This window comes from Lynx canadensis, chromosome F2 (genome assembly GCF_007474595.2).
Source record: "Lynx canadensis isolate LIC74 chromosome F2, mLynCan4.pri.v2, whole genome shotgun sequence".
Taxonomy (NCBI): domain Eukaryota; kingdom Metazoa; phylum Chordata; class Mammalia; order Carnivora; family Felidae; genus Lynx; species Lynx canadensis.
This window is the reverse complement of record NC_044320.2, coordinates 76,022,771-76,249,825: the sequence shown is the minus strand read 5'-3', so window position 1 is coordinate 76,249,825 and position 227,055 is coordinate 76,022,771. Positions and strand designations below refer to the sequence as shown.

The window sequence follows — 227,055 nt, the reverse complement described above, 5'->3', positions numbered from 1 at the left end:
GTCCTAGTCGTGTATTCTGGGCACAACATATTCAGATATTGGTTTTACAGATATTTTCTCTCAGTCTATAGCTGGCCTTTTCTTCCTTTTTTTTTTTTAAATGGTGAGACTTTCAATAAGCAAAAGTTTTTAATTTTGGTAAAGTTCAGTTATTTTCTTTTTGTGGTTTATGTCTTTCAAACTCTATCTGGGAGACCTCTGCCTGGCCCCAGTCATGGGATTTACTTCTGTGTTTTAGGAATTTTTTAGTTTTAGTTCTTATGTTGGGTCTGTTTGACCCATTTAAAGTTATTTTTTTGCATATGGTAGGAAGTAAGGGGCAGGGCTCATTTTGTTTCATATGGATACCCAATTATTCCATCACCTTTTGTTTATTTTATTTTATTTTTTTATGAAATTTATTGACAAATTGGTTTCCATACAACACCCAGTGCTCATCCCAAAAGGTGCCCTCCTCAATACCCATCACCCACCCTCCCCTCCCTCCCACCCCCCATCAACCCTCAGTTTGTTCTCAGTTTTTAAGAGTCTCTTATGCTTTGGCTCTCTCCCACTCTAACCTCTTTTTTTTTTTTTTTCCCTTCCCCTCCTCCATGGGTTTCTGTTAAGTTTCTCAGGATCCACATAAGAGTGAAACCATATGGTATCTGTCTTTCTCTGTATGGCTTATTTCACTTAGCATTACACTCTCCAGTTCCATCCACGTTGCTACAAAAGGCCATATTTCATTTTTTCTCATTGCCACATAGTATTCCATTGTGTATTTATACCACAATTTCTTTATCCATTCATCAGTTGATGGGCATTTAGGCTCTTTCCATAATTTGGCTATTGTTGAGAGTGCTGCTATGAACATTGGGGTACAAGTGCCCCTATGCATCCGTACTCCTGTATCCCTTGGATAAATTCCTAGCAGTGCTATTGCTGGGTCATAGGGTAGGTCTATTTTTAATTTTCTGAGGAACCTCCACACTGCTTTCCAGAGCGGCTGCACCAATTTGCATTCCCACCAACAGTGCAAGAGGGTTCCCGTTTCTCCAGCATCTATAGTCTCCTGATTTGTTCATTTTGGCCACTCTGACTGGCGTGAGGTGATACCTGAGTGTGGTTTTGATTTGTATTTCCCTGATAAGGAGCGATGCTGAACATCTTTTCATGTGCCTATTGGCCATCTGGATGTCTTCTTTAGAGAAGTGTCTATTCATGTTTTCTGCCCATTTCTTCACTGGGTTATTTGTTTTTCGGGTGTGGAGTTTGGTGAGCTCTTTATAGATTTTAGATACTAGCCCTTTGTCCGATATGTCATTTGCAAATATCTTTTCCCATTCCGTTGGTTGCCTTTTAGTTTTGTTGGTTGTTTCCTTTGCTGTGCAGAAGCTTTTTATCTTCATAAGGTCCCAGTAATTCACTTTTGCTTTTAATTCCCTTGCCTTTGGGGATGTGTCGAGTAAGAGATTGCTACGGCTGAGGTCAGAGAGGTCTTTTCCTGCTTTCTCCTCTAAGGTTCTGATGGTTTCCTGTCTCACATTTAGGTCCTTTATCCATTTTGAGTTTATTTTTGTAAATGGTGTGAGAAAGTGGTCTAGTTTCAACCTTCTGCATGTTGCTGTCCAGTTCTCCCAGCACCATTTGTTAAAGAGGCTGTCTTTTTTCCATTGGATGTTCTTTCCTGCTTTGTCAAAGATGAGTTGGCCATACGTTTGTGGGTCTAGTTCTGGGGTTTCTATTCTATTCCATTGGTCTGTGTGTCTGTTTTTGTGCCAATACCATGCTGTCTTGATGATGACAGCTTTGTAGTAGAGGCTAAAGTCTGGGATTGTGATGCCTCCTGCTTTGGTCTTCTTCTTCAAAATTCCTTTGGCTATTCGGGGCCTTTTGTGGTTCCATATGAATTTTAGGATTGCTTGTTCTAATTTCGAGAAGAATGCTGGTGCAATTTTGATTGGGATTGCATTGAATGTGTAGATAGCTTTGGGTAGTATTGACATTTTGACAATATTTATTTTTCCAATCCATGAGCAGGGAATGTCTTTCCATTTCTTTAAATCTTCTTCAGTTACCTTCATAAGCTTTCTATAGTTTTCAGCATACAGATCCTTTACATCTTTGGTTAGATTTATTCCTAGGTATTTTATGCTTCTTGGTGCAATTGTGAATGGGATCATTTTCTTTATTTGTCTTTCTGTTGCTTCATTGTTAGTGTATAAGAATGCAACTGATTTCTGGACATTGATTTTGTATCCTGCAACTTTGCTGAATTCATGTATCAGTTCTAGCAGACTTTTGGTGGAGTCTATCGGATTTTCCATGTATAATATCATGTCATCTGCAAAAAGCGAAAGCTTGACTTCATCTTTGCCAATTTTGATGCCTTTGATTTCCTTTTGTTGTCTGATTGCTGATGCTAGAACTTCCAGCACTATGTTAAACAACAGCAGTGAGAGTGGGCATCCCTGTCGTGTTCCTGATCTCAGGGAAAAAGCTCTCAGTTTTTCCCCGTTGAGGATGATGTTAGCTGTGGGCTTTTCATAAATGGCTTTTATGATCTTTAAGTATGTTCCTTCTATCCCAACTTTCTCAAGGGTTTTTATTAAGAAAGGGTGCTGGATTTTGTCAAAGGCCTTTTCTGCATCGATTGACAGGATCATATGGTTCTTCTCTTTTTTTTTTGTTAATGTGATGTATCACGTTGATTGATTTGCGAATGTTGAACCAGCCCTGCATCGCCATCACCTTTTGTTTAAAAGGGAATACTTTTCCCATTGAAATACTTTGAATTGGAAAGGATAGTCTTTTGTTGAAAATCAGTCAACCATATATATTTGGGAGTATTTTCTGTATTCCCTGTTTTATTTCACTGATCTTTGTTCCTATTTGTATGCCCAAATATACTGTCTTGATTACTATGGCTTCATAGTAATTTTTGGAACCAGATAGTGTGATTTTTCCAACTTTGTTCTCTTTTAAAATGGCTTTAGTTACTCTATGTTCTTTTATTTCTCCCCTCGTCATACTCTGTTCAAACCATAGCTAGAAACCAAAGCCCAGAGTACCTAGCTTGGAATTTTCCCTCACTGCTGACTACAGAGCCATTGAAGTAGGTCTTGGTCCTTGTAGTCCTTGATGAAAATAGAGACCATCGGAGAACTCAGCAGTCAGTTCAACTTAGTGTGCAAAAGAGTGCAACAGAGGACCGTACACGATGATCCTGTCCATTTTTAAAGCAGTCCATTTTTGTCTTCGGCTTTCAAATTGGTATTTTGCTACTTTAGGAGGGAGAAAGCAAAAAGAAAGCCTTTTGTGGCATGATTGAAGAAACAGTTCTTTTCTATTAGTCCTATATCTCTTACTACTCAGAAGTTATTTATTTTATGGCTACTTCTGATTTCATACAATCAATCTTCTTCAAACAATAGTAGCTGAGATTAAACACTCTTTGCTTGTTGCTTTGCTTGGAATAAGATTTCCAATGGTTTAATTCCAAGTATTTGTGATTTATATTTGGCTAACACCCACCAATGTAAATTTCCTTATAGACCCTGCTGTCTACATAACTATGTCCTGAAGGCCGATCCCCTTTCTTTTATGTTTCTTTTTATTGCTGCATATATGAATTGTAATCATTCAGGCTTGTAGATGGGAACAGGCACTATTTCTGTAGTTTTATACTTCAGGATATTAATTTTAATTTGTATAAACATTTGATTCTTTGAAATTTACAAAGCTGATAACAGTATTTGTATGTAATTCTTAAGCAAGTCGTTAGCCTAATTCATTCTTTCCCAACTTTCTTTTCATTATTGCCTTTTGAAAAAAAGATTTTATTTCTAAGTAATGTCTACACCCAACATGGGGCCTGAACTCACAGCCCCGAGATCAAGAGTCACATGCTCTACCAACTGAGCTAGCCAGGAACCCCTCATTATTTTTAAGAAAGAAATTAAATATGAAGGAATAATATTTTGTTGGAAAAAGTTGAGTTTTAGAAGAGCCACAAACTATTGTAATAGTTAAGCTTTTTGTCCTTTAAGAACCAGTTTTCCTCCTTTGAGAGTGATATTGCCCCCATTGAGAATGCATGGTCTAGTTGATAGAAAAGGTAATTCAGTGACAATTACAATGGTAATAACTTTCCTTTATTAAGTGACTAGTATGTATCAGACACTGTACCATGTGCTGTACAAATTTATCTGATATAGTTCTCATAAAAATCAAGTGAGTGTATAATTTCCATTTTTTGAATAAAGAAACTGAGACAGAGGAGTTGTTACCTTATCTAAAACTGAGTTTCAAAGTGTAGATCTCAGTATACTTCTGTGACTTCAAAAGTCTCCTCCTCTTATTTTCCACCCCTCACAATGGTATTATTCAAATTAATTGAAAAGTCATGCTATTTTGTGGCCACAGACACATAATTTACTGTGGCATTTGAAGTTCCAACATACTGACTTCTAGGAATGGTTCTGTCCTTCCTGTTTGACATTGCTGGTAGGTCATCAAAGAATTTTTGGTCTGTGAGTCGCTTATAGTTTACTGGGCAGAACAGTTGGCAAGTTGATTGTAAGAAATTCTGGAAGCATAAAAGAATAATTCTAGAGAGGATTTTTGTAACCACAGAAAACCTTATTTTGTCTCTGAAGAATTTAGACACAATTTCCCTGTATTCTGATGTTTCTAAAGAGCTCTTCATGTATAGTATGCAATTCATCATTTAAAGTTCTATTTTTTCCCTTTTCATATTTGCCCATTTAAAAGGGTGAAAATAGTATGATAGAAATCTAATTGTGTAGGCAAATATAAAGTGAAAAGTTAACCTTTCCCCAGGTCCAACTTCTAAAAGCTACTCAAAGAGGTCTTCAATTTTCCCCCTAATTTTAAACGCATATGTCACCATCTGTATCTATATATCTATGATATCCTTTTTATTTGTAAAATTGAGATTCCATGTAAAATTGTGCCATGTATTGCTTTAGTCATTCTTTTAAAATCATTGTACTGTGTAGCATTTCATTGCAGCTTTTTTTGTGATTTGTCCTGTGTATTATAAGCTACGTGGTTTGTCCAAATATTAACTATTCCAAGGAATCTTGAAGAATATCCTTAGTACACATAGTTTGTCATCTTTGTGAGTATATTTGTACAGTAAATTATAGCAGTAAAACTCTTAAGTGACAGGGCATGTGTTGTAAATTTTCATACATGTTGCCAAATTGCCCTTCAAAAAGGGTTCAGGAAAGTACACTGATGCCAAACAGTATGAGAAGGCCCACTCTTACGCCACTAGATATTCTAAAACTTAAGATTTATGCCAATCTGATAGGTGAAAAACAATGTCTTGTTTTGATTTGCCTATCTTTAATTGTAAGGGAGGGTAAGCATATTTTCTGTCTTTGCTGCTTTGTGTGTGTGTGTGTGTTTTAATGAATTACTCATTCATATTGTCCATTTTCCTATTGTGAAATTCATGTTTAGCTTAGTTTTATTGATTGTATGAGATCTTTGCAAGTGAAAGAAATTAGTTCTTTTTCATCTGTGTGGCTGTTTTCCCAACGTTACCAATTTAAGTATGGCTTTTACAAGTTTTTGTTTATTTGACATTTAAAACAATCAATTGTATTGAGGTATAATTTACATAAACAAAAGGCACACATTTTAAGTCTCCAGTGTAATTTGTTTTGACAGTTGAACTTACTTGTGTAACTGCCACTTCACTCAAGGTCTGGGATAATTACATCATTCCAAATAGTTGCTTCGTGCTCTTTGCAGGTAATTGCACCACTCCTGGCCCCAGAAGAGAATTCATTTGCTTTTTGTTACCTAAGTTTGTCTTAAAAACTTTTATGTGGAATCAGATAGTGTATATTCTTTTGTGACCAAGATTCTGATCAGCATAAAGCTTGATATTCACCCAGCTTTTTGTATCCGTATTTTGTGCCTTTTAATTGCAGAATTATATTTATTTATATAACAGAATTCGCTTATGTTGTCACTTTTTGTATTAGTTTCTGAGGGCTAGCGTAACAAATTATAGGAGACAGTGTGGCTTGAAAACGTGAGTTTATTCTTTCACAGTTCTGGATGTTAGAAGTCTGAAATCAGGATGTTGGTGGTGTCATGGTGTTGCTGAGAGCTTTGGGGGAAAAAGTCCTCCTTGCCTGTTCTTAGTTTTTGGTGGCTGCCGGCAGTCCTTGGCATTCTTTCATTTGCAACTGTATTTCCAGTCTTTGCCTGGTATTCTTCCCTGTGTCTCTTTGTCTCTTTTCCTCTTTTTATAAAAGCACCAGTTATAATTAACGAAGTCTACCCTACTCAAGCGTGACTTCATCTTGGTTGTATCTATAATGACTGTTTCCAAATAAGATCACATTCATAGATACCAGATGTAAGGACTTGAACATATCTTTTTGGGGACGCAGTTCAACCTACAACAGTTCTCCTCTGGCACTGGAAAATTTATGTCCTTCTCATGTGGGTAATGCATTTACCACACTCTAACAGTCCTTAAAGTCTTAACGATTCCAGAATCAACTTTAAGTATAAAATACTCATCTAAATATAATCATCTCAAAAAGTTGAAAATTTCATCTTTTATGTCATCTGGATCAGGTATGGGTGAGACACTGGGTATAATCCATTCTCAGCCAAAATTACTCTCCATCCACAGACCTGTGAAACTAGAAAACAAGTTATCTGCTTCTAAAATACAGTGATGGGGGGTGTCTCAGTCGGTTAGCTGTCTGACTTCAGCTCAGGTCATGGTCTCACGGTTCCTGAGTTCGAGCCCCATGTGGGGCTGTCTGCTGTCAGCACAGAGTCTGCTTCCGATTCTCTGTCCCCTTCTCTTTCTTTCTGTCACCCACTTGCACTCCTGCTCTCTCAAAAATAAATACACATTAAAAAATAATAAAATACAATGGCGGGACAGGCATAGATAAAAACGACACTCCCAATCCCGAAGGGAGAAATTAGAAGGAAGAGAGGGGTCATATGTCCCAAGAAGTCTAACCCAGAAGGGCAAATTTCATTCATTTGGAAGTCCTGAGAATAACCCCTATGGTGTACTGCTTTGTTCCCTCAGTCTTACTAGGGGAACAGCCCCATCTTCTTGGCCAGCAGGATGGCAGCCTTGCCCCAGAGCAGTTACTCTACTCACTTTGGCCCTCAGAGTCATTCTTCTTTTATTTCATTACATCTCTGTCCTTTTAATCTGCTGGAATAAAATTCTTGAAAATCTTGTTGGTCTTCCATGGATGTCATGGGAATCCCCATCATTAGGCGCAAGAGTACTCTATAGAGTCTTCCTGGATAACTAAGTTTTTCTCCTGGCTTCTGATGAGAGAGTTGATTGAATCCATAAATCGCATGCCTGATCTCTTTAGCAAACAGTTTTCCTGCCATGTCCTTGGCTCTGTTTTCAGAACAGATATTTAGATTCGTTGAGAATTTTCTAAATTATTAAGCGCATGTTCCCTTTTCCTTAACAGTTCCTGCCTTAATTTATCTCTTTCCTCCTGAATTTTACCATAAGCAGCAAGGAGAAACCAGGCTACCCCGGTTTCTGCATGTTGATTGGAAATCTCACCTAAATCTCCAAGTTCATCATTGCAAGTTCTGTTTGCGCCCCTGAATAATAGAGCACAATTCAGCCATGTCCTCTGCCACTTTCACGGCTAACAAGACTACCCTTTACTCCAGTTTTCAGTAACATGTTTCTCATTTCTTTCGTTTGCAATAACAAGTTTCTATCATGAATGGGAGTTTAATTTTGCCAGATGCTTGTTTTTGGGTCTGTTGAGGTGATCAGGTACATGTTCTCCTATTCTGTTAATGTGATGAATTACATTGATTGATTTCCAAATGTTTAAAAGCTTTCAGTTCTTGGGATAAACCTGCAGATGGGGGTTAACTTGATTTCCTAGTATTTTGTTGAGAATATTTTCATTTATAATCATGAGGGTTATTGCTCTGTAGTTTTCTTATTATGCCTTTGTCTTTGGTATCGAAGTAATGCTTATCTCACATGATGAGTTGGGAACTGTTTCAAGGGGTTTGTGTAGGATTGGTATTTTTTTTTCTTAAAGGTTTGGTATAAAATTCACCATCTGGGCCTGCAGTTCTTTGTGAAAAGAAATTAACTACAAGTTTATTATTTTTTTGAATATATAGGACTATTCACATTGTAGAGTTGTTCTATATTTGATACGGTGTTTGAGTCTTTGATCAAGCTCTTTGTCCATTCCCTGCATCCTGTTTTTCTCCAGTCCATTTACTCACCCCTTCAACCTACTCTGTTTCAAATTAGGGTCTAATGGGATATGAAGATTAAGAAGGTTTTTTTAGAATTTTATCTCCTCACCTTCTTTCTCCCATAATGTTGCTGGGCAAGCTGGGTTAGGTGTCCTCCAAATTCCTAAAATCTTCTGTTTCACTCTTCTCTTGGCTTCTACTTAACAGAGATTACAGCATGAGGTTTTGCACCTTCTTTGTTTACTTTGAACTATTTTTTCTTGCCAGTTCTTTTTAAAATTATGGTTTTTGGTGCAGTTGTAAATGGGATTGGTTCCTTGATTTCTCTTTCTGCTGCTTCATTAGTGGTGTATGCAGCAGATTTCTGTGGGTTGATTTTGTATCCTGTGACTTTGCTGAATTCATGTATCAGTTCCAGTAGTTTTTTGGTGGAGTCTTCAGGTTTTCCCGAAGTATCATGTCATCTGTGAAGAATGAAAGTTTGACTTCTTCCTTGCCGATTTGGATGCCTCTTATTTCTTTTTGTTGTCCGATTGCTGAGGCTAGGACTTCCAGTATTATGTTGAACAGCACTGGTGAGAGGGGACATCCCTTTTTTGTTCCTGATCTAAGGGGGAGGGTCTCAGTTTTCTCCCATTGAGGATGATACTAACTGTGGGTCTTTAATATATGGCCTTTATGAAGTTGAGGTATGTTCCTTCTGTCCCTCCTTTCTTGAGGGTTTTTATCAATAAAGCATGCTGCATTTTGTCAAATGCTTTTTCTACATCTATTTGAGAGGATCGTGTGGTTCGTATCCTTTCTTTTATTAATGTGATGATTTGCAGATACTGCACCAGCCCTAGAGCCCAGGAATGAATCCCACTTGATTGTGGTGAATAATTCTTTTAATGTATTGTTGGATTCAACTTGCTAGTATCTTGTTGAGAATTTTTGCCTCCATGTTCCTCAGGGAAATTAGTCCATAATTCTCCTTTTTAGTGAGGTCTTTGGTTTTGGAATCAGGGTAATGCTGGCTCACAGAATGAGTTTAGAAGTTTTCCTTCCATTTCTGTTTTTTTGGAACAGCTTCAAAAATTATTTTTCATATTTATTTTGTTAGCTTTTCTATGATCTGGCCTCTCTTATCCAAAATCTTATATTAAGAAAGTTCTGGGACACTGGGTGTCTCCGACTCTTAATTCTGGCTCAGGTCATGATCCCAGGGTCCTGGGATCGAGTTCCTCACTGAATGTGGAGGCTGCTTAAGATTGTCCGTCTCTCCCCCTCTGCCCCTTTCACCTGCTTGTGTGTTCTCTGTTTCTCTAAAAATAAACTAAAAAAGAAAATACATTAAAAAAAAAGTTCTGATTTTTTTCCCTTTTAGTATGTTGGCCTTAGTACCTCATATAGGTTACAGAATGACAGAGGACAAAGACATCATTTTATGTTTTCCATCTACTCCTCCCCATGACACTGGACACCTAGTCGTGACTCAGTGACTTGTTGGCTATTGATTGATTGGAGTATAATTTATAAAAGTAAAGATGAATCTTGGTTCATGATCCTTACATTCTACTCCAGTTTTTACAACATTCCCTTCCAAGGTTAAGGTTTTAATGATTTAAAGAGGTGCAAGGACCTATGGTAACCTGACATCATATTTCATTATATTCTTTTTTATATCTATTCCTATACTTTTTATCCTTTTCCATCTTAGTTGTTGGAAAATGCAATTTCTTTCCCTATTGATTTGGTCCTTGTACATTTAGCAAGTATTGATTCTTCCCTGAACTCTTTTGGTGCATTTCTAAGAGAGCAGAAGCTGAAGAGCTTTATTTCATTTTATTCAAACAAGCACTAATATACTAGTTATTCTGTAGGAAATAGCTAGAATTTTCCCAGTTATGTAGTTTGTAATTGCATTTTAACTGCTTTTGCCATTGTTAAAGATAGCCTGTTATCCTCTTTCAATTTTTAAAAATGAGGTTATTTACTGATTGTCCGCCAAGATGAGTTGGTAGCCTAACTTGGAATTTTGTCATGTGTTGGAGAAATAAAGTAGAATTTCCTGTTTCAAAATAGATTTTTAAACACATGCATTAACTTAGCATACATTTATTGTACTATGTAAGTAAAACTTAAATTTGGAATTTGATTACTATTTGAATAAGATGGGAAATAACTTTAATTTAAATATGGGAGAGAGAAAATCATAGTCCAAAGAGTAATTGTAATTTAAATCCAGGGTTCTGAAGTTTATTGCCTCACATTCTTACTTCTTTTATATAATCTTGAGTGTATTCCCTAATTTCTCATTATTTCAATTTTCTTATTGATTAACACTTGATGTTTATTCCAAAGAAACCTAATTAAATTAAAATTCTAGTTAGTAATATCACACCACTATCAATGTAGCTATAGTGTTTCGTTAATCTTAGTTATATTCATCATAGCCATATATTTTCTAGCACTGTGCTTATTTGTTGCTGGGATATAAAATTTATTTAACATTTGTGGAACTCAGTTACTTCGTCTGTTAATTAAGGATACTTAAAACAATAATTGAAGAAATTGCCAGAAGACTTTTTTTTTTTTTCTTTAACCTTTATTTATTTTTGAGACAGAGAGAGACAGAGCATGAACAGGGGAGGGGCAGAGAGAGAGGGAGACACAGAATCAGAAGCAGGCTCCAGGCTCTGAGCCATCAGCCCAGAGCCTGACGTGGGGCTCGAACTCACAGACCGCGAGATCATGACCTGAGCTGAAGTCGGACGCTCAACCGACTGAGCCACCCAGGCGCCCCAGCCAGATGACTTCTTAAATTCCTTCTAATTTAAACCTTTTATGATTTTATAAATTTTATCATTTATGAATATATATGATTTTATGATATATAAGTTTATGAATTTATGATTGCCTAAATATGATTATATTATTTTATGCTTATATAAATTATTACATTTTTTTTTACTTTGGAAAATACCTAAACTCAAAAGATCTTAAAAGATGTAATTCTGAGTGCACATATTACATGTCAGAGCTGACAGTATTAGAAATATTTTTTCAAAATGCAGGGGACTTAAGAGAAGCTATGTAGTAACTCTCTTGGAGTCCAGGCATGACCAAGTATGGCAGGATAATTGTATCTCTCTAATTTTATTATTAAAGATCTTCTAGGAAATATCCTCACAGATACGGTGTAGGACATGATAGTTTTATTGAATATTTTAAAAACCAAATCTAAATCTTGTGTTATAGTACTTTTCCGAAGGAGATGGAGTAGAGTAAGTTATGTCTGTTCAGAATTTTCCTGGCTTTATGATTATCTGCTCTTTTTATAAGTTGCCTTAGTGTTGTGTGTTATTTGTGCTTCTATAGGTAGTAACTGGAAAGTTTCCATAATCACCAGTGACCTGCCAAATTCAGGGACCAGCTCACAGGTTTATATTATACTGTATGGACAACATAGAAGTTCAGCGCCTATATATCTTTGTGGAACAGATGGAGCTCAATTTCAGGATGGCCATGAAGACATATTTACTGTAAGTAATAAAAATGAGTAAAACCTATTAATGCAAATGATACAGCAAGTTGGTACTTTGGAATGAATGCAGTCTATCAAACTGGTGCTTTCTGTTATAACACCATGGGTCCTGTAGAAGGCCAATCAAAGGTAATTCATGGCAGTTTTGTTTAAGCAGATTAGACACAAGTAAAACTGCAATACAGTAAGAGACAGTAGCTGGAGAGAGATACTAGATGGTCAACCTTTATTGTTTCTCTACTTGTGGCTGTCAGGGGCAAGGGCTTATCCCTTTCTGGCTGAGGCTCTAAGAGATAAGGCTCAAAGTCAAAGTCATGAAGGAAAAAATACAATTATCAAATAAAGGAGAGCAAAGATGTTGTAATCAAATTATTAGGTCATGGCTAGACACATTGAGATCAAGATTAGGGAGAAATAGAGGTAGCAGGGGAGACCAGTATCAGACCAGTTGTTAAACTAAAGTCAGAAAGATTAGCAACCATAGGAAAGACTCGAAATGAGTCAAGTACCTTGCACTTTATAGGTATTTAATAGTATCTGTTGAATGAATGATTGGATGCATAGAGGGATTGTTTTGAATCATGTAGAAATAGAGAATAAAACCACAATCAGAAAAGGGTATCCTTACGTATCTTAAATCTTTGTAGTATACTCACCTCCATGTGATCCTAGGTGTTTGGTTTACTCAAATCAGTGTACTCAGCCGACATGTGTCATAGGAGAGGCTGAATCATCTGGAACCAAACTAATAGTTTAGTTTGAACTATCCTTTCCATATTTTCTATATGAATCAGTATTGAAACTCTTTCTTGTGTTGATGGGCACTGCAAGTAAAAAATGAACACTGACATTATTTTGCATCTGTAAGAAATAGTTTTAGAAGTGACTAAAGATATACAAAAGAGTCTAAGTTGTTTTTTTTGTTGTTTGTTTTGCTATTAGTTCATATGTACCTTTAATCAAGGTATACCTTCGCATGGTGTATAGGGTTAAGTCATTCAGAATTCTGTACTAACAAAGGTGCACCTATAACTCTTCATTCCCATTTTCTTCTCCCACAGGAGATCATTTTCATAGTTTGATGCTTCTTATTTTCTGAGCACTGCTACCTACATTTCAGGTCTTTTCTGTTATCTTGCTCTTTTTTTTGTTTGTTTGTTTTTGTTTATTATTTTGAAAGAGAGAGAGATAGAGAGAGAATGAGTTGGGGAGGGGGCAGAGAGAGGGGGGAGAGAGAATCCCAAGCAGGCTCCATGCTGTCAGTGCGGAGCCCGATGAGGGGCTTAATGTCATGAACCATGAGATTATGGCGTGAGCCAAACTCAAAAGTTGGATGCTTAACCGACTGAGCCAGCTAGGCACCCTGTGTTCTTCTTCCATGAGCCCTAGGATTGATAGATGTATATCTCGTTAGTAGAGGTAACATCTTCATTAATTTTAGGATCTTGTTGTTGATTTTGATCATAGTTTTCATTCATTCTGATAAATTGGTTTCTTGTAAGTGTTCTTAGGTAAATTGTGTTTTCCCTTATTTCCTATTGTTTTCTTGCGTAGATATTTTTTATTGTGGTAAAATCCCACAAAATAAAATCCACCATTTTAACCATTTAAAAGCATGTCATTCAGTGGCATGTATATTCACAGTGTTGTTCCACCATCACTACTATCTAGTTCCAGAACATTTTAGTCACCCCCAAGGAAACCTCACTATGCAGTCTCCAGTCCCTTTTCCCCCAACCCCTAGCAACCTCTAATGTACTCTCTGTCTTTAAGGATTTGCCAGTTCTGGATATTCCGTGTAAATGGAATCACGTATGGCCTTTGTGTCTGGCCTCTTTCACTTAGCATAATGTTTTCAAGGTTCATCCTTGCATGTATTAGTACTTCTTTCCTTTTTATGGCTGAATAATATTTAATTGTATGGAAATACCACATTTTGTTTATCCATTCATCTGTTGGTGGATATTTGGGTTATTTGTACCCTTTGGCTATTGTGAATAGTGCTGCTGTGAACATTCGTGTGTAAGTAATTTTTTTATTGAACACTTGTTTTCATTTGAGTATATATTTAAAAGTGGAACTTCTGGGTCTTATGGTAATTCTGTGTTTAATGTTTTGAGGAACAGCCAAACTGTTTTCCACAGTGACTCTATTATCTTACATTTTCACCACCAAAGGTGGTTTCACTCTCTACATTTTCACTAATGTTTGTTGTTGTTGATTAAAACAATTCTAGCTAAACTTTTTGGGTGGGTGTGAAGTAGGATCTCATTGTCATTTTGATTTACATTTTTTTTTTTTTCAACGTTTATTTATTTTTGGGACAGAGAGAGACAGAGCATGAACGGGGGAGGGGCAGAGAGAGAGGGAGACACAGAATCGGAAACAGGCTCCAGGCTCTGAGCCATCAGCCCAGAGCCTGACGCGGGGCTCGAACTCACAGACCGCGAGATCGTGACCTGGCTGAAGTCGGACGCTTAACCGACTGCGCCACCCAGGCGCCCCTGATTTACATTTTTGTACTAAGTGATATTGAATATCACTTTATGTACTTGTATGCTAGTTGTATATCTTCTTTGGAAAAATACCTATTTATATCCTTAGTTCATCTTTAATTGGGTTGTTTTTCTTTTTGTTGTTGACTTGTAAGAGTTCTTTATATATTCTGAATACTAGACCCTCATCAGAAATAGGATTTGCAAATACTTTCCCTTATTTTATAGGTTGTCTCCACTCTTTTGGTAGTATTTTTTAATGCATAAGAATTTTAAATTTTGATGATGTCTAATTTATGTATTTTTTCTTTTGTTGCTTATGTTTTTGGTGTCATATTTAAGAAACCATCGACAAAATCAAGGTCATGAAGATGTATCCGTATGTTTTTTTCTATATTCTTTGATTAATTTTGAATTAAATTTTTTATAAGGTGTGAGGTAAAATCTGGTTCCATTCTTTTGCACGTCTATATCTTGCCGTCCTAGCACTATTTGTTCTTTCCTCATTGACTAGTCTTATACCCCTATTGAAAATCAACTGATCATAGATGTAGAGGGTTTATTTCTGGACTTTAAATTCTATTCCATTGATCTATATGTCTGTCTTTATGCCTGTACCACACAGTTTTCATTACTGTAGCTTGGTAGTAAGTTTTGAAATCAGAAAGTATGAGTCCTTCAATCTGTTCTTATTTTTCAAGATTGCTTTGACAATTTGTGGCCCCTTGCCACAAATTCCATAGGAATTTTAGGATGAGCTTTTCAGTTTCTACAAAGGAAGCCATTGGGGTTTTGGTAGGAATTACATTGAATCTGTAGATCACTTTGGGTAATATTTACATTTTATCAACATTAAGCCTTTCAATCCATGAACATGATATCTTTACATTTATTTGGGTCTTCTTTAATTTCTTTCAGCAACATTTTGTAGTTTTTCTTGGGTAAGTCTTGCACCACCTTGGTTAAGGTTATTCCTAAGAAGGTTATTCATTTTGATGCTATATAAATATTTTCTTGACATTTTCTTGACTAACTGCTCTAGCTAGAACTTCCAGTATAAGGTTGAATAGAAGTCACAAAAACTGGCATCCTTGTCTTGTTCCTGATTTGTCTTTCACCATTGAGTCTAATATTTTCTGTAGGTTTTTCATAAATGTCGTTTATTATGTTCAGGAAGTTTTCTTCTATTCCTATTTTGTTGAGTATTTTTATCATGAAAGCGTGTTGGATTCTGACAATTTTTTTTTTGCATCAATTGAGATAACTTTTCTACTTCCTTCTATTTATGTGATGTATTAATATTTGTATGTTGAATCACTCTGAATTCCTGGGATAAGTCCTAGTTGGTTATGATGTGTAAACTTTTTAATATGCTCTTAGATTCAATTGGATAGTATTTGTTGAAGATTTTTGCCTCTAGATTTACAAGGGAATGTATTTGTAGTTTTCTTGTCATGGATTTGTCTGACTTTGGTATTAGGGTGATGCTGACCTTGTAGAATGAGTTACAAAGTGTTCCCACCTCTTCTATTTTTTGGGAAGACTTTGAGATGAATTAGTGTTCATTCTTCTTAAAATAGCAGCAGGGGTTGGGGCACCGTGGCGGCTCAGTCGGTTAAGTGTCCGACTCTCACTTTTAGCTCAGGTCATGATCTCACGGGTTTCTGAGATTGAGCCCTGCATCCACCTCTGGTGCTGACAGTGCAGAGCCTGCTTGGGATTCTCTCTCCCTGTCTCTCTGCCCCTCCCCTGCATGCTCACACACTCTCACCCTCTCTCTCGCTCTCAGAATAAATAAACAACAACAACAACAAAAGTAGTGGCTTAAGATGGCGGTATAGGAAGACACTGACCTCACCTCCTCTCACAAATACACCAAATCCACAGCTACATATAGAACAGTTCCCTCTGAAAAAGAGCTGAAAACTAGCCCAACAGCTCCTCCACAACAACAGATAAAAGGGCAACACCGAGATGGGTAAGAGAGGCAGACATGCAGTCTTGCCAAAAACCCCATCCCTGGTGCGGTGACCCACATCGGGAGGGATCTCACAAATGTGGAGCTTCTTCCTGAAAAGTGAGGGGTTTGTGCCCCACATCAGGCACCCCAACCCTTGGGACCTGCACAAGAGAGACAAGTCCCCAAAATGTCTGGCTCTGAAGACCAACGGAACCTACATCTGGGAGACCCAAAGGGCTGTAGGGAACTGAGGTTCTGTGGTCTGGGGCTTGTGTACAGATTCATTCACCCCATAACCCAGTGCAAAAGCAGCAGTTTGAAAAGCACCTACACCCTGTGTGAAGGAGATTCATTTGCTAATCTTAGAGCACCTGCCAGAGTTACAGGGGCCTGTTGGGACTCTCTCCCGGGGTGGAGGCCCTGGCAGGTGCATTTCTTCACTCACTTTATTTTGCTAGAGCCAAGAGGCATGCCTTGCCCCCACACTCTCCCACAGCCCCACTCGCACCAGTAGGCATCCCTGGCCCCACAGTTTTTCTGCAGCCCCACTAAAGCCAGAGGTTGCAGGCTCTGGTGGCCAGGAGGGTATGCATTTCTGGGCTCCCTGGGTGAAACAATCAGAGAGTTAATTCTGTACCCTCAGGGCATGAGACAGCAGACTGAAACAGTCTTCCTGTGAAAAAAGCGGATTTACGGGTCACAGAGCTTCAGCCTGAGGGGCAGGCTTCCGCTTTACCACACATGTAGGTGCTGTGCAGTTGCTCCCAGGGAATGCAAGTCAGGAGCTGTCATCTCTGTGCTCTTCCTTGGCCTCATTACAGCTCACCTATACCTCCCAGGAAGGAGCTTACACACTCCATGGACCTTGGTCTTTGCACCTCTTGCCAAGGAGATACCTCCGGATGGCCTGGTCTAGAGGCCAAAGGGGCTAACGATTGTTGTTCCGTAAGACTGGGTATTTTTGCATTATGCTTATTTATTCATGTATCATTTTCATATGTAAGACATTTTTCATTGAAATATAGTTGACATATAACATTATATTCGTTTCAGGGGTACAACAAGTGATTCAACATTTATGTACATTATGAGAGGATCACCACGACAGGTCTAATTACCACCCGTCACCACACAAAATTATTGCAGTATTGTTGACTGTATTCCCTAGGTTGCACTTTACATCCCTGTGACTTATTTATTTTCTAACTGGAAGTTTGTGGCTCTTAATCCCCTTCACCTGTTTCACCCACTCCCCGCACCCCACCCCTCCAGCAACCACCAGTTTGTTCTCCATACTTACAATTCTGTTCTGTTTGTTCATTTGTTTTCTACATCCTCTTGCTGGATTGATCCCTTTATCTTTATGTAATGCCCTTCTTTATCTCTTGTTAGTCTTTCTTTTAAAGCCTGTTTTGTCTAAGTATTGCTAGTTTAGCTTTCTCATTGTTTCCATTTGCATGGGATAGCTTTTTTCATCCCTTCACTTTGTATGTGAGTCCTTTGTAGGCAGCATATAGATGGGTCTTGTTTTTTTTTTTAAATCCATTTAGCTACCTATGTCTTTTTAAAGTTTATTTTATTTTTAAATTTTTAACAAGTATAATTAACATACAGTATCATATTAGTTTTAGGTGTACAGTATAATGACAACAGTTCTACAAATTACTCAGTGCTCATTAAATAACCGTACTCTTGATATCCTGTATCTGTTTCATTCCTCCCCTGCCCACCTCCCCATTGGCAACTAGTTTGTTCTCTGTATTTAAGAGTCTCTTTTTCTGTTTGTCTCTTTTTTTCTTTGTTTCATTTGTTTCAACAAATTTGTTGTCTTGTTTCAACAAGACCCTTATTTCACTTATCATTATTCCCTTTAGGTCCATCCATGTTTTTGCAAATAGTAAGATCTCATTCCTGTTTGTGGCTGAGTAATATTCCACGGTATATATATATATCACCTCTACTCTATCCATTCATCTACTGATGGACACTGGGCTGCTTCCATATCTTGGCTATTGTAAATAATGCTACAGTAAATGTAGGGGTGCATATATCTTTTCAGATTAGTGTTTTGATATAATTGGATAAATACCTAGTAGTGGAATTACTGGATTGTATAGTAATTCTATTTTTTATTTTTGACAGACCTCCATACTGTTTTCCACAGTAGCTGCCCCAATTTACGTTCCTGTCATTAGTGCACGAGGGTTTTTTTTTTCCCTTATTCTTGCTAACACTTGTTATTTCTGTTTTTATTTTTTTAATTTTATCTTTTTATTTTTAGAGAGAGTGTGTGTGAGCAGGGGAGAGATGCAGAGGGTGTGAGAGAGAGAGAGAGAAAAGAGAGAGAGAGAGAGAGAGGGAGAGAGAGAGAGAGAGACAGAGAATATGAATCCCAGTTAGGCTCCACACTTCTCTATCCTACAACCCTGGAATCATGACCTGAGCTGAAATCAAGAGTTGGATGCTCAGCTGACTGAGCTACCCAGGCGCCCCTGTGTTTTTGATTTTAGTCATTCTGACAGTTGTAAAGTGATATTTCATTGTGGTTTTAATTTGCATTTTTCTGATGACTAGTGATGTTGAACATTTTTTTCATGTATACTGTTGGCCATCAGTAGATGTCTTTGGAAAAATGTCTATTTAGGTTTTCTGACCATTTTTTATTAAATCAGATTATTTGCTTTTTTTTTGTTTTGGTGTTGAGTTGTGTGAATTCTTTATATATTTTGAATATTAATGCCTTATCAGATATATCACTTGTAAATATCTTCTCCCATTCAGTAGGTTTTCTTTTTGTTTTATTGATAGCTTCCTTTGCTGTGCAAACATTTTTTATTTTGGTGTAGTTCCAATAGTTTATTTTTGCCTTTGTCTTTCTTGTGTGAGGACACATACCTAGAAAAAATTTTCCTATGGCTGATGTCAGAGAAATTACTGCCTATATTTTCTTCTTAGGAGTTTTGCGGATTCAGGTCTCACATTTAAGTCCCTAATCCATTTTGAGTTTATTTTTGTGTATGGTGTAAGAAAGTGGTCTAATTTCATTTTTTTGCATGTAGCTGTCCAGTTTTCCTACTATTTGTTGAAGAGACTGTCTTTTGCTTTTATATTCTTGCCTCCTTTGTTGTAGATTAATTGACAAATAAATGTGGATTTATTTCTGTGCTCTCTCCTGTTCTAATGATCTGTACGTCTGTTTTTGTGCCAGTACCACACTGTTTTGATTATTACAGCTTTATAGTATATCTTGAAATCTTGGATTAAGATACCTCTAGCTTTGTTTTTCTTTCCCAAGATTGCTTTGGATATTCAGGGTCTTTAGTGGTTCAGTACAAATTTTAGTATTATTCTAGTTTTGTGAAAAATGTTGGTTACCCAACAACAGGGTCTGTTGATTGGAGTATAATTTAGTCCACTTACATTTAAAGTAATTATGGATAGGAGTGTACTTATTGCCATTTTGCCCATTGTTTCCTGGTTGTGTTTGTAGTTCTTCTCTGTTCCTTTCTTCTTTTCTTGCTTTCTTTCCTTGTGATTTGATGACTTTCTTTAGTGCTATATTTGGATTCCCTTCTATTTATTTTTTGTATATCTCATATGGGTTTTTGGTTTCTAATTACCATGAAGTTTATATGTAACACCCTAAACATATAGCAGTCTATTTTAAGTTTATGCTCACCTAAGTTCAAACACTTTCTTAAAGTGCTACGTTCCCTCAACCGTCACCAGTTATTATAAATGTATAGTTGATTTATATATATATACAGTAGATATATAGTTGTGTGTGCGTATACACACTCACACACACACACACACACACACATAGTTGATTTTCACTACTGTTTTCTTTTAACCTTTATACTGGCTTTATAAGTGGTTGACCAAATACTTTTATTATACGTTTGCTTTGCTTTTCTGCTTAAAGAAATCCCTTTAACTCTTTTTATAAGGCTGGTTTAGTTGTGATGAATTTTTTTTACCTTTTGTTTATCTGGGAAAATCTTATCTCTCCTTCCATTCTGAATGATAATTTTGCCAAGTAGAGTATTCTTGATTGTAGGCTTTTTCCTTTCAGCACTTTCAATGTATCAATCTACTCCCTTCTGACCTGCAAAGTTTCTGTCAAGCGTTCAGCTGACAGTTTCTTTTCTCTTGCTGCTTTTAAGATTCTCTTTATCTTTAATTTTTTGACATTTTAAGTATTACGTATCTTAGTGGGGACCTCTTTGGATTCATCTTGCTTGGGGCTCCCTGTGTTTCTTGGACCTGGGTGTCTGTTTCCTTCCTCAGATTAAGGAAATTTTCAACTATTATTTCTTCAAGCAAGTCTTCTGCCTCTCTCTCTCTCTTTCTGAGACATCTATAGTGCAAATGCTAGTACACTTGATGTTTTCCCAGAGGTCCCTTAAAATAGCTTCATCTTTTAAAAATTCTCTTTTTCTTTTTGCTGTTCAAGTTGGGTGATTTCTACTACGCTGTCTTTCAGAACACTTATTTGATATTCTGTATCATCTAATTTGCTTTTGATTCCCTCTAGTGTATTTTTCCTTTTAGTTATTGTATTCTTTAGCTCTGATTTGTTCCTTTCTATGTTTTCTATATTACTATTGAAGTTCTGTGTTCATCCATTTTTCTCCTGAGTTTAATGAGCATCTTTATGACCATTACTTGGAACTCTTTATCAGGTAGATTGCTTATCTCTATTTTGTTTAGCTCTTTTTTTTTTTTTTTTTTTTTAATTTTTTTTTTTTTTTACGTTTATTCATTTTTGGGACAGAGAGAGACAGAGCATGAACGGGGGAGGGGCAGAGAGAGAGGGAGACACAGAATCGGAAACAGGCTCCAGGCTCTGAGCCATCAGCCCAGAGCCCGACGCGGGGCTCGAACTCACGGACCGCGAGATCGTGACCTGAGCTGAAGTCGGACGCTTAACCGACTGAGCCACCCAGGCGCCCCTGTTTAGCTCTTTTTATGAGGTTTTATCTTGTTATTTTACTTGGGCATATTCCTCTGTCTCCTCATTTTGCCTCTGTGTTTCTATATATTATGTAGATGAGCTATGTTTCCTGGTTGTGAAGGAGCAGCCTTATTTGGAAGGTGCCCTGTGGGGCTGAGAAGTTCAGTCCTTCCTAGTCACCAGAAGGAGGTGCCCCAGGGGTGTCTCCTCTATGGGCTGTCTGCCCTTCTGCATGGCTGGGGCATGACTGCTGTGGGCACACTGGTCGATTGGGCTGGCCTTTGGCTTGGGTGACTGAGAGGCCTGACCACAGCTGCTTTGGGCATGCTGGTAAGTGGGAGCATCTTTGTAAGGGTTCCGGTGCCAGCTGAGGCTGCCTGTCAGGTGTGGTGGGGCAGAAGCTACTTTGGAGGGGTGTCTGCCAGGGGTTAGAGTGTGGGTGGAGTGAGTCTGCAGGGGAATGCAAGGGACGCAAGTGGTGCTAGCAAGGTAGATGAAAAGTGTCAGAAACAGTGCCCATAAGGTCTGGATTGCCTAGGTCGAAGAAGTATAAGAAAAATATCACCAATCAGTGCCGCTCTTTCTGGAGAAAGTTCCTACAGATTCCTACCTCTGTGGCACATGCCCTAAAATTAGTCAGTAAATATCTTTCACTTATGGCCTAGGTGCTTTCACACTGCTGCCTTTGTGCTGAGTCTTGGAGCAAGTGAGATTGTGCATCAGTATTTTAAGAGCACAGTCTTGGTTTTCTATAACCTTCCAGCTTCCCCAGAGTTACCCCCCATTGATTTTCAAAGCTAGACATTATAGGGGCAGCTTGTTTTCCTAGTACAGGTCCCCAGGGCAGTGGTGCCCGATGTGGGGCTTGATCCTCTCACTCCTCAGGGAGCACTTCCATATTTGTGATATTCCTCCTATATCTCGGTCTCCCAGTGGGGGGTGTGGGTTGACCAGACTGTGTCTCTGCCATTTCTATTCATCTTGACGTGGCTTTTTCTTTATGAATTTCTAGCTGTTCTACTAGTCTTTAGCCCATTTTTAGAGAGAGAGAGTTGTTTTGTTGTGACCACGGGAAGAAGTGAGCTTAGGATCTTCCTACTTTGCTGTCTTGATGTTATCTCTGTTTTACAGGCTTTAAAGGTTGTTGCCTGAAGGTCTGGTTTTTAATCAGCCTACAAGTATGAGTTGACTGAGATCCCTCTTCTTGGAGCACTGACAGGTCTTAGGACAACCTCAATAACTGGGACCTATAAGGAATAATCAAGTTGCTTAGACAATCACAAAGGTCCAAGAGATAACCAAGTACTAGGGTAAGGTTGAATGATCAGTTCAACTCCTATATAAGGGCGCTCCCTCAAGATTGAGAGAGGTAGCCGTTTTACCTCATATGCAGAGATAAACACTGAGAATCAAGCAAAATGAAGAAACAGAGGAATATATTTCAAAAGAAAGAACAAAACAACTTTCCCCATACAAGGGAACCCTCATAAGTTCTTCAGCAGATTTGTCAGCAAAAATTTTGCTGTCCAGAAGGGAGTGGCATGATTATTTAAAGTGCCGAAGGGAAAAAACTTATAACCGAGAACGTGAACTGGAAAATTATCTTTTAGAATTGAGGAGAGATCATGAGTTTTTCAGATAAGCAAAGCTAAAGGAGTTCATCTCCACTAAACTGGCCTTACAGGAAATGTTAAAGGGGCTTCTTTAAACTGAAAAGAAAGGGTGGTCGTTACTAATAAGAAAACATATGAAAGTGAAAATCTCACAGGTACAGGTAGTATATGTAACAGATTAATTACTTATAAAACTAGTATAAAGATTAGAAGACAAAAGCAGTAAAAATAACTATACAATAATTAGATAAGGGACACAAAATGGATGTAGAATGTGACATCAAAAACAAAACATGGGAAGGGAAGTAAAAATGCAGTTTTAGAACGCATTTAGATTTAAATTGCTGTCAACTTAAAATAGACGTTTATATATGTAGGCTGTTATGTGAGCCCTATGGTAACCACAAAGCAAAAAAAAAAATCTATTATAAATACACAAAAGATAATGAGAAAAGAAATTAAGAGAGTCATCATACCACAAGGGAAGATCTGGAGAAGAAAGGGAGAGAGAAGAATTATGGAAATAGCCGGAAGACAATGAACAAAATGGCATATCTATCAATAATTACTTTAAATGGAAATGGACTAAATGCTCTAATCAGAAAACATAGGGTGGCTGAATGGGTAAAAAAAAAAAAAAAAGACCTATCTATATGCTGCCTACAAGAGACTCACTTCAGTTCTAAACACACACAGACTAAAAGTGAAGGGATAGAAAAAGATATTTCCTGCAAATGGAAACCAAAAGAAAGCTGAGGTAAATATGATATCAGGCAAAATAGACTTTAAACAAAGACTCTGATAAAAGATGAAGATGAGCATTATGTAATGATAAAGGGATCAATCCAAGGGGAGATGCATTGGTAAAGATTCACACACCCAATATAAGAGCACCTAAATATGTAAAGCAAATACTAACACCTGAAGGGAGAAATTGACAGCAGTATAATAATAGTAGATAGATGACTTTAGTTCCCCACTTATATCAATGTTTAGATTTTTCAGACAGAAAATCAATAAGGAAATACTGGCCTTAAATGATACATGAGCCCAGATGGACTTAATAGATAAGTACAGAACATTTCATCCTAATGCAGCAAGATAACACATTCTCCTCGAGTGCATATGGAACATTCTGCAGGATAGATAACATGTCAGGCCACCGAAAAAGTCTCAATAAATCTAAAAAGATTGAAATCATATCAAGATCTTCACTTACCACAATGATATGAAATGAGAAATCAACTAGAAGACAAAAGTCTGGGAAAATCACAAATATGTGGAGATTGAAAAACAAATTACTAAATAAGCAGCGGGTCAGTGAAAGGAAAAATAAAAAAATACCTTGAAACAAATGAAAATGGACATACAACATACCCAAATCTATGGCATGTAGCAATAGCAGTTCTAATGGGTAAGTTTCTTTTTTTTTTTCAATATATGAAATTTATTGTCAAATTGGTTTCCATACAACACCCAGTGCTCATCCCAAAAGGTGCCCTCCTCAATACCCATCACCCACCCTCCCCTCCCTCCCACCCCCCATCAACCCTCAGTTTGTTCTCAGTTTTTAACAGTCTCTTATGCTTTGGCTCTCTCCCACTCTAACCTCTTTTTTTTTTTCCTTCCCTTCCTCCATGGGTTTCTGTTAAGTTTCTCAGGATCCACATAAGAGTGAAAACATATGGTATCTGTCTTTCTCTGTATGGCTTATTTCACTTAGCATCACACTCTCCAGTTCCATTCTAATGGGTAAGTTTCTAGCCATGCAGGCCTATCTTAGGAAACAAGAAAAATCCCACATAAACAATTTAACTTTGCACCTAAAGAATCTAGAAAGAAGAATAAACAAAGCCCAAACTCAGTAAGAGAAAGGAGATAATAAAGATCAGAGGCCAAATATATGAAGTAGAGACTGAAAATGACAATACAAAAGATCAGTGAGACAAAGAGCTTGTTCTTTGACAAGATAAAATTGACAAACATTGGTGAGACGTTCTGAGAAAAAGATAGAGGGCTCAAATAAAATCAGAAATGAAAGAGCAAAAGTTACAACTAATACCAAAGAGAAACAAAGGCTCATTGGAGATTACTGTGAACAATTATACGCCAACAAATTGGACAATATATAAGAAATGGATAAATTCCTAGAATATACAGCCTTCTAAGACTGAATCATGAAGAAATAGAATACTGGAAAGGAAAAAGAAAACTCTGTGTGGATTACATGTTTTTATATACAGGAAACCCCAAGTAATCTACCAAAAATTGTGAGAACTAATAAGCATATTCAGTAGTTTCAGGGCACAAAACCAGTATACAAAAATCTATTTTGTTTTTATGTACTAACAATAAAGTATAAGAAGGAGACCCTAAGAAGACAATCCCAGTTACATTTGCATCAACAAGAATAAAATACCTAGGAATAAATTTAACCAAGGAGGTGAAATTTCTGTGCACCAAAAACTAGAAGACATTGATGAAAGATATTGAAGAAGACACAAATAAATATTTCATGCTTATGGATTAGAAGACTTAATATTATTAAAATGCCCATATTAGCCAAAGCTGCTCTCACTATTTGTGGATTACATGTTTATGTATATAGGAAATCCCAAAGAATCTACCAAAAATTGTGAGAACTAATAAGCATATTCAGTAGTTTCAGGGCACAAAACCAGTATACAAAAATCTATTTTGTTTTTATATACTAACAATAAAGTACAAGAAGGAGAACCCAAGAAAACAATCCCAGTTACATTTGCATCAACAAGAATAAAATACCTAGGAATAAATTTAACCAAGGAGGTGAAATTTCTGGGCACCAAAAACTAGAAGACATTGATGAAAGATATTGAAGAAGACACAAATAAATATTTCATGCTCATGGATTAGAAGACTTAATATTATTAAAATGTCCATATTAGCCAAAGCAATTTATATATTAAATGCTATCCCTCTGAAAATTTATGGCATTTTTCACAGAAATAGATCAAATAATCCTATTGTTTGTATGAAACCCCAAAAGATCCCAAGTAACCAAAACAGTCTTGAGGAAGAAGAAGAAAGCTGGAGGTATCACAATCCCACATTTGAATATACTACAAACCTGTAGTAATCAAAACAGTATGCTGTCAACATAAAAACAGACGGATCAGAACAGAGAGCTCAAAAATAAACCCACGCACATATAGTCATTTTTGGTATAGGGGGCAAGAATATGTAACAAATGTGCTGGGGAAACTGGACAGCCACATGCAAAAGAATGAAACCTGACCACTGTATTACACCATATACAGAAATTAGCAAAATCAATTAAACTCTTGAATGTAAGATCTGAAACTGTAAAACTGAAGAAAAAATATGTAGTAAGCTTTTTGACACCAGTCTTGCTGATGACTTTTTTGGATTTGACTCCAAAGACAAGGGCAACTAAGCAAAAATAAACCAGTAGGAGTATATCAAACTGAACTCTTCTGTATAGTGAAAGAAATCATCAACAAAATGAAAAGGCAACCTACTGAATAGAAGGTATTTCCAAGTCATATATCTAATAAGGTGTTAATATCCAAAATACATAATGAACTCCTGTAGCTCAATAACAGAATAGATACAATCTGATTTAAAAAATGGGAGAAGATCTGAATAGACATATTCCCAAAGAACATAAATAGATGTCCAAGAGGCACATGAGAAGATGCTCAATGTAACCAACTAATTGTGAGGAAAATGCAAATCAAACCCATGAGATATCATCTCCCACATTTAGAATGGCTACCATCAAAAAGACAAGAAATAATGTGTTGACAGCGAAGTGGAGAAAAGAGAACCCTTGTGCACTGTTGGTGGTCATGTAAATTGGTGCAATCACTGTGGAGAATACTGTGGAGATTTCTCAAAAAATTAAATATAGAAATACCATACAATCCAGCAATTCCACTTCTGAGTATTTATCCAACGAAAATGAAAATACTAACTCAAAAAAATAAATGTACTCTTGTGTTCATTGCAGCATTATTTACAATATCAAAGATATGGAAACAAGCAAGTGTTTGGTTGGATAGATGGATGGATGAATGGATAAAGGTGTGGTGTAAATACATAATGGAATACTACTCAGTCATAAAAAGAGTGAGATCTTGCCATTTGAGACAATATAAGTATACCTTGAGGGTATTATACTAAGTGAAATAAGTCAGAAAAAGACAAATACTGTATGATTTCACTTATATGCAGAATCTTAAAAAAAACAACAAGAAAACAAAACAAAACAAAACAAATAGATACCCAGAAGAGATTGGTAGTTTCCAGAGGGGAAGGGAGTTGAGGATTGGGTAAAATGGGTGAAGAGTGTCAAGAGGTACAACTTCCAGCCATGAAATAAGTAAGGGGGATGTAATGTTATAGCAGTGACTGTAGTCAGTAATGTTGGATTGCACATTTGAAAGTTGCTAAGTAAATCTTAAAATTTCTCATCACAGGAAAAAAATCACAAAACTTTGCATGGTGACAGATGGTAACTAGACTTATTGGGGTGACCATTTCATAGATTATACAAATAATACATCATTGCGTTGTGTACCTGAATGTAATATAATGTCATATGACAGTTATACCTCAGTCAAAAAGAACATTACATATTAATGATAAAAAAAGTATTTGGTAGAATTTACCAGTGAAGCCATCTATTCTGGGACTTTTTTTATTGGGAGGTTTTTGATAACTGATTTAGTCTCTTTACTTTTTAAAAAATATGTTTATTTATTTTGAGAGAGAGAGTGAGCTCATGCATGAGTTGGGGAGGGGCCTAGAGAGAGGGGGACAGAGGATCTGAAGTGGCTCTGCACTGACAGCAGAGAGCCTGATGTGGGGCTTGAATTCATGATCCATGAGATCATGGTCTGAGCTGAAGTCAGATGCTTGACTGACTGAGCCACCCAGACATCCCAGTCTCTTTACTTTTTATGGGCTTATTGAGTATCTGTTTTTCCCTGAGTCAGTTTTGATAGTTTGTGTGTTTCTAAGATTTGTCCATTTCATACAGGTTATCTAATTTTTTGGCATACAATTATTCATGATGTTCTTCTTTTTAAAATTTTTTTGAAGTCTATTTATTTTTGAGAGAGAGGGCAAGCAGGGGAGGGGCAGAGAGAGCAGGACAGAGGATCCAAAGCAGGCTCTGCACAGACAGCAGTGAGCCTGATGTGGGTCTCGAACTTAACGAACTGTGAGATCATGACCTGAGCTGAAGTAGGATGCTCAACCTACCAAGCCACCCAGGTGCCCAAGATGTTCTTTTTTTCAGTAATCCTTTTTCTTAAAAAAAAATTTTTTTTTAATGTTTGTTTACTTTTGGGAGAGAAAGAGAGATAGAGCACGAGTGGGGGAGGGTTAGAGAGAGGGGGACAGAGAATCTGAAGCAGGCTCCAGGCTCTCAGCTGTCGGCATGGAGCCCAACGCGGCTCGTGAACGTTGAATTCACGAACCGAACCGTGAGACCATGACCTGAGCCGAAGTTGGATGCTTAACCGACTGAGCCACCCAGGTGCCCCTCAGTAATCCTTTTTCTTTCTGTACGGTTAGTAGTAATGTCTCTATTCATTTCTAATTTTAGCAATTTGAGTATTCTTTCTTTTTTCTAAAGAAAAAATATTTGTCAATTTTGGTGTTCTTAAAGAATGAGCTTTTGGTTTCATTGATTTTATTTTCTGTTTTATCTTCATTCTAAATTTTTTTTAATGTTTATTTATTTTTGAGAGAGACAAGAGACAGAATGCGAGTGGGTTGGGGTAGAGAGAGAGGGAGACACAGAATCCGAAGCAGGCTCCAGGCTCCGAGCTGTCAGCACAGAGCCTGACGCGGGGCTTGAACTCACGAACTGTGAGATCATGACCTGAGCTGAAGTCGGACGCTCAACCGACTGAGCCACCCAGATGCCCCTGTTTTATCTTCATTCTAATATTTACTTCATTTCTTTTGCTAGTTGTGCATTTAATTTTCTTTTTCTAGTTCTCTTACATTGTAAAGCTAGATTATTTGAGATCTTCCTTCTTCCTCTTCCTCTTTTCCCTGTTTTCTCCTCCCACCTCTTTTTCCCTTTCCTCTCTCCCCTTTGTCCTCCTTCTTTCTCCTTCCCCTCTTCCGCTTTCCCTTCTTCTTCTTTTTGCTTAAAGTCTCTGGATTTATTAGGTCAGAATCTCCAAATAATTTTTTTTTCACAGTAAGCTTGCCAATTTAGCTGGTGGGCACCCATCTGAAATGATTTCCTTCTTTAAGTACATTCAAATTTTAAGAAATTGCGGCCTAAATTTCCCTCTGAGCTCTGCTTTCACTTTATTCCATATATTTTTTTGTGTTATTATTGTTTTTCATTCATCTCAAGTTATTTTTTAATTTCCCTTGCAGTTTCTTTGACTCATCGGGTACTTAAGAGTGTGGTTTTTAATTTACATATAATTATGGCTTGTTCATTTTTCCTTCTTCTAGTGATTTATAATTTCATTCCATTGTAGTTAGAAACTCTTCCCTCTATGACTTCAGTCTTATTTAATTTGCAAAACTTTTTTTGTCGTATAACATATAGTCTGTTCTGGAGAATGAATATTCCATGTGCACTTGAGAGAACTATATTCTGCTGTTACTGAGTGGAATATTCTATAAATATCTGTTAGATCTAGTTGGTGTATAATGTTGTCCAAGGACTTAATTTCCTTATTGATCTTCTGTCTTGTTATTCTATGCATGATTTGAAGTGAGATATTGAAGTCTTCAACTATTATTGTAGATTATTTCTCTATTCAGTTCTGTCAATTTTTGTTTCATGTTTTGGCACTTTGTCATGAAGTGTATACATGTTTATAATTATTTCTTCATGGATTGACCCCTTTATTGACATATAATGTCCTAATATGAGCAATTTTTAAATGGGTTTTGTTGAATTACATTGAAAGACATTTTATTGGTTCTTTCCTAGATCATGGTTGGAGATATTGGAACACTCTTTAAGATTCGTATTGGTCATACTAACTCTGGACTGTCCCCTTCCTGGCACTGTAAAGAGGTAAAGGCATATCAAGACTCACATCCTTTGCAAAACTCCTCTGCAAATTCTGTTCAGGAATTCAACCTCAAAGAGGCATTAATTTCACACCTGTTATGAGTTGATTGAGTCAAACCTCGAATCTTTTTTAGTCAGTATATTTCTTAAAACAATAGTATCATATACCCTGATTAATAATTTAACTCCTAATTTCTTGAGGGAAGTCCCTCAACTAAATAATCCCTTTACCTTTTTGCAAAGAAAAGAAAGTACTTGGGACTCTGGATACTTGGGACTTGCTGTTGCTGCTTCTCTTTTTTAGCATCAGCTATTATTTTATTATTTTTTATTGAGTACAGTTGAAATACAATGTTACATTAGTTTCAGGTGTACAACATGGTGTTTTGGGAATTATATTGCTCCTTGATGTAGTTGCACTAGTGATAAAAAGGTGACTAAGTGAATGTTGTAAAAATAGACCATTTGTGTTGGTGAAGTAATAATCTGCTAGACTTGAATGCCAGTTCTCGAATTAGGTTTTTTCATGCTAAACAAATAATGCCACCTGAATACATTTCGTTAGCAAAAACGGGCATAAATTTTCTACATTGCTCAGAATTAAACATTTTACTTATTGCCATAATTGCCAAAAAGTGGACATCTTTAACAGTGGCCATTAAAAATCTTGCTTGTTTTCCATTTTGGGGTATGGAAAAATTTGCCATTTCAAAATAAATAAACTTAGGTAATAAGCAAGTTTTCAAAATGTAAAGAGCACCTAGTCAAACTCCTGATATTCTTGGCAAACTTGTTCTACAGTTTTATAATATGTGAGAAAATTATTGAAAAATTTGTAGAAGATGAGGAATCCCTTCAAAATACTTTTATTCTGTTAGCAGATATATATGGTTGTTAATAATGGCATCTTTATATTAAAGCCATCAGAGGCCATGAAGGAAATTGAAAAAAGAAAACTCACTTAATGAAAGTATGAATATAGAAGTTAGATTTCAAAGTTCAAAATTAATGCCTTGCTTCTATATGAAATTATTCTCTTTTATGTTCTAGAGTGTTTGAAGTATGATATTCAAATTGACACTTCAGTGATCATATATGATAATATCTTTTATTTTTTTGTCTTCTAGTAAGCTAAGCTAATTTACGAAAATTAACATTAATCCTCCTGCCATCTCATCTGATTGATAACCAACAAGCAGTATTATAATCATTATATATATGTGTTTATATATTGCTTATATACACCCACGTATGTGTGTGTGTGTGTGTGTGTATATGTATATACATATACATATATATATATATATATATATATATATATATAGCTTGGATGTTGAAACAATGATTAAGTGATCTGAAAAGATTTTATAGTATTGCATAGGAAAGACAAAAAGTCAGGCTGAACGTTCCTGTTGCCTTTCTATGGCAGTTACTGTCATTGCAAGGCAGCTTGTTTGCCTGAGGTTTATATCACCTGTCTTTGAGTACTGGCAAGGAAGAGAGATGTTCTTGATTTAAAGTTTTATTCTAGGTAGATAAAACCTTTATACTAATTTTGCCAAATTAAGTTGCTAGAAAACGGGCTGGGAATTTTGGGTTCAATTCTTATAGTTTAGAAGTTTAAAGTTTAAAATTTAAAGTAGGCCAACTTGTACCTATAACTCAAAGGGATTTGAATTAAAACATCTACTCCAGGGGCGCCTGGGTGGCGCAGTCGGTTAAGCGTCCGACTTCAGCCAGGTCACGATCTTGCGTTCCGTGAGTTCGAGCCCCGCGTCAGGCTCTGGGCTGATGGCTCAGAGCCTGGAGCCTGTTTCCGATTCTGTGTCTCCCTCTCTCTCTGCCCCTCGCCCGTTCATGCTCTGTCTCTCTCTGTCCCAAAAATAAATAAACGTTGAAAAAAAAAATTAAAAACAAAACAAAACAAAACAAAAAAAACATCTACTCCATTACAGCAATAATGATACACTATTTCCACAGCCTGTAAAATAGTCACATTAGCTTTTAGGACTTTAATCTTTGTTCTTTCAAGTTTAGTTAAGAAGATTACAGAATAAAAAGTTTCAAATGGTGGTCATTTTGTATTTCTCAAGTGATTTTCCTTGGGCTTTACTTAAACTGACCAAATTAAATCGTGATGTCAGCAGCCTTGCAAACCAATGGTAATTCTGTGTAATTCTCGGGAAGCCTTTTTAAAAGTATGATTGTACCAAGTTCACATGTGGTGTGAATTTATGAATGCAAATTTTTGGGCCGTACCAAGATCCACAGAATTAGTAAATTTAGGAATCAAAAATCTAATTTTATAAGAACCTGATTTCTTAAACACATTAAAGTAGAAAATCTCTGATTAAGGCATTTTAAAGACTATAAGTTTAATTTAAGAGATAAAATAACAGTCACTGAAACTTTTAAAAGAATAATATAAGACCTACTCACGAAAGGCTAGATTCTAGAATCAAGATTCATAATTTCTACATTTTGATGATTTTTGGTATTCATCTGATCCTAACAGAATTTATTAACATCTTTGTTTAACTCCAGGATAAGTGGAATAGATATAATATGGCATAATAGGTACCCAAATTAATAATTATTGCCTAAATTTTATTCATTGCTGAGGACCCACAGAGGAAACTATATTAGTTTGAATCTGTAGTACATGAAATCTAAGCTCATGCTAACATTTTATAATACCATTTTGAAATAAAAAATGTATTACTAAGAGATTGGTATAGGAAAGTAATAGGTTTTTAAAAATTATAAATATCTCTTTCTAAATAGGAAAATATTGATGACACTTAGGAAATTTGGGAGGAAATTGGCATGTTTAGAATTTCAATGTAGAGAAATGAAAACCAGAAAAATTTCAAAGTAAAGAAAAGAAATGCCATTTTACTTGATTTGGCAATAAAAGAAGAAATTAGCACTTTTCTTGTCAAGTATTTAACAACTTCTTTTATTAAAAAAAATAACGGTTGGGGCGCCTGGGTGGCACAGTCGGTTAAGCGTCCGACTTCAGCCAGGTCACGATCTCGCGGTCCGTGAGTTCGAGCCCCGCGTCAGGCTCTGGGCTGATGGCTCGGAGCCTGGAGCCTGTTTCCGATTCTGTGTCTCCCTCTCTCTCTGCCCCTCCCCCGTTCATGCTCTGTCTCTCTCTGTCCCAAAAATAAATAAACGTTGAAAAAAAATATTTAAAAAAAATAACGGTCTTCTATGAGCTAAGTGTCAGGCTTGGATGAAAACTTTTATTTGACTCTTTGATAAAGTATTCTTACATTTTTCACAAGAAATACTGTTTCTACTGTAGATACAATTGTGGAACATGAATTCTGGAAAAAAGTTTTATATACCTGTTCAGCGATGGTTAGCACGAGATCAAGAGGATGGGGAAATCTGTCGAGAATTTCCTGTTTTAAACAAAGGACGACCCATGCTTCCAGGTAGGGAAGATCCAACTATCCAACTGCAGGCAGCACAGATAAAACTTGTTTGCCTAAATGCTGAAGGACAGGGAACTTGATAAATACATGTTGCATAAATGAATCAACGGACAAATGAGTGATTAAACAGCTGCTCATTTCATACCAGTTATCACTGATGGTGTGATATAGATGCATCTAAATATGGTTTAGTTGCTTCGTGTACTGGCATTCAGGAATATGTTTTTGTCAACAGTTAACCCCGGAGGGGGGTCAAATGAAATGCCTCTTAATCAAAGCAAGAAATTAATTTTTAGGAGGTCATGAGAAAGCTGAGAGCCCAATAGTTATTCCAGGGCTAAGAAATGCAAGTCAATGTATAGTTTCCCCGACAATCCTACCTTACTTTTGAAAAATTTGCTGCTAATGAAGGAATGAAAACAGAACTACTCAATGACCTTTTAAGCATTTGACCAAGAGCAGAGGTGTGTTCAAGCCTTGTGTAACCATGGCTGAATAATAGGCTCTGCTCAGGGTTAGAGAGTCGCTGCATGATCGAAGGTGACTCTGGCTCTAAGAGCTTTTTGCTCTTGTGTCTGCTGGCCCTTGTTTGGGAAGAGAATAGGAAAATGGTAAGTAAGAATTATTAAGTGGGTAATTTATAAAAATAAGTTTTTTTCCAATCCAGAATATTTTCTGTCCAAAATGTGGTATCTTAGTTTTCTAAAGCAATAAATTGTCACAAATACTATGTGAAGATTAAGAAGAGTTCCATAATGTCATATCTATCATTAGGCTTAGGCACATAATAACTTGGGTAACGTTTTTAGGAAACGTAGGTAAGTAAAAACATTTGCAGAGGCTGTTGATTCTTTTTTAAATATTTTTTAATGTTTTTATTAAAAAATTTTTTTTAATGTTTATTCTTAGAGAGAGAGAGAGAGAGAGAGAGAGACAGAGTGTGAACATGGGAGGAGCAGAGAGAAAGAGGGAGACACCGAATCCGAAGCAGGCTCCAGGCTCTGAGCTGTCAGCACAGAGCCCGATACAGGCCTCGAACTCACCAACTGTGAGATCATGACCTGAGCCGAAGTCAGATACTCAACTGACTGAGCCACCCAGGCACCCCAATTTTTTAATGATTTTAAATGTTTACTTATTTTTGAGAGAGAGAGAGAGACAGAAAGAGAGAGAGCATGTGAGGCTTCCATAATGTCATATAATCTATCATTAGGCTTAGGCACATAATAACTTGGGTAACATTTTTAGGAAATGTAGGTAAGTAAAACATTTGCAGAGGCTGTTGATTCCTTTTTTAATATTTTTTAATGTTTTTAAATGTTTACTTATTTTTGAGAGAGAGAGAGAGAGAGAGAGAGAGGGAGCGAGCTGGGGAAGGGGCAGAGACAGGGAGACACAGAATCCAAAGCAGGCTCCAGGCTCTGAGTGTCAGCACAGACAGAGCCCAATGTGGGGTTCCAACCCACAAACTGTGAGATCATGACCTGAACGGAAGTCAGACACTTAACTGACTGAAGCACCCAGGCACCCTCATTCCTTTGTGGTTTTTAACTAAGGTGTAATAAACTCTTAGTTTAAGTTTTTGAAGTTAAGATATTTTTTTTTTTTTTTAAATTTTTTTTCAACGTTTATTTATTTTTGGGACAGAGAGAGACAGAGCATGAACGGGGGAGGGGCAGAGAGAGAGGGAGACACAGCATCGGAAACAGGCTCCAGGCTCTGAGCCATCAGCCCAGAGCCTGACGCGGGGCTCGAACTCACGGACCGCGAGATCGTGACCTGGCTGAAGTCGGACGCTTAACCGACTGCGCCACCCAGGCGCCCCTGAAGTTAAGATATTTTTGAAAATATATGAATAATTCCATTTGCTGAAAAGTGAAGGCTTGTATGAGCATTGTTCTCACTGTTCATAAGCATTTTTATCACTGTTTGTAAGTATTCGCCACATTCTTCCTCATCAACCTTTTTGCTTCACCAAGTAGGAGACATTGGTCAGGTGCCCTGTTCCTACCCATGCTAGTCATGATGCAGGGGTCATTTTTTGCTTTTTTGTCTCTTATTTTAATTATAAAATTGTGTTCCTAGGAGGCATATTCTTCAAATACATACTGACTTCCCTTGCTTTGTTTGTAGTACTTGATACTTATGGTTTGTTAATAAATATCCCCTCCTCCCCCAAGTTTCTTCACATGGCTTGGAGAAATCTCTTATATGTTATCTCTGGGCTATCTGTACCCTCTCATCTGCTATTAATAAACTTGGTGAGCCTTTAATTATCTAAATCTCATTGGTAGATACAACAAATGATAGCTGATCTTAGCCATATTTTTGTTTAATACTCCAGCAAAGATTGGTGCTGGGTATGAAATGCTGTCATTACAGACAAGTAGCAGCTTTCTGTAGAGACAGATACATCAGTTCTAGGTGGTATAAATAAGGAAAGGCTGGATTAGTGTCTTTTTTGCTATGTTCAGTATCTTTGAGTCCATATTTAGGGCAATATTTATCATTGAAGGTGAAAAGGCGTCTAAAACTGTTGGCCTGGTTAACCGGTATACTATCATATGCACCTGAAAAAATATGTTTTATAGTTTTGGAATTATTAGTGGATAAGGGTTGCTAAGGTAATCAGAGTAAAAGTGGACTTCCCCAGGCTGTGTGAGATATTTATTTTTAATTCTGATTTTCAGTTATAACAAAAACATAATAAAACTTACTTTCTTAACATTTTTAGGTGTACATTTCAGGAATGTGAAGTATATTCACATTGTGCAGATCTCTAGGACTTTTTTCATCTTACAAAACTGAAATTTTATTTCTTCTTGGGTGAATTATGGCACATGGTGTGTTTCAGCAAATTGGTCTACTTTACCTACATTGTCAAAAGTGTGAACGTAGAGTTGTTCATAGCATTCCTTTAGAATCAATTTAATTTTCCATGGGAACTGTAGTGACAGTCCCTCTTTAATTTCTGATAATAGTAATTTGTGTCCTCTCTCTCTTTTTTTTTCTCAGTTAGCCTGGCAGGAGGCTTCTCATTTTATCAATCTTTTCAAAGAACCAACTTTTCGTTTCATTGAGTTTCTTTCTTGATTTCTTATTTTCAATTTCATTGATTTCTGCTCTAAGCCTTATTTCTTCTTGTCTACTTTGGATTTAATTTGCCCTTCTTTTTTCTAGTTTCCCAGGGTGGACACATAGTGATTGATTTTAGACTTTTCTTCTTTTCTAATGTATACATTTAATGCTCTGAATCCCTCAGCATTGCATTTGCTCCATCCCACAGTTTTTGATAAGTATGTTTTTATTTTAATTACGTTCAACATATTTTATTTATCTTTATTTTTTTATTTTTTTAAAGTCAATTTTTTTAAAATTAATGTTTATTTATTTCTTTTGAGAGAGAGAGAGTGCAAACAGGGCAGGGGCAGAAAGAGAGGGAGAGAGAGAATTTCAAGTAGCTTATGCACTGCTGACATAGAGCAGGACATGGGGCTCGAATTCAGGAACCGTGAGATCGTGACCTGAGCTGAAACCAAGAGTTGGTCACTTAGCCAGCTGAGCCCAGGCACCTCAGGTTCAAAATATTTTAAAATTTAGCTTCGGATTACTTCTTTGACCCATGTGTTATTTAGAAGTGTATTATTTCATCTCCACGTATTATGGAATTTTTCAGTTATCTATTTGTTACTAATTACTAGTTTAATTCCACTATAGTCTGAGAGAAGACAGTGTATGATTTCTGTTCTTTTAAATCTGTTCATAACAGGTTTGTTTTATTGCTCAGACTGTGACCTATCTGGGTGAATATCCCATGTAAGTGTGGGGAGAATATGTGTTCTGCTGTTTTTGGATGAAGTAATCTACAGATGTGAATTATAAACAGTTGATAACAGTGTTATTGAATTCACTTATGTCTTTATTGATTTTCTGCCTGCTTATTCTGTCCATTTCTGACAGAGGGGTGTTGAAGTCTCCAACTGTGATAGCAGATTTATCTATTTTTCTTTGCACTTTTATCAGTTTTTGCCTCACGTGTTTCGATGCTCTGTTGTTAGGCACATACATATGAAGGATTATCATATCTTCTTGGAGAACTGACCTTTTTATCATTATGTAATACCCTTCTTATTTCCTTGCTTTGATACCTGCCCTGACTGAAATTAATATAGTTACCCTGCTTTCTTTTGAGTAATTTAACATGATGCATTTTCCCTACCCATTTACTTTATTTATTCCTTCTTTCTTTTCTTCCTTCCTTCCTTCCTTCCTTCCTTCCTTCCTTCCTTCCTTCCTTCCTTCCTTTTTAATTTATTTTTGAGAGAGAGAGAGAGAGAGAGAGAGAGAGAGGCTGAGCGTGAGCAGGGGAGGGGCAGAGAGAGAGGGAGACACAGAATCTGAAGCAGGCTCCATGCTCTGAGCTGTCGGCGCAGAGCCCAATGCAGGACTCAAACTCATGAGTCGTGAGATCATGACCCAAGCCATATATTTTTTAATTTAAATTTTAGTTAACACAGTACAGTATTGGTTTCAGGAGTACAATTCACTGATTCACCACTTACATACAACACCCAGTGCTCATTACAAAAGTGCCCTCCTTAATACCCATCACTCATCTACCCATCTCCCACCTGCCTTCCTCCATCAACCCTTAGTTTGTTCTCTATTGTAAAGAGTCCCTTGTAGTTTCTTTCCCTCTCTCCTCCCCCCTCCCCAATATGTTCATCTGTTTTGTTTCTTAAATTCCACATATGAGTGAAATTATATGGTATTTGTCTTTCTCTGATTGGCTTATTTTGCTTGGCATAATACATTCTATCTCCATCTACATTATTGCAAATGGCAAGGTTTCATTCTTTTTGGTGGCTGAGTAATATTTCATTACACACACACACACACACACACACACACACACACATCTTCTTTTTCCATTCATCAGTCAATGGACATTTGGGCTCTCTCCATAGTTTGGCTGTTGTTGATAATGCTGCTATAAACATTGGGGTGGCCTTCAAATCTATATTTTTGTATCCTTTGGATAAATACCTAATAGTGCAGTTGCTGGGTTGTAGGGTAGTCTCCTGTTTGTGGCTTTTTTGAGACACATTGATACTATTTTACAGTGTGGCTGCATAAGTTTACATTCCCATCATTGGTGCAAGAGGTTTCCTGTTTCTCCGCATCCTTGCCAACATCTGTTGTTTCCTGTGTTGTTAATTTTAGCCATTCTGACAAATGTGAGGTCGTATCTCTTTGTGATTTTGATTTATATTTCCCTGATGACAAGTGATGTTGAACATCTTTTCATGTGTCGATTAGGCATCTGGATGTCTTCTTTGGAAAAGTGTCTATTCATGTCTTCTGCCCATTTCTTAATTGGGTTGTTTGTTTTTTGGGTGTTGAGTTTGCTAAGTTCTTTATAGATTTTCGATCTGTATGATCAGATCAGATGTCATTTGCAAGTCTGTTCTCTCATTATGTAGGCTGCCTTTTAGTTTTGTTGATTGTTTCCTTCACTGTGTAGAAGCTTTTTATCTTGATGAAGTCCTGATAGTTCATGTTTGCTTTTGTTTCCTGTGCCTTCAGTGCCATGTCTAGTAAGAAGTTGCTCTGGCTAAGGAGAAAGAGATTGCTGCCTGTGTTCTACTCTAGGATTTTGATAGTTTCCTGTGTCACATTTACATCTTTCATCCATTTTGAATTTATTTTTGTGTATGATGTAAGAGAGTGGTTCCAGTTTCATTCTTCCACATATCACCATCCAGTTTTCCCAGCACCATTTGTTGAAGAGACTGTCTTTTTTTCCATTGGATATTCTTTCCTTCTTTGTTGAAAATTAATTGGCCATATAGTTGCGGGTCCATTTCTGGATTTTGTTCCATTGATCTATGTGTCTATTTTTGTGCCAGTACTATATTGTATTGATGACTACAGTTTTGTAATATAGCTTGAAATCCAGAATTGTGATGCCTTTGTTTTTCTTTTCAGGATTTCTTTGGCTACTCGGGGTCTTTTGTGAGTCTGTACAGATTTTAGGGTTGTTTGTTCTAGCTCTGTGAAAAATGCTGGTGGTATGTTGATAGGGATTGCATTAAATGTGTAGATTGTTTGGGTAGTATAGACACTTTAACAATGTTTGTTCTTTTAATCCATGAGCATGGAATGCTTTTCCATTTCTTTGTGTTCTTTTCAATTTCTTTAATAAGTCTTCTATAGTTTTCAGAGAATAGATCCTTTATCTCTCTGGTTAGGTTCATTCCTGGGTGTCTAATTATTTTGGTGCAATTGCAAATGGGATTGATTGCTTGATTTCTTTTTCTGCTGCTTCATTATTGGTGTATAGAAATGCAACACATTTCTGCACATTGATTTTATATCTTGCAGCTTTGCTGAATTCATGTATTACTTCTGGCAATTTTTTGGTGAAGTCTTTCGGGTTTTCTACGTAGAGTATCATGTTGTCTGCAAACAGTGAAAGTTTGACCCCTCCTTGGTGATTTGGATGTCTCTTATTTCTTTTCATTGTCTGATGGCTGAGCTAAGACTTACAGTACTATGTTAAGTAGTCATGGTGAGAATCAACATCCTTGTCTTGTTCTTAACTGTAGGTTAAAGACTCATACTCCCCACTGAGGATGATACTAGCTGTGAGTCTTTTGTATATGGCCTTTATGATGTTGAGGAATGTTCTCTCTGTTCCTACTTTGTTGAAGATTTTTATGAAGAATGGATGCTGTATTTTGTTAAATGCTTTTTCTGCATCTATTGACAAGAACTGATGGTTCTTATCCTTTCTTTTATTAAAGTAGTGTATCATGTTGATTGATTAGCAAATATTGAACCAGCCTGGTAAGCCTAGGAATAAATCCCACTTGATCATGGTGAATAATTCTTTTAATGTACTATTGAATTCAGTTTGCTAGTACTTCATTGAGAATTTTTGCCTCCATGTTCATCAGGGATATTGGCCTGTAATTCTCCTTTTAATTAGATCTTTGGTTTCGGAATCAAGGTAATGTTGGCCTCATAGAATGAGTTTGGAAGTTTTCCTTCCATTGTTATTTTGTGGGACACTTTGAGAAGAATAGGTATTAACTCTTCTTTAAATGTTTGGTAGAATTCCCCTGGGAAGTTATCTGGCTCTCAACTTTTGTTTGTTGGGAGATTTAAAAAAATTTTTTTTTAATGTTTTATTTGTTTTTGAGAGAGAGAGAGAGAGAGAGAGAGAGAGAGAGAGAGAGAGAGATGCAGAATCCAAAGCAGCCTCCAGGCTCTGAGCTGTCAGCACAGAGCCTGACGCAGGGCTTGAACTCATGAACCATGAGATCATGACCTGAGCTGAAATCTGACGCTTACCGATTGAGCTACCTAGGCACCCCTGTTGGGAGATTTTTGATTACTGTTTCAATTTCTTTGCTGGTTATGGGTTGTTCAAATTTTCTATTTCTTTCTGTTTCAGTTTTGGTAGTTTGAATGTTTCTAGGAAGTTACCCATTTCTTCCAGATTGCCCAGTGTGTTGGCATATAATTTTTCATAATATTCTGTTATAATTTTTTGTATTTTTGTAGTATTGGTTATGATCTCTCCTTTTTCATTCATAATTTTATTTAATTGAGTCCTTTCTCGTTTCTTTTTGATAAGTCTGGCTAAGGGTTTATCAATTAATTTTATTTATTATTTCAAGAATTTAAAACAGTGTTTCATTGATCTTATTCTGTTGTGGTTTTTTTTCTATATTTTTATTTCTCCTTTAATCTTTATATCTCTCTTCTTCTGCTGTCTTTAGGTTTTATTTGCAGTTCCTTTTTTGTCTCCTTTAGGTGTAAGGTTAGGTTGTGTATTTGGGATCTTTCTGAAATGCTTTTTGAGATAGGCCTGAATTTCAATAGATTTTCCTTTTAGGACTGCCTTTGCTGCATCCCAAAGGGTTTGTACTGTTGTTTATTCATTTTCATTTGCTTCCATGTATTTTTTAAATTTCTTCTTTAATCGCCTGGTTAACATTCATTCATTAGTAGAATATTCTTTAACTTCCATGTATTTGAGGGCTTTCCAAATTTTTTGTAGTGGTTGACTTCAAGTTTCATTGCTTTATGATCTGAAAACATGCATGGTATGATCTTACATCTTTTTATACTTGTTGAGGACTGATTTGTGACCCAGTTTGTGGTCTGTTCTGGAGCATGTTTCATGTGTTCTCGAAAAGCATATATATTCTGCTGCTTTAGGATGAAGCATTCTGAAAGTATCTGTTAAGTCCTGGTCCAATGTGTCATTCAAACGCATCGTTTCATTGTTGATTTTCTGCTTAGATGATCTGTCCATTGCTGTAAATAGGGTGTTATCGTCTGTCAGTATTATTGTATTGTTAATGAGTTTCTTTATGCTTGTGATGAATTGATTTATATAGTTTCTTCCAAGTAGGGCCATGAATATTTATAATTGTTAGGTCATCCTGATGGAGAGAGCCCATAGTTAGGATATAATTCCTTTCTTTATCTTTTGTTACAGTCTTTGGTTTAAAATCTAGTTTGTCTGGTAGTAGTGTGGCTATTCTGGCTCCTCCAGTAGGATGATAGAAGGTTCTCCATCCACTCACTTTCCATCTGGAGGTTTTTTTCAGTCTCAAATGAGTCTCTTGTAGGCAGTATATAGATGGATCTTGTTTTGTTGTTGTTGTTGTTTTGTTTTTGTTTGTTTTTGTTGTAATCAATTCTGATAGTCTGTGTCTTTTGATTGGAGCATTTAGTCCATTTACATTCAGAGTGATTATTGTAAGATATGAATTAAGTGCTATTGTGTTGCCTGTAAAGTTGGTGTATCTGGTGATGCTCTCTGATCCTTTCTAGGCTTTTTTTTTCTCCTCTCTACTTAAGGAGTCCCCCTTAAAATTTCTTGCAGGGCTTGTTTAGTGGTCACAAACTCCTTTAGTTTTTGGTTGTCTGGGAAACTCTTTACCTTCTATTCTGAATGACAGCCTTGCTGGATAAAGAATTCTTGGCTGCACATTTCCCTCATTCAGCATGTTGAATATATCCTGCTACTTCCTTCTGCCCTCCCAAGTTTCTGTGGACAGATCTTCTGTGAACCTCATCTGTCTTTCCCTTGTAGGTTAAGGACATTTTTTTTTCTCTTGCTGCTTTCAAGATTCTATCCTTGTCCATGTATTTTGTGCATTTGACTATGATATACTTTAGCAATGGTCAGCTTTGGTTGACTTTAATAGAAGTTCTCTGTGCTTTTTGGTTTTTGATGTCTGTGTCTTCCCCAGATTAGGAATGTTTTCAGCTATAGATTGTTTGAGTAAACTTTCTGCTCCCTTTTCACTCTTTTTATCTTCTGGGACTCCTATGATAAAAATGTTATCACATTTTAATAAGTCGCTGAATTCCCTACATCTGTCTTCACGATCCATGATTTTTATTTCCCTCTTCTTTTCAGCTTCATTATTTTCAGTAATTTTATCTTCTGTATCACTAGTTTGCTCCTCTGCCTCATCCATCTCATTTTCATGGCATCTATTGGGGTTTGCATCTTGGTTGTAGTATTTTTTCATTTCCATCTGACTACCTGACTAGATTTTAGTTCTTTTATCTCTGCAGAGTGGGATTCTCTGGTATCTTTTATGCTTTTTTCAAGCCCAGCTAGTATCCTTGTAATCATTGTTCTAAGTTCTTGCTTAGACATCTTATATCTGTATTGATTAAATCTCTGGCTGTGAGTTCTACCTCCTGTTCTTTTGGGGCGAATTTCCCCATCTTGTAATTTTGTCCAGAAAAGAAAAGAAGAAAGAAAAAAACAAAAAACAACAAAAACCAAAAGAACAAAACAGAACAAAACCCAAAAATCTAGATCCTAGGTATATTTTGGTCTGCTTAAAAGAATCTAGACCCTAAAATAAAATAAAATAAAATAAAATAAAATAAAATAAAATAAAATAAGCAAACAAAAAAATATAAACATATATATAAAAATAAAAGTAACCAAAAAATGAATTAAAAAAATAAGGAAATAAATGCAAGTAATAAAAAAATAAAGAATAAATGTAATCAGAAAGTTAGATCCTATTTCCCCTAGAGCTGAAATTTTGTGGCGCTCTTTGGTCAGCAGACTTGATGCTAGCAAGGGGTTTGTGCTTCTTTTCTGGGGAAAGGGCTTGCTGCACTGACTCAGGTTGACTTGTTTCAGTGGAAATGCATCTCCAGGGGGTAGAGGGCGGGGCTTGCTACAAGTAATTGGTTCGGGTTTCACTAGGTGGTGCTGTTTTGCTCCCTGAAGTCTTTCAGTGCTGATGGGCTGGATGAATATGGCAACACTCCCCCAGCCCCACTGCTGAAAGATCACACCCCCCAGTCTTCACAGACCCTCATGGAAGAGCAATCAGTCACCCCTCTTGTGTCCCCAGTTTCTGTTAGAACCCTGCATTCACCCTGCAGGTATCCAGGCTTTTTTATCCCAGGCATGCAACTGAGTTTCGCATCCCTCACTCTCTGCTCCTCTCCCACTAATGCTTTTTTCTCTCTCTCTCTCTCTCAAAAATAGATACACATTTAAGAAATTTTTTTTAAAACTCTAAATTTTAGGGACTCCCATGGAGAAGACCCACTCTGTTCCTCTGGGGGAGGGTCTCCTGGGCTTTTGCTGGCACCTCCTACATACCAGAAAGTTGTCACTTTTTTACTTGTAAACTTGCAGTTTTTGTTCTCTTAGACTTCTGATTGATTTCTTGGGTGTTCAGAATGATTTGACAACTATCTTGCTGTGTATGAGGGGTGAGACAAGCTAGGGTCTCCCTACTCCTTCGCCATCTTTACTGCCCCCTCCATCCACTTACTTTTTTTTTTTTTTTAACGTTTTATTTATTTTTAAGACAGACAGAGCATGAGTGGGGAGGGGCAAAGAGAGAGGGAGACACAGAATCTGAAGCAGGCTCCAGCTGTCAGCACAGAGCCTGACGCGGGGCTCGAACTCACGAACTGTGAGATCATGACTTGAGCTGAAGTTGGACGCTTAACCAGCTGAGCCACCCAGGCGCCCCATCCATCCATTTACTTTTAATCTATGTATATCTTTATATCAAAAGTAGGTTTCTTATTGAAAAAATATAGTTGGATCTTATTTTTTAACCTACTCTGACAATGTCTTTTAATTGGTTCATTTAGTCCATTGATGTTCAAAGAGATTGTTGATATAATTGGATTAATATATAACATATTTGCTACTGTTTTCTATTTGTTTCTTTTATTCTTTGTTCTTGTTTTTGTCTTTCACTCATTTTGCCATTTGTGATTTTAATGGAACATTCGGTTGAGAAAATTATTCCATTTTTTTCTCCTTTCTCAGCATATCAGTTATACTTTTTAAAGAAATTTTATTTAGTGGTTGCTCTAGAGTTTCAAATGTACATTTACAACTAATACAAGTCCATTTTCAAATAACACAATACCTTTTCATGGATAGTGTACCTTATTATAACAAAATAATTGAATTCTTCTATCTCGTATTATTTTTTATATATAAGCACTCAGAAGCATATATTACCTATTCATTCATAAACATACATAATTAAATGCATTGAGGCCATTATTATTATGTTTTTGAGAGGGGGAGGGGCAGGGGATGAGGGAGATAGATAGTCTTAAGCAGGCTACACGCCCAGTGTGGAGCCAAATGTGGGGCCTGATCTCATGACTGTTAGATCTGGACCCGAGTTGAAATCAAGAGTCAGATACTTAATTGGCTGAGCTACGCAGGCACTCTGGTGCTATTATTATTTTAAATGAACTTACCTGTTAAATGAATTATGATTAAGAAACATAAGAGTTTTTGTTTTATCTTTACTTACTGCTTCTTCGATGCTCTTCCTTTATATAGATCTGAACTTCCGAGCTATATTGTTTTCCTTCTCTTTTAAAAACTTCTTTTAACATTTCCTGCAAGGCAGGTCTCCGGCGACAGATTTTCTCAATTTTTCTTTGAGAAAGTTTGTATTTTTTCTTCCATTTTGGTAGATAATTTTACAGGGCACAGAATTCTAACTTGGTGGTGTTTTTTCAACACTTAATATTTCATTCTACTCTTGCTTGCATGGTTGCTGAAAAGTCAGATGTAATTCTTGTCTTTGTTCCTTTGTAAGTAAGGTTTTTTTTCTCTGTATTTCTTCAGGATATTTTAGTTTATCTTTGTTTTTTTTTAGTTTGAAAGTGATATACCTAAAGTAGGTAAAAACATTTTTATTTTGGTATTTATCCTACTTCATGCTCTCTGAGCTTCCTGGATCTTTGGCTTGGTATCTGATACAAATTTGAGGAAATTTTCAGTCATTATTATTTCAAATATTTCTTTTGTTCCTTTCTTTTTTCTCCTGATAATACCTGTTATGTATATATTACACTTTTTGTTGTCACAGAATCCTTGTTTTTCAGTTCTTGTTCCCTCTGCCTTTCGGTTTGGGAGGGTTCTATTGATTTACCTCTGAAGCTCAGAGTTTCTTTCCTCATCAGTGTAACATTTACTAACAAGTCCATCAAAGGCATTCTTTGCTTCTGTTATAATTTTTTTTTATTGATGGCATTTTTTTTCTGGTTCATTCTTTGGAATCCCATCTTTCTACTTGCACTGCCCATTTGTCCTTGCATGTTATGTATATAATCTGTTAAGAGTCTTTAGCATATTAATCATAGTTACTTTATTTTATTTAAAATTTTTAAAAAGTATTTTTATTTATTTTTGAGAGAGAGCAAGATAGAGTGAGAGCAGGGGAGGGACAGAGAGAGGGGGAGATAAAGAATACGAAGCAGGCTGTCAACACAGAGCCTGACGGGGGGCTCGAATCCACAATCCATGATATCATGACCTGAGCTGAAGTTGGATGCTTAACCAGCTGAGCCACCCAAGCGCCCCTTTCCGTGTGTGTGTGTGTGTGTGTGTTCTTCAATTTCTTTGGTAAGCTTTCTATAGTTTTCAGTGTATAGGTATTTCACCTCTTTGGTTAGGTTTATTCCTAGGTATTTTATGGTTTTTGGTGTAATAGTAAATGGGATCAATTCCTTGATTTCTCTTTCTGTTGTTTCATTATTGGTGTATAGGAATGCAACTGATTTCTGTGCATTGATTTTATATCCTGCAACTTTGCTGAATTCATGGATCTGTTCTAGGAGGTTTTTGGTGGAATCTTTTGGGTTTTCCATATAGAGTATCATGTCATCTATGAAGAGTGAGTTTGACTTCCTCCTTGCCAATTTGGATGCCTTTTATTTCTTTGTGTTGTCTGATTGCTGAGGCTAGGACTTCCAGTACTATGTTGAATAACAGTGGTGAAAGTGGACATCCCTGTCGTGTTCCTGACTTTAGTGGGAAAGCTCTCAGTTTTTCTCCATTGAGGATGGTATTAGTGGTGGGTCTTTTAAATATGGCTTTTATGATCTTGAGGTATGATCCTTCTGTCCCTACTTTCTTGAAGGTTTTTATTAAGAAAGGATGCTGTATTTTGTCAAATGCTTTCTCTGTGTCTATTGAGAGGATCACATGGTTCTTGTCCTTTCCTTTATTGATGTGATGTATTACATTGATTGTTTTGTGAATATTGAACCAGCCCTGCATCCCAGGTATAAATCCCACTTGATCATTGTGAATAATTCTTTTAATGTACTAACAATTGTTAGATATTCTTGGTGGGTAGACCCCTTAATTATGATCTAATGCCCTTCTTCAGCTCCTGTTACTGTCTTTAGTATAAAATCTAGATTGTCTGATATAAGTATGGCTACTCCAGCTTTCTTTTGGCGACCATTAGCATGATAGATGGTTCTCCATCCCCTTACTTTCAATCTCAAGTTGTCTTTATGTCTCTTATAAACATCATATAGATGGATATTGTTTTCTTATTCATCCGGTTACCCTGTGTCTTTTGATTGGAATGTTTAGTCCATTGACATACTGAAAGATGTGAATTTATTACCATTATATTGCTTGTTGGGTTGGTTTCTTGTGGCATTCCCTGGTCCTTTCTAGTCTTGCTTTTGGTCTTTTTTGTTTTGTTTTTTTCGTGTTTTCTTCCCTCAGAGAGTCCCCCTTAAAATTTCTTGCAGGGCTGGTAAGTGGTCATGAAATCCTTTAGTTTTTGTCTGGGAAAGTTTGAATCTCTCCTTCTATTTTGAATGACAGTCTTGCTGGATAAAGAATTCTTGGCTGCATATTTTTCCGATTCAGCACATTGAATATATCCTGCCACTCCTTTCTGGCTGGCCAAGTTTCTATGGATATGTCTGTTGCAAACCTTATCTGACTTCCCTTGTAGGTTAAGGACTGTTTTTTCCTTGCTGCTTTCATGATTCTCTCCTTGCCTGAGTATTTTATGAATTTGACTGTGATATGCTTTGTTGATGGTTGCTTTTGTTGAATCTAATGGGAGTTCTCTGTGCTTCCTGGATTTTGATGTCTGTGCCTTTCCCCAGGTTAGGAAAGTTTTCTGCTATGATTTGCTCACATAAACCTTCTATTCCCTTTTTTCTCTCTTCATCTTCTGGGACCCTATGACTTGGATGTTACACATTTTTAATGAGTCACTGAGTTCTCTAATTCTTATATCATGCTCTTTTGCCTTAGTCTCCCTCTTTTTTTCTGCTTCATTATTTTCCATAAATTTGTTCTCTATGTTGCTGACTTGCTACTCTGTGTCAGCCATCCTTGCTGCCATGGCAGCCATTCAAGATTGCATCTCATTTGTAGTGTTTTTTAACTTCATCCTGACTAGATTTTACTTCTTTCATCTCCTCAGAAAGGGATTCTATGATTTTTTTCAAGCCCCAGCTATTATTTTTATTATCATGATTCTAAATTCTGGTTAAGATATCTTGCTTGTATCTGTGTTAAGTCACTGGCTGTTTTTTCTTTTGGGGTGAATTCCTTCATTTCATCAGTTTGGAGGAAGAAAAAATTAATAAAATAAAAATATAAAAATTAAAAAATTAAAAACAAAAAAATCAAATAAAGGATGCAAGATCTTAGGTGGGTTTTGGTCTGGTTGTTGAAAGAAGTTTGATAGAATAGAGAGAAAAGGGAAAGAAAAGAAAAAATAGTTTGAAAATTTAAAGAAATGAATATAGGAAAATAGAATAAAATTAAATGAGAAAAATAAAATAGAATTTGAAAAATTTAACAAATAAAGGGGCGCCTGGGTGACTCAGTTGGTTAAGCATCTGACTTCGGGTCAGGTCATTATCTTGTAGTTCCTAAGTTTGAGCCCTGCATCGGGCTCTGTGCTGACAGCTCAGAGCCTGGAGCCTGCTTCAAATTCTTTGTCTCCCTCTCTCTGCCCCTTCCCTGCTTGTGCTCTGTCTCTCATAAATTTTTTTTAAGGTTTATTCATTTTTCAGAGACAGACAGAGTGTGAGTAGGGGAGGGGCAGAGAGAGAGGGAAACACAGAATCCGAAGCAGGCTCCGGGGCTCTGAGCTGTCAGCACAGAGCCCGACGTGCGGCCCAAACCCACGGATGGCGAGATCATGACCTGAGCTGAAGTCAGACGCTTAACCGACTGAGCCACCCAGGCGCCCCATCTCATAAATAAACATTAAAAATAAACTAATAAAAAATTAAGAAGTAAAAAATGTAGTAGAAAAAAATTAAAGAAAATCTTCTTTGTAAAAACGGAAAATAAAAATAAATTCTTTCTTTCTGTATTTAAGAATAAAAAACAAATGAAAAAGAAAAACTGAATAGATGAACCAGTGAACAGAATGAAATATGAATGAAATTACATCAAACTTCCCTTATAAGTCAAACAATGAAGCTCTTTATAGTCTGTAAACTATGCAGGCAGAGCGACTTGTGGTGTTCTTCTAGAGCATGCTTGGCCCTGTTGGGCGGGGCTTGGTGTAATAGCTCCGTTCTCCACTAAAAGGTGCTGCTTAGTTTCCTGATGGATTGTTATGGCTTGTGTAGGCGTGTATACGCATGGGTAGAAGGGGTGAAAATGGCCATTACCCAGCTACCCAGTCTCCAGTATCAAAACTCTGTGCTTTCGCCGACAGGCAGTCAAGCATCCCTCCTTTGTCTCTAGCTTGGGTCCACTCCCTGCTTCTACACAGTCTGTGATCTACACAGCCTGCCAGGTGGCACCTCTCTCCCGAGTTATGTCTCAGTGGGGCTGTGTTTCCAAACCCCTCACTTCTTTTTTTTTTTTTTTTTCAACGTTTATTTATTTTTGGGACAGAGAGAGAGACAGAGCATGAACGGGGGAGGGCCAGAGAGAGAGGGAGACACAGAATGGGAAACAGGCTCCAGGCTCTGAGCCATCAGCCCAGAGCCTGACGCGGGGCTTGAACTCACGGACCGCGAGATCGTGACCTGGCTGAAGTCGGACGCTTAACCGACTGCGCCACCCAGGCGCCCCTCCAAACCCCTCACTTCTGAGGGCCCTGAAGCTTTGACCCACTCAGACCCCCTGAGGGAGGGTCTTGCTGAGCAATGGTTGGGTGCGGCCCACCTCCAGGAATGTTTGGGTGACTGTGCTGCAGATGTGCAGAGATCGTGGCCAGGTGCCAGCCCGCCCCAGAACAATTTCGTGCAGTTGTATGGCAGCGGCATTCCAGGGGTTACGGTGAATCACAGCACACTTCTGGCACCAGGCTTCACCCTTTACATCCTTGTTCCAACACCAGTGAACGTGGCTGTTCTCTGGGATCTGCTGGGCCCTTTTGCCTGTGGGGAGGCCACACGGCCTCTACCAAATGTCCTTCCAGCAGGGGAACTGCCTCTCCCCATGTGGCCTGTGGACCCCTCAGATCTTTCTATCTGCTCCTGGGGATTTCCCCTTCCCACCGGAGCTCTGGCAGGTGTCGAGCTGCAGAGTTTCAGACTCTGCATTCCCCTGTTTGTAGCATCTTAATGTTAAGAATTTAAGCCCTCTCCCTTTTCCTTTCTCCCTTTTTTCCTCAGTCCCTTGAGGCTCTTTCCAGTCTTTCTCTTTCTCTCCAGCTGTTTTCAAGGGGGGAATGCTTTTCCTGTACTCTCCCCCCTGTCTCCGTCCTCTCTCTGCAAGCAAAAACACTTCCCTGCCCTCTGCGGCTTTTCTCTCCCCCAGTTCACTTCTCCATGCTGCGTACCTGCTGAGTTCTGTGGTTCAAGTTGTGCTGATTGTTGTGTTAATCCTCAAATCAGTTTTCTAGGTGTGCGAGATTGGTTGGTGTTGATCTAGCTGCGTTTCAGGGACGAGAGAGCCAAAAACACCTTCCATGCAGCTCTGCCATCTTGGCCCCTCCTGGGTGCCGTTTAAATCCTATGGAGAATGTTTATATTTTTGCCTCGACAGGCCGTTGACCCCCTGGTTAGTTTCCACCTGTCATCTGTGGGCTGTGGTTCCAATGTCAGTTTAGTTTTAAAAGCCTTTGTAGTGCTATTCATATCTGCCCTATATGTATGCTATTCACTGGTGAATCTGGGTCCTAGGTGGAGGTTTATCTGTTAGTTTAGATCTCAAGGTCTCTGGGATGCTGAAGAGGATAGGATCAGGGTCCTGCATCTTTAGCTTAGGTGTGAGCCTGAGAGTTAATAAAGAGCTTTTGGGGTTTGCTTTTCTTCCATGACGCTCTTTGGTACTTTCGAGTTCCCTGGCTTCTAGTTTTGGTTGGTTAGCTGGTATTTTAGTTTTCCTGTTTGGATGTGCATTTATGCACTCTTCCTATGTCCAGGGCCATGCACTGGTAGGACAGAGAGCAAAGAAAGCAGTGGAATTTGGCCTCCCTCTGCCGAAGCCCAGATCTTCTGAACAGGCAAAAGTTCTCCCTCAGAGTGTTGCTTCCTGTGTGCTGCTGTGCTCAAGCACTGGCATGTGAGAGAATGAAGGAATGAAAGAGAAAATCAAATAGTGCAAAATCTCTACTGTCTGTGTGTCTTAGGAACTTTCTTTCCTGTGTGTTAAGCCTGAGCACGAGGGCTCTCCTGGGTTTCTTCATCTGAACTCCAGTGCTTATTTCCAGGTTTTTCGTGAACTGAGTCCAGGATGGGAGATGCCAGAGGGCAAAAAATGACAAATATACTGCCACTTGGTACATCAAATTCTGGTCTTCTTCCTGAATCCTCCTGCTACGTTTTAGTCTTCAGCATCTTCATATGGCTGCTTCTTGCATTTGTCAAGAGTTTATAGCTGTTTTCAGTGGGAAGGACTGCATACGGTGTGTTACTGCATTTTAACTGGAACTGAACTCTACATTAGGTGGAAGTAATTTTTCTCTCATATGAGTAATTCTTGGCATATGAAGTTTATTTTTCTTTTGTTGCCAGTGACAGCATACGAAGTGCACGTGGCAACAGGTGAGCTTTGGAACGCTGGAACGGTAGCAAATGTCTACATTTCTGTCTATGGGGAAAAGGGAGATTCAGGATCCAGACAACTGTTTCGATCAAAGAGCTCCTTCAGTTTTTTAAGAGGACAAGTAAGTGATAAAGTCCTTTGATTTTTTTACGTGTGGTAAAAAATAAATAAAAGTTACCATCTTAACTGTTTTTAAGTTCACAGTTCACTAGTTGTAAATGTATTCACATTGTTGCACAGTAGGTCTCCAGAAAGTTTTCATCCTGTAGAACTGAAACTCTGTACTCATTAAACAATTCCATATTTATCCCTCCCCTCAACCCTTGGAAACCACCATTCTAATTTCTGTTTCTATAAATTTGACTACTGTAGATATCTGAAATAATTGGAATCATAAAGTAATTTTTTTTTCTTTTTAGTTTTAGGAGTAGAATTTAGTGATTCATTGGTGCTCATCACAAGTGCCCTCCTTAATTCTCATCCTCCATTTAGCCCATTGCCCCCACCAATCTCCCCTCGACACTGTTTGTTCTCTATAGTTAAGAGTCTCTTATGGTTTGCTTTCCTCTCTCTCTTTTTTTCTTCCCCTATAGTCATCTGTTTTGTTTCTTAATTCTGTGTATGAGTGAGATCATATGATATTTGTCTTTCTTTGACTGACTCGTTTTGCTTGGTATAATATACTATACCTCCATCCACGTTGCTGCAAATGGCAAGATTTGCAAATAGCAAGAATAGAAATCCCAGAAATGGATCCACAACTATATGGTCAACTAATCTTCGACAAACCAGAAAGGAATATCCGATGGAAGAAAGACAGTCTCTTCAAAGCAACATGCAGAAGAATGAAACTGGACCACTTTCTGACACCATACACAAAAATATATTCAAAATTGATGAAAGACGTAAATGTGAGACAGGAAACTATCAAAATCCAGGCAGCAGTTGACCTCGGCCAGAGCAACTTCTTACTAGACATGTCGCCGAAGGCGAGGGAAACGAAAGCAAACGCAAACTATTGGAACTTCATCAAGGTAAAAAGCTTCTACACAGTGAAGGGAACAATCAATAAAACTAAAAGGCAGCCTACGGAATGGGAGAAGGTATTTGCAAAATACATATCTGATAAAGGGTTAGTATCCATCATCTGTAAAGAAGTTACCAAACTCGACACCCAAAAAACAAATAATACAGGTAAGAAATAGGCAGAAGACATAAACAGATGCTTTTCCAAAGAAGACATCCAGATGGTAATAGACACATGCAAAGATGCTCAACATTGCTCGTCATCAGGGAAATACAAATCAAAACCACGATGAGATACCACCTCACACTTGTCAGAATGACTACAGTTAACAACACAGAAAGCAACAGATGTTGGCAAGAATGTGGCGAAAGGGGAACCATCTTGCACTGTTGGTAGGAATGCAACCTGATGCAGCCACTCTGGAAAACAGTATGGAGGTTTCTGAAAATTTTAAAAATGGAAGTACCCTGAGACTCCGCAATTGTACTATTAGGTATTTACCAAAAGGATACAAAAGTACTTATCTGAAGGGGTATATACACCCCAATGTTTATGGAAGCATTATCAACAATAGCCAGACTATGGAGAGAGACCAAATATCCATCAACTGATGGACATGTATATATGATGGAGTATTATTCAGCCATCAAAAAGAATGAAATCTTGCCATTTGTAATGACGTGGATGGAGTTGTCAATATATTATGCTAAGTGAAACAAGTCTTTCAGAGAAAGACAAATATCATATGACTTTACTTGTATGTAAAATTTGTTAACTAACTAGAATTTAAATAAAAACTTGAAATAAAAAAACTTTCAGAGATCTTTATTTCTTTGTTTGGTTTCTGGAATTTGTTTTGTTCTTTTGCCTGGGCTATGTTTCCCTCTTTACATGCCCTGTGACCTTTTCTTGAGATTTGGCATTTGAAAAACTATCTTACCTAGGCTTAATGGACTGCATTGTGAAGGGAAGACCCTCACCCATGAGCCTGGCTGAATTTCCACGGACTCTCATGCTTCTTTGGACTGTATCTTTTTTGGGCTTGTTTACATGTTTTTAACTCTTAATTTTCCTAAGCTGCTTGCTCCTTTTTCTCCTCCTGTGCTCATATTCTCTTGCACTCCATCCTGCTATACTTCACAACCTTTGTAGCTCTGACATGCCACAGTACTCTTCTCTGTTTTCATTGACTTCCAAAGTCTGCTGCCATTAGTACTTGAGTTAAGTGAGAGAGAATTGGTTCTTTGGGCAGCCCTCAGGGAAGCCAGAGTTTTGTATGCTTTGTCTACTCTTTTGTTTCTGTCCCAAGAGGATACAGGGTATGAAAGGTTTCCTCCCATAGTTATAATGCACTATGCCAAGTAAGGGGAAGGCTATGAGCATGCAAGAAGTCACAAACTTCCCTACCTCTTTTGATGGAGTCCCTTTTTTATTATGCATTGGAGTGGGTACTGAAGCTTCCCATCTGGTGTCCAGAATTTGCACAGAAGTATTCTAGCCCATATGTTATTGTTAAAATGGTATCTCCATTGGGGAGGGAGGGCTTGGTTTTCTCTAGTCCCTCATCTTGGTGAAGTCATTTCCTATTGTCTGATTTTTAAATCTACTTTTATAATGTTAAATGAGGTTTACTGTTAGATAACAACTTTCTTAGAGAATGACTTCTAAGGATAAAGTAAAATTTTAGTGTGAAAATATTTCAATATGTATAACTTACTATCTAATGAAAACGTTATTTTTTGTTTCTGGGTTATTTTCAACTGATATGCTGCATCATATATTTTTCTTGCATTTTAACCTATATGTAATTATCTTAGATTTTATCAAAAGAACTCTGTACTCCTTACTTGTATCCATGTTCTGAATATATAAACCTTTAGAGCACAAACATGAATAATTTTTATTGTAGCAGCCCATTGGGACTTCAGATACATGTTATAGATTTCCAATAATATTTGTATCAATATCCTAAAATCACTGTAGAAACACTATATTTGTCAATGGTCCATAAACATTGCTTAAAAAATTCCATCCTGGGACAGGTAAGAGTTGGTTGTATTCAAAGGAATGACAACTTTTAGTATATTTTATAATTATTACTTTTATATTATTATTATTTGAAACCTGTATTTGTAGAGAGTCCCCAAATTTGTGTTTTCATAATGAAATATTGGCAACAAAAAGACGTGTGGGGGATAGGTTCTACAAGTTAATATTGTTTTATCTTTACATAGTTAAATTAGATTTGTGTGTTTACTAACTGCACCTGATTCTTTTCACAATTTTTAGTGTATCTTAATTTATAATCGTGTAACAAATCAGACTCATCGTCCAGATATAGTTATCCTTTTTTGATTTGTTACAGACTGACACCTTCTCCCTAGAAGCTGTGCACCTTGGGGATCTATATAAGATTGTCATAGGCCATGATGGACTTGGCCCGGGTAAGAGCTTACATTAGTGATATGTAAGGTTTGATTCCTTTCTAGTCACGTACAACTCTGTGCAAATTTGGATAATAATTGTAGGAAACTTATAATAAATTCATCTTTAAGTATTGGCTATCTGAAATTAAAGTATTGAACCCAAATGTTCTTTAAATTTTAAGTAGGTGTGCCTTATTTTTAATGCCATAGGCTTGTCCAAGTGGATGCTCTGCCTAGAATGCTGGAAGGAGTGATGCATGAATGTTGGCAGAATGTGGGACTCACGTACTGTGGCACGTGGCCGCATTCTAGCTCTGGGATGGTACTTGTGGGCCGAGCAGCGGTGCCTGCCGGCAGTGACAGTCCATGGGGTGCCAGCATTAGTGCCAGCAGGCGCATGTCACATGTTAAGGAGGCTGTGTCGGTAGCAGGTTCTCAGCTGTGTTTTTCGCTGCCACTTTGCTTATGCTTCTTCCTCCGTCTTCCCGTCAGTTCTGTGAGATGACCTACGTCTTCCCAATAAGTACATTTTCTGTTGCTGTGAAAAAAGAGAACCATAAGACAAACGGAGTCTTTACCAAAAGATAGGAGCACTAAAGTGTACATACCACAAAAAGGATCAAAAATTAAAAAGCATCAAATAAGAGGGTAAACTCTTTTACTAAAAGGTAGCAATGCGTGATTTTCAAAGTGTCTAGACAAAGTTTTCTTACGAATATGCTGAAAGTGTGTTTAAATAATTAGTGAGAGAATCAGCAAGGTGAAAAAGCTGGTTCAAAGGAGGTTGCATGAAACTGAAACATCATTCATATAGTCTGTGAAAACAAAAAGAACGGTGAATAAGATTGATAAATTAAACATGCGGCTGATGTTCTCAGACAGTAAAAACATACCTGTAGTGTTGTCTTCTCTCCTGGATGTAATTTGTTCATATTTTGACAAGACTCAAATCTTTTGCAGTTTATTTTCTTTCAGTTGATGGCTAATTTTATAATCTGGGCCCAGTCCATAGTCAACACTATGTTGTAGCATTACACTTCTGCCAGGAGTCAGATGGCTCTAAGGCCGATTTGTTAGACTGTGCTCTAGTATGTCGTTAATAGGACGTGTTCGTGTGCCCAAGCTAACACTTACATGTCAGCTGATCCAATTTTGTAAATATTTTTGGTGGATCTGCTATGTGCAAAGTACTGTGCTGAATACTTTCTGTAGTAAATACAAGGGTGACCAACGTGGAATGCCTGCCCTTAAGTCTACCAAGAGCTAGCAAGATGATTTTAAATCCTAACAAGTTTGGGACAACACTTTGCTTCCTAATTCTAGTTGAAAGTCCTGTCTTTTTTTCCTCCAAATTCTGATTTTCTTAGTTTATCTAAATGGAATCTAAGTAACCGATATACCGTTGCTGTGACATAATGAAGAGAATATTAGAATGTTAGCCAGCAACGTAGATTTGAATTCGGGCCCTGTCATTTGTTGATTTTTTGATCTTGAGCGAATCACTTGACCTCTCTGAGTTTCCATTCATCCTCTGTAAAATGAGATGAATACCTCATATGGTTATTGTGAGGATTCTGTGAGGTTGTTTATGAATGGAAAAGCAGTATACATTTGACAGTGAATTGTCAATAGATAGTCACTAGAATTTCTTAAATTACATTTTATTTCTTAATTTTATTTTTATTTTTTAAAGAAAAGTGTGGGATTTAATCTTTACTTACAGGACAGTGCAGTATATGAGATTCCACACAAAAGTAAGAAACCCACTAAGAGCAGAAGCTCCATGAGTTTGTACAGTTCAGAATTGTTCAAGTAGAGGTTCCACACTAAATAACAAAACATGTTTACAAAGAGTTCTTCATAGAGAAACACTAACAGACTTACTCCAAATATTTGTTGTGTACAACAAACAACTTTATGCTTCAGCTGTATGATTTAAAAGTTAAAGGTCTCAGGAGCACCACCCCGATCTTGGGATGGATAGTCTTCAGAGGTAGTTTCTGGTCCAATATTTAGATTTGAATCACATTTTAAATACCAATTCAATATGTTGTTTTGTAAGATTAGTCCATTTTCTTTCATTTCCGCATTTTCGGTATGTATATTGTAAGAAGGAAACCAAAAACTCCTCTTATAATCTTGCTCCTTTCACTCCTCTCCACCTCTTTATTTTTACGGTCAGCGGTATTTATCTAAGAGCACTTGTGGGAGTTGGTGGTGATGGAAATTGCTAGGCTAAGAAGGATTAGAAGTAGCCAACATTTACCTCTTTAGTACATTTGGCTACTTCCCTTGGATTCATTCAGCCAACTTTCTCAAGTCTTTGGTACATGCAAATTGCTGTCCTTGTTTTAGGAATGGAAAAGTGTCTCCTCCACATGTCCATCTCTGTTCTACCACCTTGGATATTTGGCTGTATAGTGTGGTGCTAATTCTGTAGGAAAATAGAACTTCAGTATCTACCAAGTCCCTGACCGCAGGTGGTTAAGGTGTAGTTGTTACTGTATTTGTTTTTATTTAAATTTTAGTTCGTTATTGTACAGTGCTATATTGGTTTCAGGAGTGGAATTCACTGATTAAACACCCAGTGCTCATCACAGGTGCCCTCCTTAATACCCAGCACCCATCTAACCCATCCCTTCACGCGTCTCCCCTGCAGCAACCCTCATTTTGTTCTCTATGGTTAAGAGTCTCTCAGGGTTTGTTTCCCTTTCTTCTCTTCCCCCCACCCTTCCCATATGTTCATCTGTTTTGTTTCTTAAATTCCACATATGAGTGAAGTCATATGGTATTTATCTTTCTCCGATTGATTTAACTGTTATTATTTATTTATGCTAAATAAAATATTTTGGCTCCATCCACGTCATTACAAATGGCAAGATTTCATTCTTTTTGATGGATGAGTAATACTCCATTGCATTTATATGTGTGTGTGTGCACGCGCGCGCACACACACACACACACACCCCACATATTCTTTATCTATTCGTTAGTCAGTGGACATTTAGGCTCTCTCCATAGTTTGGCTATTGTTGATAATGCTGCTGTAAACATTGGGATGCATGTACCCCTTCAAATTTATATTTTTGTATCCTTTGGGTAAATACCTAATAGTGCAATTGTCAGGTTGTAGGGTATTCCCCTATTTTTAGTTTTTTGAGACACGTCCATACTGTTCTCCAGAGTGGCTGCATCAGTTTACATTCCCACCAGCAGTGCAAGAAGGTTCCCCTTTCTCTGCCTCCTCGCCAACATCTGTTGTTTCCAGTGTTGTTAATGTTAGCCATTCTGACAGGTGTGAGATGGTATCTCATTGTGGTTTTGGTTTGTATTTCCCTGATGATGAGTGATGTGGAGCATATTTTCCTGTGTCTGTTAGCCATCTGGATGTCTTCTTTGGAAAAGTGTCTTTTGGGGCACCTGGGTAGCTCAGTTGGTTGAGTTCCTGATTTTGCCTCAGGTCTTGATCTTGCGGTTCGTGAATTTGAGTCCCACGTTGGGCTTGCTACTGTCAGTGCGCAGAGCCCACTTTGGATCCTGTGTCTCCCTCTTTCTGCCCCTCCCCTGCTCATGTTCTCTCTCTCAAAAATAAACATGAATATTTAAAAAAAGAAAAGTGACTCTTATGTGGATCCTGAGAAACTTAACAGAAACCCATGGAGGAGGGGAAGGAAAAAAAAAAAAGAGGTTAGAGTGGGAGAGAGCCAAAGCATAAGAGACTCTTAAAAACTGAGAACAAACAGGGTTGATGGGGGGTGTGGGGGGGTGGGTGATGGGCATTGAGGAGGGCACCTTTTGGGATGAGCACTGGGTGTTGTATGGAAACCAATTTGGCAATAAATTTCATATATTGAAAGAAAAAAATAAATTAATAAAAAAAGAAAAGTGTCTATTCATGTCTTCTGCCCATTTCTTAACTGGGTTGTTTGTTTTTTGGGGGTTGAGTTCGATAAATTCTTTATAGATTTTGGATCTGTATGATCAGATCAGATACGTCATTTGCAGATATCTTCTCCCATTCCATAGGCTGCCATTTGGTTTTGTTGATTGTTTCCTTCACTGTGCAGAAGATTTTTATCTTAATGAGGTCCCAGTAATCACAATTGTGACATGTCTAGTAAGAAATTTATGTGCCAAGGACTAGGATTTTGATGCTCCTTTAGGATTTTGATGGTTTCCTGTTTCAGTTTATGTCTTTCATCCATTTTGAATATATTTTTGTATCTGATGTAAGAAAGTGGTCCAGTTTCATTCTTCTGCCTGTCACCATCCACTTTTACTAACACCGTTTGTTGAAGAGACTGTCTTTTTTCTATTGGATATTTCCTGCTTTGTTGAAGATGACTAGACCATATAGTTGTGGGTCCATTTCTGGATTTTTTATTCTGTTCCATTGATCTAGGTGTCTGTGTGCCAATACCATACTGTCTTGACTACAGCTTAAAAATACTGTTATTTTTAACTTACATCCGTTTTATAATTCAAGAAGTAATAACATGCTAAGGATACTTTCTGAAATAGTCTCCAACTACTATTTCACTATTGCTATTACAAATTTTGTCTCTCAGAAAGTCTTAATTAGAATCTCCTTCAGAGGGGCGCCTGGGTGGCGCAGTCGGTTGAGTGTCCGACTTCAGCCAGGTCACGATCTCGTGGTCCGTGAGTTCGAGCCCCGCGTCGGGCTCCGGGCTGATGGCTCGGAGCCTGGAGCCTGTTTCCGATTCTGTGTCTCCCTCTCTCTCTGCCCCTCCCCCGTTCGTGCTCTGTCTCTCTCTGTCCCAAAAATAAATAAACGTTGAAAAAAAAAAATTAAAAAAAAAAAAAAAAAAAAAAAAAAAGAATCTCCTTCAGAGAGTGATTTGTTTTAAAGAAATTTTTTTAATGTTTATTTTTAAGAGGGAGAGACCGAGTGCGAGCAGGGGAGGGGCAGAAAGGGAGGGAGACACAGAATCCAAAGCAGACTCTAGGCTCTGAGCCGTCAGCACAGAGCCTGACGCAGGGCTCAAACCCACGAACCATGAGATCATGACCTGAGCCGAAGTCTGGTGCTTACCTGACTGAGCCACCCAGATACCCCTAGAGTCCTTTGTTTTTAAGAGGTGAAGAACACTGAAGTTACTTAATAAATTCTAGTAGACTTATGTTGCAGTGAAATTTGGCAACACTTGTTGAGTAACTTGATAAAATACTGTTTCTTGTCATAATCAAGGGTGAAGATCTCAGTGGTTAAAATTTACTAGTAATCAAATGGTCTCATAATTTTCTTAACTTCCAGTCCTTTGAATAACATCTCAGAGGGAGCCTCTGTAGAATAAAAAGATATTATTTGATTAAAAATGATAAAATTTTTCAAAAATGTGGTAGCATTTTGTAGCAGAGAGAAGTTTAACCACAGGAAGAAATGTTGGAAGGGTAACGCACCAAAACAAAGACATATTTGTTTAAGTACCCTACATTATGTGAATATAATTCTTCCTTCTGTTAAGACTGTAAACTACACTGTATGAATATGTGTATTGCATGTTTACAAACTGCTATGCTTCTTTATATGTGAGACTTAAGTTATCACAAAGCGTGTTGAAATTGTATTATGCTCTTTTGGGTGTGCGGCAGTAGGTTTTTTTTTTTTATTTTTTTTAATGTTTATTATTTAGTTTTTGAGAGAGACACAGAGTGCGAGTGGGGGGGGGGGGCAGAGAGAGAGGGAGACACAGAATCCGAAGCAGACTCCAGGCTGTGAGCTGTCAGCACAGAGCCGGACGCGGGGCTGGGACCCACAGACTGTGAGATCGTGACCTGAGGCGAAGTCGGACGCTTAACCGACTGAGCCACCCAGGTGCCCCGTGGGTTTGCTTTTCTAAATTCCTAATCTCTGTGTAGTGGAAGCCACGCAATGTTTTTGAGGAAGTTGCTTAATAAATTATCTAAAATGGATCGGCGAATTCTTTTTGAGGAAGTACAGGTGTGAGTTGGAGACAGTGCAATCTTCAGACTGCTGCAATCACATGACTATCACAGTAACGTGAATCAAACGAATGTTTTGGGTTCCTAGAGCCTATAAAAAGTATGTGGTCTTTTAAGTGTACAGCAGCATTATGTCTAAAAAATATGTGTACCTTAATTAAGCAATACCTTATTGCGAAAAAATGCTAGGTGTTATCTGAGCTTTCAGTGAGTTGTAATAGTTTTTGCTGGTGTAGGGTCTTGTCTCAGTGTTGACGGCCGCTGACTAATCAGGCTGCTGATGAGGCTGCTGTTGATGGCTGCTGAAGGCTGGGGCAGCTATGACAATTGAAAAAAGGAAGACAAGGGAGTTTGCCACATCAGTTGACTCTGTCACAAATGATTTCTCTGTAGGATGCAATGCTGTGAGATAGCATTTTACCCCCAGTAGAACTTCTTTCAAAATGGAAGCCAGTTCTTTCAAACCCTGTTGCTGCTTTATCAACTAACTTTATGTAATATTCTAAATCCTGTGTAGTCATTTCACCAGTCTTGACAGCATCCTCACCAGGAGTAGATTCCATCTCAAGAAACCACTTTCTTTGCTCATCCACAAAAAGCATCTCCTCATCTGTAAAAGTTTTGTCGTGATATTGCAACAGTTCAGTCTTGCCTTCAGGCTCTACTTCTAGTTCTAGTTCTCTTGCTCTTCCCACCACATCTGCATTTACTCCCTCCACTAAGTCTTGAACCCCTCCTTCAGAGTCATCCACGAGGATTGGAATCAGTTTCTTCCAAACTCCTATTAATGCTGATATTTTGACCTCTTCCCATGAATTACAAGTGCTCTTAATGGCATCTAGAATGGTGAATCCTTTCCAGAAGGTTTCCCATTTACTTTGCCCAGATTTTCAGAGGAATCACTATCTATGGCAGCTAGAGCCTTATGACATGTATTTTTAAAATAATAAAAATAAAAATGAATAATTCCTTAATACTGTAAAACAATTTTTTCAAATTAAAAAAATGTGTTTAAAGGAAAAAATGTTATGATCATATCAATAAATGCATTAAAAATGATAAAAGTCAACATCTCAGAAACAAAAAGAATTGTTAGAAAACTGTAAGTAAAATGAAATACTCTTATTTTGATTAAAATAACATGCAAATGTGATGAAAATATATGCAAAACATGTAAAAAAAATAAAATGAAGTAATAAGACTTACAAGTTGAAATTGCCCCTTGGTTCATGGCTGCAGAATGGATGTTGTTTTAGCTGGCATGAAAACAACATTAATCTCATTGTACATCTCCATCAGGGCTCTTGGGTGACCGGGGACATTGCCAAGGGGCAGTAATGTTTTCGAGGGAATCTTTTTCTGAGCAGTAGGTCTCAACAGTGGGGTTAAAAACAAATTCCGTAAACCCTGTGACATACAAACGTGCTGTCATCCGGGCTTTGTTGTGCCATTTCTAGAGCACAGGTGGAATAGATTGAACACAATTGTGAAGGGCGCTAGAATTTTCAGAATAGTAAATGAGCATTTGCTTCAGCTTAAAGTCACCAGCCACATTAGCCCCTCAGTGGAAAGTCGGCCTGCCCTTTGGAGCTCTGAGCCTGGCATTGGCACCTCCTCCCTAGCTGTGAAAGTCCTAAATGGCATCTTCTTTCAGCATAAGGCTGTTTGATCTGCACCGCAATCGCTGGTGTAGCCATCTTCGCTGGTGGTCTTGGCCTGGTCCTCTGTGCAACTTGGGGCAGCTTCCGCGACCCCGCTGGCTGCTCCACCTCGCACTCCGTGTCATGCCGACAGCTTCTTTCCTTAAACCTCATGCTTCAGACCCTGCTTCTGCCGCTTCCTCACCTCTCTCGGCTTCACAGAATGGAAGAGAGTGAGGACTGGGATTGCTCTGGATTAGGCTCTGCTTTCAGGGAGTCGTGCGGCTGGTTTGATCTTCTTATCTAAACTACTAAACTTTCTTCACGTAGGCCACAAGGCTCTTTCTTTGCTCTCTTAGGCGTCATTTATGTGTTCACCGGAGTAACACTTGTAATGCCCTTCAAGACCTTTTCCTTTGCCTTCACAACTTGGCTGTTTGGCTGCAAGAGGCCTAGCTCTGGGCCTGTCTTGGCTTTGGACATACCTTCCTCACTAAGGTTAGTCATTTCTAGCTTTTGATTTAAAGTGAGAGATGCTGGCTTTTCCTCTTACTCGGACACTTAGAGGCTGTTGTAGAGTTATTCATTGGCCTAATTTCAGTGTTGTGTGTCTCAGGGAATAGGGAGGCTGCCCAAGGAGAGGGAGAGAGAGAGAGGAATGGTCAGTTGGTGGAACAGAACACACACCTTTATCAAATGTGTCATGTGATATGGGCATGGTTAATAGTACTCCAAAATAATTACAGTAAATGTAAAAAATCACTGATAAGATATCACTGTAACAAATACAGTAATAATAAAAATTTGAAATATTGTGAGAAGTATCAAAATGTTACACAGAGACAAAAAATGTGCAAAAACTGTTGGAAAAATGGTGCCAGGAGTCTTGCCCAATGTGGGGTTGCCACAAACCTTTAATTTATAAAAAGCGTAGTATCTGTGAAACATAATAAAAAGTGAAGCATGGTAAAATGATGTATGTGTATAATGCTTAATATAGACAGTGTTTTCTTCTTTATTTTTTATTAATTTTTAATTTTTTATTTTAGAGAGAGTGAGAGTGTGAGCAAGGAAGAGGGGCAGAGGAAGAGAGACAGAGAAAGAGAGAACCTTAAGCAGTCTCCATGCTTAGCATATAGCCTGACGTGGGGCTTGATCCCATGACCCTGGGATCATGACCCACGCTGAAATCAAGAGTGGGACATTCAACTAACTGAGCCACTCAGGCACCCACAGAAACTATGTGCAGTTAATGTGGAGATGTCCTAATTAATACTTATTAAATTAATGGAGATACCTGAAAAAAATCTACTTTCACCACTTTTATTCAACAAGTATTAAAAGTCCTAGCCAGATCAACTAGGCAGGAAAATAAATAAAAGGCATCTAAATTGGAAAGGAAGAAATAAAATGTCATTATTTGCAGATATCATAATGCTATATATAGAAACCACAAAACACTCCACCAAAAATTTGTTAACTGATAAATTCAGTAAAGTTGCAGGATATGAAATCCATATATGAAATTCTGTTGCATTTCTGTACAACTAATAAGAAACTTTCTGGCACACCTGGGTGGCTCAGTCGGTTAAGTGTCCGACTTTGGCTCAGGTCATGATCTCACAGTATGTGAGATTGAGCCCTCAGTTGGGCTGTGTGCTGACAGTGTGGAACTTGCAGCTCGCTTTGAGTTCTAGGTCTCCCTCTCTCTCCGCCCCTCCCCCGTCCCTGGTCACATTCTGTCTCTCTCAAATAAACATTAAAAAAAGAAGCTTTCAGAAAGGGAAATTAAAAAAAAAAATCTCATTTACATTTGCATCAAAAAGAATAAAATATCTAGGAATTAATTTGATCAATGAGGTGAAAGACCTGTGTGCTGAAAATCATAAGACATTGAAAGAAATTGAAGAGGACACAAATAAATGGAAAGATAGTCTATGTTCATGGATTGGAAGAATTAATTGTCCATACTGTTAATGTTAAAATGTTCACACTGTTCAAAACAGTCTACAGATTCAGTGCAATCTCTATGAAAATTACAATGGCATTTTTTACAGAGTAGAACAAAGAATCCTAAAGCTTGTTTGGAACCATGAAAGACTCTGAATAGCCAAAGTAATCTTGAGAAAGAATAAAGAACCAAGTAATCTTGAGAAAGAACATCACACTTCCTGATTTTAAACTATAATACAAAACTCTAGTAATCAAAAAATTATGGTGTTGACATACATGAAACAGAATAGAGAGCCCAGCAATAAACCCACACTTATATGTTTAACTAATTTACAACAAAGGAGGCAAGAATGTACAATGTGGAAAGGATAGTTTCTTCAATAAATGGTTTTGGGAAAATCGGACTGCCACATGCAGAAGAATAAAACTGCAGCACTATGTTACACCCCCCACCAAAAATTAACTCAAAATGGATTAAATACCTGAATGTAAGACCTGAGACTATAAAACTTCTAGAAGAAAATATAGGTCTTAAGCTCCTTGACATCATTCTTGGCAAAGAGTTTTTAGATTTGACACCAAAAGCAAAGGCATCCAATGCAAAAATAAACAAGTAGACAACATCAAAATAAGCTTCTGCACAGTTACGGAAATCATCAAAAAAAAAAAGAAAGAAAAAAGACAACCTACAGAATGGAAGAAAATATTTGTAAATCATATATTTGCTAAGTGGTTAATATCTAAAATATACCGAGAACTTGTATAACTTAATAGCAAGAAAACAAAAACACAAACACCCACAGCCCCATCCCCCAACCCAAAGAATGCAGTTAAAGAATGGGCAGAAGATCTGAAAAGCCACTTTTCCAGAGAAGTCACACAGATGGGCAACAAGTACATGAAAAGGTGCTCAGCATCAGTAATCATCAGGGAAGTGCAAATCAAAACCGTGCTGACATACTACCTTACACCTGTTAGAAGGCTGGAAAGGATGTATAGGGGACCTTTATGCACTGTTATGAAAATGTTAATCGGTATAGGTATTATGGAAAGCAGTGTAGAGGTTCCTCACAAAATGAAAATAGAACTACCATATGATCCAGCAATCCCACTTCTGAGTATATATTCAAAGGAAATGAATTTATGATCTCATAAACGTAGATATACTCCTATCTTTATTGCAGCTTTATTGACAATAGCCAATAAATACATGGATCCCACCTATGTGTCCATCAGCAGATGAATAAATAGGTAAAGAGTTGTGGTCAATACATACAGTGAATATTATTCTGCCCTAAAAAGAAAATCCTGCCATTTGTGACAATGTGAACAAACTTTGAGGACATTATGCTGAGTGAAAAATGTCAGAGAAAGACAAATACTGTATGATCTCACTTATATGTGGAATATAAAAAAGCTGAAGTCATAGAAACAGTAGATTGGTAGTTCCTAGGGGCTGGGTGGTGGGGAAAAAGAGATGTTGATCAAAGGGCACAAACTTCCAGTTATAAGAGGAGTAAGTTCTGGGGATCTAATATGGTAACTCTAGTTAATAATACTGTGTTATATAATTGGAAGTTTCTCTGAGACTAGATTTTAAATATTCTCACCATAACAATAACAAAAAATGTATGTGTGTGATGTGAAGGATGTGTTAACCAACCTTATGTTGGTAATTATTTAGCAATATATATACATACATACATATATATATATATGTATATGTTTTAAGTCAATAGGCTGTTTACCTTAAATTTGCACAATATTCCAAGTCAGTTATATCTCGATAATCAAGTCAGGGAAAAAATAAGGTATGCAAGAAAGAAAAATCGAGAAAAATGAGAGAAAGAAAATATGAAGACAAAAATAGAAATCAAAGATTGAAAATAGTAAAACAGAATTGATGTCATGTATATGAATGGATTTCTACGGGAAAAAAACATGAGCACTCACATAGGAAGATGACACTGAGAAGTGCAATGAAAATGTGAAGAAAATACATGTCAAAATAAGATATAGTGAATACAATACAAACACATATTGGATAAAAGTTTTGAGACTATTATGTAGTTTTGGATAAATAAATTTGAAGCTCCGCATGAACTGGATGATTATTTAAGACAAATTGACTCAAGAAATGTAGCCTAAGAAATTATGAATTACCCAAGAAGCAGATTTGACTCAATATTGACCAAAGAAAAAGTAGAAAATAATGGTAATCAATAATAATAAATTTTTTTAGAAGGCTAATCTCTTTCCAACACCTGTGTTTCTATTTGGATTTATCAGCACTTTCTCTGAAATGTCCATGAAGCGGACATTTTCAGTGCTGTATAAAATGTTCCAGATTGTGGAATTGGAAACTTGTGCGCAGACTTAATGATACTGAAACCTGAAAATGTACGGAATATAGAACTATGATTTAATGCTTCTTGCATTATCCTCTGTTACGTTCCCAGTATGGGCAAGAATGCCTGCAGACCTCAGAGGATCTATTCTAAAAGAATTCTCTTTTTGTTTACCATATTCATGTTTTATAATGTAAATGTAAGCAAATATTTTTATTTCATAATTTTTCCACATTTGTTTAAAAATATTTGCTGTGGTTTGAATGTTTGTGACCCCCTCCCCGTTAAAATGTTGAAATCTTAAGGCCTTACGCAATGATATTAGTAGGTGGAGCCTGGGGGAGGTGGAGCCTTTAGGAATGCTCTTATAAAAGTGGCTCTAGAGAGAGAACCCTAGTGCCTTTCCCCTCGTGAGGACACAGCAAGAAGGCGCTAGCTATAAACCACGAAGAGAGCCCTCATCAGGTGGCTATGCTGGTGCCTTGATCTTGGACTACCCAGCCTCCAGAACTATGAGAAATTAATTTCTGTTGTTTATAAGCTAGCCAAGTTGTGGTATTTTGCTATAGCAGTCCAAGCAGACTAAGACAGTATTTTAATTAGACAGTTAAATTTCTCATTTCCCTTTCCCCTACATATTCTAATAAAAGTGACATGTTGCTCCTGAGGATTTTCGTAGTTACGCCATGTCCTGTGTCCCATGGTGTTTATTCTCCAGAAGAACAGTTGTAGTTCAGCCTTACTGATAAATGTATGTGAGGATATCCTAAGTTAAATGTGTACAAAATGAATCAAGAAGTATAATAAAGGAATAATACATAACAACTAAATAGGGTTCATGCCCAAAATTTGAAAGATAGTTCATTAGAAAATCTATTAATTAAATAACATCACTTCAGAAGGGTGAAGTAGAAAAATTGTTAACAGCCCAATAATACTATTATTAAAAGTTCTTTGAAAATTTGGAACAGAAAAAGTATTTTAAAAGAATGTAACTCAAGACAATTACTTAATAAACAATGGAATTCAATGAAGTGGAACAACAAAGATTTCCTCATTATGAATATAGGCATTCTTGGAAAGCATTATGTTTTCTAAAACAATTATAATTTTAGAAAGGAGAAGGCAAAATTATTGCCTACAGGTGATAGACATGTCCATTAAAATGCGAGGAGTATCAACTGAAAATAAAAAAAAAAATAGAATTTATAAAGTGACTAGAAATTAAATCAATATATGATAACTTGAGTCTTGTTTTCTTAAATAGAAAATACAAGATATAAAAGATCTTAGAGTGGCAGCAAAAAATATATATTTAATATATATGTAATATTTATATATAATAATTAGCATCAACAATAAGCAGTATATTCCCATCTGACTTATTAGACTTGCCTTGTCTGAAAACCATATAGAGAGGTAATAGAAGTTCTAGCCAAGAAAGTGTGATTTATAGGTCCTGTTTCAGATTAAGTGAACCTATTTGTTCTTTACAGATTAATTACCAGTGATTGATCTCAGCTAGTTTTGTAATCCATTTCTTGGTGTTGATACTGCAGTAGCATTATGTGTGGGATGTTTTTGTTTTTGTTTTGTTTAAGAGGTATTTATTTATTTATTTATTTATTTATTTATTTATTTTTTGGTGAGGGAGGTGAAGGTTTCGTGCTTCCATATATTTAGTTTAGGTCCTAGCTGTGTCTCTGGTGTGTTGGCTGTAGAAGGAGTTGAGAATTTTGTTTGATGAGCCAAAGTGCACCAGGTCTGTCCATTTGGTTAGCAAAAACAATCTGCTGTGAGATTCATTTTACATAAGATCTAAGACTACAATGGAGAGAATCTGCTGCAGTGGTGTCTTATAGAAAGACTATGGTTTATTCCAAAATCAAATGAGGAAATAAGTGAGTTGGGGAGAGATGGGGATAATAATACAGATACACCTACTGATTTTGATTAAGAGCCATCACAGACTCAGGTAGTACAATTAACCTAAAGTAAATCATTAGATAGCTGACTTCCTTTTTCTATTTCTATCTGAAATAAGCTAGTCACAAAAGGCCACGTATTACATGATTCCGTTTGTGTGAAATCTCCACAATGGGCAGATCTTCTCAAAATGAGGAAGTAGGTTAGTGGTTGCCTAAGTCTAGCAGAGGGGAGGGGATGGATGGTTGGTAGTGGTAGTGAATAGGTACAGACTTTCCTTTGGGGTTGATGAAATGGTACTGAATTTGGGTTATGATATGACAACTATAGATGTATTACCAACCACACAACCTCAGAACTCATTTAAACAGGTGAACGTTATGTATGTAAATTATTTCTCAATAAATCTGTTAAAATTACTATGTTACTAACTTGGAAAAATTTAAAGGGTTTAATAGAATGTAGCATTTTGAAATAGATTAACAAGGAAGACTCTCACATTAAAATGCATGAGGATAATTTTTAAATATACTTTAGTGAGTGTTACTAGGCAGTTTCGTGAATGTCACTAGAAAAATGATCAATGGATATTAAAAAAGCAATTCAAAATGACTCAAAATAAATTTTTATTATTCAGAAAACAAAGTTAAAAAAGTTAATTATAAACTACATTTTTAATTAAAACATTTTTTTAGTATAATTGACACAGTGTTTTATTAGTTTCAGGTATACAACATGGTGATTTGACAAGTTATAGATTATACTATGTTCACCATAAGCAAAACTACCATATCTATCCCATTATATCACTATCATTGACTATATTCCTTATACTGTATCTTTTATTCCTGTGACATATTCGTTCCATAACTGGAAGCCTGTTACCTCCTCTCTTCTTCACCCGTTTAGCCCAATACACTCCTTCTGGTAATGACCAGTTTGTTTTCTGTACGTATAGGTCGGATTCTGCTTTTTGTTTTATTCATTTTTTGAATTCCACTTATGAGTAGAATAATACGGTATTTGTCTTTCTCAGTCTGACTTGTTTCACTTAGCATAATACTCTCTAGGTCCATTCATGTTGTCTCAAATGGCACAATCTTGTCCTTTTTTATGGCTGTATAATATTCCTGTGTGTGTGTGTGTGTGTGTGTGTGTGTGTGTGTGTGTGTACATATACATACCACATTTTCCTTATCCATTTGTCTATTGATATACACTTAGGTTAGTTCCATACCTTGGCTATTGTAAATAGTGCTGTGAACAATAGGGGTACATATATCTTTTCAAATTGATGTTTTGATATTCTTTGTGCAAATATCTAGTAGTGGAATTATTACATTGTATGGTATTTCTATTTTTAACTTTTTGAGGAACTTCTGCACTGTTTTCCATAGTGGCTGCACCAGTTTACATTCTCACCAACAGTGCACGAGGGTTCGTTTTTCTCCACATCCTTGGCAACACTTGTTTTTTCTTGTCATTTTGATTTTAGCGATTCTAACTGGTGTAAGGGGATACATCATTGTTTACTCCAAAACCAAGTGAAGCATCACAAGTGAAGAAATAAGAGAGTTGGGGAGAGATGGGGATGATTTAAATTTTTTATTTTGAGATAATTATAGATTGACATGTAGTTATACAAAATAATACAGAGAGATTCTCTGTGTCCTTTACCCGGTTCTCCTCAGTGGTAACATCTTGCAAAGGTATACTACACCATCGTTGTCAGCATATTGATACTTATACAGTCAAGACACAGAAGAGTGCCATCACTACAATGACCTGTCATGTCTCATTTTTGTAGCCACATCCACTTGTCTTCCTCAGTTTCTTCCTTACATTTCCCATTCTTAACCCTCAGCAACCACTATTCTGTGCCACATACCTATAATTTCTCATTTCAAGACAGTTATAGTAATGAAATCATGTGTTATGCATTCTGTTGGGATTGGCTCTTTTACTCTGTATAGTTTCCTAGAGATTCATTCGAGGTGTATGTTATGTGTCAGCAGTTTGTTCCTTTTTATTGCTGAGTAGTGTTCCATGGAATGGCTTTCCCTCAGTTTAACCATTTGCCCATTGAAGAACATCTAGGTTGCTTGCAGTTTGGAGCTGTGATGAATAAAATTGCCGTGACTGTATGTGTACAGATTTTTACGTGAACGTGACTTTTCATTTGTCTGCGATCAGTGCCCAAGAATGCAGTTGATTGGGTCATATGGAATTGCATGTTTAGTTTAGTAATAAATTGGCAAACTTTCATAGTGGCAATACCATTCTATATTCACACCAGCAGTACATGTGTGATCCATTTTCTCAGCATCCGTGTTGGTATTGGGTGTTTTTGCTGCCTTTTTTTCCCCCTGTGCCATTCTGGTGGGTGTGTAGTGACTTACCAGTTTCATTTTAATTTGTATTTTTATAAAGATAATGTTGAGCATTTTTTATGTGCTTATATCCTCTTTGGTGAAATGTCTTTATGTTGTTTGTCTATTTTGTAATGGATTTTTTTTTTAGTGTTAAAATTTAAAAGTTTTTTTTTTTTTTTGTATATATATTGTAGATGCTGGTCCTTTGGATTTATGGTTTGCAAATATTTTTTCTCAGTTTGTAGCTTGTCACTCCATCTTCTTATAAGGTCATTTGCAGAGCAAATTTTTAGTCTTGATAAGGCCCAGTTTATTCTTTTTTTTATGGATTATAATTTGGGGGTTAAGTTGAAGAACTCTTTGAATAGTCCTATACACAAACTTTTTTTTCCCTTATTTATTTCTAGCTTTATAGTTTTACATTTCATTTTTAATTCTATGATTTATTTTCCGATTTTGTATAAAGTGTAAGATGTAGGTTGAAGTTAATTTATTTTAGCTATGAAAGTCCAGTTACTCCAACACAATTTGTTGAAAAGCCTATCCTGCCTCCACTGAATTGTTTTTACACCTTTGTCATAAAGCAATTGGGCATGTTTATGTGGGATTATTTCTGGTTTCTCTGCTCTGTTCTGTTGATATGTGTGTCTGTCCTGCCAATACCATACTGTCTTGACAGCTATTTAATAGGCCTTAACATCAGTTACAGTAATTCCTCCTATTTTAATATTTTAAAGATTGTTTTAGCTATTTTAAGACCTTTCCTTTTCTATATAAGTTTTAGAAAAGTTTATCCATATCTACAAGAAAACTTGCTTGGGTTTTGAAGGGAATTATATCAAACCTAGAAATTAATTTGGCAAGAATTGATGCTTTCACTATATTGGGACTTCCAATCCATGAATGTAGTATGGGTATATCTCTTCATTTGTTTAAGCATTCTTTGATTTCTTTCCTCAGCATTAAAAAATTTTCAGCATACAAATTCTGTACGTGTTTTGTTAAGTTTATCCTAAATATTTAATCTCCACAGTGATTTTAAGTGGCATCGTGTCTGAATCTCAGTTTCCATTTGTTAATTGTTAGTATACAGAAATGTGATTTATTTTTGTGTGGTGATTTGTCTTGTATCCAAGATGTCACTCAACTCACTTTTTACTTCTGGGATTTTTTATTATTATTATCATTCACTATTATTATTATTTATTATTATTTGTAGATTGTTTGGAACTTTATCCGTAGACAGCCCTGTCGTTTGCAAGTAGGAGAAAGCAGTGCAAGCTGGGGCTAGTCAGCACTCCACTGTCTCCCACCCCTGGTGTCAGTGAATTCTCGTCGTGTCTGAGTGTCCTCCCCTGCCTAGCATCAGGAGGTGGAATGAGGTAGGACAGTATGGGGTGGATGACATTCTGCTCCCCCTGTGCCCTAGTCATCAGTGAGGCCCAGTGACCTAAGCTTATACTCCTGTCCACACCAACCAGGCAGAGCAGGGTGGTGCAGTTGGGCCTAGTTGGTACTCTTCAGCCTCTCCTTCCTTTTTGCGAGCTTCTGTCCTTACTCTGCAGCAGCAAAGGGTGTGACTGAGCCTCATGCTTCCCCTCTCTATGGAAACAGAGGGTCACCCCAGGGATATTACTGTCCTCAGAGTCAGTGACACAGCAAATGCCTTACTTTTATGGGGAAGGTATCAGCGGGCAGGAGGAGGAAGTCAGCGTTTACCTAGGTGTCTGCAGTGAGTCAGTGCCCACTTAGACCTGTTGGGTCAGAAGTTGAATGTGTGCACACACATATAGCTTATGCTGCACATCAATGGGGGTGGAGGGTGCAGCCTGCTAAAAAGAAGATTAAATAGCACTCGGAGTCTCATAACATTATTTCTAAAAGGATACACTAAAAAACCACTCACCATATAAAGAACTTGGAAAACATGGCCAAAAGTAAATCTTTAGTGTTATACAAAGAAATATAATATTTGAAGTTTAACCTTTTTTCTTATCTAATTTCGTAAAATTTTAATTAACCCACAAGTCTGTGTATGGTGTATAGAAAACCACTCCTAAATTTCAGTGAATTACAGTGATACTTATTTCATGTTTACATTGTCTTTCAGTTGATCTTGCCTCCACTTGACTGTTCTTGGAGATAATATGTTTTTATATAGGTACTTTTAAACTAATTACTAATTGGGGTATCTGGGTGGCTTAGTCGGTTAAGTGTCTGACTTTGGCTCAGGTCATGATCTCGTAGTTTGTGGGTTCAAGCCTTGCGTTGGGCTGTGTGCTGACAGCTCGGAGCCTGGAGCCTGCTTCCAATTCTGTGTCTCCCTCTCTCTCTCTGTCCGTCCTCAGCTCATGCTCTCTCTTATTCTCTCAAAAATAAACCAACATTAAAAAATATATTTATACTGATTATTAATTAAACCTATAAACTTACAAAGTATTTTAAAAATCAGTACCTTGTCATCTCCAAGAGTTTTCTTTAGAGACTCCTCAGTAGCTCTTAAAACCCATTTCAGAATTCTGGTAACATTTTAATTTTCCTTAAAGGAGACAAGTAATTCTATTTTTTTTAAATAAAAAAATGAAATAAAGCACTTTGGGGATGGCATTTTAGGCATACGCAATGGCATGGGTGATGGAGCACCATGTGTAAATTATGAATACCCATTATCTATGACAGTGGTTTTCAAAGTGGTTCCTGGATCATCGGCATTGCCTGGGATCTCATTAAAAATTCCATTCTTGGTTTCTTTTATGTGATGACCAATAATTCTGGTTTGCCTGGGATTCTCCTGGTTTTAGCACTGAAACTAAACACTGTTTAATGTTTAGTGGAAACACTGTTTCCCAGTATAGGAACATCCTGGGAAACCCCTCTTTCCAGGGCAGACCGGGACAGTCACCTTAGGTTGCTAATCGCAGGGCTACTGCATCAGAAACTTGGTGTGAGGCCCAGCAATCTGTGTTTTTCTAATCCCTCCTGGTGGTTTTGATGCATGCTGATCTGGGAACTATGAGCAATTTGGCATGGTTCCATGATGGGAGTATATAATATGGGATGAAGTTAAAGAGTAAGCCGAAGCCAGGCAATGAAGGCCCTTGAATGCTTTGTTAAAAGAGTTTCATCCTAGGGGCATCTGGTGGCTCAACTTGGTTAGGCGTCCAACTTTGATTCCGATCGTGATCCCACAACTCTGTGAGTTCGAGCCCCACATCAGGCTCTGTGCTGACAGCTCAGAGCCTGGAGCCTGCTTCGGATTCTGTGTCTCCCTCTCGCTCTGCCCCTCCCCTGCTCACGCTCTGTCTCTGTCTCTGTCTTTCTCAAAAATAAACACACTAAAAAAAAGTTTCATCCTCTAGTTATTAGTTATTAACTCATAAACTCAAGGATATTTGATTAGAAGAGTATAGATTTTGAGCTGACTCTTTTGTATAGAGGAAACTACTGTGACTGGTTAAAATATTCCATTTTATCTATAAGTAAAATTAAATTATGTCTTAACTAACTCCAGTTTTCAAATTAATATAAAATCAAATATTTAAACGGAAATGACTGTCTTCATGTATACCGGCTCAGTCTGTGTGCTTCAACAGAGTATCTAAAAGTTCATTTTCTGGATTAGCAAAATATATACTTGATTCAAATTTGAACTTTAATTAACTTTATGTGTATGTTTTAGAAATACAAAGTATTGCTAGCTCATTAGGTATATATTTTTTGGAAGATCTTAGGTCCAGGGATATAAATACAGTTTATGAAATCAAGAGAAATTGTTGAATTGGTCTGTTTTCAAACTTCTTGGAAAATAGTATTGAGGTAGATATCATAAAACATGAAACCTAAAAACATGTTGTGCTTTTGTTACATGTATAAGAAATATTTTTAAATGCTTATTATAGCTTTTCTTATATTTTGCTTTATTTGAAGTATTAAAGCTTTACAGTACATAAAGCCTTCGCATATATTTGGAAGCCAGGACATCTTTCCAAAACTTCAAGTAATACCTAGGCCATACATATTTACACTTTTCTTTCTTTTAATCTGTGTTTAGGAAATGGCTGGTTTCTTGATGATGTTGTAATCAAGGATCCCACAACAGACCGCGAATATGCCTTCTTCTGTCACAGGTGTGTAGGTTTGCTTTTACATTCATCAGATTCATTTCATATTAGTTCCAAGTTCATGTATTTTGGAGCAATGGATAGCTTATCCACTTATTCCTGGTCACTAATGCTTTGCTGGGTAACTTTTTTGAAGATTAATTTTAGGGGCATCTGCTTCTATTTATAAAGATATACAATATGTTTATCATCATTCTTGATGTAAGTTTAAATCTTTCTCAGTAAATTAAGGTAGATTTAAAAAATATGATTAAATCTTCCTTGGTTTACCTGGAAAGATTTAAAAAAATATGATTTCTCATATGAGAATGAAAGTCCCTGGCAAGAAAACTGATCCCCTGTGGACTAGGTCACAAATTAAGCTTGGTTTTAATAAATGTACAAAATAAATGTTGCACGTGGCTTTTTATACAATGACGGCTTTGCTGACTTACTGTCACTAGGCCTTGATTCTTGGGTTATTCTTCCAAAGTGGTGATAGATTTGCTCTTTCTTTCAGCACTCTCCTGCCTCTTTCCCTATGGAACCAATAATAGGTGTTTATGAAATAACTGACTGTAGTTTGAAATGTAGTTGATGGCTTAAAACCAGGAATTTAATAACTGGTGCAGGGGGTGTAAGATCTGTGACCTTGACCAGCTAACTGACCGACTGACCTGTGCATTAGGGAAAGCAGGTACCTCTCCCATAATCTGATGGCAGCCTCTCCTCCCTCCCTTGCACTTTCTTAGTCACTTCATGCATTTCCTTTTCCATTTTCTGCTCTGCATGTGCCAACAAGATACCTATGACTTTTTCCGGTTCCTGTTAACACGTTATTTCTGACTTGGTTTCATAATTGCCAGTGCTCAGTGTAAGTGTAAAGCCACAATATTCCTGATATATTTTTCTTTCCATAGATGGCTGGATCAAGGGGAAGATGATGGTAAAATTGCCAGAGAACTGTATGCCAGGGATAACAGTATCATTTTTGGGCGTGAGTGTCATATATACACATTTCTGGGAAGGTTCTCTTACGATGATTGAGGAAAGTATGACTCTGCTGAAATTAATGATTTTCTCTTTCCTTTATACCTTCAGGGCAGAAGCTAGAACTTAGTAGAAAAGAAACAGTAAGATTTTACTTTTGGCCTTAAATTATTTGGTATCAATAGTGTCCAAATTGCTATTTGATGTGTTAAAAAAAACCCAGTATATAATGTTCTCTTTGTCTTCTCATGTTGATGTTTTTGCTTTGTTTTGTTTTCATATTAAGTGGGCTGCAGAAAGATGGAAGTTTATGAAAGGAAATACTCTTCAATTCTACAACAAGCTCACTGGAGGGTTTGTCCGTCTGCATCCAGATGGCACAGTTGATGCACTTGGAGAGAAGACTGACAAATGCGGTAAAGTCATTTGGCAAAGCAACTGGTGCTGTGGCAGTTTTGGGAACTAGAGGAAGGCAGTTTAATTTATGGTTTTGCTTCTTTTCACATGGCTTTACACCAGTATTAGGCCATTTAAACAATTCACAACTTACATTAATACAAATAATCACTCGTGACACGCTTTAAATCCGGGCAGATGATGTCATTTTGCGGAACAGTACATCATGAAAAAACTTATATTTGCTATTAATTGAAGAATAAAATGTAGGCAATTAACATTAATTGTTCACAAAATTGAGCTCTTGAATGGTATGGCCATTAAGGAATTAGGTTGGTTCTACTAAATATTGAGTGACTATTCTGTTCAAAACACTGTGTTAAATAACTTGAGGGCCACAGAAATAACTAAGACAGTATTCTGAATTCCAGAGGGTCACAACATAAAAACGAGGACAAACACATACGATTCTAATAATGATTTGGTTTTTCTTTTTTCTTGGTAGCTAGTGCCATCATAAAGATACAGAGGAAAAACTAGGCAAAGAAAGTCTAGATTTGATGTTTAGTGATGCTATGACCATAAGAACTAATGAAGAAGGGGCAAACTGATAATGTTAGATCTTTGACTATAAACCCAAGCCTCTAACTCTTTTTGAAACAAATTTAGTATTTAAGCAAAATTTTCCAGCTGCGTCTATGAATATGACTTTGCTGTACTTTGTTAGAAACCATGTTGTTTAATAGCCTCTAAGATGTGCTGGAGATTTTTCCTCAAAATGTAACCTCCTCTACCTTATATTAGAGATCCCAAGGAATCATCCAGTTTTCTCCTCTATGAAAATACGTGGAAGGCTAAGAATACTTCCTAGTAGCTTCTCTTTCCAAAATTAATCTATCCCTTAGACATTTTCTTTACCTGTTGGTTCCCATTTGGAATGATTTGCCTACTTAGATCATTCAAAGTGGCCCTTTAGATCCAGGTCCCTGGGGCTGGTGGTTTTTTCCTTATCGAATATAGTATATTGTGTTTCCAAACGTGGTCGCAAAAGTATCTGCCGTTGTTAAATCAGAAACTGTGAAGGATCTAAGTTTTGCCCTATTTGCAGAAAACATGAGAGCGCAGTCAGAGACCAAGACCATTCATTTCCCACAGCAAGTGCAGCAGCCAGAGCAGCATCTTGGTTGGTTCCCCAAGTCTGAATCCCCAGCATTCGAGGTGAAGGCTTGACGGACCCCGCATATGTGGGTGGGTGCGTTAAAGGGGAGAAATCCCCAAGTCAGGAAACTCTGGTCTCATATAGGGTTGCCCATCCTTCCTTTCAGAAAAAGAGAGAGAGACAGAGACAGAGAGAAAGGAGACAGACAACACCTTTTTTTTATTCTGGAATATAAACAAATCTCCAGGGAAGGGAAGGAAAGGCCTTTACCTTTTTATTCTCCTGGGGCAGAGAGAGAGAGAGAGAGAGAGAGAGGAAGAGAGGGAGGGAGAGAGATGAGAGAAGAGGAGAAGAGAGGTAAGGGAAAGGAAGTGGAGGGGGAGAGATCTCGAAGCTTTATTATGACAGATTGTTTCCTTATATAAACGTTTTGTAAGTGTCTTTATTCAGAGGGCCGGCCTCTGCAGGAGAACGACAGATGTAGGGAGGATTGTCTTCTCACACTCATCATACAACCTAATCTGTAAAGGGACCTTGCCACTTCCACATCAAGAAGTGGAATTCATTTCCTTACTTACCCTTTACTGGATCAAGCCTTTCTACACATTTTGACTAATACAGTGCAGATGGGGCAACACTGTAACTTGCAAAATCTGTATCTTCTACCTTTATCTCTTGGGTTAATTCCTCTTGGAAGCCAGTCCTCCTGCTACAAGAAAGCCCAGACAGCCATACAGAAAGAATTGATGCTCCGACAGCTCCAACTGAGTTCTTGCCCTATAGTCAAATATGTGGGTTCCTGTGCAGACCACACTAACTGGTAGATATGAAAAAGAGAAACTTTTTACCCCAAAGCATTTCTAGCATCTTAATATGCTCGTCCCTTAATATATAAAGTAGAATGAGCAGTCCTCAACATGGGAGGTACAGGATAGTATGAGTAATTTTCCTTGGCATAACTGACATTTTTGCAACAGGAGGTCTTTTTTTTTTTTTTTTCTTTAAAAATTTTTTTTTTCAACGGTTTTTTATTTATTTTTTTGGGACAGAGAGAGACAGAGCATGAACGGGGGAGGGGCAGAGAGAGAGGGAGAGACACAGAATCGGAAACAGGCTCCAGGCTCCGAGCCATCAGCCCAGAGCCCGACGCGGGGCTCGAACTCACGGACCGCGAGATTGTGACCTGGCTGAAGTCGGACGCTTAACCAACTGCGCCACCCAGGCGCCCCATGCAACAGGAGGTCTTTTATGTGTGATAATTACTTGCAGCATTATTTCCTGATGTTATGCTCAGTATCCTATAAATTCACACTCATGAATCATGAATCATGAATCATGAATGTTGTGATGAACAGTGCTGACCCATGGACATCTTTTCAGGAAAATATTTTAAGAACTTGTCTCTGAGATAAGTTTGCTTATACTTTTCACTCTACAAAACAATGTTGTTTTTATCACCATGAAACAATAACTTTTGTTTAGTCATCAAGCTGATTGTAAATTTAGCTATTTCCATACGCAGAGAGTTAGATGCTCATTTCTCTGAGAGCTGCTAAACCATTTATTGGCAATACTGGACCTAAAAGCATGACACAGCATGGGAAGATCTTTGAAATAGGTATTAAAAACAATACTATTGAGAATGACATTGAGAATGTCAACATTGAGAATGACAATCATAAACAAGTCTTCTTGTCTTTACTGTGATATCTTAGAACCAAAAAGAAGGGCCAGACAACCAAAGCAATTCAGTTTTTAATTCCAAACCCTTGATAGTTACTTTATGTCAGGGCCACTTTCACAAACTTCCCCTACCCCCAAATTTCAAAAGATTTACTATAAAATACAGCTTTCCATAGTTTTCTCACTTTATAGTTTTGAAGAAAAAAATTCATAACCTAAATGAGATTTGACTTATAGTCTAACAGGAGTAAGCATGAATTTTAAAACTGTAAAATATATCGTTCCACTGTAAGTTTCTAATAGCCATTATTGTCTTCTGCATTGTCTCTAAGAATCGAGGTCAATAGTTGTTCAGTAGTCTCCCCTTATCCCTGGTTTCGCTTTTCACAGTTTCAGTTACTTGCAGTCAACTGTGATGTGGAAGCAGATGATCCTTCTTCTGACATGTCGTCAGAAAGTCAGTAGTAGCATGACACTATGTCACAATGCCTACGTCATTTACCACACTTCATTTCATCATGTAGGCATTTTATCATCTCACATCATCACCTGAAGAAAGGCGAGTACAATACAGTAAGATATTTTGAGAGAGAGAAAGAGACCACATTCACATAACTTTTATTATAGTATATTATTATAATTTTCCTACTTTATTATTAGCTATTGTTAATCTCTTACTGCTCCTAATTCATAAATTAAACTTTATTATAGACATTTATGCAAAGGAAAACCATGGAATATATAGGGTTTGGTACCATCTGCAGGTTTAGGCATCCACTGGAGGTTTTGCAATGTATCCTCTATGGATAAGGAGGAACTACTGTACCAGGTTTTGATGATGGATTTTTGATTTTTGTTTTTGGAGTGGTTATTTGGTTCTGTGTTAGACTAGTGCATATGGAAGAGGTGACTACATTCTTCAGTGTAGGAGTTTTAAAAATCTGTCCACAAATTACTTGACACGGACTTCTTCAAGATGTGGGCCCACTCTTCTCCCCTTGAATATGGGATGGACTAAGGGACTTTCTTCTAACAAATAGAATATGGCCTGGGCGGCTCAGTCAGTAGAGTGTCCAACTTTTGATTTCAGCTCAAGTCATGATCTCGTGGTTCATAGGATCGAGCCCTATGTTGGGCTCTGTGCTGACAGCATTGAGCCTGCTTGGGATTCTCTCTCCCCCTCTCTCTTTGCCTCTCCCAAGCTTTCTCTTTCAAAATAAATAAACCAAAAAAAATATGTTAGAAGTGATTGTGTGTGACTTTTGAAGCAAGGTCATAAAAGGCATTGTAGATTTTTCCTGGTATTCTTTTTGGATCACTCACTCTGGAGGATGCCAACTGCCATGTCTTTAGGACATCCAAGCAACCCTATGGAGAGGGTTTCCAACTTGGAAAGGAACATAAGCTTCTTACCAACAGCCATGTTGAGTGATCCATCTCATGAGAGTATCCTCCAGCCCCAGTCAAGCCTTCAAATGACAACAGCCCCAATCAACAACTTGAGTGTAATCTCATGAGAGACCCTGACCCAGAGTTACCCACCTGTAAGAAAGATGTGTCAGTATATTCTCACCCTAGACACTATGATGGATTCCGCCTTCCCCTCACACTAAGTTATGGCAGCATCTCTCCTCTCTCTAATCTGAATTCTCATCATCTTTCTTGCATTGCTGATTCATTTCTACATTTTTTACTGGTGGATTAGGAAGTCCTGTATATTCAGTTTTTTTCTACACTGAAACCCATAAAACATTTTTGAAAGAAATTAAGGAAGACCTAAATAAGTAGAACAATATCCTATGTTCATGGATTGGAAGACTTAATATTGTGAAGATGACCGTACTTCCCCAAATTATCTACAGATTCGATTCAATCCCTGTCAAAATGCCTTTTCTACAGAAATGGAAAAACTAATCCAAAATTTATATGGAATTAATATAAATTTATCAGGAACCCTGAATAGCCAAAACAGTACTGAAAAAGAACAAAATTGGAAGACTCACATTTCCTGATCTGACAAATTACTATAAAGCTACAGTAATCAAAATAGTATGGTACCGGCATAAATATTGACATATAGAACAATGTGTTTTATATAGTTTATGGGATGACCAGTCAGGTGCAGAAGACACAGGAGAGGCTCAGAAACACAAGTTTCATTATACTCACAGATCCTAAAGACAGGAGGCATAATGTATCATGCAGGACCACAGAAAAACACCAGGGAATTCAGAAGACAGAAGATAGGAGAGAGGGAGCACTTAGGCCATGACCTTTATTCGGATTTCCACGGGAAAGGCAAGGAAGGGCAGGGTGAACAGTTTAGGATTGGCTAATTTGAATAGCGTCACTGAGTTTTGGACTCTAGAGGTGGTCTCTAGTTGCCTGGTACTTGGCCCTGGGATGATTAAGACAGAGGAACATTGCCTCCTGGGATACGTGGGCCCGAAAGAGGAAGTATGACTCTGGATTGGTTAGTTTGAATATTACAGGTCTGCTGTAGTCTGGGTCTTTTACTATCTCTAAGAATTTAGCCCAGAGTGACGCAGTCTCTCCCAGCCAGAAACAAATTTTAAGATGTCAAACCATCATAATATACAGAAAACTTAAATTATACACAATGCAAGTAGAATTGGGAGCCTAGAAATAAACCTGTACATGTATGGTCATTGGTTTTTGACAAGGGTGCCAAGACCTTCAATTGGGGAAATAATAGCCTGTTCAACAATAGTGCTGGGACAACTGGATATCCAAATACAAAAGAATGGAGGTGGACCTTTACCTCACACCACATCCAAAATTTAAGTCAAATGGACCAAAGACATAAGATCTAAGACTATAAAACTCTTTGAAGGAAATATATGTGTATGTCTGCATATCGTTGGAATAGTCAGTGGTTTCTTGGATATGACATCAGAAGCACAAGCAACAAAGAAAAAATAGGTAAGTTGGACATCATCAAATTAAAAACTCTTATGCATCACAGGATACTATTAAGAGATGGAAAGGTGACCCCCAAAATGGGGGAAGATATTTGCAAATCATGTATCTGATCATGCTCTAGTACCCAGAATATATAAAAAGTTCTTAAAAGTCAACAACATGATAAAAAAAAACTAAAAATGAGCACAGAAACTGAATAGACATTTAATCAAAGAAGATCTACAAATGGCCAAAAAATGCATAAAAAGATGTCCACTGTCATTAGTATTAGAAAAGTGCAAATCAAAACTACAGTGAGATAGTACTTCATACCCACTAGGATGGCTATAATAAAAATAACAGAAAAGAAAGACCTAAATATGAGACTTGAAACCACAAAATTGCTAGAAGAAAATATAGGCAGTAATTTCTTTGACATCAGCCATAGAAACATTTTTCTAGTTATGTCTCCTTTGGCAAGGGAAACAAAAGCAAAATTAAACTACTGGGACTACACCAAAATAAAAAGCTTTTGCACAGAAAAAAACCATCAACAAAACAAAAAGGCAGCCTACTGAATGGGGAAAGATACTTGCAAATGATATATCTGATAAGGGATTAATATCCAAAATATATAAAGAACTTACACAACTTCAAAACCAAAACCTCAAATAATTTGATTAAAAATGGGCAAAGGACCTGAATAGATATTTTGCCACAGAAGATATACAGATGGCTATGAAAGATATACAGATGGCTTTTCATATGCATATGAAAAGATGCTCAACATCACTAATCACCAGGGAAATGCAAATTAAAACCACAATAAGGTGTCACTTTACACCTGTCAACAGGCAAAAATAAAAAACATGAGAAATAACAACTGTTGGTGAGTATGTGGAGAAAAAGGAACCCTTGTGCACTGTTGGTGGGAATGCAAATTGTGACAGCCACTGTGGAAAACAGTATAAAGATTTCTTAAAAAAATTAAAAATAGAATTACCATATAATCAAGTAATTTTACTACTGGGTGTTTACTCAGAGAAAATGAAAACACTAATTTGAAAAGGTATATTCACCCCTATATTTATTGCAGCATTATTTATGATGAATGCATAAAGAAGAGGTAATACACATGCACACACACACACACACACACACACACACACACACACACACACAATCTTAGATATAGAGAACAAATTGGTGATTGCCAGAGGGGAGGTGGATGGGGGATGGTGTGATAGATAAAGGGGATCAAGAGTACACTTACCTTGAACACTGAGAAATGTATGGGATTGTTGAATAGTATACACCTGAAACTAATATAACACTGTATATTAATTATACTTGAATAAAAAATGAAAAACTGTAATTGTTATTATAAAATTATCATCTGGAAATTCCAAACAAACAACAGAACATAAGTGCTTGTGAGGATATGGAGAAATCAGAACCTTCATACGTTGCCAGTGGGAATGCAGAATGATTCAACTGCTTTGGAAAATGATTTGGCAATTAGTAAGTTAAACATAGAATTACGATGTGACCTAGCGTTTCCACTCTAAGAGAACTGAAAATAAAAATGTGTACACGAATGTTTACAGCACTATTTGCAACAGCCAAAAGACGGAAACAACCCAAATATCCATCACCTGATGAGTGAACAAATGTGATATCCATACAATGGAACATTATTCAGCTGTACAAGGAATGAAGTACTGATTTATGCTACAACATGAATGGACTGTGAAAACATGCTAAGCGAAAAGCCAGACCTAAAAGATCAAATATTGAATGATTTCATTTATATGAAATATCAGAATGGGCAAATTTATAGAGACAGAAAGTGGATCGAAGGCTGCTGGAAGTGAGGGGAAGAGAGATTGACAGCTTAATGGCCAGAGGTTTCTTTTGGGGTGATTATTTGCACAACACTGTGAATGTACCACTGAATCGTACACTTCAAAATGGTTAAAATGGTGCGTTTTATGTTATGTTATTTTACTGCGGTTGACTAACATCATGAGCCCCTGTGCGCTGCACGACGGCAGAGGTAAACTTTACGTTTGTAGTTGTTACGGATTTGTACGCTTCTTAACAATTTCTAACAAAAAAGGCAATAATGTGTTTTGGTAAAAGGACAGCTCTTTCCAGTTCTCACAAAGGCATTGTTTCACTTGCCAGTCTGGTTGATGGGAGCGCATTAGAAACAAACAGGTTTAACAGGAAGAAGCGGAGTGGCAAACTGAGCCAGGAATGCACACTTCATGTCACGACTTGAACTGGCTTTCTGTAAAGGGCCTCAGGACTGCAGTGGGTTGGAGGGAGTGGCTCTAGCACCTTCTCCTAGCACTTCGTCTTCTTGCTGTTCCCTACTGGAGTGGAAGATCCAGCGTTCTCCGGGAAGTTTTGGAGGTGTGTACATGAAGACAGCGTGTTGTCAGGGGACAGTTTCTCCCTGTGTCTCTCACATTTCTGTGTGATCTGGGTCTCCTGCGCAAAGCTATCCGTGGCCACTTTAAGAATATCTGTGTAGGGGCGCCTGGGTGGCGCAGTCGGTTCAGCGTCCGACTTCAGCCAGGTCACGATCTCGCGGTGCGTGAGTTCGAGCCCCGCGTCGGGCTCCGGGCTGACGGCTCGGAGCCTGGAGCCTGTTTCCGATTCTGCGTCTCCCTCTCTCTCTCTGCCCCTCCCCCGTTCATGCTCTGTCTCTCTCTGTCCCCCCCCCCCCCCAAAAAAAAAAAAAAAAAAAAAAAAGAATATCTGTGTAAAGAGATATTGCAAGACAAAGAACATCTCCTTTCCTGAAGACCTTCGGGGATAGTAAGGTCTTCCGGCTTTCCTCAGAGAACATTTGTTTTCTCGTTCAGATGATCCCTCTCTGTGGTCAAAGATTGGGCGGGTTTGCCAGCAGTTCCTAATAAGCGTGGGGCTTTGCCCAGCTCGACGTTCCTCGGGTGTGATCCCGCGTCACAGTGTGCGGTGGCAGCTACGTCGCCCTACTCTGCATTGGCCTGATGGGGCTCGGGGGTCAGGGGAATCGGTATGGACCTGCACGTTGTGCTGCCTGCTGTGCCGGGTCCGGTAAACTACTTGAAGTCAGCGAGGCTTGCTGTGTCCTCACGGCTGAACTCATGGGCGTGTGGCTGGCTGGCTAACAGCTTCCTGCTGCGTGGGGACTACTTGTCTATGCGACACACAGGTGTCTTCCTGCAGGCTGTCTGTCTGTCCGATGGCGAGAGAGTGGACTAGAAGCCCTGGACCATAGGAAGGTCAGAGGCGACTTCAGTCCCTAACCTCTCTCGAACCTGAGGAGTGGATTCCTGGGGTTCCAGGGATCTTAGACGAGGCACAGGTAGAACGCGTAAGCAGGCGCCACCCAGCTGCCCCGGATGGCTGCCCGGTGCAACAAGGCCTCGCCTTGACAGGATTCTTCAATATCAGGAAGCTGTTGATGGTAGTGCGAGAATGCTAATCTAGCGCGACAGACACTAGAGTCATTATTTTGATTCCTGCATTGTTTGGTGGAGGAATGGCAACGACCAACCAGCTGGGCCTGCAATTCTGCATCCACAGTGATTCGTATGAGCGATAAATCACATACTAACTTCACCTGGTGAGTGGAGGTGACGAGGGAAACCGGGAGAAACCAGGTAATGCTCCTTTCCCTTCCGAGCAGCTTCTAGCAACCACACCTGAGCTGAAAGCGAGAGGTACTTTGAAATTTCAAAGACTTGAGTTGTATTTATGTATGTATGTTTAATGTTTATTTCTGACAGACACACAGCGTGAGTGGAGGGAGGGGCAGAGAGAGACACACACACACACAGAATTAAAAGCAGGCTCCAGGCTCTGAGCTATCAGGAGGGAGTCCCATGTGGGCTCGAACCCACAAATTGTGAGACCATGACCTGAGCCTAAGTCGGATGCTTAACCAACTGAGCCACCCAGGTGCCCCATGACTTGACATTTTAATACTCAAACTACAGGGGTGGGTTGTGATCTCAGGGTTCCTGAGTTTGAGCCCTGTATGGGGCTCTCTGCTGTTACCATGCAGCCTGCGTTGGAACCTCTCTGCCCCTCCCTGATTTGCACGTGCTCTTAAAAAATACTCCAACTACAGCATAAAACATTTATCGGAGTTGATCTATGTGGTTTTTCCTTCAAATTAACATTAAATTTTTTCATCATCCCAAAAGAAATCCTGAAGGAAGATTTGTTAAAATCACATTAAATCTATATATTAACTTGAAGAAATTCTTATCTTCAGTGTTCAGACTTTTCCTTTAGGAATTTGTCCTACACTTAGTTTTTCAGAACTTCATATATATTTTTAAACTATTTTCTCTCTTCACGTAGTTGCCTGCGTTGCCTTGTTAGTGTTATTATGAAGGTTTTGGTTTCTATTATAAATAACCCCCTTTCTATTATAAATAACATATACATAAAAATAAAGAAATCTGCAGCTTTTATGTTTTATTCAGTATTTAATAGGTGCCTATTTGTCAGGTATTTCTTTTGAATTTTACTACTTTAAAGAGTTTTTTCAGGTATTACAAATATAATAAACTTAATCTACTTCCCAATAGTTAGATCTGTTTTGATTTCAAGCACTTTTCAGCTGGCAAGAACATCCTTAAGAAGGCAAAATAAGGTTGGTAATACTGACGTTCTCATTTTGTAACTAATATTAATGGAATGTCTTTACTGTTTATTAAGAATTGGGTATTTGAAGAGGAGTTGATAAGTAATACCACCTTTTTCCCTTCCTGTGTACAGAATCAATTACAGAATAAGACGCAGAACGCAGACACATGGAAATTGAGATCTCAGCATTACTTACTGCTGATGGAGTCAAGTGAGGATATTAACTCTTACAAGTGACAAAGAGCACAGCAGAAAGGACCTTCCCTGAGGGTGGCTCCTTTGGGAACAGAAAGGGCCTAGACTGTAATACTAGCTTCTTTCAAAGCTCCAGAGGCGCTCTATTCCATGGTATGGAGTGTAGGGGAGTGTGAGAGTTAGCATGGGGAAAGTAGATTCCCCCTTATATGTAATGTGGTTATTGATTTTTAAATACTTGTCCTTTAGAGTGATAGAAAAAGTCACATATTTCTAATTTTACTAAGAACCCTATTAAAAATGATTTAAAAATTAAATATTACTACATTTCTCTGGCGTCTTCTGGATTCATGATACAGCTTTTCATATTAGATGTAGAGTTAATAAAGGTTACTTGAATAAATATATTTTCTTAAAACTAAGTATTTCTATTCTTACACTAAACTTTGCTTACTCATGGCAGATAACTCTAACTGTAATTTAAGTGAGATTTCTAGTTTTTTTTTCTTTTTCAGAAATTATAAATTCTGTTCACAGGAGAGACTTATTAAATGTAAACACATACATACATACATAGACACACACTGAAGTACTGGTCTGGATGTTGGAAACATTACAGGAATCAAACAAACAAAACCCGTGCCTGCTTAGAGTTTACATTCCAATGAGATTGGTGTATCTACTATGGGAGGAGTGAGGAGTCTTTTCAACTTTTGATTTTACTAATTCTTTTTACTCTTCAGAGTTATTGAGACATAATTTACGTAAAACAGTGTGTAAGTTTAGATACACAACATGATGATTTTATAAATGTATATATTGCAAAATGATTATTACCACAGTAGGGTTAGTTTACACATTTGTGTTAATGGCCTATAATTACAATTGTTTTTGTTGTTGTGAGAACAGTCAAGATCCAATCTCTGAACAACTTTCAGGTATTTGACACAGTATTGTTGGTAATAGTCACTATGCTGTATATTACACCCTCAGAACTCATTCATCTTATAACTTGAAATTTGTACACTGGCCAGCATCTCCTCATTTCCCCCACCTCTCGGCCTAGCAGCCTCCAGTCTGCTCTCCGTTTCTCTCAGTTCAGCTTTTTTTTTTTTTTTTTTTTTTTTTTTTTGTTTCAAGTCTTTATTTAAATTCCAGCTAACATACAGTGTAATATCAGTTTCAGGTGTACAATTTAGTGATTCGTCACTTTCATACAATACCCAGTGCTCATCACAAATGCCTTCCTTCATACCCATCACCCATTTAATCCATGCCCCAACCACCTCCCCTCCAGCAACCCTCAGTTTGTTCTCCACAGTTCAGTGTCAGATTTACAAAAAAAAAAAAATTTGGTTCTCAATATAAGTGAAACCATATGGTATCTGATTTTTTCTGTATGACTTCCTTTACTTAGCATAATACCCTCAAGGTCCATCCATGTTGTTACAAATGTCAGGATTTCATTCTTTTTTGTGGCTGAAAAATATTCATCTACATCTGTATATATTTTCTTATCCATTCATCTGTTGAATGACACTTAGATTTTTTTCCATTTCCTGGCTACTGTGAATGAACATAGGAGTACAGATACCTCTTTAAGATAATGATTTCGTATTCTTTGGATATATACGCAAAAGTATATTGCTGGAAAATGAACTATTGGGACGTCATCAAGATAAAAAGCTTCTGCACAGCAAAGGAAACAATCAACAAAAGTAAAAGGCAACTGACAGAATGGGAGAAGATATTTGCAAAAGACATATCAGATAATGGGTTAGTATCCAAAATCTATAAAGAACTTAACCAAACTCAACAACCGAAAAACAAATAATGTAGTGAAGAAATTGGCAGAAGACATGAATAGACACTTTTCCAAAGAAGATCTCCAGATGGCCAACAGACACACGAAAAGATGCTCAACATCGCTCATCATCAGGGAAATACAAATCAAAACCACAATGACATACCTCACATCTGTCAGAATGGCTAAAATTAACAATTCAGGAAACACCAGATGTTGACAAGGATGTGGAGAAAGGGGAACCCTCTTGCACTGTTGGTGGGAATGCAAACTGGTGCATCCACTCTGGAAAACAGTGTGGAGGTTTCTCAAAAAGTTAAAAATAGAATTACCCTATGACCCAGCAATAGCACTACTAGGAGTTTATCCAGAGGATACAGGAGTGCTGATTTGTAGGTGCACGTATTAGCTGTTCTATCAACAATAGCCAAATTATGGAAAGAGCTCAAATCTCCATCAACTGATGAATGAATAAAGATGTGGTATGTATATACAATGTAATACTATTTGGCAATGAGGAAGAATGAAATGTTGCCATTTGCAACAATGTGAATGGAACTGGAGGGTATTGTGCTAAGTGAAATAAGTCAGAGAAAGACAGATACGTTTTCACGCGTATGTGGAATTTGAGAAACATAAGACCACAGGGGAAGGGAAGGAAAAACAAGTTATAAACAGAGAGAGAGGCAAACCGTAAGAGACTCTTAAATACAGAGAACAAACTGAGGGTTGATGGGAGTGGGGGTTTGAGGGGGTGGGAAAAATGGGTGATGGGCATTGAGGAGGGCACTTGTTGAGATGAGCACTGGGTGCTCATGTAAGTGATGAATCATGGGAATCTACTCCTGAAGCCAAGACTACATTGTATGTTAGCTAACCTGACCGTAAATCATTAAAAAAAAAAATGTCCACAGGTAGGAGCTGTTCTGTAGGAGTTGCGAGTTTTCAGCCTCTGCCCCAACAAAATACTTATTTATTGTAAAAAAGTATATTGCTGGATCATATAGTAATTCTATTTTTAATGTCCTGAGGAAACTCCATAGTGTTTGCCACAGTAGCTGCACCAATTCACCTTCCCACCAACAGTACATCAGCGCTACCTTTCCTCCAGGTCCTTGCAGGCATTTGTCATCTCTTGTCCTTCTGATAATAGCCATCCTAATTTGATGTAAAGTGGTATCTCATTGTGGTTCTGATTTACATTTCTGAGATGGTGTTGAGTACCTTTTCTTGTACTTTCGGCCATTTGTATGTCTTCTTTGGAAAAGTATCTGTTCCAATGTTCTATCCATTTTTAAATTTTTTTTAACGTTTATTTATTTTTGAGACAGAGAGAGACAGAGCATGAGCAGGGGAGGGACAGAGAGAGAGGGAGACACAGAATCCGAAGACAGGCTCCAGGCTCTGAGCTGTCAGCACACAGCCTGACGCGGGGCTCGAACTCATGAACCGTGAGAACATGACCTGAGCCGAAGTCGGATGCTTAACCGACTGAGCCACCCAGGTGCCCCAAGACATTTTTAAATGGAAGTGTTTTTTGTTGTTAATCGTGTGTGTGTGTGTGTGTGTGTGTGTGTGTGTGTGTGTGTGTGGTTTTATTTGTTTTTTGGGTTTTTTTTTTTTTGCCATTGCGTTGAGTTCCTTATATATTTTGGAAATAAATCCCTCATCAGAGATACGGTTTGCAAATATTTTCTCCCGTTCTGTAGGTTGCCTTTTTATTTTGTTGATTGTTTCCTTTGCTGTGTGGAAGTCTTTTAGTTTGATGTAGTACCACTTGTTGCTTTTTATTTTGTGGCTTGTACTTTTGATGCCATATCCAAAAAATCATTGCCAAGACCAACATTAAGGAGCTATTTATACTGTTCTTCAACAGTATGTGGACATCCAGTTTTCCAGAACCACTTATTGAAGAGACTATCCTTTCTGCATTGAGTTTCCTTGACTCTCTTGTCAAGTATTAGTTGACGGTGTATGTGTGGGCTCATTTCTTGGTTCTCTATTCTGTTCCATGGGTTTAGGTGTCTGTTTTAATGCCAGTACCAAACTGCTTTGATTACTGTAGCCCTAATGTAGTTTAATATTAGGATGTATGATTTTTTTTTTCTCAAGATTACTTTGTTCTTTCTCAAGATTATTTTGGCTATTTACAGTCTTTGCAGTTCCTTATAAATTTTAAGATTCTTTTTTCTATTTCTATGAAAATACCATTGGAATTTTAATAGGGATTGTGTTGAAACAAGAAATGGCTTCAGGTAGTACGGACATTTTAACAGTTTATGATTCATGAATATGGGATATATTTATATTCATGTCTTTTTAATTTTTTTAATCACTTACAGTTTTGGTGTATAAATCTTTCACTTTCTAGGTTAAATTTATTCCTAAGAATTTTCTTGTTTTTGATGCTATTTTAAATTTTTTCTTCATTTGTTTTTCAGACAGTTTGCTGTGAGTGTATAGAAACTCAGCTGATTTTTGTGCATTGATTTTGTATCCTGCAACTTTACTGAATTTGTTTTATTAGTTCTAACAATGTTTGGTGGAGACTCTCATATCACCTGCAAGTAGAAACAGTTTTACTTCTTCCTTCTGAATTTGGATTCTTTTTATTTCTTTTTGTTGCCTGTTTGCTCAGGCTAGGCTTCCAGTACTCTGCTGATACGTACTGGTGACAGTGGGCACCCTTGCCTTCTTCTGATCTTAGACTTGTTTTAGTTTTTCACCACTGACTATGATGTTAGCTGTGGGCTTGTCATACATGGTCTTTATTATGTAGAGGTAAGGTTCTCCCATCCCCACTTTTTGAGAGATTTTTTTTCATGAAATGATACTGAATTTTCTCAAATGTTTTTTCTGTATCTATAGATGATTGTATGATTTTTGTCTTTCATTCAATTAATGTAGTGTGTCACTCTCTTGATTTGAGTATTTTGAAACAGTTTGCATCCCAGGGATAAATCCCACTTGATCATGGTGTATAATGTTCTTAATGTGACTTCAGATTGAGTTTCCTACTGTTTTGTTGAGAATTTTTGCATTTGTATTTATCTATAATATTGGCCTGTAGTTTTCTTTTATGTTGTTGTTGTGGTTGTTGTTGTTGTTGTTGTTGTTGTGTCCTTATCTGGCCTTGGTAACAGGGTAATGCTGGCCTAGTAAAATGAGTTTGGGAGTGTTCCCTCCTCTTCAATTTTTTTTTTTGAAAATGTTTGAGAAATATTGGTGTTAATTGTTCTTTAAATATTTGGTAATTTTACCTGTGAAACCATTAGATCCTGGGCATTTCTTTGTTGGGAGATTCTTGATTACTGATTCAACTCCTTAATTGTTATTGGTGTCTTCAAATTTTCTTTCTTTTTTTTTTTCATGACTCATTCTTAGAGTGTATGTTTTTAAGACCTTATCCATTTTTTCTAAGTTTTCCAATTTGTGGGTATAAAATTGTTTTATGACACTTTGTATTTCAGTGGTTTCAGTTGTAATGTCTTCTTTTTCATTTATAATTTTACCTATTTGAGTCTCCTTTTTTTTTTTCTTGGTTAATCCAGCCAAAGATTTGACAATTTGTTTATCTTTTCAAAAAACCCAACTCCTTATTTCAAGATCTTAGTTAATCTTTCCTATTGTTTTTGTTTCCTATTTCATTTATTCTTTCTTTTTCAAATTGTTATTTAAATTCTAGTTAGTTAACATACAGTGCAATATTGGTTCCAGGAGTAGAATTCAGTGATTATTTACTTACATACAACACCCAGTGGTCATCATAACAAGTGCCCTCCTTAATACCCATCACCCATCTAGCCCATCTCCCACCCACCTCCCTCCATCACCCCTCAGTTCATTCTGTCTTTCAGAGTCTCTCATGGTTTGTTTCCCTCTTTCTTTACCCCTACCCCCATATGTTCATCTGCTTGCTTTCTTAAATTCCATATGAGTGAAATCATATGGTATTTGGCTTTCTCTGACTGACTTATTTCACTTGGCCTAATACATCTAGTTGTTGCAATTATTTTTGATGGTTGAGTAATATTCCATTCTATACATATACCTCATGTTCTTTATCCATTCATCAGTTGGTGGACATTTGGTCTCTCTCCATAGTTTGGCTGTTGTTGATGCTGCTGTAAACATTGGGGGTGCATATACCCCTTTGAAACTGTAGTTTTGTAACTTTGGGTACATACCTAGTAGTGCAGTTAATTCCTGGATCATAGGGTAGTTCTCTTTTTAACTTTTTGAGGAGCCTCCATACTGTTCTCCAGAGTGGCTACACCAGTCAGCGTTCCCACCAACAGTGCAAGAGGATTCCCCTTTCTCTACAACCTTGCCAACACATCTTGCTTCCTGTGTTGTTAATTTTAGCCATTCTAACAGGTGTGAAGCAGTATCTCATGGTGTTTTTTTTTTTTTTAATGATTATTTATTTATTTTGAGAGAGAGAGAAAGCAAGCAGGGGAAGGACAGAGAGAGAGAGAGAGAGAGAAGAGAGGAGAAGAGAAGAGAAGAGAAGAGAAGAGAAGAGAAGAGAAGGGAAGAGAAGAGAAGAGAAAAGAGACAATCCCAAGCAGGCTCCATGCACATCACAAAGCCTGATGCTGGGCTCAGTCTCATTGCTGTGAGATCATGACCTGAGATGAAATAAGAGTCAGATGCTTAACCTACTGAGCCCCCCAGCTGCCCCTCTCATTATGCTTTTGATTTGTATTTCCCTGATGACGAGTGATGTTGAATGTCATTTCATGTGTCTATTAGCCACCTGCGTGTCTTCTTTGGAAAAGTGTCTATTCATGTCTTCTGCCTATTTCTTCACTGGATAATTTGTTTTTCAGGTGTTGGGTTTGATAAGTTCTTTATAGATTTTGGATATTAAACCTTTATCAGATATGTTATTTGAAAATATCTTCTCCCATTCTGTAGGCTGACTTTTTGTTTTGTTGTTTCCTCCACAGTGCAGAAGCTTTTTATCTTGATGAAGTCCCATTAGTTCATTTTTGCTTTTGTTTCCCTTGCCTCTGGTGACGTGTCTGGTAAGAAGTGGCTCTAGCCGAGGTCAAAGAGGTTGCTGCCTGTGTTCTTCTCTAGGATTTGATGGTTTCCTGTCTCACATTGGGTTTCTCATCCATTTTGAATTTATTTTTGTGTATGGTGTAAGAAAGTGGTCCAGTTTTGTTCTTTTGCATATTGCTGTCCGGTTTTCCTAATACCATTTGTTGAACAGACTGTCGTTTTTCATTGGATATTCTTCCCTGCTTTGTCAAAGGTTAGTTGACCATATAGTTGTGGGTCCATTTCTGTGTTTTCTCTTCTGTTCCATTGATCTGTGTGTCTGTTTTTGTGCCAGTACCATGGTGTCTTGATGACTACAGCTTTATAATATAGCTTGAAGTCTGGAATTGTGATGTCTCCAGTTGTGGTTTTCTTTTTCAGGATTGCTTTGGCTACTCCCAAGTAGCCTTTTGTGGAACCTTTTGTGGTTCCATACAAATTGTAGGATTGTTCATTCTAGCTCTGTGAAAAATGGTGGTGTTATTTTGATAAGGATTGCATTAAATGTGTAGATTGCTTTGAGTAGTATAGACATTTTAACAATGTTTGTTCTTTTAATCCATGAGCATGAGTGCTTTTCCATTTCATTGTGTTCTTTTCAATTTCTTTCATAAGTCTTCCGTAGTTTTCAGAGTACTGATCCTTTATCTCTCTGGTTAGGTTCATTCCTGGGTATCTAATTGTTTTGGTGCAGTTGCACATGGGATTGATTGCTTGATTTCTTTTTCTGATGCTTTGTTATTGGTGTATAGAAATGCAACAGATTTTTGCACATTGATTTTATATCCTGCAACTTTGCTGAATTAGTTCTATCAATTACTTGGGTCTTTTGGGTTTCCTACATAGAGTATCATGTTGTCTGCAAATAGTGAAAGTTTAACTTCTTCCTTGCCAATTTGGATGCGTCTTATTTCTTTTTGTTGTCTAATTGCTGAAGCTAAGACTTCCAGTACTATGTTAAATAGTAATGGTGAGAATGGACATTGTTGTTTTGTTCCTGACTGTAGGGGAAAGGCTCTCAGTTTTTCCCCTTTGAGGATGATATTGTCTGTTTTTCGTATATGGCCTTTGTGATGTTGTGGTATGTTCTCCCTGTCCCTACTTTGTGGAGGGTTTTTATCAAGAATGGATGCTGTATTTTGTCAAATGCTTTTTCTGCTCTATTGAGAGGATCATATGGTTCTTATCCTTTCTTTTATTAATGTGGTGTATCACACTGATTGATTTGTAAATACTGAACTAGCCTGGCAGCCCAGAAATAAATCCCACTTGATTGTGGTGAACAATTCTTTTAATGTACTGTCAAATTTGATTTGATAGTATCTTTTTGAGAATTTTTGCCTCCATGTTTCTCAGGGATATTGCCCTGTCATTCTTCTTTTTAGTGGGGTCTTTGGTTTTGGAGACATGGTAATGCTGGCTTCATAAAATGAGTTTGAAGGTTTTCCTTATGTTTCTGTTTTTTAGAACAGATTAAGAAGAATAGGTATTAACACTTCTTTAAATGTCTGGTAGAATTCCCCTGAGAAGCCTCTGGCCCTCAAATTTTGTTTCTTGGGAGATTTTTGGTTACTGTTTCAATTTCTTTTCTGATTGTGGGTCTATTCAAAGTTTCTATTTCTTTCTGTTTTCACTTTTGGTAGTTTGTATGTTTCTAGGAGTTCATCCATTTCTTCCCGGTTGCCCAGTTTGTTGGCATATAATTTTTCATAATATTTTCTTATAATTGTTTGTATTTCTGTGGTATTGGCTGTGGTCTTTCCCCTTTCATTCATGATTTTATCTATTTGGGTTCCTTCTCTTTTCTTTTTGATAAGTCTGGGTAGGAGTTTATTAATTTTATAATTATTTTGAAGAAATAACCGTTAGGTTCATCGATGTGTTATACTGTTGTTTGTTTGTTTGTTTCTATACCATTTATTTCTTCTCCAGTCTTTAATTTGATCTACCTTCTTCTGGCTCTAGGCTTCCATGTTGGCAGGTTCCATGATGTCAGTTGCAGAGTCTGACTCGAGGCTTTATCTCATGAACCTGGAGATCATGACCAGAGCTAAAATCAAAAGTTGGTCGCTTAATCAACTGAGCCATCAAGGTGCCCTAAGATCTTTCTTTTCTAAAATGTGGGCACATATTGCTACACCTAACCCTCTTAGAACAGCTTTTGCTGCGTCCCATAAGTTTTGGTGTGCTGTGTTTCCATGTTCATTTGTTTCAGGATTTATTTTGATTGTCCTTTGGTTTCTCCTTTCACCCAAGATTTTTAAGCCTCTTTTTATAGATTGCCCCATCTCTTTTCGGAAGAGTTATATCAGCCCTTTAAATATATCAGTTATATCAGTTGTATATACTCTCATCAGTGGTGCATGAGGGTCTTAGACTCATTACACTTTGTCATTAAGGCAGAATTAATAATAAAAAATGGATGCTTTAACTTTAATATACGCTTGAAACTTACAAACACACACTTATTATCCAATTTTAAAATGTAAGGCTAAGGTCTTTTTCTTGTGTAAAGCATTGCATAAGTTAAAAGGACCACACACTCTCGTTTGCATGTTCTTGTTTGAATCTGTATTCCGTCTGATTGGCATCCCATTTTACTCTCAAAAGTATCCTGGTTGGACAATTGTATGGTAACTATACCTGTAATGCATGCTTGATAATTTCCAGTTTCAGTTACAATTAATTGGGATGTAGGAATTTAAGGAGTATTGTTTCATAGGAGAGATAGATTGAATCTTCTCAGGACTTTGAAGAGAAGATTTTCTGTAGTTTTTCGTTGTTTCTTTATCAAATAGTTTACATGGTATACCAAGGAGGCTAATTTTCCTCTTCCCCTTAAACGAAAGTTCTTGTGCCGTTTATTCTCTACTTTTTTTGGGAATAACAAAAAATACAGCCTTTTCTAGAACTTACTCCTTCTTTGTATTATCTTTCGTATTCTGTCTGTGTAGGTAGGATTCTGTGTAGGTACTACTAGAATTCTTCTCTTAGATTATTGTTAGCAGTTGATCTACTCATTTTTAAGCCCTATTTCTAGTGAATGTGGTGATTCACTAGGTGGTGATTAGCTGTAATTTTTTTGTTTGTCTGGTTGTCTGCTACTAGGTACTAATAAAGCAAATTAAAAAATACTTACAATTTGAAGAGTATAGCAGTGGATACACGTTGGCCACTTTGTCTTCTGCTCCAGCTCTTACCATATCCTAAGTGCATTTCTCTGAGATCAAAAAGCCATTGGTTTTGCTCTTCTATTTTAGGGAGAGGACTTGGAAGGACTTCCTTGGCTTTAAATTGAAAAAGAATGTGCTCTAGGATGGATGTTGTCTTATTCAGTCTCCTTTAAAGTGAACCTAAGTCTCTGAATTCAGAAAGATTAGGGAAAGGCGATGTAGAGGAAGAAGAGAACTCTGGATGTCAGAAGTGCGTGTTCATGGTTTGGATATGGCTGCCCACTTTGCTCTCTGACCTCGTGTAACTCTCTCTGAGTTGATACATAGAGGTGAGACTAACACTTATACCAGTCTTCAGCAAATCAGGGCTATTTTGTTTTGTAAATTGCTGAATTTCTTAACTCAGAATCCAATTGTAGATCCAAGATGAATTTTTTTAAATATAATTTATTGTCAAGTCAGCTAACATAGAGTGTATACAGTGTGTTCTTGGTTTTGGGGGTAGATTCCCATGATTCATTGCTTAATGCAACACCCAGTGCTCATCCCAGCAAGTGCCCTCCTCAGTGCCCATCACCCATTTTCCCTTCTCCCCCATCAACCCTCTGTTTGTTCTCTGTATTTAAGAGTATCTTATGGCTTGCCTCCGTCTCTGTTTGCAACTATTTTCTTCCCTTCCCTTCCCCCATGGTCTTCTGTTAAGTTTCTCAGGATCCACATAAGAGTGGAAACATATGGTATCTGTCTTTCTCTGACTGACTTATTTCACTTAGCATAATACCCTCCAGTTCCGTCCACGTTGTTGCAAATGGCGGGATCATTCTTTCTCATAGCCAAGTAGTATTCCTTCAAATATACAAACCAAATCTTCTTTATCATTCATCAGTCAATGGACATTCGGGCTCTTTCCTTAATTTGGCTATTGTTGAAAGTGCTGCTATAAACTTTGGGGTTCGTGCCCCTATGAATCAGCACTCCTGTATCTTTTTGAGTGTTGCAATAGAGAGTGCTAAATCTGATGTTTTACTCTAGAGACCGTAAAGCATGTTTTAAACCCTTTATCCCAATACCACAAGAATATTGTGTTAAAAGTAGTCTGCTGGTCATCAAAAGGTGTCTACTGCAATGTGTAAGTCAAACCATCCCCTTCCATGACTAGTCTGTGGCCCCTATACAAATATCTGAGAGAGAAGGGCCAGTGTATGTCTGAAGGCAACTTCTTTTATTCCCTCCTATGGGTGGGACATAGCTGTTAATGGATTTGAAGTAGAATAGAAATACTTTGATAGCTAAGTGGAAGTAAGATTTCAGGATGTGCAGGGAGATTAGAGAAGGAGTGACCAGTTAGAAGCCTCTTGTAACATGTCAAGCAGAAGATGATGAGGACCTAAAATACTTCAGTGGGAATATTGGTAGAGTAGAGGGGATGCTTTGAGGAATTTCTAGGAGATAAGATTGGCAGGCTTTCATCATTTATTGGTAAAGGAGTATTAAGGGCAAAGGTTACTCTCAGGTTTCTGAGTTGGGTGATTAAATTGTTGATGGGATCGCCAACTAAAGCGGAGATACAGAAGATTTAGGAGGAGTACATTTGGAAGCTAGGAATGTAGGGGAAATTGTGAGCTCTCGTTTGTATGTATGGAGTTTGAAGTGTCTGTGACATACCCAGTTGTTTATGTTTAACAGGAAGTAATATATATGAGCTGATGTTGAGGGGGTGGTTTAGATTTTACTTGGCATTTATCACTTTATGGATTATCAAAAGAAACTTCCCAGGGAGCCAGTGAAAAGTGAGAAGGTTAATCAGCTGAGGACAGAACCCTGTGCATGAAAAGGGCAATTGAGAAGGAAGTTAGTGAGGAGGGCGATTGTGAAGTTTCAAAAGGTGCCTGCAGGTCAGATGGAGTAGAGAGGCAAAGCCAAATAAGGACTGAAGCGCTTCTGTTGGATTTTGGCAATTAGAGTTTGTTTTGGTGACATTAGTGTGACTAGATCCAGTGGATGTTAGAATTAGCCAGGAACTTAAGATTATATAGACTTACTTCTTGTTTTTATTTATTTATTTATTTATTTATTTATTAAAAAAAATTTTTTTTTAATGTTTATTTATTTTTGAGACAGAGAGAGACAGAGCATGAACGGGGGAGGGGCAGAGAGAGAGGGAGACACAGAATCGGAAACAGGCTCCAGGCTCTGAGCCATCAGCCCAGAGCCCGACGCGGGGCTCGAACTCACGGACCGCGAGATCGTGACCTGAGCTGAAGTCGGACGCTCAACCGACTGAGCCACCCAGGCGCCCCCTTGTTTTTATTTTTTAAAGTTTATTTACTTGAGGGAGAGCAAATGCAAGTGGAGGAAGGGCAGGCGGAGAGGGAGAGAGAGAATCAGAAACAAGGTCTGTGCACTGTCAGTGTGGAGCCCCCTAGGGGGCTCAATCTCATGAAGTGGAGATCATGACCTGGGCTGAAATCAAAAGTTCTCTCCTTAACTGAGCCACTCAGGAGCCCCACCTCTTGTTTGTAGAGATAAGAATGTTGGACAGATAAGAACATTGAGAATTTTTATCTAGGTTACAGCTTAAAATATTGCATGCACGTAGTAAGTGGTCAGTAAATAGTGGTTGAATGAATTATTGAACTCTTTATTGCCAGAACCAGAACTAGAGTCTTACATCTAGATTCTAACATGAAGTTAGATTGTTGGAGATATTTCTTGTTTTTTGATTTAGGCCTGCACTGCTATGATCTTCCCTCTTTTTTAAAAAAAAAATTATGTAAATTCCAGTTAGTTAGCATACAGTGAGATCATGAGATCTCATGAGATATGAGATCGTGAGATCATGAGAACCATGAGATCATGAATGACCTGAGCTGAAATCAAGAGTCAGTCACTTAACTGACTGAGCCACCCAGGTGACCCACATGTTCTTTAATCATCACATTTTTGTGGATTTCTGTTTTCTTCTTGTACTTGGTTTCTTAGTTTTGTATCATTGTAGTCAGAGAAGATTCTTGATATGATTTTGATATTCTTGAATTTACTGAGACTTGTTTTTGGCCTAACATATGATCTGCCCTAGAGGATGTTTCATGTACACTTGAGAAGAATATGTATTCTGCTGATCTTGAATAGAATGTTCTGTGTATGTCTTTTAAGTCCATCTAGTTTAACATATTGTTTAAAGTCAATGTTTCCTTATTGATTTCTTTGTTTAGATATATTCATTGTTATAAGTCAGGTGTTAAAGTTCCTTACATTATTGTAGTCTGTCAGTTTCTCTCTGGATCTGTTAATATATACTTATACACACACACACACACATACATATATATGCATATGTGTGTGTATATCTATATATGATTTAATTGACTAAAGAATATTTCTTGAGAAATTACTATGTTCTACACACTGTTCTAAGTGCAGTTATATGGATGTATACAGAGTAGACAAAAATTCATGCCTTGAAGAAACATACATTTTAAGATAAAAAGGTATATAAAAGTATATTGAGAACCTGGGGTGCCTGGGTGGCTCAGTCAGTTGAGCATCCGACTCTTGATCTCAGCTCAGGTCTTGATCTTGGGGTCATGAGATCAAGCCCCACATTGGGCTCTGTACTGGGTGTGAAGCCTACTTAAAAAAACAGTGTATTGAAAACTGAAAACAACCAGATATATGATGCCATTATCTTAATCATCGTAATCCTACAAAGCAGTCACTAATGCTCAAGTCATGTGTATTTGTAATGCATTATTATATTATAATGTGTTATTTTATTTTACCTCAAGTCCCTGAGATTTATGGAATGGATTTTTTTTTTTTTTTGCACCAGGATAATTTATCTTCCTGGAATCAGTTCTGTCAGGTGTTATTCTTTGGGGTTGTATCAGGGCTTACTGATTAACATGGAAAGGCATTAGGGATTGTCCATGGAAATTCCACCAAATTGCCAAGCAACTTGTAGACAATCAAAGGTTAGTGGCATTCTGTCTTTTGACTAATTAAAAATATTTAACTGAGAGGTATCATAAAATGTCTTATCAGGAGGTTTCAGTGTATAATTGAATAAGAAAAAATACTTTAAAAGCATGAATTACTACTTGCTAATACCTAAAATGTTTTCCAGGTCTCTTTGATGTTATTTTCAACAAAGGAAATATGTGCATTTTCCAGAGTCATGTAATCAGGCATCTTTCTCTTGCTGTTGACAACAGCACTGTCACTGGAATGGTGTGTAGTGATTTTGTTTATTTGCTGTTTATCAACAGTGTTGTATCCATATATAATTTATTTTTATAAGATCATCAAATTGTATTTCCTTTGGCTTTCCCTTTCACCCTTTTCATTATTCTGTTTTGTCTAACTAACTTTTGATATTCTGTTGCATAAATGGTCCTAATTTCAGCAATTAAAATTTAGACAAGAAAACTAGACCACTTTTCTGATAACATTCAAAGTATTAATAAGCCTCCAAAAGGGGACGATCTGATTTCTCAAAGGTCCCTTCAAGGAGCATATTATTGGGGAAGAAATACTAATAACGTCACCTAAGGATGCTTGGTATTGCTTAGTTTAGGTTTGAAAAGTAGCTTTTAATATATAAAGCTGTTTTAAAAAATATATGCATGTTATTTATTTTGAAAAATGAGACCGCATGGGATAGCTGTCATGCACTGTTGTAAAATGTTTAATATGTGTTATAACGCTTAATCTTTATATCTGCCCTGTGAGAGAATCCGTTATTATCCCTGTTTAACAGAAGAGGAATCTGATGTGTAGGAGGATGAAGTGAGTGGCTCAAGGTCACATAGGCAGTAAATGTGGAAGCAGGAATTGAACACTGGCATTCTGATTCTAGCACTCATGCTACAGCTTTTCATGTAATGCTATATAATATTACATGATTTTTGACTCGTAGCGTGTTATTTAACTTAAGGGAAAATAGTAATTATTGAAAAAAACGTATATAATTTGTAGGCTTGAAATTCAGGCTAAATGATAATCCGTCAAATTTTCTTTACAAAGTCTTTTCTCCTCTGCTCTGGACTTAGCACGTCATCCTGTGCTGTACTTTGTAGCACGTTCTGCTCAGCACAGATCCTGGTCATAGTAAGTGCTTATAAATAAGAATGTAGTAAGTATGAAATCTACTTAATTAGATCAAGAGTTTGAGAAATTTATTTTTCTAAACTCAAATTAAATTTACTTCCAAGCCCCTAACCCATTAGGTTGGTGAGAGTTTCCATCTTAGTTACGACGAGACTCATCTTGTTACACACAAGACTTTTCCTGGTATGGGGGTCTGGGAATATCCAGTAACAGCCCTTTTGGCTTCAGTCCACACCAGTAACTGCTGATGTACTCATCAAACATCACATGGCTTCTTGGAGATGAATAGCCCTGTTGCTTACCTACCATACTTACACAAGAGCACTTTGCTGAGTTTGGTAGCTTTAGTGAGTGCCATGGGCCAAGCCTTTCAAGGACACCCATGTGTCCTTCCTTTTCAGGCCCAATGCCTCCCCAAGGCACTGAGGGGAAATGGGGTAAAATCTCAAATAGTAGTTTGAGCCAGGAATGTTTCCCTGTAGCATAACCTCCTCGATTTGCTTAATTTTTTTGTAAACAAAACCTAATAATGCGTGCCCGTTAATTTCAGCTTTTGGTCCAAAAGAGTCTTGAGTTAGGAGAACACAAATGAAGAAATGAAAAATAAACAACAGAATACAGTAACTCATTAAATTCTCCTGCTGCTGAAGTTTTTTTTGTTGTTACCTGGTACTCTTCCATGAGTTCTGAGAAATCAACAGAAAGTTCTTGGAATAAGACCCTGGAAATCAGCCTGGAAAATCAAAACAATTAAATGACAAAAGCACGTGATAGATAATATGAGGAGTCTGTAGAGGGGAATAGACCTGTACATACATAGAATGTGCAAACATTTCAAATTTAATTGTTTTCTATTGCTAATTCAGAGTTTGCTTGCTTGTTTGTTTCTTTTTCTTTTAGGCTAGTGGTGGAGCCTGCACTGAGCTGCGAGTGCTTTATCAGCCCAACCGTTGTGCACTTCTTGAGTCAGCATTGGTTCCTGGTCAAACGGTTATTTTTGATCGTCATGGCAAAATAGCTGCTGAATCATCAGCAGGCTACGCAGACCTTTCAAAAGAATTTGTGGTTTTTGTCAAGGTAAAATGGTGGAAAGTCATTAAAGTTTATATTGCTAAATACCTACTTTATTTCGCTCTATTGAGGAAAGCTCTGGAGTCAGAATGGAGTAATCAGATCTCTTTCCCACTAGGTGGCATTGATGCCTATTGCCATTCTGTTTACCCAGACTGTGGAAGGCAATAGGGATCATAGCTTTAGCAGCACTGGAACTGATAGGAGTGACATCCTTTATTCAATTGAATTTGTAGGTGAAAACCACAAATGTGGGAATTCTTAGTACAAATTTAGAGACTCTTACATTTGGGAATCAAATGTATATATTTAACTTTTCTAACAATTAGAACATTTACACTCTTTGAGTGTTGTATATGTGTGATCATTTTATGCTTCTTTCTTTATAGTATGTGCTTCTGAGTTTATCTTAAAAATATTGTTCTCATAATAAAACAATACCTACCATTTTGCCTGTTTTGTGCCAAGCACTTTACTGAGAGCTTTACCGCATACAAAATTATATTTAATCATCCTAAAAATAGTGACAGATACTATTATTTGTATTTTAAATAGAAGAAAAGATTTTCTGAGAAGTTAAAATCTGACTAGCGTAGCATAACTAGTGGATAAATGGTGGATCGTGATTCAAATCAAAGTCAATTTGTCTTCAAAACTTTTTATGCTTACTATATAATAAACACTTCATGACAATATTATTTTTCCCAAAACAACATGATTTTTATACCCAAACATAAGGTATATGTATATGTTTGTTTATGTATCAATCTCTCTCTCTCATTGGATTTTTAATTTTTCTAAGTTTATTTATTTTTGAGAGAGAGAGAGAGAGAGTGAGAAAACAGGAAAAGGGCAGAGAGAGAGAGAATCCCATGCAGCTCCCACTCTCAGTGCAGAGTTTGATGTGGGGCTCAAACCCTTGAATGGTAAGATCATGACCTGACCAAAACCAAGAATTGGGCACTTAACTGTCTGAGCCATCCACATGCCCCTGGGTGTTTAATCTTAATCTCTTCATTTTACCACCTCTGCATATGTTACTGCAAAATATACTTTGACATACTTTGACATATTTGGTTATTTGCTTAGCTTAAATGATTTGAAATTGAATTTAAGGGTCAGAATATGAAGCCTTTAAGACTATGGGAACATACTGCCAGCTTTCTTTCCAGAAATGTACTAATTTTAAATCCTGTGAACATTAAACCAACTGTGAAGTTAAAAGGGGACAGCTCATATGACTACCCTCACATCTGACACACACTTCAGAGTTCCAGGGTCCTTGAGACCACTATCAAGTTTTGATAATTTAGTAAAATAGCTCAGAACTCACTGGAAGTTGTCACACTCATGGTTATGGTTTATTACAGAAAAAGGATACAGGTTAAAATCATCTAAGGGAAGAGACACATAGAAAGTACCAAATGGTGCAACTTCTAGTTGTCCTGTCCCTATAGAGTGAGGACAGCATTTGTTTCTCAGCATTGATATGTGACAATATGCGTGGAGTACTGCCATTCAGAAAGCTCCCATGAGCCTTGGTGTGCAGTCTTGATTGGGGTTCAATCAGACAAAGAGTCCATGTTGCTGATCTCAGTCTCCAGCCTCAGAGGAGGTCAGCTGACATCTTGTGACTCAAAACTGCCACCCTAATTCAGATTTTTACTATGTGACTGGTTCAAGACCATCAAGCAAACAAAAAACTCCTATCAAGCATAACAATCCAAAGGTTTAGAAATTACCTTTCAGAATCCAAAGGCAAAGGCCAGACCTGTGTGAGCAAAGTTAATTTCTTTCTCTTTTTTAATTGAAATATAATTAACATACAGTGTTACATGAGTTTCAGGTGTGCAATATAATGATTCAACAATTCTATACATTTCTCAGTGCTCATCAGAGAAAGTGTGCTTTTAATTCCCTTTATCTATTTCACCCATTCTCCCATCCCCCACTCCTCTGGCAACCACTGGTTTGTTCTCTGTATTTAAGAGTCTGTTTTTGTTTGTTTCTTTTTTTCCTTAATTTCTTTACTACCCAATTCCTTTTGCAGTGTAGGAGAGGATCCATCTTGTTGAACTTGGTGTTGAGTATGGTCTTTAAAAAAACTTTTGACAATTTTTAGAGTAATAAGCTAGGGTGAACTGCCTTTTTTTTTTAATGTTTATTTGCCATTTGTATTTTGTCTTCAGTGACTTGTGTGTTTATGTATTTTATCTATTTCTGCACAGTATTAGTGTATTCTAATAAACTTGCAAGATTTTTTTACATCTTCTTAAGTTATTGGTTGCCTAGGATTACTTAAAAATACTTTAGTTGTATTTGATATCTCTTTTTATTCATTCATTCCTACATATGTACATTGACCTAATATGCACCTAATAAGGTGCATCCTATAATTCAGGTACACTTGTAGTACACTGTTTTTATTCTGCTTTGTATTAATATTATAATTATTTGTTTATATTGATTATAAATTTCTTAAGAGAAGTATTTGTGGTTTTTTATCTTTTTTAAATCTCTGTGGCATTAAATACTGATCCTTTATTCTCAATGAATAATAATAGTTGTATATTATAATGAGCCAGTCAGAGAACCTCCCTTAATTTTGTATAGTTTTGCATAGTAGTTAAATTATTCCTTATTTTGCTCATTTTTAGCCAACAAGTTTCTGGTAAGATTCTGATCACTATAACTTCTGTAAAAGAATGGGCTCTCTTGCCATCTTCTTTTAGCAAAACATGAGCTTGTTATTTACTGCCTTCTGTTCTGTATGTCATCCTGAAGGGCGTGTTCCTGAACAGTGCTGTGGTTCTACTTGCTACGAGTCTGTGCCAAGCCCTGTGTCTCCAGCCTGATGGGAGCTGCACTGGAGTGGGAAGCCAGTCTGAGAAATCCTACTGGAAAGTGCATAAAATCAGCTCTGGTATTTGCATGTTTGAAAGTGTGAAAAATGCAGGGATGTATCTGAGGATTAAGGATGGCCAGTGTGATGGAACAGTAAGCATATGCTTGTATTTTTCTCAGCGAATGTTTAATACGTTTGCCAATGATAGATATGAGAATGGCTCTTTCTGAGTATTTTGTTTTTTTAGCTTTAACCCATAAACGTTTTAGAAATTGGATGTTATATATGGTGGTCCTCTTGACTTATTGAAAAGTTGGGAGGGCAGCCACATGCTTTATATGATTAGAGAGGGATTCTGTCTGACCCTTTAGACATTGCTTCTGAAATGTAATGTGCACACAAATCACCTGGGAATTGTATCGTAAAGCACATTCTAATTCAGATAAACTGTGGTGGGACCTGTGTGTCTGTGTTTCTAATAAGCTCTCAGCTGTTGTTGATGATGTTGGTCTATAAACCATACATTGAGAACCAAGGCTCCAGAAAGTCCCAGCTCAACAATATTTCCCTACTGCTTCTTTTGGTGCCTGAATTTCCACCAGTGGAAACCCTGCACTTTGAGTAAGGAAGTAATTTTAAAGTCTAAATATTAGGGGATCTTCTTTAACATCCTGACTTAGGAGGGGACATAGAAGGCAACTAACATAACACCTTTCATATATCATAATTCTTCTATGGGTTGAGGGTCATGTAAGATTACACATTTAACTTGACTGCTAATGCTTTGTTCCTCTGTTCTTTTTTGAAACAATTTAGTTTAAATTGTATCTTTAAGATAAACCCAGGGGTGCTTCCTGTCCCTTTTCTCCTTACCAGTATGGCATCAGTTATATGGTAGTGTTTGCATGAGCTTCTGGGGGTGAGAAGGAGGAAGGCTTAGACTATTCATCATTGTGTGGGCCCCTGTCTCTGCTGCAGACTGGCAAGTCTGTGTCTGGTGAGCTGCAGTGGTGTTCAGAGTGCAAAGAGAAAAGCACATGCATGCACATATTTAATTAGTGTCCTTGATTGACTCACAAGAACACTGTGAAATTTCACAGAAGAATCCATGGTGCCATGCTATGGCAAACTGGTAAGTGAACCAATTAAGATTAAAAACGGGTAACGTTACTTTTGGGGCACCTGGGTGGCTCATTTGGTTGAGTGTCTGACTCTTGATTTAGACTCAGGTCATGACCTCATGGTTCGTGGGTTTGAGCCGTACGTTGGGCTCTGTATTGACAATGCAGAGCCTTCTTGGGATTCTCTCTCCTTTTCTCTGTGCCCCTCCTCCACTTGTGCATGTGCGCTCTCTCTCTGTCTTTCAAAATATATAAATTAACTTAAAAAAAAAAAGAAACCGAAACAGGTAACATTACTACTATGGCCAGACTGAGAGTATGATTTCATCTAATGCTCAGTCATCCTACTGGAGGAACATCAGGAGGTAGCTTTCCTTTCGTATCACCAGCGTCCACAAAGTATACGAGTCTTTGCTTTGGGGGCTCATGGGAGTGTTCAGAACCATGAGACAGATATGTATCACTGCATGACACATGTTTTGGGGTATGTGTGTTTTTAAATTTCTGGGGAGTTTGTGGTGGCAAAGATAAATGTCACTTTAAAGTAGATGAACCAACATTGGAAATTTGTGTCTTCTCTAGATATCAACCGAGGGGATAGCTCATCTGTCAGTCACCTTCCAATTAGCTGTTGTGTCATACTCAAGTTGGATGGTGGTTTTCATGGTTCTCCCATTCCTCCCTCTCCAGTCTGTGTGAGCCCTGTCTCTTCCCCCTCTTTCCCAGTATGCTGCTTCTCTTGTCCCTGCACGTGAGCACATTTCCTCTGCAAGAGTGTAGCAGAATCTTGAATCTTTCTGCCCTACACTAAGTACTTACTGTTGTTTTCTTCTTGTTCTTCTTGTTTGTGCTGAGTGACTCATCTCTATGTGATGAGGCTGAGGGAACTGGAAGAAGTCCTGGGTATTCAGTTGAAAGAATTTGGTGAGCACAGGCAGACGGGCGGAAACTTGCAGATTAATATGTAGAAGTATTCTGTCACAGAGAAACTGTTGGCATGCTCATTCTTCCGATGAAGAAGCTGAATGTGAGCCTGGCCACACAACTTTCCCAGAGCCCAGCAGCTGGTGTCAGAGCCAAGAATCAGTCTAGGTCAGGTTACCTTCTAAGCCCCCCCCCTTTTTTGGGAGGATTCATGATACCAAGATGGGAGAGCTGGAATGACTCCCATGAGGAGAACAGGGTCCATATACATAGAGGGGAAGTGGTTCCCAACGCAAAAATAAAGTTTCCTTCTTTAGCAATTTTCCTAGAACCCATCTTATTGACAGCTTAGGTGAGTGAGTGAATCTAAAATTGTGTCCTTTCAGCCTGTGCTTTCTTTTCCCTTCCTGATAGACTTCTCAGGATAAAAAGCTAAGTTCAGAATTTCCTACGTACTTTAGAACTGAGGCAGGCAATCATGTGTTCGGGTTTCAAATCCAAGTATCCCTTCTTCTTAAAGATCTTTCCTAACTTGAAAAAAACAGAGGCATTTGTTTTGTTTGGCTTGGACAGAGCCAAAGTGGGGAACCCAGTGAGATATATTGACAAAGGTGAAGGAACATAATTGGTTTGATTACGTGGAATTTGATATTTAGAACATTAAAAGAAGAAATTCGGGCCATAGTAGAGCATAACACAGAGATTCTCTAGGCGTTTTGGGAATGATACCTTGATTGCATGTCATTTGACCGGAGGTTTAAGGACCTTCCTCCTAGGTCATGTTCCTGTGAGACCACACATGCCTGTGAAGCAGGAGGTAGATGGAAAAGAAACTAGTAAGGGGGAGGGGGTCTGGAAGGAAGAGCAGGGAGCAAAGGAGCCTTGGGGGTCCACGATGGGGGTGAGGCACTGCTGGCCGTGTTATCAGGGTGCCGTCCCTTCTGCTAGGATCTAGTCTCTGCGCGGGGTGCCATCTGTTTTGCTAGGCTCTAGTCCCTGCTCAGGGTGCCGTCTCTTCTTCTAGGCTCTAGTCCCTGCCCCCTGCCCCCAATCCCAGCAGTGGGCCAGGACCTCCAGAGGCTGTCTCCTGCTGGAACAGCCAGCGCACCAGGAGGAACTAGGGGCTCAGACCACAGCTAGTTACCATCTCAAATGGAAGTATTCCAATGTTTAAAACACGAGCATGGCCCTCCCAGTGTGTACCAGCTCAATCTCAAACACGGCTCCCCAACCACTGCTAGCACACAAAGGGTGAGGTGTGTGTAACCCTTGAAGGCTGCAGAGGAAATCTCGTTACTATTTTCTTTTTTTAAAACATCGGTAAAAATCTCCAGTTAAGGTAAGATTTTGGAGTCTTCCTAACCTATGACAAACTTATAGATCTGTTACTTTTGTTCACTTGCCTCCTAAAATCAAAGCTCAAACATGTGGTAGAGGTCTTTACCTTCCTGGTGTTCCTGTTAGAAATTTCAAGCTTATTCTTGGAAAAATTATTGCATTGGAAAGTTATTGTTAAAAGATTTGAAATTAAAAAGAAATTTTTTAAATGTTTTATTTATTTTTGAGAGCAAGAGAGACAGAGCATGAGTGAGGGAGGGGCAGAGAGAGAGGGAGACACAGAATCTGAAACAGGCTCCAGGTTCCGAGCTGTCAGCACAGAGCCTGATGCGGGGCTTGAACTCACAGACTGCAAGATCATGACCTGAGCCGAAGTTGGATGCTTAACCGACCGAGCCACCCAAGTGCCCCAAAAGGTTTGAAATTTTAAAGAGACTTTCCATGAAGCCACAGGCTCCTGAATGCTATGTAAATTCTAGAAAAATGTGCCACTATTCTTGCCAAGGGTGAACTTCCTGATAATTGTAACAGGATCAGCAAAGAAAGCAGAAAGGAGAAAGACTAATATTTTTGAGTGTCATTTGTGTAGCAGAGGCTGGACTAACTGTCTTATATTTGTAATGACATCCTTTTACCCCTAAACTCATATAGCAAGACAAATAATAAGATAAGAAAACAACAATAGTAGGTCTTACCCCACACTGATCTATGTAAATGAATGAATCACTCCCTTTAGGTAGTTACTAAAAGATTGGCCAGGATTGAAGAGTTTCTATTCTAAATTTAAGTCTTTTATCCATCAGGCACAGTCTAGATCAATCCTATTCTAGCTTCTCATTGGGATTGGCCCCTTGGCTATGGTCTCCCCCCACCAACACTGTCAGGGGACACCAAGGTTAGTGAGGGCTCCTCCTGTGGACCCCACGTGTCTATTTGTTTTGTGTATACCAGCCTCATGTAAACAACTGAAGGTTGGAGAACTCAGGTTACTATGTGATGGTGTTTACCATTTATTTATTTATTTATTTATTTAAAAAAAATTTTTTTTAACATTTCTTTATTTTTGAGACAGAGAGAGACAGAGCATGAACGGGGGAGGGTCAGAGAGAGAGGGAGACACAGAATCGGAAACGGGCTCCAGGCTCTGAGCTGTCAGCACAGAGCCCGACGCGGGGCTCGAACTCACATACCGCGAGATCGTGACCTGAGCCAAGGTCGACCGCCTAACCGACTGAGCCACCCAGGCGCCCCTTTTTAAATTTTTTTTTTCAACGTTTTTTATTTTTGGGACAGAGAGAGACAGAGCATGAACGGGGGAGGGTCAGAGACAGAGGGAGACACAGAATCGGAAACAGGCTCCAGGCTCTGAGCTGTCAGCACAGAGCCCGACGCGGGGCTCGAACTCACATACCGCGAGATCGTGACCTGAGCCAAAGTCGGACGCCCAACCGACTGAGCCACCCAGGCGCCCCTATGTGTTTACCACTTAAACAACATTGATGTTTAAACTTTACTTTGGAACTTTTGTGGAGAAGAGCCTCCCCAGAACTTTCAGCATTTGTATTTTACTTTCTGCTGTTCCCATCATAGTGTTCTCTTTATAACTTATTTAGTGACTCACTGATGTGGTTGTCTGACTAAAATTCTTCATCTAAAATTTTGGTAAATAGATCTTTTTAGTCAAAATGGATAGCTTTTTTGCTCATAAGGTACTGTATTAATGCATAAGAATCAGGCATATTATTTTTCACTTTTACTGTATCTGACCAGAAATCATTAGGCTGCAATGACATTACTCTTGAAAACAGAATGGTAATAATCATCTTAATTATTCTCCTTTGCATGTATTTAGAGGCTGTTGTAAGGCATGCTCACAGCCTCTAAAGGGGCTTAAAATGAACTCAAAGGTAAATGGTAACACATACTCATATTATACCTTAAAAACCTAATAGTGCCTCGGTCCTAGTCAACAAATGTTCATTGTATAAATGGAATTGAATAAGAGCATTAATGTTTCCAATGTATCTGCCATTGTATATTTGAGAACATTTCTTTTTTTTCTTTTATTTTAGAGAGAGAGGTGGGGGGGGCATAGAGGGTCAGAGAGAATCTTAAGCAGGCTGCATGTTCAGTGCAGAGCCTAACACAAGGGTGGATCCCACGATCCTGGGATCAGGACCTGAGCCAAAATCCAGGGTTGGAAGCTCAACCGACTGAGCCACCCAGGCACCCCTGAAAACATTTCTCATAGGCAGACATACTTATCATCAAGTATGCTGCTGATTCTATAATAAATGTTTCTGTTACTATGAAATTTTTATGGTGTAGGAATAAATCACCTGATGTGGTGAAGATTCAAGTTAGCAACAAACATGCATTTCACTAGGGACATTTGTAATGCTATTAATTTAAAGAAGAAAACAAGCCTCAGGGGCGCCTGGCTGGCTCAGTCCGTTAAGCATCCTATCTCGGCTTAGGTCAGGATCTCATGGTTTGTGAGTTCGAGCCCCGCATCGGGCTCTGTGCTGACAGCCCAGAGCCTGTAGCCTGCTTCCGATTCTGTGTCTCCCTGTCTCTCTGCCCCTCCCCTGCTCACGCGCGCGCGCGCGCTCTCTCTCTCTCTCTCTCTCTCTCTCTTAAAAGTAAATATTAAAAAAATAAAGAAACAGAGAAGAAAACAAGCCTCAAAACATGGGTGGAATTCATCACCTAGAATCAGTGTAAAGGAAAAAGAGATGTTAAGAGTTGGAGGAAAAATAAACTAAACAGGATACAAACAAAAGGCACGTACACACATGGATACACCCACACTAGGAGGATCCTTGTTCATGGGCAAGAATTTCGTTTGCAGAAACTGGGACAGATTCTCTCATGGCAAATTTATTTAATTTTGCCTCTTTCCTTTAGATGTACATAACTACAAAGTTAAAGATAATTCATATTTTTAAGAAGTGGTATAGGTGTACAAATGGGCTGGGCTGGGTACACGATGCTAGAGCAGTGGATTGAAAAGTATAAAATTCAGTAAAAGACTTTTATGTAGATGATAATAGATCATGTGATTTTAGTGAGCCTATGTCCCTAGAATATGAACTTAACAAGTGCTTCTCAGTTCTGGGATAGGTAGAGTGGGCGGAAGTTGGATATTTCCCTTTCCCCAGGTCTTTAAGGGTCTGATAACACCCCAAAAGTTGAGGCTATAATTGTTTTTTTCCTGTGGGCAGTTCTTGTTAAGAAGAACAAAGTGGTGTGTGTATTTAAAAATGGTTCGTTTTTCCCTCCCCCTGCCAGAATCACAAGGGAGTTCTTTGATATTCACTGTAGGACCCTGGTTGACATCTTGGAGATAAAGTCACAAAGTACAGGGGCCTGTTTCTGACTGGAATTCCTTGGAGTTTTAACTCTGAGACTTGTCCTCACTGAGGCTCAATGGAGCAATTCATCAATTATAGTTCAAGTTTTCCTACCCAGGCATGGTTTCCTCATTAGTTCCTGCTTTTGAGTCTTTGCTCTGGTAAGCTGTGACTCCCTGTATTTGCCTGTCTGTCTCTCTACTCTTGGGGGCAGCAATTACCTGTATCCTCACTCCTCTGACGGTTCTAAAAGGAGTTGGTGATTTTTCAATCTGTTTAGCTTTTTATTTGTTAAGACAGAGTAGTAACTTCTAAGCTTCTTACATGCAGAACTGGAAACTGGGAATTAAAGTTGTTTTTACTTAATCAAAAAATTTTTGAAGAATTTTATTAAAATTGTAAGATTAGCTATTTTGTTTGAATTTTCCAGAAAACGATCTTACATTTTGCTGTTTATTATAGACCATAGTCTATGCATTAGTTTTGATGTTTATAGCATGAAAGAGATTTCAAGAATACGCAGAGGGGCTTGAGGACAGCAACAAAGATTTTCTTCCCCTCACAAGCAACAGACTTTAAGACAAGAATAAATTGTTGAGTGAGTCATCCTGGAAAAGAGAAAGCTGATGAGAACCATTAATAATAGTACAATGTATAGAATGTATATTAATTTGTAGAATGTGGGCACCATAAGGAAGAGATTCTTATTTGCTTCGTTTATTAAAATACCCCAAACTCTTCAACAAGGTTTGACATTTGGTAGGTGCTCAGTAATGAATAAGAAGTTAAAATATCACTTGGGGGTGATGAGTAGGAAGTGTCCTTCTAGAAAGAAACCAGATAGAGGCAAAGGCACATCACATGCTGTTGCAGCGGCGGTCAGAGCATCAACACTCTAACAAGACTTTGTCCCATTGGTATATGTTGTGGATATGTAGGAAGACACACAAAATACAACAGGACCCTTTTGCATCCAGAACCCACATAGTTTCTTTTATTTCCTATCTGCATTCCATTAATCCGTTTGTATTTGGGTTAGGGATAAAACAGAGATTTTTTTTTTTTTCCTGCTCACTCTAATGAGATTATTTATTTATTTATTTTTAAAATTTAAATCCAAGTTAGTTAACAGATAGTGTAGTAATGCTTTCAGGAATAGAATTTAGTGATTCATCACTTACATTTAACACCCCCTGCTCATTGCAACGAGTGTCCTTCTTAATGCCCGTCACCCATTTAGCCCACCCCTGCACCCACTTCCCCTCCAGCAACCCTCAGTTTGTTCTCTGTATTTAGGAGTCTCTTATGGTTTGCCTCCCCATCTGTTTTTATCTTATTTTTCCTTTCCCTTCTCGTATGGTCATCTGTTTTGTTTCTTACATTCCACATATGAGTGCAATTATATGATACCTGTTTTTCTCTGACTTATTTCGCTTAGCATAACACACTCTAGTTCCATACATGGTTGCAAATGGCAAGGTTTCATTCTTTTTGATTTCTACAAATTTCTACAAATTTCTACTACATCTTCTTTATCTGTTCGTCAGTTGATGGGCATTTGGGCTTTTTCCATAATTTGGCTATTGTCGCTAGTGCTGCTATAAACATTGGGGCCTGTGTGCCCCTGTGAATTAGCATTTTTGTGTCTTTTGAATAAATACCTAGTAGTGCACTTGCTGGGTCGTAGGGTAGTTCTATTTTTAGTTGTTTTTTTTTTTTAATTTTTTTTTTTCAACGTTTATTTATTTTTGGGACAGAGAGAGACAGAGCATGAACGGGGGAGGGGCAGAGAGAGAGGGAGACACAGAATCTGAAATAGGCTCCAGGCTCTGAGCCATCAGCCCAGAGCCTGACGCGGGGCTCGAACTCACGGACCGCGAGATCGTGACCTGGCTGAAGTCGGACGCTTAACCGACTGCGCCACCCAGGCGCCCCTCTATTTTTAGTTTTTTGAGGAACCTCCATACTGTTTTCCAGAGTGGCTGCACCAGTTTGCATTCCCACCAACTGTGAAAAAGTGTTTGCCCTTTTTCCACATCCTCATCAACGTATTTTGTTTCCTGAGTTGTTAATTTTAGCCATTCTGATAGGTGTGAGGTGGTATCTCAATGTGGTTTTGATTTGTATTTCTCTGATGATGGGTGATGTTGAACATCTTTTCATGTGTCTAAACAGAATTATTTATTTATTTATTTATTTATTTATTTATTTATTTATTGTGTGTGAGAGACAGAGGGGGAGAGAATGCAAGTGAGCAAGGGGCAGGGAGAAAGAGAATCAGGGCTCACCTGAAGCGGGGCTCATGTTTTTACTGGAATTGGGGCTCGAACTCATGAACCCTGAGATCAGCCAACACACATACACACAAGCACACACGCACATACACACACACACACACACACACACACACTTTCAGAGACACTTTAAGAGACACTTCACTTATGAAGAACTGAAAGATCTCAATGGCCAAAGCTGGAACAGTTTGAGAAACAAAGTAGTGTGGGATTATATCCTAGAGTATAAAATAAATATTATGAGCCCATAATAATATACATAAATGATTTAATAAATAAATAAATGAGGGAAAGAGACAAATCTCTTATGTAGAATTCCAGATAAGTTACATAAAATACTCTGCCTGCAAGGAGGTGAAGCACAATTCTTTCCCTTAAGTACGGGCTGCACACAGTGACTTCCTCCCAAAGAATAGAGTATGGGAAGGGCGGTGGTGGGGGGGTGGGGAGCAGGTGTAAAAACAGTGACTTTGCAGTAGAAAACCTGACCAACACCTAGCCATGTGATCAAGGTCAACCTCAACAGAGATAACTCACGTTGGAAATTTGCACCCTTGATTTGATGTGATGAAAATGGCACCTTTTCCTGTGGTCTTCTTCCCAGTATCTCAAAACTCTAGTCTAAACATGAGGAAGACATCGGACGTATTCCAATAGTGAGGCATCCTACAAAATACCTGAACAGTATTCCTCAAAGCTGTCAAAGTCATCAAAAACAAGGAAAATATAAGAAACTCCCACAGCAAAAAAGGAGTCTAGAGACATGGTGACCAAATATAAATGTATCCTGGGTGGGATTCTGGACAGAAAAAGGATATTAGTTAAAAATTAAGGAAATATCAGTGAAGTGTTACTTAATAATGTATCAGCATTGGTTCATTAATTATAAGAAATGTGTCCTAGTAATGCAATATGTTAATAGGAAAAAGTAGATTTAGATATATGGGGAGCTCTGTACTGTCTCTCAATTTTTTCTGTAAATCTAAAACTGTTTTAAAATATAAAGTCTATTCTAAAGGGGAGCCTGGGTGGCTTAGTCAGTTAAACATCAGACCTTGGCTCAGGTCATGATCCCGTGGTTCATGAGTTCAAGTCCTGCTTTGGGCTTGCTGCTTTCAGCGTGGAGCCACTTCAGATCCTTTGTCCCCTTCTCTCTCTCTGCCCCTACGCCACTCACTCTCTCCCCAAAATAGATAAACATTTTTTAAAAAGTCTATTCTAAAAGATAATAAAAGGGACCTCCAGGGGTGTGTACTTGAAGAGCAGGAGAGAATTGAGATTCTGTTTATCATTGCTAGAAAACTGCAGAGCGTGATGTAACTTATTGGGTAGATAATGAGTATTAGAGAGTCATTAAAGGGGCATTAAAGAAATTTCCTGAGGATAATTTGAGATGTGCCCGTATCACTCCTCAGTGGCTGCCACAGTCTGAGATCAGGCTCGACTTTCTATGTTGCATACAAGCTGATACTACTTTCTGAATTCACCTTCCTCTCTCTTGCTCGAGAACATCAAGAAGTTGTTCATCTATACACCATACTGCTTTTGGCCTCTTAGCTTTGTTCATGTTGCCCTGCGCCTGAAATCCACTACCTACCACCCCTCACTTTCCTCCACTTAGCTTAGTTCTTATTTGACACTTAACTCGGCTTCACCTTTTCTAGGAATCCCTTCCTGATTCTCCTCAGTTTAGTTCCTTTTCTTCTCCCTACACCCAAGGAGTCCATCTCTATCCTGTTGGCCCTTATACATTTATTATTATTATTATTATTATCATTACCATTATTATTATTATTATTATTATTATTTGTATGTGTGGTCATGTGCTCTACTTGGCTATGAACAAATCAAAGCCAGAATTTTATTGTACCCATAACAAGAACAGAAGACAGAAGTTGCTTAAGCCATATTTATATTGTGAGAGAGAAATAGACCACAGGCAACTTGTTTCTCATCTAAAAGAAGTTCACATTTGAAGGTAGAGATCAGAATACAGTTATCGTTTACAAATAAAATAGTTGCATTACAAGTTTTGATTCATTTTCACAAAACTTATTTTCTAGAACTCCTAAATCTTATAAGAAAACTTTTTAAAGCACTAAATGGTGAAAAAGGTGAAATATTTTCTAATAGGACATGATACGTGCCTTTAAAAAGGTGAGAGATGATTTTGATGATCTGAAGGGTATGTAGATTATGCCTAAGCACCTAATTCTTGAATGTTTTGCCATGCAGTCTTTGAGTAATTTATGTGAACTCTGTTTACTGGTAAAAACTCAATTCAGAAAATGTGGAATAGCACAGAAAATTGGTTTATGTTTAGGTGTAAATGGACTTACGGTGAGAATAGCCCTTTTTTTCATTATCTTAGAGTATTTTTCAGAAGGAAAGTTTCACATCTTAGTACTCTCTGTTTACCAATAGTTTAGTAACTCTGAAATGAAACACAGCATACAATGCACTCTCCTTCATTGAAGCTCCTTGGTTACTTGGAGCCTTTTGTCTAGGGCATACGCCCTTGCCTCAGCCAAACACACGGTCTCATTTCTGGATCTATGGAACAAGGTGAGGTGCATAGCTCAGGATATGCGAAAGGTTCTGTATTCATCCCGAGGTTGGAAAATGAAGCAAATTATATTCTTGTCAAATGACTGGTTTTAAATTCTGCCCTTTGGTATTTGCTTACATTCATGAAATCATGTTATATTGATCACAGGGTACAGGAGATACTGACTGTCATTTTAAAATTAAGAAGAACTTGGAAAATGCATCTGTAAGCCTGGAATCTACGAAAAGCCCGGGGTTATTTGTTGGACTTGAGTCAGACGGACAGGCAAAACCAGTTATTTATACCAAGAATGGGAATGTTTTCTTCTATCCACACGTCGTCAAATGTACGTTTACTTTGAAATGTTTCCATTTTGGTTTGCTTTGTGATAGTTTCGTGTCTGATAATTTCATCACATTTTTACTAAGCAGATCTCTGCTAATTAGCCTTTTTTGTAAGTTGCTGTTATTCTAGAAGCAGTGAAAAAAATTATGAAGATCACTTAACCCAAATTTTCAGATAGTTAATGTTAGATACAGAGTTTTTGCTATATTAAGCTCCTTTGTAGTTTTAAAATTTGTTTGTACATTTGCACGTGTGTGTGTTTGTGTGTGTGTGTGTATGTGTATTTTGTTATTTAATGGTATCTCCATATGCACTGTGAGGAAATGGATCTGTTAGAAATATTCTCAGTTTCATTGCTATTAATTTTTAATGCTCACTGTATAAAATGAGATAGAAAAAAGATCATTACAAATGGGATTTGAATTAAAAATAGGATTTGGGGGAAAAAGTACAAGGATAGGACAGAAATGTGAATGTTTTGAAACTGGTTTCTCTCCTATCTAAGTTCAGATTCCCTAGCTAATTGAAGTGGGGATCTGAGGACTTTATTTAAACAGTTTAAGCTTAGAATGTATTTGCTGGAACACAAAGGCCAGTGAGGTAACTCCATTGTGTTCTTAAATTATCTGCAAATTTAGTTTGCTGTCTAATTTTTGCCTGATGTAGTCCCATGGACTTTGGCTTAATCTAGATGATTTTCTTAGTCAGTCTGACTCTTATTTAACTTCTCTTTGCTTCTCAAAGTCTACATGTGTATCTCCCTATAAGATACATTACCATATATGTGTCGTATATGTGTTATGATTATATATATATATATAATCTTCTTTATATATATCTTCTTTATATATATATATATATATATATATATATATATATATATAAAATATCCTGTTGAAGATAGTTTAAGTAAGAGCTTGACTTAACATGATGATATATCTGGCCCTGTTCTTTGTGCTGTCTGCGTCAATTCCTTCTCAGCCTTTAGTTGCCATATTTCAAGTTTTGCAAATTGTTGGACTAGTACACCTTAACTTACTGTCATCCACATCGCCACTCCCTCCACCCTCTGTTTTTCCAAAGACTGGCACAGAGTGGCACTCCTACTCAACAAAATGGGTTTGCCATCTGTCTCTGGCCCTCTGCAGGGAAACAGATGACTTGAGGGAAAGCAGGAGCGTACAGGCTGGAGTGGAAGAAAAAGTAGTGTGAAACAGCTAGTAGGGGACACCGACCGTGCCGGAAGAGCACAGGAAGAAAGGGGGGAACAGTGAGGAAGAGACGAGAGGGCAGAGGTAGCAATAATTGGAAAAAAAGATGAGTACGAGCACAAATAATTTGTGGCAACACATGAGAGAGAATTAAAGTCCGTGTCTCTCAACCTAAGATATTGGTACCGGTAGAAAAGAAGTCGTTCCTTTTTGCAGGCATTACAGCGTAGTTCTCTCACTAGAGCACGGATGATTTCTTCTCTCTGTTTGCCAGCTGTATGCTCTTAGGTAAGCCGACTAACTTTAGGCAGCTGTGTCTGTGTAACTGGGACAACAGTAATACCTTCCCTGTCTCCCCAGTGAAGCTGGTGGGGTGAAGCAAGTAAATGCACAGGAAAGTCCTTGTTTCAGTAATAGTACCTAACATTTGTAGTCGGTTATTTTATGCCACACACTGAGAAACATGGGTTATATAGTTTAGTCTCACTTTGGAAAATAGATATATTATTTCTTGTGGTCTTTTGAAACTTCACTTTTATATTTGATAATGTGTTTGAAAACGCATTGATTGTAAATGAACTTTAAGAGCTTATAGCCAGTAGGGCTGACACTAATTCTTCTGATGCTACACTGATTAACCTGGTTGATAGACATCGGTAATCTGTTTATATAATTTCTTTTTCCCCTTTATTATTTTTATTATATGGATAATGCATGTAATTGTGGAAAATTTTGAAAATATACTCATGTAGAAATCTATCTGAGATAAAAACTATTTACATTTTTATGTATATTTTTTCATGATTTTTTTCTGTGAAAGTGTGTGTTGGATGTATTTACTTTCTCTAAGTATACTGAAAGTATATTTTTAGCAAGATATAGGGCTTCTGTCAATATATATATAATATATACATATAATATATATAATATATATATACGCTTCTGTATATATATATATATATATATATAACAATTTTTTCTGCTTTTTTACTTAAAGATATCGTTGTCATCAATACTCAGATTTATACCATATTTTCAAATGATTTTTATTAATGCCTTTACTACAAATTATTTAACCAGTCCTTTAATGTTGGATATTTTGTGGCTTAATTTTTTATTCTTATAAACAATGTTGGGATGATCATTCATGTACATACCTATTTTTGCACTGATCTGAAATTTTTTCTTAGCATAAATTACCAGAAGTGGAATTGTGCATTCAATTTCAGTGACAATAGACTTCTTTTAAATCTGAATGCCCCATGGTGACTCTAGCAGTCTCAGAAATGAGAAGCCTGTTTGGCTCTCATTAACCCTGTGGGGTATTGCCTACGGGCTCCTGTCTATCCTGGATATACCGAAGGGTTCCTCTTGCCCTACTTTGGGCTGTCACTTAGCAGCCTGAGATCTTACAAGTCATTCTTACTAGATGCAAATTCCTGTGATCAACAAGCTGTTCCTATCTGGATTAACCCGTGGAGAAAATCATGGAATTTTGTCTGTTGACTAGATTACGGAAGTTCTAAGTGAATGCTGGACTTTTATTGCAAGTACCTCTTCCACTTAAAAACAATGAATGGAGGATTTTCAAACATAGTGTAGAGTTATCGACTTCAGCTCTATCAAGATTGCTACCCCTGAAGGGCTTGTTCCAAGGATTCTGGATTTTCAAATTAAAAGGAAACTTAAAATTCTTTTTTTTTCTAAATTTTTTTTAATGTTTATTTCTGACAGAGAGAGGGAGACAGAATGTGAGCAGGGGAGGGGAAGAGAGAGAGAGAGGGAGACACAGAATGGAAGCAGGCTTCAGGCTCTGAGCCGTCAGCACAGAGCCTGACGCGAGGCTCGAACCCACAAACTGTGAGATCATGACCTGAGCTGAAGTTGGACCTTAACTGACTGAGCCACCCAGGAGCCCCGGAAACTTAAAATTCTTAGCCTCATACCTTCTCACTGATTATTTTCAACCTGTAAAAGTGACTGTAATACCACTTTGCATTGATGTGATGTTATAGCCCAGTACATTATGTATCACTCATTATGTATCTTGTCATTGTATGAGAATTCGAGAGCCAGGATAGAGACGTGGACAAGTGAGGGGTAAGATTCTCTCTCTCAGAGATTCAGTAGGAAGAAGCAATTAATAGAATTAAAGGCAGAGAACCCATTTTGTAGGAAGTGGTATTAATATGTATGAAGACGCGTGTTGATATGGCCTTCAAGCAGGAATCCTTAGAACATTAGTACAAGTTAGCTGACCTTTTGTGGCCTTGGCTAAAATCTTCAGGGTTCACGTTATCTTGAGGCAGTGTGTTCTATATTCTGTATGTTACCTATTAGTATTCACAGAATCTGGGAAAAAGTTGATACTGAAAGTTTGCCTAAGTAGTTCTCTCTCCCCACTGTTGTAGATGCCCAGATTGACCAAGAAATTCTCATTGATCCAGGGAATCTCATCACCAGTATCATAAATTGTCAACATTTGTATAGAAGTAGACTATTCCCAGAAATGCTAACCCTAATGATATTATTTCTGTGATGGGATTCGTTTCTTTATTAGTCTTTCTGTTGCTTCATTATTAGTGTATAAGAATGCAGCTGATTTCTGTACATTGATTTTGTATCCTGCAACTTTGCTGAATTCATGTATCAGTTCTAGCAGACTTTTGGTGGAGTCTGTTGCTTTTCCATGTATAATATCATGTCATCTGCAAAAAGTGAAACCTTGACTTCATCTTTGCCAATTTTGATGCCTTTGAGTTCCTTTTGTTGTCTGATTGCAGATGCTAGCACTTCCAACATTATGTTAAACAACAGCGGTGAGAATGGACATCCCTGTCGTGTTCCTGATCTCAGGAGGAAAGCTCTCAGTTTTTTCCCATTGAGGATGATATTAGCTGTAGGTTTTTCATAAATGGCTTTTATGATGTTTAAGTATGTTCCTTCTATTCCGACTTTCTTGAGGGTTTTTATTAAGAAAGGATGCTGAATTTTGTCAAATGCTTTTTCTGCATTGATTGGCAGGATCATATATGGTTCTTATCTTTTCTTTTATTAATGTGATGTATCACGTTGATTGATTTGCGAATGTTGAACCAGCCCTGCATCCCAGGAATGAATCCCACTTGATCATGGTGAATAGTTTTTTTTATAAGCTGTTGAATTCAATTTGCTAGTATCTTATTGAGAATTTTGGCATCCATATTCATCAGGGATATTGGCCTGTAGTTCTCTTTTTTTACTGGGTCTCTGTCTGGTTTAGGAATCAAAGTAATACTGGCTTCATAGAATGAGTCTGGAAGTTTTCCTTCCCATTCTATTTTTTGGAATAGCTTGAGAAGGATAGGTATTATCTCTGCTTTAAATGTCTGGTAGAATTCCCCAGGGAAGCCATCTGGTCCTGGACTCTTATTTGTTGGGAGATTTTTGATAACTGATTCCATTTCTTCGCTGGTTATGGGTCTGTTCAAGCTTTCTATTTCCTCCTGATTGAGTTTTGGAAGTGTGTGGGTGCTTAGCAATTTGTCCATTTCTTCCAGGTTGTCCAGATTGTTGGCATATAATTTTTCATAGTATTCCCTGATAGTTGCTTGTATCTCTGAGGGATTGGTTGTAATCATTCCATTTTCATTCATGATTTTATCTATTTGGGTCATCTCCCTTTTCTTTTTGAGAAGTCTGGCTAGAGGTTTATCAATTTTGTTTGTTTTTTCAAAAAATCGACTCTTGGTTTCATTGATCTACTCTACAGTTTTTTTAGATTCTATATTGTTTATTTCTGCTCTGATCTTTATTATTTCTCTTCTTCTGCTGGGTTTGGGGTGTCTTTTCTGCTCTGCTTCTATTTCCTTTAGGTGTGCTGTTAGATTTTGTATTTGGGAATTTTCTTGTTTCTTGAGATAGGCCTGGATTGCAATGTATTTTCCTCTCAGGACTGCCTTCGCTGCATCCCAGAGCTTTTGGATTGTTGTATTTTCATTTTCGTTTGTTTCTATATATTTTTTAATTTCTTCTCTAATTGCCTGGTTGACCCATTCATTCTTTAGTAGGGTGTTCTTTAACCTCCATGCTTTTGGAGGTTTTCCAGACTTTTTCCTGTGGTTGATTTCAAGCTTCATAGCATTGTGGTCTGAAAGTATGCATGGTATGATCTCAATTCTTGTATACTTATGAAGGGCTGTTTTGTGACCCAGTATATGATCTATCTTGGAGAATGTTCCATGTGCACTCGAGAAGAAAGTATATTCTGTTGCTTTGGGATGCAGAGTTCTAAATATATCTGTCAAATCCATCTGATCCAATGTATCATTCAGGGCCCTTGTTTCTTTATTGACTGTGTGTCTAGATGATCTATCCATTGTTGTAAGTGGGGTATTAAAGTCACCTGCAATTACCACATTCTTGTCAATAAGGTTGCTTATGTTTGTGAGTAATTGTTTTATATTTTGGGGGGCTCCCGTATTCGGCGCATAGACATTTATAATTGTTAGTTCTTCTTGATGGATAGACCCTGTAATTATTATATAATGCCCTTCTTTATCTCTTGTTACAGCCTTTAATTTAAAGTCTAGTTTGTCTGATATAAGTATGGCTACTCCAGCTTTCTTTTGACTTCCAGTGGCGTGATAAATAGTTCTCTATCCCCTCACTTTCAATCTGAAAGTGTCCTCAGGTCTAAAATGAGTCTCTTGTAGACAGCAAATAGATGGGTCTTGTTTTTTTATCCATTCTGATACCCTATGTCTTTTGGTTGGTGCATTTAATCCATTTACATTCAGTGTTATTATAGAAAGATACGGGTTTAGAGTCACTGTGATGTCCGTAGGTTTCATGCTTGTAGTGATATCTCTGGTGCTTTGTCTCACAGGATCCCTTTTAGGATCTCTTGTAGGGCTGGTTTAGTGGTGATGAATTCCTTCAGTTTTTGTTTGTTTGGGAAGACCTTTATCTCTCCTTGTATTCTAAATGACAGATTTGCTGGATAGAGGATTCTCGGCTGCGTATTTTTTCTATTCATCACATTGAAGATTTCCTGCCATTCCTTTCTGGCCTGCCAAGTTTCAGTAGAGAGATCCGTCACTAGTCTTAATGGTCTCCCTTTATGTGTTAGAGCACGTTTATCCCTCGCTGCTTTCAGAATTTTCTCTTTATCCTTGTATTTTGCCAGTTTCACTATGATATGTCGTGCAGAAGATCGATTCAAGTTATGTCTGAAGGGAGTTCTCTGTGCCTCTTGGATTTCAGTGCCTTTTTCCTTCCCCAGATCAGGGAAGTTCTCAGCTATTATTTCTTCAAGTACCCCTTCAGCACCTTTCCCTCTCTCTTCCTCGTCTGGAATACCAATTATGTGTAGATTATTTCTCTTTAGTGCATCACTTAGTTCTCTAATTTTCTCCTCATACTCCTGGATTTTTTTTTATCTCTCTTATTCTCAGCTTCTTCTTTTTCCATAATTTTATCTTCTAGTTCACCTATTCTCTCCTCTGCCCCTTTAATCCGAGCCATGGTCATCTCCATTTTATTTTGCATCTCATTAATAGCCTTTTTTAGCTCCTCCTGGCTGTTCCTTAGTCTCTTAGTAAAAGTAGATTCTGTGCTGTCCTTTATACTGTTTTCAAGCCCAGTGATTAATTTTATGACTATTATTCTAAATTCACTTTCTGTTATATTGTTTAAATCATTTTTGATCAGTTCATTAGCTGTCGTTATTTCCTGGAGATTCTTTTGAGGGGAATTCTTCCGTTTTGTCATTTTGGATAGTCCCTAGAGTGGTGCGGGACTGTGGGGCACTTCCCCTGTGCTGTCTTGAATAACTTGCACTGGTGGGCGGGGCGCAGTCAGACCTGATGTCTGCCCCCGGCCCACCGCTGGGGCCACCGTCAGACTGGTGTGTGCCTTCTCTTCCCCCCTCCTAGGGGCGGGATTCACTGTGGGGTGGCGTGGCCCGTCTGGGCTACTTGCACACTGCCAGGCTTGTGGTGCTGGGGATCTGGCGTATTAGCTGGGGTGGATCGGCAGGGTGCACAGGGGCGGGAGGGGCAGGCTCAGCTCGCTTTTCCTTCGGAGATCCGCTTCGGGAGGGGCCCCTCTTCCGTGGGCCTTTTGTCTACGCTTGGCTCCCGAGAATCTGTTCTGCTAGTCTCCTGGCGATTTTCTGGGTTATTTAGGCAGGTGTGGGTGGAATCTAAGTGAGCCGCAGGACGCGGTGAGCCCAGAGTCTTCCTACGCCGCCATCTTCCCAGAAGCCGACCATGATATTATTTCTGAATATACTGGGGCAACTTCCTGTGTTAATGCTGGTTATATTGCTTTGGAAAGTTTATTGAAGCATCATGAATCCTAGGAATTCTGAGGCAAGGTATGGAAGCACTAACATTTATTCAAAATGCCTTTCTAGTAATACTTCCTCGTTTTCATAAGACAAGAACCACAGTGTTGAAGAAATCCTTGTGTGTACCACTTGCCTTTTGGCTTCCACGTCAAGTTTGTATTTTCCCGACCCAGGACTATAATGAAAAATGTAGCTGCAGAATTCATTGCAACAGTTCCTTTGCAGGATTGATTTGGACTCTAATTAATCATTAGACTATGCACATTTTAACAAAAGAAAGCACAAAGAATGGCTGCCGCACAAAGGCTCATGTTTGCTATACTCGTATGTACCATTGAAAAATCTGTTTTGTGGGCTATTTGTCTTTACTTTTACCCACATTTTCCCTTACTTTTCTGGGTGGTACTGAATTTGCTGCCATATCAGATAAACAAAGGTATGACAAAAAATTTAGAGAATAGTGTGAGATAATAGAAAATATATTGGTCTCTGCCACTCCCCGCCCCCCCTCCCCCCACTCTGGTTCCTGCACAGAACTCCTAGAACCCTTGTAAATTCTGAAGTCCTGAGAGCACTAAGAGTGTCTTTTGTTCTAATGAGGCAACTCTGGGTGGGTCCCTGGATGGCTCCTGGGTGGGAGCTGGTCACCAGAAAGAGCCTGTCAGGATTAGAATCTTTGGTGTTTTTAACTTCATTTCCCCATTCTTCAGAGACAGGAGAGGAGCTAGAAATGGAGTTAATAATTGATCATGCCTATATGAGAAAGCCTCCCTAAAATCCCAATAGTATGGGGTTTGGGGAGCTTCCAGGTTAATGAACACATACATGTACTGGGAGGGTGAGGCACCCCACTCAGTGGGGACAGAAGCTCCTGCACTCTGGGCCCTCCCAGACATTGCCCTATATATCTTTTCATCTGGCTTAACCTCTGTTTTGTCATATGTAAATAAGAATAAAAACATTGAGTTACAGTAAGAACTTTTAGTGTGAGTCTGTGAACCTTTTGAAATTGAGTAAACATATTTTGAGTAAATAATTTGTAGACAAATACACATAAGTGTGCATTTAAGGTGGGAACAAGCTCATTCATGACCTTTAGGTTTTCAGAGGGAACCATGACTCAAAAAGTGTTAAGCAACTCTCTTAGAGAGTTTTTTAAAATTTTTAAATATTTATTTTTGAGAGAGAAAACAAGCGAGGGTGGGGAAGGGGCAGAGAGAGAGAGAGAGACAGATGGACACATAATCTGAAGCAGGCTTCAGGATCTGATAGCTATCCGAGCTATCAGCACAGAGCCCGAGGCCAGGCTCAAACTCACAAACCACGAGGTGATGACCTGAGCTGAAGTCTGGACGCTTTACCGACTGAGACACCCAGGTGCTCCTTAGAGTTTTGTGGTGAGCAGCAGAATGTTTACTTAAAAGTAATATATTCTGACTAGAATATATATATTTCACAGAATCTGGGATTCATATATCCCATATGTGATAGATTGAGCCTGCTGTATACCAAGCATAACAACAAATACCCCCTTAAAACTGTTGAGTCTTGTTTGTATTTCAGTACAGATATAGAGAAGCCCATCTCCATGCCTTTTTTTTTTTTTTTTAAAACATTAACGTTTCTTCATAGAAGGTAGAGTTGAAATTTTCAGGTACTCCTAGTAATCAGGGACTTGTACAGGGGAAGAGATCATTTTAGGAAGATCATAGTAAGGTTACATTTCAGGAGACTTATGTGAAGACCTTCCTGTGGGGAAGGTACCTGTTGTCCCCAAGCATGTACCCCTGAATGCTGGGCCCTGGCCTCCTTAGAAGCCCGTGTGCTTGAAGGACGTGTATTTATATACTGGTTGGTCTGGCAGGGCTCACAATCATATGGAGGTCATTGCTCTGCCCTACGATGACGCTCTTGTTGACTGATTCACCTACCAAACAGCTAGAGGTTTGAAAGTAAAGCAGGGTAGGGAGGCTCACAGGCTCTGAGATGCACTACCAGTTGTTCACATCCCGGTTAGGCCTCTTGCTAGCTGTGCGCTCTCATAGCACTTGTACCAAACGTCCATTCTCTGTAAAATAAGGATGAGGAGTGCCTCACAGTGCTGGTGTGTGAATTACATGAGTTAACATCTGTAGGATGCTTATCATTGTGCCTGGTACTCAGTAAGCACTATACAAGTGTTTGTGGTTATGATGATGATTATTTTTTTTCATATTTATTTTTGAAGGAGAGAGAGAGAGAGAGAGAGAGAGAGAGATAGAGCACAAGCAGGGGAGGGACAGAGAAGAGGGAGACACAGGATCCGAAGCAGGCTCTAGGCTCTGAGCTGTCAGCACAGAGCCCAACGTGGGGCTCGAACCCATGAATCCTGAGATGATGATCTGAGCTGAAGTTGGCGCTTAACCGGCTGAGCCACCGAGGCGCCCCTGTGGTTATGATTATAAAGAAACAAAGAGCTTCTCATGGTGAATTGTTTTCAGCCATATTTTCTTAACAGTTTTTCTTTAAGAACGGTTTAAGGTTTACAGAAAAATTGTGGGTAAGGTATAGAGATTTTCCATATACTTCCTGCCTACCACATGCATAGCCTCCCCCATCAACATTCTCCACCAGATGGTATGTTTATTACAATTGATGAACCCACATTAACACATCATAATTACTTAGAGTTCATAGTTAACATTTTGGTTCCCTCTTGGTATTGTACATTCTCTGGGTTTGGACAAATGTATAATGACATATATCCATCAATATAATATCTAAAGAATATTTTCAGTGACTTACAAATCCTTACATTAGTTGATTTTTGTTTCTTTTTTTTTTAAGGTTTCCACACTTATTTATATAGTTCCATAAAATGTAGTTGCAGCTTTTATAGGTATTAATGGAGCTTTTTTTTTAATATGAAATTTATTGTCAAATTGGTTTCCATACAACACCCAGTTCTCATCCCAAAAGGTGCCCTCCTCAATACCCATCACCCACCCTCCCCTCCCTCCCACCCCCATCAACCCTCAGTTTGTTCTCAGTTTTTAAGAGTCTCTTATGCTTTAGCTCTCTCCCTCTCTAACTTCTTTTTTTTCCCTTCCCCTCCCCCATGGTCTTCTGTTAAGTTTCTCAGGATCCACATAAGAGTGAAAACATATGGTATCTGTCTTTCACATTAGTTGATTTTTGAATGTTGAACCAGTCTTGCATACCTGGGATAGATCCCACTTGGACTTGTTCTATTAATCTTTTTTTTATAAATTGTTGGATTCAATTTGCTAATATTTTGTTGAGGATTTTTTCATCTATGTTCATCAGAAGCATTGGTCTGTAGTTTTGTCTTGTGATGTCTTTGTTTGGTTTTTGGTATTAGGGCAATCCTGACCTCGTAGAATGATTTAGGAAATATTTCCTTTTTTTTTTTCTATCCACTGTAAGAGATTGTAGAGAATTGGTGTAATTTCTCCTTTAAATTTTTTGGTGTAAAATTCACCAGTGAATTTGTTTGAGCCAGGTGTTTTCTGTTTTAGAAGATTATTAAATATTGATTTAGTCTCTTTAATAGATTTAAGACCATCCAGTTTTTCTATTTCTTCTTGTGTGAGTTTTGGCAAATTGTCAGATTTCCAGGAATTAGTCCATTTCATCTAGGTTATCAAACTTGAGATCATAGAATTGTTGATAGTATTCCTTTATAACATTTTAATGTCCATAGGATCTGTAGTGATGTCATCTGTTTCATTTCTAATGTTAGTAATTTGTGTTCTTTCATCTTTTTTTTTTTCTTAGTCTGACAAGAGACTTACTAATTTTATTGATCATTTCAAAGAATCAGAGTTTGGTACATTGATTTTCTCTATTGATGTCCTGTTTTCAATTTCATTAGTTTCTGATCTGATTCATCATGGTGTGTTTTTTATAACTTAGAGTTGATGGATTCTTGGGGAGTTATCTTCTCATTCCCTCGTGTAATCACTTAGGACAAATCATATAACTTCTCTGTAACTTGGTTTCTTTGTCTACAATTTGGTTAGAATTTGGTTTAATTAATGGTGTCTTGAGGATTTATAATAAAAAGTCATTGTTCCTACTGCCATTTAGTTGAAATAGTTGGCTTGTGCAGCAAAACATATTTATTCTCTTGATCATGAATTTACATTCACAGTACTATGAACTCTATACATAGGAGAAAGTGTGAAGAGGTTTGATTTCATATGCTTACATAGTCAGTTATTACACTGAGCCCATGGAGAAGGTTCTCAATGGATTATTTGGAAGTGTGTTCAATCCCATTGTTCCAGACAATAAACCCCACGCTTATAATTCCATATAATAACAACACAGTGTTCTTGGAGTTTCTTAGGGAATGTTGGATCAGTATAACTTGTGACTTTCTATTAGCTAACTTCCTTTCCTTTCGCCTTTCCTTTCCTTTCCTTTCCTTTCTTTCCTTTCCTTTCCTTTTCCTTTCCTTTTCCTTTCCTTTCCTCCTTTCCTTTTCCTTTCCTTTCCTTTCCTTTCCTTTCCTTTTTCCTTTCCTTTCCTTTCCTCCTTTCCTTTTTCCTTTCCTTTCCTTTCCTTTCCTTTCCTTTCCTTTCCTTTCCTTTCCTTTTTCCTTTCCTTTTTTCCCTTTTTTCTTCTTTCCTTTCCTTTTCCTTGTTTCCTTTCCTTTTCCTTTCCTTTTCCTTTTTTCTTTCCTTTCCCTGTTTATTCCTTTCCTTTCCTTTCCTTTTTTCCTTTCCTTCCCTTTCCTTTTTCCTTTCCTTTCCTTTCCTTTCCTTTTTCCTTTTCCTTTCCTTTCCTTTCCTTTTTCCTTTCCTTTCCTTTCCTTTCCTTTTTTCCTTTTACATTTCCTTGTCCTTTCCTTTCCTTTCCTTTCCTTTCCTTTCCTTTCCTTTCCTTTCCTTTCCTTTCCTTTCCTTTCCTTTCCTTTCCTTTCCTTCTTGAGCATGCCAGTGGGGGAGAGGGGCAGAGGGAGAAAGAGAGAGAATCTTAAGCAGGCTCCATGCTCAGCGTGGGATCAGCTTGATCCAACAACCCAGGGGTCATGACCTGTGCTGAAATCAAGACTCAGATACTCAGCCGACTGGGCCACCCGGGCACCCCTCCATTAACCTTAATACACTGTTTCTTTTTTAGAACACTTAAGTAACAGTGAACTGGGTATATTCCAGTTTTATAAGTATCATAACTGAGACTTAGATTATGCCTAAAGTTTGCCACTTCTTACTCAAATTCCAGTCTGGTTTGATGGTATTAGCCACCTTCTGTATTCAAACCATGAGGCTTGGGTATCAGTAACTTGAAAAAAAATTCAGGACTGAAGATATGGTTCAGATGTTAATTTTTTATTATAATATGAGGAATCTCCTTCAGGTTCAAGTCTTATGGAAGTTTTTATTAGAGTATGTTTGGAAAATTCATTTTCACTTCATACTAATCTAAGATCATTCAAGTTTCAGAATACAAGTGAATACTGTCATATACCTGATCATCAGATTCTGAATGTGTACATTATGATCTTATGTAGAAGAATATGGCAAAAACATATTTCATATAATAAAATATATTTTATAGATTAAAATATATATGCCATAACAGCATGACACATTGCTATTGTGTTTTAGTGTATTTTGCCTTTTTTGTTTTATTTATTTAAACAAATTTTAAGGTTTGTTTATTTTTGAGAGAGAGAAAGAGAGAGACAGACCATGAGCTGGGGAAAGGCAGAGAGAGAGAGAGAGAGAGAGAGGGAGACACGGAATCCAAAGCAGGCTCCGGACTCTGAGCTGTCAGCACAGAGGCCGATGCGGGCTGGAACTCGTGAACCGCGAGATTGTGACCTGAGCTGAAGTAGGACACTTAATCAGCTGAGCCACCCAGGTACCCCTATTTTGCCTTTTTTAAATAGCTGGTATTCAGTGAACCAAAATGTTTTTACTAGTTCACTTTCTGTAGTTAGAGCCTTTCTGTCTGGTTGATCTTGATGCTACCAAACTGTTGGGTATACTGAGATGCTATCTGAAGTGAGCAAATTAATCAGTCAATCCCAGCTATCAATAATACATACCTTCTGGTATGATTGCCGGCTAGACTGTCCTGTTTCTTTCACCTTTATCACAGGTTTGATTTTATGTTTGATAAATTTCCACACTCCTGTTGAAATTGTGAACGTGAGACAGAGAGAGCACACCGGTAAGAGTTACCGCAATTCAGAGTAGGCTGTGAATCCACTGGGTGGCTGTTTGGTACCTGGGTTTTGGACCTCCAGCTGTGACCCACGTGGCCCCAAGGCAACATGAGCAGTGTTCTGTACAGAAGGACAGGACCATCCTAGATGACCTATCCGGAAAATGTCGTCTAGATCCTAGGTTTCCTGCTATTAAGACAACTGTTGTGTTTATAAAAATTTGACATTCGTTTTGAGGATGAGGTAGAATCTTGAAAAGCCAGTGTGGGAGAATAGAGGTAAGAAATGCTTATTCCTGTTTCAGAGTCTGCTTAGGCTCACTGTTGTACAGCCCTTTCTGTGCGAGGCACCTGTGCATGCGTTGTACATTACAGCACTCGGCAATATATAGCAGAGGTCATTGTTCATGTGTTCTCCTCCTGGGCTGTGACCTCATCAATGTCAAAGCCGCGTGTTGTGCATTGATTTATTCTTATGCTTATGTCAGTGACTGGGGGAGAGTTTATTTTCTCTTTGTAAATCTTGGATTTCTACATTATTTGTAAATAATGTAGTCCCTTAATTATGGGTCCCTTAATGGACCATAAGAAAATGGATGCTATGTATATTATATTTAGGAATCTTTTTTGTTTCTTTTCTGTAAGTGTCCATTTACCCTCAGTGGACATATTTCTAGTTATTTCTGATCTTCTTTTTAATATTTTAAAGTTCCTTTGTTAGCATCAATCTCCAGCGTCTAAGCATTGCATTGTAAATAAACCATATGGAAAACCTTATGTTTTACAGAGTTTGGTGTTTAAAAGACGATTATTGCCTGAAATTATATCATATGATATCAAATAATTATAAGGTTATTTATGACAATATAATCACGGGCAGTTCTTCAGATACCAGTGTTGGGTAGTCAGTGCCATGACTCCATGTGTTTTAGTGTTGCTGATTTCTGTTAACCGTACTTACGAGAGCATTGCGCCTTCTCATGCTAGCATATGTCTTACGGGTCATCTTAAATTGTTGGCTGTAATTGTGGTATTAAGAAGTAGCTGCTATTATTTATTAATGTGTAGAATCAGACATCTGTATAATTTTTTGTTGCTGATGAGGTCTCATCTATGGCTGATGGCCTAAAAATGAAACACAAACAACTCAAGCTTTGAAATCCTAAACACAAATAGCACTTAGGAACATATGCTATAAAATTGGAGTTATTATTCAGGTAGACTAGAGATACCTATTCCTGAACAAAATACCAGAACACTTGCTTCTAAATAAAAGGCAGAAAAATAGCTAATGTTTTCTTCATTTATATGTGTGTGTGCATATGTTTATATATACGTATGTACACATATACATATATATTTATTTGATATATTTCTATGACTTTCATATTTTAGTAAGGTAACAGGAAGTATTATTTGAATCCTGTTTTAGTCAGTTTCCCCTTCTGAGGAAGGCAAAGTACCAAATTGTCAAAGGAGTTTCTGTTTAGAATCCATAAGAAAAACATCTTGAATAAGTTATTTGATTCATACTGTGGTGTTAAATTATTGCTCGGATTTACAAATCAGTGAATAAATTTTATAGGAATACCATTCATGCACAGCCTGCTGCTAAGAATAAAAAGTCATTTTCTGGTAAGTATGTAATGCAGAGTGAAAAGATTTGACTAGGCATTGAAATGGAGACAATAGCAAAACTGAAACTTGCATAGCTGAACATATGGTGAGTTTTCTGAGAAAAAACAAGTGATTTTGAGAGGATGGCATCTTTTAAAATCTTAATTTCAGTTGGCAGAGAAAACCCAATGGGTATGTCAGCAACACCCAGCCAAGAGGAGGAAAAGATCCATGAGACAAAAAATCGGCAAGAAACACCAGCAGCATTTGAGGCCAAGTGTTCCTTACTTTCTTCAACTGCAAGTAAGCAACAGCTTTTCCCCCCTTCTTTTGGGTTGTTTGTCTACACTGCTTCTTTGTGGCCACCTCAGGAAGAGCATCATGTTATTTTTAAAATATAGGTTACATTATTGCACATGAACTTGCTTTTGAGCTGTTATCTTGCTTTTTTTATGTTTTGGTTTTATATTGCAAAGAATACATATATGTGAAAATGTGTTCATTTCTTTATCTTGAATTTAATATTCATCCATAACAATGACTTGGTAAGAAGAAATTATTAAATTATGACATTGTACTGGGCTATCACATACCAAATATTTTATGCATATATTTTGTGAATAACGGCAAATGCTCACCAAAGTCTAGGTAACAATAAAAATAATCTCTTCTGTTTCACTGATAAAGAAACTGAGGCATGAATAAAGTACTGTAGGCCTCAGAGTTTTGAATTTTTAGTTTCTTTCTTGCCCTTAAATGTATTACTTTCTCTCTGATTGGGAAGTATAATGAATGATATCTGACAAATTCTGTGCATCAGAAGCTAGTAATCTTTGGGTAAAATGAAATACTGGACTGATGTCTCTGGCCCTTTTTTTTTTTTTTTAATCCCATCTTGAGAGTCAGATAAATTGCAGTGTTACCTTTTAAAAAGTGCTTTTTGAAAATTAGTAATTGGGTGTGCTCTCTTTTCTTTCAGAGAGTAACAGAAAATAGATGTCTCTTGCTGACAACCTTATGATGCTATCACATCAAGCAGAGGGAAGAGAAATTAGCCTTTCGATTCTTGCTGTTGGAACAGGCCCAGTTTTATATTTCCGTGTCGTATCATGAATCCCTGGAACAGTGTGACAAATCTCACACTGCATGAGAAACATGTGCTTAGTTAAAATTTTTCACAGAAGGAAAACTCAATCTTGTGTCAGGAAGTAATGGCACCTAAATCTGGGATGGCCACCTCAAGTAAAATTTGACTTGGTTGAAAATAACATACTAGCTGAAATCCCTAGAAATAGATACTTTTTTTATGAGTAACAAAATGCTGAAGAGGAAAACTTCTATATATCTTATGAATATTTGTCTCTTCTGGCGAAAACATCTTTGAAATGTTACCGTTGTTAAACGTTTTTAAATTTAAGGTGTACCATATGTTGATTTAATATTTTTATATATCGCACTATGCAATAGATATATAATACATGCAATATGCAACAGTGCACCTCCATCACATTGTGTAATTATATATTTCTTTTTTGTAATGAGAATAATTGAGATCTAGTGTATTCATAATTTTAGTGTTTATAATACAATATTGTCACCTATAGTCACTATACCTTAGATCTTTATGTCTTATTTACATACTAGTTGCAAATTTGTATCCTTGAACATCTCTTCTGTTCCCACCCCTGAACTCCAAGCCCTTGGTAACTACCATTTTACTTTCTGTTTTTATAACTTGAGCTTTTTTTTAGTTTCCACATATACAGGATCTCAGAAAGTATTTATCTTTGTCTGACTTATCTCACTTGGCGTAATTTTCTCAAGGTCTATCCATGTTGTCGCAAACGGAAGGATTTCCTTCTTATGGCTTTCACATCTTCCTTACCCGTTGAAATGCTGCTGGGCACTTAGATTGTTTCCATATCTTGGGTACTATGAATAATGCTGCAATAAACATGGAAGTGCATATATCTCTTCAGTATCCTGTTTTCATTTCCTTTGGATACATACTCAGAAGTGGAGTTGCTGGATCATATGGTAGTTCTATTTTAATTTTTTGAGGAATCTCCATGCTGTTTGCCATTGTGGTGCTACCAGCTTAAACACCAGTGGTGCACAAGGGCTCCCTTTTCTCCATATCCTCATCAACACTTAATCTCTTGTTTTCTTGATGATAGCCATTCTTACTCGTATGAGGTGATATCTCATTGGTCTTGATTTGAATTTTCCTGATGATTAGTGATATTGACCATCTTTTCATATACGTGTTAGCCATTTGAATATTTTTTGGAAAAATGTCTATTTATTCTTCTGTCCATTTTGTAATCAGATTGTTTTTCTGTTTTTGAGTGGTATCAGTTCTTTGTATATTTTGGATATTAACCCCTTATTTGATACCATTGTTAAATTTTTAAGGATTGGGAGGTATAAGTTTTAGAATAAAGCTAGAAAGATTGAGTAATTTTCAAAAATGATGAAATTAGACCTCATGATAAATATACACTTTTTCAAGTCATTCTTTCATGTAATGAATTATCAAATAGGAATTTTGTGCTTACCAAATGTCAGATGTAAGGAAATACAGTGATAGACAAAACAGACTCAGTCTCTGACTTCTTGGAGTTTACACTTCATCGAGCCAGATAAATATTAAACAATCACACAAAAATATAAAGTTAAAAACTGATACATGGGATGTGGGAAACATTCAGGGCATGCTAGACACAAAACAAAATTTCAGTTATTAATTCATTTATAAAAAGACTTGCAAGTCCTTTTTTTGTTTGTTTGAAGTTTTTATTTAAATTCCAGTTAGTTAACATACAGTACGATATTAGTTTCAGATGTACAATATATTGATTCAACATGTCCATACCCCACCTGGTATTCATCACAACAAGTGCACTCCTCTGATAAAGGGCTAGTATCCAAAATATATAAAGAATTTGTAGAACTCAACACTCCAAACATAAACTATACAATGAAAGAGTGGGCAGAATACATGAACGTTTTTCCAAAGAAGACATACAGATGGCCAACACACACACGAAAATATGATCAACGTAACTCATCATCAGGGAAATACAAATCAAAACTACAATGAGGTATCATCTTACACCTGTCAGAATGGCTAAAATCAACAACACAAGAAGCAGGTATTGGCAAGGAGAGAGGGGAACCCTCTTGCACTATTGGTGGGAATGCAAACTGGTGTGACCACTCTGGAAAAGCGTATGGAGGTTCCTCAAAAACTTAAAAGTAGAACTACCCTGTGATACAGCAATTGCACTACTAGGTATTTACCCAAAGAATACAAAAATACTAATTCAAAGGGATACATGCACCCCAATGTTTATAGCAGCGTTATCTACAATAACCAAATTATAGGAACAGCCCTATTGTCCATCAACTGATGAGTGCATAAAGGAGGATAAAGAGCATATGTGTATCCACACATACACACAATGGAATATTACAATACTACTCAGCCATCAAAAAGAATGAAATCTTGCCATTTGCAACAACCTGGATGGAGCTAGAGACTATTATGCTAAGAAAAATAAGACAGTCAGAGAAAGACAAATACCATATGACTTCACTCATGTGTGGAATTTTAGAAACAAAACAAATGAGTAAAGGGGAAAAAAGGAGAGAGAGGGAAAACAAGAAAAGGACTCTTAACTGTAGAGAATAAACTGATGGTTACCAGAATGGAGGTGGGGGGAATGGGTTAGGTAGGTGTAAGTCCTTTGTTGTAGTTAATGGTGATATAGGAGAAATGGAGAGTGGGCCAAAAACTGAGAAAAGGGAGACTGAACTTCATTTGTTAATGCGCTATTTAAGTCACTGACATGGCACAGACACTGGACATGAAATCCTGGAAATTCAGATGGTAAAGCTCTCCTAATGCAAATGCCGTTTGCAAAATCCCCGTGATTTGTTTGAATGCTGCCTTCGCGGATTGTAGTAGAAATGGCTTTTATACGTCGATGACTTTAATAGGAAAAAATATCTTCATGTATGACTATTACCTAGAAGGTTCCCATTCATTACTGAGTAATGAAATCACAACTGTCTTCTTTCTACCTCTCAAACATCCGTAGTACTTAAAAGGTGTTTCTTGCCAGAAATACCTTCCTTTTGGTTTTGCAATTTAGCTGTCATGCTAGATGGATTTGGGTTACATTAGCCATTCATATTAAAATATATGTTAGTTGGAAAATAATTCAGCAAAGTTATTTCATGTTTTAAAGGTATCAAAAGCAACTATCTGCTCCTGAAGAATGAGATTATGGTTGTCAGTCTACTCCAGGATAGGGCAAGTTTTAAAGAGTTTGAGGATTAGGTATTATAGATGAAATAAACCTGTCCTCTGTATTCAAGACGCTTGCTTATTAAAAAGAAAATGGATGTTTTTCTCATCTACATCAGAGAGAGACAGAGATTTAGAACTTCTAAAACTACATATTCAATAGATAGTACTTTTTTTGTAGTAAATAGAGGTGTAAGGCCATTAAATTTGCAAGATTTTCCTTTAGGGCTAAGTTGAATTTTAATATTAGTTTTGTTAGGGAAGGGGGACGTTTTGAGGAAGGAATTTTACTTTTTTTAAAAAGAAGTTTAAAAGTTACGGTAACTTTCAAATATACACAAAAATAGAGTGGAATAATGACTTCCCACGTACCCACTGCCCAGATTCAACAATTACCACCATATGACCAGTCTTGTTTTAGTTATGATCCTTCACATTGTGTCCCACGTTGCCCCCCTTGGATTATAGCAAATCTAAGGCACCATATCACTTCTTCCATAAGCACTTTGGAAATTTGTATTTTAGTAGTTATTAAAATATTTGGGAATATAAATTGCTTCCACATAAGTTTGGAAACATTGCGTCTAAAAACATTTGAACCAAAAAGAGAAGCTTTACAATTGGATGTTCTGAACTGAAATTGTCCTTAGAAATCTTCAATGTGACTTATTTTTATGAATGAGAAAACTGAGGCTCAGGAAGATAAATGTGGTTGAAGAAGGTTGAAACTAGACCACTTTCTCACACCATTTACAAAAATAAACTCAAAATGGATAAAGGACCTAAATGTGAGACAGGAAACCATCAAAACCTTAGAGGAGAAAGCAGGAAAAGATCTCTCTGACCTCAGCCGTAGCAATCTCTTACTCGACACATCCCCAAAGGCAAGGGAATTAAAAGCAAAAGTGAATTACTGGGACCTTATGAAGATAAAAAGCTTCTGCACAGCAAAGGAAACAACCAACAAAACTAAAAGGCAACCAACGGAATGGGAAAAGATATTTGCAAATGACATATCGGACAAAGGGCTAGTATCTAAAATCTATAAAGAGCTCACCAAACTCCACACCCGAAAAACAAATAACCCAGTGAAGAAATGGGCAGAAAACATGAATAGACACTTCTCTAAAGAAGACATCCAGATGGCCAACAGGCACATGAAAAGATGTTCAGCGTCGCTCCTTATCAGGGAAATACAAATCAAAACCACACTCAGGTATCACCTCACGCCAGTCAGAGTGGCCAAAATGAACCAATCAGGAGACTATAGATGCTGGAGAGGATGTGGAGAAACGGGAACCCTCTTGCACTGTTGGTGGGAATGCAAATTGGTGCAGCCGCTCTGGAAAGCAGTGTGGAGGTTCCTCAGAAAATTAAAAATAGACCTACCCTATGACCCAGCAATAGCACTGCTAGGAATTTATCCAAGGGATACAGGAGTACTGATGCATAGGGGCACTTGTACCCCAATGTTCATAGCAGCACTCTCAACAATAGCCAAATTATGGAAAGAGCCTAAATGTCCATCAACTGATGAATGGATAAAGAAATTGTGGTATATATACACAATGGAGTACTATGTGGCAATGAGAAAAAATGAAATATGGCCCTTTGTAGCAACGTGGATGGAACTGGAGAGTGTAATGCTAAGTGAAATAAGCCATACAGAGAAAGACAGATACCATATGGTTTCACTCTTATGTGGATCCTGAGAAACTTAACAGGAACCCATGGGGGAGGGGAAGGAAAAAAAAAAAAAGAGATTAGAGTGGGAGAGAGCCAAAGCATAAGAGACTGTTAAAAACTGAGAACAAACTGAGGGTTGATGGGGGGTGGGAGGGAGGGGAGGGTGGGTGATGGGTATTGAGGAGGGCACCTTTTGGGATGAGCACTGGGTGTTGTATGGAAACCAATTTGTCAATAAATTTCATAAAAAAAAAAAAAAAAGAAGTCTTCCCTCCAAATTGAGGGCAACCCACCCATTCTGTCCATGAGAATTTGAGCATTGCAGTATGTGCGGCCACAGCAGTCCTTAGTCAGCCGCTGGCGTCTCACTGCTGTTACTGAGCAAGGCCTAATCTGTGCCAAAGTCTCAGCCATAGCATTTACTTTCTTGTTTTAAAATTAAAAAAAAATTAATATTTATTTATTTTCGAGAGAGCCTGAATGGGGGAGGGGCAGAAAGAGAGGGAGACACAGAATCTGAAGCAGGCTCCAGGCTCTGAGCTGTTGGCACAGCCCGATGCAGGGCTCAGACTCACAAGCAGAGAGATCATGACCTGAGCCAAAGTCAGAAGCTTAACCAACTGAGCCACTCAGGCGCCCTGCATATACTTTCTTTAAACCTCTTTAGATGCCAACACTTTAAAAAACAAACAAGTAATATTTCGGCAAAGAAAATGTGAAATCTGTTACCAAGTTTAAGTCTTCCTTAAAAGCAGTCACAGTAAACTAAGTTTATTCTGAAAAAAATGTAGAACACATAAGGCATAAAGGAAAAAGTTAAAATTATATCATCTTATTACTGTCCTAAATGCATGCACACATATATAGGTTATGTTGAGTACACAGTTTTGTAATCTGCTTCTCAGCTAATAGAATATAGTAAGCATTATGAGTATTTTTATAACATTAAATAATTTTATAAAATAATTTAATAGCTGCAAATAATCCATTGTATAGATATTCCATACCATATTTACCTACTCCCTTACTATTGGGTATTATTTTTCAATTTTTTTCAAGTATAGCTGGCAACGGATGCTCCTCTGTATTTTGTGTTATTTCTTTAGAATAATTCTTATAAATAGACAAGGTAATAGCTTATATTAACTGTTCTTCCTGTTGTGATCTTAGAGGTTTTTTTTAATATTAAAAAAATAGCAACATCCAGACTGAAGTATAAGTTTATTCTTTTGTGCTCATGCTATTGTAGTAAGTTACAGTGTAGAGGTAGTGTAAGTTTTCATTTATCACAGAATGAAGATATGAAGGGGGAACCTCGGTGGCTCAGTTGGTTAAGTGTCCAACTTCGGCTCAGGTCATGATCTCACAGTTTGTGAATTCAAGCACATCGGGCTCTGTGCTGACAGCTCAGAGCCTGGGGTCTGCTTCTCTGTCTCTCTGTTTCAAAAATAAAGATTAAAAAAAAAAAAAAAGAATGAGGATTTGAAGGGACTTTTCACCTGGCAAAAATAACATAAAAGTTCATATGAAGAATGCAGAAATAAGGCACACAGTTTTAAGCAATCCTAATCAGTTGAAAGTACCTCTCTATGTTGAACAGAAAACCTACTCCTTATAAATTCTTTTGGCATATAAAAAGTCAACATCCTGTCCTATAAAATAAACCTTGATGTTTTTACTTAGTATATTCTCATTTCTTCTTAGTATATCCTTCACACGCACACACACACACACACACACACACACACACACTAAAAAGTGGATTTTTAGTTTCTTTTTAGTATATTCTCTTCTATTTGAAATATATATTTTTAATAGTTCCTCCTAATATATGTTTTCTAATTATTTACCTTTATGGATATTTCTTTTAAAGTGTTTTTCTCCATGTAGGAGCCTGTCTTTTCATATAATCTGAATGATTAGAATAATGGCGTTCCTTTAATGTGGACCTCATACGTCTGTTAGTATGGTCTTGGCTTGGAATACATGTTGTAGGGCATTGCTATTGGACTTTTGGTATTCATTAAGATCATTCAGGATATTGTATTCAGATCCTTTCACTGAAAAATATATAAGTGATGTTTTGAACCAAAATGTGGACCTTTACCTTGATACCAGTTAATTTTTATTTTTTTTGATATCAGTCCAACATTCTAACGTGCTGAGATAGTTTTGATTATTTGATGTTAGCTCTCCCTACCAGCTTTATGCTTTCTGTGCTTTATATAAATGCCTTAAGTCAAGAAACTGAGAAATTTGTGAATAAAATAATACGGTTCATGTTAAGTTTGTAGAAATAGATATTTTTATATAGTAAGATACCTATGGAGAGACGACTTTACCTTATTTTTTTTCCAGATGATTTTGCAGTTAAATAGCCATTTTTCTGATACTGTGTATCAGATATTAATGGGCATTAGTGGGCTTTACATTTTAGTATATAAATAGTTATTTTTTTCAATGTTTATGTACTTATTTTGAGAGAGAAAGGGAGGGAGTGTGTGTGCACATGTGAGGGAGGGGCAGAGAGAGAGAGACAAAGAATCCCAAGCAGGCTCTGTGCTGTCAGCATAGAGCTCAAGGTGGGGCTTGATCCCATGAACTCTGAGATCATGACCTGAGCCAAAATCAAGAATTGGACAATTAAAGGACTCAGCCATCCAGGCACCCCTACATTTTAGTATAAATCAACTTTTTTCAAACACTGTCTTGAAAAAGTACACAAAAATTTACACAATTTGTTTTTTTATGCCCACACTCTGATGGTGATTCATGCTTTTAGTGAAACTTAACTTTAAACAAAATTTTTTAAATGTTTATTTTTTTGAGAGACAGAGCATGATTGCAGGAGGGGCAGAGAGAAATGGAGACACAGAATCGAAAGCAGGCACCAGGCTCTGAGCTGTCATCACAGAATCTGATGCAAGGCTCAAACCCACGAACTGTGAGATCATGACCTGAGCTGAAGTCGGATGCTCAACCGACCGAGCCACCCAGGTGCTCCAAGTGGACCTTAACTTTGTTCAATCCATGGACTATTAGAATCAGCTAATTTGTTATTTTATTTCTGTATTTTTTTTCTTTTCTCTAGAGCTTTAAGAGACCAGCAATGGTAGCTTAGGGTTTGTTTGTTTTTCCTTTGGGCCGAGTCAACCTGAGTGGTGCTTAATTAAAGTGTTCTGTCACCCCTATGAAGTACATTTTTAGTCATTTGGGTACATTTTAGGCACTGTAGATTTTATTCAGGGAGACCCTGAAAGAGTCTGTCAGTTAATTCAGAGTCACCATCAAATATTCTCCCAGCTTAGAATATTTTAAACCTCTAGTCAACAATAGCAAATGCTTTTATGGTTCTCAAATGGATACGTTTATGGTCTGAGACTAATGGACTTTGGTTTATTTCCAGAAGATCAGGGCATTAGATGGAATTCATATTTAATTGATAGCACAACTTTGATACATTATTCTATATGACAGATTCTACCATATTAAGTCATCAGCTTTTATGACATAAGTGCATGCCAATGATATGCATGTTCGTGCAAATGTGTTATGTTTGTGAAAACGTTAGAGAATGAAGAAGAGATTTTAGAGAACACTATTTTTTTTTCAGATGGAAGCAGATAAACTACAAGCATGCACACATGTGCATGAATGTGTATGTACTTGCATATGAATACCCAAAAAAACTAAAAGCAAGTAAAGGTGGTCTATTGGCCCTGTTCCAGGCTCTGTTTACACACTATTCAGTGTTCATTGTTTGTTCACTGGCCTCCCTGCATTTCACGCTAATCTTTCCTTTATTTTTAGAGAGAAATTGAGAGATGGGGGGGGGGCAGAGAAAGAGTGAGACAGAGAATCCCAAGCAGGCTCCACACCCTCAGCCCAGAGCCCAATGTGGGGCTCGATCTCATGAACCATGAGATCATGACCTGAGGCAGAATCAAGGGTCAGTCGCTTAACCAAGTGAGTCACCTAGGCGCCCCCACATTGATCTTTCTAACACTCAGATCGTATCACCACCACACTTTAGAATCTTGACTGGTTCCCTATTGCCTGCACAAAGGTGTGCCAGCTCCCTTCCAAGTTGCTCAATGCCTTTCATGATCTCACTGTTTCTCCTTTTCTCCCATAATGTCTCATGGGATGTCATGTTTAACCACTTATCACCGTGGGCAGCTCTTCTTTATGCCTGCTATTTGAAGCCTTTGTACATATTGGGCATGTATGTATTGGGGAAGTCCTTCCCTTCCTCTTTCTACAAAATTCTGCTTCACCTCGTATCTTTCTCCATGAGGCTTTTACTGCCCACCCCTCCACAGTTAAGTCTGCTGTATCTAAACTTCGTAGTACTTCTTTTGTTGTCTGAGAATGCGTCTACATGTTTGAAATCCAAATATTTATATGTTTGTCTTCCCTACCAGGTAGTGTGTATCTTTGAGGTGAGACTCTCATTTATTTCATTTATCTTTCAAACACTTCATCTGTGCGATTAATTTTTAGAGAGCAATGAATCTGACACAGTGCCCAGCAAATAATAGGAACTAAATAAAATTTTCTGTAATTGAGTAAAAATGATCTTTTTAGATGACTCGGACATTCATGAAATACTGAGTAAAGGATTAGCATCCTAAATAGTTTATCCTCCTAACCTAGATCACTGATTATTCTCTGGCACTCATAGATGTGCTATGGAGTTTTCATCAGTAGAGATCTGATTGCCCCCTCATCTAGCATCTGAGAAAATTCCAGTGTGTGTGTGAGGTTCCTGATCATGGTTGACCAGAAGCAGCAGGCAAGGCAGTTAGGTGTTCACATACAATATTTACATTTTGAAAATTAGATTGTGTCATAAAATTTTGTTGGACCAAGTTTTGTGCTCTTTTCCGGGTCAGTGACCTTTGACATTGCATCCAGCCTGGCATGGGATTCAAACCTAGTTTGCCAGTTCTGTTTTGCTACTGCCTGTATCAATCTGGGCCAAATACTTAACCTCTGAGTCCCAGTTTGTCCACTTGTTTGATAGGGGACAGGACCTCATAGAACTAGTGTGAGGTTTGAGTAAGGTTGACATAGTAATAAACGTTAAGTTTTTAGGACCGTCCTTAGCACAGAATAAAATGTGTCTTGGTGAAATGTGTTTAGATACACCCATCCAGCTTGGAGTACAGAGGCTTTGGAGGTAGACATTCCATCCTTTACTTACTGTATGATTAGGGCATATAAGCCTCTGCCTCTTTTCCCCATCTTAAAATGAGTATCATAATTTGACTTGCCTCATGGAGTGAGAAATGAATATGAAGCATCCAACACAGAGCCTAGCTTATTGTAGGAGCTTAATAGATGCTAATTATTATTACGATTGAAGGAGAAATGCCTGCTGTTACAATGACGGAAATTACCCAGGAGAGTAAAGAGGCGGCAACTTTAGAAAATGAAGGCCAGTTCTTTCTTAGCGTGTACAATTTTTGGGGTGTAGTTTTTATTTTAAAATTTGTTTGTTACAGAAGGAAATAATTAGCCCCTCCTCATCTGCAGGGGATATGTTCCAGGACCCCCGGCAATGCCTGAAACCCCGGGTAGTACTCAACCCTATACATGTGATTTTTTTCTATCCACAATACCTATGATGCTGAAGTTTAATTTAGAAACGAGGTACGGTAAGATATTAACAATAATTATAAAACAGAATAATCATGAAAATTTAGTATAATGAATAAAGTTGTGCGAATGTCGTCTCTCTCAAGATACCTTCTTGTACCGTACTCGCCCTTCTTGTGATGAGGTGAGGTGCGCGTCACAGACACTGACCTAGCATTAGGCTACTGTCGACCACATGACCAGACATCTGCTTCCTGACCTTAACTGACCGCAGGTAACTGACACCCGGGGAGGACAGAACTACAGATAATGGGGGACTACTGGCGTTATTTGCCGGGTTTGGTCATCACTGTTGATGCTGTGTTGATGAGATCCGAGGTGCTGCTGAGGGTTGCCTGTAGCTTCAAACCACAGGATTAAAGGGAGGAAGAGTCAGGGAAGTGACGGCTTCAAGGCACTTTAACCGCTCGTCGTGAGAAAGTTGATCCCCTTACCTAAGTCTGGGATATTTCTACACGGACGTGTCAGTCAAGAATTCGTGTGCTGCTGGGGGCAGTCCAGCCACCAGGGCAGAGTGGCCGGGCAGATGCTGTCAGCTCTGCGTGCCCCGGCATCTCCTTGGATGAGGCGACAGGCAGAAGAGACGGTGGCTTCGGCTGGGGCCTCCATTCCTAAGCATCTCTTACCAACATGGAGCGGCCGTCTGGGAAGTGCTGGCTGACGGGGGCTGCCGAGTCCCTGTCCTCACAGACTAACCTGCGCTGAGCACGTGTGCAAGTTCCACCTTTAGCTTTAAATCCTTTCATTCCTTTCTCTAGTGGGGCATTATTTTTTCCCCTAGAAATATTTCGGAAGAATTTCCTCTCCCCTCCATTTGCCATTTTTACACCTGACTTGAAAACGGGTGTTAATTCCACTTTTTTTTTTGTTTTTTTGTGTTTTTTTGGTTTCTTTACATTGTAGTAGTTCTGTCTGAAAGTCCGTAAGCCAGGCGGGCAGCTTTATGACAAATCTGTGGAGACAGAACTGCAAATTCTGGCACACGCCCGGGTTGTAGTGTTGAGGACAGGTGAAAAATGGCCGGGTGTGTCAGATGTTTATTGTTCTAATTCAATCTCCTTCAGTAGTTCAGTCGCAGTTGACCAGAACCTTGCTGTGAGCAGACCAGCACAAATCAACTCCCTGGAGGTGTGGCAGTTCAGTACCTCCCTGCCCTGCCCTCCCCTGCCTGGTTTTGATGTCCTTGGGCTTCAGGTGACAAAGGATTCTGTCAGCCTGATGTTGCATCTGATCTGCCGCTAATGCCTTTCTTCCCCCCATAGAAGAAATCAGACCTTCCCAAAGCAGTAAGTCTCTTCTCTCAGAAGATGAATGGAAGGTGTTAGTGCTGACGGGAAATAGAGGGACTCAAGCCAATGTCACACTCTGGGTGTATGGAGATGAAGGAGTCACTGGACCGATAAGTCTTCGCAAGGACAGCCCAGAGGAGCTTTTCCTTCCAAGACGGGAGGATGAGTTTCAGGTAAACAAGATTGGCGGTAATATTGCCTTTTCAACATCCTAAATTTATTTCTGTAATACAGAAGGGTGTGACTGCGTGTGGGGGGGGGTGGCTATGGGGGTGTCCTGTATAAAATCTCTGGTCTGTGAAAATCCCCACGAGTTATCCTAAAGCCTACTGGAATCATCGGAGGAAACATTTTTTTCCTGACATATGTTATATAAGCAAAGAAAGTTGTAGAAGAAAATTGGTTCCTTTTCTTTCTTTTTCTTTCTTTCTTTCTTTCTTTCTTTCTTTCTTTCTTTCTTTCTTTCTTTCTTTCTTCTTTTGAAAATTGGTTTCTTTAAAGCAGTTAGTTTTAGACCATTGCCTTGAAATTGGCCCCATAAACCATCAGCCTCAACTCAAATTATAACCAGGTTATAAGCCATTTAGAAATTCTTCTGGTAATGAAAACCCATTTTTTGTAACTTGCGTATACTTTGAGATGTCACTCAGCTGAACAGTATGGATGTGAGATTCTTTTCTTGGCATCTTCAGAGGCCATATTTTGAAGCTCTGCCTGTGCCCATCGGAGTATCTCTCTTGGCATCAGAGAACAAGGGGCTGTTCTTTTGTTCAATGGGCTGTTCAATGGGCTGTTGTTTTGAGTGTCACTGGTTGCCTCTCCTAGTTCCTCAGGGCTTTGGACAAACTTCAGTTGGGACGATTACATTCCACATCACTAATTCGCCCCCACCCCCACAGAGTGCACTGTTAAACAGCAGTTGTTCTCCTGGAGAATATTCCTTTTGTATCCTAAGGCTGGGTAGAGCATACAGAATGATTGAGGCCAACTCAAGTCACCAGGAAGCCAAGGTTGCTTGAGGCCACAGGACCTAGAAGTCATGCAGTCATGAAAGAGCACATGGGCTCAATGCACAGGCAGTCGTACCTTATACAACATACGCATTTCAAAAGATTATTTGAGGATGATTGTTTAGAACTCAGAAGGCTTGTGTGGTTAGATCCCTAGGCTACCCCACACAAGCCTATCATTGCTCATCATGTACCTGTGACATATGAACTTATGTGCTGGTAAATCTGTGATTGGTTTTTCTGGAAAAATGTTCCCAGATTCCAATTTTAGAATGGATGGTATAGATTCTCAGTCTTGATGGCACTTTGGAATCACCTAGGAGCTTTAAAAACCGCTGATGCCCGCCTCCACCTCCAGAGCTTCTGGATTGTTTTGTTTAGGGAGCGGCCTGAGCACTGAAGCTTTCAGAGGCTCCCCAAGTGATTCTAAAGTGAAACCAAGGCTGAGTAGCCCAGTTATAGCACTAGACTGCAAATCTGGTGAGCGGGATTTGAGTCCTAGCTTACCGTATATTCACGGTGTGACCTTGACCATGTCATAATTATTCTTCTCCAGGCCAGCATTATTTTTACATACAGAATGGAGGCAATGATATCTGGCTTTCCCCCCAAATTTCACAGTGGTCTGAAATTTATAAGAGAAAGAGAAAATACATATACATTTAAAAAATTCCGTTGACCCCTAAGGAATGTAGTAAATTGATTAAGAATAGAGGCGTTGGAGTCATGGAAGCCAGGTTCAGAGCCATATTGACCACTCGTTAGTTCTGTGACCTGGGACAGATCGCTTCACCTCATCAATCTTCAGTTTCCTTCTTAGTAAAGAGTGGGAGCGAGGTAATACTACTAGCTTTAAAGAAATGTTTGGGAATGTGCGTCTCGGGCTCTGCCCCTGGTAAATAGGAAGTACTCTACTACAGGTATTGCAGCATCAGCATGTTTCCTCCTAGCTTCTATTTACTGTGAAGTGCGAGCAGGGACTTAACCAGCTCCAAGCTGCTGCCTCAGGGGCAGAGACTCAGGGATGGATACGAAAGCTCCCTAGGAGTCTAAGGCCTTGTGGACCCGGACCAGCAGCATGGGCTTCACCCGGAAGCTCGTTAGACACGCAGAATCTCAGGCCCCACACCACATCCACTGAATCGGAATCTGTATTTTAACAAGATCCCCAGGTAATCTGTGTATACACTAATGTTTGAGATGTAGTCTAGGGTTTAAGGAGTGATGGGGACTCTTGGTAGTCTGAGAACCTCAAGTTAGGACGAGCCAGCTCATTCCTCTTCATTCTCACTTTTGTGGGTATTGACTCCCTTGTTCTTTTTCACTGGCATCATCTGCAGCCTCTGAATTAGTCTTTTATTCTCTTTTCCTTCCTTCCAATTCCAAAGTGAACACATGGCTTTTTTTTTTTTTTTTTTTTTTTTTTTTTTTTTTTAGAACAGTGTGACATTTCTGATCAGACAGGCTTGGGACTGAGTTTTACTTTTGGACCCGTGTATCCAGCTGTACGTCTTTAGATACATCACTTCACCTCTTGGTGTCCTTAAAGGGCCTTACTCTTCACAGAGCTATGTACAGATTGGAAGAGACCGTACATACCTAGCACTTGCCCCCTGGCTGGCGCGTAGCCGAGGTCATTGCATGGCAGTTGCATTCTCCGGAAGTAACAGGAAGGCAGTCATGAAGTCGTATAGTCCTTTATGTTTTCACTTAGAATTTATGGAAACAGAAGGTTTACACTTATGTGCTAGTAGATTCTTGGGGCAGTGAAAGTTTACTTAATGGCCAGCTTAACTTTCAGAGAGAAAGTAGGCCGACAGTTTGGGATAGCTTCTTACTTCCTCTGGTGGGAAGAGCTAGCTTCTGCGTTTGCCACTGAGACCAGCTCTGGGAATGAGAAAGTGGGGGATTAACAGCCTCTTTTCCTCCCTCCCAGTCAGTGCCAGTCAGTGCCCAGTCAGTGCAACTGCCTCAGGGCCGGTCTAGCTGCTGCAGTTTATGGGGGAAAGCGGTGGTGGTGGTGGACCCTTAAGAGAGAGAATTTCTGAGTGTGGGAAATGGGCATGGAAGAGGAATGCTGATGGCTTCTGGATCACTTGACTGTCCCAGCTCTTTTGGGGTCTAGTTCATAGATGGGCAATGATAGAAGTCAAGTATAATATGCAAGTGCCTACTTCTATTCATATCTCTAGTCTGTGGAGGTAGATGAGCACCTGTAGTAGAAATAATGGCAGTGGCTATTATTTAAGCTATTAACCAGCAAGGTGGTATATTGCCTTTTTTAATCCTCACAGTTAAGTGTCCTGGACATATGTTGTTGTGCTGAAAATGTCTGCTTACAAATCTGTCTCTCTTACTAGGCTGTAAATTCCTCAGAGTTAGAGACTGTGCCATCATTTTAATCTTTGGATACCTGTAGACTTGCACAATGCTTACGTTACACATTTATTTAGTTAACTTGAAAATTGCATGCAGGAGACATTATGTCTGTCCAACAAATAAAGAAATTGAGATCCAGAGATATACGATACCATATTTTATTCAGGTTACAATAGCCAGGATACCAGTTGAACTCAAAATGATCCCAAAGCTGATTCTCTACAATGCTACCTGGATTAACAAATACTCTTGGGCCATGTCAGAAACTAACCAAGTATACATACACTGTGGGCAGCTTTGTTTCTTATCCTTGAACTTTGAACATCTACGTCTTAGCTTGCAAGTCAAACAAGAGAGGATTTTCAGAGTAAAAGCAAGTTCTAGACTCACTGGTACATTTCCTTGAGTGTGTAGAAATAGCTATATTTAGCTTTGATGAAAGTTGCTTTTTTTCTTTTTTTCTTTTTAAAATAAGAGCCCATCTTTGGGCTCGGCTCAGAAGATGTTGGCTTCCAATGAGAAGTGTGTGGTAATCAGAGAGCTGAGCATATGTATGTTCTTTATCTTATTCTTTCATCTGACTCCTTCTGCGTATTTTTAGTCAAGTCTCGTGATGTTTCTGCTTCATATTCTGTCTGTGGAGTCCACCAGTGGCTTCTTGAGAAGACTTCATCGCTAGACTCTGAGGGGGTCCCTGGGAGCCTTCCAGTTATTAGGAAGAAAAGATGCATTTAATAAGAAGAAGAAAACAAAATTTTTAATATGCTTAATTTGAACATTCTGCTAATTGTTTCTTCTTTGCATTTCATTCAGGTTGAAATAAGAAGCGTTGGAAAGATCTATAAGATCAGGCTAGGACATGATGGGACTAGCGAGCAGCCCGAGCGGAGCTTACAGAGGGTAATGGTTTTTATTTTGTGCTTAATATTTACTCGATTATGAAAAGAAGGAAGCAGACTTTATAAAACAATGAGAAAGATAGCATATTTTCCAATTGTTGTAAATAATGTGAACAAATTTTTTTTTGTTTATAACATTCTAAACAAATATGGCTCATCTTTGTGAGGTTTTTAAAAATAGTATTTTTATAATTGTATTTACAAAGGCAATCTGTGTTCATGGAAGATCTGAAGAATACAGTAGTATATAAGAAAAAAATGATTTGTTACTCATTGATCATTAGATGACCACTGGGGTTGTTCATTTTCTTCCAGTCTTTTTTCTATGAATCCCTCTCTTGAACTCACTTTCTCTCCACATACACATACTCATGTGATTATATATAAATGTATATATTACATACTTGAACATATGAATGTACGAATATTATACACACACACACACACACACACACACACACGCACACATACTCACACATTTATCTATATTTTGTTCCTTTAATGAAATTGAATCATGCTATGTATTACTTTGGGATTCTGTCTTTTCTTTTTTCTTTTTTCTTTTTTAGTTAATCATGGCAATAATGACAGCAGTAATAATGTGTATGCTAAGTTCTTACCATATGCTAACTGCTTTACAGATACAACCATATTTTTGTTGCCTAAGCAACTCTTTGATTTAGGTACCATTAATGTCCTTTTTTTATAGAAGAGAAAACTGAGGCTCCATAAAGTGAAATAATTTGGCTGAGATGACTTAGTAAAGGTATTATTGTATGTAAAGGTATTATTGTATGTTACACTACAAGAATGGAGATATTTTTTAAATTAAAAAAAATTCTATTTGAGTATAGTTGATACATAATATTACCGAGATCTTAAGCAATATCATTGGGCCTTAAGTTTGTTTTCAAAAATAGATGGCAATTAAATTTTTAGAAGCCATAAGGTTTCTGTATGGAAGCATAATTATTGTGGAGATGCCGTGGTTCGATTTCTATAACATCTCTGCTTTCTAGCTTTAAATACTATGTCTGTCACTGATTCATTTATAGTACATGATATATTATTTTAACAAGCTTGAGGTTTAAAATTTTTAATAAGTTTGTTAGAATCTAGCAAGTCTATCATTTTTCCATTTAAAATGTTTCTTGGGGTGCCTGGGTGGCTCAATCAGTTAGCATCGGATTCTTGATTTTGGCCCGGTCATGTCTCCCGGTTTGTGAGATTGAGTCCTGTGTAAGGTTCCTTGCTGATAGCAGGGAGCCTGCTTGAGATTCTCTCTCTCTCTCCCTCTCTTGTGCCCCTCCCCTGCCCACCCACACACACACACACACACACACTCTCTCTCTGTTTCAAAATAAATAAAGTTAAAATAAAACGTTTCTTAATCTTATCTGTGATTTTTGTTATGTATCCTTGATTGTATTTTGAAAGTAAATGAGAAAATGTCAAATCTGCTGAAATGTTCGTTGTTGCATTTCTTAACACATAACTAATATGATGAAAACTAGTATTCTTATAGTACAGTAACAAGTAAGTATGTTCCAGTCAGTTGGACAAGACGTATTTTCTGAGTACCTAATATATGCCCTCCATTGCGCTAAATGCTGTAGAGAATGGGAAGAGGCTGTATGTTGGCTGTAAAGTTTCTCTGTTCAGCAGCATTCAGTGGTTTCAGAGGACACACAGAAAGGAACCCTTTAAGAGGATGCAAACCTCCACGGAACCTGCACAGTCTCACACGATTATGAAATCTGTCCTTGTGAATTACTGGGAAAGGGAAGTCAGACGTTTTAGGAAGGAGCTCCCGTGAGCTAAGTTGGCCTGTCGTCGCTGGTGGAGCTTTGCTGTCTCTGGGCCTCGAAGTGAGAAGGCTGTTCAGAGGTGCAGCAGTAGTGATCCTCCAGCTGGGGGGAGGCAGCCCCAGGAAGGGCGCTCGGAGGAGGGTGTGCTCGGTCCTTGGAACCAAAGGAGGCATCGCCCACCCTTGGGTTGGTGGCACAGGTTTCTGTGAAGAGCGAATCCGTCAAATCAGCACACGAATTGAGTGACTAGACCTGATTGAATCACCAAAGTGATGTGGAATGAGGGAACTCGTCCTGTGACTTAATTTAAACATGTTTTCCACTTTAAATTAACTTCCTATGTATGAAAATATTACAAGAATGGAATAAAAACTGACTTTACTCAGAGCCCCGTTAACAATACACCCCATTTGCTTTATCGTTCTCTGTTGAAATATCTGTGTGTGTGTCTGTGTGTAGTTTTTAGTCATTTGAGAGATGGTTACAGACATGCTGCCTGGCGCCCCTTAAGTTTTCAAGGTTTGTTTCCCCCAAACAGGGATTCAGTCCAGGATAGTGAGTTGTGTTTAGTTGTCCTGATTCCCTAATCTCCTTCAGCGTGGAAGGATTCTTCTGTCTGTCCTTGTCTGTCGTAACCTTGATATATTTGAAGAGTACAGGCCTATTACTTTGCAAAACGCCTTTCAATTTGTGTTTGTCATGATTAGGTTCAAGCTTCTCATTCGGGGCAGAAGTGCCAAGAAGGGATGGTGTGTTCTGTTCAGTGCCTCATATCTCCAGGGACACAGTACCATTTCTTCCCTTTCCTGGGGATGCTCACTTGGACCAGGTGGTCAGATTGGTGTCTATCGCAGTTCTTCAATGTAAAATTCTGTGTATTTTGTACTTATTAATTAATGATTAATTAATAGTATTCTGTGGGGAGACACTTTGTTCTCATAAATTTTTCACCCACTAATTTAACATCTATGGGAGATTCTTGCCAGAATCAATTATTGCTATAATGCTTGCCAGATGGGGATTTTTCTGATTCTGTCGTTCATTATGTGGCATTCTACTACAAGGTACAACTTTCCTTTCTCCCCCATTTAAAAATTTTATTTAATTTGTACCAGCATGAATTTAATGGACTGTTATTTTGTTTGATGGGTTTAAACTGTTTTTTTATCATCCTTTATTTTGATGCTAAAATCATTCTCCATTCATCCAATGGGAGACCCTTCAAGCTCCTATCTCCTATTTCCTTGCCTGTCACCATCCGTACTCTGAGTACTTCTTTGCTTTCTGGCACAGAAAGATATTTCAGGCTCATCTAATGCTTTCTTCTCTCCAGCCCTGGTTTCTTTTAGTGGGCAACGACATTTAGTATCTGTGCGGGACACCCAGAGAAGGTATTTGCCCCTCTCAAGCCTATGTACGTCAGCCCAGGGCCGACTTCTGGGGTGAGAGCCTGGCCCTGCCTCTGCTTTCACAAGATGCCCCCCGTAAGTAGTTCTGTGGTGAAATGAGTTTGTGAAACACTGAGTTTCTCATTCCTCTCTTGGAGATTTGCAGTGCATGTAAATACAGTGAAGGCTCGGAGATGCCCTCTGGTAAAGAAAACTGTTTAACAGCCTTTCCAAGCTAAATTCACCATGGGACCATATTTTTCAGGTAAAATCTATTAACATTTCTTGAAATGAATATTGTGCATTGCTGTAGAGACTTGAGGCATTTGGGGGACAATTGAGGAGAAAGACATGACCAGGAGGCAGCAGAAGTGGGACACACTCATTTTATTGTGGGAGGCCTTGACGAGTTTGCATCTGGGGAGAGTCCCTCATGGCAGGAGTCTGTGCAGACAGGCGCTAAGGCGTGGGTTGCTACTCAGAAGGGAAGGCGGGGTGGCAAAGGGACCCCCAGGGGAGAGCAAGATCTGAGGAGAGGAGGTTTACGTGCCTCGGTTTCCCAGCATAGTGGGGAGTCTCTGCCACAAAGCTCCAAAGGACAGCAGCAGCAGCTTGGGGCCTCGTAACCTCGAGGCCCTATATTATCAATAGGGAACAGCCGTTGGGTGAGGTTTTTGGGGGGTGTGTAAATCAGGCCGGGTCTAAATGGCTAAAGACTTGTTTGTTTGGGCTATCTTTGTGTGTGTGTGGGGGGGGGGGCGGGTAAAAAATCGTTTGGGCTTTAAAAAAATTTTTTTTAATGCTTATTTATTTTTGAGAGGGGGGCAGAGCATGAGCAGGGGAGGGGCAGAGAGAGAGGGAGACCCAGACACTGCAGCAGGCTCCAGGCTTTGAGCTGTCAGCACAGAGCCCTAGCGGGGTATGAACCCACAAACTGCAAGAGTCAGACGCTTAACTGACTGAGCCATCCAAGTGCCCCTGGGCTATTTTTAAACTTATGAAATTTGAGTTTGCCACCAGCAGCTTTTGAGCTAATGAGCCTCAGCCTGCAAGTAAAGAAATAAACAATCTAGGAATCAATATCCAGAGGCCATCTTTGACTCAGTGATGTAACAGTTACACACGGAGATGTGTGGCTTATATTTGTATGAGTCTAGTCATAGTTAACAATACATAGGGGTCTATAATTTATATAATTTAGAAAATGACTAGCTAATGTGCTAATCCACTCTTTGGAAATCTCCAACCCACAGAGAATTCTGGGAGAGGTGATCAAAGTGAGACCCCAAGGAACTGCTTTAAACCTAGAAGCAGCTAGGTGAATTATGGGATTCTGAAGGCATATCTAAGAGAAAATGATGAGCTCACCAATAGGCCTGGTGCTAGTCATTGCGATGTTACAAAACTAGAATAAACCATAGGTTCTGCTTTCAACCTGGGTGGAGAAACAAAATCACGTAACATCCATATAGTGATTAGAGGGTAGTATAAAGACCTGAACAGCCATAGATTTCAAATAAGAAAGATACATATGTGTCCCTTGAGGAACCAGGAAGGCTTTGTGAACAGGAAGCCCTTGGACAGTGGAGAGGTATGAGTAAGGGCAGAGCAGGGAGAGATGGTGAGCGGAAATTTATTTGGAGATTGCCTATTTCAGGTATCCGCGCTGCATGTGGAGTCTCATGAAAAATAACTACATATATATGTAAAACGGCTTTTCCCCAATGAGAGGGAAAGTGTCTATTTGCAAAGCTGAAGTAGTTTGTATTTCAAGGGTCTTTGGATAGCCTCGATTTTGTCAGACACAAGTTGGCTGGCATAATTTAGGTGGAGTCGGTGGATCAATACACATCTTTCATCATCATGTCTTGCCTTCCTACTCACGCATGTACAAAGAATTCTGTGTGCATGACAACCATCTTCTGTCTGATAATTAAACTCTCCCTATTATCTGTTTTCTTTTCTTTTTTTTTTTTAATTTTTTTTTTTCAACGTTTATTTATTTTTGGGACAGAGAGAGACAGAGCATGAACGGGGGAGGGGCAGAGAGAGAGGGAGACACAGAATCGGAAACAGGCTCCAGGCTCCGAGCCATCAGCCCGGAGCCCAACGCGGGGCTCGAACTCATGGACCGCGAGATCGTGACCTGGCTGAAGTCGGACGCTTAACCGACTGCGCCACCCAGGCGCCCCATATTATCTGTTTTCTATTTCACGATTGCACTGGAAGTTTATCCCTATGCAACCCACAGTTTTATTCATCTGCATGCATGGCCCAGTGGAACAGTTTAGTAATCTTTGTATCATCTACATATTCCTCTTAATCAATATTTCCCTTTTCTTAAAGGGCTTTTCCCTTTTCCTTGTCAGGACTAGTATAGTCCTAGTCAACTTAACTCTATACTTTTGGACAGATCAGGACCACGGTAATTTTTCTTTTGTATCAGTGTGTCCGAGTGGAAGGAAGAGAGTGACAGGTCTCTCTTTTGGACTTTGGCGTTAAAACAGATAATAACAGAGATGCATAAAGGCACACACAATTGTACTCATATTCAAAGTCCTTCATCAAGTACTGTTAGAGCACCCACTATGTGCAAGGGACTGTGCGAGGAGTGTGAGCATGCCAGTGTGACAAAGATGTCGTAGCGGGCCTTTAAAAGGTTTGTTGCACGATTAACCCAGCTATAAACCAGATTGTGGTTTGGTTCTTTTTAGAGTTTTCATTTTAATTGTTATATCTCAGTGAAAATGCTTCGCTCCCTGCGTTTGTCTTCCAAAAGATTTATTGAAGGAGCTAAATTGATTTCTCCCCTGTCTCAGGTTCTGAGCAGAAAGGTTGGGTAACCTGACTGAGGTGTTCTAACCTCAGTGTTGAATTCTGATGTGTTAACTAAGACATTGTAAATACCGCCGTGTGTCTGTTCCAGTCAGCTATTTTTAGGGCACATATTTAACTACTTAGTTGAAATTTCTTAAAGGAATCCAGGAATTTTAGGTTTCTAAGAAACCAAAAGTGAATTTTTATGTTAATGTTTTCTTGTGAAACGACTAATATCTGCGACTGTAAGTCAGCAGGGAGAGCTCAGCAAATGAACTTTAGTTTCTGTTGAGGCCATTCCTAAAATTGTTTCTGTTCATTTATGAAATTAAGACAAATGCTGAAGATTTTACATGATAAAGATACCGTCATGCCTTAAGCACTTGGTTAATTTATTTGTTTTAAATGGAAATGAGTGTATGTTCCCATGGAAAAAATATTTTGGGGAACTCACCCTTTTTCTTTTCCCACACTTATCCCAACATAAGGTTTGGTTTTGAAGCTTAATATAAGTGCATTTTTTTCTCTGCTATACTGACTTTTTTTTTATAGTACTCACATTTGGCAACTCTGTATCAGAGCAAAAGCAAAAGTCGGGGCTTTGGATCTTTTTAGTAGAGACAGAAGTATAGTAGATGATGCCCCAGTCTGAAAGTCAAAAGGAAATACTGTTTTCAACAAGAAAATAGTTGGTTCTGTCATGATCAAAGGCTGTCTTTAGTGGACTGAGAAATCTGAAAGTCTGTCTTTATTAGGGTGTATGCCATGAGGGTTTTCCCCCGTCCATAAAGATGCACTGTTTATAGCCAATAGTTTCTGGTGATGAACCATGAGAGCACTTAAGGGATGCTATTGTTTAAGGGAAGCCAGTGCTTCCGGCAAGCGTTTGTTGAAATTATTCCTGGTGTCCAAGTTAAAATGGGTGAAAACATGCTTTTTCATGTAACATGTAGATTTTTAGAGGGATTGGCTCTCCCATTCCATGATGCTCTAGCAGTTTGGGGCTGTTAGTTTAGTGGTGGATTTTTGTATCAGAGTATGAACGTATTCTTTTTCCTTGATCATACTTTGGTCACCTTTCTGGAGGGAGGTCTGGCTTGCTGTATCAGCCATGTTAATACACTTTAACCAATTGTGCCCGTCAGCTTCCAGAATGCTGATGTAAAGTATTAATCCAGGTCACTGAATTGATTCCAGGTAACAGATAGATAGCTCAGCCCTAAAATAGGATGGCTATAACTGAAGATAATCACATAGTAATTAATTTTGAATGTGGAGAAAAAGATAAGAATTTATTTTAGGAAATACTATTGTGTAAAACTAATAATTATTTTTTGAATCTTGGGGTTTCTGTATTTTCTTCCCTGGAATTGGCTTTGACTATTTAAAATTGATGTAAGAAATCTTAGATGTAGAGTCCAAAGGCCTGATAGATGTTTAATTTATAAAAAGTCTTTTGTTCGTCTTTTCTCTAAGTTTTCCCTGTTGTAAAATAGGGCTCAGAAATAGTTACCCTCCCTCGCAAGCTGTGAATATCAAGTGAAAAAATGAGACAGGACCATCAGAACCTTTCATTCCCCACCCAGCTTGCTTCTTCCTCAACTTACTTGTGTGAGTAGATGATGTCAGCGTCTACCTAGTTATCCAAACCAGAAATCTATATGCTTTCCTAGATTGTTTTATTTCTTTAGCTTTCAGAATCCAGTGCCTGAAAAAATCCCCTCTTGCTCTGTCGCTAAAACATATCTTGAATTTGTCTCTTTTTCTGCATCTTACTATCATCCCTTTAGTCCATTGGTGCCATATTTTGTTTCCTCTTCACTTCAGAAATCTCCTAAAGTAGCCTTCCAGCTTCTTCCCTTTTTCCCCTGATACCCAGTTTCCCAAGAGCAGCCAGAGTGCTTTTAGAAACATCAGTCAGGTCCTGTGTTCCCCATTTAATCTGACTGTTGCCTCCCTTTTTGGCCACCTTTCCCACCGCCCTACCCTTGCTCATTACATTACGTTTACGCCACACGGCTCTTCTGCCTCAGAGTGGCCTTTTGGCACAGTCCAAGGTAAGCCCCCAGTTTCCCTCAATCCTATGAGCCTGGTTCATTTTCTGTATAACACATTACTTAATCTTATTTTTAAAATTTATTTGTTTACTGTCCGTTCACCAGAAACTGAGCAAAACATGAGAACAGGAACTTTGTGTTATTCAGTGTTATAACCCCAACTACTTGAATGGTACCTACATTCTAGTAGATGTGGGATAAATATTTGTGGGATGAATGAATGACTAAAACTCACTTTGGGTTTATGTAACAGATATTTATAATATATGTGAAACCCTTTGTAGATTGTAAGTGTGAATTGAAGCGAAATCATACAAGCTTGCTTGGTGTTTAAGGAGTGGGAGGTAATCTTATCTGGCTGAGCCTTGACGGGTGTAAGGGGCAGATGAGAAAACAAAGCCTGGACGGTTTCGGAGGCTTGGCCAGCTCTCATAGAGTTAATCGCCCAGTCAAGGCCAGAGGCCCTCCTCCTGACTCTTGGCCCACCGCTCTCTCTTCACATGTCCGGGCTACTTCTGCAGTATGTGCTATATATGTGCCTTGGATAAATTGGCTCAAATAGAGTAGCAACTCTCTGGATACTTCTTGGTTCTTCTGTGCCTTTGAATTGAAGTGGGTCATAGGTTTTGGTGCATTTGTTGTTATTTTTATACTACTACTCCTTGATATGATACGATAACCTACTTGATAACAAGCTCCAGGCAATTTTGAGATTAGCTAAACCAGGTAAGAAATTGCTTTCTTGCTTTGTTTTCTTAAAGTTGAAATCATCCTATAAATAATTCCAGTTCTTTGTCATTTTTAGTTAGTTCTTCACTTCAGGGTTCTAGAAAAGAGCCACAGAAGAGAAAGAGCAAGTTCTAAAATGCAGTAAGAGAAATGGTTGTTTTTGAGGATTTTCTAGTTCAGTGAACAGCAGGAAGCTGTTCTCACAAAATCTCCAGTCAAATGTTTAATCTCAAAAGGCTCCAGCAGTTTATAGAAACATCCTAAAAGTTGTGCCAGCTTATTTGAACCAAAGATAATTCATGTATTTGATAGTCCCCCAGTCAGTTGTAAATACCATAGTCCGTCCTCCTTGGACCGTCCGTGTAACAAATAGGGTGTTATCACAAGGAACAATACCAGACATAAGGAGGCTCAGAGTCAGGCTTAAGTTGGAGGCTGGTTGGCAAGAACGCTTAAGAGTTCTTCTCTGACAACAACACGTTTAGACCTTATTATGTTTTCATGTTTCCAACTCCAAAAAGGAAATACTAATGACCGACAGTACATGCTGCCCTGTCCCCAGGGCCAGATCTGGTATAGTACTATGAACACTTTAAGTGCCCCCAAAGTATATCGGTGACTGTTTGCTTTTATTATTTTTTCAAGAAGCATGGTCTACATTGGATACATAATAAGAGTAGAGGTATTACACATTTTTGTGTTTTGTTTTATAGAACAAAGGTTTATGACACTTCAGAGTAGGATTTCTAAAAGCATTTTTCGCAACTTCTCTCATCCTGATACATCCTTATTTTATATCCAGGGTCCAGCAGACAACTAGCCACAAGTGGAGTTCTCAGAAAGGGTTGACATTGGTTGTATGTCATTTCTCCTCCAAGAAAAGATAAGATTAAATTTGGGGTTACATAACATATGTGAAGAGTATTTCATAAAACAAAGTGAAATGTATGGGGCGCCTGGGTGGCTCAGTCGGTTGAGCATCCGACTTCAGCTCAGGTCATGATCTCATGGTTTGTGAGTTTGAGCCCTACGTTGGGCTCTGCACTGACAGCGCAGAGCCTGCTTGGTATTCTCTCTCTCCCTCTCTCTTTGCCTCTCCTTCATTCTCTCTCTCTCTCAAATTAAATAGAGGTGTCTGGGTGGCTCAGTCAGTTAAGCATCCAACTTCATCTCAGGTCACGATCCCACAGTTTGTGAGTTTGAACCCTGCGTCGGGCTCTGTGCCGACAGCTCAGAGCCTGGAGCCTGCTTCTGATTCTGTGTCTCCTTCTCTCTCTGCCCCTCCCCTGCTCATGCTCTGTCTGTCTCTGTCTCAAAAATAAATAAAACATTTAAAAAAAATTAAAAAAAAAGGGAAATGTAATTATAGATGGTGGTAATTTTTGTTGGTTATGAATGGCATTTGATTTCAATCCTGACAGGCAAGAAAGAATGATGTAGAGCTTGGGGGGGGGGGGTGGCTTCTCCCCCTGCCCTTGTCATCCAGTGTGACCCAGTCACAGTGGTGGCCCTACCTCTGCCCCACCTGGATCCGACTCCTACTCTACTGGGTGTCCTGGTTGGCATTAAAGATAGGCATGAAGGCCAGATGGGGAAAAGGCTACTGGGCCATCTCTGAAGGGCCAAATAGGTGTGACATTAGTGGAAGAGGAAACCCGTGGAGAGGAAGGAGGGCATTTGCCTGGTGTTACAGAGGATCTGAATGGGAACCACCTCAGAGAAAACATGCAGGGATTATCCAGATAGGAATCCAGGAGACTAGAGGTACTAGAGAGCTTTCCTGGAGGGGTAGGATGGGGGGGTGGGGCGGTGAGAGGAGAGCTTCAGAATTTTCACTCTTGAAGTTAGGGATTTTGCCTTTTGTTTAGACCTCTTGACTGATGGGCTAGAGAATTCAAGGCAGGGCCCTGAAGAGAGGAAGCAGGAGAAGCTACCTTAGATTGGCTTAGGGGAGGAGGAGTTAAGGAGGCCTCTGTCTGTCTTCCCAGATAATCTAGTCAGCTCTGCCACGTAGAGCAGGAGCCAAGGATTTAGAATAGAAATCTCTTTTGGGGGGGCCTGGGTGGCTCAGTTGGTCAAATGCGACTTCAGCTCACATCACGATCTCCCGGTTTCTGAGTTCAAGGCCCGCGTCAGGCTCTGTGCTGACAGCTCTGAGCCTCGAGCCTGCTTCGGATTCTGTCTCTCCCTCTCTCTCTGCCCTCTCTCTCTGCCCCTCTTCTGTTCGCCTTCTGTCTCTCTCTGTCTCTTGAAAATAAATAAATGTTAACATTAAAAAAAAAAGAAATCTCTTTTTGATAATAAAGAACTGAGCTGAAGTTTTCCTTGTGCAATCTCTAGGAGGACGTTAGGAGGAACCACAAATAACCCCAAATAAAGGTTAAGAATTCTGAAATCTAGTATGTGTGATTAATTGTAATAATCCTCGTCCTCTTCCTCCTAGTGCCACGACCACCTCCAAGCATTTATTGAGCAGTAAGAGTATCAATCATCACTTTTAGACTTTTAGTGATTATACCGTAACAGTGTAGATAATATTATTATCTCAATGGAGGATATTGAGGTTTTTGAATCTACAGTAAGCCATTCCCAATATCACATAGCTAAGCACATGGATCTGAAAAGAAGTGGTCTGATGCTTACCGCCACCTGGGCAAGTCAGATGTTCAGGATGAGTGTGTGTTTCAGTATTCCTGGATATAGTAACCCACACTTGCGAAAACTGTGCTGTGGGAAATAACTTTCTATTTCTCTTTTCTACAAGGTAATTTTATCTCACTTTATTACATAAAGCACTCTGGCTCTAAAACATTCAGTCTCCAACCCGGGAAGATAGAAGTACTCCAGTTTTGCAAATGAGGAAGACCACAGGTCGTGTAGGGCTTCTACCCGGGGCTGTGTAGCCACCTAGTAAGTAGCAGGGCCAGGACATAAATGGAGGTCCTGTGATCCAAGCTTGGGTTTGTCCCACTTGGCATATGTCCTTCATGTGTCCTGCCATCAGCTGCGATGTGACTGAATTCATGCCTTGTGATCTTCCAAGAATTTTGACCTTTATACTTTAATAATTGGCATTTGTTACTCACTTCAATACTTCAATAATTCAAAAAATATTGTATTACTTTATTACTTTAATAATCAAAAACAATTGTGACAAAAACAGACATGAACACAATAAGATCCATAGATGTATGTGTCTCTCTTTCTTTACCTATATCATTCTGTTCAATTATTGGATTATCTATTATCAACTAGGTATCTTTCTATCTCAGGATTTTTGACCTTAGCACTTTGACATTTAGAGCTGGATGATTTGTTGTGGGGTCCGTCCTGCGCATTGTAGAATGTTCAACAACTGTTACCCACTAGGTAGAAGTTGCATCCTCTCAATTGTGACAACCAAAAATGTCTCCAAATGCTGCCACATGTCCCCTGGGAGGACAAAATCTCACCTGGTTGAGAACCACTGCCGTATCTCTGTGTTGTATAAACAAAACAAAACAAAACAGGAGCACCTGGGCGGCTCAGTCGGTTCAGCATCGGACTTTGGCTCAGGTCATGATCTTATGGTTCATGGGTTCAAGCCCCGCGTGGAGCTCTGGGCTGACAGCTCAGAGCCTGGAGCCTACTTGAATCTGTGTCTCCCCTCCCCACGCATATTCTCTCTCTCTCTCAAAAAAATAAACATTTAAAAAAACCAACAAAACAAAACAAATTAACTTAGATTTGTTGTTTGTTATTTTCGTGGCATCACTACTCTGAAGGTAAATGAAACTCATTCAGAACCCTCACCCGGAGGCTTTTCAGTGGAGTTAGTGCAATTGCACTCAATTAAGTAAAATGATTAAGACTCTCTCAACAGTCAGTATACTTCTAAGGATGAGGGATGGTCCCAGAGCCTCAGAAACCAGAGACTTCTTGCCGGTTCCGCAGAGAGTTTAGTGTAGAGGAAGAGCCTGTTGTAGTTTGAGGTAGAATGATCTTGTAAAAACCTTTTGCTTCGTGGGGAAGGCTTCAAATGCAGAATCCAGAAGACTCCCTTTTGCCTGCTTATGACCCTCATTTATCTGAAGCATCCACTAGGTTCCATCTGAAATTATTCTCATTCTAATCTTCACATTAGCCTGCATCCCCATAGAACTTAATTTCTTTTAATGAGTGTTTATTGAAAGAAAAGTGTTTATTGATATGATGCTTTAATGTAGTCTGGTGTTATTTAAATATTTTGGTCTATACTTCACAGATAGTCTATATACTCTCCTTGATCGTAGAGGCATTTTTGTTGTTGTCAAACTCCCAGCCATGGCCAGTGCAGTGCTGTGAGCATCACTCTAAGAAATGTCACTGCGAGGAGGCCAAGGGTCTGTGTGCCACTTCTTTTATTTTTTTCAACGTTTATTTATTTTTGGGACAGAGAGAGACAGAGCATGAGAGGGGGAGGGGCAGAGAGAGAAGGAGACACAGAATCGGAAGCAGGCTCCAGGCTCCGAGCCATCAGCCCAGAGCCTGACGCGGGGCTCGAACTCACGGAGCGCGAGATCGTGACCTGGCTGAAGTCGGACGCTCAACCGACTGCGCCACCCAGGCGCCCCCTGTGTGCCACTTCTTGAGGTTGTCTGCATGCAAGCATATCTATCTAGTCTGGAAACTCCCTTGTGCCCCTTGGTCAGCTCTTTTTTTGTTTAGGAATTGTGTTTGCTTGCTCTTTTGAGGAGTATTTTCCTCTATGTAGTTTAGGAAGTAGCATCTCTTTTTGCCCCCAGTAAAGAAAAAATATGATAAGGGGATCAAGGAAGGGAAATAAAAAGATTAAACATCATTTCTCATTTGCTAGGACTTTAGCAACAAGATGGCTTATAATATGGAGCCTCAGCTGTGGGATGTGGGTTTCTCTTCTTCTATTCATCTACCACTCCTGTCTGTCTAATTGCCAAGTCAGCAACCCAGCCTCTGAGTTTCAGGACCACTGGGGCAACTGAACTTTAAGAACTTCAGACATGGGGCGCCTGGGTAGCTCAGTTGATTAGGCGACCGACTTCAGCTCAGGTCACGACCTCACAATTTGTAAGTTCGAGCCCCGTGTCGGGCTCTGTGCTGACAGCTCAGAGCCTGGAGCCTACTTCAGATTCTGTGTTTCCCCCCTCTCTCTACCTCTCCCCTGGTCATGCTCTGTGTCTCTCTGACTGTCAGTAGTAGTAAATAAGCGTTAAAAAAAATTAAAAAAAATAGAAATGAAAACTTCAGACAGATGGCAAAAATAATTTTGAGTATCGTATCTGATTTGGGTTAAAAAGCATGTGACTCTTTATGACTGGTCTTTATCTCTTAGTATTCCTGAATTTTCCATCTAATTGCTAGAAAAATAAAGCATGAGATAGTTCAGAGAGAGGGACATTTCCAAATTTAGGGGAATGTGTTATAGTAATTGCCTTTATATTTATTGGTGTCTTCATATATAAATTTGGCTAATGTAAATAAGAGTTTTTTGTGCAGTTTATAAAAAGTTTTGCACATTTTTTACATATAATCTCATCTAATCTTCACAACAACCATGTAAAACTATTTTATGGATGAAAAAACGGATACTCAAAGTGGTTATGTGAATTGCTCATGGTCAAACAGTTGGAAAATGGTAGATCTAGACTTTGGTCCCAGTTTTTCTTTCTCCGAATCCAGTGTTCTTTGAATGGCCTCTTGTCTGGAGCAGTAGAGACAATCAGGCATTAAATAAAACTGATTTAGTTTTAATTACTTTTGTTGACAAATACCTATTTTCGCTTCGTTGTTTAATCATTCATTGAAAAAACAAGGACTGCCTTGTGAGAGCTTGTGGAAGAATCAAGATGAGTAGGTCAAGTCAGTCAAATATTAGGTGTTAAATCATAGTTATGAATGGGTAGGTTGCCATGCATCACAGTAGGGTCGCTTAACCCAGGCCAGGGGCTCACAGAAGGCTTCTTAGAAGATGTTATGTCTGAGCCATGTAAAGAAGGATGGGCAGATTCAGCAGGTGAATTCAGCAGGTGATTCAGCCAGATGAAAGCTGTTCTATGTAGAGATACAAGTGTGTGTGGAAACTCTGGGGTGAGAAGGAATGGGGCCAGTTGTGGAACCATAACCTATTAGTATGACTGGATTTTGTGTGTGAGGGAGAAGTCTCTCTCAAGGTCAGCAAGGCCTGATTATGAACTGCTCATGATGCTGAGGATTTTGGATTTTATGCTATAGGCAGGATGACTGAAAAAGTTGGGAGCAGTATACACAGTGATCAGATTTCTGTTTTAGACTGCTCTGTCTTGAAACAGCTGAAAAACAGGTTTTGAGGGGAGCCAAAATGGCAGCCAGTGGGTTATGGCAGTGAGCTCGGAGGGCGGCACTTCATCCATGTGACCGGAGGAAAGGCAGGCGATTGTGACATTCCTCCTGGAGGTCAGTCCTTGGCTGAGATGTGAAGGGTAAAACAAAGGGAAGGGAGCCGTCTTGTGAAATGGCAAGGAGGCAGAGACAACTCCCTGCACTCGGGGAAGTAAGACGCTTTGGCTGCAGCAGCTGAGGGCTATTTGTAACCTACACCTATTGAAACACGTTTAAGAGACATTAGAAATTTTCAAAATTCTGCTGTGTGCCTGCTTCGGTGACTAAAATGAGCACCAAATCTCTTTGGGAGTTTCCCTCCTCTGGATTGCTTCTTTAGCAACTGCTATAGTGAAATTGAGAACTTTGAATCAGACAGCCCATTTCAAATCTCCGAGCCTCCATTTTCTGACCTATAAAATTATAAGTATTTCTCCAATCTAGTTGGTGATGGTTAAAAGAGATAATTAAAATGAATCACTTCACGGGGCGCCTGGGTGGCGCAGTCGGTTAAGCGTCCGACTTCAGCCAGGTCACGATCTCAAGGTCCGTGAGTTCGAGCCCCGCGTCGGGCTCTGGGCTGATGGCTCAGAGCCTGGAGCCTGTTTCCGATTCTGTGTCTCCCTCTCTCTCTGCCCCTCCCCCGTTCATGCTCTGTCTCTCTCTGTCCCGAAAATAAATAAACGTTGAAAAAAAAATTAAAAAAAATAAAATGAATCACTTCGCATAGTCACTGGAAAATCATAAGCAACAGCCACTACCAGCGACAACAAACATGAGACTGCGAAGTACATTTTAGCAATCCCTGGGGTGCACTTTGAAATTCTATGAGAAATTGGAAGTCACACAAGTTGGTCGTTGTTTCTTCTAAATCCAGGTGACCATGCAACATGTGAAGAGCAAGGAGACTCTCGATTTTGCAGCAAACGCGTGGTTGTCTCAAATGCAAGCCGATGGGATTGTCTGTGAGCTTCCTGTAGTGAGAGAAGGACAAGCTATTTTTCCATGTGTGTTACTGATTCTCAGTGGCATATATTGCATGCACAAGTTGTTTTAGAGTTGCTTGAGTTTCTCTCTGAACTATTTAGTTACAGAATATTGTTTCTAGTTCTAACAGAGGGTTGTTTTACCCATTGAGAAGTGAGTTTTTCTGTATCATAGCATGGGTCACTGGTGGATCTGGGATGAAATGGAATCTCAAAGAGGTTCTTATGGTCCAACTATAGTCACAGGGACTGAAGCTCTAAGAAAGATATAATGTCAGGTCTGGGCCTCCTCTGGGGCCATCATGTCATTTTTGATATATTTCCTCATTTAAACTTTTATCATTTTAAACTTCAAGCATCATGTACAATAACATTGTCACCCTTGCCACTAAAATACTAAGTCCTCCTATGTCATATGTATAAGTCCTCCTGAAATGTCCTCCTATGTCATATGTAGAACAGTCTTAAAAAAATCTTTTATTTCTCTCTCTCTTCTGGGCATTTGTTCATGGTATAAAAATGCCCATTCATAATTTAAGTTAGTAATTGAAAAAAGCTTTTAAATCTCTCAGTAGATGCAGAAAATCCAGATTAGAAGAATTCTCGTATACTGTTTTTTACTGTGGTCTGACCCATGGATCTGGGTTCTCTTTGTACGAGTTTACAGGTAATGGATTGCTTTTTGTGTCTCTTCCCTTTGCTTTACCAGTAGTGAGATACCATGATGATGTCCATACTGGGCAATTGAAGCAAGCAGAAACAGAGTCTGAAGTTTTCCTGTGTCTTTGAGGAGAGGGGAGACTCTGGGCTTAGACTTCTGGACAAATCTAACATGCTAGTAAAATTTCAAAGAGAACAGGTGAGTCCACACAAGTAACTTTCCCATGACTTTAGCAAGCTCCCTGAAGGTGGACATTTATAATTGAAAATTGAAAGGTGCGTCACACCCTTCAAGTTTTCATTGTAGGACATCGTTGACATAAGATTTCCTGACCAACTTCCCAATGTGCTTTGTTTTAGAAGATCTTGAAAGAAAAACGGGACACACTCTACTAGTCATGAATAATAGAACAAAGAAAATGACATTAAAAATTAGTAATAGTTTGGGCACCTGGGTGCCTCAGTCAGTTGAGTGTCCGATTGTTGATTTTGGCTCAGGTCATGACCCCAAGGTCATGAGATTGAATCCTGTGTTGGGCTCCACGCTGAGTGTGGAGCCTGCTTAAGATTCTCTCCCACTCCCTTTACTCCTCCCCCACTCGTGTGTGTATGTGTGTGTGTGTGTGTGTGTGTGTGTGTGCGCGCGCGCGCGCATGTACATACTCTTTCTCAAAAAAAAAAAATTAGTGATAGCATAAGGGAAAAAAATGAGACAATACCAGGGAAAAATATATATGAACATGCCCTGTTGGGACCGAAAGTACAAAGCCTTAATCTAAAAGATCGGGTCATAGAAGGGGCATTATAGTACATTTCACATAATAACACAATAGCCTTTCTTCAAAACATCTTGAATGGAACCAAGTGTATTATTTTCACACTTTAAGCCCTTCACTATTTCCTTTTGTCCTATATATATATATAAGCATGAGTCTTTTTGTATATTAGATGTTTGAGGAGGGGGCAATAAGATATGTAATCAACCCAGTTAATTTTTAATGTTATTTTGTTGTATATAGAAAGAAAGTACTACTTGGGGTCTGAAACTAAAAATAGGGAATATGTCACCCTAGGATGTATTTTTTAAAAAAAAAAGACTCCCAGACCAGTTTGAGAGTGCTATTTCTCACACTTTTTTGTAGTTGAAGTTCATGAATTATTTCGAAACATCAGAGATCTTAAAGATCACCTAAGCCTTCTGTTGTCACTGCAGATTACGGAGACACTTTCGTCAGGATGCAGACGAAGGCTGGATCTGCTTTGGAGAAGGGAATGAACAAAATTGTGCCTGATTTTTGCCATCACAAGTGAATTAATTTTGAGGAGAAAAGCAGAAACAAAGTTTTAGATAGCATGAGGTTATCGTTACACCGAGTGATCAGTGAAGTTACCCCCTACAGGATCCTCCTAGCTTCCCATCAGTCCTAGACTGTTCCACCCTCCCCTTTTGTGATCAACATCACTTGGTGATGGTGAAGCCCATCTCTCCCGGGTGCCAGCTAGTCGGTCTCTCTGTGTGCTGCGTCACGTCGGGCTGCGTGCGCTGATTTCACAAGCCGTCTTCACGATGGATCTTCAGTCCCTCACTGTATGTAGCATTTACGAGAGAATGGGAAGGGCGCATTATGGATGAAATTAAAATCAGACAGGAGGTACAATTGCCATCAGCGTGTACTTCAGGGGAAAAATGTGGGTTTAGTGGTATGTTTTGAAGTTCAGCATCAGAGATACGAAAGTATTTTTCTTCCCTGGCTCATTTTAGATTTCATATTTTTCTGTTGTTTTCCTCAATGAATGGAATGGAATGGGGAATGCCAAATGATGTCAAGAGTTTTGCAGTTCAGAAGCTGTGACAACAGTCTCCTGGTTTATTACCAGAGTGGTTTTACATGAGCCACAGCTCACATCTTTAGCCACTGATGGTGCTGGTATTGTCATCTTCTCTGCAGAGGGTCCAGTGGATAACCAAGAGACAGCAACATATGTAACAGACCTAATTTAATTCTACCTTCAGAACCAAAGTTAGTTTAAGAGACAAGAAGTAACCAGAAAGCTGAGTCAGGCAATCTTCCTGGACCTTGATGGATTATAGTTTGGATTTGCTCCAAAGCAGACCATAACACAAAGACTGGGGTACAGGGGATTTATTTGGGGGACAGTCGCAGTGAGTACCTTTGGAATGAAGGAGTAGACAAAATGGGGCTGGAAAGAGAGAAAAGTCAAGATAGGGACATTAATGACCTAGAATTCCTTCTTGCTAGGGACCTTGAGAAACTCTGCAGGACACCCCTCAAGCCTTTCCCACAAGGGGGAAGCCCTCAGGCAAAGAGGCAGTGAGACAGGGGGTTGAGGAAGAAAGCCGTCAGCATGCCTGAGTTATGTACCAAAGCAGCAGGGGACCAGAAAGGGACCTAGAAGACAGTGGGCGGGGCTTCAAGCACATCTCCTGCAACCGGTGACGTGTATTGTGAAATGTCCCTCGTAAAGGCTCACTGGGGATTGAGGCACAAGAAGGCTGTCCAGGCGCACCCGAGAACACGCACAATCGTAGTCTGGTTTACAGAAACACCCTTGGACTAGTAATGTTGTGAGTTTGGCCTAAAGATTGCCATTAATAACAAATACGGCATCAAGAGTTAACAGCCAGGCAGTAGGTCTTCAAATATAACATTGAAATTCAAACTGGTAACAGTGTGGCAGCTGGTAAGACCGCGTAACCCCTATAGGAAACACAAAGCAGTACGGGATTTGTATTGTTACCACAAAGTAGGGTAACAGTGGCTAGTAGTCAGCTGTCATTTCTGGGATCATTGCAGACTTGATTAAATTCATGACCCTTTCCTCGGGTAATTTTAGGTGGTTTTTCTCAACAAGAATCTATGAAGAAGTAATGTGTGAAGGAGTTCTTTTGATTCCAACCAGAATAGCACGTCCTTTAGGTCCTACCGCTCTCTAGAAACGTCAGTGAGCGTTTGACACGACAAAGTGACTCTGTTTAGGAATGAAGATTCCAGGATGCCCTTCCACAACAAGCCCGAGAACGTGCTCTATATATTATTTACAGAGGAAAGTACAGGAGAGGATGTGTTGAAGCATGGAAAAAAGGAAGGAGGGAGGGAAGGAAGGAGGGAAGGAAGAGAGAGAGGAAGGGAGGAAGGAAGGAGGGAAGGAAGGAAGGAAAGGAGGGAGGGATAAAGGAAGGAAGGAGAGAAGGAAGGGAGGGATGGAGGAAGGAAGGAAGAGAGAGGAAGGGAGGAAGGAAGGAGGGAAGGAAAAGAGGGAGGGAGAAAGGAAGGAAGGAAGAGAGAGAGGGAGGGAGGAAGGAAGGAAGAGGAAGGGAGGGAGGGAGGGAGGAAGAAAGAGGAGGGGAGGAAGGAAGGAGGGAAGGAAGGAAGGAAAGGAGGGAGGGAGGGAGAAAGGAAGGAGGGAGGGAAGGAAGGAATGAAGGAAGGGGGGGAGGGAGGAAGGAGGAAGGAAGGAAGAGAAAGAGGAAGGGAAGAAGGAAGGAGGGAAGGAAGGAAGGAAGAGAGAGGAAAGGAGGAAGGAAGGAAGAGAGGAAAGGAGGAAGGAAGGAGGGAAGGAAGGAAGGAAGGAAGGAAGGAAGGAAGGAAGGAAGGAAGGGAAAATTTGTTTCTACGTGTCTCCAAATATGTCAACATTCATGGAAACAAAACTGGTTTTGCATATTAGGGCTCATGGTTTTCAATCTGACCACCTACTAAACTGTGTCACAGGAGCAGGAATCTGAGTAAGAGAAAAGCCACAAACCAGAAGCCTTTGTAGAAGGGTTTATGTCTTACATTAGAAACTACCACAAATGGGTAAAATAAAACTGCAGAAGAGAAAAAAAAACACAGAATTTTATTTTGATAGATAAAAGTAACTTGCTTATTCTTCTTTCCTTCTTTCCCCTTTGGATGCTAACTGTGGTAACATTATCTCTTCTAAAGAACCGGGCTGCTGCTGGCCATCCTCGGCCTCTTACTGCCCGCATTTGCCGTGTGGGGACTCGTGTTATTTCCGTGGGGCTTTTCTCTGCCTCCTGCACCAGATCGATACGTGGCAAGTGGAAGCAGTGTCTCTCGGCAAACTTCAGAAAGTGCTGCTGCGCTGAGGCCAGTGACAAATCCCAGTACTGGTGTTGTGACAAGGTCGTGGCCAGAAAGCCTGGTGCCGCACCCGAGCCCGTCTTCACCTGTGAAAGGTAGTGCTGGTCCCTCTGGTACCTCAAAGAGTGTGCTGCGATGTGGGTAATGCTGTGTGTGCGTGAGCCGGTGTGCGTTCAGGTGCGGGGGTTTGTGTCGCTTACCCAGTATTCCACATCATCTTTACTCGTTGATTGTTTGAATGACCTATCGCTAAGCATCGCAAAGAAATCTTATCGTCGTTTCTTACTATTTCGGTGTGCTCTGTATATCACACGAGGATCAAAAGTTTAATCCTGGAAATTTTTACCTCCATCATGGGAATGTTTGTTTAAATGTTGGCTTTACTTTACTTCCATTACCTAAAATTGTAGTGTTATACCAATTTCATAAGGGAACTTAGCAAGAATTGTGGCAAGAACTCTCAGAATTGAACCTGTGAAAGACAGAGATTAAAGTCTAGACAACTTAGGCTTTCCCTTGAGCCCCATGACATGTAACATTGTGTAAGTTTAAGGTATACAATGTGATATTTTGATACTTTTGTATATTGTACTATGATTGCCTTTGGAACAATGTTGATTACGTTACAGCATTACCGTACAATATTGTCTGTATTCATCACACTGTGCATTAGGTCTCTGTGGCTTGCTTACTGCTTCCTGCAAGTTTGTATCCTTAAGTACCATCGGTCTCATCCCCACCCACTCCCCGTCCTTTGATAGCCATTTCTGACCCGGTCCTACTGCCTCCAGGTTCAAGCCTTGCTCTCTAGACCCTTGAGTCCTCTCTCTCCAGAAGCTCCCAGCTGGGTATTGATGCTTGGTTCTCACCACAGGGAAGAGGGTGGCCCCCAGACCCAGGAACGGGATTGAATTACGATAGGGTTCTACACAAAACTCCAATCTATTGTGGACATGGAGGAAGAAACCTGGGGTTCTGTTTTGCAATTTTGAATCCTCAATTTTGGGGCCCTACGGCCTTCTTTCAACAGATCGTAGATAATCAACAGGAAACGAGGCAAAAAAAAATATAGACAAAGAATGGCTTTCAGGTTCAGGCATACAGATTCGGAGACATCAGAACAACTGCAACTTGAATTGCGAAGCCAAAAACAGAGCAGAAGACAGTGAGTCAATTCAACTAAAAAATCTTAAATGCGTGCCACTAAAAACCGCAAGCCAGAGATGAGTGGGGGCGACTAACTGAGCAGGAGTAGTGGGAACCACAGCGGGCTGTCCCTCTCTTGGGCCTTTGTAGTCGTTGAATTCAGTCAGTTCCTTTTCACAGGGCCTGTTTAACATACCCCTCCTTTTCTGTTATCGCTTCCTTTATTCCAGTTGTGCCCTTGACTAGACTGTTGCGGTAGGTTCTGGACTGTCTTGATTCCTTCTCTTCTGGTCCTCCCTGCTGGCCACTCTCTTAGGACTCTGACTCTGCTGAGGCACTTTCTAGCTAATCCGGCTCTGACACAAGCATCATTCTGACTTTAGCTTATCTTTTCCTCTTTCATTTTTCTCCTGCTCTGTTTTAGAATTTTCTTAAGTACTTCTTGCAACAGTTTTGTCCTGAAAGTTTTCAAGAAACAGAAAAAATGCAAGGATGATGTTGTTCCTAAGACAGTGTTTCAATGACGTCATTCCCCTGTTCAAAAATCGTCAATAGTCTCTATTACCTACCAACAAACAAACCAAAACAGCCTCATGACCTTTCCAATTGAAGGCTTTGACTCCATTCCCACCCTCCCCCATTTGTTTTCATAACTGTCCTCTTGCCAGATCTCGGTGATATTAGACCATCTCTCGTTGCTGGAACAAGTTCTGTTCCATTTTGCTTCTGTCCCTTGGAGTTTGCTGGCTTTCACTCAGGAAGGCCCATTCTTCCTTTAAGTTCCTATTTAAACTCTCCTGCCAGCATGACCTAACTGGCCCCACCAGAAACACTTCTCCTTCTCCCAGTGCTTTTTCAGAACGTAGCATAAACACAGAACCGCCATTTGCTGAGTGACAAATACGCTGGAAGGGACTGAGTGTCACCTCCCAACCTCTCCCACCTGCAGCATACAGGCATCACGGGCAGAAGGGAAGCTGTATTTTATTCCTCACATCACAAAAGCTAGGGAGTGATTCATCTACGATATTCTTCTTGGGTTCTAGTATACTTTGGCACATTAATACAGTTGATTTATTTTTATTTTTATTGAAAAGTCTTAAATATTTTTTGGAGGGAGACAGAGAGAGAGACACAGAATCCGAAACGGGCTCCAGGCTCCGAGCCGTCAGCACAGAGCCCGACGTGGGGCTCGAACCCGCAGACGTGAGATCGTGACCTGAGCTGCAGTAACCGACTGAGCCACCCGGGCGCCCCTGATTCTTTTTTGAATGTGAACTCTTCTCGGGGTTATCTAGATGTGTTCATCACACCGTTCAGGCCTGCAGGTACGTACCCTGTCGTCAGTGTTGCCAGCCCCTAGCCACCATCACTCCCTGCACCACCTTAGGTCATGTCTGCACTAAGCTAATACATCCTTGTCTGGAACGAAGAAACGCGAGTGATGGCTAAATGTAGTTTCACCGGATTGAGGCGAACTGACCAGAAGTGACACAACAGATACGCACCGTTCCGACACAGCCGACTGATGGTGCCTGGTGTCCCGCTCACAGTAGTAGGTCCTGAGAAAATGGTAGCCGATGCCCATTCGCACAACACCCTGATGAGGAAAGTGAGTTGCGAAAATCACTCCCTCCTGTCTGTCGGTGTGAAAAGATGAGGCAGATCCTGTTTTCTTAATTCTCCAAGAAGCAGAACAGTAGCGGCACCAAGAATAGAACCCGGGCCCAGCAGGCTCCTTTCTGCAACAGAAGAGGACCTCGCGGCAGCTGCCGGGCAGTCGCTTCTGTGCCTTCAGAGCCTCTCTCTGCATGTGAAAGGTCAAGGACAGCTCATTGTCAGCAAGGCAGGTGTGAGTCTGGAAGGCCGCTCTGATAGGACGGGAGACCCACGCTGCATGCAGGAGCTGGACGGACCTCTTCTCTCTCGGGACTGCCCGGCCTCCTCTCAGGCCTGATGGGGAGCCGGCCGCCGTGGGGTGCCGGGTGCATTCATGACGGCTAATGAGTTCCCTGCGAGCATTTGCGTTTCCTTTTCTTTTTTCTTTTCTCCTCTTCAACTCGACACCCACATCCTTATGGTTTTGTTTTATTTCTAAACCTGAGGATTTTATTTTTCTGCTTTTTGTGCATTTCGCATAGATAAGCGTACACACCGCTGAATTCCTGCCCTTTCCGCACAAGGGTTGGCGGTTTGGGTTTGGGGCGAGCAAAATTTGTGTCTAAATCATCTGACCATGAACTGAAGGAAATACTCTAATTTACTATTTGTATTAGTTTCCTATGACCGCCGCAATAAATCCCCACAAGCTTGGTGGCTTAAAACAAGAGGAATTTGTTCTCTCCTCGTTCTGGGCGCCAGAAGTCTGAAATTCAGGTATCAGCGGGGTCGTGCTCCCCCTGCAGTCTCTGGGGAATGAACTTTCCGTGCCTCTTGTAGCTCCCGGTGACCGGTTGGTAGCCTTGGTGGAGAGCTGCGTCCCTCTAATCTCTGCCTCTGCGGTCACGTGGCCGTTCGTTTTCTTTATGTATGTGTCTCTGTGTCACTTCTCTTCTTATGGGGACTCAGCCATTCGACGAGGGCTCACCCTGCTCCAGTATGACCTCGCCTTAATTTATTGCATCTGCAAAGAGCCTATCCTCACATAAGGTCCGTTCTGAGCTTCTGTATGGACATGAGTATTTGGGGGCCCTGTTGAATCAAGTACACTATTTGAGTGGCTCTCACGATGTACTATCCACCACAAGATTTATTAGCATTAAATTAGAGGTTTCCAGATTTTTCTGTATGTTACCAGACTTATACATGTGTGTGCATGCATGTGTATAGACTTTTAATATTGACATCACCGAAAAGAAGTTAGTATCTACCTTTTAATAGAAACAATGTTATTTACCAATATATTGGACAACCCACTTGACCTAGGTGGGTCTAGATTCACAAATGGTTAATGGCAGAGTTCTTCAGCCTGAGGACAATGAGGGCCAAGAACCTCTCAGCGTTGCCTTCATTACTCCTCACTGGCTTCGGAAATGAAATTGGCATTAGCTTGTGGGAGCAGGTTAGGTGAAATAAAGACCCACCTAAGGGCAGTTCTAAATAGAAGGTGATTTATGGAGGAAAATTGAAATGTTAAATACAAATAAATGATATTTTGAAAAACTCTCTAACTTGACTTGCCAAGGCAGAACAGCGTGACCTGCTTTGTCCTCTCAGAAGCAAATTGTGGTCAGATAGGTGGAGTGACCCTGAGGCGTATTATCCTAAGGAATAAGGACAGGATGCTGCGCAGTGTTCCTCAGAGTTGGTATCGCAGCTAACACTTTTAAAGTGTTCTAGCCTCATTTCCAGTCAGGTTTTTTTTTCTTTCTTCTTCTTTTTTTTTTTTTTTTAGGAAGGTTGAGATCATTTCCTTTATGTAAAAGTGGAAGAAAAGAAGACTGCAAAAGCTCTCCTCTCTGGGTAGACTAGACTATCAGCAAATCCTGGGTACTTTCTGTAAATGGAATGCTCCCTCCACTCAAGGCCCACACCCACCATTTTGGAATCCTGAACATCGTCTGATTGTTGAAAACAGGGTCTGTTGCTCCATTAAAATAACCGTGAGCCCTGCAGGCATGCGAGGCAGGCATTTGAGCCGAGGGGGTAAGGAGGCCTTTGTCACACCCTGGAGACAGCACCCTTTGCAGCTCGCGCCAGCCTCGCGCACCCTGGGGGAGACTCCGTGCTTCTCCGCTCCTGGTCGGCCCTGGGTGTTCCTCTCAGCTGGTGCTGTGCCACCTGAGTTTGCCCAACTTCTGGTCCTCTCCTGGTGCCTGGAGTCTTGTGGGCTCTCACTCTGTTTACTCGTGAATCAACAGGAGGTTGTGTCCCCTGTACCAGGGGGTCTCTCCTAAAGCTTCAGGCTGGGCCAACTGTCCCTCCCTTCCCTATTTTTACCAAAGTACATAATGTTAACTCAGCACTCACTTTCTGTCGTTGTATTTGTGTATTTATGTCTATGTGACTTCTGGCTCTCACAACACTTTCTTCAGGTCAGACTTATGTCTTATGTTTCTATTCAATCCCTACCATATATCCTGAAATACAATAGCTTAAAGTTACATACCTACTGAACTGAACCAAAGGGCATGCATTAATGAAGACACTATAAGCCCTAAGGCAAATCACCTTAAATGAAGAATTGGGCATTAGAACATGGAATCTAAAAGGTCTACGTATGTATAAGACATGTATAAACAAAATTATCACTTAATATATATTTTGAAGTATTAATACAATACCAAAGAGTGATTCTTTTTTTTTTTAACGTTTATTTATTTTTGAGACAGAGACAGAGCATGAACGGGGGAGGGGCAGAGAGAGAGGGAGACACAGAATCCGAAGTGGGCTCCAGGCTCTGAGCGGTCAGCACAGAACCAGATGCAGGGCTCGAACTCACGGACCGAGAGATGGTGACCTGAGCCGAAGTCGGCCGCTTCACCGACTGAGCCACCCAGGCGCCCCAAGAGTGATTCTTAAAGTGAGCCCAGAAGTGTAATATTCCACAGGTATAGATATTTTTGTCAATAAACCGCTTATTTGTCTCAGGATATCTCGGTCTTGAAAAACTCTCACGTTACTGGTTGATTAACCACAACTGGGACTTTTGTGTCTTCACCGTCTGGCAGAGAGGGGCGCAATCTCTGCGGTTTCATCTCTGTGGCTCAGGCATTGGCAGGGCTGCATTAGACGCAAGAGGCTCTTAAACGGAAGCAAGGTTGATGATCCCCTGTCTACCATTCCGTCATGATCATTCACAAAGCATCTTCCGTGCTTAGCTGCCTGTGCCAGTTCTGGTGTTTATTTTCTGGCGTGTCTTCCGAGGAAATCACACATGAAGGTCCATGCCCTTAGAAGGGGGTCATCAACACCTTCAGTGTCCATAGGACAGACTTATCCCAGAATGTTGTAGGTGCTCAGGAAGTGTGTGCTAAATTTGAAGAATTTGTGAATGAATCATAAACTAAGTTATAGACAGAGCAGGATTGAGTTTGTGGAGAGGGTCAGGAAGGGACTCAGGGCAGCCCAGTTTAAAGGGCACACTTCTTCACATCACCATAGTGGACAAGGGAAGTGTTACACCCAGGCCAGCTACGTGTTAAGGTGTTAGTTTGTAGTGCCACGTGTAAAATGAGTTGACCTCTCCTGTCTCCCCAACAACCTTTCTAGTCTTCTCTCCTAATTCTCCCCAATAAAGTGCATTTTGCTCTCTTCCCTAGACATTCTCCAGGGACATTAATACTCTCTTACCGCACATGTCTTAGCTCATTTTATTCTTTCCTCTGCTTGGTGAAATCCTTATCCTTCAAGGCTCAGTATACAATGCTGTCCATGCCACGAAGCATTCTCTGCTTGCCCAACCAGAAGTGTTTCTCTTTACAGTTCTTTAGAGCTTTACTTAGACCTCTGTGCAATACTTACCACACAGTGTCATCTACTGTCATTGTTTACAAATGTGTTTGTCTCAGGTACTTGATGATAAGCTTCTTAAGCTTCTCATACATTTGTTTTTATTGTCCAACATGGTTTCTTGCACCAAGCACAGACTTGGCCAATACTGGAAGGAAGGAAGGAAGGAAGGAAGGAAGGAAGGAAGGAAGGAACTGAGAGAAGAGAGGAGGGAGGGAAAAAGGAGTGGCAAGAAGGGAGGGAGGACTAATAAAAAGCAGTGGAAGAAACTTTAGAGGTCTCTTCCTCTTTATATCAGTTTCCTTTGTAACATCCTCAGGTGTTTCAGTAAAAATTGTTTATGTATTTGTTTATTTTGAAAATAATTCAGCTTATGTACTAAGAGTTTTATTTTCCCTTTCTGGGAAATAGGGGAAATGATCGATAAGAAAGGACACTGAAATTTTGACAAAATACAGAAATGTAAAATACTATTTTTATAGGGAGAAAATAATAAAAATTATCACGAGACAGTGAGCAATCACTTAACTTTACTGATTTTTTTTCCCCTGAAAGAGGCCACTATTAATCATTTCTTGCTATTCTGAGCATGTATTTGTGCTGCTGCAGATTTCCGGGCTCTTTTTGTCAGTTCGAGCCATTCTTCAGAATGGAAGTGACAAGTGGTGATGGTGGGAAACTGACAGAATGAGGCTCAGGGATAAGTCCTGCTCATTTTTCGGGATGGGGGTGGAGACGTAGAACCTTCTTACAAGCATTTAGTATTTCTTCTGCCATTTTCGATGTGAGTGAATGGTGGCCATATCTAAAATATATCTCAGACAAAATCTCCTCTATGTCACCTTTTTATGCCCCTTCCCCCCAAAAACAGCCCCCATATTTAAGGGCGACATCACTCATACATATTCCGTGGTTGTCCACTTTAACCTTAAAAGGCTAGAGAAATTTCTTTTGTTTCTGTGTTTGTATTTTCTAGCTAGCCAGCGAAAGGGAAGCCCCTGGTGGTCTGGGGGTATTTAAGCATGCTTCTGCTGGTGGCTGCAAAACGTGTGTGGTGTTTGTTCTTGGGCAAGCAGGCTCCTCCTGCTTACCTTTTGTTCCATTCCTTTAATATCATCATGCTCCTCAAGCCATACTGCTCCAATATTTTCCTCTGTTCACTGGATTGGGGGGAATTTTCACATGCTAATGCAAACACATGGTTCACAGTCCTCAACAACTAGTCTTGGTTAATCCTCTCAGTTTCTTTTGTGGCCCATTCTGGGATAGAAATTAAGGGATGGGTGTGGACACAGACCTAGGCAGCTAGGTAGAGCCATTTTTCAGAAGAAAATATGCCTGTGCTGCAAATAAGCATCATCCACAGCAACTAAGATTTATCTTGTTCTGTTAATTAGACAGAGTTCATGAGTCAGTATCTAATGATGCTATAAAACCGTTAGCATCACAGAAATTATGGTGACTGATGGGAATTAAGAGTTCATAGTCTTGGTGATTTCAAGTTAAGAAATTCATACCTGGAACAAACCAGAGGGAATTAGCATATACACAGATTAGTAGATTTCCAGTACTCAAAAGTCTCAGTAGCTTTCGGGGCCACAACCTTGCTTTAGCTGTGTATCTTCTAAAAAAAAAAAAAAAAAAGAGAGAAGCCATACTAGGGACCTTCCATGCACGGACGAAACGAAAGACAAGTTGAGAGTATGACTTTGAAAATTTCAGTTGGTCAGTCGATAAAGCCTGGTTTGCTGCAAGGATGAGGAGTTCACTGAAGTTAATTTTAGAAAGGGCAACTTGGAAGGTGATTCTCGTGGAAGCCATCAATAAGAAGTAAAGCTAGACATTGTAAATTAGAAAGTCATCAGAGAGCCAGTCCCTCTGTTTGCATTTCCACAGCGTCTCTTCACTGAACATCTTTGTTCTGCCTCTCTACACCAGCTTCTTCTCTCTGTGCGCAGGCTTTTCTCTGCCGTATCTTTGGCTTGGGCTCCAAAATGCCACCTCGCCTTAACATACAGATGCTGTGAAGCCTCCGTTGTCCGTGCCTTCTGATGACAGTTTCTGTGTCTCTTGTGTGAAAATATGAAGACCGATTGAGTAAGCATGGATCAGGTGTCCCTTTCTGCCCCAGTCAGCTACGGTGAGAGGCAGGACTTCTGGTGTAAAGGTTAGTGTTCACGGTCTACTTCTTTATGACATATTTGCAAAGCAGGGGCATGGCAGTCACCCCAAATGGAACTGTAACCCCAACTAAGTACAAAGTACTGGGTTTGGCAGTGAGAAGATACAGTAGTGACAGATATTTGGTGGCCATTTGTCACACATCAGATACCGTGATCAATTTATGTATCTAATCTTGTATCCCTATTGTGTAGCCACCATTATTATCTACAGTTTACAAATGAGGAAATCGAGGCTCACAGAGATGAGGATTGCTAATCAGTGGCTAAGCAGTGTGGAGCCAGGCAGTCTGACCGTGTGTGAAATCCAAAGACTATGTTCTTCAACGTAAAGTTGACCTCCTTTGTTCTGGCTTATCGGGGAAACTGTGGAGACAACCATCTTGCTGCAAAGACAGGATACATAAACCAAAAGAAAGCAAAATTGCATAATCAGGGGCTAAATAAACACATAAAGTAAGTTATACGTGTTATTAGATTTCAGAAAAGGGAAAGAAAGAACACTGTGAACGAAAGTGGTCAGAAGGAAATAGGAGCTCTCAAAGCTTTGGGAAAACAGAGAGATGAGCTGTCCTGAGAGCTGAGGGGAACACAGTCCACCTTTTTACCCTGCCTGTTAGCATCATCTGGTGATTTCAAGACCAGAGTGGTGGAGTGAGTCCCGCAGCCCCACCTCTGCATCACTCGACACTCGCAGCTCCAGTGACCTCCCCTTCAGTGACCCTCACACGGGGTCCACTCCCCTTTGCCCCCGTGTCCTTCCCAGCAGCCTCCTGTGCTTCAGCCGTGTGGAACCTTGTCTGTGTACCTTTGCCGATGCTGTTTTTCTCCCTGTGATGCCCTTCCCAATCTCTGGTTTGCCTGTCAGACCTCTCCTTACCCTCCGCCCTTCGGATCAAGTATCACCTCTTTGTTGACGTTTGTTTGTTCTTCATTCCTTTGTACTTCCCTATTGTTGCCATTCAGGCTTGGTCAGCCTCCTTTTCTCTTCCTACAATATCTGCAAGTATTTCTATACATCCACCTACAACTCTTTGTACATCGATACCTTTACATGTCTGTTTCCACATTTCACACTGAGATTCCTTCAGCTCAGGCTCCCTGTCTCTGTTGTTCTTCCTGTGTCCCCAGCACTTAGCAAAGGACCTGGTGCACAGAAGGCACTTTCTAAACACTTATTGAATAGACGGATGGAAGGAATGGAAGTATGTTTGTGAGATAACAATAACTGTGCTTATTATGATATAATAGTAACATTTATGTACCACTTAATAGTCCATAAAGTATGTTTACGTGACTGTTGACTTCAGCTTCACAGCAGCTCTGTGAGACAGATAACTTAGTCAAGGAAATGAAGCTTTAAGAGGGTAATGTCACAAAGCCAGAAAATGATAACGTTGGTTTTCTGAGTTTAGCCTTGGCTTTTTCAACGACATGGAGCTTCTAACACAGAAGTTTGGCTGATTTAGAGGGAAGTTGTCAGGATGAGCTATTATTTAGCGTAAGCACATTTTCCAAAGTGGTAATATTTTCATCAAGTTTTAAGGTAATACCATTCTTCTTTAAGACACTGAGGAAAAGATATTAGAGGAAGTCATGTGAAAGCAAGATAGAGACCTCCATAGAAGATGTATGAAAATGAGGGAACTTCTTTTTCTGGGCCAATGGGTGGGCCACCCTTTCTAGCCTAGCCCAGGTATCAGGTTCAGTCTTAGACTAGCCCTTGCCTTCATCACAGCTTGGTGGGGCAGTTCTCTGCTGGAGCCCCAGGTGCGTTTACGAGTGTTGTGACTGAGCACTGATAAACCCGGAGAAGTAGGTGGTTAGCAGGTTTAGCAATTTACATGTTCTATTCTTCAAGCCGCGGTTATGATATCGTTCTTACCACCATCAGGAGTACACGGTAGATTGGATTGTTTGACTTTATAAAAAGCTGTTTTTTTTAATAGTTACCTTTTCATGTTCAAAATTAGTATAGAATTGAGCTTATTGGAAAAATTGAGAAAAAAATTAATTTTCTTTCTTGTTTTCTTCTTTGTTTTTTCTTTCTTTTCCTTAGATGGCTTCCCTTTATGTCTCAGGGCGTAATTCATTCAGAAATTGAACTCTGTCTTCAAGGTGAGGATTAATGAAATCTTCAGGAGAAGAAAATACAAGATGATTATTTGAAAAGTTTTTATTTAAATTCCAGTCAGTTAATATACAGTGTAATATTGGTTTCAGGAGTAGAATTCAGTGATTCATCACTTACATACACAACACTCAATGCTCATCCCACATACCCTCCTTAATCGCCATCACCCATTTAACTCATTCCCTCCCCAGCACCCCTTTGGCAAGCATCACTTTGTTCTCTCTAGTTAAGAGTCTGTTTCTTGGTTTGCCTCTCTCTGTCTTTATGAAAATAGCCCAAGTGTCCATCAACTGATGAATGGATAAAGAAGATGTGATATATATGTATATATACATATACACACATATACATACATACATACATACATACATACATACATACAATGGAATATTACAAGATGATCTTGATACAACTGGATATCATGGAACATTCCTCAGTTGTCTCCAGAATGTCCCTTTTGATAGTTTACCTTTGTATCAGATGTATAGTTATTTCTCACAGTGAAAATAAAAGCACATGTAAAGATGTGTCTTGGCAACATTATATGCCCTATGTAAGTTACAAATCAACCTAAGGATTTGGCTACCATTAAAGAGTTAACTCACCCTTCATTTTCTCCCACTTACAATATCATCAGACAAATCTATTATTAACTGTACTTCACTTTTATTTTTGCAGAATAAATTTTGCAAATAAATCATCAACCTAAAATACAAGAGGAAGCAAATGGTAAATGTTGTTGCCACTTTTCATCTTCTAATCATCTGAAATGATCTATTTCTGTTTCAAGATTACCTGCCTTGTACGATTTTTAGTATGTTCTTATTGAGTTTAAACTATTGATCCAAAAATATTTAAAATGAATATAGGAACAGGCATTATATTATGGTTTGATTTATAAAGAAACTAAGATAAGTAACTTTAGCCCCAAATGCTTTTTCCCTTCAAAAGTTTAAATGTATGGATGAAATAATCATTTTCCAAATGATTAATTTCTATTAATTGTCCTTTTTTAAAACTAATTTTGCATATTGGTTCTCAGTTTTCTTTTTAAGTCTTCTGAGATTAGCTTTTTCTATTAGATCTTCTTCAAATCAACCTGCAGTTGTGTTATTAATATATTGACATTTTAAAGCTGGTCTGAATGATATGGATAAATACAAATTACTAATATGCATACTCAGTGAACAAACCTTCATGTTTCCCAAACTGTTTGTTCTGTGTGGCAATTTGAAATGAGGCAAGGGGTAATGCTAACATTATTATAGTCGTAAAGTCTTGTAGGATGGCCACTAAGATGCAAACACTATGTCCGTAGATGGCGTTTGCATTTATTGTATTAGAAATTGTATTTTGGTTAATATTTTGCTTTTTGTTTTCTAATTATGTAGAGAGGGTAAGCTGTGTAGGTGTCAGACTGTTAATATGGGTGTAATTTTACTACTGTTCTAGAATCTGTTAGTAACTTTAAGGGGCCTCAGAAGTTCTGTGTTTTATGGTAAGTCTGGAAGTGATAAAACTTGAAATCGCACTCTCAGTAGAAAAATTATCCATTAATCTCAGGACTTGGTGGTGACTTCACTATATATGAATAACATAGGCTAATAGTTTTGAACTGAAGGTTTTAAATAAGGTTGAAAATGTTGAAAGTCCTTTGTTAATAATAGTATCCATGTAATCAACATCAGTGATACCAAATGGAATGAGGTTGCTTAAGTAGCAGACATGTTTACCTAGGAGGTTGGTAGATACACTTTTAAAACTTTGCTAAAAATTAATTTTGATTAAATAAACTATACAAAATGTTTTCTTTATTTCTGTGGTTTTAGCTTATTTTTGTGGTCGAATTAAAATGTATTTTTTATAGTACAAATGCAGATTAATCACAGACCTTAGTTCTTGGGACACTATCATCATTTGTCTGTGAATGGTCTTTTATTTTCTTTCATTTTTGAATTCTGAAGAATGCGATCTTTAATATTTCTTGGGATATGATTCTAGAAATACATCAGTAGTTTTACGGTTGTATGAATCAGCTGGTTTATGGCGTGGAAAGAACCTTGGGAAGTTACGTAGTCTAATCTGATGAGGCAGCATTACATTGTGGCGAAGAGCAAACATGAGGCTTAGGCTTGGAAAGTCCATGAAGCGTGTTTGTGTAATTCATGCCCTTCCGTGTAGCTGCAGTGGGAGAAAAATAGCCCAAGATCCTAGTTCGGTTTAGTGGTAGAAAGGACAAGAAGGAATCAACTGAGTTAATTTCATTTCACTTCAAGGTGGTTCACAGTAAATACAATTATGTGCCATCATTAACTCCAGGCCATATTTAATAAATTCCCACAATTATCTAAGACATGTTTCCCAAACCTGATGCCTTATAAACATAAATATTTGTAATTCATATAGGTAAAATAATTTATCACAGTCAAGCTGCATTTCTGAGTTAGACTGAACTTGCTCATGAATAATATGTTTTGTACCTTGCAGGATTGAATTTTTCATCTGTTATCAATGCCTCTTATATAATGCTTATAGTTAGCCATTATGGTAAGCCCTCTTAGTAATTCTAATAAATGTATATTAATTTACAATATAATAAACAATTTGATAATATATACATATATTAATAAATAATAAATATATTAATCATAACTCAAATAAATTTTCACACACTTTTTGAATGATCTGTGAAGGCAGCCACATTACGTGTGAATGACGATACGTTTTCTTGTCCTAAGATGCTATCTATGTCTGTGCTACAATGTGGAATAGAAGCAGATGGCAACATTAATAGTGAACTCATAGGTTTTACTATGTCGGGTCTCCGTGTTTTAGATCTATTTATTTAATCCTCACAATAACCCAGGAGGTAGACAGTATCATTGTTCCATTTACAGATGGTGAAAGTAAAGGGTACACAAGTTTTGGGTTTTTTTTTTTTTTTTTTGAACTCACATAAGGTGACACAGGTGGCAAATAGCAAATTTAGAGCTTGAATCCAAATAGTTTGATTCCAGAGTCCGTACTGTTCTTTTTAAAGGAACTTCTAACTGTCCCGAGTCATTCAGAATGTGTGTGTTTATGTATGCGTAGATGTCATCTGTGTCTTTGGATTTATTTTGTTGTGTTGTGTTTCTAGTTGATTAGGCTATATTTTTAGACCTTTAGCCTTTAACCTTATTCCAGACACATGTGAAAGGATGTTGTCAATTCTCGGGGATGTTATTGTTATTATTGTTTTATCTTTATTAATCTTTCTTCACCTAGAGCCTTTGTAGAGACAGATCAGGCTTCTGCTGGGCCTCCTTTGCTTGTGATTACTTGGAGCCCAACCTTTCACTAAGGGCGTAGACTCTTTTGGCTTACCTCAGAAGTCTCAGGTCCAGCTCCCAGCCTTGTGTAGCTCCAGCCCCCCGCCCCAGGCCTGGGGTGTTGACATTTACCCTAAGCGCAACTCCAGACCTAGCAGTTGCTGGTGACTTGCCACTAAATTTCTGCTGATGGCCTCTTTACTACTACTATTCTTCTTCTTCTTCTTCTTCTTCTTCTTCTTCTTCTTCTTCTTATTTTATTTGACAGTGGGGAATTTTTCTTACTTTCTTGGGTATGAAGTAGTGTACTAAAAAGGTTTTTTTTTTTTTTCAATTTATCCAGAATTTAGTGGTATTATAGTGACAGAGCTTTACAAATACCGTCCCAAGACACTGGCTCAGAAGTATCAGAAGCTTGTCTTAAGTCAAACAGTAAATGAAAAGAACTGGTATTGGCATTCAGCTCTTAAGCATTATACACACGAAACTGCTTCACTTTAAATGGCTGAGCTACCTACAGGCTCTCAAGGGTTTCTGACTTGAGGGAGTATAAGACTCTGGGAGCACTCATTTATTTACAGGCAATGCCAACTTTTTGCAGCATGAGTATTAACAGCTTGACAGATTATCTGGGGTAAAGATTATTCCAATATGTTGTCTGTCCTCTCAATTCTATTTTCTGTACATGCTTTCAGGTCTGTCTACCCAAAGAGTGTCTGCTAAACACTAGCTAAACTAGTGCTAAACTAGTGCTAAACTAGTGCTAAACTCTACCCAAAGAGTGACACTAAAACTGAAATTTAATTATTGGATTCACCTAACCATAATTAAGAATATAAACTATTTTATAACATCATCACACATTCCAAGTCAAGTGTAGATGGCTTTGAATTGCTCCCTGCTCTGATCACTTATGGCACAGTTTTTGGTAGTTGTGTGGATAAAGAAGTAACCACCTGAGCTCCTCTGTCAGAACCTTCTACCTGTTTGGTCAGTCTCATTTTCCGGATAGAAAGATGCGCTGTGGGCACCTGAGAACCTGGGTGGGCCTGAGGGGTCAGTGTTTCAGATAAGTGCCCATGATGTTTGCAGCTGAGATGCCAGGGAAACCATTTCTGGGATTGCCTCATCAGTGCCAATATAGGTAGCCTGAAACCTGGTTAACAAATTCCAGCAGGGCTAAATGGGAAAAGAGAAGTCAATGTGGGGACAAGTTTGGAACCAAAAGGAAGAAGGTGAAGTCGCAGGAATTCTCAGCCGAGGCTAGATATTTGCTGTGACTTACTGTTTGGTGCCCAGAACCTTTGACGTGGGTCTGCCAGGAAGAGTTAAGTGAGCAATGAAGGAAACGATGCAGTGTTTCCCATGCCCCCTGCTTGGCTTTGGCCTCATTTTGTCCTGACAGGAAATGGCCAGTGTTTGAATAGTCATTCATGCTGCATTGATTCTAGAAGGTAGGTTCGTATCTTTTCCTGACTGAGACAAAATACCCATAAATCAACACAGTAATTGAATATAATGGATTTGACACTAAAACAATAATATGATCTCAGCATCTTCAGAATATCCAACAGTTATGCAGAAACATTACCACAGAGAGCCTACTCTCAACCAATTTATAGTTGGAGATCATTCACAAAAAGCATAGTGCAGTTTGGGGTAAAATAGGAATAATCAAATTGCTCTTAATCTGAGGCAAGGTTTTTAAACCTTGTAACTATTGACATTTTGGGCTGGATAATTCTTCATTGTGGGGAAACTGTCAAGGATGTTCAGCAGCATCCCCGAACCTCTGCCCACTGGATGCTAATAACCTTCAGCCCCCTGTTGTGACCATGAAAAATGTCTCCAGGCTTCAGCAAATATTTCCTGGGGGGAGAAATTACCCCCAGTTGAGAACACTGACCTAGAGAATAGTGGTTTTATTGGAAAAGGGGGCTGAGGAGCGTTGGGATGGGCAAGTCTGAGAGGTAGATGTGAAAGACTCTATTTGCTAAAATGCTGTAGCTACTTTTCCTGCCCCACGGACTCTCCCAGAACCTTGCCTATTCCCCACAAAAAGGTGCAGTCAACCCAGTTAGACCTTTGAGACTGCCTCAACTAATAGCATGGAATGCAAGTTATGCTATGTGACATTTGTGACATTTCTGTTTTTTACTAGTAAGTAGGTCAAAAGATGTGTTAGTGCTTCCGCCCGGCTCTCTCTTGGGGGGTGTTTGTTCTTGTAGCCCAGCCGTCATGCTGTAAAGAAGCCCAGAACACATGGACAGGTCTACATGGAGAGACACAAAGGCTGTTACCCTGAGCCCTGCCTGGCTGAGCTCCCGGCCAGCACCACCTTGCCACTCACGTGAAAGAGCAGTCTTGAACACAGATCCTTCTGTCTGCTGTTGAGCCACCCCTGTCAATGCCATGTGGAGCACAGATGAACTTACCCTGCCAAGTCTGGCCCACATTGCAGATTCATTGGCCAAAGAAATAATTGTTGTTTCAAGCCATTCAGTTTTCGATGGTTTGTTCCACAGCAAAAGATAACTACAGCTGTAGAACTGAGGGAGGGTGGCTCACGTAGAGTGCAGATGTGAGTCAAGACATGCGTTCTGCCACTGAGGACCGTGAGTCGCGATCCTAATGACGCCAGTGATGTGGTTCTGAAGGTGGGTTTAGACCTAATAGGTTGCTTGGAAGCCAGAGCATGAAGTACTTGAGCGCTGTTAGCAGATATCCAAAGAGGGGCAAGCTAAGGTGTCTAGCCAGGGTAAGGTGGATGGTCAGTGGGGGAATTTGAAGGGAATTGGGGATAAGGACAAGGCAGAAATACCCACCGAGGAGAATCTGGAGTCCAGGTTGAGGATGGCCACAGGGACCCTGAGGCACCCTGGAGGAGCCTGACACTTAGCCATTATGCTATTCCGCCTGTCAAGACTCAAGAGTTGATGTGGAATTGGACATACCAGACAGAGAGAGGCAGAGGATTCACAGCACGCTGCAGTGAACAGCGGTCATCCTAACTTAACAGTGACACGTGACAAGTTCCAACCCGCGGGGAGGCTACGGAGCACCGTGGTTACAGGTGTAGGTTCTGAATTTTGACCGCGCTGCTTACTCACTGCCTGGCTTGAGGAGGTCCCTGGATTTCTCTGTGCCTCAGTTGTTTCTTATAAAATAGAGGCCATAACAGAAACCATTAGGGTTGCTGTAAGGATTAGATAAAATAACATCTATAAAACGTGTAACCAGAGCCCGTATCCCTCACAACCCCAGTACGTGGTAATGTTTAACCTGCATTTTCCCTTGTGGTAAGAGGGATCAAAGGTCGTGAGGATCCAGTGGCAGTCCGACTCCGGAGCACTTGGGCTGGAGCCTCCAGTATCCCCCACGGCCATCAACTGTCTCTAGTCACTGAGTCTTCTGTATTCAGCCCTGTAAACTGGGGTGTCCTTCACCCCATCACGCAGCAATAAGTAACGAACAAGACCACAGAAATGACAAACCATGTACCCTACACCAATATCAATGTGGCATATATCACAGATTCATTTCTGATAGTGTTTTATGCTTTTTTCCCAGACTTGAAGTGAAGAGAACGGAGTATTGTTTGAAATCATTTTATTCTAGGAAGCATAACTGTTTCTAATTCTGTATCGAATTTATCCTAATTCCTGTGCCAGTGAGCACATAGTTTCTCTATTGCTTTGTATGTATAATAGGATTAATGATATTTGTCTCTTGGAAGAATAAAAATATTTGTCAAGTACTAAAAAAATTCAAAAAAAAATCTCATGATCCTCTTATGAGGTTGTATTTTGAAGGATTTGTGAGTTTATAGACATAGAATTGTTTGGAGATAAAATTATCGAAAATTAGGATAAAGTAACAATTTGTCTTATTTATAATATCCTTGCCAAATCTCATTGAAATATATTTACATGCCCTTCAAAATTTGGGTGATATAAGGTCAATATTGTTTCTATTATCTTTGTGCTAATAACAAGACCAATTATGAGGCAAATAGCAATGTCCTTGTCCTTTGTACAAAAAAAATACCCTAATGACAGAAGTCCTAATCAGAAGAACTTATTCTTTGTTGAGAAATAGTTATATATTGTGCTAAAGCGTTCTTAATACCTTGCATATCCTTTCTCACACGTGCAGTCTTTGCCTTTCAAACTATTTCTTAACGGATCTCCAAATATTTTCTGAATCGTTCACTCTTTCGTTTTGTTTGAGAGCCTGCTCTGGGCCAAGGGTTGTACTAGGCGCTGGGTTTACAGAGACATGTAAGACCCAAACTTGTCCTTCGAGGGGCTTACAATCTGGGTGGGTGCATAGGGGTAGGAGGGCCAGAGAGATGGCGCTTACTTATAGATCTCAGAGTTGAAGTTTGCATAGGGTCTGATAGAGATACGGAGAGAAGGGTTCGTTCTAGTGACTGGGAGGGGTGTCTGGGAATGCTTCTTGCAGGAAGTGACTTGCAGGTGAAGGCCTGGAGGTAGGACAAAGCCCTTCGAGATAGCTGAGGGATGGGGTAAGGGAAAGTGGCTGTGGGAGAGAGATTTCAGAGAGGCCAGAGGCTGCGGTGGGCAGGGGGTAGCAACAGTATGAACAGAGTAGAGTTAAGCATTTGACAAGCGTGCCAGTCCATAACAATGTTAAAATACTGCCACGGATGTAAGGATGGAGAAAGTTTCGTTTGCCGTGACCTCTCTCGAGGAGAAAAGGGACTGCGAGTAGAGTCTAGGGACTTAGATTCGTCACCTAGGGTCTGGGAGAGCCTCGCGGGGCTGTGTGAGAGGGGGGATCTGGTTCCCTTTAGGGCTTTTGTTCCCGAGTCCTCTGCAGTTCTCCTCCCTGCTTCCTTGCCACAGGCTCAGCCTCTCCACCAAGCGCGAGCCGAGCACACGCTTCGTGATGCATCGTGCTATTGTTCTTCGTAGGCTGTCTCAGTCTACCTGTGATTGTAATCAGAGCAGTGGGAGGCTGCGATCTGCAGAGGGGAATAAGGCTCTGTCACGCTCACTGCATCTTTTTGTGTCCTGCTCTCTTAAGGCAAGCGTCACAGGAATATGCTTGCTGTCCGGTGCTTCATCAGACAAAGCATGCCTGGCCCGTGGTTTTTACTGTGCATTAGGATGACTTAGGTTGGCAGCTAAGAGGAGTTTTTTCCTCAATATGCCGAGCTAACAATTGCATGGTCAGAGCTTAATTCACATGCAGTCTCCTTACGTTTCTTTGAGTATTCGGTAGGGTAGTTGCCAAGTAACTGAAATGTGTCTAGACACAGATGTTTCTATATTCAACAACAGGGTCAATTTTCCGAGCTACAAAGGCAAATGCGTGTAGCCTCTGTAACAGAATACACAGAATAAGGTAAATATAAATTGTTAAGATCTCAAGAAGGGCTCTTGCACTTCACTAGCTGCAGGGATTTTGCTCCCCAAAATAACTCCCTCGTGCCTTCCTGAAAATAAACCTCCAATTAATGAGAAAACTTTGGAAAGGAAACAGTTAACAGTAGACTTGCAATCTATTTTTTCCCCTTTTCCTAGGAAATGAAGGAGGTGCATCAGTCAAACCCCCCTGCATACATGCTAAGAATAAGACCTCCTGGTAGAAACACTAATGGTATTTATAAGAGAAAAGATAACAGAGAGCTCTTAACTAGGAAATGCTTTCAGCCGCTCTTCCAATTTTCCACTGCTTCATACGAAACCACCCTGAAGCTTAGTGGCTCAAAACAGTAATTGATTACCGTCTTTTACCTTTCAGTGGGTCGATGTGGCTCAGCCAGGTGATTTTAGCTCAGAAACTTTGGTGACTTTAGTCCAATAGTACTTCATTTGCACAGACATCTGAAGCTATGGCTAGCCAGACTTCCAAGATGGGTCACCCATTCCACCGGTTGATGACACTGGGAGCTCAGCCGGAGTTACCTTCCTCCGTAAGGCACCTTCCCAGGTGCCTTAGGTTTTCACAACACAACTCCTGGGATGTAGGAGGGACTGTCCTAAGAGAGTGTCCTGACAGACCCAGATCAGTCTAGACGCAGAAGGCCCAGAATGTCACTTTGCTGCATTATAATGGTCAAGGGCAGCCCGAACTCAAGCAGGGAAAATGGACTCCACCTCTTAGTAGAGAGGTAAAATGGGCATTTTGCAAAAGAGCAAGTGGGTTGGGCGATATCGGTAAGGCCTTTAAATAATGCAGTGAGATCAGGCATATTCTGTGTAGATTGCCTATTGTAAATAAACCTGGTATTTATGGAGTGGTGGAGGCATGACTGGAGCCTGGGATGTAAACTGGGAAATCGATGGAGTTTGATAGCTGTGCTTGCATTGTTTAAATTTCGCATGTTTAGTCTGAACCAGCACATGTCCTAACGCAGGCTGGAGAGGACATTTTTGAGTTATATCGATCGTGCAGGGCAGGACTCGGCAAACTTTTATGATAAGGGGCCGGATAATAGGCATCTTAGGCTTTGCAGACCATATGGTCTCTGTTGCAGCTACCCAGCTCTGCTGTTATAGCACCAGAGCACCCATGGAAAATACATAAACAAATGGGCATGGCTGTGTTCCAGTGAAACTAATTACAAAAACAGGTTGTGGGCTGATTTGGCCAGTGGGCAATAATTTGCCAACCCCTGGTCTGGGATCTCTTCAAAGGAAGAATGCTTAGCCTATGGCTTGCCAATGAATAATCACTAAATTTGGTATTAGTTAAGATCTACCAACTGTCAAGTCTGGTTTAGTACTTTGACTCACATGACCCTTAGAGAGCCTTTTGAATATCTGTCACAATGCTTGAACATAATATGGACACTTCCTACTTGTAAGTCAGCTGGTCAACAACTACTAGTTGAATTCCAGTTGTTGGCATACCGTCAGATCCTGAAGTTCAGGATTTTCTGGTTCAGTTTTATCTATACTGATTGCATTTAACTATGTAAGAATAGCAAATGACAGAACACATGCTTTTCATTGTTAATGTGGAAGCCCCTGTTTACACTTACTTTATTGTTGACAAGAAATTTAAATTCATTGTTGGGTTATTTAGAGATCATGGAGTATATCTAGACTGCTTTTAAACATTTCTAACACAAAAGAAAAATAATCCTCCTAGGATGCAGCATCCAAGAAAAATTTTCTTTTTTTCTGTAGTAGGATTTCTTCAAGTGGAGGTGACTATTATAGTATCTTTTCCAAATTTAAGTGTTGAGAGCCACTGAAAAGAGAGTAAAATGGGGCAGCCTGAGACAGATGCTCAGCGATGGCTTAGCGCACAGTCAACAATCTTTTTAAAACCTTTCGAAACATTGGTAAATACAAGATAAATATTTAGATTTCAGTTACGTGGAATTTTCTTGCTTCCTTTGGGAGCTTTGAGTTAATAGAAGTGATTTTCTGAAGGGGTTAACAGTATTTTGGGGTATGACTCCTTGGGGTTGGACACACAGCAGCTCTAAGGAGAGAAATAAAAGAGACACTTCGAATATCTGAACTCATGTTCTTTTGATTTTTTGGTAAAAAGAGTTTCACAATAGAAAATTAGAGAACAAAAACCTTGTAATTGTGACGCGTGATAAGAGATATAAAAACTATAAACATATTTTTAGCTCTGACAGAAATAAACTTTCACAGGACAGTGGAGTTTTTAGTTTAAATATAGACTCAGATTGTTTCTCTCTGTGATTTTCTACAAATGTTTCTAACTATTTTGTATTTTAGTAGTGAGACGTTCTTAGAGAAATTAAATGATCAGATTTTAAAAAGCGTACTCTAGAAAATACTGGAAAGTAGTTAAAGTTTTTTCCAGTGGTGGTAAAGACAATCCTGCCCAGAATAATGATAGTTTAAAAATATCACTGCAGAAGACGTTTCATTGCTCACTCCACTTTTAAAGCTCATGTCGTGGTGACCTGGTAATTTCAAAAGGGAAGAATACAGGAGTATTATATAAATCAATGGCTCATTGTTACTTGTCTCTGTTTTAGTAAACAAGATATCCAAGCCGACACGCAAACTCCTCTGTGTCCCTCTCCCCATGATAGCATGATACAAAAAGCCCAGGGTGGGCCCAGATGGCAGGGGAAGGAGATAAGGATGAGATAGGAAAGAAGATCTAAAAACAGGAAAAGAGATACTTTAACTTCTTGAATTATGCATCAAAGCACAGGTGGAAAGCCTTCTATAAGAATTAATATCGTGATGAGATTCTCAATGAGATCATAGTTTGAAATGTTCGTGTTTTCTGTTTTCCCACTGAAAATGAACTGAAATTCCTCAAAGCAAACTTGCCACAGGGTGGAAGTCGCAGGGTGCACCCTGGGACTTGTGCCTCTCCCTTGGCATTTTGTTAATTTTTTTTTTCAACGTTTATTTATTTTTGGGACAGAGAGAGACAGAGCATGAACGGGGGAGGGGCAGAGAGAGAGGGAGACACAGAATCGGAAACAGGCTCCAGGCTCTGAGCCATCAGCCCAGAGCCCGACGCGGGGCTCGAACTCACAGACCGCGAGATCGTGACCTGGCTGAAGTCGGACGCTTAACCGACTGCGCCACCCAGGCGCCCCACCCTTGGCATTTTGGTAATGAGGCCTAATTAAATTCCATCTTTATTAACAAATGCAACATTACGCAAAATCTACCTGATGCAAGTTTTGTCAAACTGACTAGAGACGTTCCAGTGATCTTTGTGGATGGATTAGGGGCCGGGGAGAGTGGCGTTATGTATTAAAAGGGAAGATAACCTCTGAGTGGGGGACTTCCTGAGAACTCAGATATTCAGAATGGTGGTGGGTCTTCACCATCTTTTGCAAATGTAATAAATACTCACAAGGCGGGATGTACTTATGGAGGCTTTGAAAGTAACAATAAAGACACCTTTAAATTGGCCTTACGATCCAGGATCTGTTGTGATGAGTCGGGATGCGTGCCCTACGTAGAGTTCTAGGGGACAGGAGGACTCTGTCCTCTGTTTCGCTTGACTACGTGGTATTGAGCTCGCATGGGAGGGTTTCACTGCTTTGGGGTTGATGATGTCGTTTTCTAAAGCGCACCGGATGATGAAATAAATACTATCTCGATTTGTTTTCCCAACTAAATCTATCGTAGAACAATTGGTAGTCCTTTTAAAAAGATATTTTCTGTCGTGCTCTGCTTGTCTCAGCCTTCCTGTGCTTCCAGCATTGCCCTGGCAGAAAGCTCAATGACCCGTTCAGCTTAACACGACTCCTGGTGTTCCTCTGCTTCAAACTTGTCTTTTCTTCAACTTCCCCCTCCCAATTCTGCTAGGCCCTACGTACAATATTTTACTCCTTCCTTGTTGGTTCCTTCCACCCCTTAGGGGTTGGAATTTTTCTTGAAAAAAAACTTTAGCTCCTTTTACTTTATTTTTAGGTTTTCCACCTCCTCACCACAATTCTGCTAGAATCGCCAAGCCCAGCTTGCCAAGGCTATTCCCTAGTACAGATACTGCCTTAATGCTGGGTTGTCAATATGTCTGTCATCAATTACCACCCAAAGGTTGGACGGTGATAAACTCCTAAATCTTCCAGCCAAGCACCTGGTACTAAATGTTTCCAGTTTAACGTTTTTCCCTGAAATGTCTGCTGTCCTACAAAGCTCACTGCTTATTTGCTTTGCGATTAAAATGCTCTATTATTTCTAAGGCTTTTCCACATGCTAGTTTCCAAAAGGGAGTCCATGATTAGCAATTGCTGTAATACTTCTTGATTTCACAAATTATTCATCTCATAACTAAGTAGATTATGTAGAACTCCTCATTTCCTAATATTAATATGGTTTTCTTCCACAATTTTTCTCATTTCCTTTTTTCTTTGCAGAAGGAGATTGGAAGGTGACCGTTGTCACTGGGGATCTTGAAAATGCTGGTACCACAGCAACAGTATCCCTTTATGTCCATGGGGAGGCGACACGTTCAGGTCCTATTATTTTGGCATCTGGGAAATACCAGCTATTGAACTCTAACAGTGCAGATATATTCAAGGTAAAATTGATATGCTACAACTTGCTTGCTAAGATATATTATGATATACATTCTCTAAGGTGGAATAGACCATTCTTGTTTTGATTCTGTATTTGCATTACATTTTCTTGGTAGACATGAAATCTTTTATCCCAAGAGGTAATAGGAGTAGAGGGATAAATAGTAGAGGGTGTAATAACAAGAATATAAGATTTTTTGTTTCTTCACCATTTTTTTTTACTATAAAGGTAACAAAGTACATGAACTTCAAAAAATTTTTAAAATTAGAGTGGAATACTTTATTCCTAATGCGATCATCAAGCAGTATTTCCGTTGTTGAGTATCTTTTCTAGTCCTTATCCATATCCATGGAATATAATGCTATGATAAAAAGGAGGTGCGGCCTCATGGCTAAGACATGGTCTGTGGAGGCAAATGGCCAAGATTCAAATGTTGACTTTACCATTTACTGACACGGTGACCTTGATAACTACTGTGTGCCTCAATAACTCTTACCTCAAGGGGTTATCATGAGGCTTAAAATGAATTCATATACGTAACGTGTTTGGGGGCACCTGGGTGGCTCATTTGGTTAAGCGTCCGACTTCAGGTCAGGTCATGATCTCATGGTTCGTGTTTGAGCCACACGTCAGGCACTGTGTTGACAGCTCAGAGCCTGGATCCTGCTTCTGATTCTGTGTCTCCCTCTCTCTCTTCCCGTCCCCGCTCATGCTCTGTCTCTCTCTCTTTCTCAAAAATAAATAAGCATTAAAAAAACTTTTTAAAAGTGTTTAGGGCAGTACCTAAAGGACTCAATAGATGTTTACTCTTAATATGGTAGCAAGTAATTCTGTAGCCCCTTATTTATGTAAGGGACTACACAGTCTTCTGAACTATAATCTTTATTAAATATTGACTATATGAAATTTGCCATATGCTATAGTTGTTGCTGTTGTTGGACATTTAAATGGCTTCAAGGTTTTTATTATTATAAATAATGTCATAATGAATATATTTTTTACCTTAGTTTCTTTTTTTTTTTATCCAACCAAAGCTGTTTATTTCCTTACGACAAATTCTGAGAGATGGGATTACTCTTTTTTTGTAAGATTTTTTATTTATTTGAGAGAGAGAGAGAGAGAGAGAGAGAGAGAGAGACAGAGCTTGTGCAGGGTAGGGGCAGAGAGAGAAAGAGAGAGAAGCAGGCTCCGCATTGTCAGTGCAAAACCCGACACGGGGCTTGAACTCACGAACTGTGAGATCATGACCTGAGCCGAGATCAAGAGTCAGATGCTTAACGGACTGAGCCGCCCAGTCCCCTCGAGATGGGATTACTCTTGACCCATTCTGACAAAGTGCTGACACTTTGTAAAAGTGTCTAATTTGTATAACACAGTGCCTGGCAAGGCATAGTAAGCAATTGGTAAATTTTACTTGTTATTAAATAAGTCCTACACACCCCAAATCATGGTATTTATTTCTGCCATACACAGTGCTTAATATCTTTTAGTTAAAAAATTTTAATACCTCTTTCCAAGTTGCAGTATGCGACTGTGGATCTGTGCAAGTTATCTTCATTTCCTACCTTTTTGTTAAAATACCTTATTGAGATGTAATTTACATACCATAACATCCATCCATTTAATGTATACAACTCATGATTTTAGTATATTCATAGAGTTGTGCAGCTATCATCACATTCCCATTTTAGAATATTTTCACCTCCCCCCAAAAGAAAGCCCAGACCCATTAACAGCAACTCTCTAGTCTCTAGCCTTAGGAATTGAGTATCTACCCATTATTATCCAGTATTATATATATTATCCAGTATTATCCAGTATCTATGCAGTACTCCATTATATGAATATATAACATTTTATTTATTCACCCATTGGCTAATAGACACTTGGATTGTTTCTGCTTTTAGCTATTAATATGGATAATTATTATGAATAATCTGTGAACATCCGTGTATAAATTTTTATATGGATACATGCTGTACAATTGACTCTTGAACAACACTGGTTTCAACTGTGCAGATGCACTTATATGTAGATTTTTTACAGTACAATACTATAAATATACTTTCTTTTTATGATTTTCTTAACATTTTCTTTTCGCTATTGTGAGAATACAGTATATAATGTGTATGACATACAACATATATATTAATCGACCATTTACGGTATCAGTTAAGGCTTCTGGTCAACAGCAGGCTATTAGCGGTTAAGCTTTTGAGGGAGTCAAAAGTTATATGCAGATTTTCCACGGTGTGGGAGGTTGGCACCCTCACCCCTCATTGTTCAAGGATCAACTGAAAATTTCTCTAGGGTAGGTACCTAGGAGTAGAATTGCTGTATCATATGGAAACTCAGTGTTTAACATTTGTAGAAAGGGATAAGCTTTTCCAGAGTGGCTGACCCAATTTTACATTCTCACCAGCAATGTATGAGGGTTCCTATTTTTCCACCTTCCAACAGAAATTTGTTAATTGTCTGTCTTTTGATTCTAGCTATCCTAGTGGATGTGAAGTGGTATCTCGTTGTGGTTTTGATATATATCTCCCTAATGACTAATTATGTTGAGTATCTTTTCATGTGCTTGTTAGGCATTTCTATATCTCCATTGGAGAAATGTCCTTTCAAATACTTAGCTCATTTTAATTGGATTATTTATCTTTTTACTAATGAGTTTAAGAGTTCTTTATATAGTCTGGATATGAAGCTCTTACCACATATATGACATAAATATTTTCTTCCATTTTGTGGGCTATCTTTTATTAACTTTTTTGATGGTATGGATTTGAATTACTTCTGGTGTCCTTTCAATTCAGCCTGACACGTTCCTTTTAGTATTTCTTGTAGGGTAGTTCTGCTAATGATGCATTCTCTCAGTTTTTCTTTATCTGGGAATGTCTTAATTTGCATCTAGAATTCCTTGTCGGCAGTTGTTGTTGTTGTTTTTTCTCTCAGCTCTTTGAGTATGTCATCTTACTGCTTTCTGGCCATCATGATTTCTGAGGAGTCAGCTAGTAATTTGGTAGAGGATTCCTTGTGCATGATGAGTTGTTTTCTTTTGTGGTTTTCAAGATTCTCTCTTTGTTTTGGCTTTCAGTAGTTTGACTGTGTTGTAGCAGGATGTAGACTGCCTTCCTGTTGTTTTTCACAGCTACCATGGTTGCAAGTTTGCTGGGTTTTAAGGATATTGTAGAGCAGGAGAGAAAAATGGAAGTAGATCAAGTTACAACACATAAACCCTTCTGTTCTTAACAAGGTCCACAATTTTTATTGAACAAATACTTTTCAGATTGTTGAAAGTCTTTGATTAATTTCCAGAGTTCTTGAAAATTTGATTTCAATAATTTTTGCCATTGCTTTTACGGAGGGCCTCAATACACCATTCCAGAAGTCCTGCACTGTCCCTTTTTAAAAAATCTTTATCGTATTTTGTTCTACTTTATTGAAATTTCTATTCCTCTATGAAATAATCTATTTGTGGCTGTGATTTTTATTATCTGCTGAAGATAAGTAGGATCTGTCCCAATGTAAACTTTGAGCCTGTGACTTTGAGCCTATAATGTCATGTGACTAAATCCGTGCAACTTAAGAGCCACCAGCCAAGTGGTGTTAAGACATTGACCATCTCATTTTTTTAAGTTTATGTATTTATTTTGAGAGGAAGGGAGAGAGAGATTGAGAGAGAGAGAGAGAGAGAGAGAGAGAGAGAGAGAACCCAAGCACCTTTTACACTTTCAGCATGGAGCCTAAAGTGGGGCTTAAACCCACGAACTGTGAAATCATGACCTGAGCCGAAATCAAGAGCTGGATGCTAACCAACTGAGCCACCAGGCACCCCTTGACCATCTCATTATTGTCAGAACAGCGAAAATCTTTTTGTTGTGTAACTGGTTCACGTTGTGTTTGGCAACATGGGGCAGCTATAATGTTTCCTTGACCCAATCATAGGTGTTGAAGGAGAATTTAATGGTAGGCGCTACATAGAGTAGAGGATTCGAGCATCAAAGGAGGGCTTGCAAAGTGATGTCAAGCTTTGTAGTAATTTTGGTAGCTACCTTCCATAGACTGTGGAGTCAGCCCTGTGGGAGCACCTGTAATGTCACAGAGAACCAGCCTGAAGGAAATGAGCCATCCTCAAAAAATGACCAAAAACAAAAATCAGAGCATAGTCTGTTATAGCAGGAAGTTTGAAGACTGGAATTTCTAGACCACAGGAACTGGACCTCATTTAGTTGCTAATTCTTGAATCTTACCCGTTGACTGACATAGACTAGATACTTGTGGATGTCTTTTGACAGCATGAAAATTTAATAAAAATGACTTTGCTGAAATTTGTTTAATATTTGCTGCTTTCTCTTGAGGCACTCGTTGATTTTCCCTTGTGATCATTTGCACCTTGGAGGCATCATAAAGGCGTCCCATGTATCTTGTATGTTTATTATTTACTTATAAACCTGCCTAGAGATTTAACTGAGCTTTTTATTGCATTTTTGCAAGTTGAAACACTAATAGCATTCTGTGTTGCTTGGGTAAGGTTGGTAGCTGAGCCCTTTGCTCCTAGAAAGTGGTTTCCTGCTTCTAGTTTACTGTTGGATGAAGTCAATTAATTTTGTAGATGAACAGAATTAATGTTTATTATGAGCTCATAGGGCACTTACACAATTATTTGAATATCCCTTATGTTCCTCGAATAGAATGCATCATACATTTTTGCCTTTTAAGAATAATTTATATCAGCAGGAATTAGAAGACTTATATTTGAGCTCCAACTCTGACCTTTACTGTCTAAGGAAATATGGATAAACCACTCAACATTTCTAAGCTTTAATTTCCTCCTTTGTAAAATGGGTACAATAATACCTCAGAATGTTATTGTACATATTTAAAGAGTTAAAAATTAAAACGATTTATAGAAACACTTGACTTTATACTCCTAAGGCAGACTCTATGTTCCTGCCCACAAATTGAGGTTGTTTTCCTGATGGGGTGAGATTTAAGAAAAATTTTCAGATGAATGAGGGCAGGAAGGCAGCTCGGCAGATGGTTGGTAGGTGGCTATTGCCGGCATGGGAGGGTCTGCGTAGAAACGTGTCTGGAGGCTGGAGTAGGAGGAAGAAGGAGAGGGAGCCAAGACTAGGTTGGCTCGGCTAGAGTAAGGCAGTGACTATGGAAGTAATAGGAGGGATGTTCATCTTGGGCCTTTTCAGTGGTGAAAGGTTAGATATTCATGTGGAGCTACAAATTATTAGGCACTAGCTCAATGGATGCTAGCATGTCATTTTGATTTTGGCACAACTGGGTATGACTTACTTCTTTGTAATTTTCTATTCTTTTCTCTCCTCCTCTTGTCCATTCATCCTCCCTCCCTGTCTACCTTCCTCCTTCCTTCCTTCCTTCCTTCCTTCCTTCCTTCCTTCCTTCCTTCCTTCCTTCCTTTTTTAAATTGTTTTCTTTTTCTTTTTCTTTTCTTTTTATTTTTAATAGGAAATGTATTGTCAAATTAGTTTCCATACAACACCCAGGGCTCATCCCAACAGGTGCCCTCCTCAATGCCCATCACCCACCCACCCTGCCCTCCCACCCCCCCCCCCATCAACCCTCAGTTTATTTTCAGTTTTTAAGAGTCTCTTATGATTTGGTTCCGTCCCTCTCTTTTTTTTTTCTTCCCCTCCCCCATGGTCTTCTGTTAAGTTTCTCAGGATCCACATAAGAGTGAAAACATATGGTATCCGTCTTTCTCTGTATGATACTGAGATACCACCTCACGCCAGTCAGAGTGACTAAAATGAACAAATCAGGAGACTATAGGTGCTGGTGAGGAGGTGGAGACACGGGAACCCTCTTGCACTGTTGGTGGGAATGCAAACTGGCGCAGCCACTCTGGAAAACAGTGTGGAGGTTCCTCAAAAAATTAAAAATAGATCTACCCTATGACCCAGCAATAGCACTGCTAGGAATTTACCCAAGGGATACAGGAGTACGGATGCATAGGGGCACTTGTACCCCAATGTTTGTAGTAGCACTTTCAACGATAGCCAAATCATGGAAAGAGCCTTTCTTCCTTCCTTCCTACCTACCTTGCTTCCTTCCTTCCTGCCTTCCTGCCTTCCTGCCTTCCTGCCTTCCTGCCTTCCTGCCTTCTTGCCTTCCTTCCTCCCTCCCTCCCTCTTTTTCTTTCTTTCTTTCTTTCTTTCTTTCTTTCTTTCTTTCTTTCTTTCTTTCTTTCTTTCTTCTTAAAATCTGGAGTTTGGTAACATTTCACACTGACTCCATTTGGCAGTTTAGGAATTGCAACCTTCAGCAGTGCCGTGCTGACATAATTGGCTTTCCTGTAGACGACAGGTCCTAAAGACAATTTAACTTGATCTTTTTCCTCTGTCAAGTAGTTGAAAGTATTTTCTAATGATGTCTACGTTTGGAGCACCAAGTTTTCACATACGAATTCTTATCCAAAAAGGCCAGTAGAGTTGCTTTGCTTAAATAAAGTACAGAAACCAAAACCCCAATACAGAATAATCTACAGAAAGCAGATAACCACTTTTCAGAAGGACCAGATTTTCTCAGAAAAGGCTAAATGTTAAAACAAAAAGACTATTGACATCAGATAGCAAACATTACATAGTAATTGGAGGATTACCAAAAGAATATGGCGTGGCCTGTTCCTTAGAAGCCAAAAACCTTTGTGGATGAAAACTAAAAGGGCGTTAGCTAATGTCTACTCCGAGCTAGATGTCAGCTATTTAGTAAACCTAGACACATGAAAGAAAAGTCCCTTTCTCTGATGCCTCTCTCTTGACCTGGTGAAATTCTCTTCTTCGCAAAGACCAACACATCTGTGGTCTTGATCACAGCCTCTTCCATTTTTCGTGATTGTATTCCATCAGCCATCCTTATTCTTCCTTGCATCTTCAGAATGACTCTACTTAATCTTTGCCTTCAATCTATCAATGTGCTTACATCTTCCCTATTATAAAAATAACCTTTAATCTGCTCTTAAATGACTGACCTTTCTCCTCTTCTTTGCACACCTTTTAAAATTCTCTCCTGTGGTTTGGGATTTTCACCCATCACTCTATTTCAGACATATTTTCTAGGATCGTCAATGAAGTCCTAATTATCCCTCTCCCCTTGTTATCCCAGGTAGCTGGTGAAGGAATTATTGGGCAGGTGGCTGGGTAGTGTCATGAGAGGGGTTGGTGCTAGGATCAGATCTCCTAGATTCAAATTCTAGCTTCTTGACCACCTTATCTGTAGGAAGTCATTTAAAATTTTATGGTCTATAAAATGGGCAAAAATAATCGCACCTAAGAGACTTGTGAGGATTATATGAGGTACATAAAATCAGTATAAGATGTTCAGCATAAAGGAGGGCACATAGAAAACACTCAGAAATTTTGAAATATTTTTATTGTATTTGGAAAGAAATGGACAAAAGGGTTTCAGGAAAGAATAGGTGACTGTTATGAGTGTCTCCCCCCATCCCCTGCCCCGCCAAAGATATTGAAATCCTGTCTTGGTACCTGTGAATGTAACCTTATTTGGAAATAGGGTCTTTGCAGATATAATTAAGATATAAATTATCATGAGGTGAAGGGCTCACCTTTGATGCAATATGACTGGTGTCTTAAAAAGGGAGGAGCAGAGAGACACAGGGAGAACACCGTGTGATGACAGAAGCAAAGAGTGGAATGGTACAGCTGTAAGTCATAGGATGCCAAGGGCCAATGGCCGCTACCAGAATATAGAGAGGCAAGGAAATACTCTGTTTAGAGTCTCGGAGAGAGCATGACCTTGTCAAAGCCTTGATTTCAGACCCTAGCCTCCATAAGGTGCACTAAGACATTTCTGGTGTTTTAAGCCACCCAGTTTGTGGTGCTTTGCTGCGGCAGCCCTAGAAAACTAAAACAGTGATCGACAGTCAGATGTTTCCGGGGAAGGGAGGGTGAAAACGGAAAGAAGATGATGAATTTGCCAACAAGGAGGAGTGTTTTGGAGGAGAGCTGTTTTACTGATGGTACTGAGAAAGATTACAGGGAGTGAAAAGAGTCTCTCATGGTGTGAAGAGAAATGGTGGCTCTAGATAAAGAGCCACTTTCCTTTTGAGTTTCTTAGATGAAGAACAATGGGTGGTTTGATAGAAGTCACAACAGGATAGAGAATGGGACTCTTAAAAAGCAGAATTGTCCACTTTTGAACTGGAAGAAGATGACAAGAGAGAGGCATCTTTGCATATAAGATTGCAGAGGAACAATGGCATGTGAGAGTCAGAGCTCTTAAAAGACAAAGGGATCTATCTATCTGTTAGCAAGGATACAGTTGGAGGCATTGGTTGTGTTAAGGAGAAGGACACTATGTCATGGTCTTTGATACTAGAAACGAGGATAAGAAATACATATAGTAACATGGGCACCTGGGTGGCTCAGTGGGTTGAGCATCTGACTTCTGCTCGGGTCACGATCTCGCTGTTCGTGGGTTTGAGCCCCACGTCAGGCTCTGTGCTGACAGCTCGGAGCCTGGAGCCTGCTTCAGATTCTGTCTCCCCCTCTCTCTGCCACTCCCCTGCTCACACTCTGTCTGTCTCTCTCTCAAAAATAAATAAACATTAAAAAAAATTAAATAAATAAATAACAAATAAAATAACAAATACTAAGATAGAAATAAAGTAGGGGCACCTGGGTGGCTCAGTCGGTTAAGCATTCAACTTGGGCCCAGGTCATGATCTCACGGTTCATGAATTCAAGCCCCACAGCAGGCTCCGCACTGATGGCATAGAGCCTGCTTGGGATTTTCTCTCCCTCTGTCCCTCTCTCCCTCCCTCTCTGCCTCTCTCCCACTTGCACACGCTCTCTCTCTCTCTCTCTCAAGATATATAAATAAACTTTTAAAAAAGATAGAAATGAAGTATAAGCAGTTTAGTTCTAACACGTGTTTTGGAAATGTGAAGTTGTGCCAACATGATTGATATATTAAGGAAAAATTTGATTTTAATTGGAATTTCACATTTGGTTATTATGCACATTTCATCCACAAGAAACACTAGGTGCGTGCGGTAAATTCTACCCAGCCGAACCAGGCCACAAAAGGACTATAAAAACTGCACATATACACTTTAAACACCTACCGGCTTTCTCACCTCACTGTGTGTGGGGTAAGTCACATCTCTCCACATCTGGTGTTAAAAATTGTCTTCCAATTTCTGATAATCCTATTACGTTACTTGACAAAAACTCACAAGCTGCAGTTTTTTCCACCATCTCCTCCGCAAGTAAGCCTGATGTTTGGTGCTACATATATTGCAATATTTATGAATTTCTTAACCATCAGCATTTGTAAAACTTCCTACCATTTTCGTGAGGTGTCTATCCTGTTTTTATGTCACTGACAAAGTTTTTGGTTGTTGGTTCCCAACTTCTTTTCTCCCCATAAATCTTGTGGTTTTTATTATACGATTTTGTGTTATGGTGATTTTTTTTTTAAAGGAAACTGAAGTCATTGCATTTCTTTCATACTGTTGGCTCTGTTACCCATTTGTTCCCTGGAATTTTGAAAAAAAAAATTATTTCTTTTTTAAAAATACAGTTACAGGGGTGCCTGGTGGCTCAGTCAGTTGAGTGTCCGACTCTCGATTTGGGCCCAGGTCATGATCTTGTGGTTGTGGGTTTGAGCCCCATGTCCAGCTCCGTGCTGAGTGTGGAGCCTAATTAAGATGCTCTCTCTCCCTCTCCCTCTGCCCCTCCCCCACTTGTGTTCATGCAATCTTTCTCAAAAAAAAGGAAGTATAATTAATATGCAGTGTTATATTAGTTTTAGGTATACAGTATGATTCAACAGTTCTATACATTACTCAGTGCTCATCACAATAAGTGTACTCTTAATTTCCTTCACTATTTCAGCCATCCCCCAACCAACATTTCCTCTGGTAACCACCAGTTTATCCTCTGTATGTAAGGGTCTGGTTTTTTGTCTTTTTTTCCTTGGTTCGTATTTTTTTGTTGTTGTTTCTTGAGTTCCACATATGAATGAAATCATATAGTATTTGTATTTCTCTAATTTATTTCACTTAACATTATACCTTCTAGATCCATCCATGTCGTTGCAAATGGCAAGTTGTAATTCATTTTATGGCTGAGTAATATTCCGTTGTTTTGTTCCCTGAAATTTTATTATTGAAAAAGTCACAAATTGTATCATGCAGATTAGGCCAATTAGTAAATTGAGTTTATAGCTCAAGCGATTTTCAGGCATAAGACAACAGAGGAAAAAGATCATCATGCTGACATGATTTATTTTGGGGGTATTAAAATTCTTACTGTATGTTGAGTTGCATGAATATGAAGTGATTTGTTTCTTGAATATTTTAATTACCAACATATATACAGGAAACATTCTTCATCTTTTTGGTTGTCATTTAAGGGAGTAAAAGTAAATTATAAGGTTGTTCTTCTCCTGGCTTCACAATATCACGTAACACTTAGGTATCTATATAGTAGTTTCTATTTTTATCCCCATGGTCTTTTAACATACACAATCTTAGCTTTACAATATTTTGTATATCTCTTTTTTTTTTAAAGACCTATGGTAGCAAAAATGATTAATGCTTTCCATACAGTTATTTTATTCAGTATTTTTTGGGCTTGATTTTCCCTACATTAGCAAAATCTATAAATAATAAGGTTATTAAAATAAATGCCTTTGCCCATTTTGAGATTATGCTAGTTGATTAGAAAAGTTTTTTTTATGATGGAATTCAGCAAGACCTTGGTGATATTATTTGCTACTGTTATATAAAAATAAAATGATAGGAAGCTATGAAATGATTAATTTTAATGCTATGTAAATTTGATAACTTTTAATTTTAATTAAAAAAGAAATAAATCTGGGCTTCTGGGTGGCTCAGTCGGTTGAGCGTCCAACTTCGGCTCAGGTCATGATCTCACGGCTCATGAGTTCGAGCCCCGTATCGGGCTCTGTGCTGACAGCTCAGAGCCTGGAGCCTGCTTCAGATTCTGTGCCTCCCTCTCTCTCTGACCTTCCCCTGTTCATGCTCTGTCTGTCTCTGTCTCAAAAATAAATAAACATTAAAAAAAATAAAAAAATAAATAAATCTCTCACTATCTGAAACAAATTCATTCAAATACATTAATGGAGACATTCGTTCCCAAATACCATGCCAAAAATGTTTAGTTTCTCTTTAAAATTTATAGATATTTGTAATATATCTACATATTTATAATTAAAGTGGGTTTTGGGGCACCTGGGTGGCTCAGCTGGTTAAGCGTCTGATTCTTAATGTTGGCTCAGATCATGATCTTGTGTTAGTAAGATCGAGCCCCACATTGGGCTGTGTGCTGAGTCTGGAGCCTGCTTGGGATTCTCTCTCTCCCTCTTTCTTTCTGCCCCTCCCCTACTTGTGCGCATGCTCTCTCTCTCTCTCTCTCTCAAAATAAATAAACTTTAAAAAATAAAGTGGGTTTCTTATAAACAGTATATAGTCAAGTCTTGCTTTTTTACTCTCTGATAATCTCTGTCATTTAGATATGTTTAGACCATTTATATTTTTTTTTTTTTAATTTTTTTTTTAACGTTTATTTATTTTTGAGACAGAGAGAGACAGAGCATGAACGGGGGAGGGGCAGAGAGAGAGGGAGACACAGAATCGGAAACAGGCTCCAGGCTCTGAGCCATCAGCCCAGAGCCTGACGCGGGGCTTGAACCCACGGACCGCGAGATCGTGACCTGGCTGAAGTCGGACGCTTAACCGACTGAGCCACCCAGGCGCCCCTAGACCATTTATATTTAAAGGATAATTTCTGTAATTGGAATAAAATATGCCATTTTGCCAATTGTCTTCTATTTCTTACCCTTCCTTCCTTCCTTCCTTCCTTCCTTCCTTCCTTCCTTCCTCTTTCTGCCTTCTCTGGATTTAATTGAACTTTGAAAGTAAATCAGTTTTAACTCCTCTATTGATATTATTTATACTTCTTTTTTTTAAATCTAAGTTAACATAGTGTAGTAGATATTATTTATACTTCATTTTTATTTTTCTGTCTTTCTTTTGTCAACTTAGCAGTTGTCCCATGGTTTACAAATATCCATTTTAAAATAACCTGAGTCTCCCTTCAAATAATATACCACTTCATGTAGAAAGTAAGGATCTTATAACAGAATTGTCCTAATTTCTACCTCCTGTTTCTTGTACCATTACTATCATAGATTTTACTTTTACATATGTATAAATAGACAACATATAATTACTGATTTTGCTTTAAACATAAATAGTTACTTTTTAGAGAATGAAAATGAGAAAAAAGAACTTTTTATTTTACCTTTATTCTTTTCTGACATTATTTCTCTGTGTAGATCAAAGCTTCTGGCTTTTCATAATCTGAAGAATTCCCTTCAACACTGCCTGCTATGTAGGCTTATTAAACAAAGAATTCCCTCAGTTTTTGTTCCTCTGAAAAAGTCTTTGTTTCTCCTTCATTTTAAAATGATGTTTTCGGGGCGCCTGGGTGGCGCAGTCGGTTAAGCGTCCGACTTCAGCCAGGTCATGATCTCGCGGTCCGTGAGTTCGAGCCCCGCGTCGGGCTCTGTGCTGATGGCTCAGAGCCTGGAGCCTGTTTCCGATTCTGTGTCTCCCTCTCTCTCTGCCCCTCGCCCGTTCATGCTCTGTCTCTCTCTGTCCCAAAAATAAATAAACGTTGAAAAAATAAATAAATAAATAAAATGATGTTTTCACTGGGTATAGAATTCTTCATTACCAGGGTTTTTTCCTTAAGTACTTTTAGTACCTCTTTAGTACTCCATTGCTTTTTTGCTTGTGTATATTATGACAAAAAGTCTGCTGTAATTCTTATCCTTTCTGCTGTTCATGTGTCTTTTTTTTCTCTGACTGCCTTCAAGATTTTGTCTGTTTCGGTTTACATCACTTTGAATATAATGTGCCTGGTGCTGGTGGTGGTGGTGGTGTTGTGTGTGTGTGTGTGTGTGTGTGTGTGTGTGTGTGTGTGTTAGTATTTATCCTCCCTGGTGAGCTTTTTGGATCTATGGTTTGGTTTCTATATCTAGTTTTGAAAAGTTTTGACTATTACCTATTTCAAATATTTCTCAGGCCCTGTTCTGCTTCTTCTCCTTCTGGGATTCCAATTGTTAAACTGTAAGACTGTTAGTTTAATATTGTCCTACAGCTGTTGGGTTCTCTGTTCTATTTTTTTCCCATTTTTTTCTTTGTGTTTATATCACCTTACCTAAAAATTCATTGATTCTTTCCTATGCCATGTTGAATCTACTGATGAAGTTGTCAAAAACTTTGTTTTCATGTCTATAACTATGTTTTTGATTTCTAGAATTTGCTTTAGCTCTTTCTTATAGTTTCTAATTGTTCTATCTAATCTTGTATATTGTCTGCATCTTCTATTAGAGACTTAATATATTTATCATAATTACATTAAATTATTTGTCTGATAGTTTCAATGTCTGTGTCATATCTGGGTCTGGTTTTGATTATTGCTTAGTCTTTTCAGATTGTGGTTTTCCTGTCATTTTACATGCCTTGTAATTTTTTTGTTGGAAGCTACATATGTTGTATAGAATAGAAGATGCTGGGGCCAGTATTGTTCATGCTTAGAGATAAGCATACCTTCCTACGTTCAGCATTTAGTGTAAGAGTATGTGCTAATGTAATCAATAGTTGGGCTGAGATTAAAGACTTTTGTTGCTACGGTTATACTTAGTGTATTATAGTCTTCATATTCCTTTAATAACACCTGTGTTTAGGATGTACCCTAATTTGTCAGAGAGTTTTTCTCAATGTTTCTTTCCCAAATGTTACATTTGTTAATGTGGTGATGAGAGGGTGGGAGAGAGGTATGTATGTTCTCTGATATTCTGATTAAGCCTCAGTCTTGGCTGGGCATTATGAACATGGGTCTGGGGTTATGACCTTCACAAGTGTTCCCACTCTTCTCCAGATGTAGTGAGTCTATTGCATATTCCTCCTCCTCCCCCAGGGCCAGAGGTTTGTTTACTTCATGTTTCTTGGCCCAAGCTGCAGTGGGTTTCCACCCGTGTCCTCAGGTGACTGTTTTTGTTCCTTTTCCTTCTGCAGATTATATTTTCTGTTCCAAAGGAGAGATAGGAAAAATAGGTCTGGGCAGAGTTTCAGCAGTGACTGCTGTTTCCCCTTCTAGCCATACCAGGAGGGATTCTTTCTTAAAATTCTACCTAATCTTTCCTGTAAATGCCTGGTGGGGTTGCTAGAGGAATAGTCTGTAAGTAGGTTCAAACTTTTGTGATAGTTCACACCTAGCCCTTGGCAATTTGTTGAAAATTTCTAGGTGAATTATTGTATTGACTTATATGAGATTTGTTGGCATCTGCCCCAGATAAGCAAATATTTGGGTCCTATGTCTCCCTGCAACCCCCTCACCTCTCTCTCTCTCTAATTTTGGGTTAGTTTTCTATCCTGGATCCTAGTTCTCTGAAAAGGTCATTAATTTACAGCTTACCCAGTTTTTTTTTTCTGTTGTAAGGTGAGAATGACCCCATTTCTTCCAATTCTCTACATCTCTAAGCTCAAACTACATGTGTTTATGTGTGTGTATATGTACACACATACTTGTACACATATATACATCTATCTATCTATCTAGATCTATAGATTTATTTATTTCCTATTTATAAGATTGGTTTTTGGATAGTCATCAATGAAGAGCTAAAAATTCTGTATAAAAATTTAAAATGTATAAAGGCTCAATAACCAGCTGGGCAAAAAGATATTACTCAGAAACATTAAGTCAATATACTCCATCTTCTATGAGAAGAGAATAAATATCCTAGACTGTAATAAAAGAAATTAAAGTAATATTTAAGAAAGAACTTCTAAATAATAAAGGTAGAATAGCCTTGGAATAATATTTATTATGTTTTCTTCTCTGACAGTATTAAACAACAGCTGGGACTTTTTTAGTATGTCCTAATTTAGATGAAACCAACCTATCATCAGTAAGGGAATCTAATTTTTGAATTTCAAATAGACTGCTTAATCATGATATTCAATAGAAAGTATTAGACATTAAGAATATAGGCATTTTACATTTGCAGCAACATGGATGGAACTGGAAGGTATTAATGCTGAGTGAAGAAAGTCAGTCAGAGAAGGACAGATACCATATGTTTTCATGCCTCTGTGGATCTTGAGAAACTTAAAAGAAGGCCTTAGGGGAAGGGAAGGGGAAAAAATGGTTACAAACAGACAGGGAGGGAGGCAAACCACAAGAGACTTTTAAATACAGAGAACAAACTGAGGGTGAAAGGGGGGTGGGGGAGAGGGGAAAATGGGTGATGGGCATTGAGGAGGGCACTTGATGGGATGAACACTGGGTGTTGTATGTAAGCCAGTTTGACAATAAATTATATTGAAAGATTGTAAATCAATAAAAAAAAGAATATAGGCATTTTAATGAGAAAAAATGAGAAATACCTTCAAATATACATTTGGAGTCAGGAGACTAGTAAGTTCTTAGGAAGGATAAGGTAAAATCTAAGAAAAATGTTTCATCCAGCTTTTCAAAAAGCATTTTAGAAAGATCAAATTGTTTCTTCCTTAGAAGATAGGGTCTTCAAAGGATATCATTCATTTCAGTGTAGTTCAGCAAGTGTTTATAGAGCTCACACAATGTTTTCAACACTGTGCTTAGACCTCTGATAGGTATAGAACTATAAAATAAGGAACAATCACATTGAAGAGAGGGGACATGTGCACATGAAACAGGGAAGATGCCAGAAATTTTATGACTTAGTGCCCCATTAAGCAGTATAGATAAAAAATGTTTTAGGCGCTCAGGGAAAGGATCTACAGTTCTCTCTTGGGACTTGCTAAAGCAAAATCTTTTATAGCTGTTGACTAGTGGACCTTTCAACTGGGATCAGGGTGTGCTGGAAGTGTTGTTCTATAAAAACAAGGTAGCTTACTAAGCTTAAGGGAGACAAGAAATTTGCCTCTCTTTGAATTCATGGTTCATTCTTTTTCTCTGTCCTTCTTTGTGCCTCTCAAATAGAGTATGAGCAACCCCAAACTCTGCAGCAATTATCCTTTTGCTGAATATTCCCTACATTTTCTTAAACTTACCAGGCAACCCAAACTACAACGCATTATTTTCAAAAATCTCACCAAAAACTTTGGCTTATTTTTTAGTCTAATCGTAATTCAGTTTTCAAATTAGTTTTCATAGCTACTTTGAGAATCAATGTGATATATGCACTGGGAGTCTATATAAATATGTTCCTTATTATCTCATGGAGGAGATTAGAGAGAAACACATGAGCAGATTTTTGGACTATTGATAAGACAGATATCATAGGTAAAAATAGAAAATTGAGATGATGAATTCTGCCCTGTGACACTGATGGTTATGAGAGGCCTCCTAAGGACCATGAAATTTACCCTGACCCTTTAAGAGTTAATGAATTTGATGTAACTATAATGACTCACTTAAGAAAACTAAAGACCCAGAAAAATATGTAACAAATAATGGAATTACACAGTATCATCCCCCAAATGCTATTCAGAAAAGGATGTCATTGAATAATTTTCCTAAAATAATTGCTTCTATCTAAAGGAATGAGGTTTATTTCCATATACTATTGTGAAATGATTTCCAGAATATGTTATATAGTGGGATAAAAAGTGGAGAAAAACATGTATGCTACCATTTATTTAAGAAAAGGGATGTTATATGAATATATGGTGTCTTCAACTTTTCCAGTAGAGGTACAAAAATAAAATAAAACCAATGATGGATGAAGATGAAGTGGACCAATTCCATGGAAGATACAGTTTACCAAAACTATGCAAAAAGAAATAGACAACCTGAATAGATTGTGTCTATTAAAGAAATTTAATCAATTAATAACCTTCCAAAAACAGAAAGCATCATGTCCAGATGGGTTCACTGGTGAGTTCTACCTAACATTTAAAGAAGAAATGATACAAATTCTCTACAATTTCTTTCAGAAAACAGAAGCAGAGGGAATACTCTCATACATTGCTGGTGGGAATGCAAAATAGTAAGCCACTTCAGAAGACAGTTTAGCAGTTTCTTACAAAACTAAACATACTCGTACCATATACTCCAGCATTTGCAATTTTCAGTACTTACCCAAAGGAGTTAAAAACTTAAGTATACACAAAAACCTGCACGTAGATGTTTATAGTAACTTTATTCATAATTGCCAAAACTTAGAAGCAACCTAGATGCCCTTCAGTAGGTGAATGGATAAACAACAGGTGGTGCATTTAGACGATGGAATATTATTCAGCACTAAAAGGAAATGAGCTATCAAGCCATGAAAAGATATGGAGGAAGCTTAAATGCATCTTACTAAGTGAAAGAAGCCAATCTGAGAAGGCTGCATACTGTAGAATTCCAACGATATGACACCTTGGAAAAGGCAAAACTATGGAAACAGAAGATCGGTGGTTGCCAGGGTTTGGGTGAAGAGAAGGAAGGAATGAGCACAGAGGATTTTAAGGCAGTGAAAATACTCTGTATGATGTCGTGTGATGGGTACATGCCATTATACATTTTTCCAAACCCATAGCATACACAACACCAAGAGTGGACTGTAATGTAAACTATGGATTTGGGGTGAGTGTGACAAGTCAATGGAGGGTCACTGGTTGTAATAAATGGACCATTCTGATGGGGGATATTGAGAATGGGGGAGGCTCTGCATGTGTTGGGGCAAAGGGTACCAGGGAAATCTCTGTACCTTCCTCCTCAATTTTGTTGTGAGCCTGAAAAAAATCTTAATGAAAACAACAACAACAACAACAACAACAACAACAAGACATAAAACCATGGAACTTTTACACTTATGACTTGAATCCTCTTATGCCGAATAGCTTTACCTGTTTTCTATGACACCTCATGAAACTGTGCCAAATTAATTGAACTTTTTTCAAGAAAGTGACTGAGTTTATACAACTGGAAAATACAGGCAACCTGGCTGGACCCTTGGCGTTTTGTCCATACGTTAGTTATGACGTCCCTGGCAATGACACCAGCTGCATGTTCATGTAGTGGAAATGTTTTTCATTTCCCTCGATTTTTTTCATGTCTGCAGGTGCCACAGAAGGCAGATGAATGTTGTCAATGATTTCCAGGCTGCTAGAGAATCCAGCCGTTACATAAGGCATCTGAAACTTTGTGAATGATGGGTCCTCATGAGTACCTCATCAAGGGTTGTGTGCCAGCAGCCTCCAGGATGTGTGTTAGGTGCTAAAAGACAAACACTGATTCTTCTGAGTGGAGACTATTCTGCTCTTGTGCAGAGTGTCTGTGTCTAATACAAAAATAGAAGAAGATAATGAATGCACTGTCTTTGTTTGTTTTTCCTTAACATAGCGTCAACTGGAAAGCTTCAAGATGGACATCCTTTCAATGTATAATCATCGACATTTATCTTAGGTTCGGCTGGTTAAAAACTACAAAAAGCCATCTCTCATTACAGGGTTTCCCTGGCTACATCTTAGCAGAGACTTAAAACTGGTTTTTTTGGCAAGCAGTGGCGCTGGTTTAAAATTTCAAATAGATTTCTCATTTTTTTCACTCCCACGTTTGTTTCGTGAACACAATTCCTAAAGTTCTACACCTTGCTATACGTGAACTCATGTGCCTTAAGAACTCATAATTTATATATAATCAAGCTTACAATTATTTGGTGATATTTTTAAAGACAGAGTATTGGCCAGCATCGAAATTCCAAGAATGGCTCATATATTCCTGTACATTTCCCTCCCTGTATTTTCTCTAAAAATATTCCTTGTTTTAAAATGTTTTGCCGGTGATGGGTGAGGAAGAACGTTTAGTATCTCCAGAGGAGATGGATGGTCTCATCACCCTGAGAAAATACTGTTGTTAAGGTTACTGAATGCTGGGTGTGCTGGAAATAAGCTGGAGTGCATCCATTTAAGTTACCTTTGTCTTTAAGGTCAGATTTGCCACAGAATTAGGTTTCTGAGAGAAAAATGAACAGTTCCTTGTTGGCAGAGAGGTCTCATTCTTATTTGCATGATATGGTGTCAGAATTGGTATTTATTGGCCACCTGCAAGGGGCCAAGCTTGTTTGAGGTATTCTGTGTATGTCATTTAATTAAAATTTCTCCATCTGTCATAATGTAGGCTGCAAATGAACAGGTACTTGAAAGAGCAATGCACATACAACCTTGTGTCAGACTTTGCCAGGTCTTTATTATGCTGTGCTTTGCCCACTGGGTTAGAGACTGAGCTACTTTGTTTTTTGTTTTTTTAAGTTTATTTAGTGTGTGTGTGTGTGTGTGTGTGTGTGTGTGTGTGAGAGAGAGAGAGAGAGAGAGAGAGAGAGAGAGAGAGAGAGGGAGAGAGAGAGATAGAGGGAGAGGGAGAGGGAGAGGGAGAGAGAATGAGAATGAGTGGAGTGGGAGCAGAGAGAGAGGGGAGAGAGTGAATCGCAAGCAGCCTGTGCACACTGTCCTCACAGAGCCCAAGGCGGGGTTCAAACTCAGGAGCCTGACCTGATCCGAAACCAAGAGTTGGATGCTTAACTGACTGAGCCACCCCGGTGCCCCAAGACTGAGATACTTTGACAGATCTCAAAGAACATGGCGGAAAATTGTCACTTGTCCTTCAAAGAGCAAAATCTAATGAACTGAATCTTCTACTAATGTTAGGGGAGGAGATTTTCCTCTTTTTAGTCAGAAGTAATCATGGTAGTTACGTGGCTAGAGAATTACATTGCTAAAATGTGCCTCGGCCATCTCATTAAATCCACTCATTCTTTTGACTGCCTGAGTATAACTATATGATGTATGGATGTGTGTTTCTGATACTGGTCTTTTCGTTTGTTTGGAGTTGAGCTTATCCCTTAACTTAGAGAGGTACCTGGATATAGTGCACTTGTATTAGGGTTCTCCAGAGAAACTGAACCAACATGATGTGTATTCATGAGGAAGGGAGGGAGAGGGAGTGGGAGAGAGAGACAGAGAGAGTTTTAAGGAATTGGCTCATGGGGATGGATGTCTGACATCTGCAGGGTGAGCCAGCAAGCTGGAGACCCAGAAAAGAGCCAGTGTTGCTGTCCAAGCACAAAGGCAGTCTGCTGGCAGAATTCTTTCTTGCTTTGAGGAGATAATATTTTGCTCTGTTCGGGCCTTCAGCTGACTAGGCAAGGCCCACCCATATTCTGGAGGACAGAGGACAGTTTGCTTTACTCCAAGTCCATTCTTTAAATTTGAATCTCATCCAAAACACCTCCACAGATACATCCAGAATAATATTTGACCAGGTATCTGGGTATCATGGCTTGTCAAAGTGCCATATAAATTAACCGTCATCACCCCTAAAAACGCCTTCTTCAACAACCACATAAAAAGGAACTTCCAGGATATGGAGTTCATTTAGGTACAATAAAGTTCTCTGTCTCCCAGATTCAGGAGTAGCAAAATGTTGGCCACTTAGTAATCCTTCAGAAGGCCCTTGCCTTCAGTAAACTGGACTCAGATGCTTTCCACTAACTAGACTGACTTGCCCACGGGTCTCTGCAAGTTCTTTTGGGATTCCTAGAGTGAACGGAAGAAGATGTCATTGCTTTATCCAGCATCCTGTAGCTGCCAAGAGTGTGAAGGTGGGCACGTCTGCATCCATCACATCCTCTACAGATTTGTAATCAGCCTGTTTTGAATGGTTTTGATTTCATACTGAGGTTCATAACTTATAGGAGGGTCATAATCCTGACCTGAGAACGCTTCATTCTATCATGGATTAAGACACCTAGTTGGTCATTACCAATCATTTTTTTCATCAGTAAGATTCTTCATAAATCCGGAAGATGTGAGCAAGGCTCTCCTTCATTTTTCATTTTGATTCATTCTTTTACCATTTCTTTCTTAAAAATCTTACTCCTCCATGGGCACCAACCTCCAGAGCTTAGGAGGATCTGATGCAGAAACATTGCTTATCTATTTCTCCTTCTTTTCTACCTGAAAGCTCTGTTGTGTTATCAGAATAGTCCTTCATGGCCACACCCCATTCAACCTAGATCAACTTCGCAGAGTCCACTAAAGTCTGTAAGTTCTATCAGTCAATATTATCTGTCCTATGGCATAAAAACTAATGACTATCATTTTATAATGCTAATGAGGAAGAGAAGCCATCTTTGGGGCTAAACGCTCTAGTTCTAGCAAATATTTGAATAGTTTATTTACTTATTTATTTATTTATTTCTGTTTATTCATTTTTGAAAGAGAGAGACAGAGCACAAGCAGGGGTGGGTGGAGAGAGAGGGGGACACAGAATCTGAAACAGGCTCCAGGCTCTGAGCTGTCAGCACAGAGCCCGACGCGGGGCTCGAACTCACGAATCGTGAGATCGTGACCTGAGCCAAAGTCGGATGCTCAACCAACGGAGCCACCCAGGCACCCCAATATTTGAATAGTTTTCAATTTATACAAATGATTTGACTTAGCACTCTAACCTTCATTTCTTAAGAGTTTACCTACATCTTTCTGTCTTTATTTTTAAACTCTGGGCAATCACGTTTACGTCTTTTTTGCCCTTACCTAGAAAGAACGTGGATCTAACGAGATCAAACTTGCTTTTCTTAACTTGGAGATCCTTCTGAAGTTTAGAAGTACTCACAGCTTGTTAACACGCATGGTATCGTAAATAAACAACTCATATTCTTCCTCATCCTTTCTATTTCTTCATTCTGCAATGCAGAACTTGGATCAGGACCAGTGTAAGTTATGAATGTGCTCCGTGAGGAGGCCACATTTTCACAGGACATCAAAACAGTCTGGTAAGATAGTATCAGCCATAGGGGTTCAGTGGAAGATACGGTGTCCACTCGTGGCATTTGAATTATGTACAAGACAGATTCACGCAGGATGTAAGTCGTAGGGGACCGTGTTGTTCGTAAAAGCCTTAAATTCAAGCATATTCTCTGTATTTATTTCAACCTTACGCCAGAAAGGCATGCTATACATAAAGATGACTGTTCCTTTCACAGCCATTGTACTGTAAAAGAAAGAAAAGTCTATTTTGTTTGGTGGCCTTGCTAGGGAAAAATAGCCCTCTCTCCTAGAGCAAACTATGCTGCAGACCTTGATGCGGAGAACTGCGCGCAGGTCATTTGCAGTGGCTTAGGTCGATGCTGAAAATTAAGTGGCAACTTCAGCTTCTATTACTTAAGGTGGGAAAGAGAGAGTCATTTGTGATGCAGTGTGGCAGCGGGAGCATTTTCTTCTGAATTGCCGTGCGAAAGAGAAAGCTGGAAAACGTTTGACAGTATTCCAGTTGGCAAACGGTAGCATTTTAATAAGTCAATACTGCTGAGGGTGCGGTGCAAAAGCTCATCTGAAAGTGAAATAAACTGACGAAAGCTGAGACCAGTGAGCACTATCACCGTTCTAAACAGAACGTACATATGTGTTTGAGCACATATGTGAGTAACCTTTCAAAATAATGCACACATCTGACCATATGCTCCATTGAATGCTGTTAAGATCCCTGCCACAGTTTTCAGAGAGAAATAAACAAAATTTACATTTGGCATCAGCGTGAACTTATAATTATCTTGGGATAAGAAAGATACTAAGCAATGTTTTAACATGACTTTTATGCTGGAACGCCCTGCTTGTAAGGCAATCACTGAGATGATTGTTTGAATGTCAACATAAGGGTTTCCAGAAAGGATGTTTTCTGAGTATTTGTAATACTTAATCCTATATTTTGCACAATTATTTCCTTACAGATAGTAGCTGATCACTTTCTAAATAGATTTTTTTTAAAGTCTCATTATTCTGTCTTTTGCCTTTTGCCATTAGTATAACTATTGCTACAATTATTACTATCGAATGATTGCAGTGTTCCCAGGAACGTTCGAATCCTTTTCACAGGCATGAAGCCTCTTAAAACTCACCATAGACTGATTTATTTTTTTCCCTTCTATTGGAAACCAGTTGGAAGGAAATCGACTGTTAACTATTGTTCCCAAGTACATCCCACCAATCCATGTGTTCCTTCTTTAGAAAAAAATAAATTTCGTATTATTGCAACAGAGGACACATGTAATGCTTGCGCTGTTCCTGTGGAAAATCCCTGTTCAAACACTTTGCTGCTTAGGGTTTAATGTTGCTGCTAGAGAAAAGAGAGGGATCTGTCCGCCATGGCAGAGAAAATTCACAACTTCTGTCTGCCAGTCGCAGAAAGTCGCAGTCCCATCCCTCTGGCTTTGAAGCAGAGGCCTCTTTGCTTCTTACCCCACCGGTCAAGAGGTTCAAATCTGTGTACCTGCGTGAACAAAGGCTGAAATAGACATGTAGACGATGAAGCCCAGGGTGTTTGTCTTAATCCATTTGGGCTGCTATAAGGTGGCTTATACACAACAGAAATTTACTTCTAGTTCTGGAGGCCTGAGGTCTGGCGCCAGTATGGCTGGGCTTGGGTGAGGGACCTATTCCAGGTCTCCAGGTTGCTGACTTGCAACTTCTCGTTGTGTCCTCACGTGGGAGAAGAAGGATGAGAAAGCTCTGGGGTTGCTTTCGTAAGGCACTAACCCCACTCGTGCGGGTTCTACCTTCCTGACTGTATGCCCCCTCAGAGGCCCTCCTCCTAGTGCCATCACACTGGAGGGTTTGCATTTCAACATAGGAATCTGGGGGACATAATAGTGGGAAGCTTTGAATGTCGTGAAATGTGGTTTTGTGTAGAGAGTGAAGGGAGAGAGTAAATCCTCGTCCCATTGTCTCTAGGTCTCTCGCTACCCTGAAATGCCCCTTTCCTTGTTTGTTTTAAATTTTTTTTTTTTTTTAACGTTTATTTTATTTTTGGGACAGAGAGAGACAGAGCATGAACGGGGGAGGGGCAGAGAGAGAGGGAGACACAGAATCGGAAACAGGCTCCAGGCTCCGAGCCATCCGCCCGGAGCCCGACGCGGGGCTCGAACTCACGGACCGCGAGATCGTGACCTGGCTGAAGTCGGACGCTTAACCGACTGCGCCACCCAGGCGCCCCTCCTTGTTTGTTTTAAAAGAACCAAAATGAGGCCTAGCTTAGAGAAGGGAGAACTCCCCTGATTTGACAAGCAAATAATATACAAGGTTTTGTCCCTTTTGCTCTGCTGTGATGTGCAGAAGTACGGTTTTCTGTGCAATCGTTGCTCCTTCCAACCAAAGCCTGACCTTGCCTTTGCACGCCTACACTTCAACGGTGTCCTCGGTGCAGGGCCCTCCTGCCTGCCTTTTGCCTGTACTTGATGGTCCCCAGACCCACCTTCAGCAGATTATCATCAACACTCCTTACAGTCTGGACTAGTTTAAGGCAACATTTGCTGTATCTCCACAACATTTGCTGGCTCTCTTGTAGTTCCCCCCACATCTGACACTAACATTTTAGAGACCTGAATCCGTGTGTGACATGTAGTGTGTGTCTGACAGAAGGGGTTATATGGGCCTTATACGTTGCTGCTTCCTCAGCACTGGGCACCAGCCAGACTCAGACCCTCCGATATCTGTGAAGTGGGTCAAAGGGATAGTGCGTTCTAAACACATACTCCAAACCTCAGATATCTCCAGCCATTGTTTAAAAAAATCGGTAGAAGCCAGGAATTCAAAAAGTTAGGGGTGGGGAACACTAAAGTTTCCAGGTTTCAACTGATCCAGGTTTATAATTTGATCTTGAGGTTTTTCATTGAACTCACGATTGCATAGCTAACCCAAATGGAAAGCTCACTTGCGACATATTTGCTCTGTTCACAGAATCCAGCAAGACTTAGCTTCTGAGCCTTCCTCACCAGAGACCTGAATTGCAGTCTTGGAGAGGGAGCTCAGTTATAATTGCATAAAAACATTTTGTAAAACACCAAGATTTGTGGAGTCAGTTTCAAGAACAGTTTGTATCCTCGTGTCTGAAACTTGTCTGTAAATTACAGAGTGGGCACAACTGAGTTTTAGCAAGACCAAGAGAAAAACTTACAGATGTCATCAATAGCATGAGACATGTGTACATTCACCAGGTTTTTATTTCCTTATAAAATGCACATATTTTCTGCCAGATATATCGGCTCCAACAACATAATAACACAGACTCATGCTCACATGTCTCATCCTCATGCGTGGCTGCTCAGTAATCCACCTTGGAAACATCCATAAAGCTATTTAAGTCTTCACTTCCATTGGTTTTCCTTTGTCTCTTAAGTATATGTTAATTTTACATCTCAAGCATAAGAGTAGATTCTCATTTACATGATTCTAGGTACTTCACTTCCTCCTTCCTCCTTCACTTCTCCTTCTTTTACATTTATTTACCTATATCTGTCTGTCTGTCTGTCTATCTATCTATCATCTATCATCTATCATCTATCTCCTATCTGTTACCTATCTACCATTTGTCTGTTGAATTAGAGAGTAAAGGACCTAGAAATGATATTTTCGATAATTCTCCAAAGACTCAAGCTATAGTTAGTTCAGTTGCTTAAATGCCTGTGGGAAGTCATTCTTACTAATCCATCTGGCCAACAGATTTTATTGGTATCAACACTTCTGTGCCACAAGTCAAAATTTAGGGTTTTTTTCTTGTTTTCTCTGAGAGTCTTATTGTGGTGATGGTGAGAAGCTATGAAGGGGAAATCTAGTCCCAACTCCTCTAGCTTGAAGGCCAGGAAAGTAAGTCACGGTTTGAGCATGAAGGTGAAGACTTATGCGTTGACCTCTAATTACAGTCGTCCCCACCCCCCTTATCCACAGTTCTGCTTTCTGCGGCCTCAGTTATCCATGGCCGACCGTGGTCAGAAAGCAGATGGTCCTCCTGACTTGTCATCAGGTCAGTAGCAGTGCTGCGTCACAGTGCCTACGTCAGTCCCCTCGCTACATCTCGTCATGTAGGCATTTTATCATCTCACATTATCACAAGAAGAAGAATTGAGTACAGTGCAATAAGTTATTTAGAGAGAGAGAGACCATATTCACGTAACTTTGGTGACAGTATGTTGTTACAATTGTTCTATTTTATTTTATTTTATTTATTTATTTTTTTTTTAAATTTTTTTTTCAACGTTTATTTATTTTTGGGACAGAGAGAGACAGAGCATGAACGGGGGAGGGGCAGAGAGAGAGGGAGACACAGAATCCAAAACAGGCTCCAGGCTCTGAGCTGTCAGCCCAGAGCCTGACGCGGGGCTCAAACTCACGCACCGCGAGATCGTGACCTGGCTGAAGTCGGACGCTTAACCGACTGCGCCACCCAGGCGCCCCAATTGTTCTATTTTATTACGAGTTATTGTTGTTACTCTCTTACAGTCTCTAATTTATAAATTAAATGATCATAGGTGTGTATGTATAGGAAAAAACATAATCTGTACCGGGTTCAGCATTACCTGCGGTTTCAGGCATCCACTGAAATCTAGGAGTCTTGGAATGGATCCCTGTGGATCACGGGGTGATTGTGTACCTAAATTGTTTCCAGCAGTTTCCTAAGTCTACTGATGGTGGGCGATCAAATCGGTATCTACCTTGTTCCTGTGGAATATATTTCACTCTTCTTTACCTGGCCTCGGGGACAGAGCTAATTGGCTGCATCTTAGAATGCTGAGAAAAGAGCTCCAGGCCTTAGGTTTGTCACCCTATTTGGGGGGACTGAGTTTCACGAACGGCCTTCCTGTACACGTTAGGGATGTGCTGACTCAGTGCTGGATGCGCCCTGAATACTTCTCCGTCTTTACTCCTCAACAAGCTCAGTCTCTTCCGGCCCAAGTCAGAGTGGCTTCTCCTGTACTCATTCAGTCTATTTTTTTGTGTTACCATGTCTGTGCTGTACTGTTTAACTGTACCAAAGTGTAGTGTCAGCATTTACAGAAATGGTTAACCTTTGCTCCAAATGCAAATGGAAATGCAGTGCCATGGTAAAACCAGGCCGCTGCCTGGAGAGCACAGGGGTATTGGAACGGATGCTGTCCACTCTCTTACACTTAGAGTAAAATGACAAAAACATTCCATTTCAGCAGATGTAAAGGACGTTTTAATTTAATCATCTGTTGTTTAATCATCTGTAACATTGTTTAATTGTTTGCTCTCACGCATGTGTTTGCTCTTACACATGATTAATATTACTTAGTCCCCTGGAAAATACTGTAGAACATTTGGGAGCTGGTCCTCAGAGGTACAGTCACACACATGCGCTCATACATATGACATCCGCACACATTTACTCGATAAAGCGCAGACTATATCCACACAGGGGGTGATAATACAGGAAGTGAAGGGGGAAGGAAGAAAGGAGGAAAGATTGATTTACTCCTGTGTTTCACCAGGTATACTGTTTCTGCTTTGTTTTGTTTTGTCTTGTGTTCCTATGTGGATCAGGTTCACCTCTTGAGATAGGATTGTCCAGCTGTTTTGGGGTGCTATGCGGTGGGAAGTATATGCACTATAAAATCCAAGCATCTTGAGTTAAAATTCCTGCTTGAAATTTAAGGGCCACGGAGCTTTGGGCAAAAGACATCACCTCTCTGAAGCCCAGTTTCCTCTTTTTAAAATGGAGACAATTATGTGTATCTCCTAGAGTTGCTGTAAGGATTTAAGATAACATATGTGAAGTGTTTGGCAGACAATCTCCTTTTCTCAACATGTTCTCATCACTGGTTTATTAGACCAGATAAACATCTTGAATCCTGACTTCGATTTTGATTACAAGACTGGATTCATTTTAAATGAAAACCCCCAGATTCTTATCATTGTAATTCTGAAAAATGGAGTATGAAATTCTCCAAGAAGTTCATGGAATACGAAGAAGGAAGAAAGCTTTTAAGTGACACCAACCTAGAATGAGTGGGCACTCAAAATAAACCAAAAGCAAACAAAACAAAACAAAAGCAACAATGCAAACAAATCAACCCCCAAATAACTCAGAGTAACGGCACTCAGAGTGATGGCTTTGGTGCCCATATAGCATGTAGTAGATGGTGGTTTCCCTATGGAGAACAAGGTGCGTGATGGATGATCATTAGCACATAAAACCTGGTGTGTTTGCTCAGAACTCACCATGTAAGTTCTGTGGCCAATAGGCCCCGTAATGGGACTCTGTCTGTTGGTGGGAGTCATGAATGTGGAATTTAGTTTCCCAGTTTGCCCCATGAGGTAAGAGCCCTGGTTCTTGTGTTTTCAAAGCTCTCTCTCTCTCAGGTGTGCTGGTTACTTAACGCTCTTTCATTTGGTAGAATTTTTACTTTGTTAAGCGGACGTTGGAGAGGTTTACCATGATCACAAAATGGTGATGCCCATGGGCCCTTTAAAAACAGTGGAAATAATGCCTAAGGCCAGCCTTTCTTTTGTAATGTAGGTAATTTGGTAAACATACACACCCCTCTCTCCCCTAACCCACAACCACAGAATTCTCTCCTTTATGGCCAAATTATTCTTTTATAAGACTGTTGGTTTATGGGAGAACTATTTTCAAAATATTCTGGGACATATTTGTTGAATGTCTCAAAGTTTTAGAAAAGCTTATTGTCTAGTTCTCAAGTTAAAATCAAGCCTTAAAACTCTCTTCTTCAAAGGGGATTTTGGAGGTGATGGACGTGTTTATCACTTTGATTTTAGTGATGGTTTCATGGGTATATGCCTATGTCCAAACCCATCAAATTATGTACATTAAATATATACAGTTTTTGTATATCAACTATAAATAAAGCTGTTAAAAACTAATTAGAAACTCTCTCCTTTTACTTTTATTAAGTTAAATAAAAAATAATCTATTGACCATTATTTAATTTCCACACCAACTCAATAAAAGTTCACTCTTGATATCCTAGACTATGAATATGTCCAGTATTGATTTGTTATACTCCAGACAATGTAGTTTGATAACAATATTTCTAACGTAAGATGTGAATATTGAAGTAGATTTCCAAGGAAGTCTGGAATCTTCTTCATGGACCAGGATGGTCCATTTGTAGACCTCTTATTCTCAAGATGAATAGACTAGATAACATTGCAAACTGCTCCCCAGCCCTTTAATTCTTGTAGTATTTTCACAATAATATAAATGTGTGTGGGGAGGGATGGGTGGCAGTGAGTGAGAGAGAGAGAGAGGGAGGGAGAGAATGAAGAGTACTAGTTCTGATATTGTAAATTTAAAAAACAGATGCCTGCTTTGAAGTTCTATTTGCTAATGTTAATATTTTCCAGAACAATAGTTCATATTTGGCTCAGTTGTAGGTAATTATTATAATGGGGATTAACTTATGTCTAGACATGAACAGTTTGCCTTAGCTGCTAATGGGATTATTACTTCTGAAATTTTAATACAACATGGCTATGAACCTGTAGCATACTGATATATCTTAATTTGACCATAACCTTGTCTGCGTGTTACAGATTTCTTGTCTACTAGCTTTGAAATGGCTGCTGAGTCTTAACTCTGTCTTTCACAGGTATAAATGTGAAACCTTGGGGGATTTCACTTGCAAAGAAAGATAGATTCTTAAAAATAAAACCCTTACTCTCCAATTATAAGCAATACCAAAGAGAGAAAGGCGTATTTAATAAAGTCACTGTAACTACATAGAGATTTAGCTGATGAACTAAAATTTTGAAAGCTATTCTAAAATGCATAGAACACATAGAAACAAATAGGAGCTTTCCTTTTTCTTTCTTCTCTTTCCTTTTTTTTCCCCCAGCACAAAGGAGTTTATTCGAGAATAGCAGAGAATTGCAATTCGGGACATGCAGGAGCTTTCAAAATATGTCTTCATAAAGCTAAGGCCTTGTACAACTAGAGACATGTGGGAAATGCTAAGGGCCATTAAAAGCCAGGAAGAAGACAGGAATGAAGGGATAGACTCCCTGCTTGTGTCAGATGGATAATGCGAACACAAACCAGGAGAGAGGTGCAAGTACCAAACTGTGATGGGATTTCAGTGAGAATACTGTCTCACCTGGAAATATAAAGGTAGACTTTCAGCCCAAGAAATTAAGGATGTGGTCAGATAAAATATGGGGAATAGAATGCACCTCCAGATATGTTCAGAATCCCTTTTCATTTCCATTTCCAACACCCTAGTCGAGGTCCCCATGTTCTGTCACTCAGATGAAGCATTGGTCTCTTACACGGTCCCTTTGCTTCTTCTTTTACTCCGTGCAGTCTTTCCTTTGCAGAGCAGTCAGTGAAATTTTTTTAAGCCACAAATCAGATCAGGTAATGTCCTGCTTACAGTCCCACTCCTGACAAATGGTACCTATCTGCCTCTTTGTCCTTCACCCATTCTGTGCTTCTCCTGGCTGCAAAAGCCCATTTAACTTCTTTCTGCTCAAAGCTTGAACAATCCCAACTCATTCCCACTTTAGGACTTTTAATAGATCATGGTAGCTGTTCCTTCCACATGCGATGCTTTCCCTCCTGATATCCACCAACCAATATCTTGACATCATCCGCACCTCTGCCTGAACATCACTTTCTCAGAGAGGCCTTCCCTGGACATCCTATGTAGAATGGCCACCCATTCATCTGTGTAGGGGACTGAGCACCTCATTGATTTTTTCTCATTTGTGTCTGTTGTCTCTCTCACCCCATTAGGTCTACAAGGGTTGGTACCCTATTTTATTCATTACTGTCTCTCCCGAGTACCTAGGACAGTGCCTGGTATGTAATAAGCTCTCAATAACACATTTGAATGACTGACTGACTGACTGACTGAATGAATGAATGAATGTATGAATGATTAAGAGCTGGGAGAAATCAGAAACAAAGGAGCTTGATACAAATTAGAGTTGGAATGCTTTTGGAAAAGGTGGGGTCAGGTTGGAATTTTGCCCAGGGCTTGGAAAGGTGGAAGAGAGAACTGGACACATATGCTGGGCTAGGGGATTGGTAGAAGGGCAAGACCTCTGGCCTTTGGAAGCTGGTGAGGAAAGAGTCAGCCTAGAAAGGAACTTATGTGGCAGGAAGTGGTAGGGAATGAGACTACACGGAGTAGTG

At 38.9% G+C, this 227,055-nt stretch overlaps 1 protein-coding gene across 1 annotated transcript; it reads left to right on the top strand.

Annotated features, from left to right (window-relative positions):
* Positions 1–11,613: 11,613 nt before the first annotated feature.
* On the top strand, positions 11,614–135,644 carry LOC115506399. The gene is made up of 15 exons (XM_032591939.1): positions 11,614–11,771; positions 29,772–29,858; positions 33,166–33,298; positions 51,584–51,735; positions 55,007–55,085; positions 75,322–75,397; positions 76,291–76,367; positions 76,472–76,503; positions 76,647–76,776; positions 101,518–101,621; positions 103,401–103,577; positions 106,356–106,568; positions 118,163–118,340; positions 133,847–133,978; positions 134,655–135,644. The coding sequence occupies exons 2-15, from the start codon at positions 29,775–29,777 to the stop codon at positions 134,669–134,671; spliced, it is 1,584 nt and encodes a 527-aa protein (XP_032447830.1). The 5' UTR covers positions 11,614–11,771; positions 29,772–29,774; the 3' UTR covers positions 134,672–135,644.
* The last annotated feature ends 91,411 nt before the right edge of the window (positions 135,645–227,055 follow it).

Excerpts from the sequence above, each read along its gene's own strand:
- LOC115506399 (XM_032591939.1), top strand. The coding sequence starts at position 29,775 with ATGGTTGGAGATATTGGAACACTCTTTAAGATTCGTATTGGTCATACT. Across the intron at positions 29,859-33,165 it reads CTTCCTGGCACTGTAAAGAG|ATACAATTGTGGAACATGAA; the intron begins GTAAAGGCATAT and ends TTTCTACTGTAG. Across the intron at positions 76,777-101,517 it reads AGAGAAGACTGACAAATGCG|GTCTCTTTGATGTTATTTTC; the intron begins GTAAAGTCATTT and ends AATGTTTTCCAG.